Source organism: Neofelis nebulosa, chromosome 8 (genome assembly GCF_028018385.1).
Source record: "Neofelis nebulosa isolate mNeoNeb1 chromosome 8, mNeoNeb1.pri, whole genome shotgun sequence".
NCBI classification, from domain to species: domain Eukaryota; kingdom Metazoa; phylum Chordata; class Mammalia; order Carnivora; family Felidae; genus Neofelis; species Neofelis nebulosa.
In genome coordinates, this window is record NC_080789.1 from 4993524 (window position 1) to 5262990 (window position 269467).

At 58.8% G+C, this 269467-nt stretch overlaps 3 protein-coding genes and 1 long non-coding RNA gene across 8 annotated transcripts in view; 3 read left to right on the forward strand and 1 right to left on the reverse strand.

Moving 5' to 3' along the window:
* The first annotated feature begins 48705 nt into the window (after positions 1 to 48705).
* RTL6 (retrotransposon Gag like 6) lies at positions 48706 to 54273 on the forward strand. Its single transcript, XM_058741060.1, has 2 exons — positions 48706 to 48837; positions 49038 to 54273. Exon 2 carries the CDS (start codon positions 49360 to 49362, stop codon positions 50077 to 50079), a length of 720 nt encoding a protein of 239 aa, XP_058597043.1. The 5' UTR covers positions 48706 to 48837; positions 49038 to 49359; the 3' UTR covers positions 50080 to 54273.
* A 52442-nt stretch (positions 54274 to 106715) lies between these two features.
* Positions 106716 to 241827, forward strand: SHISAL1 (shisa like 1). 3 transcript variants are annotated; one of them, XM_058741062.1, is made up of 5 exons: positions 106716 to 107001; positions 191649 to 191744; positions 195336 to 195549; positions 205116 to 205433; positions 235960 to 241827. In XM_058741062.1, coding segments are annotated over exons 2-5 (600 nt in total). In that variant the 5' UTR covers positions 106716 to 107001; positions 191649 to 191677; the 3' UTR covers positions 235961 to 241827. The 3 variants fall into 3 exon arrangements, with proteins under 3 accessions (XP_058597045.1, XP_058597046.1, XP_058597044.1); XM_058741063.1 differs by lacking the exon at positions 106716 to 107001 and adding an exon at positions 164676 to 164927; XM_058741061.1 differs by lacking the exon at positions 106716 to 107001 and adding an exon at positions 165422 to 165717.
* On the forward strand, positions 168679 to 170289 carry LOC131518718 (uncharacterized). The gene is made up of 2 exons (XR_009265256.1): positions 168679 to 169326; positions 170055 to 170289. It is a non-coding gene; the product is annotated as an uncharacterized LOC131518718 (long non-coding RNA).
* A 23590-nt stretch (positions 241828 to 265417) lies between the features above and the next one.
* PARVG (parvin gamma) overlaps positions 265418 to 269467 on the reverse strand; it is a 25080-nt gene continuing 21030 nt past the window's right edge. For 2 of the 3 annotated variants that reach the window (XM_058741073.1, XM_058741072.1), the window contains exons 12-13: positions 266191 to 266263; positions 265418 to 265740 (exon numbers count right to left, since the gene is read on the reverse strand). In XM_058741073.1, coding sequence (XP_058597056.1) covers positions 265631 to 265740; positions 266191 to 266263 — 183 coding nt within the window. In that variant the 3' untranslated portion in view covers positions 265418 to 265630. The other variant, XM_058741075.1, reaches the window with a different exon arrangement.

Sequence of the window (269467 nt, forward strand, 5' to 3'; positions counted from 1 at the left end):
CCGTGTGACCCGTGCCCCCTGTCCCTCCCCCGCCGAGGGTCCCCGTTCTGACTTCCGTAGCGATCACTCGCTTGTGTTTCTCTGTGGCCTCATCAGCCAAGGAGAAGCCATCAGCCTTTAAAAGTCCCTTGAGGCACAGGAGTCCCCTTCTTTTCCTTAACGCGTCCGTTGAGGGGCGGAGGCCGCTCGACCGTGGACCTGCCCGTCGCCCGCAGCTGGCCGACGGCACGTGCCTGGTTCAGCGTCCTCCTCTGTCCTCGGTCTCCTGCTCGCTCTGCTGGCAATCGTCGTCTTGCATCAGGAGGCGGTGACGGCTGGCCGTCCCCCGTCTTTTGCCGGTGACGGTGTTGGGGCTCAGGCCGCACCTGCGCGCACTGATCGCCCAGAGGCCACAGAGCCGGGACGGTCTGGTCCAATCATGCCATTTTCATTTGTTACCTGGAGTCACTTTACAGGGAGGCTGCCCCCCCCCCCCATCTTACTCTTTGGTTACCAGGTGGTACAGGAAAGGCCAGGTCAATGCTGGATTCTTCCCCTCTTTCCCTCTATTCTCGGGATGTCAGGACGAGTCTGTTCCCCTCATCGTTGCGAGGTAAAGAGGCCCCCTTCCCGGGCTCCCTTGTGAGCCCCCAAACGGGAACGCCCTAAAGGGCAGGGACAGGGTCTGATGTAGCTGTGACCCTGAACCCAGAGGAGTGGGCTCCCCTCCGCCCTGGGCAGACTGACGGCAGGTACCAGAAGCCTTGCTGAAGAGTTTCCGGAGCTCAACCGTCCCACCCCACACAGAGTTACATACGCATATTTGAGTTAGAGGCAGAAGGTACGTGTAGGCCAGACGCCTTTATAAATACCATCCGTGTAAGCACAGCCCCACCGGCTGAGCGCTGTCCCCACAGTCCCTGCCGGAAATGCCAGGCCGTGTGGCCCGGAACAATGTGGTACAGAGGCTGTCTTCAAGAGCCTCCCGGTTTCGTTGATAAAGAGAAGTCACTTTGGGGGCCCCCGGGTGGCTCAGTCGGTTGAACGTCCGACTCTCGGTTTCAGCTCGGGCCGTGATCTCACGGTTCCCGAGCTGGAGCCCTGCATCAACCTCTGCACCGAGAGCACAGAGCCTGCTTGGGATTCTCTCTCCCTCTGTCTCTGCCCCTCCCCTGCTGTCTGTCTGTCTCTCGAAATAAATGAATAAATATTAAAAAAAATAAGTCGCTTTGTGGCCAGGCCCTGGCATTGTGGGACTGGGCGGGATGGGGGGGGTGGGGCGGACAGCAGGGCAGCGAGGGACTCGCACCAGAGACCCCGGGGGGCAAGGGTGGGCATTTCTTCCGGCCACGTGTGGTGCCCTCGGTGGTTCCCTGAAATGAATGCGTAAGCTGCCTTCGATTAGCTAACCCGGGGCCTGCCGTCGGCAGTGTCTCCGAAGTCCCTCCTGCTGGGCTGAGTGACAGATTCGCAGGCCCCAGGGATTAGCACGCGGACACCTTCTGGGGCCCTCATTCAGCTGGTTGTGTCACTGCGCCCGCTCAACACCCCCGTGGGTCCCCAGGTCTGTGCCTGGGGCTCCGCCCAGGTCTGTGACTCAGCCCTAGTGTGTCCGGACCCCAGGCAGCCTCAATATTATGCTGCTTGTCATACTGTCCCTTCCATCTGGAAGGTCATCCCTACCCAAAGGTTCTCTCCCCTCGTTTCAGATGACCTATTTCTTTTTTTTTTTAACTTATTTATTTTTGAGAGAGAGAGAGGGTGTGTGCAAGCATGAGAGAGGCACAGAGAGAGAGAGAGAGAGAGAGAGAGAGAGAGAGAATCCCAAGCAGGCTCCGCACGGTCAGCGCAGAGCCCGATGCGGGGCTCGATCCCACGAACCGCGAGATTGTGATCTGAGCTGACATCAGGAGTTGGACGCTTACCCGAGCGTCGTCCAGGTGCCCCCGGACTCCCTATTCCGTGAAGAAGCTTCTTCTAGGCCAAGCAGGAGGCCAGCTCTAGGCCCATGACGTCTGACACAGGAATGCTCCCCGCCCCCCACACCCTGTTCCCTGCGGGAGCACCTCCAGGGGGAGCCCCCCCCGGGCTCCGTGTCGGGGACTTCCTGCTGAGCTGGGCCCTGACCTGTCCCAGCCACGCTGTGACACGGCTGTAGACGGTGACAAGCACACAGGGCGCTGGGCATCCGGGGGCATTTACGTCTGGTGAGGTATCTCTGCCATCATTCTGTGGTCAGTCCCTGGTGGACGGGACCGGAGGGCTCGCACACCTGACCCTTGGGCGGTGTCAGGGGTAGAAGCCTGGGAGGCAGCCCCACCTGGGGGCCAGCCTGGCCTGGTATGTTCTGCTGTGTGGCCCTGGGCAGACTGCTTGACTTCTCTGAGCATCCACATTGCCCAGAAACGTGTTCTTCCACTGTGTGGAACGGATGATGGGAACCGGCCAAAAAGGCCTCGTAAACTGGGGAGTGCTGCCCCGGGTGAGCGCCCAGGCTCTGGGTTCTGGGCGGTGGGCATAGTGGGCACAGGGACGTGAAGACAGGTCAGTTTCGGCACCTGGCTCCCCCTCTAACCCGCCAGGGCCAGGCGGCCTCTCCAGCCTCGTGTCTCACATCCGGGGAGGGGCGGTGGGACTGTCCTCGGAGGGCCGTGGCGGGGACGGGACGTGAGAGTGAGTGGGCACCCTGAGTCCTGTCCTGTTGGTGGCTGGCATTTGATCGTTCTGTGCTCGGTGGGGCCCTGCTGTGTGCCGGGCCGGGGACCCAGGCGCTGGGGACGTTGGCGCTGTGGCCGGAAAGGAAGCTCGCTGAGGCCCCCTGTGTCACCCCTGCAGCCGCACCCCAGCCGGGCACGCGGTCAGCGACGCTGCCTCCGTGGGGGCTTGTGCTCAGATGTGCCCGACGCTGACTTGGGGCCGTAGCAACGCCCCGGTGAGGCCACACGCCCCCTCCCCAGGACCCTGCTTCCTGTGACAGCCTTGCCTTTTGCAACCGTGCAGACCCTTGTGGAGGTGCCTCTGGGTCTCCCGATCCCTGGAAGTGAGGCTCCCCACGGTGGCTGGGTGCAGTGTTGAAGTTGAAGGCCGCGAACACTCAAGGCCTTGGTCCCTGCACCAGGGGGGCTCCAGGCTGGAAGCCAAGGCTGTGGACCCCCACCCAGGGCTCCTTGTGGCCCCCTGTCGGGATCACTTCCAGCTCCAGACCCGGCGGTTGGGCCACGGGGAAGTGCCCGGACTCCGGGCGTGGGGAGGCCCGCGTCCAAATCCCGCCCCACGCTTCCCGCTGTGTGGCCGTGGGCCCTGGGTGTGAACGGTGACGGTCATAGCTGGCCCAGGCACAGCCCTCCCTACCTGCCAGGCCCCGGTCCAAACTCCCCAGGGAGTTACATCACTCAGCCTGCACACTGACCCCAGCAGGAGACGCCCTAGTGTCCCCGTTTAACAGAAGAGGGCCCCGGGGCCGGACAGTGCATGCACCTGCTGAAGGTCACCAGCCAATCGGGGCAGAGGTGGGACCTGATCCCAGGCCGGCTGGCTCTGGAGCGTGGGCCGAACCTTGGCAGGGCGTTCCAGGATGGCAGGGGCACCGTCTTCTCATGTGTAATTACGGCGGGACGTGGTACTTTCTCCTGCCTCCCTGGGCGGGCCGAACCCCAAGGAGCAGCACCTCCCGCCGCGGGGGAGAGGGAGGCAACGGGCCTGCCCGGCAGCCTGCGGTTGGCAGCCGGTGCCCGCGGGCGTCTCTGGCAGGGGGGTGGCCCTCGGCACGCCTACGGCTCCTGCGTGGCCACGGCCGTCCTGAGGCTCAGGCTCCCAGGCCTTCTCGGTGCCTCCCCCCTCCCCACTCCGGCAGCCCTGCACTCATTGCCCGGTCCTCCCCTGATGAGCTTTGCAACGAGCCGCTATTTTTAGCGTCTGTAATCAGACCGGCACCACGCCTGGTTATTGTTAGCATCTCAGCCGACCCTCGGGAGCGGTGCCTCCTTCGGAAACGGGGGAGATCATCGGCTCAGGGGTCCGGGGTCACTGCTCCAGGAGGCTCCCCTCGCAGCCCCCCACCCCGGGCCTGGGCAGGGGCAGCACGGAGTCCTAGACAGGATGGGACTGGGGAGCGGATGGGACGCCGGGCCGGACGCTGGTTCCCGCATCTCTGCGGGCCCCGGAACCCTCCCCAGGCTTTGGGGCAGGCGCCTCACTTCCTGTGGGGAACCAGCGCCCCCTCCACAAAGTGCCGCGCGGATCCCCGCACCACGGCGCTGGGGGGGACAGGACGTACGACCCGGGCCGGCCAGCCTCATGTTCCATTCCCTCCAGCCTCAGCGCCCGACTCGGGAATGGGCACGCGGCCCAAGCGGGATGTGGAAATAGCCATTTTCCACCTTAAACAGAACCCGTTTTGTGGGAGCGGCGATGCACCCACCTAACAGGAGACGTTATCAGGCTCCGGAGCCCCTAGGAGCTCCGGATGTGATGTGCGAGGAAGAGCGCTGGTTTGCTTGCCTGGGGAAGGGGCTGGGCGCAGCCTGCTTGGGATGCGGATCGGATGTCCGGAGCAGAAGCAGCCACGTTGCAACCATGAGGATAAAACCTGAGTGCAGAACAGGGCAAAGGCTGGGAAAGAGGTGGGGGCATAGACACAAATGTGTACACTTGTCCCTTCTTTATAATTGTTTTATTTATTTATTTACTTATTTATAAAGTGGAAAGCTAAGGAGCGGCAAAGGGCTCAGAAATTGGTGTCACCACGTGCTTCCGGACGTGGGCGGGCAGGACGGTTGTTGGGAACACGAGCCTCCAGTCTTCCTCCCGTGCTCGCTCGGCTGGGCGAATGCCCCTTCCTGAGCTCCGCAGAAAACCCGAGTTTTATTTTCGGGAGAGGACTGTCTTTATTCGTTCGGGCTGCTAGTCCAAAACACCCGGCCTGCGCGGCTGGTAAACGGCAGGAATTTATTTCTCGCGGTTCTGGAAGCTGCGACGTCCCAGATCGAGGCGTCGGCATGGTCGTGCTCCGGTGAGAGCCCTCCTCCTGGTCCACAGCTGGCAGCTTCTCCCCGTGTCCTCACGCGGTGGGAGGGAGGAGGGGGCTCTCTGGGGTCTCTTTTACAGGGACACTAATGCCGTTCATCAGGGTTCCACCCTCATGACCTAAGCATGTCCCGAAGGTCCCGCCCCCTGTGACCCTGACTTCGGGCATTAGGATGCCACCGTACGAATTTGGGGGAGAATGAATATTCAGACCTTAGCAAGGGTGAGGCGCTGGGGGTACCAGGAACACGTGAGCAGGGGAGACCTCAGGGACATGAGGGCGACATACTCAATATTAAGACCCCTGGTCGTTTTCCTCTCACTGCAGCTGCTGGAAAACTGGCAGCCAGATCGCGTCTTCCGTGGGCAAGAAGTCAGAGATCATTTCCGGGAACCCGACCTTTCCAAGGGGAAAGACCCAACACTCTGAACCTGGATGGTCCCCAAGGAGCTCAGCCGATGAAAACCGCAGTCGGCAAACATTAGCTAAGGGCTTAGGGCTTCTAATCAGCTCTTCCTTGTTTAAAAATGAAATGCACGTTTGGGGCACCTGGGGGGCTCTGTCGGTTAAGCGTCCAACTTTGGCTCAGGTCACGATCTCGCAGGTCCGTGAGTTCGAGCCCCGCGTCGGACGCTGTGCTGACAGCTCAGAGCCTGGAACCCGCTTCAGATCCTGTGTCTCCCTCTCTCTCTCTCTCTCTCTGCCCCTCCTCCGCTCACGCTCTCTGTCTCTCTCTCAAAATAAACACATTGTAAAAAGTTTTAAAAACTCAAAAAAATAAAATAAGAATTAGGTGTATATTCAGTGAAATGCACAGATCTCAAAAGCCCAGTTTGATGAGTTTTGACAAATATATACGCCCGTGTACCACATGCCTGTCTCGAGGGGGTCAAACGTTCCCCTCGACCAGGAGAGCCTCTTCCAGCCCCGTCAGGCCTAGCTCCGCCCAGGCAGACCCTGGTTGGATTTCTACGGCCAGCGGTAAGTTCCGTCTGTTCCAGAAGTTCATGTAAATGGAATCACCCAGCATGTGCTCACGTTCGCCAGGCTTCTTTCCCGAAGCGCGAGGACTGTGGGTCCCCGCGTCGTCACGCGTGTCTGTAGTTTGCTTCTTTTATGCTTGAATAGCATTCTACTGCTTATTTATTTATTTTCATTAACATTGTTTTGAACTTTCATTTAGTATTTTTGAGAGATGGAAAGAGACAGAGCGCGAGCGGGACAGAGACAGAGGGAGACACAGAATCGGAAGTGGGCGCCAGGCCCCGAGCCATCAGCACAGAGCCCGACGCGGGGCTTGAACCCACGAACTGTGAGACTGTGACCTGAGCCGAAGTCGGATGCTCAACCGACTGAGCCGCCCGGGCGCCCCTGATCTGGCCAGATTTAAAGGCGTTAATGACCCTGCCACTCATTAATGGCAAATTGGAGACCTTTCCTCTTTTGCATATGGTGGGAACATAGTCACTTAAATCATTACCCAGAGTCCCCTGGATCGAGTGCCTGTGGAAGACAAGGCTTCTGGTGACCAGTCGATGTCACCACACACACACACACACACACACACACACACGGGCAACTATGTGAGGTGATTGATGCACTGGTTAACCTGATTGTGGCCGTCATTTCATGATGTACGTGTATCAAATGGCATGTCAGTTATCCCTCAATAAATCTGGAAAAGAAGGTAATTTTATTTGCTGCTTCTGCACCATTGGGCTCTGCTGGTCGAGGGGCGTGAGATTCCGAGAGCACAATGCTTCCACAGAGCAAAGGCTGTCGGGAGGGAGCAAAGCGGGAGCCATCTTCTCCGAACCTTCCTAGTCAGACACAGACCTGCAGGGGCAAAGGGGCCCAGCGGGTCTCAGTTTGTCCTCGTCTTCCCTCGCCCCACATTCGACTTGTCCTCTGCCATGGACCCTGCTGGCCAGCCGTGGCCCGGCCCCCCCTGCAGAGGTGGCTGTGCCTCGCAGGCAGCGGCTGCCCACAGAACCCTCCAGTGGCTCTCCCTGGGTGCTCCCGCCACGGCCGCTAGCTGTGCCTGGCTTCGGTGATTCCCCACAAGCTCCGACCTACTGAGTCTCCAACCTCCTTCTTCCCGAATGCCTCTTTCCCAGCCTTCCTCTGAGATGCAAGGCCCCGTTCCTGGGGTGATGGCTTCTTTTCTTCCATGATGTCTGCCTGCTATACCCAGCCAAACTATCCCTCAAGTACGATGTAAAGGCCTTCCCGGTTGTGCGGCACAGCAAACACCTATCTTCTACGGGCTCCCTCTCATGAAACCACTGAAGGATACGTTCCCTCACACCAAAATGAGAGAGAAACATCAAGACAGCAGGAAGATATGGGATATAGGACCCAGAGGACCCAACACAGGGAAGGGGAGAAGGCGTGTCCAGCACACCAGCTCTGTGCGAGGCGCTGTGAACCGACGGGCCAGACATGAGCAGGTCGCAAAGGCTCTGGGAGAGAGCATGGGGTGTAGACAATATTGGTAAGGAGTTGGTGGCTAAGTTGGTGACAAGAACTCAGAGACTGACCAGGTGTAAAACAAATACATCGACTAATCTTAGCTCTAGGGAAACACAATTCGGGCAGGGAAGGCGACGTAATCGCAGTTCGCTCCGCAGCAGACTGTCCGTAACATTTCACAGGCACTCTTGTGGAAACCCTCACCGCTGATCAAAGCATCAAATAGCCGTAACAGGGGGGTGAGGTTGGCGTGTGCTCTCCTGGAGGCGAAGGAAAGCTAGGTCCCCCTGTCCCGTAGTGCACAGCCAAGAGATAATGCCCAGACCCCAAAACCAGAAGGAAGCCGAAACCCCCCAAGTCATCAGAACAAGTAGGTTATTTAGACACCATGCTAACGACCGAAACAATAACCTAGAAACAACTGAAATGGTCTGCCCTTGGGAAGGGGGACAGGGAGGGAGGGGAAGCAGGGGAGGGGCAGTCTGTTGTTTTGGGGAAGCCGCCGACAGAACCATCTGACTCCTTAAATTTCATGCAAGTGCAGCAGATAAACAAAGACGGAGTTGGACACATTCTAGCAACAGCATCAGCCCTAGATGGATTCCGAGTCCTCGTTAAATCTGAAAAATACACGTCTTCCTTGCTTGGACACCGCCCGCCGGGGTTTCAGCAGATGCCCGTGAGCGGCTATGGCAGGAGTTTTCTCGACCCACGTCCACGGAGCTGACCCTCCAGGCCCCCACGCATGCACGCTTTTTTCCGCGTGAGGCACGCGGCTGGCCTGGCAGCCCGCTCATCCCACGTTCCCTTCCAAACCTGCTCATAGCAGTTGTCCTTGTCGCCGTTGAGCGACCCCACGTGAGGAAAGAGAGTCTGGTTCGCTGGGAAAGAAACCCCAGTATTTGAAGACTCAGGAAAAGTGGAACAACCAAATAGGGCTGCCATAGGGGGATGTAAAGTCCAGAAGGTTCTCTGCACTGACTGCTTGGGGGCGGCGGGGGTGGGGAGGGGCAGTCTATCTTCGTTTTTTGCTTGGGGAGAAACCTTAAGCTGGAAAGACAGGCACTTGAAGAAATGCCAGCCCGTCGCCAGAGGAAAGTCTCCGTCTCCCAAGAACGTTCAGTCGGGTATTTTCAACTTGAAATGCAATGTTTAAGGTACGTGTTCTGTTCATTCCTTGAAAAAAATTGAGGTCAGATTCCTACAACACACCATTAGCCATTTTAAAGTAGAGAATTGGGGGGCGCCTGGGGGGCTCAGTCAGCTAAACGTCGGACTTCAGCTCAGGTCACGATCTCGGGGTTTGTGGGTTCAGGCCCCGCGTCGGGCTCTGTGCTGACGGCTCGGAGCCCAGGGCCCGCTTCGGATTCTGGGTCTCCCTCTCCCTCTGCCCCTCCCCCACTCGCGCTCTGTCTCTCAAAAACACATAAACATTAAAAAACGTTTTAAAATGATTCTCTGCTTCACAGTCCCTTCTTGAGTGACACACAAACATCTGTCCTGATGGTCTTGGCCCCGGGAGGGCCGGGTGCGGAGGTGGGAGGGTCATGGGGAAGGGAAGCCCCCAGACACAGGGGCCCAGAGCTGGGAGAGGGGACAGACAGGTGCTACCAGCATCAGTGAGAGCATCTGGACCATCCTATGCCTTCAGCTGCACGTTTTAGGAGCCAGCGGGGTCTCTGCTTTCCTGACCACGGGAGCTGGGCGTCCTGACCGGACCTGAGACGGACACAATCCCGCCGAGTCCTGGTGGGGACTTGGTGAGTCGTCCCTGAGCCTTCGTTCACTGACCTTGACAGGGAGGAGCAGAGACGGGAGGCCCAGCAGCTGGGCCCCTCTGCCTCCTCCGGTCCCCACTGTCTTTGTGACCCTGAGAGAGGAGGAAAGTAGGGGCGGGTGCAGCCAGGCTCTCTCTGCCCCGAGGCCCGGGCCCCTCCCCTTTGACCATCTCTACTGCTCTCCTTCCTGTATACGAGCCCTTTGCTGGCACTCTCCGTGGGCTGGGATGCCCACGCAGCCCCCAGCCTCCGTGGCTGTTAACGCGGGCAGAAGACAGCGCCCCCTCAGATGTTTTGTTTCCTCTCTGGGTGGCACGCTGGATTTTCTCGACGCCCTCCTGAGGCAGCTCATCTCAGGGTCACCACTCAAGACCCACGTGCCTCGGAGTGACCTCGGGCAAGCTCATTGACCTCCCTGGGCTCCACTTTCCGGCCCATGAAATTACACGGTTGGACTCAACTCCGCCCAATGGAAGCATAACGTGAGCCACGCACGAGGTTTAAAATTCCACATCTGAAAAGTAAAAAAGACGTAGGTGAGGTATTTTAAGAATACACTTCATTTCACTCCGTATGTCTGACACGTTGTTACAACATGTAATCGATATGAGTGATTAATGAGACATTCCAGAAGCATTGATTGATTGATTGATTGGGTAGGGAGGCTTCAAAATCTGAACGCGTACTTTAGACTTGACATCTCAATGTGGAAGAGCGATACCTCCAGTGACAACAGCCCACACACGTCTGGGATGGGACAGCGCTGGACAAGGCTAGCTTTTAAGTTTCCAGATTTATGCTTTAAGCACCAGGACCAATTTTCCAAGCGAGACTTTGTTCGGGGTCCCATCACCTAAGCGGACGAAGGGAGGAGGTTTTCTGGTTGTTTCGGGGTCTTGCGCAAACTTCTCCCTCCCCCAGGGGCCCCCCTCCTCCCCCGGCAGCCTTACCCAACTCCCTGTCCAACACAGGGGCTTCCAGAAATGCTATCTGGAAGTCACTGCTCACCTCCGAGGGCCCTAATTATCGTGGCCTTAGCTGACAGCCAAACGCAGAGCAAGGCTGGGACTTCTCCCGCCCAGGCTCCCTCGCGGCTGACGGAGGACACACTGGAAATCCGCTGTCACTCGTTCACGGAGTCGGTCCGTCTGGGAGAAGCCGCGGGAACAAGTGAGTTCAGCGGCTTCAGCGGTTCACGTGATTGTTTTTCTCAGGAAAGGTTCAGTGCACGCTCGTAGCTCTCCCGGGCGATGTCCTCCATACGGTGACTCGGGACCCAGGGCCCTGCCGTCTTCGACAGCTGTTCTCCGTGGTCACCGTGGTGGAGGGACGGCAAGCTGGGGCTTCCCCGGGACGTGCAGGCACGCGACCCCAGCGCGGTGCAGGTGCATCAGGGGTGTGGTCTTCCCGGGGGCTCAGGGGGAAGACATGCTTTCCACCGATCGGACTCCGGCCTGCTTCAGGGACCGAGCCCGGCCGTCTCCTCTGCTCGAAACGCTCTTTGCTGCCCTCTTCTTCGAGTTAGGTCCTGACGATGTCTCTTCCAATGTCGCTTTCCCCGGGGAAGGCAGAGAGAAGCCACCGGCAGGGCCGGGGCCCCGGGGGGCCGGCGGGGGGCTCGGTCCTGGAGACCCAGCGAGGAGAAGCCTGACCCGCGAGAAGCAACAGAAGGGATTCTGGGTCCCTTTGGGTCCCAGCCAGAGGACGGGATTTGCATTTGAGAATGACCTCTTTGGCTGCCTGGTGGAGGGAACGCTGATAATGACGCTTCTATTTTTAAGAAAGGCCGCCTCCCTTGGTGGCGCCCCGGCGAGGAAAGGGCAGCCTTGCGTGATGCCAACTTTGATGAATGGTCTCGGCTCCGCTGAAATATTTCACCCGCGCTCCATGGTAAGAGGCTTATAAATTATTCAGCCTCTCAGCTGTCTCTGCAGAGGGGGCCCAGGCCGCTCCCTAATGAGCAGTGGGCTGGGGAGGGCAGCGGTGAGCAGAGCCGCCCGGGGGGAGCCTTTGACTCCTCTCAGCAGTCCAAGGGTTCGAGCCGCACCACTTCTCAAGCCAAACCACTGTCTCCATGTCCACGGACCTCGGTGAGCGGTCACCGTGGTGGCCACCGGGGCCCCAGAGACGAGCCACCCGCAATCTTGAGCCGTCCCGGGGCGTGGGGGAGACCGAGAGCCAGGCAGTGAGAGGAAGGGGGAGGGTCCTCCGGGACGAGGCGGCCACGGGAGCCCGGGTCTGGAGGAGCTGCCCGGAGCGACAGGAGAGGTGATGTGTGAGCTGGGTTTGAAAGGATGTGAGGGAGATCAGGCGGCTGAAGAACGTCCTCGCTTCTGGAGGGCCGCGAGGTCACAGGGCGTGGGTGCAGGCGGCCCAGGACACGAGGCCGGGAGTAGAAGCAGGTCCTGGGCTTTGCACGTGAGGCGGATGCGTTTGGGAACCCGCTGAAAGAGTTTCAGCAGGGCAGGGGCGGCTCAGTGGGCAGAGCATCCGACTCAGGATCTCCGGGTTGTGAGTTCAAGCCCCACCGGGGGCATGGAGCCTAGTCAAAAACAAAGAAAAGGACGTAAGCAGGGGAGTGACACAAATCTGCAACCTACAGAAGGGGTCACTCAGCGTGCCTTCAGGCGACCACAGGCCGGGCCTCCGAGTTAGAAAAGACACAGGCCCGCCCTCAGGGGGCTCGCAGTCTAGTGGGGTACGTTCTGCGAGCTGGGGGACGTCACCCTGTTTGCACCTGTTTGCAGAACCCCAGGCGCAGAGAGGCGAAGGGTCCGCCCGAGACTACCCCCGAGGCTCCCGTGACCCCCCGCAGCCGGGTCCACGCCCTGGGTCACCCCCTCCTACACCAGGGTCGGGCTGGGTGGCCGGAAGCCCTCGGAGGTGCTGGACAGAGACGGCCACGTGACGAGGACCCGGGGCTCCGGCCAACAGCCACGTGAGGGAGCCTGAAAGACGATCCCGGCCCGGGGCCAGATTCCGGACCCTCGTACCCAGTGGGAGGGAACACACGTTTGTTGGTTTTGGCTGCTGAGCGTTAGGATAATTTGTGACACATCGGTAGACAGTTGATACACATAGCTCTTTGGTGGTCGAGCGGGGGCGCGGGGTCCTGCCTCCTGGCACTGGTCTCTGCTGCTCGGCCCTCCCCGATCTTGTGCCCTCGGCTTGGTCCCTCCTCCCTAAGTCGGCCACATGGGTTGAGATTTCCCTGCTGGTGACAGGAGCCTGGGGCTGAGACGTGGACACATTCACCAGTTGTGGACCTGCCCATGAGGCATAGGAGCTGCCTGAGGGATGGACCCTGCAATTTGCTACCTGTCCCGGCCACCATCTGTAACTGGGCCCCCCCCCACCCTTGTCTGGCTCCCCGCCCGGCCCCTGGAAAAGCCCTGAGGGGTACACCAGCTTCAGCCCAGCACCCCCTTTCACATCCCAGACTGTGGCTCCAGGAGAGAAGGGGCCCCGCCTGCCTCACGCGCAGCTGGACCCCCAGTGCCTGGAACAGTGCCTGGCACAGAGGAGGCGCTCCACAGACTTGGATGGATGGCACATCCACGCGGGCTTCCGGCTCCCCGAGGTGAGGACAGCCCCCGGGAGGCTCCCAGCCCGTGTGCTTAGCTCTCGGTGCCGACAGCAGCCCAAGGCTCCAGCTGACACTTCGGAGACCACGGCCCAGACCTGGTCTGCTGGCTCAAAGAGGGAGGCAATGGGGGCAGGGACATCTTGACTCAGACAGTGTGGGCTCGAGTCGGTGTGAGCCAGTGCGAGCAGTTGTAAGGTCAGAGGCACCTGCCCTACGGGCCGAGGTGTCCTCATTCCGGGGGCCTCTGTGCCGGAGACGTGTCTACATCATCTCGCCGCCTCCGAGCTCTGCCCCCACTAGCCTCCAGGGCCAGTGGGGGAAACCTGTTGAGTGAACGTCCCTCCGTGCCACCTGCTCGGGTCCAGCCGGGGCTGGGCATGCCGGGGACGGAGGGATGGCCTGGGCCAGGCCCAGTCCTGGAGGAGCTAGGGGTATGCTGACAGCCAGAGCCCGTGTGCTCAGGTTCAGAGAGCAGGGTGCCTGAGGCTGGGAGAGCCCAGAGATGCATCCGGAGGGTGCAGGAGGGGACATTTCTGCAGGGTGGTGAGGACGAGTGGAATGTCACCGGCGAGACAGTAGAGGGGAGCATGTGCTGGGTGCCCTGGCGGATCAACAAACCTCGGCGGAAGCCGTCTGGGCTGGGCAGGCCCGGCCCTTCCTCCACACCGTCTCCTCAAATGTCCTGCCCGCTTCCTCCCGGGCGGGAGGTCCCTCTATGGCCTTCAGCCCTTTCGACGTGCTGAAGGCGGCCATCCCCCATCAGTCCACCTGCCCACATCTCCAATCAGTTGGCGCCCAGGCCTCTCAAACACAGCAGCTCCAGAGCAGAGCTCACGATGGGAGGGGCGGGAGAGTGTCCTGAGGAAGAACAGGGACCCTGGAGGCAGGGTGTCATCGGAAGGGGTGTCAGTCAGCTTCCCATTTAATCTGCGGAGCAATGCCGTGGGGGTGGGGCACTGCACGTGCCCATTTTACAGATGAGCAGACAGAGACTTTAAGAGGTAAAATGACTCGCCCAAGGTCACATGGCCGTAAGTGGCAGGGTAGAGGTTCAAGCCCGGACCAGTCACACTCCACAGCCTGTGCTGCTGGCCGGGGAGCTGCCCTGGACCCTGGATTCCAGGGGTTGGATGCAGGGAAGGGGGCCCGCTCTGACCAGCCAAGCTCGCCCTCCTCATTCGGGTCCTCCCCTGTCCGTCCAGGATCGGAGCGGGAGCAAAGGCTCAGAGGCTGGCTGCGTCCGGCTGGGGAAGGGGGAGGCTGTGAGGGTTCCGGAGCTGGAGGCAAACCACTGTGGGCAGAGCTGAAATGAGGGGCGTGGGTCGCAGAGTCAGGGTGCCAGGCGTGGGAGAGAGGCTGAGGCTGGCTCCCGTGCCAAGGTGGGCCAGGGGCTGGCACTGTTCTCCCTGCCCAGAGGCCAATGCCAGGGAGAGCCCGAGAAGAGCCCTCTGGGGCCCGCCTGCCCACCTCCCTGTCTGCGCCTTGCTCAGCAGCATTCCTGGGGGGGCTGCGGTGGGTGGGTCAGCCTTGGCCTCCCCCGCCCTCGCGACGAGGGCCGGGCTTTCTACAAAGTGAAGGGTTTGAGCCTCTGTCTGTGTTCTGGGACCGCAAGGGATCTGAGGTGAATGGAGCGTTTTTGTTTCCGGACTGACCTAGTTTTTGTGAAAAATCCTTCAGAGGCTGCCTGGAGGGCTCGTGTCTGTGGGCCAACTGGAGGACGAGAGCCCGGTGGGACTGGACGAGAGCCCGGTGGGACTGGCTCTGGCTGGTGAAGCTGGTGCCCGGAACCACCCAGAACTCCATCCAACGGCCACTCCTCCCAGCAAATCCCAGGTCTGCGTGGCTACGCTGTCTATGAACACCTACTCCGTGCCAAGCCCTGGGCGGACCTTCGGGGGCACGTTAATAGCCCATACCTACCCTAGCTCTGGGTGGCCCCCTGACCCCCGGCTTCCTGGGAAACCACACCTTCGGCCTAAAATATGCTACAGAAACACCCTCCTGGGCCCCTGTGTCCCTCACATCCACACCAAGCTCTCTTTCTCTCGCTGACCTTCCAACTGGGATCCCTGCTTCTCGGTCAACTCGTCCACTAGGCCTTCTGTTAATAAACACCTGTCCTGATGCTGGAACCGTTTTCCTTCCGGATCAGGCCAACTCCGACTCATCCTTCCAGACCCACCAATGCTCCCTCCTTTGTGAAACCTTTCCCCTTCCCCCTGGCGGGTACTCCCTCACTCCTGGGGCGGCCCAAACAGTCTATGTAAGTGAGTCCACTGCCCTGACATAACCTACTGCCAGCTGAGTTTCCACTGTCTCTCAGACACAGCTCTAAGCACGGCCCATGGGGCTGGGGCGCCGAACGGTGGCACTGAACAAAGACCCAGAAGGTAAGGGCACCGGCCATGTTCACCTATGGGGACACCGCATCTGTTCTCAGGCTCGCACAGGTGAGGCCACAAATGCAGACGTACAGCGTGAGCATGCGTTGTACTTAGTTCTGTGGCAGAGGGGAACCCAGGAAAGGGAGAGGGAGCCCTGGGGAGGTTCCTAACACTACTAGGGGGCAGTGCAGTTTGGCAGATAGGGGTCATCCTGCTGCAGAAGAAAAACTAATTTCATATTAAAGCACAGGATGTCAGTTCTATTTCTTCCCCATCCATTCCTGTGTTTATCCACCCATCCATCCACCCACCCAGCCATCCACCCATCCACCCATCCCACCCGTCCGTCCATCCATCCACCCACCTACCCATCCTTCATCCACCCCACCTGCCCATCTATCCATCCACTTACCCATCCACCCACTCATCCATTCATCCATCTATGCATCCACCCACCTATCAATCCACCCACCTGTCCATCCACCCATCTACACATCCATCCATCCATCCATCCACCTACCCATCCATCCACCTATCTACTCATCCATCCACTCATCCATCCATCCATCCATCCATCCACTCACCCATGCATCTACCCACTCATTCATTCATCCATCCATTCATCCATCTACCCATCTACCCATCCATCCATCCATCCATCCATCCACCCATCCATCTACCCATCCACCCATCCCACGCATCCATCCATCCATCCACCCACCTATCCATCCATCCATCCATCCATCCATCCATCCACCCATCTATTCACCTACCCATCCACCTACCCACTCATTCATTCATTCATCCATTCATCCAACCACCCAACTACCTACCCACCCTTCAACCTATCCACCCATCCACCCACCCACTCGTTCATCTACCCAGTCCTTTCCCCCACCCAGCCTCTCATTCATCTACTCATACCCCAATCCTTCCCACCCTCCCTGTAATACTTATGTTCACTCTGTGCTGTACATGAGATTGCTAGGCAAAGTCAAACTCAGTCCCTGGCCTTGACCCCTTTGCAAATCTCCAGCCCTAGAATTTTGTACTGACTTTCCTCAATTTTTGTTGCTTTGCTGGTGGGGGAGGCAGAGGTGATGGCAGGCAATGACTACCTAGTGTGGACATTGGGTTGGACAGAAGGAAGAAAGACAGAGCTGTGGGAGCTCGGGGGCCTGGCCTGGAGGTCATGCAGGATTAAGAGGGGATACATGAAGTGAATCGAGAAGTATCTGAAGGAGGTACAGCCAGGCAAGGGATGGGGAGGATTACAGGGAGTTGAGTCAAGCTGGGCTGGGGCCAAGTGTGCTGTGTGGAGGCCGGAGGGGTCATAGGCACCAGATCTGGGCTGGCCCTGGGGGCCAGGCTACAGGATTAGGGGCTGCTCTGACAGCTTGACCTGGCAGGGCCAGGATCTGGCTGGATTTAACATCGACCCTTCACTCAAGTCCCCTGTGTGGGCAGAGGTCAGTTAAGAAATGATCATGAAAGTTCCATGTGGGCCAAGGCCAAGTAAAGGCAGTTCTGTGGCTCTGCCCTGCCCCCCACAGAGGGTTCTCTCCTGGTTCCTGCCCGCTGCCCTGCCCTGGGCTGCCCACCATGAGGACCCTCCCTCCCAGGGAGCTGCTTTCTCACATCACAGTTGGCTGAGCCCAGCTAAGGTCCCAGGTTCAAGGGCTTCCCTTGTAGAGATGGAGGAAGGGGCACAAAGTAGGTTGGAATAATGAAGCCTCCAGAAGGATTGTCTGAAACGGGCGGGGGCAGAGGGGGAGGAGGGGCATGCCTGTCAGATGGCAGAGGGCTCCAATCTTGCTGTGGTCATCTCAGAGTGGTTAAGTGCCTTGTCTCTCAAGCCAGGTGTCCTGAGACATAAGTCTCAGGTGGAGGCTGTGTGACTCCAGGTGAGTGACTTAACCTCTCCGTGCCTCCATGGCTACATCTGTGACGTTGGGTTGGTGCCTGCACATGGTAAGCGTTCCACTGAAGAGAGCTTTGTCATCTTGTCATTACAGGGGACAGTCCTGCCTGCTTGGGGCAGCTTGGATGGCCGTGCTTGGGAGCCGAGATGAGGTGGAACCAGCCAATGGCCCATGGTTGCTCAATCATGAGAGCACCTCACTTGGGGATGTGATGCCTCCTCCCTTCCTCGTCTCTGGCTTCCTTCCCTCCATGAGTGTTCTGACATTCTGCCCTGGATCTGTAGAAATGAACTGGGCTGGGCAGGAGGGACAGAGAGGTGGACGTAGAAGGTTGAGAGGTGGGAGCACCAATCTCCTGGGAACCCATGGATGCCTCTCCAGAAGAGCGAAGATTGGACCTGAGTCATAAGGCTGAGGAAGGTTGGTCTAGAAGATGAGTGGAGAGAACAGTGGCAGGTACAAAGGCACTGGGGCCGGTCCTGGTTGGCCCATTCAAATCCTTGCTCTACCCTTTACTTAGTGCAACCATGGGCCCAAGACTTCTCTCTGTGCCTCAGTTTCCCCTTTGGTAAGCAGGAAGGGAGCAGAGAGCGATAGTGCTTACCTGTTATTGTCATTGGGTGAGACGTGTCTACAGGGCCCTGAGCAGAGCCTGAGAGTATGAGTTAAGATTATTACCCTGGGAATCATCTGGAGAGCCCTCTCGTATAGTTAGGCTCTCCCCAACCCCCCAGCAGAGGAAGTGGCAACATGAATGCAAATTCACAAAAGGCAAACGCAGGTCTCAAATCCCGCTGGTGACGACCTTCTAATTGGCATTGAAAAGGAACGTTTTCGGCCGTGTGCTCAGACGCCGGCAGCTTCTGGGTGACAGGCTGTTGTCAGATGCTTTTAACAAGCCGGGGGTTTTTCAGCAGGCCAAAGTGCCACCTGGCCAGGTCTGGGATAATTGGGTCCTCTGCAAAGGCCACCAAGCCGGTCGCCGACGGACCTTCCCCCACGTTGAGCCCAAGGACGGTGAGCACAGGTGCTGGCCCCCATCTCTGCAGTCAGCACCCAAAATCTCTAGCATCCGGGGCGCCGCCACGCCCCCCTACAGGTGCTACGAGTACCAGACGCGTCCCCGGGGCAGGTGAAGAGGGCACCGAGCTACTGTCTCTCTCAGGAAGCCTATCGCCCCTGAGGAGTGGGCGGCCCGGGCCCCGGTGGCCGTTGGAGGAACACTGACCACGCCTGCCTCTCTCTGCGGAGCTAATAAGCAGCTGTTCCCTCCCTCTGTTCCAGATGGATCCCAGCGTTGCGTGCGCCCAAAGATTTCTGCTAATTAAAATCAGGTTTTGACATTTGGGATTTTTTTTTTTTTTTTTTTTTTTTTTTTGCTGAAGACGGGAGATCACGCTCGGCTGTCAGCAGGGAGCCGAAGCATCAGATTCCGCCTAGATACAGGGCCCCAGACAGCTGGCCATTATGACTCCGGACGTTCTAAGGCTTTTATTTATTTACTGAACGCATCGCTACTCTTCCCCACGTTCCCGGGGGGATTTGAAGTGGTCAAAGAACAGCAAAGAACAAGTTTGTCTTGAGACGGAAAAACATAAATCCAACACGGGCATGATTTCCGGAGTCGGAAAGGGCCAGTGTGTGAATCCTGCTTTGTTGTTTCCTAGCTCTGTGTCCTCGGGCCCAAGTCAGTCACCTCCCCGAGCCTCGGTTTCTCCCTCTGTACAATGGGTGCGGGCAGCGACTTCAGGGCGAGGGCCCGGGGAAGGTGAAATTAGGTCACCAGGTAAAATACCTTTGCCGCCCAGTAGATGCTTCCAAAAGGGGCTTGTTACAAATGGTTCACAGAGTAAGAACAGAAAACGTAAGTCAAAAGACAGAAGCAGGGCGGGGGGTGTCTACTGTGGCCCCGCCTGGGAATTGCACGCATCCCTGCCTCCCCTGGACGGCCCTGGGCAGATGTGAGAGGCCCATGAAAACCTGAGGCTGGGACGCAGAGACACGGGGGACCAGGGACACCGAGGCACGGCTGCTGTCTTGCTGCGGGAGATGAGGCCATCTGAGATGAGGCGTGGGGAGGGCAGGGGTGGGGAGGGGAGACCCAGGGCTGAGAGCTGAAGCCCGCCCCGCCCCCCACCGTCCAGCCTCAGCTTCCGGGGCTCCTTCGCCCGTCCTGACCCCCCGCACTAACGGTAAAGTCCCCGCTCGGCTGACACCTGAGTTTGGGAATCAGCAGGTGCAAACCCAAGAGGGCGGGGCTTGTAAAGAGCTGTGCGGGTCAAGGGGAAGTCCACGCCTTCTGGCCGCCCAGCGAAGGCAGTGACAGCAATTTCTTGGCTCGGGCAGAAGGGAGGATGACCGCTTTCCCCTGCCCAGATGCAGGATGATGTCGTCACATGGGGCCACCTGTGGGGACGGTGGCAGCCCCACAGCAACATCTCAACCTAAAGCTCGGGGCAGGGACCGTGGCGGGTGCCGTTCCTGGGCCGAGACGGAACAGCAGGGCCTGCAGGTGGCCGCCAGGACCCAAGCAGAGGGACAGGGACACCGAAGGAGCCGGGGCTGGGCGCCTTCTCAGCCCCCGCCCGCTCTGAGCTGCCCGTCCTCATCCCGTGGGGGCGCCTGGGGTCTCCCCTCTTCCGGCTTCGATGCCAACGGGGCTTCTCAGCAAGGCGGCTGGAGGGTCCGTCTGGCTCAGAGTGGACGCTGGCCCTCAGGGGGCCCTCGGGCCCGCGGGATCCTCCCTCCTGACCTCTGACCTCTGTTCCTGCCCCCTGGTCCTGCCAGGCTCACCGCTCCCCAGAGCCTGGCTCTGCCTGTGGAACTTTCCCTCTGGGGGTCTGCAGGCCGCCCCTGGCCTCCTTCCCCACGGGGTCCCCTGGCCACCCACTGTAAGATTGCCCCCACCCTGCCCCCCTCCACGCTGCCCTGTGTTATCTTTTCTTGTTTTCTTTTTTTTTTAATTTTTAAAAAATGCTTTTATTTATTTCAAAGACAGAGAGAGACAGAGCATGAACGGGGGAGGGTCAGAGAGAGGGAGACACAGAATCCGGAACAGGCTCCAGGCTCCGAGCTGTCAGCACAGAGCCCGACGCGGGGCTCGAACTCACAAACCACGAGATCATGACCTGAGCCGAAGTCGGACGCTCAACCAACCGAGCCCCCCGGGCGCCCCATCCTTTCTGGTTTTCTTATCTCTGCCTGATGCGGAGCACCTGACAGACTTCTGCATGGTTCCCTCCTTCTCTTCCTGCTGGGAGACAAGCCCCCGAGCACAGGGACCCACTCCGTTCACCAATGGGTCCCGGGAGCCTGCAGGGGTGCCTGGCCCAGAGCCCCTGCTCAGGAGGCCCGGGAGGGTGAGGCCGAGGAGGACCAGACCCTGCACTTCTGAGGCGGGGATGGGGGGGTCATAGCACCCCCGCCCCTTCAGGACCAGCTGCCCGTGGGCCCCAGACGCCAGCTGCACCTGTCGCTAAGAATGGAGGGCTCTAGGACCCGCCTGTGCTGGTGTTCACACTGAGGGTTCGCATCAGTCTGCCCATCTACGTAGGGGGAAACTGAGGCTCCCAGGGGCAAGGGCGGGGGAAAGACCTGGTTTGCAGAAAGCCTTTCCAGAAACAGGGTGTGGAGTAGTACCCCGGAGGAAAGGACTCTGGGCAGACGTAAACAGCACGCATCTTCAACGGGAGGCCAGAGGGGACTGCGTGGGCAGGGGGTGGAACATGACCTGTCTCTCAGGTGTCCTGTGGCTCCCACCCGGTTCCTCTGGCAGGCGGTCCTCCCGGGGCCCCCAAAAGCGACACTGGAGCCCAACACTCCACACTTACTGTACGTCTTTCAAAAACCTCCTCCTCTGAATAGTCATCAATTGAAACCATTTAAAATATATGTTAATTATTAACACATATAATTAACAGGGATTTATAAGTAAGTGACACGTAGCTAATGCATATTCATTGAAGACCATTTGGGGGAGCTCTCATAGGAAGAGGCACCGTTGAATTACCCCCAGAGATAAGGGTGGCTAAGCATGTTGATGTAGGGCCGTCCGTCTCCGGGGCATGTGGATGCGAGTGTGGCCCTCCAGGAATTCGGGGGCAGGCACAGGAATCCTGCAAGAGAGACCGCAGCCTGAAGGGGGCCATCCTGGGGACACAGCCTAAGCTGGGTCGTGATGCTCTCCTGCCCAAACACTCGGTGGCTCCCCACTGCTGTTGGCCCTGGACGCCAGCTGGCTCCTCCTGCCCCCACGCTCGCTGCCTTTGGTCCCAGCCTCCTCGCTGGCCCTCGAATGCCCCAGCATCTTCCCTGCTGCTCCCAACGCCCGGGACGCCTGCACCCCGCCCTCCCTCTTCGTCCCGACGTAGCCAGAGGCACACACGAGGGCAGCTGTTTCTAGACGCCCCCGGCCGACTGCGAGCCTTCTTCTGCGTGTCCGGTCAGGCGCAGTCAGTCCTCGGAGATGTGCTCCTCTGCTCACTTATGAACCTTTTCTGCCACCAGAGTGTTTGCCCTGGTGGGGGCAGGCACTGTGCCTGGCGGGTATGGCCCCGTATTCACGGGGTATCTGTAAATACTTGAATATGGAAGGAGGGGGTGGCCACAATGGCCGGGGGACGCAGAGACCTTGATTCACACGCACACATGGATCTAGACGTGCGTAGAAAGACTTTCCCTGCGACCTTTGATTGACGTGCGATACACGTCTGGAAAAGCACACATCCCTGAGCACTGCCGGATGAATCTTCACCACTTACACACGCGTGCACCCAGCACCCAGATCCAGAAATAAACCATCAGAGCCCCAAAAGCCTCCCTCACGCCTCCCAGCCTCTGCACCTCTGCCCTGCGGATTCCATGCTGGTGAGAACGTGACCGGCTCAGCCACTTGAAACGCTGCCTGGCAACGACTATGAACCCTCAGGCCCCTGTACGAGCCCCCCGGTCCTGCTCCAAGGTGTAGACGTTGGGGAAAGGCACGCACAGACGCTCGCCCAAAGATGCAAAGATACATTCTGGGAGCCTTGTGATCAGCTCCGACTGGAAACCGTCCATCTGTCCGTCACACACACACACACACACACACACACACACACACGGTGGATAAATAAGCTTGAGATATTTGCACGGTGCAATCTTCTTAGCAACAGGCACGAAAGTGACAGAGACACGGGCAGTGCAGCGAAGGATCTCAAACTGTCGAGTGGAAGGCGCCAGACGGAAAAGAGAGCGGGCTTTGTGGTGACATTTAGACACAAGGCAAACGCCGGCAAGAGAACCCCACGGCCCCAGAGTTTTGTTTTGTTTCTTTTCTCTTCCCGTTCTTTCTTTTCTTCCCTCCCTCCCTCCCTCCTTCCAAATTTGGGATCTCTCTTTCCTTACACACACGCGCAAGTGGTCTGTTTTTGTTTTTTCCTATTAATGGTTTAGAAGTCTTCATGCTTCAGAGGATCCGTTACGTTTTTCATAAATTAGAGTGGGTTCAAGGCTGCTTCAGACACAGCTACTGGGAGGGGCTTGCCGGGCTGTAGCGGGGGTGGGAGGGGGTGAGTGGCTGGAAGCCCACGGCCCGCCCCATCGGGGGGTGCTCTCTTGGGAGGGGAAGCGTGTGGATGTCACCCAAGTCCCCGCGGAAGGAAAGGGTAAGATCTAGTCATTCAGACTGTGTGTGTCTTCCTAACGGCTGGAAACTGTCGGTTTTCCGGGTGGTTGAGGGCTTTTTGGAACCAAATCTGTTACTGGTGATACATGTGGTGCTGGGGCCGAGCTGCGTGGGTGCAGATCTGGGCTCAACCGGGTGCTGGCGATTGGTCACGGCAAGTTATTTCACCTCCTGGGCCTCCGTCTTCTCCTCCGTAAAAGAAGTTTAAAGCTTGCGCGTAGCACATGAGGCCGCCGCGAGCATTAAGTGAGTCGTTACTTGTAAAGCACTTGGTAAGTGTCTGGGGCGCAGTAAGCATCCGAGAAATGCTTTTCCGGGCTTGCCAGGTTGCTTGAGAATGGGCCGCATTGTAACTATTTTTTAAATGTTTATTTATTTGGAGAGGGAGAGGGAACGTGAGCAGGGGAGGGGCAGAGAGAGAGAGAGAGAGAGGGAGACAGAGAATCCCAAGCAGGCTTTGCACTGTCGGTGCAGAGCCAGATGTGGGGCTCGAACCCACGAGACCGTGAGATCATGACCTGAGCCGAAACCAAGAGTCGGACGCTTAACCGCCTGAGTCCCCCCCCGGAGTGCCCCACGCCTGCCCTTGGCCGTGCGGCCCGCGCCAGCCCCTGGGTTCTGGAACGAGGAGGCACGTGAAAGCCATTGCGGCCGAACCATAGGTTTTCAGAAGGAGAACAAGAAATGTTTCTCGCTGCAAACAATCAAGGTGTGAGGCTTGCTGTTTGTTGCAGAAAAACCTGCCGATACGGGATGCAATTGGACGGGCAGCCCTCTCGCTGGGGGTCCGAAGCCTCGGGCTTACACGTGGAAGGGTCTGGATGACGATAAGGAAGGCATTGTCTGAGCTTGGGCTCCTGTGTGCAGGAGGCCGACCGGAGCGTCCTCAGGACCCCCCCCAGCGGCGGCGAGGGGCGCAGGGCAGGCAGCGGGGAAGGTGGGTCGGTGACACTCGGCAGGCACGGGGAGCCCCGGAGCTGGGAGGGCTCTGCAGGGGCCACCGGGGTTGAGGCCAAGGGGTCACCCTTTCCATTCAGGGACCAACCAGTCATTGGATGCAGGCCTCGTGGAGGGACGCCCTCGGGCGAATCGCCTCCCGGACAGAGACGCCCCCACCAGCGGCTGGGGGAGGGAGTGCTTTGCGGCTGATGGGAGGGTCTGGGTGGCGAACCGCTCGTCCTCGCCTCGATCAAGCTTCCGTGATGGAACACCTACGGGCACCGGCTGTGTGCTACCCACTGTGACCACGGGGGCCCCGGCAGGTGCAGTATCGACATCCCTCAGGGAGTTCCGTGTTCGCCCAGGGTCGCACCTGCCAAGACTGAACGGGCAGGGGCGGGGCGGGGGGTGAGAAGGGGGCACACCTCTCTCGGGAGGGGGGCACCCGACGGCATCACCACGTGACTAGGTAGTAACCGCACGCGACAGCCAAGAAGTGGCCCGCCACCGGGGGCTGACGGCATCTGACGATTGTGTTTCAGACTGCTGGGGTGTTTTTGTGCCAGGAGCTTTCAGTTTCTGAGAGGGAAGCAATTTAGAAAATGATTCAGCAAACAGTTCGGCAGATGTTTCCTCGGGCTGCTGGGTTGGGAGAACGTGCCTCGTCTCTAGAGTTGATCAAATCTGGTTGGAGTCCCAGCCCTGCCTCCACCCCACCCCCAGCTGTGGACCCCGGGGGTTGCGGGGGGGCGGGGTGCCCTGCCAGCTCTCCATTCCTCAGGGGTGGGGAGGGATGATGCCCGGGGAGGAGGTCGGGAGGACGAAGCAAGGCCACAGGTTTGTGGATTGTGAAGTTCTATGTGGGTGGGGGACGTGCTCTGGGGCTGCGGTCGTGGAGGTGACAGGGTGTGGTCCTTGACCCCAGAGGAGGCCACGGCCCAGTGGGGAGACGGCCAAAATGACCAGCCATCTTCGGGGCTGTACTGGGTAAGCCACCGTGACACAGGGTGACACAAGGAGGCACAGGGTGGGGGCCGGCCATCAGAGAAGGACATGGGAGCCGGGTTTTGAACATCAACTAGGAGTTCACCGATGGTCCGCGGGGGGACTGTGGGCAGAGCACGTGCAGAGCCAGAGGGGGCGGGGGACCAGGGCGGCGGGAGAGCATGCCAAGAGGACAGCCCGAAACATTTACTTAGCTTTGTGTTCAGGATTTCCGACTCCCCTAAGTTTTCTCCGGGTTCTTAGCACACAAGACCCTGAGACACGGCAGCCATGTGGTTCCTAGCTACGTGCAGAGAAGAGACAGAAAGTGGGATCCCCACCCATATCCCGGGCGGGGCCAGAGGGGTCCCCTGTGCTGGGAGGGTAGGGGGAGGCCGGCGAGGCCTGGCCCCTGAGGGGATGGGAGTGACGCAGGTACCCGAGGGATCGCGGTGAGACTGCACAGTCAACATCTCCCAGGGGTAGGGACTCAACCTTGGCCAGCACCGGGGCCCCATGGCGGTGGCCCACAGGGATGCGGCCATCTTAGTGGCCTGGGGCCCTCGTGAGGCCCTGCAGAGACAGGAGGGCGCCTCCACAGCTGGGCCGCGGGAGGGGAACTGTGGGCCTCCCCGATGCTGAACAGTGAGGTCCAAGCGGTGTGGGGGTAAAGCCCAAAGAGGAGGCAAGGTCAACAGGGGCCCGGCCATCCGGAAGATTCTCAGATTCACAGCCAGGTCAAGCTGGACGCTGTGCAGGGTTACCAAAGACCCACAAGCCAAGGCATGATGGGGTCCCAGTGGCGTCTGTGAAGGATGATCCCGGCCGCTCCGTGGTGAAGAGCTAGGATCAGGCACTTGCACGCGATGAGGTCTGAGCTCGGCCAGGGAGGTGGGGGGGGGGGGGGAGCAGTGGGACCCGAGAGGTCCTTAGAGACGCGGCCGGCAGCCCTGAGCCCTTGCCCGGCCCAGGGATGGGGGCGCAGGTGCAATGGGGAGAGTGGGACGCCCCCTGCCGGTTCGCCTCGCCGTGCAGAGGTCATTTATTCCCTCGGCGAACATTCGGGGAAGGTCTACCGTGTGCCAGAGAAGGTCTGAACAAACAGGTGTGGTCTGTGGCCCATTTGGAGCTTGCTCACATCGCTGCATTCACCGCAGGGAAATGCGAGGCAGGGGAGACAGGAGAGCCAGGGCGCGGGCGCCCCTGGGAGGGAGAGTCTCTGGGCTGGGAGCACCCCCCGAGGCAGGCCCTGCTCCGAGCCCTCTGTCAAAGCAACGTATCTCGGCTTCACGACAACCTTAAGATACACTCCCGTGTCCCCGTTTCATAGATGGTGAAAGCCGAGATCTGGAAAGGCTAAGTCATGCACACCAGGGTGTGACGGGGACACGCTTATGAACCAGTGGTTCCCTTGGGACCCTCCTGCCCCGTGGGGAGCCCCCAGGAACCTGGGCGGGGGAGTCGGGTTGCGGGGCAAGCGTTTTGAGCAGAAGGAACAGCATGTGGGAAGGTCCTGGGGCTCTCCTCGCCGCCAGGCCTGCACTTTATTCCGATTTCCTGTCCTCCCCTCCGGTCTGCTAGGGAACGAAGGCCTGATCTTAGCGTCCCACCAGGAGGGGGCGAGTCTGCCCTGTGGGCTTTGCTCAGGAACATCAGGAACGCGGCCCTTGGTTTCTGGAACCCAAGTCCCAGGACGCCGTGTAAATGGTGGCCCGCACAGCATTCGCCTTTCCGGGGCTGGCTCCAGGAGGCGCGTTCGCTTGGGGACTGTGGAATGACACTCTTCTGCAGCCTGAGGACAGGAGACGGCAGATGCCGTTCATCCACCGGGCTCGCCCTCCCCTCGCGAACGGCCCAGAGTTAGATGCCAGGCTCAGCCCTGGACTCAGACCCCTAAGACCAGAGCAGACCCCCAGCACCGGAACCCGACGCCCGACGGCTGCAACGCCAACCTTCCTCCCAGAGGCTGAGGCCTCCTTCACTTGGAAAGTCACAGCAAGCTGGGGACATGCTCCCGGTCGCCGGCCCCTGTCCAGACTCTGGGAAAGAGGCCGGGGCATCCTCCACGCCTGCCTTCTTCCCGAGGGAGCAGCAGTTGTTTGGATTCAGGGGCGCCTGGGTGGCTCAATCTGTTGAACATCTGACTCTTGCTTTCGGCTCAGGTCACGATCTCACGGTTCGTGAGTTCGAGCCCCGCATCAGGCTCTGCGCTGACAGGGCGGAGCCTGCCTGGGATTCTCTCTCTTTCCCTCTCTCTCCGCCCCTCCCTGCCCAAATAAGTAAACATTCAAAAAGTGAGCATTTGGATTCTAACGAGTTACACCGGCCTAGAGTTTGGGGCCGAATCTGCACGTAGTGAGAGAGAGTGAAGCCAACAGAGCCGTGGACATCTGCAGGATTGTCCCCTGGGCACCCACGATGTGCCACGTTTTGTGCCCAACGCAGGAAGCAGTTCTCACCTCGAGGACCTCGCAGCCAGTGGGGGGACGGATCTATAAACAACAGTTTACCTCTGTCCAGTATGTACCTTGACACAGGCATTCTGAGGGTGTCTTGGGAGCAGAGAAGCAGGTGGAAGGTTGTGCTTCGGGCTGAGAGCAGCCAGCCACGGACATTTGAGCTGGGCCATAAGTGGGTGCCAGGACGTGGGACCACCAACCAGCCTGCCGCTGGACAAAATGCACAGAGCGGCTGCTTCCGCCCCGCACATAAGAAAAACTCCCCTAGACACGTGAATGACCTCTGTGTAAGGACGTGTCACTCAGCCGCCCGGATACACTCAGCACGAGCCTCAAAATCCCCAGACACAGAAGGATACGTAGGCTAAAGATCCCATCGCATTGAGGGTCAAGGGCAGGCAAAACTGAGCTCTGGGGATGGAGGTCAGCCTGGCGGGTCCCTCCGGGGCCGGCCAGGGATCGACGGACGAGGGCCCCGGGGAGCAACGTTATTCGCCTTGCCTCACAGACGAGCTTGCAGCTCGGGGGCGCAGCTCTGACCGCGGTGGCACGGGCAGCCGACAGCCGGCAGGTGCGACAGGCGCTGGTGGGATTTGAACCCTGGTTGTCGCTGCTGCCTGTGCCCTCAAATATTCACATGGCAGAGCCCCCCTCTCATCCAGGTCTCGACTGAAAGTCCCAGGAAGACTCGATCGTTCCATCGGAAGTGCGCACCTGTCTCCCTCCCCTCCCGGCACGTCTCCCTTCCGTTGTCTTTGGAACCCTTGCTTTATTAAGCTATCCTGTCTCGGGGCACCTGGGTGGCTCCGTCGGCTGAGCATCCAGCTTCGGCTCAGGTCAGGAGCTCGCGGTTCGTGAGTTCGAGCCCCGCGTCGGGCTCGCTGCTGTCTGAGCAGAGCCCGCTTCGGATCCTCTGTCCCCCTCTCTCTCTGCCCCTCCCCTGCTTATGCTCTCTCAAAAACAAACAAATAAATAAATAAACAAAAATGTTTGATTACTGAGGGGCGCCTGGGTGGCTCACTTGGTTAAGCGTCTGACTTTCGGTCTCAGCTCAGGGCTTGATCTCAGGGCCGTGGGTTCAAGCCCCGTACTGCCCTCCACACTGGGCGCGAAGCCCAAAAAGATGACTGAGACGAAAGTGTTTATGATGCCTCTGATCCCTGGGAGCCTCCCATTGTCGAGCACCTGTCGTGTCCCAGGCCCCGCGAGCACCCTTTGTCCCTGTCTTCTCCACCACCCTCCCTGCCGGCTCTTGGACGCGGAACAGGGGTGTCTCTGCTGGGCACACAGCTTGGTGTCACCAGCCAGAAGCGGAGAGTCCCCACCGGCTCCCGTCCGCTCTTTGGACACAAGAGCCGGGAGGTCGCGTCCCCAGACACGAAGTCAGGGTCGCGGTACAGGTGAGCGGGGTGGTGCCGGGCGGGCCCTGTCTCCAAGCTGCGCCTCTGCCCCTGAGTGGGGGTGGCTGAGCGAGCCGGCACCCCCTCTGCACCCCTGTCCCTGCGTCGGCAAAACGGGGGTGACGATGGCCACCAGTTCAGAGGGCGGAGGACCAGATCCGGCGACGTGAAGGGCCTGGTGGCCGGCTCTGTGATGATGAGGGTTCGGTCCCTGGGGCCACTCCTCAGTCCCGCTTTTCTGTACCCAGCCTGCAAATCAGTGGGGTCCTTGGGCCCTTGGGGCCCAGCCGAGAGGTCCTTGGACGGGCGACCGTGTGCGACACCACACTTGGATTGCAATGCCAGGATGGCCGTGTCACGTTCCCCGGTCGGTGTCCCAACACTGCCCAGAGCCTGGGCGCGTCGGTCAGGGAAGGGACAGAGGACACCAGGCCACAGGGGCTGCCCCCACCCAGAGCTCGGCAGGGCATGCTCAGCGAGCAGGGGCGGCTCGTCTCTGGGCCGTGTTTTCACCTCGTGTCTCTCTAAGTATTTCTTGGGTTCATCTATGTTGATGACAGTCAGGATTTGCTGTGTTATATTCCTGAGTCACAGAGATGCAGGAGTGGCCCACAGGTGGCTCGTTGTGACGTGAAAGTGTGGTTCAGACAGTAGAAAGTGACAAGAACGCGGGGCGAGGTCACAGGTGTAGACCAATCGGAAGACGAGGCTGTGCAGGTCCTGGCAGGGGTGGGGGGGGGGGGATCTGCCTGCTCACTGATCTTGTACAAGCAGCCAAAAGATAAAACCACGGATTAAAATAGGATAAGTATAGGGGCGCCTGGGTGGCTCCGTTAAGCGTCCGACTTCGGCTCAGGTTGTGATCTCGCGGTTTGTGGGTTCGAGCCCCGCGTCGGGCTCTGTGCTGACACCTCGGAGCCTGGAGCCTGCTTCGGATGCTGTGTCTCCCTCTCTCTCTGCTCCTCCCCTGCTCACTCTCCGTCTCTCTCTCTCTCTCTCTCTCTCTCAAAAATAAACAAACATCTAAAAAAAAAAGGGTAAGTTCAAATATCTGAAAATGGATTTCACCATGCCAGTGAACGCTTGTCCCCAGGCCCTGGGACAGTAACCATTATGAAACTGCCAAACAGCAAGCTGGAGAAGATTTCTCTCCCTTAAAAAAAAAAAAAAAAAAAAAAAAAAGCAGAAATCCCTCTGGCCAAGTGATGGAGTTTTTCGGAACAAGACCTGCCGGTGCGTAACTGAATAATTCTACTAATAAAGGCTGAAGTGAGATCAAACCGACATCGTTCAAAACTTCCCTCTCTGCAGCAACAGCGGAGGAAGCCAAGTCACTGCTTCTTAACAACCACGGACCGAATGCCAAATTGCACACTCGGAGAGAAAACCAGAGGAGCCACTGGCAAAACCCTCCGTCAAATGACATTTTGGGATCTTGCCGCGTGGCGAGGACGGGCGACGAGTTAGAGCGGATCCTGTGATGCACCTGCCAACACATGCTTCTCTTTACCCAGGAAAATCTCTGCTGCGAAGGGGATGAATCAGCTCCTGGCGGGGCTGGTGCAGATGATCGTGGTTTTGAAGAAAGTCCCAGTAATCAGGGCTGCCATTCACTGAGCACGAGCTGGGGCCAGGAAGCGCTCCATGCACTTTACAAGAATCAGGCGAGCCTCACCTTTATTTATTTATTTATTTCCCAATGACACGGATTGATTTATTTAAGCACAGACACTTTCACGGTCCACAGTTTGCATTTGGCAAGCCCCAGGCCCCCGGAGCTGAGCCGGCTTGCCCGGGTGACCCAGCTAGCTAGCAGCGGAGAGGTGCACGCCCGATGTGGACGTGAAGTGGCTGGTTTCTCCTTCACTACTGGAAGCCCACATTTCAGGAAGAGGTTTTCCATGAAGTTACATTTTCGGGTAGCCAGGGTTTGGGCTGGAAGAGGTGTGTTGGAATCCGTTTGGACACAGCACCAGCTCTGAACATCAAGAAGGGACATCCAGGGGCGCCTGGGTGGCTCAGTCGGTTAAGCGGCCGACTTCGGCTCAGGTCAGGATCTCACGGTCCGTGAGTTCGAGCCTGGTGTCGGGCTCTGTGCTGACAGCTCGGAGCCTGGAGCCTGTTTCGGATTCTGTGTCTCCCTCTCTCTGACCCTCCCCCGTTCATGCTCTGTCTCTCTCTGTCTCAAAAATAAATAAACGTTAAAAAAAAAAAAAAAAGAAGGGACATCCATAGGGACGGGGGTTCGCAGCACATAGTTAATAACCCAAAGACGCTCTCATGCGGTCTCACTGTGGAGCCCCTAAACTAGATTGTTTTCCACCTCTCCGAATGTCCACTGTACTAGAAAAGCCTAGTGAGGACCATGGGCCCTAACCTCAGGCTAACTTAAGCACCTGGGGTTTTAACTTTAATCATTTTGATTTAAAGGTAAATGTGAAGTGTTGACTTGAGAGAGCTGGTCCAGGGGATGTGGCACCAGTCAAGGGTTGATGCACTGAAGCCCGTGGCTGAGGAACGCACCGGGGGCCCATTTCCACGGTCACTGGCATTCCCGTAGTCGAAAATCCCAAAAGTTTCCTATCTCCCTTGTAATAAAACCTAGTCTTACCTGTCTGGAGAAGCCCCGCCCACGGGCCCCGCCCTTGGCACAAAAGCTGGCCCCGCCTACTGGCCCCGCCCACCGCCCCTCCGCCCGGTCAAGACCCCGCCCCACTCGCTGGCCTCTCCCACTGCCACGCCCCACTCGCTGGCCCCACCCACTGGCCCACTTCTTCCGTTGCCCGCCTTGGCCAGTGGCTGTAGCCCTGTGTGTGCCCTTTCCCCTGTTCCAGAACACACCGAGGTCATTCCCTTCTGAGGGCCTTTGCATCCGCTGGTGCCTCTGCCCAGAATGCTCTTGCCCCTTCTTCACTGACTCCTTCCCACTCTCCTCCTAGCTGGGCACATCACCTCCTCAGAGGGGCCTTCCCTGGCCACCCAACCTAAACGAGCCTCCCAGGCATTCCTGGTGACATCTCCGGGCACCTGGAACTATCCTGAATTATTCTGGCCATGTAGTTGTTCCCTTGTGTGTTGTCTGTCCCACCTCCACCGGACCTTAAACCCTAGGAGAGCAGAACATTGCTTTGTCTTGTTCACAGCGATGTCTCCAGATCTGGAACAGGGGCGGTGCTTACTAGCCCGCGTGTGCTGAAGGTGGCCTAGCTGTTTGGGAAGGGTTCCTGCCAGCCAGCAATTATCCCGCACCCCTAACGGTAACTCTGTCAGGAAGGGTTCAGTACCTGTCCTGTCTCCCTGGGGGGGGGGGGGGATGTGCAGTACCTGGGGCTGTCCTGTCTCCCCGGACAGGAAGAGACGGAGTACCTGGCATACATCCCGTGTGGCTCTGGCTGTTTCCATGACCCGCTCCAGACCATGCTCTCCAGGCAACTTCCCTCGAGAATTCTCCTCCAACTTCTCTGGTTAAATCCCTACCTGTGTTGCCTCAACTGCTGGATCTGCAGACTGCCCGCCCCTTCGCGGGTCACCCCAGTGCTTTGTGGCTGGCCAGCTGCCTTATCTGCTTCTCTCATCCCTCCACACACCCTCAGCCTTCTCCCCAGAGAGATTCGAGTAGGTATACAAACGCTGTTTCCGCCCCCCCGAGACGGCCCCAAGCCGAAGGTGCACCACTGATTCGACAAGAATTTCTCAGGAAGCGGACACCGTGCGTGCAAGATGAGGAAACCGCTCACGGACAAGAGCATAACACGATTCCTCCCAACTCCCCGATCTCTTTCTGCTTCACGCCATCAGCGTTTAGCCCAAAACGGGTTCTGAGCCACACGTGGCTGTTGCAATGGCACGTACACGCACCCGTGCTCTCCCAATCCCGCGTTTGTGATCTGACCTCTCCCGAGCTTTCGGACCTGGTGGGACGGAGCCATCCTGGGGCTTGCAGCAGGAGTGGGAATTTCATTTCCCCGTCACCGAGTTCCTTACCACTAGGAGTTGAGCAGTTGCTTCCGAAAGGCAGCCAGACAGAGGCATGTTCGGCTCTGAGTGATATTCCTTTTGACGAACGGATGGATCACCAGCGTCTTGGGACTTGTGGGATCTATCCTGGGAGATTTGGCAACATCACCCGTCTCTAAGGCGGCGGCAGGTGTGTGACAAGAACGGGGATCACACACGACGAACTTGCAGGCTTTTTGTCTGTTACCGTAGCAGCAAAATTCATCGGCGGGATGTGGAGTGAGTACCTCAAAGAGAGAGGCAAACCCTTCTGGAGGTTCCCAGGACAGCCAATTAAGAGAGACAGGCTGTGAGTAAAGATGCCGAGATAGATTGTTGTTCCGGAATCTTCACTCCCTGCTCCCATCCCCATGACTGAGGTTTCTCCGCTGCCTCAGGGATGCTGATCCCGTGATCTGCTTTGGCTCCATGGTGGATGGTACCAGTTCTCTGCTCCTGGACTTTAGGCTTAGCCGTGGGACTTGTTGTGGTCGGATGGATGTTAGTGGACATGCTGCGGTAAAGGCTTGAGCATGCTTGTGAAGGGGGCTTGCCATTTTGGGTCTGTTTGCCATGAGAAGGGCTTCCCCTTGGGCAGCTGCTGCCTCGTCTGCCTGCGCCCCCCCCCCCACCCCCGAATAAACACAGGCGGAGCACACTTGGATTGGGCACACCCGCAGCTTAGAGTCAAGCCCAGCCCGGTCCCTGTCAGCTGCCCTCCGGCCAACCACAGGCACGTGGGAGACAAGAAATGATTCTTGTTTTATGCTGCTGAGGTGTGGGGTATTTTGTTACGCAGCACTCTCATGCCTGTCGCTGGCTGATACTGATCCTGGCATAGCTTCAACTATGAGCCTCCAACTCAAAGACCCAAAAGAAACCCATCGAAGTGCAAGCAGTGACTTGTGATTGAGCTGCTGGTCACATGGGCTGGTCTGCATCAGGCTCTGTTTCTGTATCGATGACTCGGGGTTCTTCTAGACAACATGAGGGAACCAACTAGGGCCATATGTTTGGTTTTAATGCTTCATCATTTTGTCTTATTGTGGTTTCTGATATTTATAATATTGTGATTTATAATAAGAGATATGTATTTGGTCTCGATCTCAGTTCCTGGCTCAGAGCTCCTAAGACCCTTGGAATTTCCTGAGTGACAAGAGGGAGGAGAGCGCAAGGAATGCCTTGTTGTTTACAAGAAGCCTCTTTCAGGCACACAGAGTTCATACAAATGAGGTGAGTTAGGGAAAGCACCAAAGGAAAGGGGCTGGTTGCCAGGGAACCAGCTGTGTGATTTGACAGTTGGGACTTTGAGCCCCGTCTGCCACCTCTGACTTCCGGAGAGGGGAGAGGAGCTGGAAGTCAAGTCAATCACTAATGGCCAATGATTTGGTCACTGGTGCCTGTGGAGTGAAGCCGCCATAAAAATCCCTAAACTATGGGGTTCGAACAGGTTGTACACGGGGAGGTGCTGGGAGGGTGGTGCACCCGGAGAGGATGTGGAACCTCCCCCATCCTTGTCCCCTGCATCTCTCTCGTCTGGATGGCCCCGAGCCATATCCTTCACAACACATTGGGAATCTGGCGAGTTAGCTGTTCTCCTGAGTGCTGTGAGCTGCCCTTGAAAATTACTGGCCCTGAGGAGGGGGCTGTGGGAGCCCCCGATTTACAGCAGGTCAGTCAGAAGCACGCACGACAACATGAACTTATAATTGGCGTCTGAAGTGGGGGCAGTCTTAGGGACTGAGTCCTAAGCTGTGGTGTCAGAGTCGAGTTATATTGCACCAGACAGTGTCCCCCAAGAGCTGGAGAAGAGGTTGGTGTGGGAACCCCCTCCACCCCCCCCCCCTGCCCCCCACCCCACACTTCTGGTGTGGAGAGAAGCAGAAGGAAACAGACTTGACCCGTAGAGCCCAGTGCTGGGAGGAGAAACACACAGTTTGACGCTCACGTGTCAGCGAAATTAACGTGGGATCTGGGGTGCATATTTAGGTTCAAACCTAAAAGCCTGTGGTGCTACCAATGTCCACAGGTTCGAGGTGACGAGGGTGAGCAGACGGCAAGGGAGGCTGTGCTCACAGCTCTGGCCTCTGCAACTCGGGTACCCTGTGCAGGGTGGCCGACTCAGCCCGCTCTAAAATGGAAAGTTCTGGGGACGGTTGGTCACCCTATGCCCCACCCTCGGCCTGAGGACTGGCCGGATCTATGATACCCATCTCGGAAACAGTCACGCCGTTGAAAAATGATGTGTTTTAAGATTATGGAAACGCTGTGCGTTCAGTGAACAAGATAAAAACGGGTGGGGAGATTGGGGTGCTGGAGGTGATCTGTGAGTCCCTCACTAGTTCTCTCCCCTCCTCTTCAAACTTGCTAGCATGCCATTTTTAATGGCATGGATGGATTTTTAACAGACATTACTGCATAAGGACAAAGAGAACAGGGGAGGAGGCAGCAGAAATGAGATTTGGAAAGCAGGGAAGAGGATGGGCGCAAACACTTTAAATTGAACCATAATTACAATATAAACCTCTTGGGAGGAGGGAGAGGAAGCCTGTGCGTGTGTGTGTGTGTGTGTGTGTGTGTGTGTGTGTGTCTCAGAGAGACAGAGACAGAGAGAGACAGAGAGACAGAGGGAGGAGATGGTGCGGTGTTTGCAGCCATGACAGGAAGCTAAATCATCACCTCCCATGATGGCAGGTTGGTAAATAAAGCCACATTTAAGTAATCGGTAACAACATCGGATGTTATTCACAGATAGAAGGTAAATGGAAAACGATCAGGCAGGAGTACGTATTTTGGGAAGGGGTGATGGGGGCAGGGGGGAGAGGAGTGCTGTCTTTAGCAAAGAATAATGGTACTATGACTTGATTCTTTAACCTATGTTTATGTAAAACTTAGACAAAAGCCAAAGCATCGAACAGGGGACCACACAGGAACACACATACACAGCCAAGGAATATGGCGGGCCATCGTGGATTTAGCTCACATTGTCTTGATGGCGAGTGAAGCTGAACATTTTGTTTTTATCTGTTTGCTAGTCCTTTGGGCTTCTTCTAAGAACTCCTTATTTTTCCATTGAATGATTCTCTTTTTGTTAACAATCAGTAGGCATTGTGTATGCATTCTGGATACTAATCTTCGCTGGTCATAATTTACGTAGTCATCTGCTCTCATCTTTACTTTGGCTTGCCTTCATTTTATAGTGTGTGTGTGTGTGTGTGTGCACGTGCACTCAGAAATCTTACATTTTGATGAACTGAATTTATCAATCTCTTCCATGTAGTCTGAATTTTAGTATCTTATTTAAGGGGTTCTTCCTAACCCTATGGCCAAAATGATATCCTTCTATATTTTCTTTTAAAAGTTTTAAAATTTTGTTACTCACTTTTAGGTCTTTAATCTACGTACAAGTGAATTTTGCATAACCCATGGACATAAATATACCACATCTCCCAATACAGTAGGGGAAAAGTGAAAAAAAAATTAATGAACTGAGAAATATACCTGAAAATTCTCTCCAGAACATAGCTAAGTGGGACAGAGTGGTGGAAAATAGGGAAGAGATGTTGAGAGACACAGATAATAGAGATAGATCACAGATTCAGGAGAATTAGTAACGTCTACGTTCCAGAAGAGGGGTGGTGACTACATGTGGCCGAGAGACATTTGAAGTGTTTGCTGACAGATTTCCAAAACTGTGTGAGACATCGATCCTTGAAATCAGGAAACCCAATCAACTCCAAACAGAATAAGGGCATGATATTCACACATAGATAAAGTGGAATCAGAGGAGGGAGGGAGAGAAAGAGGGAAAGAGGGAGAGGGAAGAGGAAAGGGAGAGAGAGAGAGAAAGAGAGAGAGAGAGAGAGAGAGAAGAGGGAGGGGGAGGTTCTTACCAGCACAAGTGGTAGTCCGAAAACAGTGGGAGGTATCTTCAATATGCAGAAAGAAATTACCTATCTGGCAAAAAGGCTTTTTTTAAAAAAATTTTTTTTAACATTTATTTATTTTTGGGACAGAGAGAGACAGAGCATGAACGGGGGAGGGGCAGAGAGAGAGGGAGACACAGAATCGGAAACAGGCTCTGGGCTCCGAGCCGTCAGCCCGGAGCCCAACGCGGGGCTCGAACTCACGGACCGCGAGATCGTGACCTGAGCTGAAGTCGGACGCTCAACCGACTGAGCCACCCAGGCGCCCCAAGGCTTTTTAAGAATGAAGGTCAAATAAAGACATCTTCAAACATTTAAAAAACTGCAAGAACTTGACTCAGTATACCTTCACTAGAGAGATTTCTAGCAGAAGACAAGTACTTTTTAGTGGAAGGTCAGATGAATCGGAAAGAATGGTGAGCAAGGACGGTGGTGAATATGGGGGTAGGTCTAACATGATTACACGGGAAAAGAACATTTTGTGGGGTTTAAAATTTCATATGGGTTTGCATTATTCATCGATAATGAGATCTGGAGACCAGCAATCAGAGTTGAGGTGGGTTAAGGTTCTTGTGTGGTTCAGAAAGTACAGATCGTGATGAATTTCAGAATTCTTTATTACATTGACTAGGGTAACCACTGAAGGGAGAAAAATAGTGTAACTTCCAAATTAATACAGGGAGGAAGGGGGAAGAGGAAAAAAGACTGAATCTGAAAGAAGTCAAGGAAGGATAGAAAACGGCAGAATTGGTGACAATTTGAAAACATATGATGCGTTGGCAGAAATGAATCCAAACAGAACTGTAATGACAATAAATATAAATAAAGTAATCTTGCAAATTCTGCAGTTAAAATGACAAAGATTGTCATACAGGATTTGTAAAATAAAGGTAGCTACATGCTATTAACAATAGAGACATCAAAGACATAAGGGCATAGAAAAATTGAGTGCCACTCACTAAAAGAAATTTGTAGCCATATCGATACCAGGCAACTGATTTTATTTTATTTTATTTTTTTATTTATTTTTTTTTTCCAACGTTTTTTATTTATTTTTGGGACAGAGAGAGACAGAGCATGAACGGGGAAGGGGCAGAGAGAGGGAGACACAGAATCGGAAACAGGCTCCAGGCTCCGAGCCATCAGCCCAGAGCCTGACGCGGGGCTCGAACTCACGGACCGCGAGATCGTGACCTGGCTGAAGTCGGACGCTTAACCGACTGCGCCACCCAGGCGCCCCATGGCAACTGATTTTAACATAAAACATTTACCAAAGATTAAAAGTGACACTCATATCCATTCCGATACCCTATGTCTTTTGGTTGGAGCATTTAGTCCATTTACATTCAGTGTTACTATTGAAAGACATGGGCTTAGAGTTATTGTGATATCTGTAGGTTTCATGCTTGATGGCCAAAGTAATATTGAAGAAAAAAACCAAAGCAGGAGGCATCACAATCTCGGACTTTAGCCTCTACTACAAAGCTGTAATCATCAAGACAGTATGGTATTGGCACAAAAACAGACACACAGACCAATGGAATAGAATAGAGACTCCAGAACTGGACCCACAAACGTATGGCCAACTAATCTTTGACAAAGCAGGAAAGAACATCCAATGGAAAAAAGACAGTCTCTTTAACAAATGGTGCTGGGGGAACTGGACAGCAACATGCAGAAGATTGAAACTAGACCGCTTTCTCACACCATTCACAAAAAATAAACTCAAAATGGATAAAGGACCTGAATGTGAGACAGGAAACCATCCAAACCCTAGAGGAGAAAGCAGGGAAAAACCTCTCTGACCTCAGCCGCAGCAATTTCTTACTTGGCACATCCCCCAAAGCAAGGGAATTAAAAGCAAAAATGAACTATTGGGACCTCATCGAGATAAAAAGCTTCTGCACTGCAAAGGAAACAATCAACAAAACTAAAAGGCAACTGACAGAATGGGAAAAGATATTTGCAAATGACATATCGGACAAAGGGCTACTATCCAAAATCTATAAAGAGCTCACCAAACTCCACACCCGAAAAACAAATAATCCAGTGAAGAAATGGGCAGAAAACATGAATTGACACTTCTCTAAAGAAGACATCCAGACGGCCAACAGGCACATGAAAAGATGCTCAATGTCACTCCTCATCAGGGAAATACAAATCAAAGCCACACTGAGATACCACCTCACGCCGGTCAGAGTGGCTAAAATGAACAAATCAGGGGACTATAGATGCTGGAGAGGATGTGGAGAAACGGGAACCCTCTTGCACTGTTGGTGGGAATGCAAACTGGTGCAGCCGCTCTGGAAAACAGTGTGGAGTTTCCTCAAAAAATTAAAAATAGATCTACCCTATGACCCAGCAATAGCACTGCTAGGAATTTACCCAAGGGATACAGGAGTGCTGACGCATAGGGGCACTCGTACCCCAATGTTTATAAAAGCACTTTCAACAATAGCCAAATTATGGAAAGAGCCTAAATGTCCCCCAACACTGGGAACTTTTAAGACACTGCTGTTAGCAATTGTTAGATTAAGTAGATGAAAATTTAGGAAAGATAGAGAATCGTTGAACAACAAAATCACAAAACTTAATCTAAAGGACATGTGTAGAATCCAACACCAGAAAACTGTAGAATACAAATTCTTTTCAAACACACATGGGCATTTGTGAAAATGGACCACAAACTAGATCGTTCTCTGATCAAAATGCTTTTAGGCTTGAAGACAAAATCTCTAGGTAACTAGGAAAGTCCAGGATTGGAAGTAAAGAATATACTTCCACTAATTCATGGGTCAAAGATTAAACAGTGATGCAAGTTAGAAAAGAATTGAATGAAGACAAAACTACTAAACATCAAAACTGGAGGGATGCAGCTAAAGCAGTATGTAGAGGGAAATTTATAACCTCAAATGCTTTTCTCATGTGGATGGACAAACAGGACATTTGCATTGTCTACGACAGATACTCCCGGGGGCAGGGGGTCCCCTCCTGCCAGAGCACAAACCTGACACCTCACTCAGTCTCCATGGCTAGTGGCTGGCATTCCAGGACCTGGGCTTCTTGTTGCCTAAGCCCCAAGAGTGCATTCCCCGTGCCCGGGCTGGTTTCCCAAGGCTGACGGCAAGAGGACAGAGCAGCAGGCGGGGAGCCTGTCTCCCTAAAGTTAGTACATCCAGGGCACGTCCTGCAGCCCAGCTCAGGGCTTCTGAGGGTACCAGGCTCTGACACTTTTCTTACTGGCCCTCGTGATCCCCAATAAGTCCTGTTCTTTTTCCCACGTGGATGAAATGGTGGCATTTGCTTCTCTCCCTTTGCCATAATGCCACAAGAAGAAAGGCAGAAACTGAGGACCCAAGCACCTACTTGAAGGTGTCAGAAGATGGACGAAATAAATGGAGGAATGGAGAGAAAAGCAGGTGAGCGGGATCACCATCCTCAAAGGGGCCCTTACCGCTGCCGGCAGTCACACCCACCCACCCGGACTGTGATTCTCCGACCGTCCCCGACCACAGTTCTGCCCCCAGTTGTCTTCCTGACCTACTCATCCCATTCCTCCCATCGCGGGCTGAAGCGTGTCCAATCAAATCCCAATCTCCAGGACCTCAGAACGTGCCCGTATTTGGAGACAGTGTCTTGAAAGAGGTGACTCGGGTTAAATGCACTCCTAGGGGTGGCCCGAACCCCATATGAGCGGCGTCCTGTTAAGAAGAGGAGAATCATGGGGCGCCTGGGTGGCGCAGTCGGTTAAGCGTCCGACTTCAGCCAGGTCACGATCTCGCGGTCCGTGAGTTCGAGCCCCGCGTCAGGCTCTGGGCTGATGGCTCGGAGCCTGTTTCCGATTCTGTGTCTCCCTCTCTCTCTGCCCCTCCCCCGTTCATGCTCTGTCTCTCTCTGTCCCAAAAATAAATAAAAAACGTTGAAAAAAAAAAAAAAAAAAAAAAAGAAGAGGAGAATCAGGACACACACATACATCGGCAGATGACCATGCGAGGACACGGGGGAAGACGCCATCCGTAGGCCCCAGGAGAAACCAACCCCACCGACACACTGATCTGGGACTTCCAGCCTCCAGCACTGGGAGATGAGCAATTTTTGTTGTCCAAGCCGCCCGTCGGTGATGCTTTATTCGGGCAGCTTGAGCCGATGAACACACTCCGTGTTTCACCAGGAAGATGGACGTGATCAGAGGAGGTCTGCCACCAGCTCCTGCCACCCCACCTGCCCACCTGCCCACGCCCTGCGTCTCTGCTTCTCTCCTGGAGGAGCCGGCTCCTCCCCCTTTGCTTCTGGACCCTTCTTCTGCCGAGGTCCCTCCCCCACTCCAGCTCATCGTTCTGGCCGTCCTGCCCTCTTTCTCCCCTTCAACAAGTTTTCCTTCCCCAATGCACTAGGCACATCGGCCCATGAGCATAATGTTACTTTTCCATCTTACAAAGCACCTCTGGCCCCCAATGCCCCAAGCTGCCCACTGCCCACTCTCCTTCCCTTTTATGACAGAATTCATTGCAAGAGGTGCCCGTGTCCTCTGCCTCCAACCCGATCTCTCTCCTTCAGTTTTCTCTTTTCCTGCCTAGATTCTCATCTCTTGATTAAAAAAAAAATTTTAATGTTTATTTATTTTTGAGAGAGAGAGACAGAGTGCCAGTGGGGGAGGGGCAGAGAGAGAGGGAGACACAGAACCCAAAGCAGGCTCCAGGCTCCGAGCTGTCAGCACAGAGCCCAACGCGGGGCTCGAACCCACGGACTGTGAGATCATGACCTGAGCCAAAGCTGGACGCTCAACCAACTGAACCCCCCAGGCGCCCCGTCAGCTCCTGATTTAAACTCAGCGTTTGTGAAATACCAGGCACTAACAGGTGCACAGAGCACAAGTGTGTAATTGGCTAAATGATTGCCAAGGAAAGCATCTACCCAAGCCAGGAACTGGCCCATTGCCTGTGGTCCGCAAGACTCTGTGTCTCTTCCTTATGATGACCCCTCTCCCTGCCCCGAGGGGATCACCGTCCTGACGTTTGCAGCCACCACTGTCTTGTTTTTCTCAGCGCATTCACTACCTATATATGTCCCTTGAAGGAAGAAAGTGTAGTTGTCCTTGGCTTTGAACTTTATACAAAAAGATGCTACGGGAAGCACAGTATGTGTCTTCTTCCACTCATGACGATGTTTGGAAGTCTCTTCTTTGGGGGCGTGACTCACTGACCGTCATTTCTCTGCAGCGGTGGTTCTTAAATCAGGGTCCCCAGATGGGCAGCATCAGAGTCCCCTTGTTAGAAATGCAAATTCAAGCCTCCCCCCCGCAAGACCTACAGGATGAATCGGAAACTCTGGGTGTGGGATCAATCCTTCCAGGTGATTCCGATGTGCGATAAAATTTGAGAATCACAGCCGTGCGTTACTGCATTTTGTTTTTCCAGTCTACGGCTGACCGGTGTCACCTGGGTTTCCCAGGGCCCTCGTGCATGAGATTGAGGGGCCGGGCTTCAGCTCTGCCTAGCTCCTGCTAGTTATTTTCCAGAGGGACTGATATCAGCCTGGGTCCAGGCAGGAAACAAAAATGCTCAGTTCCAGGTAAACGACAAGAGTTTAATAACAGAGGCGATCTACCATGACGTCCCGAGAAAAAGCAATGTTTTCGCCGAATTAAAATACCTTTGGAACGCAGATGTATTTGACATTGGCCGCGTCCAAATAATTGGTTATATGTTCTCAATCAAAGTAGAAGCTAGGGTTGTCAACATTTACAACTATTTTTATACATACACAGAGAGATTAGGCTGCGAGCCTTCTCGTGACAAAGTTCGTGTTGACCACCGAAACAGACTTCAGCCTCCCCGTGTGTCCTTTGTGTCTTTTGTGCAGTCGTTAATCAGACCCTCGAGTCGTTAATCAGCCCTCTAAGACCCACTTCGCATATCAACCCAATGCCCCAGAGTGGGATGGGACTTTTGGTAAATGAGTCCTCTAATTTTTTGTTGCATCAAAATCTGTTGGAAATCTTTAAATATTCGTTGGATGGGCGCCAAGAATCGCGAGCTTTGACACTTTCGCGAATTGTTAATTATTAGAAACAATCCTGGCCGACGGGGAACCGCGGAAATTCATCCCTACGAGAGCAAGGGTGGCGCTGGAGAAATGAAACACTGAGCGCTCCAAAGGGTGTTTGAGGTCTGATTTTCAAATTCCATAATTGTTTTTGGGATATCTCAACACGTAGGAGAGAAATCTAGTTGAGGTTTCTAGTTTTAATTGGACCAATTTACATTCTCTACTGGAACGGAAGGAAATCAAGAAGGCCTACGATGTTGCAGCATCTAAATTTGATTAAAACATCAAACAAATAACAAACAGCAGCTCCTGGGTGGCTCCAGTCCGTAAAGCGTCCGACTTCACCTCAGTTCAGGTCATGATCTCCTGGTTTGTGGTTTTGAGCCCAGCATTGGGCTCTGTGCGGATAGCCAGGAGCTTGCTTGAGATCCCCTCTCTCCCTCTCTCTGCCCCTCCCCTGCTCACACTCTTCCTGTCTCTCTCAAAATAAATAAAAACAACACTTGAAAAACTACATAACAAACAAATGTTGAGTGGGACATGTTTTGGCTTATAAAAATAGTATTTGCAGAACGGTACCCTGGCTGGACTCAAAATGGATACGCTATGGAGACATTTGAGCTGGAATATTTCTGTGTTTCAATAAAAAATAGAATGGGGAATGTTCTCTACTGACCCGAGTTTTTCTGAGCTTACCTGGTACGTTAGTACCTGTAGGAAGATTTTCTTAATTATTACAGTCTGCAGAGAAGAGTTCATTGAAGATGTCTGCAGACTTAAATTTACAACCACGGGGGCTCCTGGGTGGCTCAGTCGGTTGAGCGTCCGACTTCAGCTCCGGTCATGATCTCGTGGTTCGTGGGTTCGAGCCCCGCGTCGGGCTCTGCGCTGACAGCTCAGAGCCTGGAGCCGGCTGCAGATTCTGTGTCTCCCTCTCTCTCTGCCCCTCCCCAACTCATGCTCTGTCTCTCTCTCAAAAATAAACCTTAAAAAAAGTAAAAAACATAAATAAATAAATTTACAACCACGGAGTGCAATGCTGAGTAAGACTGCAAGCGTTTATGACGTTTTACGACAAAATGAAGCATAGTAAGACCACCTTGAAGAATAAAGTGTGCTTTGGGAGGTATCAGCAGCTTGGCCATAGTCACGGGTCCATCAGTACTATAAATAAGGTTTCAGGAAATGCATTGATGTATTTACCTTGAGTAACTTGTTTGACTCTCAGAAGCATCCCAGTCTGAATGGTGGCCCTGCTCATGCAAAGACTTTGACACGGTTGACCAGCCCTCCTCCTCCAGGAAGCCAAAAATTGGCTTTTGAGGTTCTGTAGTTTCTTTCTACCCTTTGAGCCACTCTTCAGCAGGCTCCTCCCCATGTCCTAGACCCCTAAACTGTGGACTGCACAATTCTTTTTTTTTTTAAGTTTATTTATTTATTTTGAGACAGAGAATGAGTGGGGGAGGGGCAGAGATAGAGGTAGAGAGAGAGAGTCCCAAGTAGGTGCCGAACTGTCAGCACAGAGCCCAATGTGGGGCTCGAACTCACAAACCGTGAGATCATGACTTGAGCCAAAACCAAGAGCTGGATGGTTAGCCCACTGAGCCGCCCAGGCACCCCATGGACTGCCCAATTCTTTTTTTTTTTTTTTTAATGTTTATTTATTTTTGAGAGAGAGAGTTGGGGGGGGGCGGGAACAGAGAGAGAGGGAGACACAGAATCTGAAGCAGGCTCCAGGCTCCGAACTGTCAGCACAGAGCCCAATGCGGGTCTCGAACCCACGAACTTTGAGATCATGACCTGAGCCGAAGTTGGACGCTTAACCGACTGAGCCACCCAGGCGCCCCACAGACTGCACAATTCTTGACCCTCCCTCATTTCTGTGTGCGCTCTCTTCCTAGCTTTGGATACTATCTACCTCCTACTGACTTTCCAACAGACCTCTCCCTAGAACTCCAGAATCAAACCCAGAGCCAGCCTGACATCCCCACTTGAAGGTCTCAAAAAAGACGCCCTAACTCAACTCTCAGTGAGGAACTCCCCACCAGAGCGCCCCTCCCATGCTGTTGTAAGAAATAATACAGGCAGGGGCGCCTGGGTGGCGCAGTCGGTTAAGCGTCCGACTTCAGCCAGGTCACGATCTCGCGGTCTGTGAGTTCGAGCCCCGCGTCAGGCTCTGGGCTGATGGCTCGGAGCCTGGAGCCTGTTTCCGATTCTGTGTCTCCCTCTCTCTCTGCCCCTCCCCCGTTCATGCTCTGTCTCTCTCTGTCCCAAAAATAAATAAAAAACGTTGAAAAAAAAATTAAAAAAAAAATGTTTCTTTATTTTTGAGAGAGAGAGAGAGAGAGCAGGGGAGGGGCAGAGAGAGGGGGACAGAGGATCTAAAACAGGCTCTGCTCTGACAGCAGTGAGCACAATGTGGGGCTTAAATCCATGAACTGTGGGATCAGGACCTGAGCCGAAGTCAGACTCTCAACTGACTGAGCCACTTAAGCACCCCTCATTTGCCTACTTTTATATCATTTTCCATTTATTTAATCTCAACTTATTTGTGTCTTTGAACCTAAAGTGTGTCTTTTGTAAATCACATTGAGTCGGATCATTTAAAAAACTCCATTTTCAGGGGCGCCTGGGTGGCTCGGTCAATTAAGCGTCCAACTTCGGCTCAGGTCATGATCTCGTGGCTCGTGGCTTTGAGCCCTGAGTCGGGCTCTGGGCTGACAGAATGGAGCCTGGAGCCTGTTTCAGATTCTGTGTCTCCCTCTCTCTGACCCTCCCCCGTTCATGCTCTGTCTCTCTCTGTCTCAAAAATAAATAAACGTTAAAAAAAAATTAAAAAACAAAATTTAAAAAAACTCCATTTTCTAATCTTGGCCTTTCAACTAGAGTGTTTAATTCATTTATGTTTAATGTATTGTTGACAAGGTAGGATTCACATCTGTTGTTTTGTGGGTTTCTATCTGTTCTATTTTTTTGTTTGTTTGTTCCTCTCTTCCTCCATTACTGCCTTCTTTCTCGTGAAGCGGATATTTTGTAGTGTACCATTTTTAATTTCCTTGTTTCTTTTACATATTTTTTTGAGACCTCTATTATTTTTCACAGAGCGGGTCTACTGGTGATGAATGGTCTTCAGTTTTTATTTACTTGGTAATGTCCTAATTTTTCCTTCACTTTTGAAAGCTGGTTTTGCTGAATATAGAATTCTTGGTTGATAGTCTTTTCTTTCCGTGTTTTGAATCTATCCTCCCACTGCCTTCTGGCTTCCATGGTTTCTGATGAGAAACCAGATGTTCATTTTATTGATGACACTTTATACTTAATCACTTGCTTCCCTCTTGCTGCTTTCAAGATTCTCTCTTTGTCTTTGACTTTGGAGAGTTTGATTATTGTCTAAAAGTTTTCTGTCTTCTTAGGCTGTATCTTTCCTGGTTCTTTGGCTTGAGAGCAGGCTTTTGTGGGGAACATGTGTGTCTGCACCCTTTGGCATTTCCAGGTTGCCAGTTTCTCTGGCTCTGAGATACATGATGCAAACTTCTCAGGGAACTCACTGCTGTGTCAATCCTTGGGTCCTGAACAATCTAGCCAATCTGCCTTTTTCTCTCCACTTTTTAAAGTCTCTCTCTCTTTTCATTATTTTCTGTTGTGCTTTGCTGAAAGAACTCCATCTTCCTGGAAATGGAAGTTGACTTTATTGCCTTTTGGAAGGTAGTTTCTCATAGCCACCTCATCCTGTGACATTTTTGCCTTCCTGGCCCCTTCCCCATGTCTGTTCTTTTTACAAATGTTATCCCTTCATTATCCTCATTGAGGATCTTAAATATGCTTCCTTAAGAATTTTTTTTTATGTTTATTTATTTTTGAGACAGAGAGGAACAGAGCACGAGCCGGGGAAGGGCAGAGAGAGAGAGGAGACACAGAATCCGAAGCAGGCTCCAGGCTCCGAGCTGTCAGCACAGAGCCCGATGTGGGGCTCAAACCCATGAACCGTGAGATCATGACCTGAGCCGAAGTTGGATGCTTAACCGACTGAGCCACCCAGGAGTCCCCTAAACATGCTTCCTTTAAAGTCTTTTTTCCCCTACACTGTTCTATTAATTTAATTTCACCTAGAGTTAATTTATATTATGATTATTCATTTTGGTGGCCATTATTCTTAGCATTCGATGTCTTCATGGGCTTTAGTTTTGCATTTTAGGTTCATTTTTGGGTAAAAGGCTGTCTTTTGCATTCTGTGTGTGTGTGTGTGTGTGTGTGTGTGTGTGTGTGTGTGTGTGTGCATTCTCTGTGTACCCAACCCTCCTACTCCCTGGAGCCCCCTTCCTGCCCAGTTTAGCAGTTTGGGGTTGCTCCCATAATGCCCTGCTCTACAGTACAGAACATGTTTTATATTGGTGGTGTTGCTTCACCCTTCCTGGCCTTCTAGGATCTACTTGTCAAACCAGGGGTCGTGAGGTTCGTGGTATTGTGTGTTCTTCCTGGTCCCAAGGCTACACCTTCACAGAAGTTGTGGTCCCATGAAACAGTCAGAGTAGATTTTCCAGACTCCTTTCTGACATACAGGTGACCCCCCGCATTCCCCCAGTTTCAAACAGAAAGCCTGGTTCTGTTGCCAGTCCTATGGCCCCATTATGTCCCCAGACCATGGATTTATCAATACTCAGCAGTTTGTGTTTCCACCCACAGTGGAGTTCATCTTGTTTTTGAACCCAGCCAGATCCTCTCCATACTTTCTTTGTATAGTTTGTCGCTGTTCTGCGTTTGCAGCAGAGAGGGCTATCTCAGAGCGTGGGCGTGACCCAGAGATTAACTGGATCAGAAGCCAAATACTCTGCCCCTCGTTTTATTTTTGAAGTTCTTTTAACTTTTATTTCACTGCTTTTACGTGATGCCACTTTGTATCCTACCCGAAATAATGTGAAATACAAATAAATTACGTATTTCTTCAAATTTATGTTTTCTCATTCCTGAAATCAGGGTGTATCTAATATTCAAAGCACCTGGGAATTTAAGATTCACAGGGTAAATTTCAGTACCTGAAATTGTAGCAGGCACTTCCGTCAGGGGTTCAGCCTCTTCGCAGACGTGTCCTGGAAAGACTGGCACGCTGGGTGTCTTCTCTCTCCAGTCGTGTCCCGGCCTGGAATTGACCACTCGGAGGCAGCGCAGCAAGGCGAAGCGGGAAAAGCATCCAGACCCCGAGTTTCTGAAATGGCTCGTACCCTTTGGCCCAGTAATTTCACTCCTTGGCGATTACCCTGGAGAACTTGTCAGGGGAAGGGCTGGGACTTATACACAAATATGGTTTATAAAACTTCCGCATGGAAATAAGAGATCTATCAAAAGGGGAGCGATTAATAAGTTGTGGCATGCCATTTCAGGGGCAATAATTGTGGTATATGCGATTACCAGGCACTAACTGAAAGTCATGCTTTTGAAACAGCTTTAATAGGAAACTGCTCAAACGTCACGGTTCGAAACCAGTTCAGGAGGTACAAAAAGTAACATGTGGTAATAGACTATATCAAAGAAAAAAACGACAGGGTGCGACTACAGAAATTTTACTATTTGTTCCCTTCAGGTCGAGGGACTCTTGAGTGATACAAAGTGTTCTTTTTTTTTTTTTTTTAAGACTTCTCTGACATCAAAATTCGCTACAGTGAACATGTGGTTCGTTGAATTTGTATCCAAGATACATTACGAAAAGCCAGCGTCACGAAAAATATATAATTACAACATACACGAAAAGACCTTCGCTGGCAGCCTTCGGAAGAGCTACAAACACAGGAAGGCATCCACCCCAATAATAAACATCACAGCCATCCCGGACGTCGCTGATTGGCTGCTGCGGAAGGACGCCGAGAGGTAGCCTTGGGGGGCGGGGCTGCGTGCGCCACTTCCGGGGCGGGGCTCCGCGGCCGCCGCCGCGCCCGCGGGAGCGGGCGGTCTCCATGGCAACCAGCGGGGCCCGCGCGCCGAGGCCCTCCCGCCGCCGCCTCCGCCGCCCCGCCCGCCCGGCCCGGCCCGCGCCCCGGCCGCCCGCGACCCGCCCTCCCTCCGCTGCGACCCCGACCCCGGCCCCGGCCCCGGCTCGTGCTCCCGCCCGAGGCCGCCCGCGCCCGCCTCCCGCCGCCGCCCCGGCCTGACCTGACCGGGAAGCAGTTCCGCGGGCCGCCGCCGCCGTGACTCATCGGCCCGCCCGCGTCCCCCGATCGGGCCATCTTGGTCGCGGCCGGCGCGGCAGACGGAGCCGCGGAGGAAGCCGGGGAGACCCAGGTACGCGCCCGCCGCCCGTCCCAGGCCCCCCGCGCCGCCGCAGGTGCAGCCGCCCTTTGTTCTGCCCACGGTGGGCGCCGGGCCCCGCGCGGGGAGGGGGCTTCGGGCCCGGGCGCCCCCCTCCCCCACGCCGCGCCCTTTCCTTCTGCCCCTGTCTACGCAGTCCCAGACGTTTTCTAAAGCATCTTTTCCTCCCTCAGGGCCCAGAACAGTCCAACCCCCTGTGCAGCCCGCGCTGGCCGGGCGAGGTCCGCGATAAAGGAGCCGCCTCCGGAATCGGCGTCCGCAGGGCCTGCGCCACCTGCCTGGCGCCCGCTGTGCTCGTCCTCTGGGCTCCGACCGACCGCCCTGCCTTCTTCTTGTTTGCCCTCTTCGGCCACCCTGCGTGTTGCACCCCGTCCTCTCCCCGATTCCCGTCTGGGCCTACCCCCATTTTAGCATCGCAGGGCCTCGGGTTCTGGGCTGCGCGTACCCACTTCTCCCAGCCCACCGGTCTCGGCCTTTGGCTGCCCTCTGGCCAACATGGTCCAACCCCAGACGTCAAAAGCTGAAACCCCGGCCTCTGCCGCGTCTACCAATGCCCAGATGGATGACGTCATCGACACCCTGACCTCCCTGCGCCTCACCAACTCTGCGCTGCGGCGGGAGGCCTCCACCCTGCGGGCAGAGAAGGCCAATCTCACCAACATGCTGGAGAGCGTGATGGCAGAGCTGACCTTGTTACGCACCAGGGCCCGGATTCCGGGGGCCCTGCAGATCACCCCGCCCATCTCGGCGATTACCTCCAACGGGACCCGACCGATGACCACGCCTCCAACCTCCCTGCCCGAGCCCTTCTCCGGAGACCCGGGCCAGCTGGCAGGGTTCTTGATGCAAATGGACAGGTTCATGATCTTCCAGGCCTCCCGCTTCCCAGGCGAGGCCGAGCGCGTGGCGTTCCTTGTGTCCCGGCTGACCGGGGAGGCGGAGAAGTGGGCGATCCCCCACATGCAACCCGACAGCCCCTTGCGAAACAACTATCAGGGATTCCTGGCGGAGTTGCGGAGAACCTACAAGTCTCCACTGCGGCATGCGCGGCGCGCCCAAATCCGGAAGACTTCTGCCTCTAACCGGGCCGTGCGGGAGCGGCAGATGCTGTGCCGCCAGCTGGCTGCCACGGGCACGGGGCCCTGCCCCGTGCACCCAGCCTCCAACGGGACCAGCCCAGCTCCGGCCCTGCCCACCCGAGCCCGGAACCTTTAAGAATGGGCCACCACCCTGGTCGCATCTGCCGCCACGCAGACAGCATACGTACCCCCTTTGCTCCGTAGAAGAGACGTCCATACAACGGCATCGCCCTGGTTTGAAGACCTTCCTCCCCGCCCCTCCAGACCTGTTCCACAAGGAGATCTTCCTTCCTCACTGTTGGGCGCCCTCTTACCCTCTTGGCTTCCTAGTGACCTGTGCTAGCTTTGTACCTAGAGCGCATGTGTCCCCTCTCTTGCTTGCAACCCCGGCTCCTCTAGTGACCACGGCTCTGCTACTCGGTCACAGCGACTCCGCAGCCTGCCGCGGACCGTTTGGGCTGACCTCTCCCAGCCTCGCCCGGTTCGCTCGCGGAGGCTCCTCCTCTGCCCTCTGCGGGCCCCCGTGGCAGCCCCACCCCCGGCTGCCCTGTTGTCCGTGACGAGCTCACTGACGCCCGAGGACGGCCGCTTGGGCGGGGCCGGTGCCTTGTTTGGGGGCCCCGGGGAGGGGAGTCTGGCTTCCCACCCCTAGCGATCACCAGCCCCGGCCGAGTGTTCGCTGCTGGGAGCGTAGTGCCAGCGTTTCTGGGGGGCAGGCTTCACCCTGCGCTCGGACACGTAGTCAGTACGCCCCCCCTGTCGCCACTGGGAAAGACCGCTCATGCGGCTAAGGGAGGGGCCCCCAGAGGACGCACGCCAGTAGCGCCTGGCTTCAGCTGCCAGAGTTCCGACAGCGCGGGCAATCCTGGGGATCTGGAAGTCGCCTGCCACAGAAGGTCGTTGTGGCTTTGGATCGCCGAGCAGTTCCATCCGGCCACCAGAGACCACACATTCACGCACATCCATGCCTGAGACCCACGGCCGGCTGAGGGGTGGGTGCCAGGGGCTCACTCTGCCGCCCCGGGCCTCCAGTGGGAATCCCCACCGGCTCCCAGCGTGTGCTCGCCCCTCCTCTTTGCCCTGTATCACTTGGTGGCAGGCCTGTCTAGCTTGAGACCTGTTCCCGTCTCCACACGGGTGACATGTGGCCTTCGCCTCAGCCCCTTCAGCCACCCACACCATCCGTAGGTCTCCAAAGCCTGTGTGCAGCATGCTCCCCCCCACCCCCCATGCCTGGGCTGTCCATCGGGTGCCCAGCCTTGGTCTAAGAAAGCGTGGACTCGTAGCTGGAGACCCAAATCCTCTGGGACGCCTCATTAAGCACTTCCGGTAGGGGCCCTCGCCTCCAGCAGCCCCGCCAAGGCCTTGGTGGCATCTGTGAGGGGAAAGAGCTACGGTCTACCCTGGTCCTAATGTGGGGACAGTACAGAACTGGCACTCGGGTCCTAATTCTGAGGGACAAAGGTGTACCTCTTAAGGTGGACGCCCTGAAGTCACTTTCTAAGTGAGACTGGGCCAAGCCCTTTGGACCGTGATGCGCTCACCATACTCAATGCCAAACGAACCGCGTTTACGGGACCGCCGGGACCACGGGGGGAAGACGGGGTGCCTTGCCCTGGGTCCCTCCGCCCTGTGGTGAACGGTCCTGGCCTGACCACGGAAGGAGAGCCTCAGTGCCCACCCGAAGACCTGGGCGTCGGGACACCCAGAGGTCGGGTGCTGGGGTCCATCCTTTCTTCCTAAGAGTTTCGATGATGCTGGGGAAGGTGACTGCGTTCTTGAAGCGGCCACTGCCTTGCAAAGTCAAGGATATTCAGTGGCTGCTGGGGTCCGTGGACCCCTGCCGCCCACTCGTTGCAAACTCTTGTTAGCCCAACTGCCCTGCTGAACAACTGCCTGAATACAGGCTTCAGGCCCCCCCCTGGATTCCAGCCACGGCTGTTCAGGTGGGACCATGGTGCTCTCTAAGCATGACCGGGGGGAGGACACACAGTGGGGCCACCATTCTGGGGGGGGTGGGACCTCTGGTGGGGGGTGTACAGATCACTTTCTCTTTGTGCTCAGTGCCCTACTGTCTGCCTGCTAGGGGGAGGTGCCCCTCCGAGGAGGGGGTACGGGCACCTGGGGGGGCAAGGCGGCCTGCAGGGGGTAGCAGACACCTCCAAGGTTTCCACGTGGCCCAGCTCGGCAAGGGTGGGAGCCCTCGCGCGGGAGCGGGGCGGGACCTGTGCCATCTCGCCGAGCCCGGGCCCGCCCACGTGGCACGTGGAAGTCCGCCGCGCTTGCGCCGCCCGCGGCGGGGCCGAGAGCCAGGCTGGCCGCGCGACCCGGGGGGCGCTGTCGTTGCCCGGTCCAGGCTGCTGCCCCAGCTTCCTTTGGTTTGGTGAGTTGGGTTTCCCCTGTGGGTGCTTGGCGTCTGCGGGCCGGGGACGGGTGCCATCGCACGTCTGCGACCTTGACCGCTACCTGCAACTTTGGAGATGAGTAGGCGAGAGGCCCAGGGGGTCGCCCCCCATTGGGAGTCCCCACCCCTCGTGGCGCTAGCGGAAGACGGGGAGACCCGAACTCCGTGCAGCCGAGAGCCAGACCACGTGACCGGGAGGGTCAAGCTGGAGAAGGAAGCGGGGGAGGGGAGCTGCTTTGTACCTACTCGGGGGTTGTAATTTCTCTAAATTGAAGAGAACAGGTATCGGTTTCTAAAAGGGACAGGCAGTTAGTAGTGTTACGCACTGCATGTGGGGGGACGCTTTATGTTTTTCATGGTGTTGACGTTATTCGAACTATATTGTGACTTTTCTGGTCTACACGATACCCCCTCTGGTAAGTAAGCCCTCGGGGCGTAACAGGGCATCGCTTGAGATGGCATTTCGAACACGGGGTGAGTTCCTGGCTGAATGTATAGCGCGACCTTGGGATTAACTTAATGACCTAAAGCATTCTGGTGATGTCTGGGTAAAAGCAAAGACCCGTTTCAGGGGCACCAGGTGAGCATATGATGAGTAAGCAATGACGGGGGTGCAAAAAGCCCCGAGAAGGCGCTGGTAAGACTTTCCCGGTGCACAGGCCCCTGCCGTCAAGGGGGACACACCGCTCGCTGGGTGACCGCGGTTCTGGCAGTTGGGCCCATGGGACGAGAAATAGTAATGACGTTGGGCGCTTGCTTAGGCTGCCTTAAGGGGGCAAGCCCTAGAGTTGCATAGAAGGACACCCCTTGGGGCCACCGCCAGCAGTAGAGTTTAGGTGGGAGGATTAAGGTCCCCGTGCCAGGAAGCATTAGACGGGGGGGCTTAGAGCTGAGGACAAGACGACTCTGCCGAAGGAAGAGCCGAGCACCGAGTCCGGCAGCCTTGGTGGCTTGCGAACGTAGGGAGAGGATTGGGTGTAGGACAGGTCCGCGGTGTGGAGAGAGCTGACGACCCCCTGTCGTCCCTCGGGGTCCCAGCGTGGGGTGTGATGGCGGACGGCGCACTGCAGACGCGGTCGAAGGGATGGGAGGGACCCATCACGAACTCCTTCCCGTGAACGAGTAACCGCGCGCTTACCAGGTCTTTTCATCATCAACGCCAGCCTACACCTTCTAGAAGTTTTGGAAAATGAGGGAGAAAGTGGAAAAAGCAAAATTTTAACATTTTGGTGGCTCTCCCCCCAGGCCTCTCCCTTCTCCCCACCCCCACCCCCCCATCATGGTTTTTCTTTTTGTTCGGACATAGTTGTGACGCTACCTTCTGTAATGATACGGTATCGTGTAGATGTTTTCACTTCTATCAGGGGCTGTTCCCCAGTACGTGTTATTGCTAACTTTAGTTTGAAATGGCCGTGTAAGACGTCACGCAGCCGGACGGGAGTGCCCGTGGTTGGTCACCCGTGCCGTTTCTAACCTCTCGCGCTCAGAAATGGGAGAATTTCTTCATGCATCACGCTTTTCGCCGCTGTCGAGTTATTTCCTTAGACTAGATTCTCAGAGGTGGGATTATCGAATTGATACGAAAACCTTTGAGCCCCTCATCACGTATTGACCAAATGGTTTCCAGAAACGTCTGTATCCATTGATGACACTGCCGCCAGCAAGGATGTACGTGCCCGCTACACCATCTGGCCAGCTCCGAGCACTATCACCTGGCCGAACGTTGGCTGATCTGATCACGAAACGTAGCACTGCGTTTCGGGTTGCGTCTCTTTGCTTTTCTAGCCAAGTCGAACATCTTTTCCATGTTAAGCAGGTGTATTTCCTCTTTTGTGGATTGTCAGCGTCCTTTGCTCTTATCTACTGGGGTCCGATAAATTTGTATGAGCTCGTTATATATTAAAGATATTAACCTGTCATGTGTCACACTGGCTGCTCGTGTGTCCAGCTTTTTGCTTTTGTGCGTGTGTGTGTGTGTGTGCGTGTGACTGAAATTTTGACCTCTTGGAACAGCCGGCCCACTCTGCCGCTGGACCGTTTTGTCTGTTGTTAGACTCTAACGACAGACACAACGCAGGCACGTATGTTTTGTCCCTCTTGTTCTCGGCTGTATCATTGTGCCTGTAACCATGCCCGGCACGCCGCAGGCGCTCAGTAACCCTTTGCCAGGGTGTACGAGTGGCTGTGCTGGGTGGTGGGGGTTTGTGGGTGGGGGAGACAGGCCGCGGCCAACATGCCTGCAGACCAAGAGCGGTCCTCCAGCCTTCGAGTCTCCGAATCCCTTTGCGCCATTAAAAATCCCCAAAGACCTTTTGCTTATGTAGATCTTACATATTAACACTACCATATTGTAAATTAAATTGGAGACTGTTTGAAAATACTATTTGGAAAATAAACTCATTACACGAGGACCGAAGTGGCCTATTTTAGAGAAAACTGTGTTTCCCAAAACAAAACAAAAGAAAAACACGAGCGAGAAGAGTGGCATTGTTTTCCATCTCTGCAAACTTCCTCGGTGCCTGGCTGCATAGAAGACAGCTGGGGTGTCACACCCGCTTCAGCACTTAATCTGTTGCAAGATCACTTATCAGGTGGCCTCTGAGAAATGCCGTCGTGCACTCATGAGGGAGAGTGGAAAAGGCGGAGAAGATTCGAGCATCATTGCAAAACCCGTTGGTCATCACAGGCCCCCGGCAAGGGTCCTGCCCACTCAGAGCCGCTGGTCGGAGAAGAGCTGAGCATAGGCTCCTTCTGGGTCCTCTGTGGCTCCTTTCAGCGTTTTAAATGGAAGGTCTTTTCCTCCTAGAGTTAATACAGTTATTTCTGGAATTAGTCTGGCGTATAGTGGGAGGCGAGGCTCTAAATGGACGTCTTTCCAAATACTTAAACATCCTGAAATCCTGTATTAATTAATCATCTATAATCAATTAATCATCCATTAATTCTTTCTGTGTGTTGCTTCCCTCATCACGTTTGAAAGTCTTATCTATTACAGGGGCCGGCTTTTCTGTTCTCTGCTGATGCACCGATTCCCCTCTGCCTCCCTTCTTAAAACGACTTCGGTTTTATAATTCTTCGTATTCCTATCCAGAAGGGTTCTCCCCCTTGAGGCTTTCTTAATCTTCCTCACCCGATGAGCTTAACAATTCATTCTAAGGTTTCTCCAGATCTTGGTAACAGGTGCGGAGCTTGGAAAGGCACGGCTGCTTTGGTGAGTGGTGTGGAGGGTGGAAGCCCGTGTCCGGGCGGCCCCTTCCTCCTACCAGCCCAAGCCCTTGCCCTTGGGGCCTCCACTAACTGCTTCTCTATGACGGGTGGTGGTTTGGGAATGGGGGTTAAAATCTGCCCCGACTGGCTAGTCTTGCCGATTCGGTGTCTTCTGCTACGGAAAGGTCTAGAATCCAGCTGGACACACTAGCATCCTACTGGCTGGCCCCAGATGTCCGATCCTAAGAGGGTCACAAGGTCCCAGCCACCCACCCCGCCTGACAGTGGAGGTACGGAGCTGAGGTCCCCCAGTCACCCCCTTCAGTGTGGCCCAGCTTGAGACCAGGAGCCCGGGTTGGAACAAGGCCTGCCTCCTCAGTGACTGCATGACCCCTGCTCTTGCTTTGTGCTCGAAGGTACCCAATCTGGCAGAGTTCTGTCCCGGGGCCCGCTGAGTCTCCCTCTCGGTGAGTGTTGGCTCTATTCATGTCGTCCCCGGGCTGGGAACCTTATGTCCCTCATCCGCACCTCTCTGTTACCCAGGCCTTCCCATGCTTCTCCTAACAGCCCTCAGTCTGCCCCCTTCAGTCCTGCCTCCTGCCTCCCCTCGTGCTCTGAGTCCCGCGAAAAGACCAGGGTCAAATTTCCTCCTCCTAGAAGCCCTCCTGGAAAAACACCCCATATCCACCCCAGGCTTACAGCTATTAAATGCCATCACATTATGTTATCTGGCTTATGTTTTTCTCCCCCACTAGACGACACGCTCCTAGAGGGCAGAGCTGGTGTCCCATGCGTGCGTGTCCCCAGCACCCAGCCCCGGGGGCTGACAGAAAAGCCACCTGGGGAGACATTCAGTGGTTGACCAGAAGGACAGCACGACAGACAACAGCTGGGAGTCTTGGGTCCACATCACCCAGGCCACCTGCCAAGGAAAACTGGAACTTCCAGCCAGCCCCACACCCGCTTGTCCTGTTTCCATTCTTTACAAAACAGGATCACACTGTACATGCTCATTAGCCTGTTTTTGTTTTGTTTTGTTTTCCCCTCACTTAATATGGGATGAGAACTTGCCAACATCATGACGTTTTTTGAAAATACGGTTGATAAATGAATACTATTCTGTCTCTGGATTTGCCGCACTGGACTCGCACCACCCCCTTCCTTTTGGGAGGTAACTCGCTTACAATTGTCATTGTCAAATGGAATTGCAGTAAGCATCCTGGCAGCTGAATGTTTCCCAGGGAATGTGGTCCTGTCGTCATTACGCTCCTGTCGCGAGTGTCCTTTATACCGACTGACAGGTCATCGCTGCTGACAGGAGAGTCCGGTGGGGTTTTTATTGGACCACCTCACGGAGCATGGGGTATAGCCTGTGTGGCTTTTCAAGTGATCCCTTCGGGGTTTCACGGCGCCCAGCAGCATCTCCATTGAATGGCGACTGTCCGCCTCCAGAACAGATGCAGTGCGCCACCCAGGCTCCCGTCCGGGGCCGAAGCGCTCACTGACCCGGCGCTGGGGGTGTCGGTGGCCGACCCTCTCGGGCAGTTCTGCAGATGAAGGCACCGTCTCACCGCGGCCCTGCTTCCTTCCCTGTGGCTGCATACACGCAAGGGCTGGTCCACACGGGGTGACCCCAGAGCCCCCCGCGGGACTGCCCGGCCTGGACACTGTGACCACACCGGCTTCTCCCCGACCACTGCTGCTCCCTTCCCTCCCCGCCGGTGTTGACCTGGAGACCGCTTCCCAGTAAACCTGTCACAGACGACCCTTCGTCTCTGAGTCTGCGTCCCGGGGATGGTGGCCTGTGACCATCTGTCCCATCATTCAGACCTTGTGGCCTCCTTTTACTTGAGTTTCCGGAACTTCCCAGTGTTATTTATTTATTCATTTATATTTTGTTTTTTTAATTTACATCCAAATTAGTTAGCATATAGTGCAACAATGGTTTCAGGAGTCGATTCCTTAGTGCCCCTCCCCCATTGAGCCCCTCCCCCTCCCACAATCCCTCCTGTAACCCTCAGTTTGGTCTCCATATTTATGAGTCTCTTCTGTTTTGTCCCCCTCCCTCCTGTTTTTTTTTTTTTTAAATTTTTTAACATTTATTTATTTTTGAGACAGAGAAAGACAGAGCATGAGCAGGGGAGGGGCAGAGAGAGAGGGAGACCCAGAATCCGAAACAGGCTCCAGGCTCTGAGCTGTCAGCCCAGAGCCCGACTCGGGGCTCGAACTCACGGACCGCGAGATCGTGACCTGAGCCAAAGTCGGACGCCCAACCGACTGAGCCACCCAGGCGCCCCTCCCCTCCCTGTTTTTATATTAGTTTTGTTTCCCTTCCTTTATGTTCATCTGTTTTGTCTCTTAAAGTCCTCATATAAATGAAGTCATATGATTTTTGTCTTTCTCTGACTAATTTCACTTACCATAATACCCTCCGCTTCCAGCCACGTAGTTGCAAACGGCAAGATTTCATTCTTTTTGATCGCCGAGTAATACTCCATCGTATATATATACGACATCTTTATGCATTCATCCATCGGTGGACATTTGGGCTCTTTCCATCCTTTGGCTATTGTGGATAGTGCTGCTATAAACATGGGGGTGCCTGTGTCCCTTCGAAACAGCACCCCTGTATCCCGTGGATAACTGCCAAGTAGCGCGATTGCTGGGTCGTAGGGTAGGTCTATTTTTAATTTTTGAGAACCTCCACACTGTTTTCCAGAGCGGCTGTACCAGTTTGCATTCCCACCAGCAGCGCAAAAGAGATCTCTTTCTCTGCATCCTTGCCAACATCTGTTGCCCCAGTTGTTAGTTTTAGCCATTCTGACGGGTGTGAGTGGTATCTCATTGTGGTTTTGATTTGTATTTCCCTGATGATGAGTGGTGTTGAGCATCTTTTCACGTGTCGGTTGGCCATCTGGATGTCTTCCTGGGGAAGGTGTCTATTCATGTCTTTTGCCCATTTCTTCACTGGATTATTTGTTTTTTGGGTGTTGAGTTTGGTAAGTTCTTTTTATCTGACGTGTCATTTGCAAATATCTTCTCTTAATCCATCAGTTGCCTTTTAGTTGTGCTGATTGTTTCCTTCACTGTGCAGAAGAAGCTTTTTATTTCGATGAGGTCCCAACAGTTCATTTTTGCTTTTGTTTCCCTTGCCTCCGGAGACGCGTTGAGTAAGACGTTGCTGCGACCAAGGTCAAAGAGGCTTTTGCCTGCTTTCTCCTCGAGGATGTTGATGGTGTCCTGTCTTATGTTTAGGTCTCTCATCCGTGTTGAGTTTATTTTTGTGTCTGGTGTGAGAAAGCGGTCCAGGTTCATTCTTCTGCAAGTCGCTGTCCAGTTTTCCCAGCACCACTTGCTGAAGAGACTGTCTCTATTCCATTGGATATTCTTTCCTGCTTTGTCAAGGATGAGTTGGCCATACGTTTGTGGGTCCATTCTGGGTTCTGTATTCTGTTCCGTTGCTCTGAGTGTGTGTTTTGTGCCACGCGATGCTATTTGCTGCTACTGCTGTCCTCCGTCTTGCTCCTGACTTTCACGGGAAGCGTAAGTGCCAGGCTGTCCCGGGTGTGTACTGTGTGGTCGGTGCCGTGCCGCCTCCCGTGACTCCGTCCGCGTCCCCTCCGCAGCCCGAGGCAGTGCGGGTGTTCTCACAGCACCTGACCGGCAGGGACGTGGGTCCAGAGCGGGCGAGTCACTGTCCACCGCCACGCGGCTGGAAGCGCCATTCCTGCGACCTGGACCTGGTCGCCGGATCCCTCTTTGCCTGCCTCCTCGCCACTGTCTAGTCTCTCACCTCTACCTGCTGCGGCTCCCGTGTGACGCGGGCCGTTGTCCCGGCCACCGCCGGGTCTGTGCCGGACCCTCCCTCTTCAGCTCCAGGCACAGGATGAGAAAGACCACCAGCAGCGCGCGCGCACACACACACCCACACACACACACACACACACTACTGGACGTATGTACACAAGCATTCGAATGTAATAAAGGGACCATCCCGCAGATCAGAAACGAAGACATCCCAACTGCGAAAGGCAGTGGTAACTGGGAGCCGTGTGCGTCTCCCAGCGAGTGGGGCCTGGAAGGTTTCCAGCCTCTTGCCTGCACTTGTGGCCAGAGGCCAGCTGCCCACCGTGCCCGGGGCCGCAGCTCAGCCCCCGGGGGTCCAGGAGGCACCCCACACAGTGTGCGGCCCAGAGCGAGCAGGTCAGGGCCAAGGGTGCCCCCGGGAGGACCCACGGGGACCACGGGAACCATCGTGGCCGGGCTTCTCCGCCGGAGCCCAGGGGCAGCGAGGCCCCGCAGGTGTGCGGTCCCTGCACCTGCCTCCACCTCCTGCCGCCCACTCCCGAGGACACTCACCACCTCCACGCGGGCTACAAGCTTTTCTCTATCCTCCCTCGATCTCTCTCTGGCGAACGTCATCACTTAGTACCTGTTGACTTGTTTGGATTATGATAGCGTCCGTAGTGCAGGGTAGTATGCATAGCGTAAACTTAGAAAATATAGAATATGTAAAATATGTAAAAGATGAAAACTCCGCACGCTCGCCACCCGGAGAAACATAGTTAACATTTTCTATATATTCCCTCCTAGCCTTTTTTCACTTGCACACACACGCTCGAGTGCAGGCACACACACGAACACGTACAAGCACGTATGCATCCGCTCTTACAAATGTGGGTTGTTAAAGGTAAGCCTTAGAATTAAACAAAATTGCGTTAGAATTCTTATAAGAATTTAATTAATCCTATAAACGTCTTTGGGAAAAAAATGCACATCACTGTGATGCTCACTCATCCATTCTGGGAACAGATTACAGCCCTCCATTCATTTACATCCTATTTTCGGTCCCATATGAAGTTTGTATTTTTATCCACATTGGTGCCATTTTTTTTTTTTTTTTTTTTTTTTTTTTGTAAATGTATTTGAGAGGGAGAGAGAGTGTGCGCGCCAGGAGGGGAGGGACCGAGAGAGAGGAGAGAGAGAATCCCAAGGAGGGTCTGGGCTCTCCGTGCAGAGCCTGACCTGGGGCTCGAGCTCACCAACCCTGAGATCAACCCTCAGATCGTGATCTGAGACGAAACCAAGAGTTCGACGTTTAACCAGCTGAGCCACCTGACGCCCCCACATTGGTGCCATTTTTAAAACAGATGCCATTTTTTTCCTATCGCCAATGACACACATTTCTTTTTTCTCCCCGATGGGTTTTGCACCGGCTGTATTAGAGAGACTGATGCTGCATTATTTTTTATGCTGCCATTGTATGATATCTTAATGTTGTTTTTTTTTTATAAGTTTTAAAGTTGATCCTCTTGGATTTTCGTATAATCTTATCCCCGGAAATAAGAGTATTATCCACGACTTTCTAACATTGCGTAGCTTTGTCTTCTTCCCCTACTGCACGAACAAAGGCCGGGAGGAGACCCTTCACATGCCTGTCCTCCCGCTGGGAAATTCCCAGTGAGAGGGCAGAGCCTGAAACCACAAGATTAAACTGGTCCCCGACGGTTGTCTGGCTGGCAAACCCCACGGTGTGGCTTGCCCAGGCCCTGGCATCCAGTGCCATCTGGCTTGTCACTGATCTTCACCAGGAGCCATTGGAAACCCATCACCGTCCCGTGGGGCTGGTTCTCGGGCAGCGTGGCCACTCCCCCTTTTCCCCTACCCCAGCCTCTGCTCCTGAGATCTCCCCACCCCAGTGGGCAGGCTCCTGGGGGCAGGAAGCAGCTTGTGACCCTAACTATCTCCCACAGTCTCCCTGAACCCCCAGGCGACCGATCGACCCCCGCATCACAAACGGCTTGACCCTGGTGGCTCTGTCAGGGGTCCTTCCCTAGGCTCCATGGCTTCTGGGTGTAGCTGTGGAGGCTTCTGGATTCCAAACAGCAGTGTGTCCCTAGAAACCTGTTGGTCACACCCCAAGTGCCACAATCAAACTGATCAAAACTGCCAGCCCTCTCAGGTGATTGATCAGCATTTTCTTTTTCTTTAAAAAAAATTTTATTTTTCACGTTTATTTAGTTTTGGGAGAGAGAGACAGACAGACAGACTGCGAGTGGGGAGACCATCCAATGGAGGGAGCCCGGGCCCGAGTCACTGTTTGGGGGAGAGCGCCACTGTGGCGAAGAAGAAAGAGTGCATTGGAGCAGTGACTGTGACTGCCGCCCCCTCCCTGGGGGCATCACCAGCAGAGGTGGGCAGATGGGAGCAGGGTCAGGTGGCAGGGTGGAGTGAGCATGCCTTCTTCCCCTGAGCGGCCCCAACTGGGGGTCATTGTGGCCTGGCGAGGCCGAGTGAGGTCCAGTCGAGAGAAGGCCTCGCCAGCCCCTTCAAGCCACCAGGCCTCCAGAGAGCTCTAGCCAGCCCCACGGAGAAGGAAGGGGACAAGGTCCCAAACTGTGTTTGAGCTGTACATTTTTTAGAAACAAACAGAGCCCAGTCTTAAACACCAAGAGACTGTTCTGCAGACAAAAATGACAAGAAAATCTTGGAAGCCGGGGGGGGGGGGGGGGGGTCCGGCAGATCCCACTCGGATCAGGAGTTGGGAAGAAATGAAATCGTTTGTTTATATTCCTAACAAGGTGAGACTCTTCGATAAACCAGTTACACGTAATTTACTTGCGTTATGAAAAAAAAAACCCTCATAAAGCTGTAAAATAAGAAAATAGGAAAAGCAGAGAAAAACACTGGTATTCTCAATCCTAAAGGAGGTTGGAGGACACGAAAATCACCAAGTCAGAGTGATGCTGCCCTCGAGCATTTCAGCTGCCTGGAGTGGTTTAGAAGAACCTTCGGAATCCGAATAAGAAAAACAAACACAATAACACATTGACTGTGTACCTGCTGTATGCCAGGTGCTGTTCTAGAAGCTGAAGAGGTAACGATAAGACAGAGGCACTGTCCCATTGGAATACTCATTCTTGTGAGAGAAGAATAATAAAGCCACCTGCTTATCATATTAGGGAAGGAGGGTAGATGTAGTCTCTCCAAGTGGAGAATCTCTCCATATGGTCTCTCCATATCCGAGTGGAGGCCCAAGGAAGGTGAAGGGGGCTGAGACTCAAACTTGGTCGAGGAATCAAAGAGGAAAAGTTATTAAAATCAGTGTTCAGTCTTTATTTTAATGTTTATTAATTTTTGAGAGAGAGAGAGAGAGAGAGAATGCCAAGCAGGTCCTTACTAGAGGACCAACATGGGGGTAGAACTCACTAACCTTGAGACCATGATCTGAGCCAAAGTTGGACTCTCAACTGACTGAGCCGCCCAGGTGCCCCTAAAATCTGTGTTTAGTCCTAAGATCAATAGCATCTTAGACTCAAGGAAATAGTTATTATTTTTTTTCCAGCTTGGAGATTACACTGAATAGACAATTTTGTGTCCTTCATAAAATTGACCTCATATGATGTGTGTTTTACCATGTTGTTAAAAATGTTATTTGCAGATAAGCTAAGGATTTCATAATGTTTCATTACATGGAGGTATGTAACTTTCATAGCTATTCTTCCCTGGCTTGTGATATATATTCATTTTTTTAAAAATTGAGATATAAATTTACGTGCAGTGATACAGATAGAATTTACATACAGAACCTAAATTCATTCTTTGATATGTTTTGACAAATGTCTCTCCCATATAACCACCACCAAAATCAAGACAGAGAATTTCCATCTCTCCAGAGAGTTCCCCGTGCCTTCTCCCAGATGGTCTCTTCTCATCTCTGCCACCGCTCTTTCAATTTCTACGCCCACGGGTTGGCTTGGATTGTTCTGCAACTTAATATACACATGGACTCCTAGAGCATGCGCTCTTTTGTATCCAGGCTTCTTCTGCTCATTACGTTGTATTTGAGATTCATCCATGTTGGCATCATACGTTAGTGGTTCATTCTTGCTTATTGCTGATTAGTGCTCCATTCTACGGGTAGACCATGTTCATGGACATCTAGGCCATTTCCAGGTTGAGCAAACATGAATAAAGTTGCTGTGAGCAGTTCCTTAGAAGTCTTTTTGTGCACCTGTGCTTGAATTTCTCTTGGGTAAATACCCAGGAGCTGAATCGCTGGGTCATAGGTGAGGTGTATCAAGCATAAGAAACGGCCAGCCTTTCCGTTGGTGTTAGCTGTGTATGAGAGTTCATGATGGCGTACCTTTCTGTCTTCGCTTCGTACTGCCGCTCATTTCTAATCTCAGCCTTTCTGGTGGGCGTTTAATCGCATCTCTTAATGGCTTTAGTTTGCATTTCCTTGATTTCTAATGATGCTAAGCATTTTTTTTTTGGTACCAGCCATTGGTATATCTTCCTTTCCCCCCAACATTTTATGAAAAATTCCCAACATACATAGAAGTTGGGAAAAAAACTGTGTAGTAAATATCCATGGGTCCACCAACTAGATTCTATCAGTAACATTTTGCTACATTTCCTGTATCGCATATCCATCCATCCATCCTTCTCCCCATCCTTGATAGATCTCTTGAATGTGTAGCAAAGTAGTTTAAAGATATGAGTACACTTCACTCCAAAGGACCTGAGAATGCATGTCACCAACTAGACTTCAGTATCTGTTTACAGTTCTTTGCTTCTGGGGGGTTAATTCACAGCCAATGAAAGCATCGGTCTTAGGTCCACGGTTTAGCGGGTTTTGAAAAATGCACACACAGCCGTCAGCCAAGCCCCTATCAAGATACAGAACATCACCAGCCAGAAATTTCCCTAGTGCTCTACCCACCCCACCCCAACCCCAGTTCAAAAAACTTGTCAACCCACACGATGAAAAGATACTCTTTAATTTCTTCTTAAAAAATGTACTTTTGACTTTTACATGTAGGTCTCTGATTCATCTCAAGTAAATATTTTGTGGATGGTATGAGGGTTGAAATGTGTTTTGGTTTTTTTTTCCCGTATGGGTGTGCAATTGTTTTCGAAACACTTGTCGACTTTCTGTTTCTCCATTGGATGGCTTTAGTGCCTTTATCTAAATCCAGTGACCAACTATCGTTGGTGTACTTCTGGACTCTTTATTCTGTTCCGTAAATCTATTTGTTCCCACACCAGCACTGTGCTATCTCGATTACTGTGACTTTATAGTAAGCTTTGAACCCGGGACGGGGGCGCGGGGGTGTGAATTCTGCAGTTGTCTCGCTTCCCCAGGTTGCTTTAGACGCTCCAGGTCTGTGCCGTGCAGTGTGGCGGGTCACTGGACACGTGTGGCTATTTAAATCACTAAAATTGAGTAAAACGAAAAGATTTGGTTCCTCACATACAGTAATCACATTTACAATGCTCAGTAGAACATTTCTATCATCATAGATCTATTTTGAGTCCTTTTCAGTTCTATATAAGTTTTAGAATCATTCCATCAATTTCTATTAATGAAGCCTGCTGGGGCCTTGATGGGGGAAGAATTGAATTACAGAGGAAAGTGCTTGAGACTGACATCTTACTAATGTTGAGTCTGATACAGGAATGTGGTTCCCCTCCCACTTAATTTAGGACTTTTTTTTTCATTGTTTTCTCCACGGTTTTGTCGTTTTTAGTTAGTGGCCCTTACACATGTATCACGAAAGGATTTTGCAATTCTTGACGTTGTCGCACATGGAATCTTTTGAAAAATTTCATTTTGCAATTGTTTGTTGCTAATGCCCAAGACCAAAGCTAAGTTCTCTAGTTGCTTTTATTCTGTGACTTTGTTAAATTCGGTTCATAGTTCTGGTAGGTATTTCCCAAGCTCCTTAAGGTTTTCTACCTAGCAATCATGTCGTCTGCAGATAAAGAGAGTCTCTGTCCATTGTTTCATTCTTTGTCCTTTTACATTTCCTTTTCAAGCTGCTTTACATTGCGGGGACTTGTAGTTCAATGTTATCCAGGAGTCATGGGAGCCAATAGCCTTGCCTTATTGCTGATCTTTGGGGGAACGTGGTTGATATTTCACCACTGGGTGTGATGTTAAGTACAAGGTTTCTCATACATGCTCTTTGTCAGACTCGTGAAATTTCCATCCCTACCTCTGTGAGGGGGACTTTTTAAAATTTGTGAGAGTTTTTTTTTTTTTTAATCATGAATGGATGCTGAATGAGTGCTAAATGCTTTTTCTGCAACTCAGACAATCATATTTTTTTCCTCTTTTCCTCTGTGAATATGGGGAATTAAGCCGATCGCGTCTCCAGTGATAAACCGAGCCTACCTTTTGGGTTAAATCCAACTTGGTGATTGAGCATTATCCCTTTTGCAAAATGTTGCATCTGACTTGCTAATATTTTTTTTTACGTATCTTTCGTGTTTGTTACGAGCAGGGCTGTTGGTCTTTGATTGCCTTTTCTGCGGTATCTTTCTTAGTGGGGTTACGCTCACCTCATAAAACAGGCTGGGAGCTCTGCCCCTGTCTGTCTTCTGAGAGTTTGTGTAAGATTGTAGCATAGATACCCTCTGGGCCTGGAGTTGTGTTCACAGCCAAATGGAGTTTGGTAGCGGCTTCTATTTCTTCAGGGGGCCAATTCGACTACCTGGCCATCAATTTCTTCTTTAGTGAGTTTCAGGTGTGTGTGTCTTTCCAGGAATGTTTCCGCTTTACGGACATTAGCAAATTTGTTTACATGAAATGCTTCCTAATATTGCTCTATTCTCTTTTTGAAGTCTGTGTGATTCTGGTATATAATCATGGTTTGTGTCCTTTTTGTTTTTTTTCTCAACATCTGAATTAGAGGCTTTGTCCATTTCACTGATCTTGGCAAAGTCCCATTTGCTTTTATTCCATTGATTTACTCCCTGTTTCTGTCCGCCGTGTCATCGATCGCCGTCCTTGCCTTGATTGTTTCCTTGCTTCTGCTTCCTTTGGGTTCAATTGGCTCTTCTTCCAGCGTCATCAGATGGAAGGTGTCTTTTGTTCTCTTCCCCAGAGGCAGCGGGGCTCCCGTGGCCTGGGTCCGGGAAAGGGAGCTGCCCTGCAAGGTCGAGTAGGAGCCCCGTCCCCGCTGGCCCTCGGGAGGGCTGGAGAGTGAGCGTGGTCTCTGCTGAGTCTGGGGCTCCCAGCTATGCTAAATGGTCACGATACCCCGTGTGAGGCCTTTCAGAATTTATGAAAACGTTAGCTGTTTTCTCCTCCCCTGTCGTTACGGCTGTCCATTTTCTCCGTGCTCTGCCAAAGGAGAAGCAGTCCACACATCCTGCCTCTCCGCAGAGGGGCTGGCCACTATTCCACTGGGAATGGGCTTCCTTTTATTTCCTTGTGGTCTTAGCTCCCTCACAGGCTCATGAAAAACTGGTTTTGTAGGTCCTGCCTTTTTTTCTCATTCCTGGGTTAGGAGTGGTGTTGTCCTTGCAGCTTTCTACATCCTAAACATGAATTGACCTTTGGAAACAATGAAGGAGAGAAAGAAAAATGCCTTTTTGTCTTCATGATTCATATTGCTCTCGATAAAAAAAATTTTTTTTAACTGTTTATTTTTGGGAGAGAGAGAGAGAGAGAGAGAGAGAGAGCGAGCGAACATGAGCGGGGGGAGGGGCAGAGATAGAGGGAGACACTGAATCCGAAGCAGGCTCCAGGCTCTAACTCAGGAACCATGAGATCATGACCTGAGCGGAAGTTGGACACTTAACCAACTGAGCCAACCAGGCGTCCCCCCGGTGCTTTCAATTTTAAAGATTTGATAGGCAGTTGGTGAGTTCCAGCCCCGAATCGGGCTCTGTGCTGATAGTGCGGAGCCTATTTCGGATTCTCTCTCTCTCTCTCTCTCTCTCTCTCTCTCTCTCTCTCCCCCTCTCTGTCTGCTTCTCCCCTGTGATGAGGGAGCTTGGGGGCAGGCTGAGGGCAAAATACAGGCTAACAGCACCCCCACCCCCACCCCAGGGTAGAATATTCCTCGGAGACTCCCGGCCCCCCAAGAACAAAGGCAAGGGGTTTAAGTGCTTGCCGTGGTGCTGCGGGGAAACTCGGGCAAATGAAAAATTAAGTTCCCTTGCTGCCTACAGCCCATCGACAAGTCCTTGAAACCAAGAGTGACCTCCCTCTAGGAGCTCAGCTGCCTCGATGATGACACTCTGCTGGGGGGGCAAAAGAGGATCTTAGCCTAACATTATCTCCACCGAGGATCCTGTAAATTTACTTCCTTATCTCAACTGCCCCAGCATATATATGCTGGCAATCCTGCTCCAAGCTGATGACCCCCCTCTCCCTTCTGCAGGGTTTTTACTAAACGGTAATAAATGACGTTCCCCTGGCCACAGCCAGCCCCTCAAGGTCCTGGAAACCTTGCTTCCAAAATACCTTAGAGATCTACTCTCTCCCTGCCCCCTGCCAACCTGGGGGGGGGGGGGTCGCGTGTAATGAGTTACCCCTCACGACCCCAGCGCAGCTCTTCCTGCCCACGGGTCCTGTCCCCGGGCTTTAATAAAATCATCTTTTTGCATCAAAGATGTCTTCAAGAATTCTTTCTTGGCCGTCGGCTCCGGACCCCACGAATCTTCTATCATCCGTCTCTCTCTCAAAAATAAATACACGTAAAAACGTATATGTGAAGAGTTGACTGAGCAAATCATCCCTCATCACTGTCCCTTTTTGAAAACAGGCAGGCTACTCACACCTACCTATTACTTCTCATGAATTTCACTTTGCATGACATTTATTGATTTGTTCTATTTTTAAAAAGTAGTACACGTTCGCTGCAGAAATTAGCGTATTAACGAAACAATAAAAGGAACCTAGACTTTTCCACCTGCCTAGAGAAAGGGTGCTAGCTTTTTTTTTTTTTTAATTTTTAACGTTTATTTATTTTTGAGAGAGAGAGACAGAGCGTGAGCAGGGGAGGGGCAGAGAGAGAGGGAGACGCAGAATCCGAAGCAGGCTCCGGGCTCCGAGCTGTCGGCACGGAACCCGACACGGGGCTCGAACTCACGAACTGCTGTGCAAATGCATGCGCGATGCGACGGTTCACACGTACCCCACACACAAGTCCCGGCCCTGCTCCGCAGTCAAGTTTTAGATTTTCCTTCGCACAGGTCTGGTGCCAGGGTTCCGCCCTCTTTTATTATGGGCTGCAATTCCCAATTATCCATGGTTCCTGTAGTTTCCTGCAGGTGCTCTCCTGGGGAGGTCCAGTTAGAGCCACATTTCCCGGGCAGATGAGAACGAACGTCTGTCTCCCCACTGAGGACACCCACCTACTGATTATTTTCTCGTTAAATTTAATTGGCCGTGATTTCTGGTATTAGGTAACGGGGATGATAAATGGCAGTTTTATCCCAGATCGGCTATTTCCACTTTCATCATTTTGGAGACTTTCATAGAAAATCGTCCGTTTCAGGGAGATTTTCCAATCTACCAGCATAAAATTGCGCACGGCATTCTCTTAGGCTTTCAGAACGCCCTCCTTGTATCTCTGATGTCCTTCTCCTTCTTCTTAATTTAATCTATTTTCTTCTTTTCCTGATTCGATCGGGCAGAGATCGACTATGGTACTCATTTTTTTTTTTTTTAATTTTTTTTTCAACATTTTTTATTTATTTTTGGGACAGAGAGAGACAGAGCATGAACGGGGGAGGGGCAGAGAGAGAGGGAGACACAGAATCGGAAACAGGCTCCAGGCTCCGAGCCGTCAGCCCAGAGCCGTCAGCCCAGAGCCCGACGCGGGGCTCGAACTCACGGACCGCGAGATCGTGACCTGGCTGAAGTCAGACGCTTAACCGACTGCGCCACCCAGGCGCCCCGGTACTCATTTATTTTTAAAGAATCAGCTACTGACGCAACACATCCTATTGTGTCTCTGTTTCTTAGTCATTAGTTTCTGCTTATATTTTTATCATTTCCTTCCCCCAACACCAGCGCTTCCTAAGAGGTGAGAAAGAATCCGCTTTCTAGTGTGGGCATTAAGAACAGCACCGTGGAGAGGCATCGGAGGGAAACAGAGTCCTTCCTGCAGGAATTTCATCCAGGAGAATGGAGGATAAAATAATGATCGCTCCTTTCTTTCCCCCCAGTTCTTCTCAGAACCTTAAGCGGGCCAATACTCATTCAGAATGAACAAGAACATTTTGTTTGAGCTCTCCCACACTGATTTATTAGAATAAAGCATCTTTTCTCTCCTTCTGGTCTTTTAGGCCTGAGGTCTCTCAGCATCAGCGCTGGGAAACACTCCCTTGTGTCTGTCATTTAAAATGCCTAGTCTCTCGGGGCGCCTGGGTGGCGCAGTCGGTTAAGCGTCCGACTTCAGCCAGGTCACGATCTCGCGGTCCGTGAGTTCGAGCCCCGCGTCAGGCTCTGGGCTGATGGCTCGGAGCCTGGAGCCTGTTTCCGATTCTGTGTCTCCCTCTCTCTCTGCCCCTCCCCCGTTCATGCTCTGTCTCTCTCTGTCCCAAAATAAATAAAAAATGTTGAAAAAAAAAATTTTAAAATGCCTAGCCTCTCTCCACCCTCCCCCACCCCAACCCCAGCCCACCGGCCCCCATCCAGATCCATCAGCCTGGGCCCTTCATTTGCCGTCTGCACCTGCCAGTAGGTATTTGGGGACCGCCCCTTTCTCCGGGATGGCGGGATGCGGGTGACACCCAAATGCGCCCCCCCCCCCCCACCACCAGGCTGCTGGTTACGGACCATCTCTGATTCCACATTTTTGTTCTCGAGAAGGCAGCAGGTCAGGTGTCTTGAAGATTAATAATACCTGGGCCAGGCACTTCAAATAGTGCCCAGGGGGATAATTGCAGCCCTTAACTCAGAGGTTGACCAGTAGAGGTTTACCAGTTGATTAAGCAGTGAGAAGAGACTGGGGGTGGGGGGTGGGGGGTGGGGAGTGGGAAGGGGCTGGGTGGTTTAGTCGGTTAAGTGTCCGACTTCGACTCAGATCACGATCTCACAGTCCATGGGTTCGAGCCCCACGTCGGGCTCTGTGCTGACAGCTCGGAGCCCGGAGCCTGCTTCGGATTCTGTGTCTCCCTCTCTCTCTGCCCCTCCCCCACTCACACTGTGTGTGTGTGTGTGTGTGTGTGTGTGTGTGTGTGTGATAAATAAACATAAGAAGAAAGAGAGGCGAGAGACTCATAAAGATGTGCAGGGTCAGGTTCCCAGCCCAGAACGCGGTGGAGCCCCGACTGAAATCCCAGGCAGCCTGGCTCACCGTTTTTAAAAGAGTCACACATAGTATTTACCTTTTATCTTTCCTTAACTGAAATCCCATGCAAGTTGAACACACACGTGGCTGGAGAATACTGAAGACATTCTTTTGTATTTGCTTCCCCTTCCCCGCAGGGGCGCACCAAGCAGTTAGCTTTAAGGCGGAGAAAGGACTTCGTGCCGGGCAAGAAACCGGAATTTGCCGGCAATGCCTTCTGGCTTTTGTTCTTAAAACCAAGTCCAGATACAGAAGATAGTTCCCCAGGGAACAGCGGTGTGATTTGGACAAACAAGAAAGGAGAAGACAGCCCTGTATCCTGGAAAGAGAAGTCCCTGAGGGCCGAGGGGGCTGTGCTCTGTCACCCATAGCCGAGCTACAGCGGATGTTCCTCTGCATCCGACGGGACAAGGCGTCCCTTCCCTGCAAATAATCGTAGACGACGTCATGGAAACCCTCCTTCCCACCAAAGATAGGGTGACAGCTGGAGGGAGGGTTTTAAACATCTTCCTGGAAGCGCCAGGGAGTAACAAGGTGGTGAGTAAGGTCTGAGAGAAGATGGAAATCCAGAAAGCGGAGCCTGCGTTTAGGGCTCCCCTCCGGCTGGGCTGGAACGTCGTCGGTGGAATGAGATGAGGGAGCTTAAGACAAGCTGCCAGGCCACAACCCCCCTCCCCGCCAGGTGGGACACGTGTGACATTTCTCAGGCGCTCCTGGCTGCCCGAGGACAAAGGAAAGGGGAAAACCAAGTGGGTGACTGATAGAGATCAGTTTGCAAATATCTTAGTAAATTACAAGAAAAAGGCAATTTTATCAACAGCCTCATCTCCAGAAACCTAAAGACTCCGTTTCCGGAGCCCCAACATCACCCTCCCCTCCACATGTGGGGAACAAAGGCAGAAGGAAATGGCAGGTGAAATTAAGTTTCCTTGTAACCTGCCGCTGATCGACAAATACCAGAGGCCGGCAGAGTGAAACGTTTCCCCAGAACTCCCTGCTGTCTCAGTGCCGATGTTTTGCTGGAGGGAAAAACAACCTTAGCTTGACTGTAGCTAAGCCTCCAGTGTCCTGGGAGTCTTTAGCATATGAAAATCTCACTGGAAACTTCCACTGGACTTTACCTGCCCCCCCCCCCCCCCCCCCCGCCTCCAATCCCTAGTATATAACCAGAGTCTCCTCCTGATCCCGGACAGCTCTTTCTGCCCACGGGTCCTGTCCCCGTGCTTTAATAAAACCACCTTTTTGTACCAAAGCTGTCTTCAAGAAATCTCTCTTGGCGGTCAGCTCCGAACCCCACCAACCCCACCGTCCCCCCAAAGCCTCATCAGTATGGAAGAGGACAATAAGAGGCCCAGCTGCACCGCATCAGGCTCCCAGGGCTGGGGGGACACGAATTGGGGTCTGCGGCTGGCCAAGGCCAGGAGTCCTGCCAAACGCTCCTCAGCCTGCATTTAGGGTTTGGTCCCGAAGGGGTCTTAGCGCGAAGAGTAAATTTACATGCCCCAGTGTTCTTCCGGGTCATCAGTACAGTGTCAAAAATCACAATGTCTGTATTAAAGGAAATCTAGAACGCTGGGTCCCCAAGCACCGGGAGAGGGAAAGGAAGTTCTCTCTGGAGGAAGGTCAAGTCGTCCAGGTCTGAAATTACGGTGGGGGGGTAATGGGAAGTCGCTGGCGATGGGTGCCAGGTTTCCCTGGGGGACGAGATACAAATGTTCTAAAATTGATTGATTATGATGGTTGCACCAATCACAAATGGTTGCATTTTTACGCGAATAAACGTAAAAACATTGACTCGTACACTTCAAACAGGAGAAATTTATGGTATGCAAATTGTATCTGAATACATTTGATTTGTTGCGTCTCAGATTTGCGAAAACATCTAAATGACTATAGACTCTATATGCATTCTTACGGAACTTAAAATATGCATGGAGGGCCGCCTGGGTGGCTCAGACTGTTAAGCCTCTGAGACCCTTGATCTCGACTCAGGTCATGATCTCGAGGCTCGTGAGTTGGAGCCTCGCATCGGGCTCTGTGCTGACCGTGTGGAGCCTGCTTGGGATTCTCTCTCTCTCTCTCTCTCTCTCTCCCTCTCTTTCTCTCTGTCCCTCCTCGGCTTGTCTGCTCTTCCTTGCTCAAAAACCACACCAGAATATTCAAACTAACAGAGGGCAAAAACAGAATTAAAAGAACCTCGATCAGCTCCAAAAGACAAATACCGAGAGGAAAAAGAACGTAGAAGATATCAGACAAATAAAGCCACATAGTAAGACAACGGATTTAAACCAGAGATATCAGAAATTAGACTACACTTACCGGGACCAAATCTTCCAGTTGAAAGGCAGAGCTTGTCAGAATGATTTTTCAAAACTCTACGTACTGTTCACAAGAGATCTGTCTGGAACTTAAGGATGCAGCAAAGTGGAAAGGAAGAGGGAAGGAAAACCTATGTCAAGTGAACAGCGACCGAAAGAAAATCAGTAGAACTTGATTAATGATAGACGAAATAGCAAGAAACGGAAAACACCACTGGACGATAGAAATACTTCATAGCGATAAAGGGTATATGCACCAGGACAATATGACAATTCTAAGTCTGTATGCACCTAGTAACACAGCCTCAAATACCTAAGGCGGAATAGAATGACGCCGAGAGGCAGAAAAACTCACAGTCGTCATGAGATCTCCGTAACTGGTACGATAAGCAGACAAGAAGACATCAGTATGGACACAGAGACTTGAAATACACAGTGGACTTGATCTAATTGACATATAAGGAGGATTGCGTCCAAGTGCAGGATGCATATTATTTTCAGACCCAGACGAGAGAGACACTGTTAAAGGCTTGACCGTATTTCTGGCCATAAAACAAATCGCAATAAAATTTCACAGGATTGAAGTCAACGCGTGATCTGGGGACATGAGGCAATGAAGTTAGAGACCAGTAACAGAAAGATAGCTCTGAATTAAGAAATGGTCACCGAAGTCATCCACCAGTCAAGGGAAAAATCATCACGCATGTTAGATAATATTTGAGCTGAACGGAAAGAAAAGCAAGGGCGTGGCAATGTGCGTGAGGCAGGTGCGCGGGACTCAGAAAGAGAGTTAGAGTCGTCAGTAGATGCTTTAGAAAATAACCGGGACTGGAAATTAATGAGCTGAGCATTCATCTCAAGGCCCCAAAGACAAGAAAAGCGAGAATAAAACCAAAACAAATAGAAGGACATAATAAAAATGAGCTCCGAGGTGAGTGAAATAGACAAGTACGAGGAAATTCACAAAAACAGATATTAATGCTTTGAGAATACTTGAGGGGAAAGGGTTAACTTGTCTGAGCCGGGGCGACTGGCCTCGGGCAAAAACGTAGGCATCCCACAGCTCCTTTCCCTCCAGGGAGACCCAAGTGCTTAAGACAGGTGTTCCTGGTGAGGTTCCCAAGGCCAGCACCTCCCGGAGGGGCTAGAGCGGGGTCAGCAAGAACGCTGAGCCGAGCAGGCAGCACAGAGCTGAGGCCCAGGGTCTGCCCAGCACACGGCTCTTGATCCCGGCCTGTGACTGGGCCAGGGAAAGCGGTTTCCTAATCCTGCAAAGTTCCACGGCCCAGGGGTTGAGGCCCTTTATGGCGGGATCTGACATCCGTCCAGATTAGATGGCAGTGCCCTTGCACAGAAGGAGGGGCAGGCGGCCCGCCCATCGGTGAGGGCTCCTGTCTCTCTGAATTTCCCTTTGGACATGTGACTCCGGCCGGCCTGGTCCGGCCATTCACCCTTGTCTCCAAGAACTCTGGAAGAGATGGCAGCAGAAACAAGAGAAGAGGCCCAGATGCCAGGTGGGGATTGAGAAGGCAGACGTTGACGGTCTTGCAGACACCTGGAGCCTGTAGAGGGAGCCTGGCCTTTCTGACACCTGGATTTCAGCCCAGTGTGACCCGTTTTGATCTTGGCCTCCAGCCAGGGAGAGAACACATTCACGCTCACGTGAAGCCGCCGACTTTGTCGTGAGTTGTCACGGCCACTACGGGAAGCCAGCTAGAGGCCGCTGTGGAAGGAGTTGTGTGATTTAACACGAAATGGATACGTTTCCAGAAAAATACAATGCTCCAAAATTGGCACAGAAAGAAAGGGAAAATCTAAGCAATCTTGTAACTGTCGCATCTAAAGCTGAGAGCCTTCCCACAAAGAAAACACCAGGCCCAGATGGCTTCACCAGAGAATTCTACCTCACGTTTCAGGAACAAGCGTGCCAACACTTGCAGAGAAAGAGAAGAGGAAACTGCCCAGCTTGCTTTGTGAGACCGGTTTGCTTGGACGCAGAACAGAAAAAAGGACAATAGAAGGAGGAAAAATGACAGGCAAATCTCACTCATGAGTACGGTGGTGGGTTTAGCAGGGGGAACTTCATGGTCGTCTGCCACGGTCACGGATGAAAGGAGGAAGATCATGCCATTCATTTGGTAGATGGACACAAAGCATCTGATGGAGTTCACTATCCATTCATGAAATAAAGGAACTCTTAGACAACAAGGAATGTAAAGACACGCCTTCACCTGGTAAAAGACCCCTGCCCAAAAGATCTATGGAAGACACGTCTTTATTGGTAAAATGTCAAAAGCTTTCCTTTTCAGATCGGCAGCAAGGCAGAAACGCCCGCTCGCCCCACCTCCGTGTGGCACTGGCCTGGCGGTCCCAAAAAGACCCGGGGCGGGGAGCACCAAAAAGAAAGAGCTCACGGGACCTGGAAATGAAGAAACAGATTTGTCTTCATTCACTGAGAATGTGATCGTAGGGGTGGAGACGTTGTCGCCACAGGTAATTCATCAGAATTGGTAGGACCGTTTGGGAAGTCGGTATACAAAAATCAGTTGAATTTGTATACACCAGAAACAGAAAATGAGCATTTTAAAAGATGTCACTTCAACGCCGGGGACAGTTGTCTGCTAATACAACATAACAGGCCAAACGCACAATTTTGCAGAAAGATACACACTGTTTAAACTGACTCGAGATGAGCTAGAAAATCCGTTTTCAAAAAAACGATTTTTTTTAACGTTTATTCATTTTTGAGAGAGACAGACGTGAGCGGGGGAGGGGCAGAGAGAGAGGGAGACACAGAATCTGAAGCAGGCTCCAGGCTCCAGGCTCCGAGCTGTCAGCACAGAGCCCGACGTGGGGCTCGAACTCAACAGCTGTGAGGTCACGACCTGAGCCAAAGTCAGACGTTTAACCAACTGAGCCTCTCAGGCTCACAGAAATAAACTGATTTCTATTTGCAAATGACATGATCTTGTATATAGCAAATCCTGAGCAACCTACTATCCACAAAGCTGTTAGTTAAGTTCGTTACTGGAACCAATAATTGAGTTCATCAAGGTTTCCGGATATAAGATCAATATACGAAAGTCAGTTGCGTTGCTATGCACTGACGAACAATGTGAAAATAAAGGGATGAAAAAAAATCATTTACAATAGCATCAAAAGGAATAAAACCCTGAGGAATGTATTTAACAAAAGAAGCACAAAACAATATGCCCTGAAAACTGTAAGACATTATTGAAAGAGATTAAAGGATTTCTAAATCAATGGAAACACATCCTCTGTTCAGGGGTCAGAATAATTAAAATCGGCAAGATGGCAGTCTTCCCCACGCTGATCCGTGGATTCAGTGGCATCCTGATCAGAATCCCAGCTGGCTTCTTTGGTGTCTGATCCGAAATTTGTACATTTTCGGATGTACAAAATGAATGAATGAAAAATGAACATTCAAGGAAACAAATATCCAGAATAATTTTGGAAATGAAGAAAAAAGCCGGAGGACTCATACTTCTTGATTTCAAAATTTATCACAAAGCGACAGTGATCTACGAAGATCATCACTGTGGTGTGGGCGTATAGATTAATGCGGTAGCGTTGAGAGTCCAGATACGAACCTTCACGATGGCAGTCAGTTGCCTGTTGGCAAGGAAGCCAAGACCAATAACTGGGAAAAGAATCGTCTCTACGACAAACAGTGCCAGCACAACCGGATATCCACACGCAAAAGAATGAAGTAGACCCCTCCCTCACACCTTATAACTAAAAAAAATAATTCAAACTGGATCGAAGACCTAAATGAAAAACACTAAGGTGAAAACATAGAGGCAAATCTTCATGACCTCGGATTCAGCAATACTTTTTTTTTTTTAATTTTTTTAACGTTTATTTATTATTGAGAGACAGAGAAAGACAGAGCATGAGCAGGGGAGGGGCAGAGAGAGAGGAGGAGATACAGAATCCGAAGCAGCTCGAGGCTCTGGGCTGTCAGCACAAAGCCCGATGTGGGGCTCGAACCCACGAACCGTGAGATCATGACCTGAGCCGAAGTTGGATGCTTAACTGACTGAGCCACCCAGGAGCCCCTCAGCAATAGTTTCTTAACTGTGACCCGAAAAGCACAAGCAATCAAGGAACAAACAGGTAAATCGGGACTTTATCAAGATTAAAAATTTGTGGGGCGCCTGGGTGGCTCAGTCTGTAGTGTCTGACTTTGGCTCAGATCATGATCTCGCGGTTCGTGAGTTCGAGCCCCGCATCAGACTCTGGGCTGACAGCTCAGAGCCTGGAACCTGCTTCGGATTCTGCGTCTCCCTCTCCCTGTCTGCCTTCCCCGCTCGCACTCTCTGTCTCTCTCAAGAAAACCAAATAAACATTAAAAAAATTTTTTTTAAAAGATTAAAAGCTTGTGCTTCTTCAAAGGATACCGCTAGGAAAATGAAATGACAGGCCACAGAACAGAGACTTTTTTTTTTTGCAAACCACGTATCTGATAATGGCTAATATATGCCATTGTACACAAAAACTCTATTTTGTGTATCCATCCATCAGCTAACGGACATTTGGGTTGTTGCCACGTTTCGGCCCATACCCTCCCATCCGTCTGCAAAGCCACCCTTGGAGACGCCGTTTACCATCAGCCCATGTCCTGGTGTCTTTTAGGAGGACCCATGCCATCCATTTTACGGTCAAGGAAATTGCTGTCTCTGTAAGTGAATTTTTTTTTTTGGGGGGGGGGCGGGTAATAGCTCTGAGATCATTGCACACACACTAGTTTACCTATTTACGGAGGCCCGTGGTTTTTAGTGTCTTCACAAGGTGCACGGCCATCACTGCGATCGATTTTAGAACATTTCATCACCCCGGGAAAGAAAACTCACACCCTTTAGCTCTGACCTTCTCATACACCCACCACCAGGAAACTCCTAATCTACATTTTCCATCTCTACAAATTTGCCTGTTCCGAGCAGTTCCTACGGACGGAATCAGACCATAGGTGGTCTCTCGGGGCCTTCCTTCATTAGCGTGACGGGTCCCAGGGTCACCTGCACGACAGCCTGTGTTTATCTGTGTGTCAGCCGATGGCCATTCAGGTCGTTTCCCCTTTCTGACTGTTACGAATAATGCCGCTGTGAACACTCGTACACGTTCGCGTACAAATACGGAACTGACGGGCCCTCCCAACGTGAGCTCTGTCAGCGTCTCCGAGAGAGGCTCCTGTCTGCTTCCAAGGCCTGGAGAGAGAAGGAGCCTGGCTGTACATCTGTGCCGAGCCCAAGGTGTTTGCCGACTGCCCGGGACTCTCGGGGGCTGCCTCCCTACCCTACACCAACTGCATACCCCAGAGGTTGGCGGTGGGGTGGGGGGGGGCGTGGGTGGTCGCGGGATGGTCCCCGCAGGCCCTTTTCCAGCCCTGTCTCCCCTCCATCCAAAGAGGCCCCTTGTCTAGGAATAGCCCCAAGTCAAAGAGTGTGCTGAAGCCAGAGGAGCATTTTAGGCTCGAATTGATCCCTTTGGTGGCTTTAAAAATAGACCAGCCACGATGCACCTAATGTGTGAAGGCCAGGATTCGCATGACGTGGTAATTGGCTCTGGGGCCGGAGCCAGGCCCCGACCTTGGGGCCGCGTCCCCAGGTTGGCGCCTCCAGCAGTCAAATGCACGGGTGTCTGAAGCCAAGCGTTTGTACCCGGGCAAAGCGGGCCTCTTGCCCACCGCTCGAGGGGAGGAAGCAGAGGTCCCAGAGGCTGCGCCGGCCGGGCCAACACTGTGCTTTCAGAAACGCGAGCAAACACACCCACCCGGGCACCGGAGCGGCAGGCCAGAGATAAATGGAGGATTCTTGGAATATAATTAATGCAATGGTAGTCCTTTGGCCCCGCAGAGTTCAATTTGCAGAAGCAACGTTTCAAGCCCGGCTGTTTATCACCCCAGGGAGGCCGGTTGCACAGAGATAACGGAAACGCTGTTGTGTGGTGCTGGCAGTGATTTGTGTGGGAGACGACGCCTCTGGTTGTGTCTAAGGAAGCATCGTCACCCAGACACGTCGCGCAAAACGATTCTGTCCGGTGTGATGACCGGCATCCAGCACTCCCGATAAGAGTCTGAGGGCCCTGATGTGTCCACGACACTGCCAGACACTGAGGTCACCCCAGGAGCAGCACTCAGGGGGCTCCGGGGCCCAGGCCTGGGGGTTCCTGCTCCCAGAACCCGGCTGCTGTCTGTTCCCACCTCTGAGGCAAGCAGGGACGGAGCGGAACCTCAGAGGCGGTAGGAGACGCTGCCCGTCGCCTCGCAAACGGCCGCTTTCGGTCAGAGCCGCCACAGAGGCACCTGATGTCCCAGCCTCCCTTGCAGTCATGGGAGGCCCGGTGGCCCCCTTCTGGTTAAAAAAGGTGTGAGTGAAAGTCCCTGGGGGATGGCTTCTAGGAAAGTCTTGTGAAAGTACCAGAGTTTGCTATCATTTCCTAGTTTCTGGGTTTTGTGTCCTTCCTCCCCCCTGGAACGCAGAGGTGGCGTCTTGGTCTCGGCAGCCATTTTGTGACCGTGGGGACCATAGCCCCAGACTGAGGAGGACAGAGCGGAAGGGCAGAAGGCCATTGACGGCATTGTTGGACGGAATCGGCTGAACGCCCACCTCCGGCCTTTTCCTCCCTGGCGTAGGCTGGGCTCAGGGCGAGAACTGGGGCAGCGGGATGTTCTGTCTGCCTGGAGCTCAGGGGAGGCCCTCGGCTGGAGGTGGCAGGTCTGGACGCAGCAGCACTCACCCGTGAGCAGGGAGTGAGGCCTCCTGGGGCGAGGGAAGAGGGCCCAGAAAAAGGCTGGGTGTTGGCAGTAAAGAGGGGCAGGTCGAGGGAGCAGAGCCCCCCGCCCCTTCCCCCAGGGAGCGAGGGGACCTTGAACAAGAGTTTGGAGAACGAGATAGTGCAGAAACCAGGAGTCTTCTGTGTTTTTAGCGACGCCTGGCTTCTCTTCCTGGACAAACGACAGGAGCGTCACCGTTCACGGCCACTGGCCTCTACCCTCTCCTTTTACCCTTTACCCTCCGACCTCCTCTCTCTCCTCGGCTCCCCGTTTCAGCGCCTGGCTTTGCTTGTTACCCACAGGGCCGGGCTCCTTCCCAACAAACCCTCCCTTCTCTTCCTCTCTTCCACCCTCTGCACGGCCTTAGTGTCAGCCGCCATGGTGTCCTGCCTGGGCCTGGACAGACCCCTCCTGTGACCCCACCCCGCCCCCACACCGCCTTGCTGGGCACGCTGACACGTGGCCCTCCAAAGTCTCTACGCTCTTCCTCGGCTTAAACCCTTCAGTGCCTCCCCCACTACCCTTCCACGAAGCCCGACCTCCTTGGCGTGGGCCACAAGACCCTTTATGATCTGGCCCCTGCCTGCCCCCCCATCAGGATCTCAGGCAGCCCCGCGGGCATTTCGGATGATGCCCTGCTACCCGAGAGCGTCACATTCTTCCGGGCTTCGGAGCCTGGCCCTTCCCTCTCCCTCGAAGGCCTTTCCCCCCAGCCTCGGGGGTGAGCTCCTACTCATCCACTAAGAGCCCCGCCAAGCGCCCCCTCCGGGAGGCGGGGCTTCGGGGGTCAGGACCGTCCGCAGTTTCCCTTCCATTCTCGGCACTCTACTTGAGCTGGGTGAGTCGACGGACTCGGCAACCCGCACCACGGTGAATCTCGTCCGTGTGCCCGCCCCCCCACCCCCACACCGGGCTCTGCGTGGTGCTTGGTAAGACGCGGCCGGGCGCGCGGCAGGACGGGCGGGTGGATGGCCGGCCGCGCGCGTTCCCCTGCGCCCTTCTCCGCGTTCGACTCGTCCCCGCGGCACTTAGCGCCATTCGGTCGTAAACGTCGACTCACTTATGATTTATCGCCCATCTTTCCAAACCAGAAGGTCGGCGGCATGAGGAAGGAGTCCGTTCTGCGTAGGACTACGTCCTCCGCGCCTAGAACTGCCGCTCGCGTGTGGTCAGCTGCTCGATCTGGAAGAAACGAGGCCAAGGTCTGGGGCAGGCTCCGGGTGGCCTCCGCCCAGCCCAGGGCGCCTTCTCTTCTCTCGCGTGGTCTCTCCAGGACCAAATGGAAACAGAGGCGGCACCAAAAAAAAAAAAAAAAAAAAAAATGGGTGAGCGAACTCAGGGCCAGTCCAGGCCCAGGCGGGGAACAAGGTCTCCCCTCAAGCATCGGGAACTCTGGGCCAGTGGGTTTCGTGCTGTGTTTTCAAGCCTCAGAGCATGTGGGGAGGAACAGGGGGGATCAGAGGAGTAAGGCTTGAGGAATAAGAGAGCTCCGAACAGGTGTTGAGGAAGGCTTCCTGGAGGAGGTGGCGTATGAACTGGGCCGGGGAGGATTTGCAGGATGAGAGGGGCAGGGGGGGTGGGGTGGGGAGGGAAGGCAGGGGTGGGTTTGGGGGGAGTCCTGGTTGCAGGGGACGGGGGCACGAGCAGAAGGCAGTCGGGAGCAGCAGGCTAGGAACAAGCCCACTTATGAAATCTGAGAAAGGACCCGGGAGAGGCGTCCAGAAGGACCGAAAACAGGCTGACACGGTGTTGCTCCTGGGGAGACCATGGGTCACGGGCTTCCTCATCCTGCTGACAGCCAGCCCCTGAGATGATTTTGGGTCTGGACCCAACCCCAGCTGGCCAGTCCACGTCTTCTCTGAGACTTCCCCCGGCTTCCCGGACACGCTTCCCAGCCGTGGAAGGCCGTGTGTGCGCGCCGAGTAAGGCCCGGCCGCGGAGGGAGGAAATGGAGAACGGCTGGAGGCCGTTCAGGGCCCCCGGAGAGCCCTGGCCGTGAGGACCGTCTCCCCAGCCGCGGCAGCCACAGCCCCCACCCCCGCTTGCCGGAGCTTTGGTTTGGAATCCCGACGACACGGAACAGGCACCCGGACTCTGCAGGTTGCAAGGGATAAAACGGACGGGGTGTGATGGGCAGGGCAGGGGGCCACCGGCCCTGGTCCCGTGGGAGCAGAGCCGAACTGTCTGGGCGCTGGGTGTTGAGACACCTGGACATCCGGACGTGACAACGGGGGTCAGCGAGCTCCTGCGGAGCCAGAGGGAGGGAGGTACGGCGTCGCCCGAGGGGTGGGGCTGGGGCTTCCGGGACGGAGCGGGGAGTGGGGAGGTGCAGCGTGGGAGGGGAGCTGGGGGCCCTCCAGACACCCCCACACCGTGCCTCTGGCGGAGCCGGCAGCGGTCACCCCGAGCCCCCCTGGAAAGGCCCCCCGGGATCAGCCGGCCTGGGAGCACACACCTCCGGGCCTGCCCCGGGGCCCGCAGACAACCAGAGGCGTGGAGGCGGCCGGCCCGGGAGGCGGTTGCTAAGCGACCGACATCTCAAGGCCAACCTCCAAATGTGAGGCTAAGACTCAGAAAGAACCCCTGCTGCCTTCCCTGGCCCGCAAATCCCCAGTGGCCACCTGCGGCTTGAGGGGAGCAGGAGGGCGGACGCCGCGCCGACCTCAGAACGGGCACCGACGGAGCGTCCCCGACGTCCTCTTTCCGGACGCGGCCGGGGAGGACGGCGGGTGCCGGGGACATCGGTGCTCCCGGAGCCCGCCCCTGCCACTGCAGGAAGGGCGTCCACAGACGTCAGCTGGACGAGTGCTTCCCTGGCCGCCTGGTTCTCGCCCCGGGTGCCAGTCCACACACGTGCGTACATACGGACGCACACGGGTCACACGTGCACACGCACGGACACAGGGACACGTGTGCACACCCACCTGGACGCACACACACAGGAGAATATACACACAGACATCCGGACACTCACGCGTGCACGCACACACACGCCAGTTTTGTTTATATTCCAAGATGCCTCGTTTGATCCCCTCTCGGCTATCATCTGTTTTGTCCGGCAAGTCCCTGAGGTCCCAGCTAAAATGTCAGGTTTATCGGGAAGGCTGTCGGGGCGCCTATGGCTCAGTCGGTTAAGCATCGATTGCAGCTCAGGTCACGATCTCACGGTTCACGGGTTCGAGCCCCGCGTCGTGGGCTCTGGGCGGACGGCTCGGAGCCTGGAGCCCGCTTCCGGTTCTGTGTCTCCCTCTCTCTCCGCCCCTTGCCCACTCACTCTCTGTCTCTCCCTAATATAAATAAACATTAAAAAAAATTAGAAAGGCCGTCCCCGTAACCTTCCAGCTAGGAAGCCGCGTGCTCCCCTCACAGAGCGTCGCATGCGGCTGTGGCCGTAGGTCCAGTGGCTGAATGCGCGTCTAGAACGTCAGCTCTTTAAAGTCGGAAGCTGAAGCTTTCCCACTGCTGTGTACCCAGCCCTCGGCTCATGGCAGGGTCGCACCAAGTGTCCTTCCTAGGTCCTAGGCCACTGCCCTTCCTTCTGCCTCTCCTTTCGGGAAGGATAATGAGTTTTTGCTCATTTCGCTTATTTTTTTTCCCCCTGCATTTTGTTAGTTTTAATTGAAATATCGTAATGTTCTTTTTTAAAATTTTTTTAATGTTTATTTATCATCGAGAGACACAGAGCATGAGCAACAGAGGGGGAGAGAGGGGGGGGAGACGCAGAATCCAAAGCAGGCTCCAGGCTCCGAGCTGTGAGCACAGAGCCCGACGCGGGGCTCGAACCCACAAAGTGTGAGATCACGACCCGAGCCGAAGTCCGTCGCTTAACCGACTGAGCCGCCCAGGCGCCCCGAAATATCGTAATATTCTTTTCAGCAATTTTCTTCACAATGATAATTCAGTGTGCTCCAAACCCCAGTGCGTAGTGGTGATATTTCTATATGATCTCGGGTCAAAATCTATCATTTCATCTTTCGGGACTGTGTCCATAACATTAAGTGAGCAAAAGACACTCGATGTTTTCACAATGGTTTTCACCCAGTTCCTGGGGGTCCATGGGAACTAGAGGGTGGGGATACCGTTCTCTCCCTCCAGCTCGCTGGTGGCCCCGAGCGTGTGCCGTGGGGGCCTTGGGAACGACGGCCAACAATCGAGCGAACGAGTTTCAAGCACGGGACCAGCTGTCCAGATTCGACTTCTGGCTCCGTGACCAGTGGAAAGTTACGTGGCTCCTCTGAGCCTCCGTCTGCTCACGCGCATCGTGGGACCATCCGTGAGCCTGTTTACATAAAGACAAGTCAAGAGAGTAGGTTGTGAGTGGTAGAGGTTTTCATGGCCACGAGACTCAAACACCGGTAGAAGCTTCCAGATAACACTCACGCAGGACGAATTCTAGGCGCGTGCAGTTGTGGGCGCACGGGAGGTGGGCTGGAGCCCCTGCGGAGGGGGGGTCTGAGTGGCTCGGCGAGGGCAGGGCTGCCCCGGGAGGTGATGATGAGCTCTGCAAGCCGAGGCTGGTGGCCCTGGTGCACGGGATACCAGGAGGACTCTGCCATCGCTCTGGGCTTCGAACACCTGCTAAGCACCTTCTCCACGCCAGCCAGGCCACCAGCACCCTCTCAAGCTGCAGGGGCCCCGTGGACCCATCCTTCCTGCGGCGGCCTCTGCGGCTTTGGAGAGCAATGTCCTCGAGTGCAGGGCGGTGCTCCCCGGCCTGGGTTCTGGCTCATCGCAGGGGCTCAGCAAACGTGCAACGAAGCAAGAAGTCCGTAGGTTGGGAGGCAGCACGATACAGAGGCGGAGGGCATGGACTTCCGGGTCCCAGAGCGTCCGGCAGGGACCAGATACCCCTTAAATACTGAACAAATGATTCAACGCACACACGAATGGACAGTTGAGCAGGACACAGGTCCTGTTACCGATTCCCGGGTGAGTTATTTCACCTTTATCGCACTCAGTTTCCTCATCAATGAAATGGGGGGAATAATACGTGTCTCATAAGAGGACATTTGTTGAAATGTAGCATGCCTAGGGGGGCACCTGGGTGGCTCAGTTGACTAAACGTCCGACCCTTGGTTGCAGCTCAGGTCATGCTCTCGAGGTTCGTGAGTTGGAGCCCCGCGTCCGGCTCTGTGCTGACAGTGTGGAGCCTGCTTGGGGTTCTCTCTCTCCCTCTCTCTCTCTCTGCCCTGCCCCTGCTCGCGTGCTCTCTCCCTCTCAATAAGTAAATAAACATTTTAAAAAATGCTTTAAACATTTAAGATAAATGTCGCGTGCCTGGCCGAGCGCCTGGGCACGTGAGAGGTACGGAAATTTTTTTCTTTGCTTCAATTCACCCCAAAGGGTCTGACTTCCTCAGATGCGGCGATGGGTTTGGTGGTGACGTTCACGGACGGAATTCTGAGAGGTGCTCCCAGCTTGGAATCACAGGGCGTCCAGCTCCCGGACACGGAGTGTCCCGGGTCTGGGAAGACGCTTCGGCCCCTCCCGGCAGCCCGGGAAAGGTCACGCAGAGGCTGTGTCTCCGGCAAGGCAGGCCTCTGTGGCTCCCTTATTGCCACCCTCACGCTCAGAGTGGGCAGGCCGGCCTCCAGGGACCCCCCCCCCCCCACCCTGCCGGGGAGCCGGGCTGGCCCAACCCGGTGGACCCTTGGGTCCCGAGTGGTCTGTCTCTGGCTGAGCTGAGCTTTCCACCGCGTCGTGTGATTTCCTTCTGGAACTCTAGCCTCCTCCTGCGTAAAGCGGTGAAGGGTGGAGAGATCCAGGTGGCCCCCATGGAACCTCGGGGTCTGTGTCCACTCCCTCAGATGCCCCGTCGGCAGAGGACCCTTCGAATCAGCTCCTTGCTGGTCCTTTGCGTGGGGGCTCCGTCCACCGCCCCGGCCCCTGCTCCCTGGGGCCTCTGAGGGTGACAAGGGGGTCTGTGCAGAGGGTGCGAGCCCAGTCCTTGCTTCCTCCCCGGGTCTTGGGCTTAAAGGTCTCCCTAATTCTCTGAAGCCACACCCTCCCCAGCGTCTCCAAGCCTGGGCGTGGCCGTCACAGATGCACCTGGCTATCGGGATTCCCGCGATTCTCTCGTAAAAGCACACCTGTGCCCGCACCTGCGGTGACGGTGCTCAGGGAGGACGGTCACTCAGCACCCGGATAGAGCGACCCTGTGAAGGGCCGTGAGAGGCAATACCGTCCGGGCGTCATCACACCCCTGAGCCAGCCGGGGAAGGAAAGCAGCAGACGTGTCCCGGGGGTCGTCTTCCCACCAGGCTCTGTGCCAGGTGCCGGGCACTGAGATGCGGGTCAGGCCAGCCCTGCCCTGAGGACGTCACGGTCGTGGCCGTGTGGGGAGACAGAGTCGTCAGGTGCTCTTGGGGCTCTGTTCCTGCAGGGAAGCCGGGGGGCCCACAGGAGGCCCGGCCAACTCGGGAGTGTCCCCTCATTCTCCCGGAGCCCTGGGGCGTGGGCGGCCGTGTCTCCGTCCTGTGGATGAAGGATCCAAAGCGCAGAGAGTGAACCAGCCAGCTGTTTCCAAAAGAAGCCAGTTTGGCCGACTGGTGGCTTAGGGGGGGACCCTGACGCTCGGGGTCTGCAGGTCAACCGCGGTTTGGTTGGTCCTGGCCGGCTTCTCCGGGGACTCGGCTCCAGCCTGCGGTCGGGTTCGGGCCAGCGCTCGGTCCGGGATGTCCTCGCGGAAGACCACCCGAGCACAAGCCCCACGCACTCAAGACCTCCGGTCGCGTGGCGTTCCCTCGATTCCGTGGCCGAGGCAGGAGCCGTGGTTGGGGAATCGAGGGTTGGGAATTACGGGCAGGTGGGTCCAGAATGACACAGCCCAGCGGTGGGTCGGGATTCGAACCCAAGCCTGCCTCACTCCGCGGACGGCCCTCGACACCACCGGCCTCTCGTTTGAAATCCGCTGGGAAGCCCGTGGCTCTTAGAGGTGACAGCGTCCGGACCCAAGGGGCTGGGCGGGGTGGCCGAGTCCGACCGCCAGGGCCTGCGGGCGCGCGTAGGGACACAGCTCCGCTCCCCTGCCAGGCGGCCTGGTCCTCGCCTCTGTGACCCTGTCAGCTCGGCCGTAAAGCACACGGTGCTGGGTTCATCGGGCTGGGTGAGAACTAAATGTGAGAACAGGGTCTGCCCTGCTGTAAGGTGGAATCATGCCCCCCGGGCCTGGGTCCCGGCCTTCATCTTTCCATAGAACTTTCTTCTTAAACATTTTTTTTAAATGTTTGTTTGTGTTTGACACAGAGAGACACTGAGCATGAGCAGGGGAGGGGCAGAGAGAGGGGGAGACGCAGAATCCGAAGCAGGTTCCGAAGCAGGTTCCGGGCTCCAAGCGGTCAGCATAGAGCCCGACGAGGGGCTCGAACCCGCGGACCGCGAGATCGTGACCTGAGCCGAAGCCGGAGGCTCAGCCGACGGAGCCACCCAGGAGCCCCTAGAACTTTCTTATCCATAAAACTGCACGGATGCCCACAGCAGCCTGCGGAGGGAGCTACTTTTCCCCTCCAGTTCACAAATGAGGGGATTGCCACTCAGAGAGCTGGAACCATTCGCTAGCGAGATGTGGCCCAGACACGGCGCCCACAGGCCTGTCTGACCCCGGAGAGGGGACGGTCCCCCCAGGCTGAGAGCTCAGAGAGGTGAGGGCAGGGCACGTGACCAGGGGAAGAAGGGGAGTGGCGCTCCCTTTCTCCGAGGAGGCCGGCTCTGTCTACAGGGCCAAACACCTACACGACTTGGATGCCTTCCACGGCCCAGGGAACACGTGAGTCACGTCACCTGGGAGACGCGAGGGCAGGCCGGGGCTCCAGGGAGCTGGGGGGTGGGGGGCAGGGCCGTCCGCGTGGCAGGGAAATAGGATGACCGCAGCCACTGCGGTGTTTCATTCATTCAATTCATTTGTTCGTTGATTGATTCATTAGTTTGCTCGTTCAACATCCACGGAGCCTGGCTCCTGCGTCCGGCCCAGAGCCGGGATCTTGGGAGAGAAATCAGACGGGGGCCCTGTGATCAGGCAGCTCCTAGGGCCTTCGAACAAAATGAGACCTCAGAGCACAGCATACATAGTCACGAGGAGTCGGCGGTCTCAGCTCACCTCCTGCAAGTGACGGGGGGCTCACTACTTCTCAAGCCAGCTCTTCCCAGAACTGAGCATTTCTGCCTTTCAGAAAGTTCTTTCTTTCTCCTTCGTTCCTTCCTTTGTTCCTTCCTTCATTCGTTCCTTCCTTCCTTTCTTCTTCCCTCTTCCACCCTCCTTCCTTCCTCCCTCCTTCCTTCCCTCCCTCCTTCCTTCCTTCCTTCCTCCCTCCTTCCTCCTCCTTCTTTCCTTCCTTCCTTCCTTCGTTTCTTCCTCCCTCTTCCTTCCTTCTTTCCTTCCTTCCTTCCTCCCTCCCTCCCTCCTCCCCCTTCTTTCCTTCCTTCCTTCTTTCCTTCCTTCCTTCCTCCCTCCCTCCCTCCTCCCCCTTCTTTCCTTCCTTCCTTCTTTCCTTCCTTCCTCCCTCCCTCCCTCCCTCTTCCTTCCTTCCCTTCTTTCTTTCCAGTTTTGTTGTCTGTGTATTTTGCCATTACAAACAGCGCTCCCAGAAACATTCTGGCACGGTCCCCTGGTGCCCGTGGACAAGAGATTCTCTCAAAAATGTTGACACGAAACGACTCCTTCTGCTCAGCTCCACACTTACAAGATGATGCCAAGTCACTTGCCAGAGAGATTGCACCGAGTTACACAATTTGCTGTTTTATTCATTTCTAGAAATTCTATTTGGTTCTTTTTCAAATCCACCCAAGTCATTTTTAGAACCTCTTGCTCTCAACTCACATTTTTCACTTCTCCCCTCTTTTGTTTCCTTCATCGCACCAAACAGACGCGTCTTCCTCTAATAACTGCGGCCGGAAAGTGCTCTGGCTGCACGCGGTTTCTGTCGGTTCTTACTCGTGGTGCCCTGATTCCTCGTGTATTTGGTCCCGTCCCTTCCGAAGACTTAGCTCATCGTTCTTGGCATTTTACCGTCCTGTTTGGCTCCGAGGTGAATTCCGCCGGAGGGGGTTTGCGTCTGTTTGTGAGAAGTCTGGAGGAGGCCATCGGAGTCGAAATTCTCTGCCCGAGGTTTTTGCAGACGGGACCAGAAGTGTGGCTTGGCCTTACCGACCTGTGCGGGGCGGGGGCTGGGGAGGGGGGCGGCGGCTGGTGGTCGCGAGGCTCCCGGGGTGATCCTCCCCACCCACTCGCAAAATAATAGTTCGTGCCACGCCAGGTCACAGTCTAGACCCATTTCTTGCCATCCTGGGTTTCTGAGGCTCATCCCGGGGCACCGTGGCTGGCTGGCGACACACCTAGTGAGACCTTCTGAGCCTGTGAGCAAACCACGACTGGCGATGGTCGCCACGAACTGAGCGTCCCTGTGGGTCAGACACCGTGGCGGGGGCTGGACGGGCTCTGTCTGACTCCTCCGTTCCCACGACAGCGCTAGGATCGTCTCGCCCCTTTTGAGGATGGAAAAACCAGGGCAAAGGCACAAAGCACCAGACCCAAGGTCCCCGGCTGGCGGGGCTGTGCACACGGGCGGTCCCAGGCTCCCGGCCATCCCCGCCACGACGTTGGGAGTTCGGGATCGGTTCCTGCTGTTATTGTTCCACCTTCCTGGTGCCAGAGGGGTCAAGGACACCCCCCCCAGCCCCCCAGCTTCGGGCCCTGCCTGGGACGCCCTGGTAGAGCCGCCTTGTCCCTCGACATGGCGGGACTCATGCTGCCTGTGCTCTGAGTTCCAGACAGGGACAGGGGAGGGAGTGACGATGCCCGGAGCAAGTGCCACTTCCTGTTGGTGGCCAGGCAACCCCTGCTTGTCCAGGCGCCAGACGTCGTGCAATTGGGGTACAAGCTAAGGACAGGGTGTCATGGGGGAAAGCCCTCTTCCAGAAGGGAAGGCTGTGGCTCAGTGATTCCTGTTCCCCTGCTTCCTCCGTTTGCAAACCTTGCCTGGACAGATGCTCTCCCTGCCTCTCCCGGGGGCTCAGGCTCTCGGCCCACACAGCCGGCACCAAGAGCCCAATGGGTCCCTGCCGTGCTGCCCTCTGGCCTCGGCCCACCCCACCGGCCACCCCCAGAGACAGGTGCAAAGGTGTAGTGTGGTAGCCCAGCCTGGGAGAGGGCAAGGAAGACTTCCTGGAGGAGGCAGGCTGGGCCTTGAAAGATGACTAGTGTGGGTAGGATGGGTCCGTTCTCTCTCCTCCGAGCCTGGTTAGTTTCGGCTTGACCTTCAGACCTCAGTTCAAGCATCGCTTCCTCCGGGAAGCCTTTCCTGATCTCACCCACCTGGTAATCCCCGGTGACAGATGACGCTCCGTGTCCCTCTCCTTTGCAGCCCCCGAAAGCAATGGGACTGCTTGCTTAATGTCACTCCCCCCAGCCGACTTTGGGCTCCAGGAAGGCAAGGACCATGTGACCTTTGGCCCCGGTTATCCAGCAGGAAGCAGCTGCCGATATGAGCACAGGCCCCATTGCTGCGTATCAGCGTGGCAAGGATCTTAATCTCTCTGGTCCTCTGTCTTCTCATCTGTAAAAAGGGCCTGTTTGGAGCCTTCAGTGGGGTAATGGAGGCAGAGTCCTGAGCTTCACGCTGGTATTTGAAAAGTGTAGCAAAGTTTCATTTCCTAGATCCGAGCCCGGCCCAGAGCATGTGCCCAATAAATATCGGTTGCCTCAATGCATGTTGTTGATAAAAGCATCAGTCCCTGGAGCGAGGAGGGGCTTCCTCAGGGCAGGAGGAGGGTCGGCACCTGCGTCCCGGGTGGGGAAAACCGTGTGGGCCGAGGGAGGGAGGCCCGGGGGCGCGGGATGCCGCGTGACCCGTGGCCGGGGTCGGGCAGAGCGGGCAAGTGTCCGGAGGGGCAACGGGGACCCCTGCGTGCGGAGGCGGGCACTCCCCCCTCATCCCGTATGACCCCAGCCCCGTCCTGTTCCTGTTCCTGGGAACCCGCAGGCCGCGGTGCAACTCCCACCTCTCTGCTTCTTTGGGTCCGCTCCAGGACCCTTTGCCCCAGCCGTCCTTACCGAGAACAGGATCCTACACCGTGTGCCTCCCAGGCGTCCGCGGAGGAGCCTCCGACCGACCCGGGTCCCCACCCCCCGGGCCCCCACAGAGCGCGTCGACACCGCGGCCCTTGCGTGTGGCTCGTCCCGCCCGAGAGCCGGCAGGAAAGGTGCCTGGTGGCTCGGCCGACCGCTGCTCGCGGATAAATTGAGTCTTCTGCAGGGCAACTGTCCAGTGCCTCAAAGAAACCGGCTGACCGCGTCGGGGGGGGAAATCCCAGTAAGTCTTGGAATTGTTGGCAGAGGGCGGGGTATCCCAGGCCCCCAGACTCGCCTCGCCCCCGGGGCCCCACTTCATTTTGCTTCCATTTCTCTCATTCAAGAGCAAATGGGGCTGATTCCAGCGGGTTCTGCCTTCCCAGCCCCAGCCCCATGCGGAGTCTCTCCTGTTCGTGCTGTGAAGCTGCTTGGCTGCCGGGGGGGAGGCCCCGGGGCCAGGCAGGGCACCCCCTGGGCACGCCGAGCCCCCATCCACTACGTTCTAGCCCTGTCTGCTCTGGGGCCTCCGTTAGGGGAACCCCCACATCCGCAGTCTCCCCTGTGTCTCTCTTCTCCCTCCTTCGGCCCGCCCTCTGGGAATGCGGTCTACACTCGCCGTCCGCGCTGCCCCACCCCCTGCGCCGGGGGCCCAGGCTCCAGACTGGGGGGTCCTGGGCGGCTGCCCAGACAACTCACGGTGCGCGGCACCCCCCCAGCAGATCCCACCGCTGCCCCAGGCTGTATCTGCTGTATCCACCTACCCTGAGGCCCGAAGGTCCTCCCAGGGCCTGTCGCCGGGGATGCAGGGCCCGGGGCTCGAACGGAGGCCAGCTGGGCCGCTCTGCCGCAGAGCATTGTCCCAGGAGTCAGAATGACGGGCAGGAGCACAGCGTGGGAGGACCAAGACCCCGAGGGCCTGAAGAGGGCAGCCAGTGCTGAGTCCCAGGAGGCAGCCCCCACCCCTCAGAGCCTGAGCCCGAGTCCTCCCGTCTGTTGCGGTTGCTGTGGAAACCGGGACCCCAGGCCTTCTTGCCCACCTGGCCCCCACAGCTGGGGCTGGAAAGAAGGGGGCCTGGGGAGGGCCTGGGCTGGGGCTGAGTGTGGTGAGCAGGGCTGCAGCTGGCTGTGTTCCTCTCCCGCCCTCTGGTCCCTGGTGTCCCCCTGGAGCCGGTGAGAACCCCCAGGGGCCCAGCCTGCGGCAGCTGGCTCTCTAGGACCCCCCCTCCCAGGGCTGTGCCATCTGGCCAGTCTGCCACAGCCAGGGGCGGGGGGTGGGGTGGGGGGGCTCTGGGGCCCTGGGGCTTCCAGAAACGCAGTGGGCCAATACCTAAAGCTCCAGGTACGGGAAGAGTCTGGTCTGGAGAAATTCCCTGATTCTTCCGCCCGCCTCTCGCCCAGCAAGCCGTCCCCCCCTGCCCACGTCCTGGAACATTGGGAGTCGTGGGTTTCCCCTGCGTGCCTTGCCCTGCCACCCCCTGCCCCCCCTAGCACCCACAGTCCCGGTGTCCTGGGGGCCCTGGTCTCAGCTGAGCTCTGGGAGTGGAAAGGGGGAGAAGGAGGGTTCCGGAAGCTTCGCTGCACAAAACACTGGCCAGAGGCTCTTCGGGACTTGTTCGCAAGAGTCTCAGGATGCCCAGCCTGATCCCGGCCGACCCCAACTGAGCTTGAAAAGCCTGTAGATGCGTGTGCGCCTCCTCGGCAGGTGTCGGACCCAAGACCCCTGCGCCCTTGGCGTCTGGCACTCGGGGCCCCGCGGCCCAGCTGCCTGGATGGCGCCCCCCCACCCCCAGCACAGCGCGCCGCACTTTGCCCCTGATGTTCACACCTCCCCACGTCCCAGGGAGGCAGGCAGGCAGGGACGTCGTTCCCATTTGACAGGCGGAGAAACCGGGGCTCCCGGGAGGTTTGCGACCTTGCGCGGTGAGAGCTGGATGTGAGGTTTGCACCCAGGTCCACGGCGTCCCCCCAGGGCTGGGCCGCCTTCTTCTCCCTGAGCTGTTTCGGGCCACGTGTGCATTTCTTCCATCCATCCGTCCCACTGCCTGACGGTCACCCTGTGAGGGCCTCCCGTGTGCCCGGCCTGGGCTGGGGGCTGCGCGCAGGAGGACTCAGGGAGCCTCCTACGTCAGTGAGGGAAGGGACGCCCCCTCCAGTCGGCACTTCTGAGCTTCCCCTTCCCCTGGCCAGACGTTCACCGAAAAGCAGCTTCCGGGGCACGTGCGTTTGGAAACACATGCCTCTTTCTTACGGGGCTTCGTTCCCCGGGCACAGGACTCGGTCGGCCCCGAATCTGTGTCCCTCACGATGGCCTCCTGAGACTGTCATCATCATCACGGCCGAGCCCACGCCTGGGGAGCGGACGTGCCCGCTGGGGGAGGGAGACAAACGCACGTGTGCCCCAGGATGTGCTGCGGACGCCTGACGTGAGGCGTGGGGGCGAGGACCCCCAGCCCAGGCTCTTGGGGTCTCTCCGTGCGCTGACTCATGATATGACAGCACCAGCTGGAGGTCCGTGTCCACTGGGAGAGTCTGAGAGCCCCGGTGAACGGCAGGGGGTGGGGGGCGGTCGTATCCATTATTTCCTCCTCCAGACACGGGCCCTTCTATGACCCTGGTGTGGACAGCATGGCAGGGACCAGCTGGGGGTGGGGGGCGAGCCTGACTGCTGGTGGGGGCATCCTGTGCTTTGTGGGAGAGCCTGGGACACCCCGAGTCCTCACATCCTAGGTCCTTTTACAAGTCATGTCACCTGGGGCAGCCTGAGGACCTCTCTGAGCTCTCGGCACAGAGCCTGATGTGGGGCTCGAGCTCACCAACCGTGACCTGAGCCGAGGTCAGACGCTCAACCGACCGAGCCCCCCAGGCTGAAACACCCAGCTGGTGTTTCTTGAGCACCTGCTCCGGGCTCGGCCCCGTGCTGGGGCCCACACAACGGACACACTCTGCCTCCTGGGAGTCCCCGTGCAGGAGCTGGGGGTCGAGGGACACGGAGGGAAAGACAAGGACGACCGAGCTGACAGCTGTGGGGAAGGGGCTCCAGCAGGTGGAAGGGCAGGGCGAAGGTGCAGAGGCTTGCGGGGCCAGACGGGAGCTTGGGGGCTGGGGTGCAGTGTCCACGGGCTCAGACCCCACTTGCTGCGTCCGTTGGGAGGTGTTAGCAGGCGGCCGTGGTCGCCGCTCTGCAAGGAAACTGTTTCCTGGGGAGGCGCGGAGCTCGGGCGACTCATGGTGTCAACTCCTTCCTCACACCTGCTCCCGGGTTGACGGGGCCCAAGGGTCCCACCAGCCAGCGTCTCCCCCGAGGGGATTCTGTCGCACCCTCCCTGAGCCCAGACACGGCTGTGGACGGCCCGCAAGCCATCGACCTGGAGAGGTCAGCACCCTCCAGCCTGTGTATTGTCACCAACATCAGGGTCAAGAGGGACGCCGGCCGGGAGCTGAGGGTCAACCGGACCCTCTGTGGGTTCCAGGCCGGCCTCTGCTCTCTAAACCTTCCACGGGGGGTGCTCTCCTTGCCCCGCCCCGCGCAGACCCTCCCGTGACCCCCCGCCCCCCTCACGTTTGGTCCGGGCCCCATGGCAGAGGAGGAGTTCAGGGGTTCCGTATTCCTCCCCCGGGCACCTCGATTCTCGAAAGCGCGAGAGCCCAGCCCTCACTGGACAGATTTCCTGTCTGAGGGAGCTGGAGAAATTGCCACCTGCTCCCTCACTCCAGCTTGTCACTTCCAGTTTAACAAGCCCCCAGGTGACGCCGCAGCCAGCCCACTGCGCCCCGCGGGCCCAGCTTCCTTTCCTTTCCGTCTGCCTCCACCGGCTGGGCCTCCGGAACACAGCTCCTGTCCCCGCCGGGGTGCTGCCCCAGGAGGCGGGGGTGCTGGGGGAGGGCCTGCCTGACCCGGGGCCACAGCTCCACCTCTCACATGCCCCGTGCCCCCCCCCAGCCGGGGTCCCCTCCCCGGGGACAGCAGGTCCAGCTGTCAGACTGCACAGAAATGTCTCCCTCCCCACAACGGGGGAGCCAGATCCTTCCACTCGCGAGCACTGCCAGGTGAACCCCGGACCGACCCTGCCCCTGCTCAGCCAGGGGCCTGTGTCCACCGATCCCTAGACGGCTTCCAGCACCTTCCCCTGCTCAGAGGCTGAGATCGACTCCCCTCCCCCTGCCAGAATCTACCAGGCTCTCCTAGACCAGCCCAGGACCTGGGCAAGGTCTAGAAACTTCTGGAAGCAAAGCCTCAGCCTCTGAGCCCCATATCCTTGAATGCCCCCTCCCAACATCGATCGTGTGTCCCTTCCTGCAGCCCGTCTCCTGCGGTAAAGTGTCTCCTCCTCCAGCTCATCCCCTCCTGAAGATTGTCCCTCTTTGCAGCTCATCCCCTCCCGTAGCTTGTCCCCTCCTGCAGCGTGCTCTACACCTGCTCCCACAAGCCCTGGCTGTCCCTGGGTGGGGACCTGGGCCCAGGAGGCGAGAACAGGACTCAGACCACTTGTCCCCCCTGGCCAGCGTCCTCGCCTGTCCCACAGGGCTTGGAGCGCCTCCCTGCAGAAGCAATGTGGGTCAAATGAGGGACGGGAGTGAAGGCTCTGGCCAAGTGTCCACCGGGTCACTCGGCGTGTGGCTGACTGCAGGCATTTAGTGAGTGTCCACTGGAGCCACGCCCCCCCCCCCCGGGGGGCCGGGTCCCCTGCCAGAGCATATGCGGGAAGCACAGTGACTATGGACACTTACAGAGTGCTGGCTGCCCACAGTCGCCCCATATTAAGTCACCTCCTGGGGTGCCTGGGTGGCTCCACTGGTGAAGCGACCGACTTCGGCTCAGGTCAAGATCTCGAGGGTTGTGAGTTCGAGCCCCGCGTCGGGCTCTGGGCTGACGGCTCGGAGCCTGGAGCCTGCTGCGGATTCTGGGTCTCCCCCTCTCTCTACCCCTCCCCTGCTCGCGCTCTGTGTCTATCTCTCGATAACAAATACACGTTAAAAAAAAAAAAAAAGCCAACGAGAGACAGATCAATAGAAAAATGGCCAAAGGGCTTGAACCGTGCACTTGAGCAAGGGACAGGTGGACACGGTCAAAACACACGAGACCCGGGGCTCAAGCGCGGCATTCATCAGGAAAGGGACAGAAAGCGAGAGGGGTTACTGCCATTGGCCGCCCGCCGCCCCCACTGCGGAACGTGCCGAGCAGCTCGCCCACCCCGTGGCCCACACGTCTCCTCCTCCGTAAACACACGTGGCCAGAATGAGCCTGCGCGTCCACTCGACTGAACGAAAGCGGGGTTGGGGGGGGCACTCCGATGGGGGACGCCGGGCTGTGTCAGGGGCTCCAGGCCACCCATGCAGAAGGCGCGGGCGGGCAGCAGGGACCGGCCTCACCTGGTGGCTTCCAGAAGCAGGGCCACGGCTGAGCGGGCGGCGTGGGAGCCTGGAGGAAGGGTGGGGGGGCTGAGAAGCAGGTCCCGCGGAGGGTGGGGACGAGTGTTTCCGGCTCTCGTTCTCACTCCCACACACGGGGACAGAGCTGGGCGCCTTCCTCCGTACGTGATCGAGCTCCGTGCATTCCGATCGCCCCCGTGTTAAGATCTCACGGGCATCTTTCCCGAACTAGTATTTCTGCACACGTGCCGTGGGGTGAGGGCAGCTTGTGCGAACGGCCCCGCACCCGGGGGCCCCTCGATCGCGGCCCGAGTCCCTTCCCGGCACCTTTATCCCGGCCTGCCTGCGGGGCACCTTCCACCGGGGGCCCTGACAGTCTCGAGCTAAGTCTTGCCTTCCCGGAGGCAGAGTCACGCCCGCCCGCGAGGCCGGCGTCGTGACAGGGGGGACTCCCTCCTCGCTGCTGAAGCTGAACCCGTTTTGTTTTTTCTTTCGTTTGCTACGTTGCCCCCTTTTCTGTGGTGCTGCTGGTGCTCGGTTCCCCGGCTTCCAGAACGTTCCCGGCGGAGGGAGACGGCCAGGCTTCTGCTGTGTTTGCCCCAAGCCCCGTTCCTTCTTCCCGCCGAGGCCTTTTTCGCTTCGTCCTCGTTCTTCTGCCGAATAGGAGCTTCCTCCTTGCGGGGCAGATGGGCTCATCAGCCTCTCAGTGGAGGAAACGGTGGCCCCGCGGCCCCTGCAGTGAGACCCACCCTCCGTCCAGGACACAGCCTGTCCACGGGCCCCGAGACCCACTGGCTAATGCACACACGTGGCCCAGCCCTCCAGCCTCCCCGCCCCCCCCCAACCCGGGTTGGGCCACCTGCAGGGTGTGGCCGGCCCCGGAGCCGCCCGCGGGACTGGCAGGGCTGGGCTGTCGCCCAGATGCCCGTCAGGACAGAGCCACGTGTGTCCGTGTCCTGAGGCCACCATAAATAAGTGCCACCGAGCTCGCTGCTTAAAGCAACAGAAACCCATTCTCTCCCAGCCCAGAGGCCAGAGGTCGGAGACCAAGGCGTCGGCAGGGTCGCGGCCCCTCCCAGCGCTTTAGGGGACACTCCTGCTGCCGCTTCCAGCCTGGGCTGGCGGCCGGCCCTCCTGGGCCTGTGGGTGCACCCCTCCACCCTCTGGCCCCGGCCGCGTGGCCTTCTGTCCCCTGTGCCTTCCTTCCTCTCTCTGATGAGGACACTTGTCATTGGATTTAGCGCCCGCCCGGATAACCCGGGATGATGTCTCATCTTGAGATCCTTAACTTGATTGCATCTGCAAAGAAGGTCACGTTCCTGGGTTCTAGGGGCCGGGACGTGGACACATCTGTCGGGGGTCACCATTCACCCTGCTAGAGGCGTCTACCGAGAGCCCCGGCCCACCCCACTCCAGCCCCCTATGCTAAATCGCTCCTTGGTTTGCAGGGGACCCAGCCTGTGATGCTTGTTCCTTCCCCAGACCTCTGGGGCGAAGGGACACTCCCGAGAGGAGGGGCCAGGCCCCAGGCCCTCACCTGTCTGGCCATGTGAATTTGGATAAGGCCCCTCCCCTCTCAGAGGCCCCAGGTTCCCAACTTCTGATGAGGGAATTGTGCTGGATCGTCTTCAGGGTTTCCCTGGCACCCTGTGATCTGACAGAGGCCACACAGGATCCTTCCACTCAAAGGTCTTGAGTGGACAGCTGGGCGCGAGACCCTCTTCCCTGGGGGGTGGGCCTGGGGGAGAGCAAACGCCCTGAGGCCTGGGACCAGCTCAGAGAGCGGAGACCGGGCTCCTCCCAGCACCCCCTTCCCACCGCCCAGTGCCCCAGAATAGCTCTGATGTAATTCGTAATGGTCCTTTTCTCCCACAATGAAAGCCACCAAGCGAGAAAAAAGGGGTTTCTTTTCTAAAATTGCTTTTCCTCGTTCTTTGACAGTCTGCGGTACCCGCACGTAATTAATTCGCTGCCTGGTGAACGGCAGGTCAGCCACTCGGGCTGGGAGAGAAAGCTCTAGAGAAAAGCAGAGAGGGCACAGTCACGGCTGAAAATGAGTCCCCCCTCCCCCCCCCCCCCCCCCCCCCATCGCCCGGGCCTGCTGCAGCTCGCGGACCAGAATAAATACATACAAATCCTCGCTTGCCAGGGACTTGGGCTTCCTGGCAGCAGAAGGGGGAGGTCCCCAAGGCTGCAACCTGCTTAATGTGCATCAGTGCAGAGACCCGAATAAGTCCGACCAAAGGGAAGCTTTTAAGGTTTTCGTGTGATTTCTCAGGCCTCCCGGGGGCACAGACCAAGAGTAGCGGCGAGGATTTTCTGGGCGGTGGAATAGAACGGCTTAGTTGTAGGGCCCCACCTTGCTGCTGGCCTTCCGGGTGACCTTGAACGAGGTAATGCCAAGGGTCGGTTTCCTCTTCCCTAAAGCGGGATAAGAGATTGCACGTCGATCGGGGGGCCAAAGATGTGCTTTGAAAAGCCCGATCCCTCCTCTCCGGCAATTAACCGTCCGGACTCCAGCCTGGAGGCTCACTGGTGCCACACACAACGCTAAGCACGAGGCAGTACTTTGTAAGCCGGAGAGTTGGAACCAACCCTGGCCACCGGCTGCTGGGGCTTGTTAGCAAGCGCGTAGACCAGGGGCGCCTGGGGGGCTCCGGCGGTTGAGCGTCCGACTTCAGCTCAGGTCACGATCTCACGGTCCGTGGGTTCGAGCCCCACGTGGGGCCAGGTTACTGTGGTGACAGAGCGGTGAACTGACCTGAGGCCATCTGCGCCTCTGCCGTGCCCGTCCCCCCCCCCCCCCCCGCCCACGGGCACCGAGACTCTGGGGCAGGGGCATGGGGGGTTGATGAGGGGGTGACTTAGGAACCCAGGCAGCAGGCCGGGAGTCTGGGGGGGGGGGGCGCGGGGGGAGACAGTGCTCCTCCCTCTGCTGAGTGCTCCAGCCTTCTCCAAGGAGCGATCCTGGGGGGCTCCCCGTAAACAGCTACGGGCCGCCTCGCACCAGAGTTAGCCTTCGTCTTGGATTCTCTCGGAGTTGGAAGACATAAGGCGGGACGGGCCGGCCGCCTTCATCTCGGACGCCGGCCCTCACCGATCCCCAGGCTGCTGGGACCGTGTTGAGAAGGATCCTGAGGGCCGGTGGGGACCCGGTGGGAAAGCTTGCCAGCAACGTCTTCGAGGGCATCAGCGGAGCGGGGGGGGACAAATGCCAGGCCGGGCTAGAGAGAAGCTGGGGCCACCCGAGACCCCCCACAACATGCCCGGGAAAAGTTGAACGGCCTCTCCAGGATCCAGCTCTAGTCCTTGGTCTGTCTGCAGCCCAGGTGTCACCAGCTGAGCCAAGACCTCAGAGGGAGGTGAGAACAGGGCCATCCGGAGAGTTCAGGACCCCCTCCCCACCCAGGCACCAGCCACAGTCTGGAGCCTCTCGAACCCCCGGGGAGGAGAGGCGCCCTGCACCACGGTAAGCTCGTTTTTCACGGATTACACCGCGTGGAGCCGGCCGGCCTGGTAATTACTTCACTTCTATAATTAGCCCAAAGATTCCCGCTGCAAATGAGGAGAACAATGTGGGGTGTGCGGGTGAGACAGTGTGACTGATAGCTTGACTCGCACCCCGGAAGTTTCCCACCACAGGGAGTGGGTTCCCTCCCCGGTCCTGGGCGAGCCGCCCGCACGTTCGGAGGCGGCTCCGAATAGCCCTTCGATGGCCACTGCGGTCGGCCCGGTGGTCACGACAAACAGCACGTTTGAAGCACTCCCTGGGATCCCCGCTGCTCCCCTTGATATTGTCCTCACAGCCCGACGGGAAGAATCTAGCTCACAGGGAACTTGGTTTTCGGAAGCGGAGGTGGGATTCGATCCCAGGACCCACGACAGACATCCAACCCCCCAGTCCTTGGTACCACCCGCTGCCTCACACGCCTCCCAGACGAGGGCTCAGGAGGTGGTCATGACAGAAGCTGGCTCTCTAGAACGTTCCAGAGAGTGGCTTTTAAGGAGACACTTTTCTGGGGCGCCCGCGTGGCTAGGTCGGTTACGCGCCCAACTCTTGACTTCGGCTCGGGTCGTGGTCTCACGGTTTGTGAGTTCGAGCCCCGCGTCGGGCTGTGCCGATGGTGCAGAGCCTGCTCGAGATTCTGTCTCTCCTCCTCTCTGCCCCTCCCCAGCTTGTGCGCTCTCTCTCGCAAAGTAAAAACTAAACTTAAAAAAACAAAAACCCAAAAACAAAAAGGAGGCACATTTTCATCTTTAGGGAGGGGCTGCTAGTGTTTGAGGATGGACGGACTTTCGAGGGTTCTGTCAGCCCGTCCCGGATGCCTGTGCCTGGCCCCCTCTAGGGGTCACAGCAGAAGAGAGAGGAGCAGGACTGGGGTGGGGGCAGGCAGCCTCTGAGCCCCCCGCCCCTAGATCCAGGGGGTTTCAGGCTTAATAGCAGGTGAGTTTTCTTACTTCCTGCCCCTGGGAACAGAGGAAAACAAATAACAACAACGTGTTGGAAGAAAGAGGTGGCTCTCGATTTAGAATTTACAGTGAACTAAGCCCCCACCGGGGACACCTCCAGCATCCTGCCGGCCCCGGGGGACAGGTGCCAGGACCCAGAGCACGGGGCTGCGGGAACGCTCCTCCGGGGTCCCCAGCACGGTCCGGTTCTCAGCCCCCGGGGCACAGCTTCCAGTCACCCGGGCCGCTCTTAGACACTGAAGCCAGCTTCCCGTGACGTCTAAGCGATTGGTCAGAGGGGGCGCGGGGGGGGGGTGCTCCCAGGCACCCGGGAGTTGCGAGTTCCCGGCGATGTGTCTAGGCAGCCAGGGGCAGCCACTGCAGAGAGCTGTGTGGACTGAAGAAGTGGCTTCTGTCCACAGGTGCCAGGCCTGCCTTCTACCCCCCCTGCCCCCTCCTTCCTGTCCCCAGGGGTTCCCCCTGGAATCCCCTCCTTGAGGCTGCACACCCAATGCGGGCTCCCCCTCAGTCTCCTACACCCCTGGGACTGGACTCTGAACCCAGCTCCAAGCCGGGACCCCAGTCCTGCCCTGGGTCTCTCGTATCTCGGGCCTGACTGTGGGCCCTCGGCTGTGCCTCTGGCCTGGGCCCAGGGTGGGGGCGTCAAGGCCTTTGGTAGACACAGCCCAGTGGGGGAAGGGTGCGTACTCAGTTCCGCCTGGAGGAAAACGGTGGAGGGAGGGGCCGTTGATGGAAGGAGGGAGCCCGGCAGATGGCAAGAGGCGGGGAGAAGGCCTGAGGTGCCAGCGGGATTCCTACCTTCTCTTTCAAGGAAAATGACTCTCCATTCAGGAAATATCTACCGAGAGCCTAAGGGTGCCAGCAGGTGTCAGAGGATACAGGGAGGAGTCCATTAAAACCCTTACCGAGAGCCAACGGCCGGGGCTGTGCTGGGCCAAGGTGTTGTGGCTAGGGACACAGACCGGCTCCCACTCCTGCCAGAATGTTCTTTCTGGGGAGACAGAGAAGAAGCAGATAAACCTGGTGATAAGCATGATAATTTCAGGTGGCGGTCAGCGTTATACAGAAAATAAATGATGGGGGAGAAGGGCTTGGGTTTTGTTACAGAAGCCAGTCCGGGAAGCATTCTCCCAAGAGGCGATTTGAAACTGTGACCGGAATAACGAGGGGGGGACAAGGCAGAGAGCCTCACCCCCCCCCCCCACCCCAGCTCTGCAGGGAACACAGAGTCGCAGGTAATTCGGACGACAAACAGCAGGTTTTTCCACACCCACGCGAGCCAAGTACAAACCAGGCCTACGTGAGTTGTGGGTGGTCAGCTGCTAATTTAACAGCCAGCGGAAGCAGGAAGCAATCTTCAGAGGAAGATAGCAGATTCCAGAAGGCCTGCGACGCACCATCCACGATTGCAAGGAGCCACCTGTGCGGGGCCAGCGGGGCCGGGAGCGGGGAGAGGGGTCTCCTTCCGGAACCCCGGGGCTGTCCGACCCCCCCCCCCCCCCAGCCTGCAGATCGCCGATTGGCAACGCACAGCCGTTGGTATGTCCCGAGCCGTCGTGTTGGCCGCTGAGTGCTCGGCAGTGAGCGAGAGGGACAGGAGGGCCCTGCTGGCCCCCGGTGGGGGCAGCCCACCCGTCACGAGCGAACGGACCAGCAGCTTGGAAGCCCGGGCGCTTGGCAGCGACATGCGAACCGTCGAACACGGCCAGCGGGCGGGAACTGTAGCTGTTGTCGCTCAGGAGAAGGGGTTTAAAGGCACGAGGGAGGGGTTCAAAAGCCCTGGCACGTGGCCGTGAGGCACAGAGAGGGACCAGGGCCCCCCACGTCTGTGGGCCAAGCCTGGGTTCCCTGAGCCGCCAAAATGGGGAGGAGCTGGGGGAGGGGCAGCTGGAAGGCGGACACCGTGTCCACGGAGAAGGCTGCCTCGTGAGAGAGTGAGCTTCCCATTACAAGAAGCGTGCGAGCATTCGCCACCCAGCAGGAAGGCCGCCGACGCTGGGGGCAAGGTGGGCACAGCTTGGTTTTCTCATCTGTAAGACATTGGGCAGGGCGGGCCCATCAGGCCGGGCACAGTTGTACTCGGGTGTTCTTGAGCCTCTGTCTTCGGGGCTGCAGGCTGCTGGCCGTTGCGTCCACGGGGGCAGCTCAGGGGGCCCTGCTCCCCACTCAGCCGCCAGGCCCCAGGGTCCCCAGGCATCCTCAGGATAAGCTTGCCCACCTGCGGGGAGGCAGGGTCAACACCTCACTCTCCCTGTCTTAACTCCTCCTTAGGGGCCTTTTGAGCCCACAGAGGGGCCAAGCCATAGGAGGGAGCAGAGGGGAGGCCCCACTTTGGGGAGAAGGCAGAAAGGGGCAAAGGGATGGGAGGTCATCACCGGGAGGGCTCCCTGGAGGAGGGGTAGCCTATCTCCCTTCCCTCCTCCCCACCCTCCTCTTCTTGGACATCCAGCCAGCTGTCCCCCTCAGCGTCTCTCTGCCTCTGTCTCCCATCTTTCCCTGTCTCCATCCCTGCCGGCCCCACTGTCCCTCTCCATCTGTGTATCTCTCCACGTGTCTCCTGTCTGTCCCAGCCCCTCCCCACTCCCCGGTGAGCGACAGGGCGACGAGACAGCATTGGAATTAGACCAGCAGGTGAGAGGCCGACGGCCACCATCTCCTTCCTCTCTGCTCGGGACCCCCATCCTGGGGCAGGTGGACTTCACGGCCCTCTGGACAAGGGAGACCCAGTCGTCGCCACCTTGAAATAGTGCCGGGTGGAGTGTCGTGGCCGTCGAACCACGGACAGCGGGGTGGGCGCACCCTGGGGAGAAGGCGGTGGCCCATCAGACGCCCACACGCAGGCATGTACGGGGGGTGGGGGGGCTCTGGGCTCTGTCCCCAGAGGGTGACCATCCCCTGGGCTTCTCAGCTACTCCGTCCGGTGCACAAACCCCCGGATGCAGCCGGAGTCCTGTGAGCAAGGGCAGGGTCTCCAAGCCACAGGCAGCGAGTGACAGGGGACGTGGCCAACATGTGGGGCAAGCGAAACAACTCAGGCGGGGAACGTGCCAGGCTGTGGACCCTGGAGACGCTCTGAAGGGGCTCCTCCTCTGTAAATGGGGAGGTGTCTTCTTTGGGGAGTCCCTTCACCCCCGACCTACCCCCTGTCCTTTCCTGTCACCTCTCGGGCTCTGCTCTCATGCCTCCTGCTTCTTGGCGTCTGAGCTCCTGTATCTGGTCATGACCACCACGTGGTGGCCTCGTGCTCACCCCCAGGAAGCAAGGGACCACGGCACGTGGTGAGCCCGCTGGGCTCCAGAGGGGAGCGACTCCTCTCCAAACCGTCACAACCGACGTGTGTCTTCAACAAAACTGAAGCCTTCCCATAGCTGCAGTTGGCGATCACTTAGCTCGGATCGTGGACATTCGTCCCAGACACCGAGTGCTATCCGGACAATACTGTGAATGGCCGCACGGCTGCGACATTGTGTGGACGGCCACGACTCACCGAACCCTTCCTTTGGGGGAATTTGCCCGTTTGCCCCAAACAGGAGCAGAGGGGCCTTGGAGCCCCACGTAAGCCACGTGTCTGCCTCTGGGGAGTTCCTACCCTGTTGGAAGAGACCATCGTGAGCCAAAGCGAGGACACAGCGCACAGAATCTTCCGGACGGGTGCCCTGAGGGGTCTGAGCCTGGAGAGAACCAGGGAGACCTGCTTCAGAGGGCAGGGTGGTGGGGGTCGGGGGTGGTCATTCCGGAACGCAGCGCAGGTGGACGTGGTCGTCTCCACCTCATGACGTTCCTACCCCACGGGTCCCAGAAGAGACCGCTGGCTGGGCCCGGTCAGCCGCCCTGGGGGCGGGTGGTCCCGGTTAAGGAGTGACAGCCCAGACCCTCCCTGCTTCCAAGCACCCTGGGACAGTATGGCTGGAGGAGGCCCAGGTGGGGGGGGGGAGGGGGCTGACATCTGTCTCCTGGGGCGGGGAGGGGAGAAGCCCCCACGGCTACATTTGCATTGCAGCATCCACAAGCCTGCTTCCTGCTCCCCGGGGCAGGGTGGGGGTGGGGGGGCACAGAGGCAGGAATCCCAGTCCCCAGCCCTACGGAGAAGGTGGCATTGGCGTGGGAGGCTACAGAGGGCAGAGCGGCTCCTCAAAGGCGGGCTGTGGGGTGGCCTAGGCGCGTGGTCCGTGCGTCAGGGACGGGGCTGCGTCGGTTCCGTGAGGGGCGGCTCAGCCTGGAGGCCCCACCAGCCGAGGGCGAGAGGCTCCGGTGGCGAAAGCACATCCAGCAAACACACACACAGAGCAGCAAAGTTCTTTCCCTACGAGCTGAGTCCCGCTGTGTGCCTGGCACCGTCCCCTCCTCGCCGCGGCAGGGCCCGAGCCGGGGAGAAGGAGAGCGAGGCCCAGGCGGGTCAGGAGGTGTGCTGCCCCCCCCCCCCCCCCGCCACGGAGAACGGGGCTCCCCTCGGGACACCAGACGGCTGCAGAGAGGCCCCGCGGCCGAGTCCCATAGCCCATCAGTGGCCATCTGGTCTGCAAAGGAGATGACATTTATAGAACACCCAGCGTGCCGTGAGCCAGAGGATGAGAGGGAGCGTGGGAGTGGCGGGGACAGCGGTGGGGACAGCGGTGCGGACAGCGGTGGGGTAGCGGGACCGTAGTGGGGACAGCAGTGGGGACAGCGGTGGGGAATGGGGACAGCAGTGGGGTAGTGGGACCATAGCAGGATAGTAGCAGGGACAGCGGTGGGGACAGTGGTGCGGACAGCGGTGGGGTAGCGGGACCGTAGTGGGGACAGAGGTGGGGACAGCAGTGGGGTAGCAGAACCGCAGCGGGGACAGCGGTGGGGAATGGGGACAGCAGTGGGGTAGTGGGACCATAGCAGGACAGTAGCAGGGACAGCGGTGGGGACAGTGGTGCGGACAGCGGTGGGGTAGCGGGACCGTAGTGGGGACAGAGGTGGGGACAGCAGTGGGGTAGCAGAACCGCAGCGGGGACAGCGGTGGGGAATGGGGACAGCAGTGGGGTAGTGGGACCATAGCAGGACAGTAGCAGGGACAGCGGTGGGGACAGCGGTGTGGACAGCAGTGGGGTAGCGGGACCGTAGTGGGGACAGAGGTGGGGACAGCAGTGGGGTAGCAGGACCGCAGCGGGGACAGCGGTGGGGACAGCAGTGGGGAATGGGGACAGCAGTGGGGTAGTGGGACCATAGCAGGGACAGCGGTGGGGACAGTGTGAGCAGGGCTGAGGCTGGGAAAGGGGATGTGCCAGGGGATGGCCGTCTGATCAGGAGGCAGGACAGGGGAGCGAGAAATGCCTGAGCCGTCACCCAACCCCCCGGAAGCTGCTGTCACCTTCGAGCAGGGTCCCTGGGTCGGCCCCTCACCCTTCCAGACCTCAGGCCCCACACCTATCAAATAAGTGTTCCCAGCCACCTTGCGGGGCAGTTAGGAGACTGATGCTGGATACCAGAGGATGGGCATTTGTTCCCTTACTTACTATTTACTGAACACCTACTATGTGCGTCCACCCTGGAATAGCACACTGGGGGTTCTGACGGTGAACCGGGCAGCCGGGGTCCCTGTCCTCCTCGACCTCAGTCCAGTTGGGGAGAACACACAGTGGGCAGCTGTGGCTCCCCATCCTCCCGTCCCCGCCCTGCTCTGCGCGGGGGTGCCCGCTGCACTTTTTCATCTTCCAGACGGGGAAACTGAGGCAGCCTGGAGAGGGGAAGCACCTTGCCCAAGCCGAATCCCATTCTGGCCGCTGAGTCAGGGACCGTCCTCGCCGGAGGGTCCCGGAGACCCCCCCACCCCCGCCCCGGTCCAGCCCCGCCCTTCTCAGACCAGAACACTGAGCTCCACATCCTTTGAGCACCTCCGACTCTCTTCCAGAACATTCCCAGTAAGCGACAAGTCAGCCCAGGAATGGGCTCGTTTGAGCCGCTGGAAATCTCAGCTGGGATCCTGGCGTCTGGGGAAGGGCCGGGCTCTAAAAATAAACCACTCGCCTCAGCCTGGGAGAGCAGCCGGCGGGAGCCTGGTAAGCAAAAGCTGTCGCCTGACGCTCCTGGCAGATGACGGCGGGCCCGGCCCGGCCAGAGCGCCCCCCTTCTCGGGCAGCTGGCCCCTGGGATGGGCCGGTGGCAGGTGGCAGCCAGGAATATTTGACCCCTGGCTCCTCCCGGAGGCACTGCTACGCCCACGGGCACATATACACGTATGCCCCGACCCGGGACGCGCCCCACACAGCCTGGCCGGGGCTGCTCCCGAGGAAGGGGCTGGTGGCGGGCGCCCCGGACGCCCAGGGTTACCCTCTGCGGGCTGGACAGCAGCGAGGCTCGGCACAGGTAAGGGGACGTTTCATTGCCCGGAGGACGTGAGGCTGGGGTGGGGGAGTTCTGGCGTGGGGGTGGGGGCTCCTGTGCCCCCGACGTCAGGGAACCCCGACATGGGGGAGGCGGGTGACGCCACCTCTCCTCCCTCTGCACGGCCCCCGCCCCCCAGCCTGGTGGAGAACGGCCTGCCCTTTCCAGCTCTGAATGCTCTCAGCCGTTGCCAGAATGTCAGAGTCCTGTTGGCTCAATTAGAAGCCGCTGCAGGTTAATGGGGTTGCAGGAGCCGGATCGAAAAGTTCTGGCGGCCGGTTCGGGGGAGACGGGCCTCCCATTCTGCTCCAGCAGTGGGTGGGGACGTGCACAGGGGGCAGAGGGGACCCTGGCGGCCGGCCTCCTCGAGAGCCCTGTGTGGGGAAGATTCTCTAGAAAGACCGGGAGAAATCCCAGGGACCTACAGCTCCCAGGACGGGCCTCGAGATCCCTGGTTCTGGGTTGTACTTCGAGGTTAACAGGGAGGACGCCGTCTGGGCAAGGGCTGCTTTGGGCGAGGAGTCAGGCCGGAGGGAGCCAAGTCAGGAGGGGTTCCATTCCTGACGCTCTGCGCCTCTGTCCCCTGGGGCTCGGAGGGGCTGTCACAGCTGACTTTCTGCCCAAATGGATTTCTGTGCCTGATGCCTGGGCAGGATAGTCAGCGACAGACCAGGTGATCGGTGCTAGCCGACCTCCCACGCCCAGGAGGGGCCAGGCAGGGAGACGGGCTTGGCCAGGGGGCCTGCTGTCTGTCTTCACCCGTTCGTCGGAGGAGGGCAGGTGCTGCGGGAGATCGGGGGACAGGCCAGACCCGCCTTTCCTGGGCACGGGACAGAGTGTCACTTGGGGATGGGGGCGAATCAGGACGAGTCTCCGTGGCCTGAGAGCGAGCTGGCCTCTGCCACGGTCAAGTCACGTGGCCGCGCTGGTTCAGCCGGAGCCCCGGGGCTGTCCCGGCGTCGAGTCCGCGCCTCCCGGGAGCCGGTGTCCTTCGACCTTCTCCCACGTATCCCCCAGAACTCAGGGGCCCCTGCCCTCGGACCCGCCCGGGAAACCCAGCCCACGTACCCCAGCTCCCGCCCGACCTCCAATCCCAGTGGCCTGCGACGCTGGGACATGAAACCCAGTGCCGGCTTCCCCTGAGGCCAGCACTGCCCGCTCTGCAGTAGGCCACGTGCCTCGAGGGCCAGCCTTCCAGCTCGGGCCCCGGCACACGGCAGACTCACACGCGCACCCACACGCTTGCGAGAGCGCGGCTGCTCGGGCCCTGACCCGACCAGGATGTGGTCACAAGCTCCACGGAAGCGTCCCCTGTCACCCCTTCCAGCGCCTGGCGATGCCCCCGCCTCACACGGTCCTGGCCGGCTCGGGGGGCTGACGGATTTGGGTCCGGGGCACTCGGGGTCACCTCCTTCCCGCGGGGCGAGCGGAGTGCAGGAAAGGGAGAGTCCCCAAGTCTTGTGAGACATTAAGGCGCCTGTCTCCGGAACGTAGTCTTTGTTCTCCGATCTGGTTCATCGGGTTCCTGTCTTATGTTGCGCGTGAACACCCGGCCTTCCCCTCCAGTGCCTCTGAAGCGAGTCTGTCCCCGGGAGCCACCTCTGACCCAGCACAGCCTGTGCGGCCACCCAGGAAGCCTGGGGGGGGGGGGGGCCCGGGTGGGGGTGGGGGCTGTCCCAAGACCCACTGACTCGGTCACGGGGAGCCTTGTAGCAAAGGCCTAAACACCCAGCCGCGTTCCTGCCTTTGCCGCCGCGACCCTGCTGGCCAGCGACCAAACGCTAGGGTGGGGCCAGCTGCGTGACCCCTTCTCGCGCCTCTGACCGCTCGGGTCTACCGCGAAGAATGCACGGCTCTGGAAAGAGACCGCTCCGCAAAATGACACAGCCGCGCGTCCTCTGACGGTGTCGTGATGCGCGTCTGCCGTCGAGGCCGTCTGGAAACGCACGGTGCCCGCCGGCCACGGACAAGGCCCCCTCCGCCTTCGGCACCAGAGCCCTGCCCCCGACCTTGCCCCCCTGGCTGCCCTCTGTCACGCTCCCCACGCTGCAGATGCTGAGGGTAAAACCCAGGCTGCAGGTGCCCCGCTGGGGTCGGCGTTCTTCCGTCTCATCCAGGTTAAGGCGGCCCCTTAGGCGGAAGGGGGGCGTCTCTCCCCCTGCTCCTGACGCGTTGGAGCCACATCTCTGCTGCGTCGGTCAGCTTCTGCTGCAACCATGCTCTGTGACAAACGAGGCCCCCCTCTCGGAGGGACTCACGTACTTTTCTCGCTCTTGGGTGTGGATTTGGGCTGACGGTGGTGGGGTCTGGCCGGGCCGAGCTGGGTTCAGCCGCACTTGACTCCGGGCTGTAATGCGATCAGGCAGGAAAGGAGGGGGCCAAGCCGCGTCAGCCACGCCTCAGCTGGCGCCGCTGGGGTATCACCCGTCCGCCCGACCCCAAGCGGATGGGGGAGGGTGTAGATCCCACCCTATACTCTCCTGGGGACACTGCAAGTTCAGGAGATGAGGGGGCCTCGTCTTCCACATGCACGTACCTGACTCTCCCTGGACCACACGGCCCTGATGTTGCAAATATCACTGGGACGAGGTCAGGTTGGGTGTCTAGAGGGGGAACCAGCGCCCAGGTCACGGCGTTGCCCGCAGCTTGGGGGGTCGAGGGAGGGGAATGAGCGGAGACCAGGGAGCATGGAGGCGTCCTTGAGGGGACGTCTTCACGGGGGAGGTGGCCCCATAAAAGGATTCCAGCAGGCAGGGGACCGGATGGAGGGCATCCTGCAGGCAGGAAAGCAGGGGCCATAGTTGGTCCCGCTGCTCACCTGCTGAGCATACAGCCCGCCGCCCCCTGGGGTGGTGCAGAGAATGCTGCCCGGGCCCCTCCAAGGCCCCTTCTCTGCTCCTGAGTTCCTCCCTGAGAACTCTGTCGAGCTCCTCTGACCTGCTCTGAATTAAGTAGTCACCGGGAGCCTCTGATCTCATGATGTGCATTATAATTGTCCTGTTCTTTCTTGATCATTCCTGGTGGCTGAGCCTGGGGACACTGGGCTCGGGAGAAAGTCTGCAGACGGGCAGAGGAGGCTGGAGGGTTAAAGGTCACTCACAAATACTCCGCTTCTCATTAATCCACACAATAAAGAGCAGCACAGCCCAAATGCCCTTAAGCCAGGAAGGTATTTAAATACCAGCCGCTCAGAACACCGAAGGGGAAAGGAATGGTTTTTTCAAGTTAAATACTCTCTAAATCTCCCCAGATTTCAAGAAACGCCCTGGGCAGAGAGGTCACTTACGGAAATAAATCCCATCTCAGAGACATGTGTTCAAGGGGGCTCTCCCGTGCCGGTACATGCCCCTGCCAGGCGGGCGGAGCAGGAGACAGAAAGGCCTGGATTAAGGAGCGTCCCTAGCATTGTAACCGGGTGCACCTCCCCTAGCTTTGAGCCTCTGTTTATCCATCTGTGAAATGGGCCAATCCTCTAGGAGGGCTGGGAGAAGGCAGGTTGGGAGTGCATGGGGCCTGGGGGAGGAGGGAGCAAGGAGGGACCCAAGGGCACAGGAGGGAGGGAGGGGGAGGCCGAGGGCGGAGAGAGGTCCAGCTGCTGTCCCTGACTGGGGCCCCGAGAGGCCCCAGCATGCGCCAGCCTCAAGGCTGAGCGTCAGAGACTCTCAGCCCCACAGAACCCGCCCTGCCTCACTGTCCTTCCCGGAGGGGTGGGGGGTGGGGGAGCTTCACCATCGTCTCCGGCCCAAACGGGAAAGAACTGAGCCCGTGTTCCTAACAACTGAGTGTTTGAACCCGTAAGAAATAACACGAAGGCCAGCCTGGGAACAAACGTTCATTAGCTACCAGCTCGTCCTGGGTGAGAACCAGTTTCCGTCTTACTGTCCTTATCCTCCTTCGCCAGGGGCCATCGTTGAGGGCCTACTGTGTGCACCAGGCGTGGACTGGGGGCTCTGGAGCCAGACAGCCTGGGTTCAAACCCCAGTCCTGCTGCTTACCAGCCACGAGACCTCGGTGAGCCTCAGTTTCCCACCCTGGGAATGGGGGTCTCGCGGAGGCGCGGTGAGGGGGGCAGGCGTTAATTTGTGCCGAGCACTTAGCACAGAGCCAGGCACAAGTGGGTTCTCCAGAACACCACTGGCTGCTGTTGTAAAGACATTTCTCCTGGGGGACGTCCTCCAATCTTGGGTAACCTGGATGGGGGGGTGTGGATGGCCACCGGGAGGGGGGACCACGGCCTTGGGGCTTTGAGCATTCTTTCGGTGGCTTTTCAAACAAAAGGTTTTCTGGAGCTACTCTGATTGGAGGAGATGCGAGCCCCCCCCCCCCCCCCGAGTGGAGCCCCCACCCCTGGAGCTCTCCCGCTCACCCGGTGGGGGGGGTACAGTTAGACCACCCCCCACGGACAGCATCTTCCCCTAGAAACCCCCTGGGCCTGGGGCCAGTCAGAGCCCCCCTCCTAATCCCAAATCCTGGTCACACAGCTAAGGAGAGCCCAGCGGGCTCTGGGCCTGCCTTCCTCAGCCTTCTTCCTTTCCATGGAACATTCCCGGCGGCCTGCCCTGGGCGGCTTCCACCTGGCAAGAGGCTGAGAGAAGAGGTGGGTTCGAGGAGGTGCCAGCCTGGTGGGGGCCACACCCGGGTCTCCCTCGGGGCCGCTCCCTCTCGGCTCCCTCCCCACAGGGGTGGGTCCCCGCCGTTCTCCCCTCCCTTATCTGTCTGTCCCTTTTCTCTCTAGACCCTCAGTCTCCCTCCCCCCCATCCCCCCTCCCTCTCTCGGCCTTGAGTGGCCCTGAAATAAAACCGAAGTGTCCTCTAAGGCAATTTAAACATATCAAATGCTTTCAGTTCTTAATTTAAAAAGCAGACGAGTGGGGTATTTTCTCTTTCTGTCTCAAAAAAGTGCAACCAAACGACCAAATGAGTTAACGGATTCTTTTCTCCCGCTGCCCTCTCTGCGGGGCGCTGGGGCCTCGTCGCCCTTCACGCTAATCCCACCGACCTGGCAGCAGGAAGGACTTCACGCCAAGAACGTGCACGTCTGGGCCTCCGAGGCCTTGGCTGGGTCCAGGCAGCAGTGGTCCACCTCTATCCTGCTGGGCTCCCCCGGGACCCTGTGCCTGCCCCCCGCGCCCCCCCCCCCGCGCCCCCGGATGCCAATGCAGATGCTGGCTGATGGTCAGCACGGCTCTCTACCCCTTCCCTCCGCAGCCCCGCACTGGGGCACTCCGTCACTCGACAGGCACGACCATGGGCTCCAAGGGGCCAGGGGACATGTCCAGAGGCACCTGCCGTGTGTCACAAAGCTGGAGCTCGAGCCTCTGCGCAGAGAAGCATTAGAAGCAGGGTGAGCGTCGAGGGTCTGGGCACTGGGTGTGGTGACCCTACTGTTCAGGCCCTGCCGGGCGCTTTGTCCCAGGTCGGGGCCGATCTGGGGCAGCGAGGGCCCGGCCGAGTCACTGAGCTGGTAGCGGTGGCCACGCGTGTGCTCTGCAGGCCGGGGACGGAGCTTGCTCGCACGGGGACTTGCCCACGCACGTTCGCCCAGTCGGCCGTGTGGCCCGGAGCGGGGTGGGCCTGAGCTGTGTGCCGCAGGGGCAGGCAGGACTCTCGGGGGGCTTGGGGGATGGGAGGGGGCCTTGGGGCCTCGGATACAGGCAGAGCTGAGCAGGCCCCGTCCTGGGCCACCGTGGGCTTGGTCACCATGTCCTTAACTTACACAGCGGTGACACCGTTCCTGGCACAGAGGCGGCCGGCCCTGCCCGTCTCCCGAGGGTGCCAGCTGGCCCCGAGCGCACACAGCTCCCCGGGCCCCTGAGTCCCCAGGCTCCCTCCCACCCTGAGGTCTTCGCACATGCTGAGCCCTCTTCCCTCCCGTCCCCACCCGCCTGTCACTTCGTGTCACTTCGTGCCACTTCGGTGTCTTTGTCCTCCTTGGCGCTCCACCACCCCTCTGCTCCCAGCCTCAGCGCCCGCGCCCTGCACCCTGCGCTCGTCTGGCCTCATGCCTCCCCTCTTGCTGTTCCCGGGGCCCCTGTTCTTCCCGGTAAGTTAACTTCTCCTGATTCAAGCATCACCTCCTCCGTGAAGCCATCCTGACCTCCCCCCGACACCCACTGGACCCACGCAGACTTCCAGGAGGGAAGGCATGGGGACGGTGGCTCCACGGCGGACGTGTGCCCTTTCCCACCACGAGAGGGGACCCCTCAAGGGCAGGGACAGTGGCGGCCTGAGCCCGCGGCGGAGGAGCCCTTCCCAAACAGGGACCGTTGCCACCACGACGCAGCAAGGCCCCGGGGATGCGCGGGAGCTTCCGGCACTTTCTCCCGGCCACAGGGAACCTTGTCTTCCTCCTTGTCTTCCTCCAGGCCACTGCTCCGTCTCTCGCATCCCCAGGGAGAATCCGGAGGGGCCGCTAGGTCCTAGATGAGATGCAGAGCTGAGAAAACAAGCTGAGGGGGCGGGGCAGGGGCGGGGGAGGGAAAGAACCTGTTCACTGGGACGGTTCCTGAGCTTTCCTTCGTTGGAGAGCGTCGTGATCGCGGGCAGAGTGGAGCAGAGGCCATGACGCGAGCGGGCAGGCCCAGGCAGTAAGAGAGGGTCCGGGGCTGCGAGCAGGACGGAGGGAGGGACGGAAGCGTGAGCAGGGTGGGGGCGGACCGGGTTTGGGGTGCGGTTGGCTTCCCTGCAGAGACTGGGCCTCACGGGGCCACGAGACCCTTCTGGGTGACGTCACGTCGTCGTTACGAACCAGGGGTTCTCCCGCCCGGGGGCATCCCAGCCTGCACCGCACCCCGAAACGTCACTCTTGGGGTGACTGTCCACACCCTCTAATCGGGGCCAACTGAGCACAACAGTGAAGTCTCCCCGCTTCCTGGATGCAGCACAGAGATCAGAAACCCCGTTCTCTGCCGGCCTTCTCGGGCGAGCGGGTCTCAGAGCCAGGCTGCCCCCCAAGTGCAAGTCCCGAGCCGTGCGATCTCTCCGAGCTCAGTCACGGGCAGCACGAGCCACTCCTCGCCGCCCGCCCATTAGCCCCCTCGGAGGCCCGCGGACAAAGTAGGTCCTTCACGATGAAAGACCGGGAGACGGTGAAGGTTGCTTGTGCCTCCCCGTTAATGCTCTTGAGAAAAGCGAGTCATCTGGCCCTGCTTCAGAGGAGCCCCTCGGCCCGTCTCAGGCTCTCGCCCCGCCGGGACGCGTCGCCCCGAATCGAGGCGCAAGGTGGGCAGAACCGATGGGATGGAGGGGTCAGCCGGGAAGATGCCAGCTCAGTCATCAGTTCGCGGCCCCAGCTCTGCAGGACGCGGCGGGGAGAGCTGGGGCTTTTCTGCAGCCTGAATCCAGCTTCCGTCCCCACGCCGGCACCTGGGGGCTGTGTGACCTCGGGCGACTGACTCCAGCTTTCTGAGCTCCAGGTGGCCTCCTCTGTAGAGCAAAGCCCAGCATGCACCTGGGGCGAAGGGGACAGACGACAGAGCGAAAGGAGAAGGCTCCAGAAGGGCCTGGAGCCCATGGAGGCTGGAGCACGGTGACGGCTGTCAGGTAACAGGCTGCCAAGCTTAGGACCCCAGGCCCCTCCAGTCTGTCCCCTGCCCTTCGACAGGTGTCTTCTTTCTGGAAGACGCCCGTCATCACATCCCTCCCCAGCTGATCAGCTCGGCGTAAAGCCCAACCCCTTTCTGGCCCCCTCCTGCCCCTGCAGCCCCCACTCTGCTACCGTCTGCCCCGCCCCCCCCCCCGTGAGACAAAACCTGGGCACCGGGCCTTTGCACGTGCTGTGCTCCCCAGACCAGCATCCCCGCCCCCCCCCCCCAGAAGACCCCATCCCCCGCCCACTTCACACTGGCCGTCTCCTCAGTCAACAGTAGACCCATCTGTAGCCGAGAGAACAAGCTCATGGGGGACGCTGGCACCAGACCCTAGAACTGGCGATACCAGGACAGGGGCCGGGAGCCCAGCCGGCCTGGCTTCCAAGCCCCGAAACTCAGTTGGTGGTGTAGACAAGCGCTGGGGCTGACGTGGTCCGGCCCGAGGTCCCGTGGGGGCCTTGGTGGCATGGCATCTGTGCGAGGAATCGGTGTGGGCTGGCCCCCATGGGGACCCTGCCTACCGCCACCGAACCGCCAGCTAGGATTCCTCTGAGGACCCGTTGCGGCAGGATCGGTCACCGGGGCTCCCGTAGCGGTCAGGTCTGCGGGTGTATCGTGGCGCCCACCGCCTCCGCGAGCTTCGATCGCGTAAAGACTCCAGTCTGGCCCCCAACTTCCGTGCGCCATCAGACCCCCCTCTGCTTCTGCCCGGGCTGTTCCCCTGACTTGGAAACCCCGCCCCCCCACCTTGGCTTCTGTGAACACGGGGCCCCTTCCCCGAGTCGCCACACGGCGGTAGGAACTGACTCTCCCCGTGGGCCCCCGGCACTGTGTTCGGTTTCCAGGTCACCGCTTCTGCTCTCGGTCGCCGCGCTCTCGCCCCCACAGCCACGGGGCCCGGCCGGAGGAGGCAGATGTCCGTGGAGAACGGGGCACCTCAAGAAAGGACAGCAGTCTCACAGCATAGGTTGGAAGGCAAGGAACACCCTCGCCGAGGAAGTGACATTTAAGCCAAGACCTGCGGGAGCGAGGGCAGGTCAGGGAACAGCATCCCGGGAGAAGGAACGGCGTGGACGAAGCCCCTGGCGGTCAGGCTCGCGGCAGCCGGCCTGCCATTTCCGGGGTTCTCTGACGTGCCGGGCTCCAGAGCCCTGTGACGCAGCGCTCCTGTCACCTCCTTTCCATAGTCGAGGAGACTGAGGCTCAGGGAGACAGAGTGATTTGCCAAAGGTCACGCAGCAAAGGGACAGAGGGCACCGACGTGGGCCTGGGACCGCATCCTGTGCAATTTCCACCCCAAGGCACAGCCTGCTTGGCGTTTATGCGCGGGAGCTGGCAAAGCGCCGGGATCCCTGCGCTCGGAGAGGGAGAAGCCCCGTCCCTTCCAGGAGGCTGCAGGTGCCTGGCGGCCTGGCGCGGCCGGGGCGCCCGTGGGCCGGCCTAGGAGGCGAGCGTTTAGCATCCATTATTCCCCGCTAGGCCACAGAGCTTATTGCTGCCTCGGTGGGCACTTCAGGACTATTTCCTCAAAGAGCGGCAGGCGGCCCCAGAGGAGCCGGCGGGCTCATTCGGCCGCGCCCCGGGATGCCGTTTCCGCAGTCAGAAGGCTTCCGAGTTCCGAGTTGCCACGATTTTTCAATGCATTTATAATGTAATTGGATTTCAGACTCCCAGGGAGCCCCGGGATGGGGCCAGTCCAGGGCCGGGGAGCCTCCTTGTAGGAGCGGGGCTTTGGTGCGGCCCGCTGGACAGGTGGCCGGGATCCCGGGCATTCTCAGGGGATGGTCCTGTTCCCCCCTGGGAGCCGGGGCCTCGGAGAGCCGGCAGCTGGGCCTGCCGGGCTTCGAATGTCAGCTCTGCCATTTACCAGCCCTTGGACTCTGCGCGAGCCAATTTGCCCCCCACCCCAGAGCCTCTGTTTTCTCATCTGTAAAATGGGCTGTCGCCAGGAGTAAATGAGCTCACTGTGTGTGCGCGATCGTGGCAGGCAGCGAGGCCCATCAGCGCTGGCTGCGCTCGCGATGTGATTCTGAAGCACCCAAGCAACGCGCCCAGGAGCAAGTTCCGGCCGCCGCCCGTGGGCACCCTCACCCCCCCCACCCCTCACCTGCCGGCCCACTTCCTCCGCGGCCTCACTCCTGCTTCCTTGGGGCCCCTCGCACATCCTTTGTCCCTTCTGGCCTCTGAGTTTTGCACGTGCTGTTCCTTTCCATATCCCTTCTGCAGGCTCGGCCGCAGCGCCGCCTCCCGGAGGGCGCGCAGCTCTCTGCGCCACCGCGTCCCCTCCAATGACGTTAGGAGAGTCTCTCTGCTGCTTTCTGGTTCCCCCCCCCCCCCCCCCCCCCGCTGTCAATTAAAAAAGTTACATGCGCGCCTGGTCGTGGGTCACGCGTTTGCCAATCTTATGGAAATGTGTCCCCTGAGGCGCACAAGCTGCCTGCCCAGCCCCCCCCCCCCCCCCCCCCCCGCCCAGACCCTCTCCCACGAGCCAGCGGCTGCTCTCCGCTTTTGCTTCTAGTCCCGCGGTTCTCTTTAGGACACGCTTCCACGTCTTTCTTATCGACCTCGCACAACACGCGCCGCTCCTGCTCTGAACCGGAGGCTCGGCTCGCCCACGCTCCGCTCCCCGTGCGCCCCCGCCTCCCGCTGCTGTGCTCCCCGCACCTGCCCCGCGGACTCCGCGACTGGCCACGCTAGGCCTCCGTGGCCTCCGTGGCCGGGCCCTCGCCTCCGGGCTCAGTCCTCCGCTGCCTGAATCTGGACCTCAAGGCAGCAGCCCCAAGGCGCTTTGCGGATCAGGGCTGTCCCCTGCTTAAAACCACACAGCAGCTCCCAGGCTGGAGTCCAGACTGTGCTGTGGCCTCCAGAGCCCACGTGGGCTGGCCCTGGGGTCTCCCCACCTTCAGGGACCCCACCCCCAGACCAGCCCTGCCACCTCTCTTATTTTTTAATTTTTAAATTTTTAATGTTTCTTTGTTTTTGAGACACACACACACACACACAGAGTGCAAGTGGGGAGGGGCAGAGAGAAGGAGGGGGGACGCAGAATCCGAAGCAGCTCCAGGCTCCGAGCTGTCAGCACAGAGCCCGACGTGGGGCTTGAACTCAGGAACCATGAGATCACGACCTGAACCGAAGTCAGTGCTCAACCCACGGAGCCACTCGGGTGTCCTCCTACCGCCTCCCTTAATTCCTTAGGCCTGGTCCTACTCTGGCTGGAAGTCTGCTCCCCGCTGGCCCTTCCTGACATTCATTCCTTGCGAGCTTTAGTCCCTGCTGGCCCATCAGAGGACCTCCTGTCCCAGAGCTCAGCCCCCAGTGGCCCCGGCCGTTCTTGGCCACTCTTGGTGTCTCCCTCCCATGTTGTTGGGTTTCGCGTCTGACTCTCGCATGAGAGAAGGAACTGGTTCGCTCTCGACTGTGCCCACGACCCACCCACGTGTTTGCAGCTCTCCGGAGGCACCGGGCAGAGCGTCCCCTGTGCGCAGGAGGAGAGACGTGGCTCCCGGCTTCTCTGTTCACTGGCACCTTCCCTCTTCGCCTGCTGCGTGGGGCTGCTCCCCCCCCCCCCCCCCCCGTCGAGGTTGAGGGTGGCTACGATCCAGGCAGAACCCTCAACCACTGTGCCTCCTCAGGTGCCTTCACATCTACGAGTTGGAAATTAGTCAGTAGGGCTTACGACGTAAGCGTTACATAAATCTTAGGCCCCGAGGAGCCACGAAGCGTGATTGAATCCGCAGACGGGACGTATGATCCCAGCTCTTGAAAACACACCCCTGGGTGGAGAACCTACCTGGCGCACAGCTCCGGGGAGATACTTGTCCCCGCGGCTCTGCATGGCCCGGCGGCCCCATCACCCGGTCCCCACTGCCTTCTCCTGGGCCTGGGGTTTGCAACAGCATGTGTATATACGGCCCGGACTCAGGGGGCTGGGGGTGGGGGGCAAGCCGGCCGCCTCGCCCTCCGTCTGGAGAAGTCTCTTTTGCTTTCAAACCTTGTCCCATCGTCTTCCCGCTTCCCTGGCTGACGGGGAGAAGCCCTACCCAGGTGTGATCCCCTTTCCTCACACGCTTTTCCCCACGTGAGCCTTCAGAGTTTTCCGGTATTGTTGCCCTGCTGAATTGCACCAGGTGTGGGTTTTTTCCATCGTCAGCCCGGTGCACGCTCATCGGGCACATTCGATCTGTCAGCGTGTATCTGGCTGCGGCTCAGGGGAGACGTTGCTCCTGTCGTTATTTCTTAAGCTGGGCTTTCTCTTCCCCGTCGTCCCTGGCTCACTGTCTTGGGAGCTGCTCTCGGACGCTACTGAATCCCAAGATCAGGTGTCCAGGTCCCTGGTCCTTGGCTCACTTCTGCCTCTCGGCCGTTCCGTCCTGTGTTGTGGGGGTCCTTCCTCGTCTTCCAGAACACCACCTTGATCTCCAGGTGAGACTGTGTGATTGGTCAGCCTCGCCGCGAGACCGTTTTCATGCACGTCAGCAATATTCAGCATCCTAACGGTTCTCCCGCATGAGAAGGATCCAGGCAGGACCCGCCCCGGCACGCTGGCTCCGGGTTGGGGGAGGTCAGAAGTCACGGTCGCCAGCAACTCTGGCTAACAAGAGAGGAGCACCCGGACGAGCCCCCCCTCCCAGATGGGCCCTTTTGACTCCTGCCCCCTGACCGGTGACACCCTTTGAACTCATCACGCCCAGCTGCCTCCCCCCGGGGTCCCGCCAGGGAGACCCACGCTCCTCCTCACCCCTGGCTGAGGTTGACTCCAATCGCTCCAGCCCGGTGCGGTCCAGCCCACAGGGGGCCAACCAGTGGCCCCTTCCTCCCTCGCCGGCACAGCCTGGCCGTGGTCATCCTCACTAGATGCACGCTTTCTGCTTTTAGACACCTCGGTGTGGGGGTGGGCAGGGTCCCGAGCTCCGTGTGCCACCTTGGGCAGGAAGATGCCCAAACAGGTTGCCTTGGCTATTTTCCCCAGCAAATCAAATTACAGTATTTTGGTAAATATTACAGTATTTTGTAACATTGTGGTCAAATTACAGTATTTTGGTAAATATTAAGGCATTGCTTTTTCCCCCCAGCTTAACCAGTGAGACCCAGTCACCTGTCAGGCATGTGTGATTCACCCACTCCGAGGCAGCTCCAGGAGAGCTGGGGTGGGGGGGGGGGCAGGGGAGGGGCGACTCAGCGTATTTGTTTTTGTCCAGGGCAGTGGCCGGGAATGAACTCGTCAGCCGTGTGATCGTGCCTTTTCTCTGCCTGGTAACCCTCGGCTGGCTGTGAGGCTTTGGCTCTCTGGTTGGTTTGCCCTCTGGGCTCCAGAGCAGGATTTGGGGAGCCTCCCGCTGCCCCCCCATCAGCACGGTGACACGTGGTGGTGCCCTGAACTCCGGGTCCCGAGGCCCAGCTGCACAGCACTGGGTGTGTCTGTGGCACAGAACGGCGACGTCCTCGGGCCAGCCTCTTCTGCTTCTGGGCACCTGCAGGGCCTGGGCCTCAGAGAAAGTCTTAGGGCGGAGAAGACAAACATATGTTCTCTGGTTTAGAAAGTCTGCAGGGGGGAGGGGGCGGGCGGGTGGCACCTGGGTGGCTTGGTCAGTTGAGCATATCTGACTTGCGGTTCGCGAGTTCGAGCCCTGCATTGGGCTCTCTGCTCAGCCAGGAGCCTGCTTCAGATCCTCTGTTCCCCCCACCCCTGCCTCTCCCCTGCTTATGCTCTCTCTCTCTCAAAAAATAAATAGCAATAAAAACAGTCTGCAGGGGGGCAACCGGGTCCTTATGGAAAGTTACTTACCCAGAGGCATGGGGGCAGGGCAGGAAAGGCTGCCCAGGGCCTCGGGCAAGTGCCTTGAGTTCCTTCACATCCCCTCCCCAGGTTAGCTGGGATGGCCCAACCTTGCAGATGGGGAAACTGAGGCCTAGAGGTGGCAGGCAGGTGGGAGAACTGCCGTGGGGCCAGACCTACTGGTCAGTCAGCCTTTGACTCTGTCGATGGACTGTTTCCATGTGCCTGAGACCCCCCGAGACCGGAAAGGGGTCCCTGCCCACAGCCATCTGGGGAGGGTACCCACAGCCGGCGGGTGGGGGGCGGGTGGGGGGTTTGGCAAACAGCTGGAGTCACCAGAGTCCTTCCTGCAGGTGGAGGAGGGGAGGGGCCAGATGCGGGTGGGCTTGGTCCCCAGGACCCAGAGCGACATGCTCGCATTTGCATTTATTTTTTTTTTTTAATTTTTTTTTTCTACGTTTTTTTTTAATTTATTTTTGGGACAGAGAGAGACAGAGCATGAATGGGGGAGGGGCAGAGAGAGAGGGAGACACAGAATTGGAAACAGGCTCCAGGCTCCGAGCCATCGGCCCAGAGCCTGACGCGGGGCTCGAACTCACGGACCGCGAGATCGTGACCTGGCTGAAGTCGGACGCTTAACCGACTGCGCCACCCAGGCGCCCCGCATTTGCATTTAAAACTGATCCAGAGGGCGGACGGCACTGGAACTGGAGGCTGCTCCGTGGTGACTGTCATCTGCAGGGGTGGGGCGGGCGGGGCAGGTGTCCACCAGTCCACCAGGACTCCAGCATGGCCGGGCCGGGACACGTGCCTCCCACTTCCTCTGTCCCTGTCCTCTGCCTTTTTCTTCCTTCCAGCACCCAGCCCTACCCACCCTGCTTCCCAGGGGAACAGTCAGGATGGGGAGGGTGGGGGATGGGAAGGATCCCCAAACTCCGGTTTAAAACTGACTTCCCACACGCTGTGTGACCTTCAGGAAGTCACCTGACCTCTCTGAGCCGAGGCTCTTGCTCGGCGGAAGGCGCAAACCGTGTTCCTGCCACCAGGAGCTGCGGCGAGGGCCCCACGAGTGATAAATGCCAAGCAATCGTGTGAAGGGAGGGAGGGAGGCAGGCAGGCCGGGGGTTGGGGGAGGGGGAGGCTCATCAGAAAGGCATTCTTATTCATTCATTCCTCCATCCATATGGATGTCCCGCCCCAGGGAGAGTGGCACCCGGCCACCCCCTTCTGGCCTCTCCCACGGGCCTCGGGTTGTGACTTCAGGCCATCAGCACGAGGCTGTGATCAGTTGATGTGATTAATGTACATGCACTCGGCCCGCACCGCGGAGGGGAATGTGGCTTGAGAGTAATTATAATCAAGTTTGAGGAAAGCTGACGGTATTAATGAAAATCATTACACTCCTGGCAGCTAATCCAGGCAAAGGGAGGGATTGACTATGTTTGAATTCCATTTTTTTTTTTTTTTTTGCTCTTCTGCTTCCGATCAAGAATTCTTGCAGATGACTTGGGGAGGGAGGGCTGCCTCTGGGCGAGACCCGTTTCTCCCGCCCCAGCCCTTCCAGGGGATGTTGCAGACAGGCGAGGAAGCCGCGGGCTGGCCTGCCTCTCCCCGCAGCTCCTGGAACATTCCTGGGGGCTTTCCTCCTCGTATCTGCCCTTCTTGGAAAGGCTGGCCGGGCCCTCTGATAAACAGCATCCTGGTGGAGGTGGGGGGGGGGGCGGCCTGGCCTCCTCCCAGGTGCCGGACACAGCTTCCCGAGACCCTGACCTGCCCAGCTCCCTCCCTGCGGCTGAAACTGTTCTGTGGCTCCCCATCTTCTACAGACTGGACTCCAGACCCCTGGGAGGGCCTGTGTGATCCGCTCCCACCCCACGCCACCCCCCCTCGCCTCTGCAGGCCCTCCCTGGACTCAGTCCTGCGCCCTGGCCTCAGGGCTTGACACGCCCAGAGGTCCCCTCCATGCCTTTGTCCACCATGGTCCCCGGATCAGCTCCTGGAGATCGACTCACCTCCTGCCTCGGTTTCCATGGGAAGCACTCTCCCAGTCCCCCTGCCACCCCCAGGGCCGTCAGGCTCCTCCTCTGTGCTCCTCTGGCCGATCTCTTACACTCATGTGTATTTGTACGTCTGGACCCCCCATCCCGGCCACCGGTCCCCAAGAAAGTGCCTGGTTCACCAACCCCTGCGGCCGACACGTGGCCTGGGCTCAAGGCCGCAGGCATCTCAGCTTTGCCCGTCCCTCCCTCTCCCGCCCTCCCATCCGGGACCACCCCAAGGGCATCTCGGGCACAGCCCGCCGGCCAATGTCACGTGCCTCGCCATCTACCCAGGCGGGATGTTCTTAGGAGGACGGACAGCTCTACCTTCTAGAAAGTTCCTCCTCAGAAGGCCTCCCTCCTGTGGAGCTTCCCCATCTCCGTCCTCCAGCACAGGTGGGGCTGTGACTTTGCGTGGCGGCCGTTCGACGGGCACCCAGCGTGCAGGGAAAGGACAGCTGTGAGGTTCCGCACAGGCGGAGGTTGGCACCAAGCTGCTTCCCAGCCTGGCTTCCCTGGCTCCCTGGCAGACACGCTCTTCCACCCCCACCCCCCCCCCCCGGGGGAAACGGGCCTGCGTCCCACCTCTGCCACTCCCTGGCTGCGTGAGCTCCAGAAGGTTTCCGAAGCTCTCTAAGCGTGGGAGGGCGGGAGCACCGTCGAGGGGGGGCTGTTGGCCTCCCCCCGCGGGTAGTATGGGGACCCAGCTCTGTATACAGCAGGCGCCTTTCTAGGCAGGGAGATTCCGTCATGTGTTTTAGCCATTCTATCGCTGTGTAACCGACGGCCACACATTTGGTGGTTGAAAGAGTGACACCTTGGGGCGCCCGGGGGGGGCTCCGTCGGTTGAGCCTCCGAAGTCGGCTCAGGTCACGATCTCGCGGTCCGTGAGTTCGAGCCCCGCGTCGGGCTCTGTGCCAACGGCTCGGAGCCTGGAGCCTGCTTCGGGTTCTGTGTCCCCCTCTCTCTCTGCCCCACCCCTGCTTGTGCCCTGTCTCTGTCTTTCAAAAAAAAAAAAAGAAAGAAAGAAAGAGTAACATCTATTCTCCAACAGGACTGGGGGTCAGAGGTCTGGCTCATCTCACTGTGCTAAAACCAAGGTGTGGGCAGGGCCGTGTTCCTTTCTGGAAGTCCGAGGGGAGGCCCTGTTGCCCTTCTGACCTCTCCTTCTCCTGCCGGCCCTCACCCGGCCAGGAAAGGCTCTCTGCCTTTAAGGACTCTTCGAATTAAATTGAGTCCACTTGGGCAACCCAGGATAATCCCCCCCATTTCAAGGTTCGTGCTTTTAATGACATCTGCCAAGTCCCTTTGCCAGGTGGGGTGACCCCTTTACAGGGCCTGGGGATTCGGGCGTGGACACTGCTGGGGGCTGTTATCTGGCACCCGTAAGCAGTAAAGGGGCAGGACCAAGTCTCTGAGCCCCAGGCCTCATGTTCCAGTGAGGGGAACAGAATACAGTCATAAACTAAAACCTAAATGAGACACGTTAAAATATAGCCAAAGGCCACGGAGAGGAGGAATGGGTAAAGCCACCCTGGGAGGGCAGGCATCCCTCATCTCAGGGAGCTCTTGGACCCCGGGTGGTGGCCTCAGCTCTGGCAGGAGCCGTCCCTCCTGGTGTCGGGGGGGGGGGGGGGGGGGGGGAGCTGAGAGAAACGTGCAGGGGGAGGAGGGGGGCGGGAGGAGGGCGGCCACCCGAGCCCAGGGTCTCCTTTCTGGTAAATAAGAGTGGGGCCGGCCGGGCTGTGTCCAGGGAGGGCCAGGAGGGCGTCGGGTTGCCCTCTGGGTCTGCTGAGGCTCAGACCACGGAGCTCCCAGCCCCGAGCCAACCCCATCTGTGTGTATAAGTCCGAGGACAGAACACAGGGCAGCCGGCTCTCCGGAAGGGACCTCAGGCTGCCGCCCAGGAAAGGGTCCCCTCCCCTCCCCACCATGACCCGAACCTCGAACCTCGACACCTGCATGAACGGGCCGGGGATGTGATGCTATTTGCACGAACCCGCTCTTCTCAAAGTTGCCGGGTGCTCTCAGAATCTGGAGCTGTCTTAGGGATCAGAATGGCGCGAGGCCTGGGGCCAGTGTGCTTTGTGAAAGGGACAGTTTCGTGCAGGAACTACAGGACTCTGGGGCTGCTCCTGGTGGGCGGAATGATTCAGGTGTCGGGGAGCAGGACACCTGCCCCGGGGGAGCCCCCGCACCGCCAGTATCTCATCTCAGGCGGCCGTGTCCAGACATTAGGGGCTCTGGCTCCGCAGCAGGACAGGGGAAGATACAAACCCCAGCTATGCCTTGAAAACCAGGGACCTGTAAAAACAATTTTAAAAAGCGGGGGGGGGGGGGGGGGGGGGGGAGCACCTGGGTGGCTTGATCAGTTAAGCATCTGACTTTGGCTCAGGTCATGATCTCGTGGTTCGTGGGTTCGAACCCCACGATGGGCTCTGTGCTGACAGCCCGGAGCAGCCTGGGGCCTGTTTCGGATTCTGCGTCTCCCTCTCTCTCTGCCCCTCCCCCACTCATGCTCTGTCTCTCTCTGTCTCTCAAAAATGAATAAACATTAAAAAAAAAAAAAAAAGAAAGAAAAGAAAATCAGGGACCTGGAAGGACTCACTTCTCTGGGCTCAGGTTCACCCTGGTTATGGGAATAAGATGTGCCTCCCTAGATGGTTTAAGCAGCATTTAGTAAGCACCTACTGTGGACCAGGCCTTGCCTGGGGAGATGTCAATGCCCCAAACAGGCAGGTGCCCGTGGGCAGGAGGCAGACATTAGCTACCCAAGGGGATGAGTGGTTACAAGGCAGGTAGCTACTGTGAGCCCACCAGGGAGCGTGGAAGGTTTCCCTAAGCTGGGATCAAAGGGTGGACAGACAGTACCTAGGAGGAGAGAGGGGCAAGAGGGAGGAAAAGCATTACAGGCAGAGATAACAGCCTGCGCAAAGGTCCTGGGGTAGGAAGGAGCCTAAACTGTTCAGGAAGAGAAAAGCTCAGAAGACAGAGGCGGCAGGATGTGTGATGTGGCCATGGGCAGTGGCCAGTCTCCCCCTTACACGAAGGCTTAGCATGAGGTGACCACCCGTCCAGGACGGCCCAGGACAGCCCATGCACACCTGTTGTGCCAACTCCGTCATTCAGAGCTCTCCCTTTTACATTCAAGAGCAAAGTCCCAGTTTGAATGATGTGTCGTAAGTCTCTGGAGGATCCGAGTGTTTATCCTGAGGGAGGGCGTTGGCGGGTTTCTGCAGGGAGCGGAGGCCGTCAGGCGCATGCGGGCAAAGAAGCCTTCCGGCAGGGCGATCAGGAGGCCCAGGAAGAGGTTGTGGGGACCCGGTCCCCTCAGTCCCGGTGCGGCAAATGGGGTGGAGCAGGGTGGTGAAATCTGGGCGCTAAGAGGTCAGTTGGCTACTGGGGCCGGTGGGAGGTGTGGTGGGGGGACCCGAGGGGCTGCCAGGGTTCCTGGGTTGTGCAAGTGGATTGCTGGGAGGGGGGTGCTGTTCCCCAGAGGAGAGGGCTGGGTGAGGACAGGTGGGAGCCGGGGGGCCACGGCTTCCGCGCTTGGCCTCTCCTGCCTCCTGGCCGTCTCCCAGGCCCTCCAGGCACGCACACAAGCTCACTACACGGGTGCACACCTGCACACACACACCTGCTTTTGGAGCGTCAGGGCTCACGCCTTACTGCCACATGCACCCCGTGGGCTGGCCGTGGCTGTTCCCCGCACGCTTCCCCGGGGAGGGGCTCTCTGTGTGAACCAGCTGAGTGGCACTGGCTGCAGCCTCTTTCTCGCTGGGCCACTGGGGCTCAGTCTGGATTAAGCTCAACACAGCCCGTGGCCCCCAGGGCTGAGCTCCCCGGCCCCAGCCTCCCCGGTCCCCGAGGGCGGGGCGGCCACCTGGGAGGAGGCAGGACGAGCCCCAGGAGCCACCCACACAGGCGAAGCTCTGTGACCCATGGGCTTGAGCCCGCCCCTCGCTCCTGCACCACGGTCACCATTGACCTTGACCCGGATGCCCTGTCCCCAGGGTGCAGCGCTTCCCAGATCACAGGATGGGTACATTCCAGCATGTTCTCTGAGCCCTCACGTTCTCCTCAGCTGAGCTGGCACAGGAGCCCGGACTGGGGACCCCCCCCACCCCCCACCCCCCCGCCCAGGCATCCTGCCCGCAGGCCTGCTTCCCTCTGCCAGGCCGGCCCCAGGCCCTGTCTCCAGGGGTCGGGGGGTGGGGGGAGGGAGCCCTTCGAATCCACCTTGCAGGCAATATTACCTGCCCAGCCCGCAGCTCCAGACAAGCGGAGGTGACGCCAGAACCCCCTCGCCTCATCTGTGGCGGCCAAGGGAGTTCTCACGGCTGTCTCTAGCCTCTGAGCCCAAGGAAACATGACCGGATGGAAATCCCCAAGAAGGTCACACGTTTACTCTGAGATGCCGTGGTCATCGAGGGAAGGGGTCAGGGCTGCCGGGAGTGTGGGTCTGGGGCTCAGGGAGGCGGTGGGCAGGACGTGCACACGTGGGTGCTCTCGGCGTGCGGCCGGGGGGTGAGGCCGGGGGTGGGGGCTCACCGATGGGGAGGTGGACGCAGAAGGAAGAGGGCGATACAGGGCCCAGCGACCTTCAGGGGGATTTCACCAACCTCTGCCACGGGTACGGGGCAACCACGCCAGCGCCCCGGAGCAGGAAGCCCGCCAGGCCGCCGGGGGAGGGCAGGGGGGTCCCCCCCCCCCCGGTTCCACTGAGATCCGGGAGGTGGACGGACAGTTCCGACCCCGGAGCTTGGCAGGCGTCCCAGGCGAGCTAAGCTCACCTCCCGTGGCTGGGGGCTCCTGGGGGGCAGGGATGACATTGAACAAGTACCAACTCTGCCCTGATCCTTCCCCCTGATCTGATTCTCCCACAAAATGGTCCCTTCCCCTCCTGCCTCTACCTCCAGCACCCAGTCCATCAGCAAATCCTGCAGGCCCCGCCTTCCAGAAACCTCCCGAATCCATTCAAGTCTCTCCATGGCCCCCGCTCTGTCCGGCCACCCTCTCTAGCTGTTCATCTCTCACCTGCTTCTGGGGTCCCCCCCCCCACCGCTCAGTCGGCCCCCTGCTTCCTCTCAGCCCCCAGGGCTTTGCACCTGCCAAGGGGCTCTTTAGGATATTGTTGGCATCACATGATTTCTCCTCCCTGCGCGGCTCCACGGCCTTGAGGCACCGTAGACACAATCTCAACCCACCCCCTGCCGCTCAGACCCAACTGTCAGCCTTCTCCAGACTTCTGGAAGTTCCCAGCAGGCTCTTTCCGGGCTCTCTGCACGGCTGACTTCCTCACCCTTCTGTCTGCTTCACCTCTGACCCCTCAGAGGAGCTGTCTTTTGCGGGAACCCACCGGCAGAAACCAGGGGCTTTAACACTCTTTCAGGCAAGCCAGCCGGGAGCCCGGGGAGATCAGGAGTTCGTAAAACACAGGAACCGGGGCAGTTAGCGGGGAGGCGGGTTCCCTCGCCTTCACACGGGCCTGGAGGAGCGGGGCGCTGTCGGAGGACAGGCCTGGGGGCAGGTCGGCAGGGCTGGGCTGAACCACAGCCCACTCTGGCTCTCCTGCTCCTTCCCAGGCGACACGGAGGGGGGGCCCCGCCTCCGAGTCTCTGACAGCCACGTCCCGAGGGGCTCAGGTGAGCTTCCGGGCTCTGTCCCCTCCCTCCCTCCAGGACGGTGCCGGTGCTGTCTGCCAGCTTCTGTAAGCAAACGCTCCAGCTCGGGGCCGAGGCAGCAAGGAGGTGGACCAGCCCGGATGGAGTCAAAGCAGGGAGGGTTGGGCGTGGAAGGGCCCGGAAGACTCTCTTGGAGCCCACTGTAGAGGGCCTTAGTGCCAGACCAGGGGGCGGAGAGTTCGGGGGAGAGTTTGGATCAACGAGCCCACAGTGGCACCCCTCTGGGCCTGGGCCTGTTTTAGGTACTGGGGAGCCGGACTTGGGCCCTGCCCTCGAAGGGCACATTGTCCGCAATGCGGCAGGAAAACTCATGTCTTTGTGTGCTCCTTTCTGTGATGGGAAAGACTGGGGCTACTCTAGGTAATCAGGGAGGGCTTCCTGGAAGAGGACACCCTGAACGGACGAGGAGGGAGGCACCACCAGGGGGCTGCAAGGCCGAGCAGTGAAAGAGTCGGGGGCGGGCGGGCTGGCCGGGAGGAGGCCCCGTAACAAGGGACAGTTAGCCTGGCACCGTGGTGACCGCTCCCTGTGTTGCTTCATCATTTTCTCGGCAACCCCTCCAGGCAGCTCTTCCTTTTGTAGCGTCTACAGGTGAGGGCGCAGGGTCCCCGGGAGGCCGGGCGACCTACTGGGAAGGGCAGAGCCGGGAGGCCAGCTCGAGTGCACCCACCAGGGTCTCGCACCCAGCCTGGCAGTCAGAGAGATGCCAGCCGGCGGAGAGCTGATCCTCACCCAGAGGGTTCGGATGTTATCCAGAGAGCACTGGGGAGCCATTGGAGACTTTAGCCAGAAGAAAGACAAGATCAGACTCAGATTTTTTTTTTTTTTTTAATGTTTATTTATCTTTGAGAGAGGGAGACACAGAATCCCACGCGGGCTCCAGGCTCTGAGCTGTCAGCACGGAGCCTGCGATGCGGGGCTGGAACTCGCAAACCGTGAGATCGTGACCTGAGCTGAAGCCAGACGCTGAATCGACTGAGCCACCCGGGCGCCCCCGGACTCAGACTCTTAAAGGTTATTCCTGCCGGGGACGGATGAGCCGGGAGAGGCCGGATCAATTCGTGGCGGAAAGCTCTAGAGAGGGCATCTTGAAGTCCTTTGGGCTGTTTCGAGTGTGGCCGGGCCGCCTGAGGCCTGCAGCAGGGACTTGGCTCACCGGCGCCTCCTCCCAGTCACCTGCTGGGGCCTTAGTGGCAGCTGGGGGAGGGGCCTCCAGCCCCAGGAAAGATCCTGACAAGGAGGCGATGACGTCTTGAGCTTTGCTTTAAAAACCTTAATGGACGTTTTCCCCACTTACTGAAACCGCCCTGTGGTCTAGGACTGATCATTGAGATCCGGGAACGAGGCTAATGTGTGCCCCCAGCCCCCACCCCTCAGCCTCTCGGCTGTGCTGCGGGCCAGGAAAAGCGACCTCCCGGGGTGAGGTGTGAGGCCTGAGACCCGTCTGTCCTCACCCTCCAGGCATGTGACAGTCACCTTAGCTGGTGTCCCGAAGGGCCAGCACTCTGCCTCTGCACATAGGAGTGCACCCAGTCCTCACGGCGGCCCCGCGGGATGGGACCTGCTGTCACCATCATATTCTCAGGGGCAGAAACTGAGGCACAGATGCCTGTGGGCTCCCCCCCCCCCCCGCCTCCGTATCACACTGCCTCTCACCTCTCAGGACGTACGGACTCCCTGGCCCAGGAGCCCCACCCCTACATCGAGCACCGAGGCTTGCACACCTCTGGTGACAGGGTGCTCACTACCACGGTTCAGAGTCCTTATGCCCCAGCTGCTCTGAGCAACCACCACGTGGGTTCAGGACGTCTCCCCTTTGCCTCCGCCCTGCTCCCACATGGTTCCAGGAGGCTTGGGGGCACCAAGTGGATAGATGGGAGCCGCATGTTCCTGTCCCTGAGGGCTGCCTCCCCCACCGGGGTCATCCAGGGTGCCCCTCACCTGTCCAAGGTGGGGCTTGAGAAGTGACGTGCTGGGGCCACCCGGCGACTGGACTGCTCTGCCCCAGCGCCCTGTCTCTCCCTAGTTCCCGCCCTCCCCCTACGCCCCCCGCCCACACTCCTTGCCAGGAGTTCACAGCCACACCAGCAGCGAACCCGGTTCCAGCCTCCGCAGGGGCTGGCCTGTCTCCGGCACCTGACAACGTGGCCTCCCGGGATCCCCTGGCCCCTCTGTACGGAACGCACCCCACTGATGCCATTTCACCACCGAGGATACTGAGACCCAGAGAGCCCGAGATATTTGTCCAAGGCTGCACAGCCCCCCGGACGAGGGAGCGGAAGACGCCGTTCTCGCTTGCTTGTGACCAGGAAGCTAGGGGCCCTTGGCCCCTAGGAGGGACCTCAGGACACTGAGGAGCGCTGTCCCCAGAAGCAGTGCTCGCGCCTCCTCTGGGGGCGTGTGGGACACCCAGATGACCCGGCCTCCCCGGTTCCAACCCCTTTCTCTGCGGGGCCGGGATCCCCCTCCTCGGCTCCTGCTGCCAGGGCAGCTGCTTCCCAGAAAGGGCCCGGAGGCTGCGCGTAGGTCTTGTGCCCTGTTGGGACCCCTTCATCCCCTGAGCACTTACAGTCAGGAGGCTCCTGGAGTCGAGCAGCAAACGGGTCTGGGGGGAGAGGAGGCTCAGGGCTCCGCACTCAGCCCTCAGCACGTGACTTGGGCAGGTGGCTCCCCACGTGTCTGGAGCCTGTGCACCCTGTGCACCTACTGTGTGCCGGGCACCGGGAGCAGCCTCTTCCCATTCTGCGTCCCAAAGATTCCTCCCAGTAGTCCGGTGAGGGGGTGACGTCCCATGTCACTGAGGAGGAAGTGAGCCCCCCCCCCCCACGCTCAGGGCAGAACGCGGACAGGGGCAGACCCGGCCCCGGCCCCGCCTCCCTGTCCAGCCACCCGGATCCATGGTGTTTGGAAGCAGAGGAGGCCCGGGCTGTGTGAGAGCCAGCTATGGGGGCTGCAGAGTCCACAGGCCTGCGTGGGGGGGAGGAAGGCGGTGATGCCAGGCTGGGGGTGCCCTGCTTCGCCAGGACGCAGAGCCACCCGTGTGGCCCCTGGCCACTCCTGGGGCCCCTTCTTGGGCCTCAGCCCAGTTTCCATGACTGGAAACACAGGTCGCAGAGTTGCATCTAGGTTTAAATCACGGCCCTATGTGACTTTGGGCAAGTGGTTTCATTTCTCCGAGCCTCGGTTTACTCGTCTGTAAAATGGGGTGGTGACGCACTCTTTCTGAGCCGCACTGAGGATTCCAAGAGAGAGAGAGAACTTGCAGAGTGTTCAGGAGGGAGGCTTGTCAACAGTAGGTGCTCTGCCCCTGTCCCCCCCACCCACCTGCCACTCCCCGAGCCCATTTCTTTCTGGTGGTGCTGTTGACCCCGCGTCAATGAGGGGTTACTCCCTCATAAACCTTGCATTTGCACACCACGCTCAGGGAATGCTGGTAATGGGCTTGATAAGAACTCTTTTTTAAAAAATGTTTATTTTTGAGAGACACAGAGAGAGAGAGAGCGAGAGCGGGGGAAGTGCAGAGAGAGAGGGAGAGACAGAATCCAAAGCAGGCTGCAGGCTCCGAGCTGTTGCAGAGAGAGCCTGATGTGGGGCTCGAACCCACAAGCCGTGACATCATGACCTGAGCTGAAGTTGGACACCCAACCGACTGAGCCACCCAGGTGCCCTGGGACTTGATAGAAACTCTTGAATTCACCCCTGTGAGTTCCCATTTTGTTCTTGTTAGAGATTTAAAAAATACTATAGGTCCTTTTCATTTGTATATAAATAGTAGGACCAGTCTGTCAACTCACACACACACACACACACACACACACACACACACCTGCTGGGATTTTGACTCGGATCGCATTCAGTGTACAGATCGATTTGGGTAGAATTAAAAGCTTTACAATATTGAGCCTCCTCATCCATGAACATGGTATATCTCTCCATTTTAAAACAGGTTTTATTTGGTTTCTCTCAATCAAGTTCTGATTTTTCCGGGGGGGTGTCTTGAACGTCTTTCATTATTTATTCTTGGGTGCTTTTGTTTTTGACATCATTGCAAATGATTTATCAACATTTCATTTCTGGGACGCCTGGGTGGCTCTGTCGGTTAAGTGTCTGCCTCGGGCTCAGGTCATGATCTCACAGTTTGTGAGTTTAAGCCCCACGTCGGGCTCTGCTGTCTGCGTGGAGCCTCCTTCAGATCCCCTGTCCTCCCCTCTCTCTGCCCCTCCTGCATTGCACTGTCCCTCTCTCTCAAAAAATTTCATTTCCTGGTTATTTGTGAGTGGCGTATGGAAATACAGTTGCTTTGAGCACATTGACCTTGTATCCAGCAATCTTGCTAAGTTGATCCGTTCTAACATTATCTGTACAATCTTTTGGATCGTTTGTCACCTCTATATGCTGACAGTTTCATTTTTTTTTTTCCGGTCCTTGTGCTTTTCCTTCTTCTTGCCTTATTGTTCTGGCTAAAACCTTAATGTTGAACAGATGCAGTGATAGTGGGTACCCTTGACTTGTGCCTGACCTCAGGCGCAAGTTTTCAATCCTTCATCATTAAGTATGTTTGCTAAAGATTTTGTAGATACTTTGATCAGATTAGAGAAGCTTCTTCTACTCATAAACCCGTACGCATTTTGTAAAAATTATGAACGAGTGCTGAATTTTATCACACGCGATTTCTACATGTATCGGGTAAGCATATCGTCATGTATTATTTTCCCCCGATGTGAATTCCACTGACTGCCTGTCCCATGTCAAATCAATCTTGCAGTACCAGAGTAAACCCAATCACGATGTATTGTTCTTTGCATAGATAGCTAGATTCTACTTGGCTAATATTTTATTTAAGATTTTTGCATCTTTAACTTTTGGCCTTTAATTGGCTGTTCACTTTTCTTTGGTGTTAGTTACTTACTGCCGCATAGCGAATCGTGCCCAAATACCCTGGCTTAGAGCATTCATCTTATCTCTAGCGGATTTTCTGGGCCGGTCAGGAATTCAGACAGGGACTTCTCATGTTGGCTCTGTGATGTCTGGAGCCTCAGCTGGAAGACTAGAAGGCTGGGACAGGACAGGGATCACAGGAGATCTGAGGCGGCCAGTGGTCGATGCTGACTGCTGCCTGGGGACCTAGCTTGGGCTTCCTTACAACATGGTGGCTGGATTCCAAGAGCAGGTGTCTCAAGAGGGAGGGAGGGAAAGAGAGACAGAGAGAGAGGCAGAGAGGCATACACTATATTGTTTTGTCCTTTGTAGACCAGCTTGGGAAATCACATAACATCACTTCTACAGCTCTCCAGTGGTCAGGGAAGTCCCCCAGAGTGAGAATGTCCATCCCGTTGTAAGAGGAGTCTGGGGGTGGGGTAAACACAGTGGGATGTTGCCTTTGGGAAATGCATTCTACCCCTTCTCTTGTAATGTCCTCTCTGGATTTAAGGATGAGCGCTCTGCTCTGACTCTAGAACAGGTAGAGAAATAGTCCCACTTTTTCATTCTGTGCATAAGTCGTTTCTGATGGGTGTTATTTCTTCCTTGAGTGTTTGAAAGAATTCATCAGGGAGGCCATCTGGACTGAAGATTTCTTTGTGGGAAGGTTTAAGTGACTGATTACATTTTTAAAATAAATATAGGACTATTCAAACTTCCTATTTCTTCTTGGTCAGTTTTGGTCAGTTTTTCTAAGGGTCTGTCCGTTTCAGCTGGAAATTTTAATTTACTGTCAGGAAGAGGTATATTTATTCTCTATGCTATTATTTTGAGATCTCTCTCTTACTTCTTTCCTTTCAATTTCTTTGAGTTTCCTTTGTTTTTGTTTGCTTGTTTGTTTGGGTTTCTTTGCCTCTCACAGTGTGTATTTAGATCATTTCTTTTCCGTCTTTTTTCCCCCAAACAACAAGTTTTGAGACGATAGTTTTCCCTCTAAGCCCTGCTTTAGTGGCATCCCATATTTAGGGGATCCATTTTTTTATCAGTGTTTATTTCAAAACATTTTCTGATTTTCATCGTCCAACCCATTGGCTATTTGGAAGGGTATTTATTAATTTACAAATGGTGGGATATGCTAGACAACCTTTTTGTTCTTGATTTCTGGTTTAAATTCCACTGGTTTAATGCCAAAGAACATATGATTTTGATGATTTGAAATTTGTTGAGACTTCCTTGATGGCCCATCGAAGAATCTGTTATGAACATCAGCTCTTCTCCTCATCCTGACAATGTCCTATACGTATCAGGTCAGGCGGATTCATCATGTTGCCTCAACTTTCTATATCCTGACTACGTTTTTGTCTGCTCGTTTGATCAGTTGCTGAGAGAAAGGTATCGATCGCCCACTATGATTACAGCTTTGTCCATTTCCCCTTTTCATTCTGACCATTTTTTGCTTCGTTTATTTTTTTAAATTAAAAAAAATGATCACGATTATTATTTTGATGTTTGTTTGTTTTTTAAGTTTTTAAATGGTGCCACCCAGGCACCCTTGATGTTTGTTTATTTTTGAGAGAGAGCATGAGCAGGGGAGGAGCAGAGAGAGAGGGAGACACAGAATCGGAAGCAGGCTCCAGGCTCCACACCATGGGCACAGAGCCCGACTCGGGCCTCGAACTCATGCACTATGAGATCATGACCTGAGCCGAAGTGAGACCCCTGACCGGCTGAGCCACCAGGCGCCCCTGCTTCGTTTATTTTGAGGTTGTGTTGGGAAGTCTGTACCCATGTAGAATTGTTTTATCTTCTTAGTTAATTGGCCTTCTCTCATTACTGATCTGTGTGGTGAATTGTCCCTCTGTATCTCTACTTGGGAATTTTGCCCTAAAGTCTACACTGCCTGACATTATGTAGCTAAACACACTCCCCTCTGATTAGACTTTGCACAACCTTTTCCTTCGCCCCTTCACTTTCAACCCCTCCTAGGCAGCCTCGTATTTAAGATCTCTCTTCCAAGTGGCATACAAGCTGGGTTAAAACTGAACCAGTTATTGGGGCGCCTGGGTGGCGCAGTCGGTTAAGCGTCCGACTTCAGCCAGGTCACGATCTCGCGGTCCGTGAGTTCGAGCCCCGCATCAGGCTCTGGGCTGATGGCTCGGAGCCTGGAGCCTGTTTCCGATTCTGTGTCTCCCTCTCTCTCTGCCCCTCCCCTGTTCATGCTCTCTCTCTCTGTCCCAAAAATAAATAAAAAACGTTGAGAAAAAAAAATTAAAAAAAAAAAAAAAACTGAACCAGTTACAATTGTGAGATAATATCTGGGGCCCTGGGGTCCGGCGTCCGACTTCAGCTCAAGGTCATGATCTCGCTGCTCGTGGGTCTGAGCCTCGCATCGGGCTCTGCGCTCACAGCTCGGAGCCCGCTTCCGATTCTGTGTCTCCCTCTGTCTCTGCCTCTCCCCTGCGCGCACTCTGTCTTTCAAAAAATGAATAAATGTTAAGAAAATTTTTTATGACTGTGAGCTGTCTTTTCGTAAAAGTATTTATTTCCTATGTATTCCGCCCATCCTGTGTTCTTTTACTCCCTCGCTTTCTTTCTTTTGGACGACTGAAACCTTTTTGGTCCCATTTCCCCCTTTCCGTTAGCTCGTTGGTTGTACATCGTTCAAGTGGTCTGTTAGTGGTTGCCTCAAGGGTCTTTGACTGTTCTTACCACTTCCCAGAAAATGCAAAATGGCGAGGGCCTCAGGGCATTTTGACTGGACCTGCCCCCTCCGTGTATGTCCCCCACTTGGTCTACCCACATGCTCGCGTGTTAACCCTTGTTCGTGGTCTCCCCCCTCCCTGTACTGGTAAGCTTCCTTGTCAGTATGCCTGCGGTTAACTGCCTTCTGCCTGGAGAGCTTCTTTTATAGGATTTGCTTTCTTGGGGGGCTACGAGACATAAATTCTCTACGCTCCATTTGTCTGAAAATACCTTCATCACTTTTATTTTTGAAGGATATTCTCCTAAGCGGTGAAGTTCCAGCTCGATGGTTCTTGTCCCCTAGTCCCTTCACGATGCCCATCGAGGGTCTCGTGGGTGGCATCGTTTTTGTTGAGAAGCCACCTGCCAGTCCTAACGTTCCGGTGAAGGTAGCGTGTCTTTTCCCCTCTGGTGCTCAGAAGACTTTCTCTTTGTCTTTGGTTTTTGGCCTGTTTGCTATGTTGTAGTTTCAAGGGGGCGGGTTCATTAAGCTCCTTGAATCCTGGTGTGGTGTTTTTTGTCAGATTTGGGAGCTCCTTAGAAAGTACTTTCCCGGGGCGCCTGGGTGGCGCAGTCGGTTAAGCGTCCGACTTCAGCCAGGTCACGATCTCGCGGTCCGTGAGTTCGAGCCCCGCGTCGGGCTCTGGGCTGACGGCTCGGAGCCTGGAGCCTGCTTCCGATTCTGTGTCTCCCTCTCTCTCTGCCCCTCCCTCGTTCATGCTCTGTCTCTCTCTGTCCCAAAAATAAATAAAAAACGTTGGAAAAAAAAAAATTAAAAAAAAAAAAAAAAAAAAAGAAAGTACTTTCCCAGGGGTGCCTGGGTGGCTCGGTCGGTTGAGCGTCCGACTTCGGCTCAAGTCACGAGCTCTCGGTCTGTGGGTTCGAGCCCCGCGTCAGGCTCTGGGCTGACAGCTCAGAGCCTGGAGCCTGCTTCGGATTCTGTGTCTCCCTCTCTCTCTGCCCTTGTCCCACTCATGTTCTGTCTCCCTCCCTCTCTCAAAAATAAATAAACATTAAAAAAAAAAAAAGGAAGTATTTTCCCAAATATAGTTTCTGCCTGATTCACTCCCAATTCCCCTCCTGGGACCCCAGTCATATGCCAGTTGGATCTTTTAACTGATCCTCAGGCCCTTTACTAGCTTTTCTGTATCGTTCACTTTTTTTTTTTTTTTAATTTGAAAGAGAGAGAGAGTGTGTGCGCACGTGATCAAGGGAGAGGGGCAGAGGGAGAGAAAGAGACAATCCCAGGCAGGCTCCGTGCTCAGCACAGAGTCTGACATGGGGCTCGATCCCACGACCCTGGGATCGTGACCTGAGCTGAAATCAAGGGTCAGCCGCTCAACCGACTGAGCACCCACCCCCCCAAGCCGGGTGTCCCGGTACTCTTCCTTCTTTTGCGACTCTGTGCCTCACCACAGATATCTCCACATCACTTCTTTTCCAGTTCATTCCTCTTGCATCCAGCCCAGCCTACGTTGCCCTCAACTCCATCTTTCGAGCTCTTGCTTTCCGTTATTGTCCCGTTCAGGTCCAGACTTTCCATTTGCTTCTTTTCCTGCATGCTCCAGCTTGGGGCTGAAATCCGTCACATTGTCCTCTACTTTCTGGAACATACTAGTCACAAATAGTGTTACCGTCCACATCCGATGGCTCCAATATTTGGATCTCCAGGGGGTCGTTTAGTTTGTCTGTTTTGTTTTGTTTTGTTTTGTTTTCCTCTTCCTCCAGTCGCTTCAAGCCTGGGGATTTTTCAGTGGATGTTGAGCACTATAGACGTACTTGTAGGTAAATAATTCTAGGTTGGCAGTGATTTTTCTGTCAGCCCCGCAAGCACAACGTCATAATCCTTTCGAGGGGGTTTACTTTGGCTTCTGAAAGCATTTCGATGACAGATCACCCGAAGTCTGTCCTGGGCATGCTTCCCCTCTGACTTACCTTTACTCCTCCGGGTTAACTAACTTCAGGGTCCAACTGAGATGACGGTGTCCCCCCCTCCTTGGCAGTCCCTGAACTCCAATACCCCACCTCTTCAAACGGCGGAAAGTTCTGGTAAGATTTTCAGTCTGTTGGCCGCCACTTTCTGCTGGGCTCATTCTGCTAAAGGAAACGGCAGGTTTGTCCAAGGGGGGACGGAGAGGGCACCCCTCTGTGCTTTTCCTCTCCTGGAATCCAGACCCTCAAGTCCCGAATGCCCTCCATTCCAAGTTTCCTCTCCCAGGCCCGTGAAGTTCCCAAAAGTTCCAAGAGATGCCTGGTTCCTCGGCCTCTTGGAACGACCACCTGCAAATGGGCAGGTGTCTCGGGAGAAAAACGGGGGAGACGTTCCGCCTCACGTAAATGAGCTTCTCTCTTCTCTGGCACATTGGCCGCTTCGTCTTGGCTGCCACGGGAGCTCTCCCGTGCCCTGAAGCGGATGCTTCCCGCATTTGATCTCACCTTTCTCCTCGTTAGAGCAGGAAGGAGGGCAGGCAAGAGGCAATGCTGGTGACAGGAGAGATGGCAGCAATAGCTGGATCCAGAGAGATGCGGTGACTTATCTGAGGGGAGGGGAGTCAACGCCGAACGCAGAGTCTGTCCCTTGGGACGCCAAGCATATACTCACCAAGGCCAGGCTGGGGTCTGCTCCCTCCCGGACTCAGACAGGCTGGACGCCCAAACCTCCCTGTGTTCCCCCCATTATCACCCTGACCACTCTGTGGCCATCATCCACGTCCTTATCCACGTCCCCTGAGGGCCGGGGCTTTGCCTGCTTGTCTCCCATGCTGCCCAGCACTGAGATGGTCTCAGGTCACTGGGGGAATGAATTCATTAAAGAAATGTGAATTTGGCTAATAATCAGCCGTGGGGGGACAGGTGTCTCCTGCGTCCGAGGGCATCTGGGACCTGCCGCTCTGTACCCAGCTGGGCTCCAGCGGGGAGTGAGGCTGGGTTTCCACGGAAGGTGCGTCCCAGGTCCCAGGCCATCTGTTCCGCCAGCAGCTGGCATGCCTGTGCCCAGGTCTGACTGGGTCACTGGTCGAGTCCCAGAGCTGTTCCCCAGACCATTCCCTGGGCCCCTGGCTGTGCCCGGCTCTCATTCAGTCCTGGCCAGGCCACATCCCCACACCCTCCCCTTTCTAGGGTCAGAGCGGGGGAGGGCCAGAGGTAAGCCTGCCCCCCAGCAGGGTGGCGGCGGGGGGGGGGGAGGGCTGCCGTGGAGAGAGGTGTTCATAGCGGTTTAGAGGAAACTAACACATGGCTTGTCACGACCCGGCGTCCCTTGGCCCTTGGGTGGGCACAGGATATAGACCAACAACCCGACAAGTTCTTGCACCCCCACTGGAGCACCCCCGCCCCTACCCGGCTGCCCGCTTCCCCTTTTCACACCACACGGAAGAGAGCTGGCCCGGCAAGTTGCCACACCCCTGTGACAGTGGGACTAAGGTCCCCGTAGGGCAGGGGCTGTGGGACAGACGCACTTCTGGGAGAGCCTGCTGCTGGCAGAGTGTGGGGAAACTGCCCTCCTGGGAGCCCTTCGTTGGTCTCAGAGGGAGATTTTCGGGGGGGGCTGTGGATGGGTTTGGGCAGAGGGGAGGGGCCGGAGGAGGGGGTCCATGGGGTCATGTGGGGAGGTGACTGGGCTAGGGTCTCAGACACCAGATTCGGGTTCTCTCAAAGCCCCAGCAGCTTCCGGCTCCACAGCCAAGCTCCTAGCCCCTACCCACTGCCCGCCCCAGACCCTAGCCACGCAACAGACTCCTCTTCACCCCTCAAAACTGTAAGGCTGTCTCCTCCAGGAAGCCTTCCTAAGCCCTCCCACTCCTCCTGAGAAGGGGTCATCTTTCTCTCGACTGCCTCCCTGACTCGACGGCACGCGGGGTGGGCCACCCTTGCGTCTGTCTCCCCCTACCCAGACGAGAGCGTCCCGGGGGCGGTCCGATTCCCCGCCCCCACCTCCCAGCGCCCAGCGCCCAGCGTGAGGTCAGCCTCAGGGCTGCTGTTCCCTGGGGTCTTTGCGGAAAGGGGGCGGCTGGAGGAGCCTCAGGGAAAGGGCAGCTGCCCGTCACCGGACATCTGACTCACTCATTTCAGCCAGCAAGAGAAAGTCCTCTCCTTTGCTGAGGCTCAGATGCTCCCCTTGAATGGGTCCCACCCCTTTCCCAACCGCCGTAAGTGACCGTCAGGGCCTTTGGCTGCAAAAAGTGTTTTATAGGAGGCATGTTCGGGGAGTCTAAGAATGAGAAACGCAGAGCCCGGCCAGGAAGAGGCCTAGAGGCCAAGAACAGACTGGGGGGGGGGGGGGGGGGATGCTTAACACAACAGAAATGTACTCTCTGGAGACCGGAAGTCCCAAACCAAGTGTCGGCAGGGTCGCACTCCCTCTGAAGGCTCTAGGGGAGACTCCTCCCCGCTCTTCCCGCTTCTGGCTCTGCGTGGCAATCCTCGGTGCTCCCTGGCTTGTGGCCACATCCCTCCAGACCCTGCTTTCTTCCTTGTCGGTCTTTTCCACGGGGCCTTCTTAGAAGGACACCGGTCACCGGATTAGGGCCCACCCTGCTCCAGGATGGACCTCCATCTGAACCAATCACGTCTGCAGATAGCCTAGCTTCAAATAATGTCACGCTCTGAGGTTCCAGGCAGACAAGGATCTGGGGGGACCCTTTCCAACCCAGGACAGGAGCTTAGCAAGTATTTGTGATTGATCCAGAGATGTGCTTCCCTCACTGGGTGGGCGCCCCGGCCCACTGCGGTCCCTGAGACCCTGAAATGTGTCCCCAAGCCTGTCACTCCCCCCCGAGGCCATCCTTCGAGGCACACTGTGTGTGCTGCTGCCCTCACTCAGGGCACCTCCAGCCGGTTTCTGGCCACAGAGCCACGGCAAACTGGTCCCCAGTGTTGGAGGCATCCGTGGGTCATGCACACAGCACGAGCCCACGGCATCAGGTTTGGGTGTTCCTTACAAGGGCCTGTAAGCCCGATGGGGCCTGGGCTGCCAGGGGACCAGAGCTAGTGGCCCAAAAGAGTCCCCTGGTGTCCAGCTCTAAGGGCCTCAGGCCTGGTGACCTCACTCCAGATAAAACTTTCAAGGGACCCAGCTACCCTCAGTCAAGACCAAATATCTCAGTGTGGCCACCAAGGCCCCACGGGTTCTTGCCCCATTCTTGGCCACCCAACACCCCTTCTCTGGGCCACCCTGAAAGTCCTTCATTGCCTCAAATACATCCCGAGGTCCTGCCCCAGGACCTTTGCACAAGCTGTTCCCCAGCCTGAGAATGCTCTTTCTCCCTCCCCCCCCCCCCATCCGTGTGGTCAGGTGATTCTCCCCACCATTTAGGTCTCAGCTTGAACGTCCTTTGCTCGGGTCAAGCTCCCCACGCGTCAGCTTGCGACGGTACGTTATTGGTGATGACCGTTTGGTGTCCCCTCATCTCCCCCGGGACCGCAAACTCCACAAGGAGCTGGCTCACTGCTATATCCCCCTGACTAGCACTGCGCCTGCCGCATGATCGGGGCTCCACGAGCGTTTGCTGAACACGCACGTGAGGATCCCTGGCCTTGGCCGGCTGGGTTCTGGGCTCCAACTTGCCTCGCCGCTTCCTTGTACGTGACCTCAGGCAAACTGCTTTTTTGGGGGGCCTCCGTTTCTCCTACTGGCAGAATAGGGCTCTGTCTGCCCTTCTGGAAAGATGGGGTGAGGCTCAAAATCATCTTATTTTACTCATTCATTTACCCAATAGTCACGGGGCACCCATGACGTGCCAGGCACTCTTCCGGACAGTGGGGACACGGCGGAGAAACAAAATAGACAAACATCCCTGTCCTTGTGGAATTGACATCCCGGCAGAGGTGGCGTGGGGGGGAGGGGGGGCGGCCATGGCACCAGATGCCAGGTGATCGCAAGTGCCGTGAAAAGTAATGACAGCAGAGCGGGGGGTGGCCAGGGTGGCAGAGGGTGGCTGCGGTGAGCTGAGCGACCTGGGAGGCTCCCTGTGAAGGCGTCACCGGCCGCTTACCTGCAGGAGGCGCTGTTCCCAGCCTGCCAGAGCGGCTGGGCACACAGCCGCCCGGGGACAGGTCCTGAAACTCACAGAGGCCCAGCCCCACAGGGGCGGGCAGCTGGCTGTGGGCACACGAGGCTGGACTGTGCTCTGAGCTCTTGATGTGGAGAGCAATTTCCAGGCAAGTCTGCGCTGAAAGCGACTCCCCCGGTGCCCAGAAGTTTTGAATACCATACCCAGTGTCCAATTCTCAAATCAGATATTACTGGCTGTTATCAGTTAGTTTCTGCTGTGTAACAAACCATCCCCAAATCTTTGTGGCTTAAAAATAACAACTTCTGGGGGCACCAGGGTGGCTCAGTCGGTGAGGCGTGTGACTCTTGATTTTGGCTCAGGTCGTGATCTCGTGGTTCGTGAGTCCAAGCCCTGCAGAGGGCTCTGAGCCCACAGGGTTTGGGATTCTCTCTCTCTCTCTCTCTCTCTCCTTGTCTCTCTGCCCCTCCCCTGCTTACACTCTCTCTCTCGAAATAAATAAAACTTAAAAAAAGGAAACAACTTAGCTCATGACTCTGTGGGTTGGCTGAGAAGTGCTGGGTCTGGGTCAGCTCAGCTCATTCCTGCTGGGCTCCCTCACGCACCTGCGGTCAGCTGGCAGGTTGACTGCCGATAAAGAGATCTAGGGTGGCCTCGCTCACTTGACCGGTGGTCCGCAGGCACCTTGGTCCCGCAACATGGCCTCTCCAACAAACGAACTGGGGCCAATTCACCTGCTGCTCTCAACATCCCAAGTACAACACAAGGGCAAACCCCAGTGCACGTGTGGTTTCCAAGCCTCTGTTTTCTCCGCCCTTGCTCGTGTCCCCTTGGCCAAAGCAAGTCCCAAGGGCAAGCCCAGCCTCGGTGAGGAAGGGACTACCCAGATCAACGGAAGAGGCAGGGAGAGAAGAGGTGGCCATTTTTGCAATCTAAGATCATTATCGTTTCTTTTTTTTTTTTTTTTTAATTTTTAAATGTTTATTTTTGAGAGAGAGAGAAAGAGAGAAAGAGGGAGGGGGAGAGAGCAGAAGCAGGGAGGGGCAGAGAAGGAGGGAGACACAGGATCCGAAGCGGGCTCCAGGCTCCGAGCTGTCATGGCAGAGCCCGACGCGGGGCTCGAACCCACGGACCATGAGATCATGGCCTGAGCCAGAGTCGGACGCTTAACCAACTGAACCACCTGGCACCCCAGATCATTATTATTTCTGGAAAATGAGGGTAGGGTTCGTTAGACGGTGTAGGGGAAGTGGGAGGTGAGCCTTCTTCTCAAGTGGCCTTGGGCATCCTGTCTTAGGTGGTTGGTGGCATTGGCGGTGGGGGGCACGCAAGCTCGCAACCCCCCCCCCCCCAACCAAGGTGCCATTAAAACCCAGCCGATGTTGCTCAGTGAGGGGCAGTCTGACGAGGCCACAGACTGTGTGATTCCAGGTCTGTGACGTTCTGGAAAAGGCAAACCTCCGGACGCACTAAAAAGACCAGTCAGGCCAGGGTGATGGGGGAGGAGGGATGAACAGAGGATTTGGGGGCAGCGAGACTTGTGGACACGGTAATGGTGGCTGCGTGTCATTGTACGTTTGCATCCACGCAGGTGCAGCACCAAGAGCAAACCCTGATGGGCTTCGGGTGACAACACGGATGACACATCGGGGGATGTGTCGATGTGGGTTTATCCGTGGTGACCGATGTCCCCCTCTGGTGCAGGGTATCGATAATGGGTGGGGCGGGGATATGTAGGAAACTCTGTACCTTCCGCTTCATTAGCTGTGAACCTAAAATGCTCTAAACACGACAATCTGTTCACAAACCCAGGCTACTCCACTCCGAGAGGGCGTCCAGTGTGAGGTGACGGGGGGGGGGGGGGGGCGAGGGGCTGCCGGAGGCCAGCAGCGAGGAGGAGCTGGGGGTGGGGTCTCAGAGTGCCAGAGACCGGAGAGGGCCCAGACCCTTCACAGTGGGGAAACTGAGTCACGGATGCCCAAGACAGCCGAGGGGAGGGAAGGAGCACTGTGCCACCTGCGTGGCCGCCTCCCTCTCCCTGATCCTGGGGGCGGGGGGCGCCCCCGGCCTCTTGGGGCTGGGTCTCCCGCCTGCAGGGTGGGTCCGTTCGCTGTCCTTCCGTCCCGGGGTTAGGGGAAGGGTTCAGTGACTTGTGCAAAACACGTACAACCGTGTCCGGCGTGCAGGGTGTGCGTAGGTCCACTCTCGTTAACGTTATTGCTGGAGCCCAAGCCTCCCGCCTCCCTGAGCTGCTTCCTCGGCCGTGTGACAGCACCACACAGCAAGAGGCTTCGGTGGGGGGGGACATCTGCCTCTCTCGGGAGCAAAGTCTCCCCGTTGAGGCTGCGGGTTGCCTGGTCCATCAACGGAGTTTCCGTCTGCTGGTGCAGGGGTGCTGCGGGTCACGGGAGGTCCCCAGGAGATGCTGACGACTGCGTCCACATGGGGGCCAGCCCCAGCTCGGCCGGGTGACCTCGGGGCGTCCCTTAGCCTCCCTGTGCCTCGGTGGCCTCTGGAGAGCGGGCCTGGCTCTAGTCTGCACTCGAGGCTCCCTGACGCGGCGGCAGGAGAACCCCACCCGTGGCGGGTGGGAGAGGAGTCGGTTTTGTCCTTTTATTTTTATCGCTGCTCCCCCAAAACTGGGGTCCGTTCCTTTGCGCCCTCATTCAGTGTGGAGCGAGTCCTGCAAGCTGCTGGGTCACAAGCAGATTCGGACCCGCTTCTGCTCCCGGAGAGTCCCCAGGCCCCCGTGCCGGGGCTGAGACCCGGGGAGCCGGGAGGGGCCCCGCACGAGCCAGCTCCACGTCTGGCCCCGTGCAGGTGGCTCCTCCCGAGGCTCAGTTTCCCATCTGGGTGACGGGCAGGGATCACGCGTTTCTGTGGCACTCCCACTTCGTGCCAAGGCACGGGAATCAGGTGCAGAAGCACCAAGAGCCCCCGCAGGGGGTAGTCGGGGAAGGCTTAGCCAGGCATCAGAGCCTCGGGCTGGATCCAGAGGAAGACCCCGAGGTCCCTTCCTGCAGATCTGTGATCCACCGGGAAGGCTGGGTCTACACCCGCGGGGAGCCGTGTAGACGCCCAGCCGGCCCAGGCCTGGGGAGGGCGCCCCTGGGCACACCAGCTGCCTGAGCAAAGGCTTGAGACAGGAGCACTGCTGTCTTTACTCCATTTTCACAGACGTCATCCTTTTTAGGGTCCAACTGGGCCAAACTGCCGAATTTCTTTTTTTTTTTTTTAAGAGCGTCATTCTTTAAAAAAAAAAAAAAAGTTTATTTATTTATTCGAGAGACTCGTTCTTCCCACGTTCGCACACACATCGCAGGGTACTTAGCAGGAGAATCTCATGGAATCTAAAGTTCCGCCTGCGACAGCTCAGCTCAGCTGGTTTAGGGGCCAGGGGCTTGCTTGGCTTCTCCTCTGTCCCCCTTCTGTCGCATTGCCTGGCAGGCGGTGAGGAGAGGCGGCTGTGAGCTGGGGCCGGGCCCCCCGAGCAGTCTTTGGAGACACCCCCCACGAGCTCCACGGCCTGCAGCCTCTGGGCCATGCTCTGCCCTCTGCCCCGGCTTCTAGGACCCACCCGTCTTCTAATCCGGCCACCATCTGGCCCTGCGTCCCCCAGCACCTCCCGAGCAGGGCCGACTCGGCGTCGGCCGAAGGGGGTCCAGGCAGGAGCCAGAGAAGGATTCCGGAAGGCCCTAGAAGAGCACCGGGTGCTGTCCAGGTGCCGCCAGCCCAGCCCGCTCCGCAGGGAACCCTCCGCACCAGCCGGGCCAGTGTCCCTGACCCAGCAGCTGGCCCCTCCAGGGGGCTGGGGCTGCCCCAGGCCTCACGCGCCTCGAGCACACTGTCGCAGCACAACAGCGGGTGAGGAGTGTTCGAGAGCTCCCGTGACCCCACCGCCCTACCCTGCATGGACGCCCTCAGGGACGCCTGTCTCCTGTCAGTGCCCCGGCCTGGGCTCCCTCCACCCCCACCCCCGCTCCCGCGCCCCGTGTGTTTCCTTCTCCGGGGTCGCCCCAGGCACTGCTGCCCTCTGGCTGAGTGGTCCCAGGCCTGCTCTTTAGCCTCGCGAAATAGAGACAAAACTCTCTGCCTCACTTAGGATGGTGAGACACACAGACAGCCTAGAACGAGGGTCCGTCGGGGCCGGGCCTCCGTGGAGCGGACCCGCGCGGCTCACTTCGCCGTTTCTGCCCATGATTTGTGCCCACAATAACATCTGTGCCCAGATGCTTCCTTGCAAACGGCCCCCAGGGGCAGACGCCCGGCCCGGGGGCAGCAAACTCTGGCTTTGCCGCCGTCAACGGTGCCGGGAGCCATTGAGCATTTGGGATCCTCTGGGTGAAGAGCCGTCATCTGTTGTCTCTGGAGGCAGGAAGTCCAAGGTCAAGGTGTCTGCAGGGCCGGCTTCTTCCGAGTCTCTCTCTTTGGCTTCCAGACGGCCATCCTCTCCCTGGGCGGGTCTGCATCCTAAACCCTTTTCATAAAGACATAAGTCCTATTGGATTAAGGCCTCCTTAATGACCTCATTTAACTTAATGACCTCTTTGAAGACCCTGCCTCAAAATACAGTCACGTTCTGAGGTCCGAGGGCTTAGGACTTAGGTCCAAGGGCTCCACACAGGAAGGGTAGGTTCACAATCAAGCTGGTAACACACTGACCGCTCGTAATTCTGGACCCGTCACGAGTCTCAGGACCACTACCCCGGGAACCCCTGTGAGAACGGCCACCCCCCTCGGGGAGCCCGGGGGGCTCGGTCAGTTAAGTGTCCGAGTCTTGATTTCGGCTCAGGGCATGACCCCGGGGTCCTGGGATTGAGCCCCACGTCCTGGGATTGAGCTGACAGCACAGAGCCTGCTTGGGATTCTCTCTCTTCCTCTCTCTTGCCCCTCCCCCACCCACGTGTGTGCATCACGCTCTGTCTCTCAAAGTAAATAAGTAAACTTCAAAAAAAAAAAAAAAAAAAAGCCAAAACAGAATGCCCCTTCCCAGCACCACTAAGAGCGCTGCCTCGTACAGGGAAACCAAGGCTGGGAGAGACCCTGACTTTCCCTCGGCCACACAGCCAGCCAGGTGCCAAGACAGCCCTGGGACCCAGGCCTGGCGCATTCCGGAGCCTGTTGGCCTTCCGCCGTGCCACGACGGCTTCCTAAAGTGGTCCGGGAAAGTTCCGGACTCCCCAGAAGCTGCCTGCAGGGGCCACGACGCGGTCAGTCGCCTTACATCAAGTTGACTGGCCAGCTGCTCAGTCCAGGAGCCCGCTCAGGGACAGAGAACTGACACCTAGTGATCTTGCAGCCACAGCGACCGGCCCGCAGCCCCGGTCCGCTCACCGCTGGTCGAATCGTGGGTGACACGAGGCACTGTCGCTGCCCTGGAGGAACACACACGCTCTGCCGGAGGGCGGCTGGCCACTCATCTGAGCCAAGAGCCGGGCCGCCCTCCCCTCTGGTTTGGGGCCTGCGTGGGGCTGACCTTTCCCCACGTCCCGAGCCCCCAGCTGTCCCGGAACTGAGCCACGACGGAGCTTGGAGGGGTTTCTGGTGGGGCGCAAATCTGGCCGCCACATGTTCTCGCCTGCCTGCATCCGAGCGAGTGGCTCCAGCCTGTCACCTCGTCACGCAGAAGCGCCCCTGGAGGACACTGGGCCCAGCTCTGAAGGCCTCACCCCTGGGGTCCCCGGTGTAGACAGTGTGCCCGGACAGCCTGCAGGGCGGGGACCTAGAGCGGCAAGCCCGTCTGTCTCTGTCCCCGTTGGCACTGTGTTGCCAAATGACATGTGACTGGCCGGGCCTGCTGTGTCGGAGCTCGGGGTGCCCCCCAGGCTGCGGGGTGGCGATCGTCCTGGGGGAGGAGCCATGATTTTGTGCCCCTTTCACGGGCTGCTGCTCCTTTGTGGTTCTCAGCTAATCGGCATCAGGGGCCCCACCTGACAGATGGAGAAACTCAGTCAGGGTCAAATTATGGCGCGCAGCCGGGGGGCGGGGAGGGGCAGGAATTTCCCATCACACTCGGGGCTCTGTCACTTGTGTACCTGGGTGGCCCTGGCCTCATCCCAGGGACGCTTTTCCCAAAAAGGAAAAGAGCTTTCCCGGTTCTGCTCTGTGCTCCCGAACATTCGCTCCTACCCAACCCCCCAAGGGTTCGTGTCCCTTCCCGCCTCCCAGCCTTGGCCCGAGCTGTCCTACTCCCTGAAATGCCTTCCCCGCGCCCCCACTCCACCCCCACTCCCCCAACTGCGGGTGAGGACTCGTGGCCAGAGAGCTGGACGCACGGTCCCCAGGCCCAGACTCACATCTCCCGAATTCCTTGCCGGCTGCGAGCCCCAGGCGGACCCCTTGGCCTCTCTCAGCCTCCCCGCCTCAGTTTTTGCATCCACAGAATGGGAATAGACGCGGGGCCTTCTAAGAGCTATGAGAGGGTCAGGGAGAGGTGGCATGATTGTCTTCATCACCACCGCCATCATCAACAGGATGAGCCGGGCTTAGCTCTGTGGCCACTAGAGCGCTTAGCATCAACTGCGCTGTGGCCCCCTGGGGAGCAGGCAGGTGCCCCAGGCCCCGCTCGGCCCGAGTCCAGCTTCGGCAAAGAAATCTCGCTAAGCCGCTTTATCCAGGATCTCTCTGTTCCTCAGCCCCCGCCCTCGGTATCGAAGTCCTCGGCCCCTAGGAAGAATTCCGTGGGGCCGTTTAGCAGGAATCCCCCTCTCCCTGATGTCTAATCAAGCTCCTCTTAGTAATTTTCCATCGGGTGACCCCCCCCCCCCCCCGCCGCTCTGCTCCACGGCTATAAATCTCCAGCTGTCTTTGCTGTATTTGGAATGGAGTTCAATCTCTTGACCCTTACAGCAATAATAGTCTTGAATAAAATCTTCCTTGCTGTTTGCAACAAGCATCTCGTGCAACGTTTCTCTTTAACCCCAGCCCCCCACCCCCCCCCCCCCCCCCCCGCCGGCCTCCGCCAGCCCAGCCATCTCCCCGGCAAAGCTGCCCATCCCTGAAATCTTACTCTGACCCGGTCTGCAGCAAGCTTTGGCGTTCAGGGCCCTGACTTCACCTCTTGGCTCCCCGCCCAGGGGGCTCTCCCTGCACCTTCAACCACATCTGTCAAATGGGTAGAGAAGAGAGAAGAAACCACACCCACAGCACAGGAGGCAGCTCCCCGAGCGGAACAGGTGCTCGCTCGGCAAACAGGTATCTCTTTGTCCGCCTCCGGCGCCTGTTTATAAGATGCCTTAAATCTGCCGGCCAAGAAAGACTCCACGCTGCTGGAATGTTCTGGCTTCCAAGGGGGAAAACAGAATCCCAGGTGGTAAGGGAGCAGCGACTCTCAGAAACGGTGACATCTGCCCGGCTCTGCTTCCCCATTTATCTCTCTATTTCGGGGCTCAAAAGGACAGGCAGGTGGCCGGCCGCAGAGCCGACATCGAATGGAAGGACCGGGAAGGTATTGGACGGTCTGGGCTCGGCCCCGGCGGGGTGTGCGTCCTCAGCAAGATTGGCTTGGCCTTTTGTCCCCCTTCCCCCCCACCCCCAACTGAAAGAGCGGGGCAGGGAGTCTGTGAAATGTTTTAGACGTTTGTCCGGAGTTCTCACCTTCTTACCCTCAGGCAGGCAGCCTTCTTGGAACTGGCTGGAAGGTGACCCACCCTCCTGAGGGCCTTGCGGGCAACCTGCGGTCTTTACCTTGGCTCACTTAGAGGGAAGGGCCTGGGGGCAGTGGGACTTTGCAAAGGTGACGGCCTGAGCTCTCCCGGGGGACAGACAAGCGTGAGTGGTGTGTTTCTTCCCGCAGGGTCACGGGACGACCATCGATGCAGGCACTGGGGCCAGGTGCATGGATTCCTTTCCTTTTATGCCTGCTTCGAAAGTCACCTCCTCTGTGAAGCCTTCCTTGCATCCACCCCCGTCCCCAGGCCGGCTCAGGGCCCCCTCGACGGAGCCCTGATCTTGCTGCCTTGCACTGGCTGCTGGCGTAGCTCCCTCTTAGGGGCAGATGTGTCTGAACAGAGAGGCGGCAACAGTCCATCTGAATAAATGATGGCATGACAGCCCTTCCCCCCTCCGGCAGGCCGCTTCCTGCCCCACACGCGGTGACGGCAGAGACCCAACCGCGAGGCACTTTTATGCCCACAAGGGCCGGCTCGGACCCGGCAACTGACAGCTAATTACAAGAACGCTATTAATACACCAATAATAAAAATAACCAGCACACCACTGCCACCAGCCGTCACTGAGCCCTACGATGAGCCAGGTGTGTTTTCCAGCGTTCTCTGCTGAGGGCTCGTGACAGCCGTGGGAGGTGGGTATTCTTATCCTAATTTCTCAGACGGGGAACCAGAGACTCAGAGAACTGACTCCTTTGATGAGCGAGGGCGGCCCTAGAGAGGGGTTCTGGGCGGCAGGGGTGGGGGGGGCTGGAAGGGGCGTGCGGGTGAGTGGGGCCACGTGGCTGGTGTCCCGGGGTCTGTTGTGACAGAGCACCACGGCCGGGGCAAGGGGAGGGGGCCCCAAACAACGGGAAGCTATGCTCTCACGGTTCTAGAAGCTGGAAGTCTGAGGCCAAGGTGTGGGCAGGCTGCTTCCCTCTGAGCCTGAGCGGGAGAATCTGCCCGGGCTTCTCGACCTTTCTGGGGAGGCGGGGGGGGGGGGGGGGGGGTTTGCTGGCAACGTGGGGAGTTCCCTGGTGTGTGGACACATCACCCGGATCTCTGCCTCTGGCTTCACGTGACCTCCCTGTGAATGAGTCTGGGTCCAAATTTCCCCTTCATAAGGACATCGGTCCTCTCGGATTAGGGCGGACTCCAGAATGACCTTATGGTCCCGTCATTAATTCTATGTGCAACAATCGTATTTCTAAACAAAGTACCACATTCTGAGGCGTTAGAACTTCAGCCTGTGGGTTCTGGAGGTCGAATTCAACCCGTAACGGTGACTCCAGGTGGGGCTCCGGGAAACTGGGCCAACCACGGAATCAGTGAGGTCAGGCTGAGTGTCAGGTGGGCGCTGGGGACAGGCCAGCTGCGGGAGGGGGGACACAATGGGGACACTGTGGACACCAGCGGTTGGTCAGGGAAGGGTCGCCTGGGTTCCCCATCAGGGCAAGTGGCCCCACCCCCACCCCACCCCCACCTGGAGTCACCGTTAAACCCGGAGGGGGCCCTGGTGCCTCCCTCAGCCTTCAGATCTGAACCCCCACCGCCTCAAGAACTCTTAAACCTGTTCACGCCTCGCAAAGCAGCAAGTACGCATGCAATGTAGCAGATGACAGCGAACCCCCCAGGGGGAAAAGCCTAGAAGGCAGGTAGGAAGTGTCAGGAGGGGAGGGCGCCTCGGGGAGGGCACGTGTGTCAGCCAAGGCAGGAAGGAAGGAGGAGCCCGGGGTGGGTGGAGATATTGGGGGACAGCAGAACTAGCTGGTAAGCAGGACCAGCCCGTGCAAAGGCCCTGAGGCAGGCGTGTGCGAGACACGTCCTGGGAGCAGCAAGGAGGACAGTGGAGTAGAGGAAAGGGACACATGAGAAAGGCACAGGAAAGGAGGTCTTGGAGGTGCGTGGGTTGCCTCATGTAACGCAGCCTCTGGCCCAGGCTGGTTCCCCTTGATCCCTCCATGCGATGGTGAGAGAAGCCTCAACCTCTGAATCCCAACCCCTGAGTCACACCCAGGCCCCCAGGCCTTTCCTGGCCGCACAATAAGCCTGGGCTCCCAAATCGGCAAAAGCAAACAGTGCTGGGTGGTCACGACTGAAAGTCACTTTCTGTAACAGTGTATCCCGCAACCCTGGGAGGGGGGAGGAGCCAGGGGGGGAAAAAAAAAAACAAAAAACAAGAAATAATGAAACAAAGACCACGGACTCACTAGGAAGAGAAACCCTACTTGCAAAAACCGCAGAAGAGATCACAATATTTCCAAATCTTCCCGTGGCTTTGGTTTAATTGCCGCAAAGCACCACTTTCTTCCTGATGCTTTAATCAACCAATTTAGATGTATTGCCGTGCTTGACGTAGGCTTGATTTCTGATAAATGGAACAAAAATATTAAAAACACTGGCACAGTCGGGAGCAGCAGGTGAGCTGCCTCACATTTCTGCAAAATGTCCCCGAGCGTTCAGCAAAGCTTTGCTAAGGGCCTACTGTGTGCAGGGGGGGGGCACCCCCCGGAGGCACAGCAGGAAGGCACAGCAGGAAGCCAGCAGATACAGGAGCCCCCCCCCCCCAGCCCCCCTGCTCCAGAACTTGGGTGTATTTGTAACAACATGACAAAGGAGCAAAAGTGCCCAGATGGGCAGGGAGGTGCTTCTGCAAAAACAGACCCGGGAAGGATTGAGCCCCGCCTCGGGGTCTGTGCTGTTAGCACAGCCTGCTTGGAATTCTCTCTCTTTCTCTCTCTGTCTCTCTCTGCCTCTGTCTCTCTCTCTCTCTTTCTGTGTTTCTCAAAAATAAAATAAATACACATTTAAAAAGAGAGAGAGAGTATTGCAGAGAAGGGAGGCTACGAGCCTGCCTTGGTTCTGGCTGGGATGGGGCCGTGGTGAGCCTGAGCACCCGGGAGCGAAGGGGTCCCTCGGGCTGCTGGCCGCGAGTAGACTGGGAAGCAGAGGGGCATCTGAGTCACAGCTCTGCCCCGAATATCTCGACTGCGTGAGTCTCTGGTCCTCAAATGACCCAAAAGCCTCTGTGACTGCACTGAGGTTTATTTTATTTTATTTTTTAAGGTTACTTTAATGTTTATTTATATTTGAGCGAGAGAGAGAGAGAGAGAGAGAGAGCGCACAAGCAGGGGAGGGGCAGATAGAGGGAGACACAGAATCCGAAGCAGGCTCCAGGCTCCGAGCTGTCAGCCCAGAGCCCGACTCGGGGCTCGAACTCACAAACCATGAGGTCGTGACCTGAGCCGTAGTCAGATGCTTAACCCACCGAGCCCCCCAGGCGCCCTGCACCGAGGCTTAGAAAGCCGGTTCTTCCGACGGCCGCTGGGCCGGCCGCTGGGCCTTCTTGGACAAGCCGGCCTGTGGCCGGCTCGTGTCTCCAATCAGCGTGTGGCCCCACTGGCTGCCGTGAGTTCTCCGCGAGGGCATGGGTGAGAACGCGCTGCGCCCAGGTCAGGTGCTCTCTGCGTGCCGAGAGGCACCCTTAGGAGCCCTGTGGCCACCACTGAGTGGCCCCGGAGGGTTCTCAAAAGGGGCTGGGAGGTCAGGCACCAGTGAGCACCGGCTACCTGCCGGGAGGCACAGGGAGTGCAGGGGAGGGGCGGGGCCGCCCCAGCTCACCACAAATGGGAATTTAGCTGCAAGCGGAGGGTCCCTTGTTAGGCCCCTGAGGCCAGACTTGGGGCCGGGAGGGGACCCCGCCAGGCCCTGCCCACGGTCTAAACCTCTCCGTGCTCAGCTCATGCGTCTCCGTGTTGACAGAGGTGCCTCAGGGTCCCTGAGACAGGAATGCAGGCCCAGGTAGGCATAAGCCCCGCCCCCAGCCTGATGGGCAGGACAGGGAGCCACAACTGCGTGACCTCAGGAGGCGGACAGGGACCGAGGGCCCTGAACAGAGCCAGAGGTCTGCACGTTTCCCCTTCCAGCAAGGAAGCCACAGGAGAACCACAGCCCCCCGGGTCCCTGCCACCAACCCCACCCCGCTGCCACCTGCCTCGTATCCTCCAGTAAACCCGCAAGGTGCACCCATCGTGGGGAGTTCTCGCCTACCCTCCGAGAGCCTCAGGCTCCGCCTCTGTGAGACCGGGCGAATTTGGCCAGTGAATCGCTCGCCCAGAGCCCAGCGGCACGGGAAGCATTTTCTTGCTCCGGTCACGGCCTTGCCTCGTCCTCTCTGGCTCCTGAGATGAGCCCACGGGCCTCCGGCCACATCTGGGGATCAGATCCACCCCGTCCACGTTCGCCCGGCCTGTGGTCGTGGCTTTACCTCCGACCCCCCGCCCAGCTCTGGGGGCCAGGACGGGGGTCTGCAGGGCCACCGTCATCCCGTCCCGTCCCGTCTCCCCTCCCGTGCCTGTTGGGCAGTGGAAACATGGAGGGGCGCCCGGGAGCAGCCTGGCAGATGCACATCGGATTTTGGCCAACAGTCTACACAGCCTGCCCCTACTGGCCCCGGGTCCGGATAAACCCCAGCGTCATGAAACCCCCGAGGAGACATCGGCCCACATATGTGTGAGTCACTGTTTCGATCCCCCTTAAGAGCAGAGGACCAGCTAACACTTGGCAGCCCCTAGAAACGGGGCGCTCTCTACCCGACGGGACCGTCTCTCTCAGCTCCACTGGTTGGGGTTACGGTCTCCCTGCCGGCCCCAGCCCTGCCCCTCGGGGACACAGAGCGTGGCCATGACCTCTCCCGGCCAGCCCGGCCCTGGGGAGCTCATCTGTGTGCCAGTCTCTGCACCCCGCCCCTCCCACGAGGACGCACGAGACCCACACCGGGTGCTTCGGAGGCGCAGGGTAGGGAGGGGCCGTGGACCAGCTCCCCAGGCTGAAGCAAGGGTGCCATTTCCTCACCTGGGAGGCGGAGGTGGCTTGCCACAGGTCACTCACCGATGACAGGCAGAGCCAGGGCTCAAGCACCTTCCCGGTACTCCAGGCGGCACAGCGGCCAAGCGTGGGCTCGGCACTTTTGGAGTCGGAAACTCCCCCCCTTCCTTTGGCTCCTCTCCTCTTCCGAACAGCTGGCAGGGCTCAGCCGCGCGCCCAAACATGCCGGGAGCAGCTGTCCCCTCCGCGGGCGGCAGGGTCCTTTCGCCCCGGCTGCACACAGGGCTGGGAGGGGCGACGGCGGGTTCTCAGCTCCCCGGGCTATTCTTAGCTCCGGGGGCCCACAGGCAAGGTCATCCTGCTGTCCCGAGAGAGAAGTGACTCAGATTTGGACAGGCTGACAGAGGGCCTGGTCCACGGGCTGCCCTGATCCGGAAGGCAAGGGGACAGGCCAGAGTGGGCAGCCGGGGTGGGGGGACCTGGCCCAGGGGGGCAGCTAGGTGGGGGAGGGCCACAGCCCCGAGGCAGGTAAGCGATGCCGTGGTGAGATCCTCGCCACTCGCCTGCAGGTGCCCAGGGTCCACGGATGCGTCCCGGGGCACCCAGGACAGTGCCTGGCACCTACAAAAGCTCCATCAGTACCTGCGGAACGTATTGATTAATTAATCCCCGAAGGAGCCCCAGTCTCATTTTTGGGGCGCAGGCAGTCGCTTTAGGAAGGGTTGTCGGAGCCAGTCGTCTCCAGGGCACTGTTTACGTGTCAGCTCCTGCAGAAATCACTGGCATTCTAGAAGAGGCAGCACAGAGGCAATGACCCGGGAGCCTGAAAGAAACCTGTCGTGGAGAAAACCGCAGACCTTCGGTGTGTCCTCGGTGGCTGGCTATGAGACACCGGGTGCAAGAAGGCTGTGTGTCCACGGGTGTTCGGGGGCCAGGGGAGGGCTTGGGGCAGGCAGGAGGCAGGATTGGGGTTGTGCTTGGGCGGGATCCCCTTGGCTGCCATGTGGAAAGGGCACAGGGGGGACTGGGGCAGCTGGGGAGGGGGGGGGGGCGGTGGCTGAGGCCAAATCCAGCACGAGTTGATGGGGTCTGAAGTCAGGGAGGGTCTGAAGTCTCAAGACCCCCCCCCCCCCCCCGCCGACAGCTGGGAGAGGGAGGGAGTAGCTGCCGGGGGAAGAGAGGGACCTAACTGCGCGGTGGGATTAATCACGGCACCTTTAAGGACTTCCCACATCATCATCTGCCAAGGGACGAGCAGCTTGTTTGGGGTGCGGGGAGAATTAATTAAGGTTGGGGACGCCTGGGAGAGCTGCCGATGAAAGGTGTGAGGCAAGTGCTTATTAATAAAATATCGGGGCCACGTTGCAGACTCGCTTCACCCAGGCCGGTTACAACCACAGACAACAGCTTCTTGAACGAAGGCCACCTCGGGGCTGGGCCCTGCACTGCGACGCTAAGGACGCGGAGCGGGGTCGGACCCAGGCCCGCCCTCGGGAAGCCCCCGGCCGCGACAGGGTCACGGGCAGGGCACCCACACGGACTGGCCTCTGCACCCATGGCAACCATCCAATCCTTCTCTGACCGCCAGGCCCCATGCTCTCGGCCAAGGGTGTTCTGGGATCGTCGGCCCTGCGGACTCCACCTGTGGGGAGGTACCCCAGAGTCCCCCCACGCCGTGCTTGATGACTCTGTTTCCCGCCTTCCTCTCCCAGCGTGCTCGTCCCCAAGCTGGTTCTGGTGTGCCCTTGTGGGTGGAAGACAGAGAAAGACCGAGCTACGGGCACCGGCGACCTGCAGGGGTAGAGGGTGCGGTTAGCCAAGCAGGGTCCGCACCGCGTGCCGGGCTTTACACGAAGGCATTCCCAACATGGCCTCAGCTGGCCGTTTATCACAGGGCCCTGAAAGATAGGAACTGCTGTCCCCATCTCAGAGGTGAAGAAACCGAGGCTCAGAGAGGGAAAGAGACTTATCCGAGGGCCTGCTGCGAGACGAGGCGGACCCAGGAGCCGTGCTCCACGGCTGGTTTGTAATTTTCACATTAAAAGACATCAAGGCGACGGGAGGGTTTAACGTGCCGGATGACCCTGGGCGGGTCACCGGACACTTCTGAGCCTCAGTTTGCTCATCTGCGGTGGGGCTTCCTGGTGCCAATCCTGGAAGGCTGCTCTCGTGGGCCATGGTTTGGGGTCCTATCTTTGCAGGTGCGTCCCTGGCCAGGACACTCCCACGGGGCTCTGAAAGGAGAAGGCAGCCGATGCTGTCTTCGGTCTGGGTTCCGGCGCCGGGCATTGTGCTCTGGGGAGACCTCAGGGCGAGGCCTGAACAGAACCGACCGCAGGGAGCCTGGCCCCGCCATGGTCTAGTCCCTGTGGGCAGGACGGACACAAAGGCACCCCCAGGGCACCAGAGTGAGGCCGCACTCTCTCTGACCCAGAGAGGGGTATTGGCGTAAACGGTTCTGAGCTTGGAATTCTAACACAGGATAGACAGGCCTCTATTTACCTGCTGTGTGACCCTGGGCAAGGCACTTAACCTCTCTGATCCCCCCTTATCCTCAACTGAAATGGGGCAAAACTAACAGAGCCTCCCTTATGGGGGGCTGGGGATGCTCATGAGGGAGTATTTGCAGAGTCTGGGCTTGGCATGGGGTATACGAATCGGGTTCCAGAAGCTGGACTTTCCCCTCCTTCTACAGGGGCCGGGGGTGGGCTGGCCCTGCTCAGCCAGAAGAGCCCTGGGACACGGCCTGTGGGGCGTCCTAGCCTGTGACCCCCCTCTTAGTCTCCTCACCCCAGCCGCACCCCTCAGGCTCCTGAGCAGGCCTCCGGAGGGTCCGACTCATGGTGGATGCTGACCCGTGAATAAGTTGTGCCGGGACATTGACCGGACAGGCAGGGGCTACCGGGTCAGGGTCACGGGCTCCGCCCAGCTGTCCGGGCCGGGGCCCGCTCCCCACAGCCAAGAGTCTCACCGGAACGGAATTCAGACAGATGCCTTGAACCCACCACCAAAGACTCCACTTTCCCCGGGCCTCCCCGGAAACACGAGATCTTGCAAGGACACGTGGCTCTGGGAGGCTAAGTCAAACAACTGACAATATTTGGAGAGGCCAAAGTCAGAGAAGCCTGGAGTTCCGATCCAGGTCGCGGGGGGCCTGTGGAACCCTAGAACCCTAGACAACCTGCCTCCCAACCCCTCCCAACCTGCCTGGGTCAAACCCGCGAGAAGCGGCACCCGGCTGAGCCCCCAGAGCCCCACGCCGTCTGAGCCGGAGGGCCCTGAATTCAGGACATGCTCCCGTCCCAGGGCTCTCTACTCTGTTCCTCGTGGCACTGAGAGCACGGGGCCAGGGCAGGGGATGGACAGACCCAGGTTCAAATCCCAGCTTTACCACTTCTTAGCTGTGTGATCCTGGGCTAGTCCCTTAACCTCTCTGGGCCTGTTTTGTCAGCTGTAAACAGAATGTGCAGAAGCAACTTCGGGGATGGTAGTGACGATTTCGGGGGCGCATCCAAGTGACGCCGTGGGGCACAGAGCACCCACTGAGTGCATATGTTTACGGAGCCGGTACCCTGTGCCCACCCAGGAAGCGGGGAGAGGGAAGGCGCACTTCCCGCCCCGAGAAGCTGTCCACTTAACTCGAGAGAAAAGGTAGATCGTCATCCCAGACAGATTAGGTGGCCGGGGTCATGCCGCCGCAGGGTGGAGACCCCTATTTGGGCCTCAGCTGCCTCGCCCTACCTCTCCAGTGACCGTTCCATAGAGCAAAGCCCTCGCCCCAGTCTCCCAAGGCGGAGCTTCTGAGGAGGGGCCGCCGGGGCAGCGAGGCCCTCGGATCTCTGCCCCTGACCTGCCTCTCACCGGCAGCGTGACCTCGGGCCTGTCCCGGGACCTCGCCGGGCCCCCTCCTGCGGCCCTGAGACGAGGGTGGCCCCCCGCCCCTACACCCCGCGTCTCCTCTGGGCGCAAGTGCCGATGGACGGCCCCGAGCTGAAGAGGTTCCGTACGTGCCAAGGATCCGGATCATCACTGTTGTTGTGATTATTCCGGGGCCTGCCCGCGGGGAGGGCCGGGTTGCGTGCAAATTAGGCCTCGGCTCAGGGTGCTCGGCTCAACCCACCAATTTGCATCGTATTAATCTCCGTCATCCGTGCCCCGGGTTGGAGGTGCTGGTGAGACACGGAGTCCCGGAGCCACGGGCCGCAGCAGAGTCCAAACCCGGACGGACACGGGAACGGAGGTCCTATCAGTCAGACGCGTGCCGGGGTCGGGGGACAGACCGGCCGGGCATCCGAGGCCTGGCTGGAGGTCTCTCACTGTCCCCAGCGCGGCCTCTCTGCCTCCCGTGTGGGCCTGCGCGGTGCCTCCTGAGAGCCGCCCGCCCCCCTCCCGCCTCCGGAGGTGAACTTGCCCGCGGCCACCAGCTGGCTCTCAGGGGGCCAGGGTTCACGGCCAGGGCCCTGCTTCCCCAGCTCCTGCCGCTCGCGAGAAGTGGAGTCACGGTGTGACCCTCCCGAGTCCCTCACCTGCGAGACTGTCATAGTGACTGAGGACACCGGTCGGCTCCAATCCCACAGGCTTGCCGGGACTTAATACCCACGGTCCCCGAGGAAACCACAGAAGGGCCACAGGCAGAGGGGTGGGCTAGGTCAGGGCTGGGCTGCACAAAGACCAGCAGCGGGAGGGATGGGCTGTAAGCATCCTCACCCCATAAAAATTAAGTAAGTAATTGGCACCCAGTCGTGGCTGAGTGTATTGGTTTTTCTATTAGCGCTTAATAAATGCAGTGCCCATTTATTACCTCAGAGCTCTGCAGGTCAGAAGGCCGGGTGGGCTCAGCGAGTCCTCTGCTTGGGGTCTCACAAGGCAGAAATCGAGGCGTCAGCCCAGGGGTGCCTGGGGGGCTCAGTCAGTCAGGCGTCTGACTCTTGGTTTCAGCTCAGGTCATGATCTCCTGGTTCGTGAGATCGAGCCCCATATTGGGCAGCCTGCTTGGGATTCTCTTTTTCCTTCTCTCTCTGCCCCTCCTGCCCCTCTCTCTCTCAAAATACACTTTAATGTTTTATTTATTTTTGAGAGAGAGACAGAGTGCGAGCGGGGGAGGGACAGAGAGAGAGGGAGACACAGCAGAATCCGAAGCGGGCTCCAGGCTCCGAGCTGTCGGCACAGAGCCCGACGCGGGGCTCGAACTCACGAACCGCGGGATCGTGACCGGAGCCGAAGTCGGACGCTTAACCGACGGAGCCACCCAGGCGCCCCAATAACTAAACTTTAAAGAAAAAAAAAAAAAAAAGAAATCAAGGCATCAGCCCAGACAGGCCCTCGAGAGGAAGTTCTGGGAGACTTTTTTTCCGGGGCTCCTTCAGGATCGGCGGATGCGGTTCCTGGTGGCCCAGGACGGAGATCCTTTTCCTTTGGTTGGGTTGGGGGCTGCTCTCACCTCCTTTCCCTAAGACCCACCCCCCCATCTCAGCATGAGCCCCCCTCGTGTGGGCCCTCCGCCCACTGGCATCTCCGACTTCCCTCTTCTGACACCAGCTTTGGAAGGGGTCCTGCGATCAGCTCAGGCACAGGATCAGCTCCTTGAGGTCAACTGATCAGTAACCTCCACTGTATCTAGAAAACCCCTTTGGGCACGTAATGTCATGTCAGCGTAACGCCAGGGCGGGGGGGTAGGTGGTGGTGGGAACATTTTAGAAATGGGCCTGCCACGTGCGCTTTGGATGCAGACAGAAACCCGGTCTCTTCTCGCCTCTGAGTGGCCCTGCCGGGCTTCCTGCCAGGGCCAGAATAGAAGCTGTGTTCACACCTTGCGGCCAGGAGGCAGGCAGGCGGGAGCAGGGAGGAGCGGGAGACTCCGAGGAGGCCCCTGGTGAGTTTATGGCCCTGCTCACGGCCTGTAGGACCCAGCACGTGCTGGTGTCGCCGTGGCCCGTCTGGCCCACGGAACAGCCTTTCTGGGCCCGGCGATCGGCGACCAGCTCACCGCATCCGGTCTCCCAGATCCTCAGAATGGCAGTCGGCCACGGCAGTGGCTTTCACACCGTGAGCACCTACTATGTGCCTGGCTCTGAGCAGGTCAAGACTCACCACGTCTTCCGGGTGAGCAAACGGACCGAGAGCCTGGCCCGGGCCGCCGGGTGCGAGCTCGGGGCCCCGGTCCCCCATCGCTGGGCCATCCCACCGACCCCGTGGCCCTGCCACCACAGGGAAGCTATAGCTTTTCTGCAACACGTGACTGCTGTGGCCAGTTGGGAGAGCGTAAGCAGCGAGGTCCCAGGGTGGCCGTGACCTAACTGGCCTCCTGCGTCAGAGGGGGCGGGGCTGGGAGGCCCAGAGGCCTGGCTGCTGGCCAGCTCCTCCCACTCTCCCGGGGCTCATGTCCTCCGTGAACGAGGCGGGTGGACGTGATGCCCTCCAGGGCCCTTCAAAGTGCTTTATCCAGAGGTGGGGCAGCCTCTTTGGACTGAGAAGGAAACAGCCAGCAAGAGGTGAGTGGGCTGCCCATCACCCCTGTCCTCCCCACAGGGGGGACCGAGTGGCCAGATGGCCCAGAATACAAGCCCCGAGCCAGGCCAGTGGTTCAAATCCAGGCTTGGCCACATCCTCCATGGGTGACTCTGGGGGGTGAGGTTTCCAGTGTCTCTGAGCCCCGGGGCCTTGTCTTGAACTGGGGGAACAGGGACTCGGGGTCGGAACCCTAAGATCTTGAAGAGGGAGGAGGGACTTGAGAGTCGGCTCAGGTGGTTCAGAGGCCCGGGGGGGGGGGAGGGGGGGGAGAGCAGCTGGGGGTGTGCACGCTGGCACCCCTCCCCCTGCCCAGCCCAGGGGCTCGGCCTCCGCGGGCCTCGCTCCCTCCCAAAGGGGGCTTCCCTCACGGACCTCTGCTGGACGCCTCGTGCCCCCAACTTCTAATTAAACGGCAATGATTCTGATGTGGCAGGTGATCTTGTCGGGAGGCCTGGCTTTAAATTTAGCTCCCTCCCCAGCCAGCCCTTTGAAAAGGCTGCTCTTCACGGGGAGAGAGAGCGTGAGTCATCTCCAGTCCTCCCGCCTGCCCGCCCCGGTGAGCAGCAGCGTTTGCGGGGGAACAGGCCTCCCGAAGGCAGAGAAATAGTAAATAGGGTTGGTATTAAAGGGGACGGTGGATGTGGAGCTCGACACACAGTAGGCTCAGAGACGGGGTGACATTTCCCACGGCAGTCTGTGTCATTACCTGCACACACACACACCCCCCTCCCCACCTGTCCCCCCCCCCCCCCCCCCCCGGCCAGCCGGGCCCCCAGAGGAGACACGAGTATCTGTGGCCTGGGTGCACGGACACCAGGGTCCGGGCTCGGCTCACCCGGCCCCCAGAGGCCCTCGGAGCCCCCCCTCCGCCCCCTCAGTGCAGGCACACTGCCGGCTGGTTGGAGCTCCGAAGCCTGAGGATGCTTCCCACCCCCACCCCCACCCCCACCCCCAGAGATACCTTCTTGTGCCCCAGCCCCTCGAACCTGGGGATCTTCCCTGATCTGGCAAGAAGGAAAAAAAAAAAAAAAAAAAAAAAAAAAGGAGCCTTGAAGATATAATTAAAGCAGGGCCCTGAGACGGGGGATTACCCTGGATTACCGGAGGACCCCAAGTGCGATCACAGGGGACCTTCCGAGGGGGCCCTCTGACGCGCCCGGAGGAGCCGGCCACGTGAGGAGGAGCACAGACAGATGAGCAGGTGCTGGCCTTGAAGGGAGTGACACGAGCCCAGGCTGCTGGCAGCCACCGGGAGCTGGAGCAGAGTCTCGCGGGGAGGCAGCCCTGTGGACGCCCAGGGACACTGATTTTGGGCTTTCTGGCCCCCAGAACTACAAGGGAATAAATATGTGTCGTTCTGAGCCACCAAGTCTGGGGTCCCCGTTACGGCAGCCGTCGGAAACCAGTACACGGGAGTTGGGAGAAGTGAACGAACTTGCCCTCTATCACACGGCTGGTGAACGGCCAAGCCGAGACTCAAGCCCAAGGCTGACCGGTGCCAAAGCCCATGCTTTCTCCTGCCCACTGGGGACTTCCTGGAAGAACAGAAGGGACACTGATGCAGATCAAGTTCCAGCTGAGTGCCAGGTGCTCACTTCTTTTATGACACAGTCGCTCATTTAATTCTACGTTGACACTTTGAGGTGGATAAAATCACCCCATTTTGCAGACGAGGAAACGGAGGCTCAGGGAGGCAACCTGGCTCTGTCCAAGGTCGGGGAAGGAGAAGGTGCAGGCCCTGGAGCCCAGGGGGTAGTGGAGGCTTGAGGAGTCCACCCAGGGGCCGGCTTGGGAAACCCCAGCCCCTAGCGGCCTTGATGTGGCTGGAGCTCAGGGCGCCCAGCTGCGGGGGAGGCTGGGAAGGCCGGCTGGGCCGTGGATGCCAGGACGGGATTGTGCTCCAGCGGGTAGAAAACCAGGGCTGATGGAGGCTTAACATCCTGAGTCATCACCCGACTGGACTGTGAGCCTCCCTAGGGCACTGAGCTGGTCCCAGCTCCGTGAGTCGCACACCAGACACGGGACAGGCCCAGAGCCCCGCTCGGCGACCTGATGGGGGAGGGGGGTTCTGAATAACGAGGCTTTGCGACCCCCTGAAGGCCCCACACATCCACAGATCCCTCACCCCGGGAGACACGCACACACGCACACACACACATGCACACAGCCCACTCTGTAAGGTCTCAGTGAACCCCAGGACACAGCCCCTGCCCACAGAGGACAGTCCCCTCTCAACCTGAACACCCATGAGCACTCCGGCCTGTTCCTCAACCTGTCTTGTGCATGGGATGATGCACAACGTGGGATGATCACGCCCCCCACCCACTACCCGGAGGGTCTGCGGGTGCAGGCAAAGGGCATCACACGTGCCCTGTCTCATTTATCCCCGCAATATGCCATGAGGGAGGTGCTGCCGTGACCTCTTTAGGGAAGAAAACCGTCTCAGGCGGAGAGCCCGTGTTTGGAAGGCAGGGGGATCTGGGCTGGAGCCCCGGTTCTGCCTCTTGCCGGCTGTGTGGCTCGGGGCAGGTGCCCTAACCTCTCTGAGCCCCAGCCGCCTCACCTGTAACACGGGGAGGACGCCACGCGGTGCGGTGGTGTACGAAGGGCTCAGCCTAGTTTCTGGTGAAGTTCAATCATCTATAAACGTGAAGATCCAAAGATGGGAGAGACCCGGGGAGTTTGCACTGGGCGGGGGGCACTGACTTGCCCTCCACGGCTCTCAGGCTTAGTCTCCCTCCCCAGATGAGCAACTTATAGCCATCCTCATCACCACGCCTCCTGTGGGGGCCCTGTGATGTCCCCCACGGTCCCGACCACTGGAGGTCACTGGGCCCCGCACAGAAGAAGGTGGGGAACCGGCTTACTGAGGTTGGCTCCCTGGCTCAAGTCCACCACGCGGCACAGCCGCGTCCTGCAGGTGAAGGGCGAAATGGGGGGCCAATAGGAAACGGGCTGTTGGGGAGGATGGGTCTAGAGAGAAGGACCTGGCACAGGGGAGGGGAGCCCCAGCGGAGGTCAGGGGGTCAGGGAAGTCCGTCTTTTCCCGCTGGAAACCGAGCTGAGCATCTTGTCTGATGTGAACGACTCCCTCCCCCGGCCCGACCCTGCCCTTGACCACCTGGTGCAGGGAGGGCCTGGCCAGAAGGAATGTCTCCCTGGACGGAGAAGGGTCTGGGGAGACAAGGCCCGGCCCCGGCCGGGCGGGGAGGGGGGGTGCTCCTGTGGCAGGAAGGCCGCCAGGACTGGGTCCTCGGGGCAGAAGGGACAGGGCGCGCCAGGAAGGCGGCCGGGGAGTGTGGGGGGCTGGGAAGACGGGAATCCGAGCCCCCGGTGGGAGAGAAGCAGAGGGAAAAGGAAGGAGGGAGCGCGGAGGAAAAAGGGGAGGGAAAAGTGGCAAGGAAGGAAGGAGGAACGAGAGAAAGAGGGATGGAAGAAGGAGCGAGCCGCCCAGGGAAGGGAGAAGGAGACTGGGAAAGAAACCGAGAGGAGGAGGAGGAGGAGGAGGAGGAGGAGGAGGAGGAGGAGGAGGAGGAGAGCGAGAGGGAGGAAGGGAGGGAGGGGGGAGGGGAGAGCGGGAGGGAGGAAGAAAGAGGGAGAGAAAGCGGGAGAGCGAGAGAAAGAGCGAGCGGCGCGGGGCGGGCGGGGCGCACGCCGGCGCGGGGAGAGGGGGAGCGCGGCGCGGGGAGAGGGCCGGCCGGCGGGGAGCCGCGAGCGCGGACAGGGGGCAGCAGAGGGCGCGGCGCGAGCGGCGAGCGGCAAAGAGTGAAGTGGCGGCGGCGGGCGCGGGGCCGGCGAGCATGAGCGCGGCGGCGGCGGCGGCGGCGGCGGCGGCGGGCGCGGCGCGGGGCGCGGGGCCGGCGCGGGCCGCCCAGTAGCCGCGGGAGCCGGCGGGGCAGGCGGCGGGCGGCCGGAGCGCCAGCCGGAGTCCCGGCCCGAGCCCCGGCGCCCCGCGCGCCTCGGAGCCTCCCCCCCCACCCCCCCCCACCCCCAGCCCCCGGGTCCCCGCGGCCCCCGCCCGGGGCCGGGACAACTGTTGCGGCGGCGGCCGTGGCGGCGGGGGGCGTGGGCGGCCCCGCGCCCCCGGCAGGCGGCTCGGCCCCGCGGGGCGCCGGCTCCCGGCGGCGGAGCGAGGAGCGAGCGGGCGGCGGGCACGAGGTGAGCGGCGCCCCGGGCGGGCCGGGCGGGGGAGGGGCGCGCCGGGCGGGGGTCCGAGCGCCTCGCGGAGGGGGGCCGGGGGCGGGGCTCCTGGCGGGGGAGGGTTCGGGCGCGTGGGGGGGGGGCGGGGTCTTCGGCGCCCGGGCTCCCCGGGAGAAAGGGGGTGCGGGCGCCCCGGGGCCGGGGAGGGGTGGGCGCGCTGGGAGAGGAGCGTTCGGTGGCTCGGGGGGGGGGGGGGAAGGGGGGGGGTCCGGCGCGCTTTGGAAAAGGGGCCGGGGCCGCCCGGCGGAGAGTCCGGGGGCGGGAGCCGTGTGGGGTCGCCGGCGCCCTGGCGTTGGGGTCCGCGCCGGGGCCGCCCAAGGTCGGGGTCGCCGAGCCTTTGCAGAGGACCCGGCCCCGGCTCCGAGGAGCGGTCCGGAGCGCGTCGTGCCGGTACGCGGCAGTTGGGACCGGAACGCGCGTCCGAGGTGGGGACCGGCGTCCGATGACCGAGTCCGGGAGCGCAGCGAGCCGAGAGCCCCGTGCGCGCCGGACAGAGTTCCGGAGGCACGCTGGGGCCCCGGCCGGTTCCGGGGGCCCCAGCCGGGCGGCGCGGGCCACCGGGAAGACCCCTCCAGGAGCGCGCCCCGGGCTCCCCGCCTGCCGCGTGGCCCCAGTGGAGCCGCCGCCGCCGCTTCGCGGGGCCGAATCAATATTGATCCCGCGCCCGGGGCGGGGTGGCCCGGCGGCGGCCTGGGCAGCTCATTAACGCCAGCGGTTGCCATGGTAACGAGACCCCAAGCGTCTTCAGGTTATATTTATTCTAATTATTGTTATCATTATTAGTATTAGTATTGGTTAGCCCGGCGGAGGAAAAAAGAGAGGAGGAAGAAATGCCAGCGCGTCCTGGCGCCTCCAACTGTCCTCTCTTTGGAGAGAGCCGGCGTCGGCTGGTGGGCCCCGGGCCGGTGGGTCGGTGTGCGCGCCGCGGGTTCAGGGCCGCACCCCTGGGGCGATGGGGCCAGGGAAGGGGAGTTACATAATCTGCCGTGGGAATGTGTCTGTATGCCTCTTTGTGCCTACTCTGCCTCTCTCGGCCTCTCTGATCCCTTGGCTTAGTGACTGCTCCTGCCCAAGGAACCCGGGACCTGGATGGGAGGAGCAGAGAGTGCCTTTCGCCAGGAATCACAGCGGGTGGCCTCTATCTGGCCCTGGCTTCCCTGGCTGCGTGACCTTGAGCAAGGTGCTTGACCCCTCAGAGCCTCTGTTTCCCCATCTGTAAAGTGGCATGGCAGCCATTGCCACCTCTGTGAGGTCGCGCTGAGAAGGCCCTGGAAGTTCTGATCGGGTGCTGTTGGCTGTGTGACCCCAGGCAGCTAGCTGCCCCTCTCTGGGCCTCAGTGCCCTAGTCTGTAGATGGAGGACCCTGACCCCGGTGTGTCTAAGACAATCTTCGGTCACTGGTGTCCTGTGAATCTCATTCTGGGCCTTGACGGAAAGACTGTTGAGCCAGCAAGTTAGGCCCCACTCAGAGCCAGGCCGAGGGGGATTCCTCCGTCAGCCCAGCTCTCGTCACCTGTCCGATGGTCTGAATGTGACCAGGAAGCATGTGGGCCAGCGGGACGTCGGGACATTTTCACCGACGGGCAGAGTCTTCGGGAAATGGTTGGAAATGGCTTTCAAAACCAGAATCAGAATAACCCCGGGGCCCCTGGGGCCAGCTCAGGCCAGCCCCCACGCTGGTCACGGTTGTCCAGAATCGGAGGGTCCCCCCCAACCCTGAATCTGTGACTGCTCGGGGCAGGACACCCCCCTGCAGAGAATCCATCCCTCCAGGGAGGCTGTTTGCCTGTCCTGAGTGGGGGGTGAGTGCAGGGCAAGAGGTGGCCAGAAAGTTCCCTGTAGCCAGGTGGCCCCTGTACCTCGGGGCTCAAGGTGAAAGCCCCAGGTGGGGGGTCCTGCCAGGTTCTTTAACGTGGCTGTCACGCCGAGTTCCTCCGTGTCAGGCGTCTGGAAGGTACTGGGCTCCCGGGGAGGTCAGGAGAAGCAGTCTGGCTTGGAGCTGTGCGTGTGCGTGTGTGTGTGTGTGTGTGTGTGTGTGTGTGCGCGCGCGCCAGCATCATCTGCGGTGTGCGTGTGCCCCACACCCCCTCTCCCGGGTGGGGGCACGGCCAGGGCTGCTCAGACTTCTGCAGGGGGGATAGGGGGGAGAAGGAGAGGAGGGGGGCCTGCCCCAGGGAGATGCCGAGAGCCACTCCCCGGTCCTGCTCTCCATCCGTCCGTTCATTCCTTCACTTCTCGCACACAACCCAGCAAGCCCCCCCCCCCACCTCTGCCCTTGGCAGCTTTTGAGGAAACAGCCCCCGGATGAGCCAGTGGGGTTGGAGCCCTGCCTGGGGGAAGCCGAGGTGTGGGGGTGCAGGTGGGGAGGATCTACCCCCCGGGGGAGGGGGTGGCCCGAGGAGGGGTGCAGGGGGGCGGGGAGCCTTCCAGAAGGCAGGCCCGAATCAGCCAGACGGGAGGAGCAGAAGGTGTTCTGGGCAGAGACCCTCTGCGGGTTGAAGATGCAGATCAGGCGGGGGAGGGGGGGGATGCTGCAGGACTAGAGAGACGCTTGGTAGATGGTGCAGCCCGAGCGGGCCTGGCGCCGGGGAGCTGGACGCCCCCCAGCCCCGGCCCGGGCGAGGGTTCAGAAGCAGGGGTGGGGCAGCGAGGAGGGGAGGATGGTTAGGTGGCCCGCCGGCGGGCGTCCCAGGTCGGGGCGGGCAGAGGGAAGGGCAGGTGGGGAAGATGAGGCGGGTCTGGTGTCCAGCCCTCTGGGACAATCAGTCAGCCAGACCCTCGACAGCCCTCCCGCTTCTGGCCACGCTGCGGGAGAGCAGTGCCTCCGGCCGCAGCCGGCCCTTGGCTTCTGGGAGAGGGAGGGAGCCGGGGACACCAGACCTGGCCGCTTCAGCTGCCTGCCTACGATCCGCGGCTTCGGTGAGGGGGGCACAAGGTGGCACCTCCCCACAGCAGGACAGCATTTGGTAGCAAAAGCCAGGAAGCCTACTAGGCGCCGGGTGCTGTGCTGAGCAAGCACCGGGCCCCGCGATTGTGGATGCTGTCATACGACAGAACAGCAGTGACGGGTGACCCTGCCGGGATCACGCTCCTAACCAGGACACTGCGCTGCCTGGAGCCCAGCTCCTGTCTCGGGGCTGTCCTGCGGCTCCCCAGATGCCGTGCGGGTCTCGGGTCTCACCTCCTTCTGTTTGCTCTGCCCTGGACTGGTCCAGAGAGCGGCCCGTCTCACGCTCCAGTGATAGGTATCACCTCCCTTCTTGGGAATGCTCTGCCTCTATTAACCCAGCCTCTGCTGGCTTGCGTCTCCCCAGCTGAGTCACACAACAGATCCGCACTGATCCCAGGATGAACTGAGAGCCCCAGCCCCAGCTCCCTCAAGAAGTGCCTTTTCCCAGCCCAGTGGCCCTTTCTAGAATTCACCAAAACAGCAGTCAACCTCTAAGAACAGGAGGGCCTTGTTTCCTACACACTCTTCTGTAGGGTGGTGTCCTGAACATCTGGAGCCAGCGAAAGCGAGGAGGGTGACCAGAGGCCTGGGCTGCGCCCTCCTGGGGACAGCAGGTGCTCCCAGCCCTGTTTGGTCTCACCCTGCACAGGGCCGTCTCCTCCTTTTCTCTCCCCACCTCTTTTTCCTTCCTGACTCCCTGCCTCCGGCCCCGCACATTCCTTGACCCCTTGTCTATGTGTGACCCCTCCCCCCCCCCCCCCCCCCCCGGGGAAATGGAGGAGATCCCAAGGCCTCAGACCTGTCCCCAGGGAGTCCCTTTCAGAGATGAACCAGGGCTCGGATTGTTTGATGACTGAGCGTCTAAACAGATCATTCTCCGGCTGGGACTGTGGCTGTCTTGACACCCCAGACCCTGTTAAAAGTACCCACCTCCCGTATCAGCTAGGCCCACCTGTGACAAGCCCCTCTCTCCTTTTCCCCTTGGTCGTGACCAGGTCAGAAATTTTCTGGAGAGCCTTCTCTGGGCCTCCTGATTTGGCCACTCACTGGTGACTCACTTGCCCTGTGAGCCTGTCTTCCCATTCAGCAATGCGGGACATGAGGGTTGGGGGGGGGGGGCGGGGGCTGGGGGAGACATCCCAGTAGGGTCTTGGGTGTGGAAGCCCCCACTCTCCGTAGCCTGAAGTTGGGGGGTCAGACAAAGATGGGGACCCCGGCATATGTGCTCGGTTAGAGGGAAGCCCCAGAGGCTGCTGCTGTGGGTCCTGAGAGGGACCTGGAAACTTGTCTGCCTATCCAGATACAGATGGGGACACTGAGGCCTGACCTGGCCTGTGACATGCTCAAGGTCACGGTGAACGAGCATCCTTAAAGGCCGGGGGTGTTCAGGGATACCATGGAGACTTGGTAGGGGTTTTCCAGAGGCTCCCCCCACCCTGCCTGGGATGCCCAGAGGCTGCCTGGGATGGGGGGGGGGGACCCGGAGGGGGCTCCGCACACCCTTAGATGGTAAATTTCACTCCAGTAAAAGGCTTCAGACCCCCCCCCCCACCCTTAGATGGTGAATTTCACTCCAGTAAAAGGCTTCAGACCCCCCCCCCACCCTTAGATGGTGAATTTCACTCCAGTAAAAGGCTTCAGACCCCCCCCCCTTAGATGGTGAATTTCACTCCAGTAAAAGGCTTCAGACCCCCCCCCAACCCTTAGATGGTGAATTTCACTCCAGTAAAAGGCTTCAGACCCCCCCCCCAACCCTTAGATGGTGAATTTCACTCCAGTAAAAGGCTTCAGACCCCCCCCCCGCCCCCCCCATCCAGGCGGAAAAGCAGGACCCGAGATGCAATGCTAATGCCTCCCATCCCAGATTTCTAGACGTCAACCATGAATGAAGCCTTTACTTGGCGTGTTTTCGGCAGCCTGCCCCCTCCCCTCCCCCGACCGGGGCGTGCACTCCGATTACCGCCCATCTGTCCGCACACACACGTACCTCAGCAGATGTGTGCAGGCTCGCCTGGAGAAATTAAGAAATAATGCATGAGTTTCCCAAATTACACCCATTTAACACTGAATTAAGTTCTGGAAGCTCTTAACAGAGCCCCGGGAGGGAAAAAAAAAAATTTTTTTTTTTTTTTTAGTTCACACTTCCCTGGAAAATGAGACAAACCGTGATCTTTTAAAACCCAGCTACATAATCTGATTATTCCTCGCTGGCAAGCCTCAGAGAAGAGCCGTGCATCGGGAAATTGGGCCGGGAAAGTTTGCCTCCTGCGCCAGATTCGAAGCTCCTCGGTGCATGATGGGCTCAGGATAAAGTGCCACTTTCTTAGATATTGGCACAAATTAAAAATAAAGATAAAATCCCTCCCATAATCCAGTGTGAGAATTTCCTCCGCGGCTCCCTGAGCTGGTTAAGGAAACGATGGTGATTTGCTTTCACTTCGGGCTCCTTTTTCCTCTGCGGGGAGAATCTCGGGTGTGCAGCTGGATTTGTAGACGAACAGAAAATGCCTTTAGCTTTTGCTTTCCTTCCACATTTCCGGGGCACCTACCCTGTGTCCGGACACGGTGCCAGGCCCAGGAGGCAAGAGACGATCAGACCAGGACCCTGCCCGGGTGGGTTTTGCAGTGTGTTTGTGCTGGGGGCGGGGGCGGGGGGGTGTGGGCAGAATAGAATAAAGCAGGCATCTGCAAGGTCCCACCCACCCTGCCTGATGGGGCAGGGAGGGCTCCCTGGAGGAGGTGACTTTTGGCTTGGGTCTTGAAGGGTGAGTAGGAGTGTGCCAGGCAGAGGAGGGCAGGGGGCATTTCAGGATAGAGGAGGAGCCTGAGGAAAATCCTGAAGCGGGTCTCACATTGGCTTGGGCTCCCAGTGGCATCTTCCGATTTTAACATTTGCAGGTTCCTTTATTACAAAGCCCTTTCATATCCATTATCTTCCAGCAGCCACAGGAAACCCCAAGGCCAACTTCTGGGTCTCCCTTTCCCTAAGGAGAACAGAGCCCAGAGGGGAATCGAGGCGTCCAGGGTCATAGGCAGACAGGGCTCTGAAACTCAAGGTTCTGGATCCCGTGGGCTCGGGCTGGGGGGAGGGGGGTAGAGGGACAAGTATAAGCTGCTATATGGAACTTCTAAAAATTCAGTCGGAACCACAGACACTAATCCCAAAGTCTAGAAAGTTTCCTCTCTTTCCCTCTGAGCTCTGCTCCTCCTGGGCTGTAGCTCAGGCTGGGCTTCAGGACGTGGGTCCTGGCAAGATCTGCGGGCTCCGAGCCTCAGTCTCTACCTCCAGAAAATGGGGGAGGGCCCCCCCCCTGCCCATTTGCAGGAAGCCGGGCATCACCACTGAGCCCCAGAGGCCCGGCCTTCAGCTCAGCGGGGGTCCAGCTTGTTCCTGAGGTCTTTGTTGTTTCACTTTTTCAGGGAGCAGGGCGGGAATGTGGCATCGTCTGGGGATGGCTTCCTGGAATCGAATCCCCGGGACCCCAAGTCCTCTGGGGAGTGGGCCCAGCCTCGGAGCCGAGGCCCGTTGTCAGGGCAACGGGCAGAGCTGGGGGGAGGCTCCTGGCACAGATCCTCCACCCTGGACAAGTTTCCCCTCTGCTTGTTCCGAACTCTGTGACCCGGGGCGAGTGCCGTGGCCCCTGGGCCTCTGTTTCCTCGTCTGCGAAACGGGTTACGGTGAGAACCAGGTAGGATTTGCAGAAGGTGCTTCGTGTGCACGGAGCGTGCGCTCACGAGCCCGCCAGCTCTCTGTTTTCTCGCTTTATCACAACGAGCGGGAAGGTCACTGTTGCTGTCTGTATCGCTCCGGCCCTTCCTGAAGCAGCCAGGCAGGGACCGCACCTGATCGTCCCTGAACCTCCAGAGCGGGGGACTCCGTGGCAGTGGTTGTTGACCGAATGAACAAACGTATCGAGGGGGCCATTAGACCACAGAGCCCGGCAGCACGGGGGCCAGCCCCGGTCCCCCCTCCTGCGTTCACAGCCCAGCCCCAGCGTCCGGCTGCTTGTTTTACTCCTGGCCTCAGTTTCCTCCTTGGCAAAAGAAGGCGGATAACGTTGGTAGTGATAAGTTACAGGGGTGCTTTTGAGGGTTCCAGGTAAGAATCCTGACATTGTGGGCTCCTGGGCCAGTTACAGTGACAACCATTGTTTACGGCCCCAGAACTCTGGAGGGACCGTCGGGGCTCAAACCCCAGTTACGTCACCTCTCTTGGCCTCAGCGCCTTCGTCTAGGAAATGGGGATAGCGGCCCCCTCACAAGGTTCTTTCAAGAGTTAAATGAGTAAATGCAAGGAGTGTGCTTGGCGTTGAGCCTGACCCCTAGTAAGTGCCCAGGAAATGGTACCGTCATTGTCACCACTGTCGTGTTTAATAACTGAAGCATCCAGGAGGCACAGAGCAGTGGAGTTTCTCTCTGTCCTTGAAGGATGGAGACCACGTCTCTCCCGATTTAGCTCTGTACACAGCTCCTAGCCCAGGTGTGCCCGGACAGGATGGACAAGGTGGAGGGGCGGGCCGGCAGGGGCTGGACGGGTGAGTGGGTGGATGGATGGAGGGACAGACGGACAGAGGGAGGAAGGAACGACAGCTCTCAGGAAGCATCACAGGCCAAGGATCAGGGCAGTGGGGAGGGGGCTTCCTTTTGAGGGCCACGAGCCATGAGATAGAACGGGCTTTGCAGCCATCTCCCGGGCAAACGTCTGTTGTCCCCGTTCCACGGGACCAGGGGTGGTGGCCCAAGTCTGGGGGCCCAGGCCGCTTGGTGCCGCCGGCAGTTTGGTTCTGAGCCGGACAGAGTCGAGTTCCGACCGTGGCCGCCTCCCGTCGGGTGCGCCTCTGAACCTCTGTCTCGTCCTGCGTGATTCGGGAGGGCCGCTCGCTTCCTCGGGGGGGGGGGGGGGGTGGCGATGCACAGAGGCAGCGTGTCTGAGCGTAGTTTGTAATCTGGGAAGCTGCGCGGGAAGTCGGAGGAGGTGTTTGGACTCCATACGGTGGGGGACAGGTTGCACGGGAGGCTTTGCAACAGGGTGGCACGTTGCAGGCAGAGATCTGGAGCACCAGCCTGTGAGCCGCCCGAGTCCCTCCCGAGGAGGCCCGAAGCATGGGGTCGGGGAAGGGGCAGGCGGGAGGGCAGAGCCAGCCTGAGCCAGGCCTGCCCGTCCCGGGGTTGGGAGGGTTGCCTCCCACGCGGGTGGGGGCCCTGAGGGGCCAGGCAGAGTGCTCCGGAAACAAGCCCTTCACGTGTTTCCACTGGTCTGTCACCATCACCCAGCTCCTTCTCTTTGGGGGGACAGATGCAGGGTAGCGAGATCCTGGGGAGGAGGTGAGGTCTGGGAGGGGCTGCATTGGCTTTGCCCAGCATCATCTGGACCTCGAGGTCAAGGGCAGTGGCACCTTTACTATCTAGAACCTGGTTTGCGCTGTCATCTGTGGCCTCCTTGGAAGGGGCCGGGTGTCAGACAGGAGCGCGCAAGCCGTTTGTTCGGGTGCACGTTGCCCGGTCATTCACTCCGGAAGCTGTGCCTGGAGCTCGCCGTCCAGGCACAGTTGCCTGTTCCGCCCCGGGTCGGGGTCCTGCGTGAGGGACTGAGCAAGTGTCGGTGAGGACAGCGGTTGGAGGAGCATGCTGCCTGGAGAAAGGGGGCGGAGCAGCAAGGAGGTCTTCCCGGAGGAGGTGGCATCCCAGGAGGCAGAGTATGGGATGACCAGGTCAAGGGGCAAGGGGTAGAGGGACATCGAGGCAGAAGGGACGACGCATATGGAGCCCAGGAAAAGGAGTTTGCAAGCTTTCCGCGCCTGGGCGTGGCTGACCGTGGCATCGGTGGAAAGGCAGTAGCATTCGCCAGTGGCCTGGCCTCCAAGGCAGTGGCCTGACTCTGGCAAGTTAAGGAGTGTTTGCCCTGCTGCTGGCTCAACAGGGATAATGCTGGCCCTTCACGGTTGCTTAGGTTGTGGCTCAGCCCAGCACCCAGGGTACTTTTCCTGACGGGCAGGGGAGAGGAAGGCGGGTGGCGGCTTCCAGCTCTACCCAGGCTTTCGGGCTCCCGAGTGGCCCCACTACTGCCTGCAGAGCCCCTCGAGTCCGGTCCTTCCCGGAGGAGCAAAGCCTTCTCTTCCGGGGACAGGACGTTTCCGGGGAGTCCTGGGCATGAGCGCCACCAGAGAGCACAGACACCCCCCCCCCCCCCAGCCCCGGGGGAGCCCCCGCCTCCAGCCAGATCGCCAGGAGAGGGCTAGGGCGCGGCAGAATTCTGGGCAGGACCGAGGAAAGATTAGGAGACTTTTCTCCTGAAATTCAAACAATTGGACAATCTGTTCTGGATCGATTTAGAAGCAGTGAAGTGGGAAAAAAAAAAAATCAGAAAATATAGTGTGAAAGCTATTTTCTGTCTCTCTCAGTCGGGAAGGGGGATGAGCAGTTTATTTGTGGACTGTCCGAGGCCGGGGCCGGGGCCTCTTGCCTCCTCGCCGCCCGTCCCCGCGCCGCCTGCCACCTCCCGCTCCGTGCCCAGTGCAGGGCTGGGCAACCAGGGTCTCAGAGGGGCACCGGCCCTGGCCCCGGCCTCCACCGGGGGGCCGTCAGTCCGCAGGGGCCTCAGGCGTGGGCGTCGCCAAGGTGGGCGCCCGGAGCTCGCCCCCTCCCGTGCCAGACCCCAGGTGGGGAGGCGTGCAGAGCCCCCCTCTCCGCTCCAGACGGAGGCATCCACGTGCCAAGGACAGGTGTCTGTCTAGTTCAGTTCTGCATCCTCAGGGCTGGAGTCCGGAGTGACACCTACTATGTGCTCACTGAAAGTTTCCTGCCCGCGAGATGGACGGGAGGGAGGCAGGAGCGAAACTGGGGGTTTGAATGGAGCGACCTGCTCACGGTCCCATGTCTGATAGCGGAGGTGAGGGCACTGGAACCACATCTGTCTCCCCAGTACCTGGATGTTCCCCGTCCCCCCATCCCTGAGGCCAGCAGCTAGGTCCGGGACACCCAGGGGGCCTCCCACCCACCACCCCTTCCTTTCCCAGGCGTGGCCTAGCCTACACCCCCTGACACACCAAACGTGGATTCATTTTTCACAGCTTGAGCCAAATGCTGACTGTTTTAAAAGAGGCTTGTTCCGGGGCGCCTGGGTGGCTCTGTCGGTGAAGCGGCCGACTTCGGCTCAGGTCAGGATCTCACGGTCGGTGGGTTCGAGCCCCGCGTCGGGCTCTGTGCTGACAGCTCAGAGCCTGGAGCCTGTGTCAGATTCTGTGTCCCTCTCTCTCTGCCCCTCCCCTGCTCACACTCCGTCTCTCTCAAAAATAAACAAACGTAAAAAAAAAGGAGCCCGTTCAGTGTGAGGCCAGAGCAGCACGGAGGGGAGGGCCGGGAGCACAGATTCTCCCAGCTTCCCAGTCTGATTGTCCCCCAGGAGAATGGCCCCCGGGGGCCGTGGTGAGCTGAGTTCTGTGGATGAAGGAGTTCAGTCAGGGGCCAGATCTGCCGGGAAGTCCTGAGTGTGGGCGGAGGGCCGGGACTCCAGCATCCGGTGGGAAATGGGACCAGCTGATTCCAAAAATGGTCTCTCCTCTGCTTTCCCCCAGGCCTCAGGAGAGGGGGAATTTCTCTGCGGTTTCATTTCAGGAAAGCGGCAGCTCCCTCCCTCCCCTCCACTTCCTCCCCATTGCCCAAGGCCAACAGCCAGAGGCCCAGAAAGAACCTTGACTTGGAAACCAGACCGGCTGGATGCCAGTAGCTCAGCGCCCCCGTGACCTTGGGCAGGTGACACAACATCTCAGTTTTCTCATCTGCAAACTGGGAGCAGAAGCCCCGCCTCCTTTTTAGAGATTAAAGGAGGCGGCCTTTGTCAAATGCTGTCCCAAGGCTGGGTACGTAGTAGGTGCTCAAGAAATAGTCTCTTTCTCCCGTTTCCCCTGTACAGAAGGCCAGTGGTTACATACAGGCTAACTCTTGCTTGGGTTCTGCCTCCACAGCCTGGATCCCCTGGGCTCTTGTCCAAGGAGGGGCCCCCCGACTGACCGTGGGGCGCGGGGAGGGGATGCCGCGGCCCAGACAGCCGTGTGAGCCCCAAGTGTAGACGCCCCCTCCCTCCGCCGTGCCGGAGATGGGAGCGTTGTGGCAGGTGTGGCCAGTTTGACACTGTGGAGGGAGCCCCGTGCCAAGAATCTAGAAACCTGGGTACCAGTCCCAGGTCTGCTAGCTGTGTGACCCCCTTCCCACCCCCCCCACCCCCAGAAATGACAGCCCCTGGGAGGCCTCTCGTGTCCACCTGAGGCTAATCATCCCCCTTGGAGCGCTTCTCAGGGTCACGTGCGACCACCTCACCTAGGAGAACACGTAGCTGCTCTAAGCAAACCTCCACGAAGGATGGGCAGGGAAGGGCAGCCCTGTTTCCTGGCCACCGACTGACCACCCGGCCGGGCCCTGGGTTCACGTATACGATCTCGTTCAATCCTCACCCCACCCCCGCGAGCCGGGACTAGCACCCCCCTTCGCAGGGAAGGGGGAGGCACAGACAGGCTAAGGGGTCCCAGGGCAGCCGTGCGCCCTCCCTCAGGCCAGCCCGCACCCCTGTCCTCTCTCTGGCCACCCTCTGCCAGGCTCGGGCCCGGCACCTGCCGCCTCGTGGAATTCTGCCCTCCCTGGCCCAGCCTTGGACGGGCTTCCTGCTGGTGGAGCTCTTTCATGAATGCTTTTGGATGGGACCTCTCCGTTCCCCAGAAATCTTTGAGCCCACACTCCCCCAAGCGGCACGCTAATTAGACCTCCATAACACTGTTTACCTCGATGTCAACCTAGGCTATAAAACTGAGCGAGTTTCTCGCCGTTATGAGCAATGTTCCGTCTTGAAAAGCAGGGAGCCGGCCTTGCTGGGCAGGGTTCAGGCCGCGGAGGCCCCGTGTGAAGGAGGTTTGCCCTCCGGGGGCCAGACTCTGCCCTGTCGCTGCCAGGGTGAACCTGGATGGGCCTCCAGGGCCGGGGGGAGGGCTGCGTAGGCCTGAGGCACTGGTCTTCCCTGAGCGGGGAGGGGGGGCGCTCAGAGCAGTTCCCTGCGATTCCAGAAGCCCGCTCTTGACCCCACCCCTGACAGGGCCGACCATGGTGACCTCAGGCCTGAGAGCTGGCTTCTCTCCAGGTCACCTAAGACCATGTGATACTGCTGTTCCCCTGAACAGGATGGGGACTCGGGGAGTGTATCTGAAAGGGGCGGGAGGGCCTTCCCTCTGTCGCGGAACCCCTGTGCCTTCCACCCCTCACGGGGGTCTGGTGGCCGACCCCTCACTCCTCCTAGGAGGTCCGTCGTGGGAGGGGCTGGCAGAGGGAGGCCGCAAAGCCCAGGGGAGGGGGGACCACGGGGCTGGGGATGGCTGCGGGGCGCTCGTGGGGGTGCCAGGGGCCCCGCGAATGGAGATGAGCCGGAGAAGGAGGCTGTCCAGGTCTGGGTCGCGGGGGTGAGCAGCGTTTCGTAAGCGCTCGGGGAAGATGGCTGGGAGCCGCTTCCTGCCACCTTTGGGAGTGTCCTGTTTCCCCCGGCTGTCGGGACACCGCCACCAGGGAGCCCTCTTAGGTGTGGAGGGCCCCGATGAGGCCAGAACCGGCTCCCGTGGGGCCAGACCGGCCAAGCGGGGGTGGCAGAGATGCTCTTCCGAGGGGCGTCAGGGCCTGGCTGGGCTCCTGCCGGCTGCTGGCTCACCTCCCGCTCCGGCGGCTTCGGTGCCAACTATGTGGAGCGTGGGCAGCCGGCTCGTTAACCCCCAGAAGCGGAGCGGGTCCAGGGGTGACTCGGGCGGGGGCCCCCCCCACCCCAGACCAGCGGTGGCGGTGGGGGGGGGGGGTTCAGAGCGCCAGGTCGAGTGAGGGAGCCAGCGGCGCACGCACCCTCCCTGTGGTCTCCTTTATGGTCCTATTTGCATAATTTTGAACTTGATTGGCCTGAAGGCAACTTCGCTTAATCACAGCTGACAAGTCTCTGGTTGCAACAGCAGCTGCTGCCGATTAGCCGCCGAGTCGGTGCCGAGGTTTGTTAGAACCCGCTTGGTGGCCCCTCCCCCAGCTCCCCCCCCCCCCCCCCAAGTCCCTGCTCATCAGACCCCGAAGGAAGGAAGGAAGGAAGGAAGGAAGGAAGGAAGGAAGCAAGCGGCAGGGCCCGGGGGCTGCCTGGAGAGGCCGCTGCCTGCTCCCCAGCGTGTGCTGTCGTCCAGGGCCTCTTGAACTTGCAGGTGCCGGCCCGGTTGGCAGGCGGGGCGGCCCAGGGGCCCGTGTCTCCATCCAGCTCCCGGGAGGTGCCCCGGAGGCCGGTCTGTGGACGGCACGGTGGGTATGGAGGCTCTGACGCAGGGGCTCAGCGGCCCCGGGCCGCCTGGTTTCGTTAATAAAGTTTCATTGGAACACAGCCTCACCCACGTGTTCAGGATGGGGTACGGTGTGACGATGGCCGGGCTGAGTCGTTACAACCAAGATCAAGTGGCTCAGAGGACAGGTGCCTTAGGCCCTTTCCAGAAACCATCTCCTGACCTCTGAGCAGCCCAGTGGTTCCCCTGCGTGAGCGGGTGTCGGAATGCCCCGAAAAGCCGGTATGAAGGTGCGGGTTCCGAGATCCCGTGTTTCTAGCCGGCTCCCAGGTGGGGCGCAGGGCCGCTCTCCAGGCCCCCCGGCCCAGCCACCTTACCACAGTCTGCGCGCTTCTCGTTCTAGTCCACAGCATCCTCAGTAGACAGAAGGGGATGCCTCGGGTCCGAGAGGTCCCTCGATTCTCCAGGGTCCTGAGCTGGTAGAGGCTCTGACTCTTCCCCACCACATAGAGCATCCTCGATGTAGGTGCCTCACCCCAGGGTGAACGTGCCCAGGTGCATCACACCCCGGTTACTTGGCTCGGTCGGGTTTTTTAACGTTTATTTATTTTTGAGAGAGAAAGAGAGAGTGTGAGTCGGGGAGGGTCAGGGAGAGAGGGGGACACAGAATCCGCAGCGGGCTCCAGGCTCCGAGCCGTCAGCGCAGAGCCCGACGCGGGGCTCGAACCCACGAACCGCGAGATCGTGAACTGAGCCCCCCCCCAGGCGCTCCTGTTTTGAATCTGGGTTCCACGCTGGGGCCGCTGTTAGTAACAGCAATGCCTGAGCAAGTCACGTGATGCTCTCATCCTCCTTGGGTGGGAGAGCGCCATCATGGGGGGTCAGTGTCAAGGGCACAGCTGAGAGCACCTGGCGCCTCGCGGGGGCTTCGCTGTCTGCAGAGTGGCGGGCAGTGGCTTCCGTTTGGCATCCTCTTCCCCTCAGGCACCCATCCTGCCGTCCCTGGGTCCCCTGGCGTCCCTGTGAATGGCCAAGGGCACCTCGCGCACGACTTGACCTCCGTCTCCCTCATTTCCCCGTGACCCGCAGCGGGGAGAGGCAGGGCGCCCACTTACAGAGGGGGACACCGGACCTCCCGGAGGCGGGTGACCTGTCCAGGCAGGTGCAAGGTGGCGTTGGGGTCCTGTGCCTGTGTCACGTCAGGTGGGTCCACCAGGGCAGGTCAAATTGTAGAGTTACACGGGAGGAGGGGTCATGACCGGTGTCCCCCGTGTACAGGCGAGGAAGCCAAGGCGCAGAGAGTTTATGGCCAGGAAGTACTCAAGGGGACAGGACACTCACCGGGAGGAGGCTGGAAATCCACGTGGAGACAGATCCTTAGGGGCGTGGGGAAACCCCAGCGCCAGGCCAAGAGCCTAGGAGGTAGACCCGAGCACAGGCAGCCTTTCTGGAGAACTCTGCCAGGCCAGCCCCCTGCAGCCGCCCCCGCCCGTCACGCCCGGGGGGTTGGCTCCCTAGTGCCTGGGGGTTGGGACTATTTACAGTTGATGGGGGAGGGAGCATAATCTTTTTTTTTGTTCATGTTTTTTAGCATTGATTTTATATTTTAAAACGGTGCTTTTTAAGTGTACTTATTTATTTAGAGAGAGACGGCCAGGGAGGGGCAGAGAGAGAGAGAGAGAGAGAGAGAGAGAGAGAAAGAGAATCCTAAGCAGGTTCTGTGCCTTCACCACAGAGCCCGACGGGGGGCTCGAACTCACGGTCTGTGCGATCATCACCTGAGCCGGATCCAAAAGCTGACGCTTGACCGACTGAGCCACCCCGGCGCCCCGCGCGTTGATTTGACATTTTATTGCCTGGACTGCGGGCCAGGGAATGAGGTTGGCTCCTCCCCTGGTGCTCTCCCACTGTGATCCGTGCCAAACCCTCTTTTTTTACTCGTTTGTCCCCTAATGACATAATAAACATTCCCAAACCCGCCACCCAACGCGAGGGCTGGAACATTGGCCCCGGGTGCCCTCCCTCGCCCCCTGCCCCCGCAGGACCCAAGCGTTATGTTCGCTCCCTTCTGTGCCCGGTCACGGCCACATGCCTCCTTCAAGAGCGCCTGTTCCTCTCCAGCTGTGTTTAGTCTCGGAAAGTGGACCATGCCGAGTTGGATCTGGGGACCTAAATTTCTCCCTCAGCCCTGGGTTGCTAAAATGCCCCGTGACGTCCGGCGTGGCTGTGTTCCAGTGTTGGGCACACCGCAGTGCATTTTCCCATCTGTCCCCTTGGGCTGTCCCCAGGGCTTTGCTCTTCTACACCGCGCTACCGAGAACATTCTCGTGCATGGTCCCCGCGGGCCAACAGGGCCGTCCCTGAGCCTGGGAGGAGCGTTGGTGCCCTTTACCGTGCAGAGCTGGGCACCCACTCTGAGATGTGGTGACATCAGCCTCCCCCGGGCCTCCCCGAGCTTGCTGAGGACTCGGGTTTCCTCCAGGTGTCCTGTGTCCTGGCCCACCAGGCTGGCCGGTGGGTCCTGTCCTACGTAGGGTGGTCGGTCACAGAGAGTCCTGTGACGCTGCAGCCACCTGTCTGTGTATCACGGTTCTCGGGATCTGGCACACAGCGGGTTTGCTTTGAATCGTATCGTAAAAACGTCGAGGCGGGCCGGGCTCAGAGAGGTGCGGGAGCATGCCCAGGGTCGCACAGCTGAGAAGTGGCCGAGCCGGGACCCAAGCCCGACTGTCGGGACCCCAAGCTCCGAGCCCGCCCTCCGGTTCCCTCTCCCCTTGGTAAACGCGTTTGTGGCACTGAAACAGCCTTCGCGTCCGTCCGCCTCCCCCTCTGTTCCTCTGCCGGGAACGCCCCCATCCCCCCACCCATCCCTCGGGAGGCCACTCTGGTCGAGTCCCAGCTCTGCCACTGACTAGCCTAGCCGGGTGGCCCCGGGGCTGAATTGAGATGAGGAATGCCTGGTTCCTCACCTGTGAATCGCGGATAATCCTGACTCCTCCTGGTCCCGAGGCTTACATAAATACTGGCCCCCAACCCCGCCAGGCTGGGGCGGCACTTCCCCTGGGCCCCACGGCCCCCGCTTTCCCCGTGCTGGGGGCCTCTGCCCACCTGGGCCGTGGCGGGACACAGGGGCCCCAGCCCAGTCTGGACTTGGTGGCCCGCAGGGTGCCTGTTCTCCCAGGGGATGAGAAGGGGGGTTTATCTGTGGCGCAGCTCAGGCCACGTGGGAGTGCAAGGGTAGAAGGGAAGGTGAGGGAGCCGGCCTCCTTTGTGGCCCAGCTGTAAATCTTTCAACCTCCCCTGTCCACCCGGCTCCTCGGGGTGGCCTGTGCACTCACCCAGCTCTGGCCAGCAGAGGACCGTGTGGACAGACGGAGGGGGCCCCCCACAGAGTCATGGCCAGCACCTCCCTCCCCCCTCCAATGCAGGCCCAAGAATGCACGAAAGTGCCTGGCACACAGTAGGTGCTCAGATGCACCCCCCCCCCCCCCCCCCCGCTTCACTCGCTTTGTCTTTGCTCTCTTTTCCTGTCCCCTCCCCGCCCAGGAGCGCAGCCCCCTTCGTCGCTGGTGGTCTTCACGAATGATGCCCGTTGGCATGTCCCCTGTGCCCGGAGCGCTCACCTGGGCCCTGATAGGTGAACGGGGTCTCCTCCCCCTTCCTCTGCCTCCCCTCCCATCTCCCTTTGCACCTCTTGGCCTCTGCCGAGCTGCGCTCAGTGCTGGAATGCTCTCTCCCCCAGGCCCACCCTCTCCTGGTCTGGACCGGGCCCGCATACCTGTCAAAGCTCAGCTTCCCTGGGGTGCCCCCGACCCAGACCAGGTCAGCCCCCTCCCCCGCATCTGCTCCAATGCCCTGAGTCACACATGTGGGTATTTGGTTGGCTTTGTGAGGATGGGGCGGGTCTGTTCGGCCCACCGGGCTGCAGCCCCCAGCCCAGCGTCATGCCTCGAATGGAATGGAATGGAATGGAATGGAATGGAATGGAATGGAATGGAATGGAAGAAAGAAAGAAAGAAAGAAAGAAAGAAAGAAAGAAAGAAAGAAAGAAAGAAAGAAAGGATGGATGCATCCGTGCATGCCTCCGTGGTCCCTCCCGGCACCCCTTCAGGGTGGGTGTGTTATCTCTACCTATAGGTGGGAACCCGAGGCTTGTCTCTGGCTTCTGTTCTCCCCTGTGAGGAAGGGTCCCGGGGCCAGGGCCCCGCACACCGAGGGAGGCCGGAGTAGAGGCCCCGGCGTCGGGAGAGAAATCGAGGCCACCCTCCAGACAGGCGTTCGGCGGGCCTGTCTTTCCTCTTCCTGCCCTGACACAGTCAGTGATTCATTCTTCATGTGATGTTTTTATGTTTCTCTAGTGGGGAAAAAAATGCCGCTGGGATTTCTAGGGGTTGTTTTAGCTCCATGGTGCCGCCAGATAATTCCAGGGAACAGATGGAGGCAGAGGATTGGCAACTTGCAGAGTGCCCCTCGATGGCCTCAGCTAAGCCCTCCCCTTAACCAGGGAGGAAACTGAGGCTGAGTGGGGGGTGGGGGGAGCCGCTTGCCCTGTGACCCGGGGTGGCACCGAGGGGAAAGAGCAGAACACCCGGGGCCTTCAGCAGGACTAGGACTTCCGGCTCAGCCTCCCTCAGCTGTGTGCCCTTGTCCGGGCCTCAGTTTCGTCACCTGTGACGTGGGGAGAGCAGCAGCGCCTGCCTCCAACAGTCGAGGGAGTACCGTGCAGGAAGTGTGCAGAAGGGGCCCAGGGCAGGGGCTCAAGGAAGGGGGCCACAGAAACAGGCCGAGTTGAGAACTTGAACCCAGAGCCCAGCTGGCTGGGGGGAGGGCGTTGCAGAGGGGAGAGAGCCCTACCAAGGAGAAACTGGAGGAATGTGTTCTTGAGGGGGGCATTGGAGGAGACAGCAGTGGTTTCTAATGGTAACCTGCACACTATTTTGGTTACAACACCCCAGCACCCCACCCTACAGTTTGCAGAGAGCTCTCCTCCCTGGGTGGAGAGGTGAGCAGGTGTTATCATGCCCCACCTGGGTTCCCTGGCCCCAGAGTTGGGGTTTGGGGTTTCTTGGCTAAGGTCACTGGCTTCCACCATGAGGCTAATGCCCAGGGTCACTGGCGATGACGGTAGAAATCAGGACCCGGTCTCCGTGGGAGGAGCAGGCATGTTGCTGCTCCCTGCCTGGATCTACGCTGTTTCTTCTGAAAGCCTGCTCTTGGCAGTAAGGTGAATCTGGCACCCAGACCAGTGAGTGTGGACACAGTTTCTACTCCTTGGGCAGCAACTATTTATTTAGCGCCTGCTGGGTGCTAAGTTTGGTAGGGGCCTGAGAGGCACAGAAGTGCCCCCTGCCCCAGAAGCTCGCACCGGGCAGGGAAGCGATGAGCCAGCCGTCAGAGCGAAGGCTGTTGGCGCTGACCAAAGGCACAAGCACAGCATGGAGGGAAGCACTTCAGAAATTCACGGGCAGGCGTGGCTTCAAACACACCGCCGTTTGCTAAGGGGCACACAGGAAGCTCGAAACCCCTGGCTTTGGGAACAGTGGGCGACACGAGACGGGAGCCCCTTTCGGAGTACTTGCTAGATGCTAGGTGCTCTGCTGTGCTTCTGGTCCTTTCTGTCCCCAGTCCCCCAGCAAGGTGGAGGCACGGTTCCCGTCTCACAGACGAGGAACCCGAGGCCAGTGACGTAACTTGTCTAGAACACCCGGCTAGCGAACGGCAGGGCTCGGATTCCAGGCCAGGTGACATCACCGCCCCCCGCCCCCGGCACCCACTGTGAGCCCATTTGCAGTCAGGCAGCCCCGAGTTCGGGTCACGGCCCTGCCACCTTCCAGGTCCAGGCAAACCATTTAGTCTAAGTTAGGGTTTTTTTTTTAATCTGAAAAATGGGGCCGACGATGCCTACACTCATTCACCACTCCTGCAGGTGTTTACCAAGTGCCTACTATGTGCCAGCCCCGATGCTGCTTATGGCGACAAGCAGCAATGGCACGGTCTCAGCAGGGCCGGCTTCGCGGGGCTGCGATTCACGCAGTCGTCCTGCCCTCGCTGTCCAGAGATACCGACTTAACTTGGTAGCAAAGGCCCGCGTTTTCCATTTTGCACCGGGCCCTGCGAATTATGTCAGCGGTCCTGGGTCCCAGCCCTTGTCCGGCTTGCGGCCCCGTGGAAGAGGCAGATGTGCTCAGAGGGCCACCGTGCCGGGCACGCCACGGAAGCCACCATCTGTGTTTGAAGGAAAGGTGGACGGGCTTCGAGCACGACGGCAGGGGTCAAGGGACCCGCTCTGATCTGGCTTCCTGCGGGCGTCTCGCCTCCTGGAGTGTTCATCCCCAGCCTTCACATCTTGGAGCGAGACGGTCACGGCCTTGAAGTGGGTGTCGTCCTGAAAACAAACATTCGCGAACTCGGGGTGAGGCCTGTGCCGCCAAGGGAGGGCCCTGGGAGCCTGGGGACCTGCTGGAGGTTAAGTCACCGCTGCCACTGTGTGGGCTTACACGCGTGTGCGCGTGTGCGCTGCCTGGCGTGTGGACACGCTCATCGGTGAGCGCAGACGGGGCACAGGAGCAGAGCGGGGGGTTTGAATCCGGGCCCTGCCCCCTCCCCCCTGCCTGCACCCTGGGAAGGGCGTCAGTACAGGCTCGGGTTGGGGCGTGGCTAGAAGCGAGTGAGCTCCTGGGTGACGCTCATCCCGGCCCTGGGGACAGCCCTCAACAGCTGCCAGCTGCTGCCTCCCCATCAGTGCCAGCGCCTGTCTCTTGGGCACCTGCCGCCCGCAGGACGGTCTGTGAGTCCCCAGAGGGCCCTGCCCTGGGGAGTGCTAATCCATAGTGCTCCTACCACCGCTAGAGGTAGGAAGAAGGTCCAAGCTTAGCCACTAACTCATGGTGGGATCAGTTGCTTCCTGGCTCTACCCCCCAGACCACAGTCCCGTGGCTGCCAGACTGTGTCCGACTTGCTTGTGTCTGCCCTGCACTGGGTTTGGCCCCCAGTGGAGCCCATTAGGCATTCGCTGAACGGGCCTCCAGAAGAGGGGCCTCTCCCCGGACCGTGGGGTGGGGGTGGGGGTGGGGGTGGGGGGGCGTAGCCGAGGCGGCTGCCCAGACCGGGTGGCATTTGAGCTGTGCCTCGCGGGCTGGCCTGATGGGGACAGGGGAGCTGGGGAAAGGGGTGCCCAGGGAAGGGCCAGGCGGAGCAAAAGCCTAATCCTGTGCCCTGATCTCCGCCACCGGGCGCCCAGGAGGCCGGGGCGGGACCTGTCCTCGCCCTGCCGTGGGCCTGGCCTTGGAGGTGCTCCTTCCACCTCGCCCGCCCCTCGTGCACCCCTGCGGGGGAGGGGCACGGTGGGACACGTATGCGTTGGTGACAGGCATGTCACTGGTCACGTGTTCTTTGTTCCCAGTGCCGGGAGATTCCGGGCTCGGGTGGCCAGGTCCCAGGGGCGAGGCCTGCGTTCCCATGGTCCCCTCTCCCGGTTTGCAGTCAAGGCAGGGCACCAAGCACACAGGCAGCACGGTCCTGTCCACGCTGGTGACGGGGGACCCCCCGTGACAATCCTGAGGCAGGGGCAAGGCCGGAGTTTCAGGAACCCACCCAGGGGAGTGAGAGAGTCCGGGGGAGAAAACCTTCCTGGGAGACGGACGCCCCAGCCGAGCCTTGAAAGCTGGGCCGAAGTTGTCTGGCTGTAGGAGAGGGGAAGGGTGTCCCAGGCATGGGGGGAACGGCATGTGCAAAGGCCCAGCGGAGAGGGCTGACACTCGACGAGCAGAGAGAGTAAGGAGGTGGGAGCAAGGCCCAGACCGTGCAGGGCCTCAGGAGTGAACGTAGACTTGAGCCCCAGGGCTGGCAGGACTCCCCAGGAAGTGCGCTGCTGGTCCGATGGGTCCAATGGGCCCACCAGGACCTGGATGGCTGTGCGAGGCTGGGACGGAGGCAGCCTGCCGTTCACCGGCTCTGTGTCGGGCACTCTGATGAATCGAATCACCTCACTCCATTGTCACAAGGGTCCTGTGGATTAGATACTATTTTTATCCCTATTCTAGGTCCCAAGAGACCGGGGAGCCTTGTCCCAGGTCACTTGGGGTGTGGTTACAAAGGCGGAGCCAGGACTTGGCCCCAGACGGCGTGGTCCAAGCTCCGGCACCCAACTTCCAGGCCACGCTGCCCTTGACCCCGTCCGGGCGGGAGGAGGCGCTTGGCCACGTCCAGTGGGGGAGGGTGGGGTGGCCTGAAAAGAGGCCGGTGGACGCCCAGAGAGGATGTGGCATCTCCGGGCGCCCGGCCTGGGGTGGCTTTGGCAACCCCGTCAGCACAGCCCCCAGGCCCTGCCCCTCGTCCCTCCCTCGCCCAGCCTGGCTGATGAGAAAACAGATCGCTTGTTGTTCCCGGGGGGACTTCATTCACCCTCCTCAGCTCTGTTTCTCGCCACATGCCCTCCTTCCTCTCCTCTCCAGCCTCGCCAAATTCGGTGTTTAAAAATAATCCTCGAATCTGGGAACAGCAGTCCCCGGCTGACCCGAGGGGTGGACCGCAGAGAGGCATGCCCGACTCGTGATTCTGGATGCGGTCAGAGCTCAGGGGAGTCCTGCTCATCCAGAACGTTCTCCCAGTTATTTGAGTTTTATGGCTGGCCAACGAGCCATTTACCAATTTCCAAGGAGATAGAACCCAGGACAATAAATCTGATCTGTCTGTGGGAAATGGGCTCTCTCGGGGGTGCCGGGGAGGACCTAGAAACTCCTGCAGGTCTGAGATGGAGAGCAAGATATAGGCCGGGTTGGCCTCCTGTCTGAGCCGCTGAGTGGCTTACGTGACCCTGAGCCTCAGTTTCCTTCTTTCCGAGCCGCGTTTGGTGATCTGCCTCTCCCGCCTGGGACAGAATTAGCTGAGATTACGCAGTGAAAAGTCAGTGCCCGCTACTCAGGGAATGGGGGGGTGGGGTGGCGGTGCTCAGCCAGAGAAAGCCGGACCCAGGGCCGCCCGGTGGGAGGAAGGGTGCCTGCTCTTCCCCACAGGGTCACCTGTGGGGGTCTCAGGGGGCAGTACCTGATGGCACGACACACCCTTTTCACCTGAACTCAGAGTCCCTGAACCCACGTCCCCCGCTGCAGACCCCGCGAAGGCTTGGGCTTTGTAAACGTGGGTCCTGTGGATCGCGTCACCCCTGCGAACAGACCAAGGAGCACAGCTGGCCACCGAGGCCATGGACCTTCCAAAGCCACTTTCTGACCCAGCCGGGGACGGCTTCTGAGTTTTGCTGTCTCGTTAGAAATGGAATTTTTATGTAACTTCCCGCGTGACGGCGATGGGTGTTTCTTCCAACACAGACTCAGCCTTCGGTTCTGGCACCTGAGCTGCCCCCAGCACCCGGGGAGGTAGGGCAGTGCCCCCTCCGTGGGCCCCCGCGCCCCCACCCACAAGGCTGTGGCTTCCGCTGCCCCCTCCCATCCCCCTGCCTTGACTCATACCCAGGCAGCCCCGGGGTGGGGTTGGGGAGCACAGCCGGGCCGTGGAGTCTGAGCAGACCGGTTTTGGACGGGGGACAAATGTGACCGCAGTGCGTCCTGGGCCCACACGCCCGCAGTATGCTGGCCCCGAGGCCACTCTTGCTTCAGTACCCCTCTCCCCGCCCGTCCCAGGCAGGCCTGACGGCCCGAGGCCGGTGTTGGCCAGACTCTGGAGCCCAGGCTCCGTGGCCGTGGCCCCCAGCTGGCAGGGCCCCGGCCCAGGACCCTCATGGCCTGATGGAAGAGAGCATGGGGACCGGTCACAGAAGGTAGAGCTCCTGGGCGTCCGTGCCTGGCCCACGCCCTCTTCCCTGTCCCTAGGACCCGGCTCGAACCCTGTTCCAGAGTGGGGGTTAGTGAGCGGGTATCGAGAGAACAGGTGGATGAAGAAACGCGTTAACGCTTTAATGAGAGAAATGATGGCACACGAGCAGTCCCTCTGGAGGGACAAACTTCTCCCAGCTGATGGGGTCAAGGCAGGCCTCCTGGAGCCACTTCTAGGGTGGCACAGGATTTGGGCTCCCAGGAGTGAGAGGAGGACACAGCCCCCCCCCCCCCAGGATATGGAGGGCTGTGTAGGGGCAGGCTTGGCAGGGGGTGTGCAAGGCAGAGGTGGGAAACCCCACCCCTCCCCAACCCCGGGATTCATTCAACAAACCCACCGGCCCTTGGACTGGAGTCCTGGCTCCCAAACTGGGGCCGCCCCATCCTACAAGGGCCAGGGCCCGGGAGTCTGGAGACCCGTGTCAGCCCTCCGTGGGCCTCGGCTTGCTCACCTCCAGAATGGAGCCCTGGAGGGGCTGTGTCAGGGGACCTGTCACTCCCCACCCCCGCGGTGCCTTTTCCCGGATAGATCCTTGGGTTTCCTAAGTGCAGATCCTTGCTAAGCACTTTGAAATGCTTTAATCTCCTTCATCCTCCCAGGAGGGCCCTGAGGGAGGCGGGGAGGAGGCCCAGGCTCAGAGCAATTAAGCAGCTTACAGCCCGTGGGGCTCCGGTGGGCGGTGGGCGGTGGGCGCAGAGACGCCCGCAGCAGAGGTGGGGGGGCCCTTCCCCAGGGGCTGACGCCACGTCAGCCTGAGTCACCACCCCATGAAGGTGTTTCAGCTCTGTCTTGCACTCACGCCACCCCCCACTGGCTCACGTTCTAGAAGAACAACACCTGGCAGCCTCGGTCCACCCCGCTGCCCGCGCTCCGGGTGAGAGGGAGGCCCGAGTGGCCGGCCGGGCCCAGCCGTCTGCTCCGTGCGTTTGGCCTGGAGTCCGGTCCTGTCTCCTTCCTGCCAGGTGTCCAGCCTCTGGGTTTCCCAGGGCGGCTTCCCGCTCTGCCTGCCACCAGTCAGTGGGACTCAGGGCCTCCACGGACCCCAGCTGGTGCCCCTGTGCCCTCCCTGATGGGGTGGTGAGCTCCAGAGGGCAAGGACAAACCAGCTGTGGTGGCCCCGGGCGCGGACCCACAGCAGGTGCCCCAGGACAGTCTGGGGTGGGGAGGGGTGCGGGTCGGAGGGCCATTCCTGTAGACTGCACCCTGCCCTTCCCGGTCCCCTCTTCCAGAACTGTGTTTTCTGGCAGCGAATCTCTACAGCGTGTGCCCTGCTCGCAGACCTTCCCCCGGGAGGTGGAGGGCTTCACCAAATGCGGAGACAGGATCGCACGGACAGCAGAACCAGGATGGAGGGCGCGAGGGCCCCCAAAAACCTGGGGGTACAGCCTGGCCGGGAGGGCGCGCGGGGTCTCCGCGGGGCGGGGAGGGGGCTGGCCAGGCCTTGTCCATCCTCACTTTGGGTACGGCTCCCAGGTGAGCGCCCCTCACACCTCAGTGCGGATCCCAGCCCCTCCCGGGGCGATTCCCACGGGAGGGTCCGTGGCAGGGTCCTGGGGCCACCGGAACAAGCCCCACACACCGAGCACTCGCACGACGGAAGCGTGTGCCCTCACAACCTGGAGGCCAGACATCAAGGGGTGGGCAGAGCTGGATCCTTCCGGGCGGCCCCAGGGAGCGTCCGCGAGGCTCTCCCCAAGCTTCTGGAGGTTTGCCGGCCATCTCTGGGGTTCATTGGCTTGTGGATGCAGCACCCCGGCCTCTGCCTGCGACTTCGCATGGCCTCCCTTCTGGGCATGTCTCTGTCCAAGTTTCCCCTTCTTAGAAGGTCACCAGTCATGCTGGATGGGGGTCCAGGGTGGCCTCACCTTAGCTACGTCTGCAAGAATTCTATTCTAAATGAGCGTCCGTTCTGAGGTGCGGGGCTCTTAGGACTGCAGCCTAAGGGTCTTGGGTGGACACGGATGCCACAACGGGGTGCCACGAGGGAAGAGTGCGGTGTGCAGAACCAGAACGTGGCGCCTATGAGGTGCTCAGCAGATTGATCCCCATCCCGAGTCCCTACACCTCCCCGCAGCCACACGCGGCTTACAGCCCCCTGGGACTCAGGTTCAGCCGCGCCGTTGACCCAGAGTTTCTCCTTTCCTGCAGCCTCCACTCCCACACGCCTGCAGGGAGGGGGTGGTGTTGGCAAGGTTCAACACCCTGATGTGACGTGGCCACCGAGGGCCAAGGCCCTGCCTCAGGTGGCCTCCTGCTACCCGCACCCCCCCCCCCCACAGTCCCCCGTTGGCCTCCGGGCTGCTCGCACCCCAGGGCCTTTGCACTTGCTTCTCCCTAGTCTGCAGCACGGTTCCTCCAAACGGCCACAGCCACGCTGCTCGATCCTGCCTCTCTCGGGTCTGCTGGCCGTCGCCTCCACCCGAGGCCCTCCCCGACCACCCTGCCTGCACCCCCCGCACCACTCTGCATCCCTCCTCCGACCCCTGGCTTTATTCCCCCTCATAGCTTCATTTCTTGCGGTAAAATACTCATAACATAAACGTCACGTTTTAATGATTTTTAATGCACCGTTCAGTGGCATTGAGCCCTTTTCGCAGTCACCCCCCCCCCCAGTCTCCAAGACCCTTTCCAGCCTCCCAGACTGAAACCCTGCCCCCACTGCACACGAACTCCCCGCTCCCCCAACCCCCAGCCCCTGGCGCCCACCGTCCTGCTCGCTGTCTCTGTGACGAGCCCGGGGACCTCATGTGAGTGGAATCCCACGGGGTTTGTCCTTTGGTGTCACGTTCATTTCACCGAGCGCGCCGTCCCCCGGGGTTGATCCGGGCTGTGGCACCGGGTCAGCATCCCCGTCCTGTGGGAGGCCGGATCCTCTTCCGCCGCGTGAATAGGCCGCCTTCTGTTTCCCCACCTATCCACCCGCGGACACCAGGGCTGTTCCGCCCGTTACCGTCGTGCCCCGTGGCCGCCGTGAACGTGAGTGTGCCAGTGTCTGTGTGCGTCCCGGCCATCAGCTCCTCAGGGCGCGTCCCCAGGAGCCTCGCAGCGTTTTAAATATTCATCTGCTTGTCTGCGCTCCGTCGCTGGAAGGCACGCTGGGCGCGGCCAGAGTCCCCGCGGTTCCACTTGGCGTCTGTTTCCTCCACTGCTGTGCCCCCCGATGCCCACAAGGTGCCGGGCTCCGGGCCGACTGGCGGAGGGGCTGATGGGAGGCACTGCCAGCGGCCCAGCGGGGAGACCCGGGTCCCGCGGGCCCCCGGAGGTGCCCCGGCCCTTGCCGACCGCCCCCCGCCCGCGCTACAGGGCCATTCTCGCCCCCCTGCGCTCCGGGCGCCGGCCCACCGGCCGCAGTCCCTTCCGCACCTGAGCCATCCGTCCGCCTTGGATCAAGTCTCATTTAGCCGTGCAAAGAAGCAGAGGTGACGGTGGCCTGGGGGGGGGGGGGGGGGTCATTCATTCCAGAAAGGAACTTGGCTGGCATGGTCTCCATCAGCCCCAGCCCGGCCCCGGCTCCCAGCGCACACGCGTCCCCGCCCGTGTCCCCCCCGCCGGCCAGTGCCTGCACCCGCAGGCGAGGCGGCCCACACCCGGCCTCTCCCGGATCTCGTTACCCAGGCGGCTCTCGACGGACCGATGCAAGCCGAATGATGACCAGTTGTGGCCAGCAGTCCTTGAACGTGCTCGCTGTCCTCTCGTTGCTGATTTCTGCAGGTAGGACCTCCGTGGGTGGCCGGCGGGGAGGGGGGCGGGGGCGCAGGCGGTCCCTTCCCGGGGTCCGCGCTGGCCGGGGCCGGGGTCCGGGTGCCGGCGGGGAGGCGCCCCTCGGCCCCCAGCGTCCCCCCCTGGTGAGGGCAGCTAGGGTTCGGTGCCCGGCAGCGGGGGAGCCTCCTGTGTGCTGCGCCCCACGTGCCTGCCACGGGAGCCGGGCTGAGGGCCCTCCTGGGCGTGGTGGGGTTAACGGCGGCTGCCGGCCCCGGGAGTGGTCTCCCCGTGACTTCCTACCTACCCCCCGAAAGCCAGGTCTGAAACGTCGCGGTCATCCCGTTGCACGGATGCGGAAACTGAGGCTGAGCGCCGGACTGGCTAACGGGAGGTGACGGCTAGTGCAGGGGCCGGGGTCCTGACCTGCCTCCCAGGCGTCCCCCGACGCGGCAGATGGGCTCTCGCACCCCTGTTGGCAAAGATGGGCGTAAAGCAAGCCCTCCAGCTGCCCCAAACCAGAGCTGGCCCGCTGGCGGGCTAAGCCCCGATCGGAGCAAGGCGCCAGCTCGGTCCTCCCCCTCTGTCTCCGTCCGTCCGTCTGTCTCTCTCTCTCTCTCTCTCTGTCTCCCCCTCTGTCTCTCTGTGTCTCCCTCCATCTCTGGTTCTGTCTCCGTCTGTCTCTCTGTCTCTCTCGTTCGTCCGTTCGTGCCCAGGGGCTCCGCACGCCTGGTGCTCTGGCAGAAGTGTTCACACCAGCTTCCTGCCCTTGACCCTTCGTTGAGGGCCTGGTTCAGAAGGAGGCCGCGAAGGGCCCTGGGGGATGAGGGCTCCCAGGACAGCAGAGCCAAAGCCAGGCCAAGGCCCTGGGGACCAAGCTCGTCCCTGACTCCTTTTCGGTGCATTAGCTCATCGGGTCCTCCCTGCCACCCGGGAGACAGGAGGAAGTCCCCCCCCCATTTTACAGATGAGGAAACTGAGGCTCAAAGAAGGACAGTGAGCTGCCCGAGGCGACACAGTCACACTGCTGTTAGATGATGGCCGTGTTGGCCCAGACTGGTCCCCAAGATGGGGACGAGCTGTGGTCCTCGCTCTCTCCTTGGTGTCCCCTCCCCACCTGGGCTGGTTCTCCTGGTGCCTCAGGACCCACCGGCCTCCTAACAGAGTGTCCCTCTGTCCTCGGGCCCCAGGCACAGCCTGGGACCGCGCTGAACCCAGAAGCCGGGAGGCACAGCCCCGTATTATCCACTCACACCTCTCTGCTCGAAGCATAGCCGATGCTCTGCTGTTTACAGAACCCTCCTCAGGGGCGCCCGGGTGCCTCCATCAGCTCAGGTCATGATCTCACGGTCCGTGAGTTCGGACCCCACTTTGGGCTCTGCCCTGACTGTGTGGAGCCTGCTTGGGATTCTCCCTCTCCCTCTCTCTCTCTGTCCCCCGCCTCCCCCCGCCCACTCGCACTTTCTCTTTCAAAATAAAGACATAAACTTTCAAAACAAAAACGAAAAACCCTCCTCAGAGCCCCCAGCCATCCGGGACCTCGGTGGTCTCCCCTCTATGTCTGGGACCCCGGTGGTCTCCCCTCTATGTCCGGGACCCCGGTGGTCTCCCCTCTATGAGGGGAAGGAGGCACGGAGAGGCCGTGATGGCGTGGTAACCCTGTGTGCTCCAAGATTCAGACCCAGCTGTCCCGGCCCCTAGCCCTGGGCTCCGTCGGCTCTCGCACTCTCTCCCTTGGGAAGCAGGGGTGGCCTCCCCGTCTTTGCCAAACGGCAAAACAGGTGACTGACCATCTGTGGCGGCCGGTGGCCAGGGGGACCCTGGGGGATGCCCCGCGCCCTGCCTTACTCAGCCTCCCTCCCCACCCCATCTCTGCACAGCGGGCTCCCCTGAAACCCAGCTCAAAGACCCCCCCCCCCCCACCTCCCGCCCCGCCCCGCCCCGCTCCGTCCCTTCCCTCCCTGAGCTTCCTCGCCTGTCTGGACGGGGACACTTCGCGCCTCTCGCCCTCACATCCAGCCGTTAGGGCGTCCTTCCTCTGGGCCAGTGGGTCCCGGACCCGCGCCCATCAGCCCCCCTGCAGGGCCTGGCCTCACCCCAGCGCTTCTCATTCAGAAGGTCCGCTGAGGGGCCTGAGGAGCTGCATTTGTGACACATCCCCAGGGGATGTAGACGCAGCAGGTCAGGGCCCAACACTTGGAGATCACCGCTCTGAGCCTCAGTCTTCTACTCTGTACAATGGGAGTCCAGGAGCTTAAACGAAACGGTGTCTGCCCCACCAAGGACGGGGCAGCCTTAGTGACCCCTGTCTCCCCGCAGGAGGGGCTTCCGTTTCCCAAGGTCGAGGCCGAGCAGGGGGCCTGGGGGGGCTCCCCTGACTCCTGAGACGGGGGCCCACCTCCCCACCGTGACCATGCCAGCCCCACGAAAGAGGGTGCTGTAGTCCGGGCACAGGATCTCACGAGGCCACCCGAGCCGGCCCCGGCACCCCAGCTCACAGAGGCCCGTCCGCCCACTGGCCCCCCAGCCCAGCTGGGACTCCCCTCCGGCAGCCCCGGGCGCGCCCAGGGAGCTGTGTGGGCCGCAGTCTGATTACCTCTAAGCAGACACAGAGCTTTGAAATGGCTGAGGAGCTTTTGCAAAACCAGAGGCTTTGTGGTTGGAGAAAAGTCCTCAGCCAAAGAAGCCCCTTTCCAGCGATACAAATTAGATACAGCGATCCCTTTTATGAAGATACTAATTAAGCCGGAGACAGCAGGCTCCAAGGTTTTTTTCCATTGTTATATCTGCTTAGGCTTTCGGTCCTATTTATCACCGTCGGCACGACTGGTAAATACCGGCCGGGGCCTGCGGCAGCCTCTGTGGCTGAATAGGGGCCCCTCTCCTTGAGCTGGGGGACGGGGGGGTCCAGAAGCTGGGACGGCCCTGTGACCGTGAGAGGGGGGCGGCCAAGCCAGGCTCTTGGGGACCTCCGGGTCTCGGGCACTGGTTCATTAACAACCGTGGTACAGAGGAGGCGTCGCTTCCTCCGAGAGGGCAGCCCGGTTCCTGCACCCAGGCTTCCTGGGCTTATCGACAGGCCCGCCACCAGCCCACGGGGTCGGAGAGGTTCTTAAAGCCAGCGACGGGGGAGTGGAGAGGGCTGGACTTCAGACCCAGGCAGGCCTGAGCTGGATTCCCTCTACCACCCCTTACCAGCTCAGGCAGACCACTGGAGGCCGCTGAGCCTCAGTTTTTCCATCTGTAAAGTGGGAAGGCCAGGCGGGCTCAACGAGATACAGCGCGTGACGTGCAGAGCAGGCGCTCGGCGAATGTCGTGTCCTTGCCGTGTGCAGCGCCCCGGAGGCTTAAGATGTAGCCCTGCCCGCAAGGGGCCCCCAGTCTGGGGGACACAGTGTAAGCAGGGCTGACAGCAAGGGGGGCCCGGGCCGAGACAGCAGCCCAGAGCCAGCTTCCTGGCAGAAGTGAGGCTCACGCTGGACCCCAGAGCCCTTCTGGGGAGGGAAGAGGCTGGCGACACCGCGAACCAGGCTGAGCTGGCGGACTGCCAGGGCAGCCGGGCTCGGGGAAGCACCCCACTGAGCCGGTGACTCTGTTTTCCAGTCTTGTCCGCGCACTTCCGAGTCTGTGAGCCATACACGGACCACAAAGGCCGCTATCACTTCGGCTTCCACTGCCCCCGGCTCTCGGACAACAAGACCTTCATTCTCTGCTGTCACCATAACAACACGGTTTTCAAATACTGCTGCAACGAGACAGAGTTTCAGGCGGTGATGCAGGCGAACCTCACGGCGGGGTCCGAGGGCTACACACACAAGTGAGTACCGTGCTGGGGCCGCGGCCCCGCTCCAACACTCCGTCCCCTGGGGCGGCTGGCAGCTCACCGGGCAGGATGGGTGGGCCTGGGAGGAGTCCGGGAAAGCCTTCAGGTGACGGGTGTTCTGGCCTGACTTTAGCCTTCCCTTCTGGGAAATGGGCACATCAGACCAACGGCTCCCTCCCTGCCCACCTCCCCCAGCTCCCAGGGCTGCTGCAGAAGTTAGACGATGTCAAGGATGTGGAAGGCTTTGAGGCGTGGAAGGTGCTTGGGCCTGGAATCCGCGTTCGTTCGTTCGTTCCTTCCTTATTTATTTATTTGCACGACAAATATCGATTGACAGTTCTGACCCAGAGATTCATCCCACGCAGCCCCTTTCCTCAAGGCGATTTAAACACAAGAGACCGAGGCCCAGACGGAAGGGACCAAGAGCGTAAATAAAGAAAGAGAGAGATGCCCGGCAGAAAGGCAGTGGGAGTGTGCGAGGTAAAGGCGTGCGGGATCGAAACAACATGCATTTCTCTTACCGCGAGCGGAAGAAGCGAAGCATCTTTCCACGTGTTTGAAAGCCGTTTGTGCTTTTACTGCGAGCCAGCTGTTTATGTCCTCTGCCCCGTCCCCATTGACTTTTCTGGCTGTTCTTTCTTAGTGATTTACGGGTACTCTTTATATATGAAGGGAACGTGATGTGTTGCAAATATTTTCTCAGTGTGCCTTTGAATGTGTGATGCTTTAACCTCATGCTTAATCTCTAGCTGTTATAGAATCGCATCGGATCCCTTTCTTTTCTTTTGTGTCTTCTTCTGGGTGTTGTCTCAGGCCGAGAAAGTCTTTCCTGATTTGGAGCTCATAAAAATCCCCTCATGTTTTCCTGTACTTTTTTTTATGTTTTAATTTTTTTTTTTGACTTTCAAATCTTTGATCTGTTAGGAATTTATTTGGATGTAAGTTTTGAGGTAGGAATCCAACTTTTATTTTTTCTTTCCAGATAGGCAGCCAGCTGTCCCCACACCATTCACTGAATTGCCCATCTTCCCCCCACTGATGTAAACGCCAAAGTTCCATACTAAAATATATACATTTGAGTATCTAGACGGTGACACATTCTCATGGCTTTCACTGGTCTATCCATACACTGGCATCTCACTTTGTTAACCACTGTGGCTTTTGATATGTTTCAATGCCTTCTTAGACTATTCCCCCAGCTCTTTTTTTCACATGAACTTTGGAAGTATGTTGTGTCGTCTTGCTCCCCGCTTCAAGAATCCAGGTAGCATTTTTTCCTGAGATCGTGTTGAATGCATGGGTTAATCCAAAGAGAATGGACTTTCCATGACATTGAATCCAAGAACAGAGTACAGACAGTCCCTGACTTAAGCTGATTCAACTTAGGATTTTTCAGCTTCACTAGGGTGAGCAAGCTGTGTGCGTTCGGTAGGACGCGTACTTTGAATTCGGATCCCGTCCTGGGCCAGCAACATATCGTACAAGCCTCGTTGGTAAGCCTGGATAGTGGCAGCCTTACCACTTCCGGTCGGCCAGGCAACCATGGGGCTCGACCTCCAACACACTTAACCAGCAATCTGGCCTATGTCAATCACCGTTCTGCTTTTTTCACTTTCAGAACAGCATTTGCTAAACTACGTGACGTGGTCCACACTTGATTATCACCCAAGGCTTTGCGGCAGATGATTGCCCAGCTGCAGGCTAACGGGAGTGTTCTGAGCCGTTTGAGGGCAGCTGGGCGAAGCTGCGATGTGCAGTGTGTCCTTACGATATTTTCGGCTTACAGCCGGCTTCTTGGGACATAACCGCGTCATCAGTTGAGGAAGCTCTGTATGTCTTCCCAGTTCAAATTTTCTTCCGTAGCGTTTTGGAATTATCTTCATGGATATCGTATTGCATATCTTTTGCATTCATTCCTCCTTACTTCTTTTTATGCTGGATCTTTTCTTTCATTGCATCTTCCAACTGACTCTCGTTTCGATGACAAAACCTAATGGCTTCTATGTAAGAATTGTAAGGGCGCCCGGGTGGCTCAGTCGGTTGAGCGTCCAGCTCTTGATTTTGGCTCAGGTCATGATCTCACCGTCATGAGATCGAGCCCCACGTTGAGCTCCTCCCTGGGTGTGGAGCCTGCTTCAGATTCTCTCTCTCCCTCTGCCCCTCCCCCACCCATGCTCACCCTCTCTCAAAATAAATAAATAAAAATATACGAATTTTATGCTCAGCTACCTGACTGAAATTCTCTTTATAACACCTTTTCAGTTGATTCTCTTACATTTCCAATTATGCTATTTGCAAACAGTGACAATTTTATCTGCTTTCCAGTTTTTGTGCCTCCATTCTTTTTCTTGTCCAATCACATTGGCTAGCACCTCTAAACCCATCTTTAGAGTGATCAGGCATTCTTCTCTTGTCCCTGATATTAATTGGGAAGCTTCTGATATTTTCCCAAGGAGCCTGAGGCTGGCTGTATTTTTTCATGGTAAGGAAAAGTCCACTTGGAAGGAAGGAGGGTTTGTTGAGTGACTGTGGAACCACAGCAGAGGGGTGGGGGGGGTCTGAGCCCCAATCTCTCTGTCCAGCGCTGGGACTTGAATGCTTTGCCACTGTGCCGTGATCACTCCAGGGAAATCTCTTCCCTTTGGTCAGGCGGGAGATGCAGACTTCTTGACTATCATCCAAATCTCCCTCCTCCCGCCAAGGCCGACTCCCCAGCCCTTCCTTCCTCAAATGCATGGGTGCTTCCCCTGAATATCTTGCCATCTGCTCAGGCCTTAGAATAATTCTGTGTGTGAAGTCGTTTAGCAAGTCCTGTCCATCACAAGGGCTGGAATCGAGCCTGGGATCTGACCCAAGTCTTTTATAAGACCAAAGACTGACTCCCCGAGGGAGGAGGGCGGTACCAGCACTGGGGTTAGGACCCCCGAGGGCTGTCGTTATCGGCCGAAAGCCAGACGGGAGACAGAGGCTTGGCAAGGCGAGCAGGCTTCTCCGAGGCTCTGGCGACTGGTGTCTGGAATCCTCATTTTGAAGCCCACAGGTTTCTATAATCTGCACCCTTCCACAGGATCTCACGCAGAATACCCCATCATTTCAGCACCGTGGGGCCTGCTTGCGGTGATAAAGAGTTGGGCCCTGAAATAAAGCCGTTCCCCTGGGCAGGGCTGGAACTATTGAAGAAGCCTAGCTTAGTTCTTACCCTTTAACCCCAGAAAGCATTTATGGAGCGTGCGGCACGGGGCACGGCATGTCGCCGAAGGCACCCCACGGCCCATCCTTAGCCCACGTCGCACGCGGGGAAGGTGGGCACGGAGAGGCCGTGTAACTTGCCTGCTCCGGGCAGCCGGTCAGCGATGGAATCAAGAGCCAAGGGGAGCCGTGGGGAGAGGCGGGGGGCGGGCGCGGTGGGGCACAGGTGGAGGGTAAGGGTGGAGGGGCTGTGGGCTTTCTCCTGAGGGCCGTGAGGTGCCCCGAGGGCTCTAGCTGGGTCTGTTCTCATGGATGGTGCTTGGGACAAAGACAGGACACCACAGAAGCCAGAATGGTGGCCTGGGCAAGACCAGGGCCCTGCTGAGGAGAGAGACCAGCATCATCTAGAGATCATTAATCCAGAGCTCAGCTCAGAGGCCCCCAGGCAGTCGCCCAAGCTCAGGGACTGGGGCTCAGGGGGCTAGACCGGGGCCTTGCATCCAGGGGGAGCCTGCGGCAGAGAGGGGACAGCCCGGAGGGACGTGAAGGAGAGCCAGGTGGTAGCCACCTCGGGGACCGTCCTGCCCTCTGGGGCCCTGACCCCTTTGGGCAAGACGCCTGTGTTATTTTGTTAACAGTGGCTGCCTTCACAGCTACTCTGAGAGGAAGAAAGAAGGGGCTGGGCCCAGGCTGGTGAGGTCACCGGGTCCGGCCACCGTCGAGGCCTGAGGGACGCCCGGGGCCCTTGTTAGGGTCACCGGTCCCTGGAAAGCCAGGACTTGTCTGATGCTGGGGAATGCACCAGATCTCAGCCAAGAGGCTGGATGTGCCAACCTCCCGGACCTGTGAGCACCCACCGCGGCCCGTCCAGGGGGACCAGGGCAGCCGTGACCCCCAGTGGGGCTTTCTGAAGATGCACGGGGTCCATTAGCAGCCATGCCTGCCTGGCACCCGCCCACCCCACCCACCCCGCTGATGAATCAGCGAGGAGGCAGGGCCGGTGACAGGGAAAAGGAGAGCACTTCTGATGACTTATTTATTTGTGTTTTTCTGGAGGAACAGAATGGTTTGTTTTGGTTCTGGCTGCCTGGCAGAAAGGCAGGCAGAGCGAGGGAAGCAGCCTCGCCAAGCCCACGGCCACGGCAAGGTGCCACTTCCTGCCACGTGGGCAGGGGCCCTTGGCGTTCAGGAGATGCATGCCGCATGCCTTCCTGGGGCCGGTGGCTCAGGCTCGGGGCCCTGGGCCTGCCTTGGGGGCGTCCGCCCGGGGCCCGGGGTGGGGCGGGGCGCTCAGGATCGGTTCGGTGGTCAGCTCTGTCTGGGGACAGAGGCGGCCTGGGGCGGAGTCTTGTGCAGTGAGCGGGTGTTCCTTCACCAGGCAGGTGGGCTGCAAGAGAGGGAGCCTGGGAGAGGGACCCTCGGAAGGCACAGGGGTCCTCTAAGGCCTCCAAGGATGGAGTGGATGAATTCTGGCTCCCCACTTGGCCGCACGTGAAACCTCTCTCCCCCAGAAGCTTTCCTTTCCCCGGTGCCTGAGGACCTGGGCTCCCCGGGGCCCTGGGCCCCGTCCCGCAGGCCTTGTGTCACCGTCCAGACGCTTCCAGCTACGGAACGCAGCCCCCGAGGGCTGTCAGAAGCTTCTAGATGTTCTTGTCGGCTGTTTGACCCCCTCAAGCCCTGTTCGGCATGGAGCCTACAGACGCACTGGCAGCCTTGTAACGACCGGAGAGGTTCTAGAATCACGATGTTCCTTCGTCAGAATACACTCTGCTGAGCCAGGGGGAGGGGAACGCTTTTGAGCACTTACTGTGACGTGAGGGGCCTCACCGTAGCTCCTTTGATCCACGTGGGGGTGTTTTCTGTGAAGAGGGCCCCACCGGCCCCCTGACGCCAGGGCTGAGGCCCAGAGAGGGCGAAAACTCGCCCGGAGTCACCCGGCGCACCAGGGACGGAGCAGGGCTGGGGACAGGTACGCCTGTCCTCCAGGCTCAGTTATGCTGAGGGAGCGGGCACCCCGTAAGTCCCCGCGGCTCAGGAATCAGAGGCCTATCCGGGACTCCTCTTGCCTGTCCTCGTGTGGCCAAGCCCGTTTCCAGCGGGGCGGGAGGGACAGTGAGCATTTTGATAGTAGTGGACTCGGCTTCGTTGGCCCGACAGGCTCCATCCCGCTGTGTGACCCCGGGCACGTCGCTTGGCCTCTCTGGGCCTAGGTCCATTGAGCGTTCCTGTGTGCCTTCATCATAGGAGCCAGCGGCCGCTGGGTCCTTTCCCCTCTAGGCCCCGTGTGATCGCACGAAGCCTCATAAACAACACCGCCACTCGAGCAGGGGTACCGTTGTCTCCACTTGACAGATGAGGAGAGTAAGGCCGTGGCCTGAGATCACGGAGGGAGAAACGCGCACAGCTGGGCTTTGAATCCACGCGGGCCTGACCTCTCGGGCCCAGAATGCAGTCACCGGGGTTACCAGCTCGTCACACGGACCCACAGGCCGCCTCGTGAGTGGGTTCGGGGCTCAGGTAGCTTAGGTGAGGTCGGCTGGGGGCCCTGCGGCCCGTGTACCTTTCTGACCCGCTGGCCTCGGCGGGTCCTCAGTGGGGACCACCTCTGGGGCGCTGGCGGGAGCTGCCTTCCCGCCACAGCTGGCCTCCTGCCTACGTACCTGCTCCTGTAACCAGTAGGTCCTCAGTGAGACCCCTCCAGGCTCTTGCTTGTTGTTTGGGAAACACCAAAAAAATTGGAGGCTGTAAATATCCCCAGATACACTGAAAACCTGCTCTCTGGGGCTCCGGCTGGCTTCGCATCTTGCCCCACAAAACAGCCTCTGCTTTATGTCCTGCCCTTTGCAAAGCACATGCATACACACAACAAAGACCCCTGCATCTGGGTGGAATTAATGTCCAAATCGCTTTTTTTTTAAATTACGTTCAACAACAACAACAACCCGGAATGCTTCCAGCCGGCCAGCCATAAAGAAGGCAGGCAAAGAAAGGCAGGAGAGCCGCCTGGGGATGCTGTCCGTGGCCTGGGCTTTCCAGCCACCCACCGCATCTGGCGAGGGCTCCCTGGCAGGGAAGTCCGTGAAGGTTGCGTCTCCTGTCGGTGCGCCCGTCCTTTCCCTGAGCAGGGGATGAGGGGTGGGGGGGGGGGAAATCAGACCACCACTCCCCATCCTCCCAAATGCCGGTTGGGACAGAGCAACACGGTGGGATGCAGGATGCTCCGGGGCGGGGGGCAGGGTGAGCCCAGCCACTGTGGGAAATCCCCCCCCTGGACATCCAGACGTGACCTTGGGGTTTTCCCAAGATTCAGCACACCCCGAGGTTAGACGGACCCGGGTCTGAATCCCAACGCAGCCCCTTGCCAGCCGGCCGGTGACTTTGCCTCTCTGGACCTCGTGTCCTCACCTGGACCTCCTAACTCACCGGATTGTTGCGGGGAGTGAGAAGCACGGGGCACCGGCGTGCTGTGATCGCCTGTATCGCTATGAACTCTTAGTGAATGTGCAGAGAGAAGGTGAGGTCTCGTGAGGGAGCTAGTTATATATCGAGGTCTCCGTTGTCACCAGCTCACCGAAGCGTTCGACGTGCGTTCGAGCTCTGAGCTCGAGGGGCCAACGATCCCACAAAACAGCCAAGACGACACGGTGTGTTCTGGGAAACCCAGTGACTTTGGGAGCCCCAGGGAGGCGTTGGATCTGACAGGGGACACCCAGGAAGGCTTCCTGGAGGAGGAGGTGGCTGAGCTGAGACATGGGCGCACGGGAAGTAGGGAGCGGGTTCCAGGCAGAGGAGCGGCATAGACCAACCAAGGCCTCGAGGCGACCTTTCTGCCCTGGGAACCTGGGGGCACCTGTCCAGGACGGTATGGCGCCACGGTTGAGAATGTGTGCTCTGGGGCCAGACTTCCGAGTTCAAATCCCGGCTCTGCACTCACTGGCTGTGAGATCTTAGATGAGTCTCTTCACCCTTCCGAGCCTCAGTTTCCCATCTGTAACACGGGGATGGTGGTGATAGCAACGATGCTTCCTTCCGTGTTGGCTGGGAGCGCCGAACGGGCCGCCGTGCAGAAGCGCGAAGAGCGAGGTTCGCTGGCTGCCGCTTTCATTACTGTTCTTGTTTCGAGGCTGGCTCAGGCCCAGCTGCGGTCCAGCCACCACCCCCGGGCTGGCATCCTGGTCTCCCTCTCTGCAGGGGCAGCATCTGTAAGCAGCTGGCCCTGCCTCCCGCTTCCCGCTCCCCTCCCTCAGCCCCGAGGAGGCCGCTGCCATGGGAACCACCAAGGAAAAACCTGATGTTCAGAGCCATGCGGTGGGGGCTCCGGGGAGGCTGGAGAGAGGGTGCTGGGGAAAGCAGGAGGGCCGGAGACCGCAGTCAGGCCCTCCTCCTCTGTCCACGTGGACGTCCACCCCAGGACTCCTGCTTCGGCGAGCCAGGCGGGGACTGCCAGCCTCTGTTCCCTCCCAGAAATTCCACATCCAGATGTATCCAGGCAAAGCTGGCTTCTGCCTGAAGTGCGGCAGCGTGGGGCCTGGCTGTCAGTCATTCACACCTTAGCACGAACAAGCCTCCGAGACTGCTGCAGGCCTCGTGGAGGTGGTGGCTGGAGGTGGGGCCACACCAGGGAAGGAGGGTGGCTGAGATACGGACTTGCGTGTCCCCCCCTCTCCCCCCAAGCAGATACCAAGCCCTGAGCACTTACCGGGGCCTGCTCCGTGCTGAGTGCTTGGGTACCCAGAGACCTCCCACTTGAGGGACCTCCAAGCACGCAAGCCAAGTCTTCAGGGGGAAAAACTGGCTAAGCAAGGGGGAGGGAAGGCGTTCCGGGCAAAGAGCATGTGTGAGCAAAAGTGAACAGCCCTGGCCCGGGGCCCAGGAGTCGGAGGGCAATCGCCCCCGTCGCGCTGCTGAGGCCACGACTGGGCGGGGTGAATTGAGACGGTCTCTGCCAGGGCCCAGGGACACACAGGGGTTCTCCCAGGCCGCACAGCAAAGCTGGGCCAGGGAGGAACCTGAAGACGGAACCAGGTGCCCTGGCTCCAGGCCTGTGCTCTCCAGCCCCGGGCAGGGTCCAGAGGGACCTGCCGTGGGGACCCAGGACACCCAGGGGCCCTGTCTGGGTCTGGAGCTGGGGGAGGGGGCAGTGAGGCGGGACACTGGCTCTGCTTCTCTTCAGTGCCCCACCTCTCTGCCACCCGCCAGCGCTCACCCACCTGAACAGATGCCCGCAGCAGGGACCAGATGGAGGCGGTCTCTGAGTGATTAATAAATCAGTCTCTTTAAACAGCCACAGCCCCTGGCGAGCACTGTTTGGAGCACAGCAGCCCCAGCCCAGGAAACAGCCCTCCCTGGGCTCCCAGGGGACACTCAGGATAGACCCAGACGACCCGGTCCCGGGGGGTGGGGGCCGGGTTTGACGGGCACTCAGGACTGTGGGTCAGAGGAGGGGTCTGTAGGAGGGGCAGCATGTCTGGAAGGCTTTCTGGGGGAAGCAGTGTCCAAGAGGCCAAGGGGGAGTCGGGCAGGGTGGCGGGGAGCCAAGCTTCACAAAGGAGCTGTGAGCCCCGGCAGCCTAAAACTGCGGCTGACAGCCCTCAGTGGGGAAGTCCTGGGTGAATGAGCAAGAGAGACCTTGGCCGGGGACCCTGAGAGCCCCAGCCACGCACCCTGTGGCGGTGCTGGGGGGAGGGGGAGAGGGCAGGGGCGGCAGGGGCTGTGAGTGCTGCGTGGGGCGCAGGGAGGGAGGCTGAGCCCACGTCTGCTTTCTGGACTCCTGAGGAAGGGCAAGAGGGAGAGTCCGAAGGGGGAGGGGCTGCCCGGGGGAGGGGTGCCCCCGCCGTAATCCCCACAGCCCATGGGGGGGGACGCCGAGGGCCAGGGGTATATGGCTCAGGAAGTTAGGACCTGCGTTTGCCCTGGGTCCAGGAAGGTAGGGAGGAGCTGCTGGGGGACGAGGGAGGGAGGAGGCAGGAATCCATGCAGGAGAACATCCCGGGAGGTGGGGACAGCACACACAAAGGCCCGGGGGCGGGCAAGCAGGGGGCACCCCCAGGGGACAGCCGGCAGGCCCAAGAGCAGCGCCCATGAGGATGAAGGTCTTTCCCAACTCCCTGGGATCCCCACCCCCCCACCCCCCCCCCCCCGGGGTCCTGGGAGCGATGCTCCCTGGGGGGGGTGGGGGAGGGACAGGGCGCAGAGGAATGTTTTCCAAGGATCTAGGAGGACAGGAAGTGGAGGGTGGGTGTGGGGAGGGGAGCCAGGACACCGTGCCCCCAGGGAGGGGCTTGGGACCCCGAAGGAGCCCCGCGGATTAACTCTGTCGATGGGGGCCGTTGCTGTCTTTGCTCTCAGTGTCTGTCTCTGTTTCCCCCCAGCAACTACACCGCCTTGCTGGGAGTGTGGATCTATGGCCTTTTCGTGTTCATGCTGCTGGTCCTGGATCTCTTGTATTACTCGGCAATGAACTACGACATTTGCAAGGTTTACCTGGCGCGGTGGGGCATCCACGGACACTGGATGAAACAGGACCCCCGGCGGTGGGGCAATCCTGCCCGGCCCCCGCGGCCAGGGCAGCCGGCCCCGCAGCCCCAGCCTCCCCCGGGGCTGCTGCCGCAAGCCCCGCAGGCCGCGCCCACGCTGCAGGGAGACGCTCACCACCCACCACTGATGACCTTCCAGAGCTCGTCTGCCTGGTGAGTGGTTGCGATCAAGGCCCTGGCCGCCACGGATCACTGGCCCTTGACAAGCTCGGAAAAGAGCGGGTCCTTACTGCTTGCCGTGTTGGGTTCACCGACCGCCTGATCGTTTGCTTGTCTTACTTGCCGAGAAGGATTCGAAGGTGCCCGTGAGAGCACGTGCCTGGGCAAGAAGGTCAAAAACGAGAGGTGGACGCGGAGCTTGGGAGCCGAGCTCGCAAGCTGATGGCACTCAGAGCCTGGCGCGGGAGTGGTCGCCACTGAGCGTTTAATGGAGTCGTGAGTCTCCCGGCTGCCACGGCAAGAGGGGAAATTGGATGGCTTGCCGAGTTTGCGCGGTCTAGGCAAAGGAAGCCAGTGGCTTTTTGGAGGTTGGGGGATAGGCTTTTTCGGCATGGAGTTAGAAAGTAAGCCTGTTACTGGGTTGGTTCCTTAGGTTCACGTGCACTGAGCCCCACAGGGACGGCTGAGGTTATGCAGGCAGGCTGCTCGGGGGTGGCCCAGGGGAAAGGAAGGGAGGCGGGAAGGGAAGCGGGATATCAGGGGCTTGGCCTAGTAGCCTGGCTGCCCCAGGAGAGCCGGGTACTCCGCCCAAGGGGTATGTTCAAACCTGACTTTCTCTACTCTCTACTGTGTGAGTCCCAGGCCAGCGGGAGGTAGGGAATGACCGACCGTCCTTGGGCAGGGCGGACTGGGAAGGAGTGAGGAGGGCTGTACGTATTTTTTTTTTAACTCTATTTATTTATTTTGAGAGAGACGGAGACAGTGCAAGGAGGGGAGGGGAGGGGAGGGGCGGGGGGGTGCGGAGAGAATCGCAAGCAGGCTCCACGCCACCAGCCCAGAGCCCGCCGCAGGGCTTAACCCCACGAAACCGCGAGATCGTGATCCGAGCCAAAACCAAGAGTCGGACGCTTTAACCGAGGGAGCCACCCAGGTGCCCCGCGGGCTGTACATTTTGGAGCAGGAGCCCAGCGTGAGGGAGGCCCGCGGAAGAGACGGGAGCCACGCAGAGGGCAGACACCCCAGTCAGGAGGTTTGATGTGGGGATGGGCTGCAGCCGTGGTCACGTGGGACGTGGGGCACATCCTCCCACTGAGCCCAGCCTACGAGGTCCCTCCCACAGTCTCTGAGCTTTGCAGGAAACCCGACCCGGCTTTGAGCCCCAGCAACGCGTTCAGGCAAGTCACCTTCCCGATCATCGTCCCAAAGCCCCCTGCCAGCTCCCTCCGAGGGTTAAATTAAATGTCTGGCACACACTAGGTGCCCAGTTAACAACTGGTCCTTCCTTGCCGGAGATGCGACCCAGCTAGTGAATGATCGTTAAATAGCTAGCAGGTACTGACCTTTTCAATAATGAATGACTTAAATAATTCATAAAGAGGCACTTAAATCAGCTTATTGATTGAATAATTGCCCCATCTGTCGTGCAGGAGACAAAAACACGGCCCCGTGCACCTCAGCTTGGCAGATACCGGCCGAGCCGGCCCTCTGGGCCCTTCCCCCGTGCCGGGCCGCTGGTGATATCGAGGTGATGGGTGGAGAACCCCGAGGAACGGGGCGGAAAGGCGGGGGCCCACACAGAGCTACAGACCTGGCCCCGATGGTGGGGTTTTCTGAAATATGGGTCTCTGGCGGCAGCCGTACCTGGGGCGTCTGTCGAAATAAATCCCTGGGAGCCTACTAATCAGAAAACTCTGGAGGGGGCGGGGTACCTGAGGGACCACAGTTTGGGAACCACTGGACAATGTCATTCGTACGAGCGGCCAAGTTTTCGTGAGAAAGCTCACGGGGACCGTGCGTAAAGTCCAGACACGAGACTGAGCTCGCGGTCCCCGAGCTGTGCTGAGTGGGAGACGTTTCACCCAGGAGCTCAGAGGCTTTTCGTGTCCCCCCCCCCCCCGCCCCCCGCTTCCCATACTGTGGCCTCCGAGGGGTGCTCCCGTAACCGCATGCGCGTTCACAAAACAGACCATCAGAAGCCGGCGAGCGTGTGATGGGGGATGGAAGGCTCACACCGGGTGGCCTCGCGGCTCCTGTCGTGCCCCCGACACCCGGTGTGAGCTTGGGCGAGGGGCTCCCTGCTCGGGCTTCCACGTCACCCACCACGGGGAGAGGGGGTGGCCTTGGCGAGACCGTCAGCTGCCGGCCTGCTGGCGGATGCCCACGGTTCTGGCGTCATCCGCGGAGCGCCCGCTGTGTCCCATTCTTGCTCTGACCCCATGGGCGGAGAGGTGAAGGAGCCTCCCCAAAGCCACCGGCCGGTGACGGAGCGGGAATCAGGCCGCGGTCCTCTGTGCTGGCAGAAAGGACGCGGTGGGCGAAGCCACCTTCCTTCCCACCGTTCAGCGGAGCTGACGCTTCCCCCATCAGCCCCGGGCCCCATCCTGGGCGGAAGACGTCAGTGACACTGGAAGATGTGACCAGCGGGGGGCGGGGAGGGGCGCGGCCCGGGCAGAGAGCCGTGAGCGTGGCCACCAGGGCATCATCAGGCGACACGGGGCATGTGGCTGGGGAGGGAGTGGGGGGAGGGCCGTGCTCAGTGCTGCTCCCAGAACGAGAGGTGGAGTCCACTGCCACCTCCAGGTTGTCACCCTGGGTTCCCCAAGCAGCCAGCTCGTCCCCGTTGGGTACAGATCCCATCGGCTGTCCCCTGATGTCCCGGCACCGTTACCGTGTTTGGGGCTGGAGCTGACGGTCCCGGTTCAAGACCCACCTGCATCGCGCTGTGACCTGAGCAAGGCAAGGCACCGGCCCCGCCTCAGTTTCCCCCACGAACATACCGGGGGGCACGTCCGCCTTGGGAGTTAAGTGGGAGGATCCTTCGGAGGAGGGGCCTGGCCTACTGCCTGGCCCCGGGGGCTTGTGGATTCTCGGGGTCACAGGTGGGTGACTCAACGTGGTCGGGGTCGGGGCCCCGCCCTGCAGGGCGGACGGGGACGTGGAAGCCACCAGCCACGTGCCGCTGATGTCGTTGCCCATTTGCCCTGTGGGGTGAGGATCGTGTGCCCCATTCTCCCGTGTGGAAACTGGGGCGCTCGGGGCGGGGTGGGGGTGACCTCTGTTTGCGGGGAGCCGGCTTTCCCTGTTGCTCAGACCAGGAGGTTTGGCGGTCGAGCTCCACGAGCTCAGTCCCCCCAGGCGTCCCGCTGCCCAGGCTCACGTCCTCCTCAGAGTGGTGACAGGCGCCCTCCACACCTGCCTGTTCTGTCGGTCGCCCTGCCCCCCTTGTGCTCCAGAAGCTCCCCAGACAGCAGGACCCTTCCCCTGCCTCCCTCTCCTCCTCTCTTCCTTCTCTCTTTCCTCCCCACCCCCATCTCCCTCCCCCTTCTTCTGTCTCCCTCCCCACCCCCGTCTCCCTCCCCCTCCTCTGTCTCCCTCCCCCTCCTCTGTCTCCCTCCCCCTCCTGTCTCCTTCCCCCTCGTCTGACTCCCTCCCCCTCCTCTGTCTCCCTCCCGCTTCTCTGTCTCCCTCCCCCTCCTCTGACCCCCTCCCCCTCCTCTGACCCCCTCCCCCTCCTCTGACTCCCTCCCCCTCCTCTGACTCCCTCCCCCTCCTCTGTCTCCCTCCCCCTCCTCTGACCCCCTCCCCCTCCTCTGGCCCCCTCCCCCTCCTCTGACTCCCTCCCCCTCCTCTGTCTCCCTCCCCCTCCTCTGTCTCCCTCCCCCTCCTCTGTCTCCCTCCCCCTCCTCTGTCTCCCTCCCCCTCCTCTGTCTCCCTCCCCCTCCTGTCTCCTTCCCCCTCGTCTGACTCCCTCCCCCTCCTCTGTCTCCCTCCCCCTCCTCTGACCCCCTCCCCCTCCTCTGACCCCCTCCCCCTCCTCTGACTCCCTCCCCCTCCTCTGTCTCCCTCCCCCTCCTCTGACCCCCTCCCCCTCCTCTGACCCCCTCCCCCTCCTCTGTCTCCCTCCCCCTCCTCTGTCTCCCTCCCCCTCCTCTGTCTCCCTCCCCCTCCTCTGACCCCCTCCCCCTCCTCTGGCCCCCTCCCCCTCCTCTGACTCCCTCCCCCTCCTCTGTCTCCCTCCCCCTCCTCTGTCTCCCTCCCCCTCCTCTGTCTCCCTCCCCCTCCTCTGTCTCCCTCCCCCTCCTCTGTCTCCCTCCCCCTCCTGTCTCCTTCCCCCTCGTCTGACTCCCTCCCCCTCCTCTGTCTCCCTCCCCCTCCTCTGACCCCCTCCCCCTCCTCTGACCCCCTCCCCCTCCTCTGACTCCCTCCCCCTCCTCTGTCTCCCTCCCCCTCCTCTGACCCCCTCCCCCTCCTCTGACCCCCTCCCCCTCCTCTGTCTCCCTCCCCCTCCTCTGTCTCCCTCCCCCTCCTCTGTCTCCCTCCCCCTCCTCTGACCCCCTCCCCCTCCTCTGACCCCCTCCCCCTCCTCTGTCTCCCTCCCCCTCCTCTGACCCCCTCCCCCTCCTCTGGCCCCCTCCCCCTCCTCTGACTCCCTCCCCCTCCTCTGTCTCCCTCCCCCTCCTCTGTCTCCCTCCCCCTCCTCTGACCCCCTCCCCCTCCTCTGACTCCCTCCCCCTCCTCTGATTCCCTCCCCCTCCTCTGTCTCCCTCCCCCTCCTCTGACCCCCTCCCCCTCCTCTGGCCCCCTCCCCCTCCTCTGACTCCCTCCCCCTCCTCTGTCTCCCTCCCCCTCCTCTGTCTCCCTCCCCCTCCTCTGTCTCCCTCCCCCTCCTCTGTCTCCCTCCCCCTCCTGTCTCCTTCCCCCTCGTCTGACTCCCTCCCCCTCCTCTGTCTCCCTCCCGCTTCTCTGTCTCCCTCCCCCTCCTCTGACCCCCTCCCCCTCCTCTGACCCCCTCCCCCTCCTCTGACTCCCTCCCCCTCCTCTGTCTCCCTCCCCCTCCTCTGACCCCCTCCCCCTCCTCTGACCCCCTCCCCCTCCTCTGTCTCCCTCCCCCTCCTCTGTCTCCCTCCCCCTCCTCTGTCTCCCTCCCCCTCCTCTGACCCCCTCCCCCTCCTCTGACTCCCTCCCCCTCCTCTGTCTCCCTCCCCCTCCTCTGACCCCCTCCCCCTCCTCTGGCCCCCTCCCCCTCCTCTGACTCCCTCCCCCTCCTCTGTCTCCCTCCCCCTCCTCTGTCTCCCTCCCCCTCCTCTGACCCCCTCCCCCTCCTCTGACTCCCTCCCCCTCCTCTGACTCCCTCCCCCTCCTCTGTCTCCCTCCCCCTCCTCTGACCCCCTCCCCCTCCTCTGGCCCCCTCCCCCTCCTCTGACTCCCTCCCCCTCCTCTGTCTCCCTCCCCCTCCTCTGTCTCCCTCCCCCTCCTCTGTCTCCCTCCCCCTCCTCTGACCCCCTCCCCCTCCTCTGACTCCCTCCCCCTCCTCTGACCCCCTCCCCCTCCTCTGTCTCCCTCCCCCTCCTCTGTCTCCCTCCCCCTCCTCTGTCTCCCTCCCCCTCCTCTGACTCCCTCCCCCTCCTCTGACTCCCTCCCCCTCCTCTGTCTCCCTCCCCCTCCTCTGACCCCCTCCCCCTCCTCTGGCCCCCTCCCCCTCCTCTGACTCCCTCCCCCTCCTCTGTCTCCCTCCCCCTCCTCTGACCCCCTCCCCCTCCTCTGTCTCCCTCCCCCCTCCCCCATCTATCTCTCCCTTCTACCCCCTCCCTCCCTCCCCCTTCTTTCCCTCTCTCGGTTCCTTCCCACATTCACAAGCATTCCCCCAGCACCTGCCGTGCTCCGGCCCCTCCCAGGCCCAGGGCCCCCCACCTGCTCCCCCCGGTTTGTCTTTGGCCCAGCGCCTCCCATCTTCTGGCGAGTTACATCACTGATACCAGGCCACCATCTCCGTGGGCCAGGACCTCAGCCCAGCAAACGCACTGGAGCCGGGGCGCATCTGCGTCGCCTCGCGCCAGCCCTCGGGCCGGCTCTCCTTGTGCCGGTGGCCACCCCGGGGGCCCTTGTGGCCTAAGGGAGAGAAGGACGGGGCAGCTGTGTGCCCGTGGCCGCCAGGACAGTCCCCGAGGGGCGGTGCCGCCACCGGCGCGGGCCCGCGTTCCTCACTGCTGTGGCGGGTCTGGCCGAGAGCCAGCAGCCACACAGGGGCAGACGCACCTGCCTCGAGTCCCAGCTCGGCCCCTCGAGGCTGCCCCGCCTGCCCGAGCCTCGGTTTCCTCACCTGTAAAATGGGGACAAGGGCAGCCTGACCTCAGAGTGCTGTCGTGAGGGCTGAATGCCCACCTGGGCCCCCAGCCACCCGCACTGTCCCCGCCCTCCCGCGCCCAGGGCCTCAGCCCCTAGCCTGGCCCCCGAGCCCCCCGCCCCCACCCCCACCCCCACCCCACAGCTCTCTCTCTGAAGCCCGGGCAGCTCTGCGCATCTCCCTCTGAAACGCGCCGGGAGCCACACCCGCGCACCGTTTAGATGCCACCCGCCGTCATTATTTCCACCGTCTGGCCTGTGTGACTGCTGTTGCCCCTTTACAGAAAGGCAAACACAGACCCAGAGAGGGTAAGCGACTGGCCCGAGGCCACACAGTAAGTTCGTGGGCTTGAGCCGGATCTCCCCAGCCCCGGGCCTCCCAGAAGCAAGCAGGACCCTGAGCCAACCGCCACAGGCCCCTGCCTACGTCGCCCCCAGACGCACTCCTTCCGCCGGGGGCCCGGCCCCGCTCTGGCCCTTGCCAATTCCCACCTCCCTGACGTTACACGCAGTTCCCTTCCCCCCGTGCTATTCTTGTCTTCTTCCGCATCTCCCCGGGGAACTCCTATTCGTCCCTCAAAACCTTCCCTGAAGTCAGAGCCCTGGTCAGGCCTAGAGGCCCGAGGCCTGGTGTGGGCGGGGAGGAGGGGGGTATGGGATGGGGCAGTGACGGGAGGAGAGGAGGCTGGCCAGCCCCCGGGGCCTCTCAGTCTTTCAGAGCTCAGGGGGAAATTCCTGACTTGGCCCAGGAAGACGGTTGTTTGTGTATCTCAGGTTTCAGTGGGCACTCAGTCCCCTGGGGTCCTGTTGGATTTGCCAGTTCTGAAGGGCATGGTCTGGGTTGGGGCTGGGAGATGCCAACGGTGCCAGTCTGGGGACCGCCTCTAGAAGAGTGGGGACAGAGCCCTCCTGTTCGAGCCGGGAGCTCCTCTTCAGGGTGGCCTCGGAGAGACTTCTGGGCCCAGATCGGCAGAAGGAGCCCAGGGGGCCTGGGGGGCTGTCTCTGGCGCCCATGGGGGACACTGAATAACCTGGCCCCCTAGGCAGGAGAGGGGCAGCTCCCCACGGCCCTCAGGGCGGCCTTGGGTGTGCACAGGAAGTCGCATGTCGCTTGAGATCACCTGGAACCAAATTACATCAGGCTCTGACCTGTCCCTGAGGTGCCTTAAGTGGTGGTGGTGGGGGGCGGCCTGCCCCCAGGAGGCTCCCAGGTTGATGGAGCAGGACAGAGAACGGCCACAGTCGCCCAGAGCGCCCAGAGAAACTGGGCGAGCCCATGATGAGCTGCAGGGGAGGGGAGAGTCAGGGCGGGCTTCCTGGAGGAGGAGGCAACATCAAGCCAGACCCGGGGACGTGAGGGGTTGGAACAAAGGGGCAGAGCCACTTCAGACAGAAGAAACAGCCCAAGAAAAGGCCGCAGCGACCCCGGAAATTGCAAGAGGGCTGCAGATGTGTCACGTGACCCGAGACGGACCCAGACTCCCGGCCCCGATGTACCGCCCCTCTCGGCCCAGAGGCCTCCCTCTGCCCGCCAGCAAGGCCCCCCAAGCGGCTCTCACCTCCTTCCTCCCGGACCCAGAACACCCTCTGGCTCTTTACGGAACTCATCCCTCGGGGGGTCCCCGGAGTTTTGCCCGACCCCAGAACCTTCCTCCCAGTAAAGCTCGGGCATCACTTTTTTTCTCCCCGGCTCCGTGGCCAGATCCTTGGTGTGCGGTTTCTGGCAGGCCACCAGCCAGCAGCAAGAAATTCCAGAAAGTCAGAAGACAGAAAGGGAGACCAAGTATCTTCTTTCCTTGGCACCACGTCAAATACCAGGGAGGCCTCCGTGATTGGAATCCAGAAGACGTGGAACGTCTGCATGCGGGCGCAGTTCCAAGCCTCGGGGCTCTCAGCTGGACTAGGAAACCCTGGACCCGTCCCCTGCATCCGCCGTCTTTCCAGGCCGGAGCCCTGGCCTCCTCCCACCGCAGCCCAGTTCAACGGAAGGCACATCCCTGCTGCTTCCCCAGCTGTGTCCGCGGCACGCACGGCTCTGGTGGAAGCCCAGGAAGGTGCTGCTCCACGACCAGGCAGCACCACGGAGGGTGGGGGTGACGGCCCCAGACCCAGAGGCCTCGTCGGCTGTGTGTCCTCAGGCCAGTTGCTGGCCCTCTCTGAGTCTCAGCGCTTCCTTCCCCTCAGCAATGGTGACGAGGAGTGAAGGAGGGGGCCCTTGCCCAGGGCTGAGCACACAGTAGGGCTGCAGGGAACATCGACGCCTTTCCAGGCACCACATCCTTACCGCCAGCCAGCTGGCCTGTCCTTCCTCACCCCGCGGGTGCTTGGCCCGAGGAGGAATACTTGGGGTCGGTGCTAGGGAGCGGATTTAAAATCACGGCCAAGCCGGGGCCACGCTGGGCACTCAGACAGGGCTCCCTACGTTCCTGGCCCGTCCCTGCGAGACTGCGAGAACGAGGGTTTTGTCCGCTCGGTTCGCTGCCTCGTTCCCGGCTTTCAAGCATTTATTTGATGGATCCGCGATTTACAGGTGAAGAAACCAAAGCACGGAGAGGTTAGGTCACCGGCCCGGGGCCACCCCGCTGGTCACTGGCAGACCCAGCGTTTGAACACAGGCAGCTTGCTGTGACTGGCCTAGAGAACTGCTCGGCCGTCAGGGCCCGGTCTCCAGTCTGGTCCCTTGAGCCAGGGGGCCGGACCGGACAAGGCAGGCAGGAGTCCGGGGGCAGAGGTCGAGGGCCTCAGACGCCCGACGAAGCCTTGGGCAGGAGCTGGGTCTGTGCCACGGGCGCCATCAGCCACGGCAGGACCCAGCGCCCCGGGGAGGGTTCAGGGGCCAGGAGGAAGCCAGGGTGTGGGGTCCGGTTCTGGTCGCAGCCTTCTTCTGGGCCGGGCGCCTGGACGTACAGTCTGGCTGACTCAGGGGCAGACGATGGCGATGAACCGTCAGCTGTGACAGGAGAGAGCTCGAAGGGTGTGTTGTCCGGACCGGGCATCGGGGACGGCTTCCTGGAGGAGGCGATCTTCAAGGATGAGGAGTAATTAGGCAAAAAGTAAAGGGGGGAGGGCATCGCTGGTGGGAAGAAGAACATGAACAAAGGCCTGGGTAAGGGGCCGGGACCCTCGGGGTCTCGGCAGGGAACAGCCGTCCTGGAACAGAGTGCATCTCAAAGTTCCCTTCTCTAGTAGAATGGTCAGGTTGTTTTTTCTGGTGAGAGCCCTTTACTGATAACATCCCACAAGAGGCCACAAATGCCCCCCTGAAAGTTTTCTGGGGCTCAGGGCTTTCTCTCTTTCTGCTCTTTCCCTGCCCCCAGGGCCACCGTAGACCCAGAGACCCCAATTCAACCTAAAGGATTAAGTTCGGGTGCTTGGGACAGACTGGGCCGCAGGGTCCAGAAGAAAGGACCAGACCACATCCGAAGTGACTGGGGCTGGTAGATTTTCTCGCTCGTAACATTGAGTAAACTGTGACATGGGAGCAGCAGGGAGGGGTCGAAGGAAACCGTTTGGAGGGAAAGCCAAGGACAGTGCACAGCTCGAATCCCACGTCGGCCCCCCTGGGTCGCGGCACCCGGACAGGTCCCTACAACCTGTCTCCAGGCCCCAGTGGCTCAGAGGTCATCAGGAGAGGGTGAGGGGAAGGCCGGCCGGCCGCCCAGAGCCAGAGTGCGGCGGTCCTGGTCACGCGTCTTCATTATTATTTCCCCGCTCTGCGGCCGCCTCTGCCTCAGCCCTCCACCAGGGAGTGGCCACAGGTTCCTTTTATGCCTAATTCCCTTTTTGGGTTTTTAAGTTTATTTGTTTATTTTTGAGAGGGCGGAGAGGGACGGAGCGAGAGGGAGACACAGAATCGGAAACAGGCTCCAGGCTCCGAGCCGTCAGCACAGAGCCCCACGCGGGGCTCGAACCCACGAACCGTGAGATCGTGACCCGAGCTGAAGTCAAGACTCGAAGGCTTAACCGACCGAGCCACCCGGACGCCCCCTGATTTTCCATCATAGAAGTGCCCGTGCTCGCTGGAGAACACGGGGGGCCAGACACCCCGATGGCTGTCCCCCACAAACGCAGCCCGTTGTCCCCTGCGACTCTTCCCGTTTTATGACTGTTGCCGTCTGCACATCGAGCCGCGCGTCGAGGGTTTTTAATACAGCGTTCTGTCTCGATGAGCTGCCGGCATTATTGAGAAGTTTTCATAACACTGCTTTAATGGCTGCCTTAATTGTCCGTTGAGAGATGATGGTCCATAAGTCAGTGACCCACTTCCCCGTCTCAGGCCACCTGGGGCTTCTGACCGTCGCCCCTGCCGACCTTCTCCGTCCAGCTCTCAGAGCATCGCTGTGTCCCGTGCGGGCCCCTCAGCCCCCAGGACGAGAGGCTTCCCAGATGGAGGGAAGCCCAGCCGAGCACGCCCAGTGATGGAAGGACCGCTCAGTCCTCCAGAAGCCGCCTGCCGCGTTGGGACAGCCCTGCCTTCTAGGAAGCTCTATTTTTTTTTTTTTTCCTAAGGCAGGAAACAGTGTTCAGATGCAGAGGCTGTGAGAGGCAGACAGACCTGGGTTCAGATCTTGCTCCCCCATTTTTTTAAAAGTCTATTTATTTCTTTTGGGGGCGGGGAACGCAGAGAGAGAAGGAGACAGAATCCCAAGCAGGCTCCGCACTCAGTGCAGAGCCCTCCTCGGGGCTCCATCCCGCGAACCTCGAGATCACGACCTGAGCCCAAATCAGGAATCAGATGCTTCACTGACTGAGCCGTGCAGACGCCCTGCTGCCCCATTTTTGGATAGCTGGTGATGTGGCCACACTCCCCTCACCTGGAAAGCGGGATGGTAGGATCCACGCTGTCTGGTTCAGCAAGAGGAGGCGTGGAAGACTGTGGCGCACAGAAGCCGCTCTACCAGTGGCCCTCCTCTCCCCACCCCCCCCCGGCCCCTGGCATCATGTCAGGGTGTGGCAGGCTTTCTGTGATGTTGAGGACAGCAGTCAGCTGCCCCAGGGTCTGCAGCCCCCTGGGCCGAGTTCTGGCTGGCCACGGGGCAGTCAACAGCCAGAAAGGGTTTCAACGGATGAGTAGGAGTTTGCTGGAAGTGGAGATACGGCCGTGCGGGTGGAATGCGGCTCAGGCTAAGTCCCAGAGGATGGAAAAGGCTAGTGAGAAATGGGGAGCCCTGGGGAGCTCCAGGTCCTGGGTAACACCCCTCAGGGCTCCCAGCCCCTCACGTCTCCCTCCTCTTCTCCCCAGCCTCAGACACCGGAGGACCCGGTGACTGACTCTTTACCATGTCAACATCCTATCAGGGACGCCAGGGAACGGACCCCGAATCCGCCCTCCTCACCCCTCTCCCGAAACCAACCATCTGGTCCACCTTGCCAGGACTGAGGCAACACCTTCTAAATCTCTTCCCGCTTCTATCCTTTGCCCCCCACAGCGGCAGGACAATCCTATTAAAACAGAAGTCAACTCCCGTTGGCGCCTCCCCTCTGTCTAGGAGATGAAGCCCGAATCCTTTCAACGGCCCACCCCATGTCCTGCTACCCCTCCCCGGTCCCTCTGTCCTCATCTCCCCCATTTGCTCCAGCCACCCCGGCCTCCCCGCAGCTCCTGGAGCTTGCCGAGCTCCCTGCCACCTCAGGGCCTTTGCACCTGCCACGCCCCCTGCCTGAATCTCTCCTCTCCCGGTCACCTGCTCCACTCCCTCCCTCCCTTCCACCTGGGGCCCGCCCCGATGTCACCTGGTCAGAGAGGCCTTCCCTGGCCAATAGAATAGCTGTGCTATCTTATAAATGTCTAAATAAGTTTCCCTATTTTATAAATAGCCTCCCCTCTCTACTCCCCCTCACCCCCTTTCATCTCTTCATGGCGCTTACCGCCTGCTGCTGTGTTTATTGTCTTGCCTGGTGTCTGCTTCCTCTGCTGTCAGGAGGCCCGAAGAGAGTCGGGATGGGTCCGTCTTGCGCTCAGCCCGGACCCCCCGGCCCCTGTTGTCAGTGCTTAACGTCATGTGTCCTCCTCTGCCCAGCGCCCCGCCCACAGCAGGCCCCTGTGAGGGGTCAGGTCAGTGAGTTAATTGCACTATTGTTGCTAATAACAGGCCCTCCCACTTCTCGAGGGACTGGGAGCTAAGCAGCTTCAGCAAGCAGTGCCATTTCGTGTCCCCAACACAGCTTGTCATCCGCACCTGGGCGGGAATAAACAGACGCCCAGAGAGGGTCAGCAACTTGTCCTGCGTCGCACAGGCCGAGCCGGGATTCACACCCAAGTCCCGCGGACTCTGCAAAGCCCACGTTTTGGGAGCGGGAGGCAGTGCCTCTGCCCGTGCTTTTCCCACCGGGAGAATAAACCCTGAGCGGCGCGCACAGAGCACGCGGCCCCCTGCCGGACCGGGTGACGGGGGTTCTCTGCGCAAGTCAGGCCCCACGCACTCTTGGGGCAGGACCCCAAGGACCACCCCCCCCACCCCCCCCCAGGTGCGTGAGGCCTCCAGGCACTCGCACACCCAACCCTCTCTGGCCCGGACCTGACACGAGCCGGAAACTCGGTGTGGGTTCCGACCCGGAGCTGGCTCTGTGTGGCTTCTGGGGAGCACGTAGTTGGCGTTGGGGTCTCCATCTTTCCTCCGGCATCACCTGTGAAGGTGCGTCTCAGCCCTCGGTATCTCTCCGGAGCCCCGAGGAGAAGCTGAGGCGGCCAGGTGTCCCCAACCATCCGTCTGGCAGCTCCCTATTCGCCTCCTTCCTCCGGAAACCTCTGCCCGTCAGAGGACCCAGCAGCTCGGAAGGGGAGATGCGACGCACGGGCTGTTTCGAATACAACTTTTACTTGGAAGATCTCACAGCAAATGCGCAGAGAGGTGGGAGCTGGGTTCCCACGTGCCTCCACTTGGCAGTGGGGAACCTCGGGCAAATGATCTCACTTCCCTCAGCCCCACTTGCCCTGTCGGCGGACTCCAGAAAGCTAGGGGCAGCAGTAAACACACTTAAGTGGTTGTGGATTTCCCTTTTCCTCTGGATACATTCCAGGCAGGGAGCTGATTGAGTCAGGGGGTAAGAGCTGTATGGTTCTTTGTACCAGCGCCAGCCTCCTTCCCCGGGGACTGTCACCAGCAGCGGCTTGTGAGCACGGGGCACCCCTCATTTTTATGTGGTTTGCATTTCTTTGATTGTTAGGGAGGCTGAACACCTTTCCGTTAATCTGTTAATTGACTATTTCCTCTCCTGTGGGTTGCCCATCTATGTTACCGTGCCCCCAAGACAGCTGATAATTAATTAAAGGCATTTCCGGAAAGCCACTTTTAGTCCTCAAACTTCAGCTCCCGGGTGTTCCTCTTGTCTGTGTATCCCCTTCTCCTATGCTGTTTACTTAATATATTTTTAATTGACTTTATTTACTTATTTTTTAATGTTTATTTATTTTTGAGACAGAGAGAGACAGAGCATGAACAGGGGAGGGTCAGAGAGAGAGGGAGACACAGAATCGGAAACAGGCTCCAGGCTCTGAGCCGTCAGCACAGAGCCCGACGCGGGGCTCGAACTCATGGACCGTGAGATCATGACCTGAGCCGAAGTCGGACGCTTAACCGACTGAGCCACCCAGGCGCCCCTATTTTTTAATTGACTTTAAATCAAGTCGCTTCTTTAGAAAACTCAGGCTTGCTCTAAGCAACGGTATCTTTGGTTTAAGAGTTACATTTTTCCCAGTACACGTAAAGACAAACGCATAAACATCGCCAAGACGTGCCCAGGGCCACCTTGCACTGACTCACGCGAGCTGGTAGTTAAAATTTTCAGGAATTTTGGGACCCTGTGTTGAATACAGCCACTCTAACAATGAACTGATAGGAGCTGACAAATAAATAAATTACATGAAACACAAAAGTAATCGATATTTGAAACGCTTCACTTCCTAATAATGATTTTGCTACATTTCCTATCATCTGCGCTCTTGGGCCTTTTTATCGTATGGGTGCAGTGAAACCTACTTATATTGGCTACTGTGTATCTCTTCCCAACTCTGAGTCCGGTGATTTCATGCTGACAGTATTTACACCATGGAAACGGGCAGCAGATGTTACAGATCAGGGCTTTTTCCTCTCGAGAACTGGCCATCAAATGCTCCCTGGTTACATTCCACTGCACGTAACGTTTCGGATGCTCATGAGTTCAGCACCTCCCACTATCTGCCTGCCCCAGCGGGGTGCGAATCTTAGTGTGGAGAAGCAAATGTGACTTTACGTGCTTTCCAAAGTGGGACCCCAGTACCTCCAGAGACACCCACAGACCGGCGTCCGGGGCAGTGATAGCTGGGCCGAGAGGCAAGGTGGTCCCGGAAAGGGATTCATCAGCCCTTTCCAGCTCCCGGTCCCTCCCGGAGCAAAGAAAGCAAGGGAGGTGAGAAGTCAGGAGGACTGGTCAGACCTTCCTGTCGTCCCACTGGCCCTCGGTCCCCGGAGGGACCACCTTGGCCAGTCCCTTTGCCAACTTGCCTGCCCCCTCCGCTTTTCCTTCTCCGAACCCGTGTGCGCTCTTCTGAGGATGCGGCAGACCCCATCGATTCGTTCATTCCTTCAACACGTGCTTTCCGAGAGTTGGCCGTGCTCTAGGGCCAAGGGCAGGGAATAAAAGATAGGAAAGACAAGGCCCCGGCCTCAAGGAACACCAGCCAGTGATGCGCAGAAAATCAATCCTGACCACTTACTTTGCCTGGAAAATCAGTGTAGTCGGCCACAGGGCGAGTATACCTCAGAGAGGGTTTTGGAAAAGTCTCCTTGAAGATGCACTTCCAGAATGAACCAGACTGGCCTTGACTGTCCACAGACCCCTCTTGGAGCCCAGGTTCCAGACGGAGGTTCACCGGGCCCGGATCGCAGCTCTGTGGGGTGGACAAGCCAGGGCCGTGAGTCCAGCCGGTCAGATCCACAGGCCCTGTGACCTTGGGCGAGTCACTTGTTCCTCCCAGGCCTGTTTGCCCGGCTGTGAAAAGGGGACGCTGGGAGATGGTGCCCACCAGGAGCCTGGCACGGGGCAGGCTCTCAGCCACAGGGCGCTCCATTGCCAAGGGCGTGCTGCTGGATGGCCTCATCAGACGTGCCTCGCCCTGGGAGGGGCTCCTGAGGTCCTGCCCGCGCTCCCGGCCACCTGGCCCCACGGGGAGGGGGGGTGGGGGACCCACACTGCCCAGTCGGCACAATAGTTTGGAATCGGTTAAGATTCCCTAACCCAGTAGCTGCGGCCAGCTACTGTTTAGACAAAGAGGCTGCTTTGAGTGAGCAATTAACCAAGAGATGTTTCCACGGAGGCCTGGACGAATCCGGGGAACATCGCCTGCGAGAAAGGAGGATGTTCCTTCATGTCAATTTGACAGGAATCCCTCATTATGGGTCCCTGGGCCGCAGCGGGGGGGGGGGGGGGGCGTGCGGAACGCGAGATTGCCACGAAGGGAAGCGCGGCCGGACCCATAGCCATTATACGTCCCCAAACCATTGAGCGCAGGGGCTCTTGATGGGCCTGGCTCCCAGATCGGGCGCCACAGGGCCGGGGAAGGAGGAATTCATCTCCATCAGCGCAGGCCAGGGAGGACCAGAGAACCTTTCCTTCCTTATTCCCTCCATCATTAAAACTCTGGCCTTCACTGCTAAAATATTTGCTTCCAAGAATAGATGCTTACTGGCCCAGCACAGCTCTCCCGGCGTGGGCATCCCACTGCCGTCAGAATGATGGGAACCAACGCTCGCCTGAGGGCCGAGAGGGCGCCCGGTCCTCATAAACGCCCTCCAGAATAGTCTTACTGCCGTTTCTGAGGCGCCCCTGAGGAGGCCCGGGAGACCTTCTTGGCAGATTGCTTTGGCTCAAGGAGTGACTCCCGCCTGCCCCCAAGTGCGGGGACCTGTGGCTTCAGGCATTGCTGGGTGTGGTAACCCAGGATCCGGGTGTCCCCCGAAGTCCCCTGGGCTGCTTTGGCACCCGGCTCTGTGCTGCCCGGCTGTGTGTCCTCGGACGAGCTGCTTCAGGTCTCTGAGACACCCGCGGGGAAGCAGGTAATTCCCACCTGGTGGGGAAATAAGGGGGGTGCCGTCCGGGGATGTGCGGAGGACCTCCAAAGTTTCCGCTTTGCCCGTTGCTGTCTCCTTTGTGAGCAGGAAAAGGGGTCCCTGCCCCCAGCCGAGGCTGCTGATGACTTCTGTCCTGGCTCATCCAACCAGACAGGAAAAGGGGATATTGTGCTAGGTTGTTGTGTTGGCAGCTTGGTTACCCTGGGGCCTGAGTATCCCAGAATCCACTTCCCTGGGAAGGCCAGCCAGAGTCGTCTGAATTTCAGGAAGCCCAAAACAGTGTCACTAGACCCTGGTGGTCTCACAGCCGGGGAGGCACAACTATGGAGGTGTCCCCGGTCCCCAGCGTGTCGTCGGATTTTCCGTCTGCGTCCGGCTCTTCTTTCCCGACTGCCGACCCCAGGCCGCAGACCCCGCAGACATGCCCCAGGGCGCTCACAGAAGGCAGGACCCTTCCCTGGACCCCAGGCCCCCTCGGCGGCCCCTCAGCCCCCGGGCCCCTGCAGATGGGCCCTTCCCCCACCCAGTGCGGCTGAGTGACCACCCCCCGCCCCAAGCCTTCGGCTCCCCTTTCCTGACCTTTCCTGGCCCAGAGCGTGGAAACAGAAGCTCCTATACTCAGCGCCTTTCTCCGAAACAGCCCAGCGGCTGGGTCCTCGCCGGGACCCTGCCCGATGCCATCACTAACGTGACGCTGGGGGGCACATCTTCGGCACCTCTGGCATCCACATGCGTCCCCGGCCAAGGTGTCCATTTAACGGAGTGCTGCTTGCTTCTTCCCCCAAAAGCCATGATCTCGGGGATGTTGCACCTCATGGTTGGTGGCATCGGAGGAGGCAGGAAACCCAGGACCCCACGAGGCGGCTGTCTTGATGGGGGGAGAGCGTGTCCCTCAGTTCAAGGAAAACCCGGGACAGCAAAGCGCTTTCAGCGGGAAGCCACTTGGCCAGATGGGAGCTTTGGTGACAGGCCCCTGCCGTGGGGGGCAGGGGCGGAGGCAAGGAGGCCGCGGGGAGGCCGTTGCTGCGCCCCAGGGAGGAGACTCTGGTAGTTTAGGCTGGGGGCGGGGGACGAGTTTGGGGGCGTTTTGGAGGTGGCCTGGTGGGGGCCTGTTGCCTGGCTACGGTGGCCCCCCCCTCCCCGGGCTGTGCGCGAGGGGACAGGGGAGGGCGTGCCTCCCAGGTGGGGGCAGGGGCGGGAGCGGGTCCCGGGTGAGCAGGAGCCAGAGAGGGGCCAGGAGGGACAGCAGACTCGGGACGTGTTGCCCGTGATACATAGCCTCCCCCCGGCTCTGGTCCCAGCCAGGAAGGCCAGAGACTAGCGTGCGTGTGTGTGAGTGTGTGTGTGTGTGTGTGTGTGTGTGCGTGTGCGATACCACTTCTGTGTGCCGTGCGTGTGCATAAATGTGTGTGTTGTGTGCACGCTCACGTGCATGGGTGTGACCCTGGCTCCAGCCTCGCCCCCTCCTGCCACCTCTGTCCCAACCTGAGCGCACAGGAAGGGTGGGGGGGGGGGGGCGGGGGCAGGGCATTGGAGCAGCCCAGGGGCGCGTTAACATAAAAGCAGAGATTTGGACAGAGCTAGGGCCAGGGGACCAGCAGCCGTGGACAGTCTCGGGCAAGGTAGAAAGAGCCCTGGGAGCTAGAGGCGCGTTAGCTTCCCCAGGATTTACACAACGCGGACCCAGGCCAAGCTCCCAGCCAGGGCCGGGTACACAGAATGGGTCGGGCCCCAGCCAAGCCCGGCTCCTCTGCGGGGTCACCTCACTGGGTCCCCACCCCGGCTCCTCTGCGAGCTCCTACTCCTCCCTCAAAACCTTGCTCCTGGTGGCCATTTTCCTGAGGCCTCCCACCCTCCTCTCTTCTCTCCCTGCTCCCCATTCGCATGACGGCCAGGCCCACGGGGGTCTGTTATCACGTCTGGGCCGGCTGGATGCGGTGAGGGCAGGGACGGCCCGAGTCCCGCGGGTCCCAGTGCCCGGAGCCGAGCCCCGGGCTGGGAGGCACGGCTGGTGTTGGATTCCTTCCGCCGCCGGCTTGCTGCTTAACCTTGGACGGCCTCGTCCCTCCCGGGGCTTTGCTTTCCTCTCGTGTGACAGAAGGCTTCTACGGTGTCTTTCGACTTAAAAGCCCTCTGACCTTCCATCTGCCTAATGGGGACGCCGATCGGGGACCAGAATGGATGTGGAGAGCACTTGGAAGATTCATGACGGGAGGCAAAGGGAGTCTTTATTTTCGTCGGGCAGGAAGAGGTGAGGTGGCGGCAGACGAGAACACAGCGTCTCCAGCACTTTGTGGCATTTAATGCAGGACACAGATCTCCCGGCGTGAGCGGTGGCATTAAATATTTACCAAAGCAGCACTAAAAATTCACCTTCAGGATGTAGGTGTTTAAAGACCCCCGAGCTCCCCGAGAAACGTCCAGAAGTCAGGAGGGCGAAGTGACGGGAACAAGGCCGCGTGCAGGGCTTGGATGACAAAGCTCCCGGAGCCAGCTCCCCACGGACCCTCAGCCCCCCGCCCCCCGAAAGCCAGAACGGCCTCCAGCCCTGCGTCCACGGGGCGCCTGCCGGGTCAGCCCTCCTCGGCCACCAGCCCCTCTGAGGCTCCCCGCGGCCTGCCACGTAAGACAGGCCGTGGGCACCGAGGCGGAGAGAGCTGGGGCGTCCGTGCATCAGAAGGAGGGTCGGGGCGCAGGGGTGGGGGAAGAAGGGGAGCGCAGGAGGGAGGAGCCGGAGATATCGGCGGGGCTGATCGTGCGGGGCCGCGGTGAAGAGTGGGCTTCTGAGTCCGGGCACAGGGGACACCCCTCGAGGAGAGGGACGTGGCTCGATGTGTCTTTTAAAAAGTTGCCTCGGGCAGCGAAGAGGCCATCGGGGTGTCACAGGCAGGGCTGTTGGCAGAAGCAGGGGACAGCACCCGTGAGACTGGCTGGCGAGTGGTACGGAGGAGGGGGCTCCAAAGGGGGGACCTGGGACCCTGGACGCAGCCGCTGGGGATGTACTGGTGGGATATTCTGAGATGGGAACCCCGGGGTTGGTGTGGCTTTGGGTACCAGCTGCGCAGGGACATCTGAAGTTCAGGAGGCCTGTGAGCTTCTGTGAGCATCAGGGGGGTGATGTTAGGGCCGCAGACAAGTCAAGGAGGGTCTCAGAGGAAGGCCTGGGCTGCAGCCCAGCTTAGACTTGGTCAACGGGACTTGTCATGGAGTCTGAGGGGCTGGGGGTCCCCTGGGGAGAGGAAGGAGTGTGTGGGAGCTCTTGGGGGGACGAAGGGACCCCTGGAAGGGAGTCGGGAGGAGCATCAATAGGAGGCTTTTGGAAACCAGGAGGCGTGGGATCCAGAGGCTTAAAGAGGGGGTGTCCTCAGAGGATCGAGGCCAGCCGTAGGGATGTGGGGGACCAAATGCCCTGCCCTTTGCCCGTCGCCCCCATGACGCCCCGTCCCTGTCCCCCCAACACCCTCCCCTGCCCCCGGTCCCGTCGGCGTGCTCCCTGAAACACAGAGACAACGTCGCGTCTGTGGAAGCTACGGGCAGCACCCGGCACCAGAGACACTGTCCTTCCCTCCCCCATCTGTCTGGCCTCTCTCTTCGCTGGGAGGACAGCCATCGTCTGCCTTTAAAATGACCCGGCGTCCTCCAAAACACGAAATATGTCTGACTTGCCCACGAGTAGGGTGTCTGCTGGGATAGCGTCTCACCTTTCCCGGAAGCCCAGGGAGCGGCGGGTGACTGGGGTGCCGGAGGCACCTGGCGGGGGGTGCCGCCCGCCCTTCCACCTGCCACGTGCCCGGTCCACCCTGGCAGCCGCAGAGCTGGGACCCGCACCCGTGCTCCCCTCCCAGCCCTGGCCTAGAGCAGGGAAGGACGCCAGGAAGTCACGACCCAGCAGTCCCAGATGAGTCTCAGAGCGCCTGACGTCGGCGTTGTCCCGAGCCAGCTCTTCCCGAGGGTGTGTGTTACACACCGCCGTCTCCTCCATGCAGCCTTCCGAGACCACCCCCTTTGTGGCTCAGAGCTCTGCCCTGGGGGGGGGACTCTGCTCTCGCCTCGGTGGGATTGCCTTCTCCCCCCTGCCCCCCGACCCCCCGAAGGTTTACTCCGGGCACCTGCACGGTTTGCCCCTCTTGAGAGGTGGATCCGAGCATCCCCGCATCTCGGGGCTGGGGGGGCGGGGGGGGGGGTGCAGTGGATATATGGTCAGTGCCACGCAGACGCAGACAGAGGTAACCCCGCCCTGGAGGGGCGCACTGTCTGCGGTCCCCACCCCCCCCAGGCAATGAGTCATGTTGGGTCTCCTGACTCCTGCCTCTGTCAGCTAAGGGTTATTGTTACCGACTCTCTCAGCCTTCTGGAAGCGTTCATTGTTATTCAAATTGCCAGGTGCTCTGTCTTACCCTCCCAATTAGGACGCAGACACCAGCTGGGACACTCGTCACTCGTCATCCTGGTGGGTCCCCCTCCCCCGCTGCCGCTGGTTCCGCAGCTCTCTCTGCACCGCCCCCCCCCCCCCCCGCCTCCTCCCCCCGCCCCCACCAGCTCCCTGCCCCCAGCCCGCCAGGCCACTGCCCTGCGTCAGAGCGATGGGCGCACACAGCTGCCGGCGGCCCAGGCTGCTCGCCCTCCCGGCTCCACACGTGCGCGCGGGTTGCGTGACCCCCCTGAGCCTCAGCGTCCCCATCTGTACGCGGAGGAAGTAACATTCCCCCCTCGCAGGGCTGTGGGAGAGCTCGGCGAGACTGTGCGTGGAAAGCGCTGGCACAGAAGAAACACCCAGCCCAAGCGCCCTGACCCCTGACCCCGGCCCCGACCCCCGCCCTTATTACAGCCGGGGAGGTGGGGGCGGGGGGAGTGGCGGCTTCCACGTCTGCTCTCTCGGGGCCCTAGGGTCACGTCCCAGTGCCTTCGCCTGGCATGGAAGTGCCTGGTGGCCGCCACCCCCCCAGACTCACCCCTGCCAGGAGCGTCTGTGCTGCACCGTTTGAGCCCCTGGACGGCCTCCGCTCAGGCCGTGCCCTCCCCCTGCGTCCCTTCCTCATCTTCCTGACTCTGCTCGGGGCTCGGCTGGACACCAGCTCCCCCGGCTCCCCGAGGGCTCTCCCTGAGCCCCACCTCCACCTCTGCACCAGGCACGGCCCCCGGGCGCTCCCCGCTGGCACAGCGCGGACCTCCCGCTCTTGTTTGCAGGTCCCCCACCAGCTCTGAGCCCCGAAGGGCAGGGCCCACCCCTGGCTCGGGTCTGTGCCCCCAGCACCCAACCAGGCCTGGCAGAAGGTGCGGCCGGTGAGGGCTTAGGTGTGGACACTGGTGTTGGGCAAAAGGAGCATTGGTGACCCTGCGAGGCTTCTGGCAGGGAGGGGCCAGGCCACCCGCAAGGCGCCCGGGAGGACGGGTGGCCCCCAAGGACAGGGGCGGGTGGCTCTCAGGGACAGGAGCCGGCCGAGCGATCGGCTTCCCGCACTCACGGACGGGAGCTCCCTGCATGACCGCGATGCAAGTGCCATGGAAGCAGCAGAAAAGCTGACATTCGCTGACTCTTTGTTCTGAGCTGCAGTGTTCCTGCCGTGCATGGACTGCCCTGGGGTGACGGGCCCTGCTGTGTCCAGATGGGCCAGGCCAGAGCTGGCAGCGAGAGGCCCCGTTGGCCAGCAGTGAGGAGTGGCAATCGGGTGGGTTCTGAGGCCCAGAGAGGTTGAGCGACTTGCCCAGGGTCACACGGCTTGCGAGGGAGAGACCTGAGATCTGGACCCAGGCCTGCCCCCCAAGGCCAGGTGGCAGTCACCACCCCCAGCCCGTCTCCAGGGCCCTGTGGTACTGTAACCAAGACAAGCCGCATGGAGGGGGTGCCCTGTGAGCAGGGTCTTGAAGGATGAGTAGGAGTTTGCCACGTAGAGAAAGGGGCGGTGTGCCCAGCCTGTGGGAGCAAACTCGGGCGTTCTGGAGAGGCTTTGGAGAGGGGAGCACAGATGTGGACACAGTAGTCGGAGTCTGGTGAAAGGCCCCGAGTGCCCGCTAAGGCCTCTAAACTTTACCCTGGAAGAAACCCTGACCAATTTTTTTTTAAAATGCCATTGATTTCGAAACATTTCACTTTGTGCAAAAGAATATACGTAAGGGGCACCCGGGGGGCTCGGTCCGTTGAGCTTCCATTCGATTTCGGCTCAGGTCATGATCTCTCAGTTGGTGGGATCGAGCCCCGAGGGGGGCTCTGCCCTGACAGTGCGGAGCCTGCTTGGGATTCTCTCTCTCCCCCTCTGTCTGCCCCTCCCCTACTCATGCGGTCCCTCGCTCTCTCTCTCTCAAAATAAATAAGCGTAAAAAAAGAACATACATAAAATGTATAATGCAACAAACGCCACGTCCCCCTGCCCGCCCGGCCTGTGGCACAGAGCGACGACAAGAGGCCCCCCGCATGCCCCACCCCAGCGCCCCCGACTCGGTTCCCCCGGCCTGAATTTCGCACCTGCTGGCCTCACTCACTTCCCCCCAGGCGGTCGCTGGAGCAGCTTTTGCTGTCCGGAGAAGTCTCTCTGGGCAAATACAGAGGCTGGCCTGATCGCGGGGCCCAGAAGCAGGGACTGCCTCCTGGAGGCCCTGGCCAGGGTCACGGGTAATGCCGCCTCCCTTCAGAGAAAGGGGAGCCTCGTTTCCACGTCAGCTGAAGAGCAGAGACCAGTAAGAAGGACATTCCTGCTGCCTCCGTGTCTCAGAAGGGCCACCGGAGGCAGGGAGGGGAGCTACGGGAAGGATTCGGCCCATGTTATAAAGGTTTCCCAGCTAAGTGAACAGTAGAAAGCAATGGGCCGTGGGCTAGTGAGCTCCCTGTCCCTGGGGGAAGCCAAGCAAGGTCTAGACAACCACCTGGATTGCCTCCACAAGCGTCCTCAGACTTCCTCTTCCTTGAGCCCCTGGGGCTTCCTCTGTCTCAGCATTTCCCTGCCTGATGTCACTGTCTGCCTCTCCAGATGCAGCTGCCAAGGCCACAGTCTGAATCATCCAGGCCTCCCCCCCAACTAAGTCCCCAGGGCTGGGATAGGGCAGAAAACCCTGCATCAGATAAGCCCTGCTCTTAGGGAACAGATGTGGCGGCGGGAAGGCGGACGGTCCTCAAATGAAGGAATGTGAAGAGTGTGACAGTGAGCAGGGGGTTGGGGGTGCAGGTGGGTCAGGAAGGCCTCCCTGAAGAGCCATCTGCACCGAGACCTGAGGTTGCTCAGAAAATGAGCCGTGCACAGATGTCTGGGAGAGCAGCCTGGGCAGAGGAGACGGCAAGTGCAAAGGCCCTGAGGCAGGGGCGCCCAGGAATGTTGGAGGAACAACTAAGAAGCCCTAAGAGGGCTGGAGAGGAAGACAGAGGAGGCATGGCAGGAGACCACGTCGGGAAGGTATGAGGGGGCAGCATGGAGAGACACCAGAACCTTGGTAATAAGAAGCCATTAGAGACTTTCAAGCAGAAAAGATTTATTTATTTGTAACATCTATTTATTTATTTTGGAGAGAGAGAGCTCGAGTGGGCAGGGGTTGGGTAGCAGAGAGAGAGAGAGAGAGAGAGACGGGGAGAGAGAGACTCCCAAGCAGGCTCCATGCATTCGGCACGGAGCCCGACGCAGGACTTGATCTCACGAACCCTGAGATCATGACCTGAGTTGAAATCAAGAGTCAGACGCTTAACCGACTGAGCCACCCAGGGGCCCCCTATATCTTTTTAAAAAAATGTTAAATACTTATTTATTTTGGAGACAGAGAGACAGAGCGTGAGCAGGGAAGAGGCTGAGAGAGAGAGAGGGAGACACAGAATCCGAAGCAGGCTCCAGGCTCCCAGCTGTCAGCACAGAGCCCGGCGTGGGGCTCGAACCCACGGACCGCGAGATCGTGACCTGAGCCAAAGTTGGACGCTTCACCAACTGAGCCACCCGGGCGCCCCACGCCCCCTATATTTCAAAAATATATAAGAAGCACAGAGAACTCTGGCTTCTGTGTCGAGAATGCACTGTCGGGAGGTAAGAGCAGAGAAATCAGCTAAGAGTATTGAAATCCTCGAGGGCGGCAGCTTGGACCAGGGCGGCGGCAGGGAAAGCGGTTAGGTTCCGCGTGTATTTTGAAACGATGAGATACGGGCTGGCGGGTTGGACCTGGGTGTGCGAGGAAAGAGCTGCCGGAAGAATGGAGCTGCCATCGGCCGAAAAGGGGACCGAGGAGGAGCGGGTTTAGAAGGAAGCCTAGGAGTTCGGTTTCGGGCGTGTCGAGGACGAGATGCCAGCTGGGTACCCAAGGGGACAGCCAGGAGGTGGTTGGATGTTCCGGAATAAAGTCCGGGGAAGAGGCCTCGGCACGTGGACGGGATTAAAGTCACCAGCCCCGACGACGGCTAAGACAGACACCAGAGGACGGGAGGTGTGTGGGCGTGGGGCCTTGGGGCGGCGACAGACTGTCCTTTCTGATGTCAGCCTCCCTCTCCACGCGTGGGGAGCCATTGCTTTTGAACCGGTGCCCTACCGACGGCCGTGTCATCGATCCCCACCTCCCGCCATCGCCCGCATTGCTGCAGCGAACGGGCTTGTACATCCTTCGCCCTTGCGTGCAGATTTGGGGGATGATTGTGAAACGGAGTTGCGGGGTCAGAGGGCATGTGCGTCTGTAACTCTGTAGCACGTCAGACTGCCTTCCAGAAATGACCTTGATGTCTCTGCTACTATAGCAACGAGGTAGGGATCCCCCCCCCCCCCCGCCCCTCGCCGCCAGCCCCACAAACCAGCAAACACGAGGAGCGCACAACCTTTCTGGTCTTTGCCGAAGTGGTGGGTGCGAGCACGCGGAAGGGTCCCGTTTGGTGGCCCGGAATGCTTTGTCATTATGGCTCTGATTTGCATTGATCTCATTTTTGACTTTGGATTTGCGATTTGACGGTTTTTCTCTCTCCACTTGGCAATTGGTCTGCTGAGATGCTCTTTTCCTGGATCCTTGGGGGTAATTTCTGTCTTGTTGGCAATTCACTCATTTCGTCGAGGTTTTCTGGTGTCGTTGGACAGAGTTGAGCGGGCGGGCTCCCTCGCTCCTCTCCGATCGTTTGTCCGCTCACCTCGGTTTGCCGAGCACCTGCTCTGTGCCCAGCATCGTTATTGGCCTGGGGACATGGTAGTGGACCGAACCAATGAAACGCCTACTTTTATGCGCAGAGGATTGTAAACCTACGTGGGTAACACCTGTGCATGGCTAGATTTTAGTTAGTGCCAGAGAGAAAAACAGCATAGCACGGAAGGAATTGGAGACGGAATGCAGCTTCTCAGGGTGGTCAGAGAGGGTCTCAGGCACAGGTGACTTGAAGGCCACGAAGGAGTAAGTCATGAGTCTCTCTGGGAGAAGAGGTGGGTGTCTGGGTCCTCGGGAAACACGGAACCAATAGGATAGATGTGGATGCGGATACAGACACACATATACGTAGAGATACGCTCCAGACCGTAGATACGGATAGGCTATAGAAGTAGATACTGACACCCTGTGAGTACAGGTGAGATTTACTACAAGGAATTGGCTCGTGCAGTTTTGGAGGCTAAGCAGTCCCGCGATCTGCAGTTGGCAAGCCGGAGACCCGGGAGAGCGGATGGTGCGCGCGGGCCGGTGCGCGTCCCAGGCTGAAGGCCGGAGAAGACCGATGTCCCCGTCGGAAGACGCCAGGCCGAGAGGGAACTCTCCCCCGGTCAGCCAGCTTGTCCGATTCAGGCTCTCGATGGACCGGGAAGGGCGGTCGGCTTTACACAGTCAACTGATTCCGATGTGAGTCTCATCCAGAAACACCCGAGCAGACGCGCTCGGAATCGTGTTTGCCCAGATACCTGGCTCCACACCCACTGCCCAGTCGAGCTGACCCACGAAATGAGGCATCCGGGTCAGGGTGGAGTGACCTTCTCTCTTTTGAGAGAAGACAAGAACTTGATCAGAGGCGACGGAGAGAGAAGGTTTTGGCTTCCTCTCTGATGGGACGGGGGCCCTGAGGGATTTTGAGCCGAGCGGTGACATAATCTGATTCGGGTTTTCACAGGGTCCCTCTGGCCCAGGGTCCCAGGGAAGCCACTGCAGGAAACCTGTGGGCCCGACCCGCAGTGGGAGAAGGGGGCGCAGGAAGCGTGTGGTTCACGGGTACAGCAGAAGGCGGGCCCGCTAACGGATCGGAGTGGGCTTTGAGGGAAGAGGGGGGGCCAGACATAGCCCTGGGGCTCCGGTGTGGGCCACAGGAAGGATGGACTTATATTTCCTGAGGTCAGAGAGCCCTCAATGTATAATGTCTGAGCCCCCGGGAGGAGATGAGCTCCTCAGGGGTGATGGAGGTGGAGAGGAGAAGGGAGGGGAAGGGGGGAAGGGACGTGGAGAGGAGCGTGAGCAGCGGTGACCAGAGAAGCAGAAGGAGAACCGAGAGAGGTTCCGGAGTGTCTCGGAGACAAGAGGAGTGACCCCGTGGCAACCCCACTGGCGGAGGCGGGCGGGGGGGTGGGGGGGTGGGGAGGGGAAGGGAGAAGAGGACCAGAATCGACCACGGGATTTAGCAACACGGAAGCCTTGGGTGACCTTGACAAGGGCAAATTCCGCAGAATAGTTGGGACAAAAGCCTGTCTGCGGGGGCCGAGGGACAGTGGAAATGGAAAGCCAGCGGTCACTTCCTCCTCCTGCCTTTTCGATTCAGCCACAGCTCACGTCTCAGTGTCTTGCAAAGAACCAGAAACTGCATTTATTTATTTATTCCTTCCTGCCTTTGTCTTTAAGTTCATTTCAGTTTTGTTAAGGAGTGTTTATCTACTTTGAGAGAGCGGGGGAGGGGCGGAGAGAGAGGAAGAGAGAGAGAGAGGGAGAGAGAGAGAATCCCAAGCCGGCCCTGTGCTGTCAGCGTGGAGCCCGACGCGGGGCTCGAGCTCACAAACCGTGAGATCGTGACCTGAGCTGAAACCAAGAGGCAGACGCTTAACCGACTGAGCCACCCCGGCCGGCGCCCCAACTTAATTTCACTTTTAAGGTAGCAGTTGCTTTTTCCTGGAGTTTGTTTGGCCTTTCTTTTTTAATTTTCTGAGTGGGATCATTAATTCATGTCCTGTCTATTAATATCAGTATTTAAAGCTGTAAATTGTCCTCTGAGCGTCTCCTGAGCATCCCGCGGGTTCTGAGATGTGCCATTTTCACTTTTATTATGGTCCCCATGTTCTGAAATCTTAATTCCCTGGCTCTCTCTTGGACCCAAGAGTTATTAGAGAGTTTCTAAACGTCTTGGTGGTAGAGTTGGCTTTGTTTTGTGGTTTGGTTGTAAATACTTTCAAATTCTAGTGTATCGTGATCAGAGAACGTTATCTCCTTGTTGAAGTTGGGAGTTTGCTCTCTTCGTGGTCTGATAGTCATTTTCTGTGCGTTTGTTTTCAAGACCCTTTGAATAGAAGGCGGATTGTGTTGAATACGCACACACACACGCACACAACTGCACACGACACATGCACACACATTTGTCAACTTCCTCTGTAATGGACAGAGAGGTTAATCAAAACGCGTGAGTACCAGTGGGGCCCCTGGGCGGCGCAGTGGGTTGAGCGTCCGACTCGATTTCAGCTCAGGTCACGATCCCAGGGTGCTGGGATCGAGCGTGGAACCTGCTTGGGATTCTCTCTGTCTCCCTCTGCCCCTCTCCCCGGCTTGCATGTACACTCTCGTTCGCTCGCTCGCTCTCTCTCTCTGAAATCAAAACAATATGTATTTTCATTTACGTTTGTAAAAAATGCACAAATACTAGCCAGCGTGTCTCCTGCTTCCTACATTTCCAGCAGTTCTGGCCCCGTAAGGCAGAGGCCATGTTATCTGGTGCACAGACACCCCTTGCTCTGAGATCCTCGTGGTGACTCATCCTTGATCGACCCCCGCCCAGCGCCCTGCTTTTTCTCCTGCTAGACTCCAGCTTTATCTAAGATTCGGATCAAGACCCCTGCCATCTGCCCAGCCTTTTATGTTACACCCACGTGACCCCGTTCTGCCTTCAGGAGACCTTGTTTGTCATCTGGTCTGAGAGTCTTTTTTTTTTTTTTAAGCGACTGTGTATGGCTCATTAGCATTTCCTGACGTGGCAGCTACATTTGGTGTTAGTTCTGTCATGGTTTGTGATGGGCTTCCCGCTTTTATAGCGTTTGTGGAGGTTTGTCAATTTTCACCATATGGTCTCTGTTTTCTTTGTTTCATTTTTTGTGTCTGTGTCTTGTGACAATTTGCAAGGCTGTGTTTTTGATCCTGTGGTTATCTTTATAATTATGCTGTGATAGGACACCCTTAATTCTCTCTTTCTTTAGACCATGTGTATTTTCTCCCTACATATGAAGGATGTCCAAATCCGAATATTTCTGTTTTCCTTCCCCTTCTCTCCCTTCCGCCAAATGCTTTTGGTTGCTTGTGTTTTAGGATTTTTTGTGTGTGTGTTTACTGTTGTGCATCTAATTTTACTTAAACCTCGGAACGATTCTTCAGACCCCTGAACGTAAGTGACGAAGACGTGGTTGATGGGATATTCCCTCCTTCCGTCTCACCTCTCCCCTCCTATCCGTTATCATTTACACCGGCCCTCTCTTTTCGCTTTCCTTCTTTCCTGTAATAGTCATGACCCTCGGCTTTGTCTCAGACGGTCCTGCCGTTAAATAGATTCTCGCTGCGAGGGCCCTTGCCGTGCTCCCCCCCGTTTGGCCTTGGTCCTCGAGTAATTTATATATAAGGACTCACGAGAACTCTGTTTCAAAATGAGGCTCAAAAAGACGATGTGAAACTTGAAAGATGGTTCATCTGGGTTTTCCATTCTTGGTTCGTGCATCCTTCAACACGTACGCAGGAAACCCCTGTGATGTGCCCGCCGATTACCGTCCCAGCCCCTGATGATACAGCAGTGAACACAGAACCCGAACCCTTTGGTCCCCTCGTGGCTTACTTTCTAGCTGGGGAGACACATAGTAAATTGGACCAGTAAGTAAACTCAGTGGATGCTATGGAGAAAGGTAAAGCAGGTGGTGGTGGTGGGGGGGGGGGGGGTGGTCACCAGACCTGGCTTTGCTCTGGGCAGAGGACGAGGCTCTGTGGAACCCCTACCCTGCGCCCACGCACGTGTCCCCACGGATGCAGAGCAGGGAGGTTGGCCTGCTTCTCGGCCTCTCGCCTGCTCTGGAAGGATGGGCTGTGCTGGCCTTGTCAGAGCCCCGCCCTCAACTCCCCGGCCTTGGCCCTCCTAACACACCCTGGGGCTTGATTGAATATGGCTTATCGGTTAAGAGCCGTGATCAGATGCGAGTAACAGAATTCCAGCCGCCCTGGTATGGAGGTGAGCTGTCAGGACCCAGCACCAGAACCAGGTTCCTCCCGGCCCCCCACGTCACCTGCATTAGCGAGTGTCCCTCCTTCTCGCGCTCTTACCTGGATTCACGTCCCCTCCGCAGTGGACTTCTGCCTACACGGGGCTGGGTCACGTGACCAGCCTGTCTGCCAGGAAGTCTGGAAAGGTAAGTGTCTGCGACTAGGCCGTTACCCCTTTGAATGGATGTGGGACAGAGGACTCACAGTGCCATCGCGACGCTGCTGTTCAAAGCCGTGAGTGCCCTGTGGGCCAGTGTTTGCACTCCTGCCCCTGCCCCATGGGTCTCTTGGCCCGTCCCTGTGCCAGGAACACCCTGGTTTCCGCCCCATCGCTTCGTAGGATATGGTCACATCCAGTGACGTGATTCCAAGATTCACAATGGTTTTTATTACTATCGTGAGTGGTATTGGTGCCTGTTCTTAGTATCTTCTAGATTTTTATAGCAAGGGTGACTGTATGGTTTATCATCCAAATCAAAATCCTTACTAGCCCGGAAGGGGAACAGTATTAAAAATTGTGTCAGAACAGCTGGTGGTATCTGGGATGACCCAAGCTGAGACACGTGGTCACTCTGGTAATTGTTGCCATAGATAAACACCATTGGGGTTTGGAGGTGAATCTGATGTCTCATGGATTGAAAGTCGTATCTCTGTATCCGCGTTCTGTCCTAACAAGTACCCTGTTGATTCTCTTGGATTTTCTGTGTACATTGTCTGCTATTGTGATTCAGTTTCTTCTTTTCCACTCCTGAGACACTGTGCTTTTTTTCTTGTCTTATTGCATGGGCCACGGGTGCTGGTCCTGGATGGAGCCATCGTGGTGGCGGATGTGATCGTCCTGCTTCCCGTGTTAAAGCCAAATGGTTCTCAGTATCCAGAAGTCACGCACTCGGAGAAAACCTGGCTTCTCCTGGCACTGAGGCCCACGGGACAGTGAGTCCCCACGGAGGAGACACCAGGTGACCTTTTGTTTCCTTCTGCTTCCCCAGAAAACCCTTTCGCCGTGCCTCAGGATGGGGGAGGTGAGACCCGAAGCGCCCGGCACGACCTCCGAGAAGAACCACGTCAGCAGAGACCCCAGGGAGAGCCGAGGTGGCTGCAGCAGTGGCACAGGAGGGAATGCCACCTGTGCCCCAAACCCCCTTCCGTGGACTTCTAAGACTAGGAGCAAACTCAGGGGTGGGGGCCGGGGGCCGTAAGGGAGGGAGGGGGTCGTGAGCCACCCGTTCGCAAGCAATAGTCCCGTTCTGGGCCGGTGGCTTCTGAGAGGTGATGCCAACGTGGACTCAGGATGGGCAACACAGAGCCACTCTAATGCAAGCCTGTGCAATGTACCCGTGGGCCCCTTGCCTCCGCTCCCTCCAGTCGTGGCCTGTGGGCCTTTCCGTGTCAGAATACTGAATGTGAGTGTGTGTGTGTGTGTGTGTGTGTGTGCGTGTGTGCGATTTGGGGTGTTCTTTTTGTTTGCTGAGTCTCTGTTGGGGTCCCCGAGTCTTCTTATGGGCAGAGGTCCCCTGTGCTGGGGGTCCTTGCCGGCGTCCCGGGGCAAGCTTTTCGCCACAGCTGGCAGCTGGGACCCAGCTGGCATCAGCGGTGTCTCAGAGGCCACTGGGGCTTCGCAAATGCTAGTGAGGGTTTGTGCTCCTGGAATTTATTCCTGTCACAACGTGGTGACAGGAGACGCGTCTTGGGCCATCCATGGCGCGGGCACTCGGCCGCGTGTCTTTGTGTGCCCGCTCTCCCGCCGCCTGGGAGGGGGGTGTGGTGAGCCCCCTGCAGAAACGGCTCTGAGGAATGAAGGTGCCAGGGTGACAAGGCCAGGAGGAGACCGTCCCCTCTGTTTGGTCTTAGGGGTGTGGGAACCCAAAGTCCAAGCTCCCCAGCCCAGGGCACCCCCAGCGCAGTCCCTGGGAAATCTCTCCAGTGGCTTCTCGGTGGACTGGCTGTCGCCCCGAGTTCTCCGCCCACCACTGCCCTGAAACCCGCATCCACACAGCACATCCTGGTTAAGCACGTGCTGTGTGTCAGGCCCCAGGCCGGGCCGTGATGGGGACCGGCCCTGAGGCAGGCGGGGCTCTGCCCCGGTGGGGCCACCATCTGATGGGATAGACAGACACGCAGATCTGTGCTGGACAGGGGGCTGTGGGAGCCCCCGGGGAGGGGGACGTTTCTAGAAACCATTCTAGTTTAAGGTGAGGCTTCCAGAAACCCGATGCCTGTGACATCCGTCCACAGAGCTCCCTACCACCACCCCCACCCCTGCTGGCCCAGGGCACACACAGGGAAGGGCATTGCCCAGGAAATGATCACATGAATCCCCCAAGGCCACACTGCCAGTGTAGACGCCCTCGTCCTGCTAGCGTCAGCGATGACCAGACCTCCCCCAGCTCTTGACTCGGTGGCCCCTGCTCGATACACGGGTGTCCCCCTGATGGCACCTCCTCACCTAGCCAGACCCAGTGTTCTTGCACACGGACTATCTGCCCTTCAGACACAGCAAGTGAGCGGGCGGGCCCCTGCTCGTGGCGCTGGTTTCGCGGCTGGGGAGAAGTGGGTGACGACTGAAGATGCTACCAATGACGACCAGCACGTGGCCGAGAGAATTCCATCCAAACCGTCCGTGGGTGAGCGTCTCGCTGAGAAGCGAGAGTCAGCCACGGGCCTTAAAGCCGGGGGGAAGGCGTCCCAGTACAAAGGTCCTGAGGCAGCAACACGCTGGATGGATTCGAGGAGCCGGAGAAACCCAGGGTGGCCGGGACCCAGAGGGAGGGCAGAAGGGGCGGAGGGTGAGGGAGTCCGTAAGGCTGTGCACGCAACGGCCCGTCCTTGGACGAAGCGCTCTCCGTGCACCCTGACTCTCTGTCCCTTCCACAGCTGTATAAAGAAGGGACGCTGCTCGTTTCGTGGACTAAGGCTGAGACCCCGATGGCCCCCGTGGCTTGCCACAGGCCGTGGGGGACCAGATGCACGGTTTCCGTGCATCTCCCCAGACTGGGGTGCCCGAGCGCATGGCTTGGCAGGGGCAACATGGGAAAACGTTGCTTGGGGTCTTGAGTAGGGCTGGGCGTGTCTTCCCTTCCCCGGACACCGCAGGGGGCCTTGGAGAGGCAGCCGGCCCCGCCCCACCCCTCCCCGGCGGGTCACCCCTCACCTGTATGCATCCTGGGTGCCGAGAGCTTCGGGAATCAGGGGGACCTGAGGGTCGGGGGTGGGGCGGCCACAGAGACCCAGATTCTGACATCAGCGGTACCCCAAGAGCAGTGGGACCTCGGGCAAGTCCTGTGCTTCCTCTGCCCTCAGTTTACCCCTCGGGAAGAGGAAGGAGTCAGGCCAGGGAAGTAGGGGGCTGCGCGTCTGGCTTCCCGTGGTTGTGGGTGACCCACACACAGCTGCTCGCTCAGAGGCGCCTCCTGGGCCAAGAAGGAGCTGGCTGGCTGTCCCCACCCCCCAGGCCTGGAGGCTGCTATCCCTTAGACCAGCCGGGGCTAGGACCCGCCTGATCTGCAGCCCCGAGAGTTACGGTTTGCAAGGCTCTGCTTTGGGCCCCACCAGCAGTCTTTCTCGGGACTGACTGGTAACCCTGTGGGGGCTCGGGATGGAACATTCTGTCGGAGCGGAGGCCTCCCGTATATAGCTCGGCAGACATCAAAGACGCGGCAGGCCAGTGCGGGACAGCCTGCCGGGCAGGGCGCGTGGCGGGCGGGGACCCACAGCAGCGCCCCTTCCCAGCTCCTCTCCGAGCCCCTGTGTCACCTGACGGGTGTGTGGGTCGGGTGGGGGGCGTGAGAGGGAGGGGCCGGCAGTCACGGCCTCCCAGAGGGGCTGAGAAGGCGCCCCGCACGGCGGGCACGGGGACGGGTGTGGAGGTGCACCCCTCCCAGTGTCAAGGGCTCCTCAAGGGCCCGCAGGAGCCCAGCTCATCCCAGCGAAAACCTGTCCCCATCCTACTGTGGCAGGCCACCTTGCCAGTCAGTAGCGCATCCCCGAGAACCAGATAACGGGGTAGTGACGAGTTCCGGTAGAGATTTACAGCGTTAGTGTTTTTTTATTTTTAGCGACTCGCAAACCCGGGTGTTCAAGCTGCCTCTGTTTCCTTTTTACTGTGAGCTTCTGGCTTATCACCACGTCATTTGTAACAATACCAGTAATAATAGTACAAACAGAAAAATAAAAAGCAGAGAAAGGAGAAGACGACGTACCTTCCTGAAGAATTTGTCCCCGACGCCGGCCGGCCGGTCCGTGTAGTCGACGCCCCGTATCCGTAAGGGCCTCCCCCCCCTCCCCCCGCCCACCCCGGGAACGCTGTGCGATTAACGAGCAGTTCGATCGATGCTTTAACTGTCGGCCGTGTATGGTGTAATCGGTGTGGTCGGGCGCCTGTTCAGGACCAGGACTGGGCAGCACCCTCGGGCCTCTCCGCCCTCACCTTGACCTCTGACGTCGCCCGCGCCTCAAGGAGCAGCCCGCTCTCCCACAGACCTGCCGGGAGCCGCCAGCCGCCTGGGGGACGGCTGACACGAAACGGGCCTTAACTGCACACACGCGCGCGTGGATCCCGTGTCTCCGTGGTTCCTGATACTTTACCAGGACAGGTGGGCAGTTAGCTAGGGCGGGTGGGGTTTCTCTTCACCATCCCAAACACCCTGGAGGCAAGTTTGGCCCTGGGGCTGGAAGGAAGGGCTTGGGGGGGGGGCGGGGAGGGGGGGACAGGAAGAAACACGGCCAGGGGTGGGGCAAAGAGACTTCGGCCACAAGACCCCTCTCGGCTCACCGTCCAATCAGAAGCTGTCTTTAGATCGTTTCAGTCACAGCGAGACTGTGGGTGAGGCCGTGCCGGGCACTGTCTCCCACGCAGATCCCCAGACCCTCGTCCGCAGCAGGTGGGGAGTCAGACCCTCCACCACACCCCTCCCCAGCCCGTCACCCCCGCCCCGGCCGCCGGCTCAGCTGTTGCCCCATTCGCTGGGTCTGCTGGAGCCCATGCCATCAAACACAAAAACAAAAACGGAAACAAACCAAAACCACCTTTTTCCAGAGTCACAGACTTTAAAAACATGGTGTCTTGGTTCACTTTAATTTTTTCACCGTGGCTGATTGGGCAGGAAGAGCTGTGACTCTTCAGAAGTGAATTTGCAGGTTCCTCGACGATCCAGAATGACGTGACAGCTCCGAGTGGCGTTATCGGGGGCGTTTCTTGTCTGTGTGGAGGGGCAGCCTTGTCATCACAGAGCGACGTCCGTGGGAGACCCCCCCCCCATCCTCTGCTGTGGAAATCTGGGGTCGGAATGGTAGAGGTGACTTTCAGGAACTCCTCATCTTACCGCTTAGCTGGCGGGTGTCGGATGCCGTCTGCCTGGTCCCCACAGCCATCTGTAAGGTCAGGGTGAGGGGAGCCAACCCCCCATGAGTGGTGACACTGCTCACTGCCACCTGCAGCCCCCGAGCCCATCACCGGGCGGGGGCAATGCCCTTTCCCCCCCCAGAACTCAGACGCTGCGCACCTGCTGTGTGGCCAGCCCCACCTGAGCCCCGCCCCCCCAGCCAGCCTGCGGCACAAACACAGCACCAGATGGGAGTTAAACAAACGTAGGCAACCTTGGGGGCTGTGGCCTGGAAAACAGATGTCGAAGTTGAACAGTTAGGCGAGACAGAAGGTTCTAGAAGATCCACCCGTTCACGCATGCATTCGTTCATCAGTTCGACAAATATTTATCCCGCTCTGAACCCAGCGCGCATCTGGGAGCAGTTCCTGCCAAACACAGGGATGTCAGGGAACGTGGGCTGGGATCCCCTGGGAAGTGGCCAGTTGTGCCCCACAGGAAGGCCCAGATCCACAAGACAAATAGGGATCCCCTCCATGATGGTGACCTTGGAGGTGGCATTGTCCCCGCCCCACCCCCAAGTTTTCAGTACCAGACCCGGGCAGATAGTTGGTGCTGGGTAGACGCTCGGTGAGTGAGCCGCTTTGACTGTTAATCACACTGTATCGAAAACTCCTATGTTTGCATCAAAGCCCCAATGAGCTTGCCCTTGACAGAGTGAAATTCAGGGCTGCTGCAGGGGCCACCTCCGGGAGGCACCTTTCACAGTGCTGTCACAGAAGTGGTCATGGGTTCCCGGGAACATCGTTTCTGTGGACCACGTCGCCCACAGCGGCCCCAGTGGGTTTGTGGAATGAGGTGCCCTGTGAATGGCCCTAAACCACCCTCCAAAATGTGCAGGATCCCGTGGAAGTCAGACGAACCCCGGGGGGGGGGGGGCGGCGGCGGGAGGGGGGATCGCGTGCTGGGGCGCGTGATTGAGAGTTACGGACGGCGCTGCCACCGCGGGCGCCCAGCGGAGCCAAACTGGTGGCCTGAGAGAATGTCTTCTTGGAACCCCAGCTTGGTTTCTCACCTTTTGCTTCCGCCCCCGTGTCATGTGTTCCAGCTGGTGGGACACATCACGGGCAGAGAGGCAGGCAGGCAGTCTGAGTAACGTGCAAAAACAGAGTTGGGGCGCCGAGGGTGAGGGGCTCGGTCACCCCAACAAGGCAGGACCCCCCCCCCCCAGGTGGGTATGTCCACCCCAGGGTCAGCCAGACAAGGGCACGCGGGTAAGCGTGGGAAAGAACACGTCCTCTCTCCTGCATGGCCGGACTTCCCATGAGCAGGCACCGGGTCTCCCTGGGAGCTGATAACCGGGAAAACCAAAAAAAAAAAAAAACAACCCAGTAATATTCCTGATAATAATAATAATAATGTAACAATAATAATGTATTTTACACTGACTGCTGCTGCACTGCTTTGGTCTTTATATACAGTAGTTTTTATAAAGATGTCCTTAGGTTTTAATAAAGGAGGATCATGTCAACTGTTCCCTGTGCCGAAACTTGCTTTAATGTTTCAAGCGCACCGGAGGGAGCCTGCCCCCGTGATCTGTGACTCTGCGCCCGGGAGGCTGGAAGAGGAGGGCCCGAGGTCTCCGCTGGGGAGTCGTCCGGGGTGACATTACGGGCAGCTGGTCACACGCGTCCATCCGGAAGACCTCGGGGGCGTGGCCCCGAGGGCAGATGGAGAGGCCAGATGGGGGACCCCTGCCCAAGGGACAAGAACAGGTCGGAAAGGAGCCGAGCCCCGAGGCCCGGCCGGTGGCGTCCACAAGGACACAGGTGCGGGTGGGGACAGGGGCTGCACGAGGCGGCCCTGCTCCTTTGTTATCTCCGGGAAGCCTGAGCCTGGCCTGGCATGGGGGGCAGCGTGTATTCCCACACCTGGCCTGGAAGGTGGCCCTGGGTGACCGAGTGCCGCCACCAGCCCGTGGGTTCTCGGAGGACGACCACGCCCGCCGCACTCCAGGAGGGACACTTATTGGCCAACAGGGGTTTTGTGCCTCCCATACCTGCCGCCTGTGGGGACCGTGTGGGGGCCTCCTTCCACCAGGGTCTCAGCCCCGTTGACAATGTGGCCAGGTCAAAGCTCCGGTCTCAAAGGCCATTCGGAGCCCTGCCTCCCACCCCCGACGGCCTGGCGTCGGGTCCCGCGGCCCAGTGGGGGGAGGGCAGACCCGGCACACCCCTCTCCTCCCCAGTGCAGGGGGCATCCGGGCTGGAGGGGAGGAAAGGGCCCAGAGGAGGGGAGGGCAGGGAGCTGGACGGATGTCACTGCTTTTGCTGCCGCAGGCATGTTCTTGGGGCACATGGAGGCTTCTCTGGGGAGCCCCGTGCTCCTAGGATGCAGCCACACAGACGCACACGCGCGCACACACACAGGGACGTGGTCTTGCAACAACAGCAAGCCACCCCACAGCGTCCCTGCTGAGACCCCTCCCTCCCAAGCAGCCATCCTGTCTCCCTGGAAGCTCCCTGCCCTCGGCAGAGCCAGAGGTGACAAGTCCCAGGGTCTGTGACCTCCCCTTCCTCAGCCCCGCTCCTCCCGGCCTCTCCGCCTCTGCCTGGGGGCTCGAGCAGGGCTGCTGGCGGGGAGCAGACTGGCCACCAGGGAAGGAAACGCCAGTTCTCTCCCTGCAGGCGCACGTCTTTGTGAGCGGTCATCTCGAAATCCCATCCCTACACACACACACACACACACACACACACACATGCGCCTCCCCCGCCCGGCTCCGAGGAGGGGACAGGATCAACACCCCGAATGAAGAGTGTGCTCCTGGAAAGCTGCCTTCTCTCCCCCCAGTTGTCCCTTATGCCGGGGGCAAGGGGACCACACATGGCAAGGGACAGTGATCGACTTCAGGTCCCTCAGGGCCGCGGGCACCCAGCCAACTGCCTTGGGCTGGATCGAATGGGCAATGGGGAGCCACGGGCAGATGTAGGACAAGGGAGGGATGTCGTCAGTTCCCAATACCAGGAATCCAGAAGGAAGCCCCACCACACATCCAAAAAACATAAAAACCGATAAGAGACTTGGGAAAAACAAGTTCCCCAAACTGACACTAGAAAATAGAAGTCGAAAGAGCCCTGTAACTATTAAATAAGTTGAATCCGTAGGCAAATTATTCCCACTAAGCAAACTCCAGGCCCACCTCCAGGTGGGTCCCAGAAATGTCAGGTTGGTAGAACGTCAGACAACAATAACTAGAGGGATGCCTGCGGGGGGCTCAGTCGGTTAAGCGTCCAACTCTTGATTTCAGCTCAGGTCCTGATCTCATGGTTCATGGGATCGAGCCCCACGTAGGGCTCTGCCCTGACAGCACGGAGCCTGCTTGGGATTCTCTCTCCCCCTCTCTCCATCTCCCTCTCTTTCTTTCTCTCTCTCAAAATAAATAAACTTAAGGGGCACCTGGGTGGCTCAGTCCGTTGGGCGTCCGGCTTCGGCTCAGGTCGTGACCTCGCGGTCCGTGAGTTCGAGCCCCACGTCGGGCTCTGTGCTGACGGCTCGGAGCCTGGAGCCTGCTTCGGATTCTGCGTCTCCCTCTCTCTCTGCCCCTCCCCTGCTCGTGCTCTGTCTCTCTCTGTCTCAAAAATAAAAACATTTAAGAAAATTTTTTAAATAAATAAATAAACTGAAAAAAAAATGAAACCATAACCATAATCCACAGCATCAGCATATCAAAGGGAAGAATGTGATTATCTCAATAGGTACAGAAACAGAAAAAAAGCATCAGGGCCCATTCAAGTTTTAAAATGCTGGGCAGGCTGGGAGCACAAGGGAATGTTCTCAAACCAGACAGCAGATACTGTGAAAAACGTATAGAAAACACCTTCCCGACCTGGAGTCCTGAAATCTTGAAAGCTTTCCTTTCAGATCAGGAGCTGATCAGCCCCGGACACCTGTTCTCGCCACTTCTGTCCCACGTCGAATATGAACTCCCAGCAGCACTGTGAGGCAGAGACGGGGAATCGTCTGAAGGTGTGAAGGTCGAAATGGAAGGAATTAAAATGCCACCTTTCAAGATGATATGATTGTACAGGGAGGAAATCCAAAATAATTTAAATTAAACCCAGCGGCTAAGCATAAAAACTATCTATCTATCTATCTATATATCTCTCATTCAAGCAAAATCTGGCGGGGGTTGGTGACAACCCTCTAGCATACATCACTCAGGGGCTCAGGCACCTCTATCCTGTTCACCATCATCTCACCCCGCAGCCACCAGGGTCACCGTGGCGAGGAAGGACAGAGCGTGAGGGTAACTCATCAGCTCTTGGACACTTTGGCCCAGAGGTAACGAGCGTCACTTCCACTCATATTTCATTGGTTGGAACACAGAGCCCCACCTAACCACCAGGCATCTGGGAAAAGTAGTCTTCCTGGGGTCCCCACATGTTCAAGGCACGCTTTGTCCTACATGTAGAATCCAACTTGGGATCTTGGCTCTTAGAGCAAGTGACCTTCACGGCGCTCTTCAGAGGGTCTGTCCCGCCTCCTCTTGGTCTGGACACCTACAGACCGCAAGAGACGTCACCTGCCTCCTCTACAGATCCCATATTCAGTGATGGAGCAAGGTCATGACACCTGCGGGGAACCCTTCCACGTGGAGACGGGAACAAATGAACACAGGTGGCCTTCCCTGCTCTGTGGCAATTCCAACGGCCTGCTGGGCGGACATGGTGAAGGGGGCAGCTTTCTGGATTCGGCTTCTCCAGAGCAAGTGCCTTGTTGGTTGTTCTCTCTGGCCCTGGAATATGTCCTGCCATCAGGCTCTTTGGTCACACCTGAAACGGGCTTGGGGAGTGCGCCCTTCGGGGGCTGTGCGATTCTCGGCAGCTGTCCGCCGTGGATGACTGGGGACCCAGTGAACAGCCAACGCTGTATTTTAGTCCCAGCTTTGGGTTCCTTTCCAATACGGTTTCCTTGAAAATGTAGTCGCTGTCTGACATATTTGTTTCTAGTGGGTTCCATGTTCTCAATGCAGAAGGTCTTTCTGGGTCACGGGTCTCCACTTGCCTTGTTTGCCTTTTGCCCCCATGTTTCGCTCACAACATAACACAGCCACCTTGAGTCTATTGGGACCTTTTTCTTTTTTTTTTTTTTTTTTTTTTTTTTTTTAAATTTATTTTTGGGACAGAGAGAGACAGAGCATGAACGGGGGAGGGGCAGAGAGAGAGGGAGACACAGAATCGGAAACAGGCTCCAGGCTCCGAGCCATCAGCCCAGAGCCTGACGCGGGGCTCGAACTCACGGACCGCGAGATCGTGACCTGGCTGAAGTCGGACGCTTAACCGACTGCGCCACCCAGGCGCCCCATATTGGGACCTTTTTCATCTGCTTTTCGCCCCGAGATAGTTTGAGCCTTTACTGTCTGAAGGCTTTCTAAATCCCTTATCAAGTTATTGTTGGCTTTCCAACTCTGCTAAGCCCCGGATTTCTGGAATGTCTCCGTTCTCTCTATTTCTGCTCACAGAGAGCCACTTCTTGGGGGGCCTGGGTGGCTCAGTTGGTTAAGCGTCTAATTCTTGACTTTGACTCAGGTCATGATCTCACGGTTCGTGAGTTTGAGCCCCTCATTCAGGCTCTGTGCTGACAGCCAGAGCCTGCTTGGGATTCTCTCTCTCCACCCCCCTCTCTCTGCCGCTCCCCCGCTCACGCACAGGCTCACTCTCTCTCTCTGTCTCTTTCAAAATAAATGAACATTAAAGATTAAAAAAAAAAAAGAGCCACTCCTTGGCTTTCTTGCAACATTGTGTTGCCTGTAGTCAAGAGCCAAGGCAAACTTGTCAGCTCTTGCTTCCTTTAGACAAATGGATTGGAATAACAGAAATGTAAGTGAGTGTGTGTGGCACTTAATACACCAGAGCAGGGTCTCAATCCGGTGGGGAATCACTAATTAATATATAATTGTTTTTATTGTTGGACTAACCCACAAGTATTTACGAATGATACTGACTGGCTACCCATCCAGACGAAAATAAGATTGGACCCTATTGCAGCCGTATGTGAAAACCAACTTCCCGTTAGAGACTTACCTAAATCCATAAACATTCAGCAAGAAATTCTAAAGGGTTGGCTCTAAAGGGTTGGGTGGCTCAGTCGACTGAACGCCCGACTTCGGCTCAGGTCAGGATCTCGCAGTTTGTGGGTTCGAGCCCCGCGTCGGGCTCTGTGCTGACGGCTCGGAGCCTGGAGCCTGCTTCGGATTCTGTGTCTCCTTCTCTCTGCCCCTCCCCTGCTCATGCTCTGTCTCTCTGTCTCTCAAAAATAAATAAACATTATGGGACACCTGGGTGGCTCAGTTGGTTGAGCGTCCGACTTCGGCTCAGGTCACGATCTCACGGTTCGTGAGTTTGAGCCCCGTGTCGGGCTCTGTGCTGTCAGCACAGAGCCTGCTTCAGATCCTCTGTCTCCCTCTCTCTCTCTCTGTCCTTTCTCTGCTCGTTCTCTCACTCTCTAAAAAAAAAAAGAAAAAGAAAAGAAAGAAAAACAATTTTCCAGAACAATTTTTTTAATTAAAAATTCATACCCCATTTGACCCAGCATGGATGGGAGGGGGCTCCGTGTTGGAAACGAAACAAAAAGATGCTTATCCACAGGGGGACGGACTCAGAGGCGTGCGGCTCCGTGATAAACAATCCAGCCTCCTCCAGGGGGCAAAGAAAATGCATGCACTTTGTATTTATCATAAAATTGACTAACATAAAGGATGTGTGGCACTGAGTTTACAAGTAATAATAAAATATACGATACTCTGGGCTATAAACTTTATATAATCAAATCATTCTCAGAGGGTGCCTTTGTTGAGTTGTTGCCAAAGTCTTGTACCTGTAAGCCCACCGAGGTTTGCAACCAACAAGCAGGTCTAGATCCAACGTGAACGTTCATTGGCCGTTCTGTTTTCGTGAAAAGAGTAGAAAGTGAAACCAAAGACGTGTTGAGACTTTTTTGGCCATGGCACGAATGCCCTCTTCGCTGAATTGGGCAAGTTTTCGTTCCTTGATTTGTCTGTGCTCTTCCCAATGCCCCAGCCACAGACGTGACTTTGACGTTGCTTCGCATTATTAATGTTAGCGTTTCTCAAGTGCAGACAACCAGTGAAACGTAACTCAAGCCCTAATTTTTTTTTCTTTATTTAATGTTTACTTATTCTTGAGAGAGAGAGAGTGCTAGCAAGAGAGAGGGAGAGACAGAGACACAGAATCTGAAACAGACTCCAGGCTCCGGGCTCTGAGCTGTTAGCACAGAACCCAACAGGGGGCTCGAACCCACGAACCACGAGATTGTGACCTGAGCTGAAGTCGGACGCTTAACCGACTGCGCCACCCAGGCGCCCCTAAAGCTCATTTTAAAACCAGGTCCTCAGTGGGGTGGCCGTTTAGGTGTCCATCATTGCGTACGAAACCCCCCAGAACGTAGGAGCTTAAAATACCAACAAGCATTTACTGTGACAATTCTGTGGGCTCAGCCTAGGGGCTCTCTGGGGCGCTGAGAGGGCTGGAGGGTTCCGCGTGGGGCCCCCCCACCCCCCCAAGGCTGGCCATGGGCTCTCTGCGCGCGGCTGCTCGGGCTTCCTCACGGCATGGAGACTGGGGGTGAAGGAGGCAGTGGGGGGTCCTGGAGAAGGTCCAGGAAAATTGCAGGACTTGTAAGGACTTTGACTTGCATTTCAGGCGAAAAGTGGGAGACTCTGCAAGGTTTTGAGCAGAGGAAGAGGAGGGGTATATTCTGTTATTTTTTTTTTTTATTTATTTTTGAGGGACAGAGTGTGAGTGGGGGAGGGGCAGAGAGAGAAGGAGACCCGGAATCCGAAGCAGGCTCCAGGCCCCGAGCCGTCAGCACAGAGCCCGACGCGGGGCTCGAACCCACGAGCCGGGAGATCATGACCTGAGCCGAAGTCGGACACTTAACCGACCGAGCCACCCAGGCTCAGAGCCCCCCCTGGTTTTTTTGTTTTTTTTTTTAAGATTTTATTTATTTGGTTGGTTGGTTATTTGTTTATTTATTAAGTAAACTCTACGCCCAACATGGGGCTCGAACGCACGGCCCCAAGATCAAGTGTCTCGTGCTCGACTTACCGACTGAGCCAGCCCGGCGCCCTGGCTTCCTGTTTTCGAAGGACTGTTCTGAGCGCCGTGCTGAGGACAGACCGCCGGGCACACGGAGGCAGGTGCCTCGTACCAGGGTGGAAACAGCGGGGGTGGAGAGTGGTCGGGTCCTGGATGTGCTTTGACGGCAGAGGACAACGTGGTTTCCCACCCACGGCACGTGGCTGTGAGAGGGGCGCCACGGCTGAGCACAGGTACTTGGGCCTGAGCGGCCGATGGGCGGGGAGGCTGGGAGGCCGGGGGTTCAGTGGTGGACGCGCTGAGCTTGAGAAGACGTGGCCCCGACATCCAAGCGGGACGGCGGCGGGAAACCCGGCTGGAGGAGAGGACGGGAGACCAGGCTGGAGGACACTGTGGGTGTCGTCGGCATCTCGACGGGGTTTAAATCCACAGGGCAGGTTCACTAAGGGAGCCCGTGGCTAATAAAAGGTGGCACAGTCTGGAGACTGAGTCTTGCGACACCGCATGGGTTCAAAGTCAAAGACACAGAAAGCACTTGCAAGGGAGTGAGTGTTCAGGGTCCTGAAGCCGAGTGAGGAGGGGACAGCCAGGGGAGGAGGGGACAGCCAGGGGAGGGGAGGACAGCCAGGGGAGGGGAGGACAGCCAGGGGAGGGGAGGACAGCCAGGCGAGGAGGGGACATCCAGGGGAGGAGGGGACAGCCAGGGGAGGAGGGGACAGCCAGGGGAGGGGAGGACAGCCAGGGGAGGGGAGGACAGCCAGGGGAGGGGAGGACAGCCAGGCGAGGAGGGGACAGCCAGGGGAGGGGAGGACAGCCAGGGGAGGAGGGAAGAGCCAGGGGAGGAGGGGACAGCCAGGGGAGGAGAGGACAGCCAGGGGAGGAGGGGACAGCCAAGGGAGGGGAGGACAGCCAGGGGAGGAGGGAAGAGCCAGGGGAGGAGGGGACAGCCAGGGGAGGGGAGGACAGCCAGGGGAGGGGAGGACAGCCAGGGGAGGAGGGGACAGCCAGGGGAGGAGGGGACAGCCAGGCGAGGGGGGGATATCCAGGGGAGGAGGGGACAGCCAAGGGAGGGGAGGACAGCCAGGGGAGGGGAGGACAGCCAGGGGAGGAGGGGACAGCCAGGGGAGGAGGGGACAGCCAGGTGAGGAGGGGACAGCCAAGGGAGGGGAGGACAGCCAGGGGAGGAGGGGACAGCCAGGGGAGGGGAGGACAGCCAGGAGAGGAGGGGACAGTCAGGGGAAGAGGGGACAGCCAGGGGAGGAGGGGACAGCCAAGGGAGGGGAGGACAGCCAGGTGAGGAGAGGACAGCCAGGGGAGGAGGGGACAGCCAGGCGAGGAGGGGACATCCAGGGGAGGGGAGGACATCCAGGGTAGGAGGGGACAGCCAAGGAAGGGGAGGACAGCCAGGGGAGGAGGGGACAGCCAGGGGAGGAGGGGACAGCCAGGGGAGGAGGGGACATCCAGGTGAGGAGAGGACATTCAGGTGAGGAGCAGACAGCCAGGTGAGGAGAGGACAGCCAGGGGAGGAGGGGACAGCCAGGAGGAGGGGACAGCCAAGGGAGGGGAGGACAGCCAGGGGAGGAGGGGACAGTCAGGGGAGGAGGGGACATCCAGGTGAGGAGAGGACATTCAGGTGAGGAGCAGACAGCCAGGGGAGGAGAGGACATCCAGGGGAGGGGAGGACAGCCAGGGGAGGAGGGGACAGCCAAGGGAGGGGAGGACAGCCAGGGGAGGAGGGGACAGTCAGGGGAGGAGGGGACATCCAGGTGAGGAGAGGACATTCAGGTGAGGAGAGGACATTCAGGTGAGGAGCAGACAGCCAGGGGAGGAGAGGACAGCCAGAGGAGGAGGGGACAGCCAAGGGAGGGGAGGACAGCCAGGGGAGGAGGGGACAGTCAGGGGAGGAGGGGACAGCCAAGGGAGGGGAGGACAGCCAGGGGAGGAGGGGACAGTCAGGGGAGGAGGGGACATCCAGGTGAGGAGAGGACATTCAGGTGAGGTGCAGACAGCCAGCTGAGGAGAGGACATTCAGGTGAGGAGAGGACATTCAGGTGAGGAGTGGACAGCCAGGGGAGGAGAGGACAGCCAGGGGAGGAGGGGACAGCCAGGAGGAGGGGACAGTCAAGTGAGGAGGGGACAGCCAGGAGAGGAGGGGACAGCCAGGGGAAGAGGGGCAGCCAGGTGAGGAGGGGACAGCCAGGGGAGGGGAGGACAGTCAGGTGAGGAGGGGACAGCCAGGAGAGGAGGGGAGGACAGTCAGGTGAGGAGGGGACAGCCAGGGGAGGAGGGGACAGCCAGGGGAGGAGGGGACAGCTAGGAGGAGGGGACAGTCAAGTGAGGAGGGGACAGCCAGGGGAGGAGAGGACATTCAGGGGAGGAGGGGACAGCCAAGGAAGGGGAGGACAGCCAGGGGAGGAGGGGACAGCCAGGTGAGGAGGGGACAGTCAAGTGAGGAGGGAACAGTCAGGTCAGGAAGGGACAGCCAGGGAGGAGGGGACAGTCAGGTGAAGAGGAGACATCCAGGTAAGGAGAGGACATTCAGGTGAGGAGGGGACAGCCAGGTGAGGAGGGGACAGCCAGGGGAGGGGAGGACAGCCAGGGGAGGAGGGGACAAGCAGAGGAGGAGGGGACAGTCAAGTGAGGAGGGGACAGTCAAGTGAGGAGGGGACAGCCAGGTGAGGAGGGGACAGCCAGGGAGGAGGGGACAGCCAGGTGAGGAGGGGACAGCCAGGAGAGGAGGGGACAGCCAGGGGAAGAGGGGCAGCCAGGAGAGGAGGGGACAGCCAGGAGAGGAGGGGACAGCCAGGGGAGGGGAGGACAGCCAGGGGAGGAGGGGACAAGCAGAGGAGGAGGGGACAGTCAAGTGAGGAGGGGACAGTCAAGTGAGGAGGGGACAACCAGGTGAGGAGGGGACAGCCAGGGAGGAGGGGACAGCCAGGTGAGGAGGGGACAGCCAGGGGAAGAGGGGCAGCCAGGAGAGGAGGGGACAGCCAGGAGAGGAGGGGACAGCCAGGGGAGGGGAGGACAGTCAGGTGAAGAGGGGACAGCCAGGGGAGGAGGGGACAGCCAGGGGAGGAGGGGACAGCCAGGAGGAGGGGACAGTCAGGTGAGGAGGGGACAGTCAAGTGAGGAGGGGACAGCCAGGTGAGGAGGGGACAGCCAGGGGAGGAGGGGACAGCCAGGGGAGGAGAGGACATTCAGGTGAGGAGGGGACAGCCAGGTGAGGAGGGGACAGCCAGGGGAAGAGAGGACAGCCGGGGGAGGAGGGGACAGCCAGGGGAAGAGAGGGCAGCCGGGGGAGGAGGGGACAGCCAGGGGAGGGAGGGCCGCCAGGAGGAGAGAGGTACCCATCCACAGAGCTGGGTGCTACTGACCGAGCGGAAGTCTGACAGCTGATAGCGGGTTTCAGGGTGGGGGTCGCTGCTGAGATCATTCAGAGCCGTTTCAGGGAACCCATGGGGTCAAGAGCCCACTTGGAGGGCTCTGGGGGGGATTCACAAAAGACGGGAGGGGTTTTGCTCTTTCGGGGAGCTTTGCTCTCAAGAGAGGGCCGAAGGCCCATTGAAAACGGAGAGCGAGCTGGGTGCCCGAGTGCCGAAGCCGTCCCAGGGGCGGGCGGGGGGGGGAACATCTGCCGAGCCCCCGTCCCAGCCGGCACCCTCACCGCACCTGCCCTGGTCCAGCGGGCACGGTCCCCTCCGTGGGGGGAGACCCCGAACCGCACAGAGGCTCAGCCAGCCCCCAGGTGGGGCCCCAAGCGGCACGCGCCCCATGGCCTTCGGACACCCCATCTCCCCATTCGTCGCCTCGGAGGACAACCCGAGCGGCCGGCAGATATTCGAGCCAAACCCAGCTTGAGGCTGCAGGACGTGACATGAACGAGGAATCTGCCGCATGAGCCCGAGAGGCAGGGCCAGACGGGCTCTAGTCAGAAACGCCTGTTTGTGGCTCCCCAGCCTAATTTCGGAATATGATCATGAATAAATATTGCTCTTTCCTTCTGCAGCCTTTTCCTTCTGGGTGGTTCAATCAAATAGATACGGCCACCTCTTGTTTTCTAGAGGTGTGGAGAGACTGGGGCCCGGTTGGGGGGCGGGGGGCGTTACCCAGCATCCCACAGAAAGGTGGTGGCAGACAGGGAGGGAGCGCAGGAGGGTCAGAGCCCTTGCAGGGCATCTGGGGCCGCCCTCCGCTTCGGCTTTACCCCCTGCCTTTGTCCGTCCAACACGCCCTGACAAGCGCCCATCCAGCTACTGCTTGAATGCCACCCGTGACGGGCAGCTCACTATCACAAGCATCATCGTGAGATGGTTCAACACGTTAGAAAGTTCTTTTCTTTGAACAACTTCTCTTTTGCATGCCTATAATGTGTTGACCACTGCTCTCGGCACAGGATGCAGTGAGTAAGGCCCACAGGGCCCCTGCCCTCAGTGGACCAACAGGAACCCACGCAGACGCCCGAAGGAGGGGTGGGAGGAGACAGCTACCAGCTAGTGTGGGGCAATGCAGGGGCTCTAGGGCGGCGTGAGATAGCGACAGGGCGGTTCGCACGGGTGACCCGGAGCCGTGACAACTTCACTGAGACCCGGGTCACGTACGTGTGACTATCAGAGGACAGCATTCCGGACAGAGGAGGGAGTGGCGGGGGCTGGGTGGGGGGCGGGATCCAGCTGGTCTCTGAGGATGGGGGGCCACCCCCCGAGGTGGGTGGCCATCTTCAATGTCCTTGGGGAGGGTCAAGCCCGGGAGCAGAAATTGGACAAGGGGTGATGGGGCATTTGGTGGCAGGGCCCTGTGCCTCCGCCCTGAGCCCAGAGGGGCCCTGCGAGTGTGTGCTACCCTCGGGCTTGCGTTTCCCTCCGGTCCCCTCCCCGCCCCCGCCCCCTCAAGGTCTCTGTGGCAGGAGCCTGAGCCGAACCTGCTCTCCCCACCCCTCCCCACCCCTGGGGACCCTCCTTCCCGGCAGCCTCGGAGGCCCCGGCTTACGCTTATTGGGCCTTCTACAGCTGCCCTTGTATGACTCCCAGCCCCTGCAGCCTCACCCCCTGGCCCAGCCTTGTCCCCTGGGACCCTCAGGATTACTTCCTGCCGCGGGTCAGCCCCACAGAGGCTCCCCTCCCTGTGGTAGTGGGCTGAAAAGAGCCCCCAGAAAGAGACATCTGCATTCTAACCCCTGGTCCCTGTGAACGTGACCTTATTTGGATATAGGGTCTTTGCAGATAGAATTAAAACGAGGTCATCCTAGATCTAGGGTGGGCCCCACGTCCAATGACTGGCGTGTCCTTCAAGGAGAAAGAAGAGGGACATTTGAGACACGGACGCAGAAGAGACGCCCAGGGGAGGCTGTGAGGACGAGAAGAGAGGAAGGGTGCGGCCACGCCAGGGATACTGAGGGTCGCCGGGTGCATCGGGAGCCTGGAGAAAGCCTGGGACGGGTCCTCCCTCAGAGCCTCCAGGAGGGGCCGACCCCACCGCATCCTGTTCTGACCCCGATGTGCGGACGGAGACCATAAATGTCTGTTATGTTAAGGCACCCAGTGTGTGGTGATTTGGGACAAGTTCGGGTGCAGATTCGGCCGAACCCTAGCGGAACGGGCGGAGAGGGGACTGGCCCAGGGCAGGGGCGGGGGCGGGGGGGCCCTCACCCTGTGCCTCTGCACGTCATGTGACTCTGAGCTTCCGGCTCCAGCCCCCAGTCCCCGCCCTGGGCCACACTTGGGGCTCCTGGCTCTGTCAGGCCACAGCTGTGTGGCCTGGAGCCTGCCATCAACCTCTCTGGGCTCTTGCCACATGCGTGTTCGAGAACTCCCATTTCACGTTATCGGGAGGCTTGGAAACAATATTCCCAGGCCACACAGCCAGGACCTGGTGCTCGGGGAGTGGCCGTTACGTCCAAACATGCCCATGAGCCTTCAGTCCCAACGGCAAGTGACTGAATTGTGTGCTGACCGGAGGGTATTTTTGCCCCAAACGGGTGTGTCTACTGTGTTGTTGGGTTTTTTTTCTATGTTTATTTTTGAGAGAGAGAGAGAGAGAGAGAGAGAGAGACAGCATGTGAGCAGACAAGAGGCAGAGAGAGAGGGAGACACAGAATCCGAGGCAGGCTCCAGGCTCCGAGCCGTCGGCACAGGGCCCGACGCGGGGCCTGAACCCACAGACCGCGAGATCGTGACCTGAGCCGAAGTCGGACGCTCACCCGACCGAGCCACCCAGGCGCCCCTAAAGCTGATGTTTCTTGTGTGTAATTTTATCCTTATCGATGGTGGCAGCTTGTAAAATGCACAGCTCGGTGTAGTTAAGGGATTTCGCACCTGTGGAAGGTTTTCCCCGAAAACTCACTCGCAGATGGGGGGGCACGTCCTTTGTCGGACCGCCCGCAGGAGCGGGGCTACGGGGACCGGTCGCAGGGTGCAGCCCCAGACCCTGTCCCCTCTCCGCCTGCCAAGGCCAAGCTCTCTGTGCCAGCGTCCAGCCCTCCTCCTCCAGCTCCCCCTGGGCGTGCCAAGCTGGCCCAGAAGAAGCCTTGCTGTCAGGAAAACCGCCGTTAAAACATTCTGTCCTCACCCGGGAGTGGGCCTGGCTTGTCCACCACCAGAAGCCAGCCTGACACGGCCACACTGGCCCCTGGGCCTGTCTGAGGCTCCTTCCCCTGCCGGGCTCACTGGCCTGGTTCATCTCAGGCCGGAGCCTGTCTCCAGGTCGATTGGCTCTGCACGTCTCCTCGGGGGTCTCCGTCTCGGCCTCGCATGAGCAAAAGCTAGAAACACCTGCTTCTTACATCTCACGCTCAGCGTGGCCGAGTCCACGACGGCCGGTGACGGTGTCAGCTACAGACATAGAGGACTCCCGCCGCCTGACTTCCAGTCCGGGTCACCAAAAGCCACCAGCTTCCTCCTGGGACACTCAGAACCCCGATCTCCTGCCAGGAGAATCCCAAGGTGCCCAGCAGCCACCGTGCTCGGGCACCGGCCCATCGGCAGGGCCAGCCAAGCCCGGCGGGGGACTGGACATGCCCCTGAGACACCTCAGGTGACACCCCCAGCCTTTCTAGCCTTCCTCCCACGGCAGAGCAGTGGGCTGGCCCGTCTGAGCTCACCCCTGGAGAGGCCAGGAGCCTAACAAGAGTGGTCCTCTCCTGCCGCTGGGTTGACCCACAGGTAAGCGGGGGGTGACCAGAGAGCCATGGAAACTGTAAGGGAAGAAGTGTTATTAATAGATTCCTCCCCCCCCCCAAAAAAAATGAGGAAATATGACTTCGAAAGCTCCAGTCCCCTCCCCAAGGTCAAGGCAGATAAAGGGCAGAGCAAGATTTTAATAGAAGTCCTGCCTTTATTTTTTTTTTTAATTTTTTTTAACGTTTATTTATTTTTGAGACAGAGAGAGACAGAGCATGAACGGGGGAGGGACAGAGAGAGAGGGAGACACAGAGTCGGAAGCAGGCTCCAGGCTCCGAGCTGTCAGCCCAGAGCCCGACACGGGGCTCGAACTCACGGACCTCCAGATCGTGACCTGAGCTGAAGTCGGACGCTTAACTGACTGAGCCACCCACGTGCCCCAGAAGTCCTGCCTTTAAAGCTCCACCCTCCCCTATGCACCCCGTTGCGAGAGGGCAGTTTGGTGGCTGAGTCAAGGGACTGGATTAGATGTGCAGGACCCCCAGGCTGTGGGAAGGCAGGGAGGGAGGTGTGAGTTGAGGAGGGAGAAGGCCCAGAGCCTTCACAATCTCAGGGTTCGTGAGTTTGAGCTCCGAGTCAGGCTCTGCACCGACGGTGCGGAGCCTGCTTGGGATTCTCTCTGTCTCTGTCTCTCTCTGTCCCTCCCTGCCTGAAAATAAATAAATAAACATTAAAAAAAAAAAAAAGGCTGACCTTTGTTCCAGAAACCATCACTGTGTCACCAGGATTCGTCACTGCTCTGTCCAAACCGCATCACAGACCACACATGCCCAGAAAATCCCCCTGGGGGGCCTGCTGCCCCCCACAAACACAGGGTCTGGGAGATACAGCCACTCACAGTGCGCGAGATGGGGTAGGAGGGGCCCTTCTAAGAGTTCCAAAGCAGGGAGGGTGATCCCACGGGAATCCCAAGTTCGGAGCACCTGGCCTTAAAGGTGGGGAGACTGAGGGGAAGGGTCCTGTCGCCTGGAACGACAACCCCTGAGGTTAGGGGCTAGTCTGTCTGCTTTGGTGTCCTTGGGCATCATGCCCCATGGGGCTGTCGCGTGAATGGGAGGGAAGGAGTCTGAAAGACGGGAAAAGAGGAGGGAAGGAAGGAAGAAGGAAGAGAAAAGGGAAGGGAAGAGAGAAGGGAGAAGGGGAGGTGGAAGAGGGAGGGAGGGAGGGGAGAGCAGGCCCATTACACACTCACTCAGCAGATCCTCACTGGCCACTGCCCGTGCCCACCTTGCTGGGCGCTGGGCACTCAGTAGGGAGGCAGATTCAGGCCCTGCCCTGAAGTAGCCCACCGGCCAGGGAAGACAGGCCCAGCCGTGGGCACCGCACTCTCAGAGCAGGGCTCTGTGCCCCGGAACTCGGGCTCCAGCAGAGGGGGTCAAGGCACAGAGAGTTCACATGTGGTGTGGGTTCAAGTTCAAGAACTGTTGACCCAGACGTGGCAGGACAGGAACGGAGGCAGGACAGGGGAACTTGCAACACGCAGCGAGGAGATAAACCCCAGCCAGGCCCGAGGCTTCCTTCCTGCCTACGGTGGCCGTACAAGGCCCTGAGGGTCTGTGAGGGCCCCTCTCTGGGTCTCCGCGTCCTAGCCAGCCGGTCACTAGCTCTGTGCCGCTTTTTCTCAGAGAAGACAGGTGTTTGTCCACACCCAGACCTCTGTCGATGGAAGATGAACGGGAGGGCCTATGAGTTCCCCGTTCTCGGTGGCCTTTAGAACTATGGTTCTGAGGCTCAACTGCCCGTTAGAATCACCCGGACAGGGTCCAGACCTCCCAGCACCCAAACCGCACCCGGCTCAGGGACCGAGAACGGGCACAGGTAAGGCCCAGGATGAGAAGTCCAAGTGCAGCCAAGATGGGAACCACCTTCCTGGAGCTTCTACTCAAAGGGTGGTCCGTGGGCCGGCAGCTTCCGGGCCTCCCAGAGCACGTTAGCCATCCAGAGTCTGCGTCTATCACCGGGGTGAGCAACGCACATGTGCATTCCGAGCCGCTGCCTGGTGCATGGCGTGAAACCCAGGTGTACTTCCTGTCCCCGGAGGCCCCGAGTGGCGGATGGACATGAGCTGGCGGGCCCGTCTGACCATCACGGCCCAGATTTGGATGACCCAGGGTGGTCTGAGCGGGGCACCTGGCCCCATTAGGCGTGCTCTGTTCCCACCTTGCCATAGGATGCTGGGACCCTGTGCAGCCCACGCCTTCCTTCCATGGGCCTTGCCTGTTAGAAAGTTCCACCGGATCCGATGCAGGGTTCCCCGGCCTCTGACTCCCCCGGGTGAGCTGCTGGGGCCTGGTCTCCACCTCAGGCTGTCTGCTCCCCAGCACCTGTCTCTTATCTCCCTCTGCCTGGGACCTTTAGGCCGATTTCTTTCCTCCAGAGCTGCTGCCTCAGCACCCCGCCCCCGCCCCCCACTGTCCCCCGGATAGGACCTGTCCCCCAGACCAACCAGGACCGGCCGTTCGAGAAGATTCCATCTCGCTAACACCACGCTAATTGTGTCCCTAGAAGGAAGCACCCATAGCCTTTTGTTAGTGACATATACTGCCGTGATGGAGAGGATTCACGGACAAAAGCGGCCTGGGTCAGGGTCCAGGATGAGAGGACCGGGCAAGGGGAGTGGGTCTCGACAAGGAACAGGGGGTGATGGGGGAGCAGATCCCTCCCTCCATGTGGAGACTCCAGGAGGGGCCAACACGGAGAAGGAGATTGGTGAAGATACGTTGCTGCCTATTAGAAATCTGTTACGTGAGACCAGAGAACAACGTCCCCTTCCCACAGTACGATGGACTGAGTGGCTAGGCACGAGTCACGTTGCAAAGCAACAGAAAAGTACCGTGCATATGCATGCGTGTGAAGGTATTTTTTTCTATGTGCATATACTCATACAGATATGGATAATGGACAGATTAATATGCTTCACACAGAGCAAGCAAGAGCAAGGAAAACCCTCACGAGCCAAGGAACTAAAAGTGGAATTGGAATTCTCCAGAGGTAAGCCACTGCCTAAGCTGGTTTTGCCCAGTGGGAGCATTTGCCAACCCCAGTCACCTTGACCTTCCTTTGTCAAGACCACATATGGCACTGGGGTAGAAAGGAAAGCCTGGGCCTGTCCTGCTCGAGAGTCAGGGAGCCCACGTAAAGCCGGGTTTTCCAAAGGGCTATGATGTCACTGTTGAAATAAGTTGGCAGGGGGTGGGGCGCCTGGGTGGCTCAGTCGGTTAAGCATCTGAATTTGACTCAGGTCATGAGCTCACAGTTCATGGGTTCGGGCCCCACGTCTGTGCTGACAGCTCGGAGCCTGGAGCCTGCTTTGGATTCGGTGTCTCCTCTCTTTGCCTTTCCCTCGCTCTCTCTCTCTCAAAAAATAAACAATAACATATACGTGTATAGATAGATGATATAGATGATAGATATAGATATAGATACAGATTTTTTTTTTAATTAGAGGGGAAACTTGAAGAGAACACTTACTTTATCAATCCTGGCACAGGACAAAAGGAAAAACACTCTCCCCTGAAGTTATAACCACAAACCAGCCCGCATGTGGATTTTATACCTAGCCATGTGGACCACAAAGCTCAAACTAAGACTCTAGTGAAAGGGACCCACATGGAAGTGACTCTCAGCAGGTAGAAACGACCGCCGGCAAAGCTCACAGAAGACACAAGGGAAAAAGCACCATGAGCAAGAGTCCACGCAAACAAGAGGCAGCCGCCGCAGACCAGGCTCCAGGCGCCAGCTCATCAGAGGTGGAACATGACATAAAGATGCCTAAAGAGTTAAAAGAAGGGATCAAAAATATGAATAAGGGACAAGAGACTGTAAAATGGCCAAGAAATTTTGCAAAGGAAGCAACTAAACTTCTAGCAACCCCAAGCAATATAACTGAAATAAAATGAATGGAGTAAAGAGCAGAGTCAATGTAGCCGTTGTGGTCAAGGTCCCCTCCCCCACCCCCACCCCCAGTTACTGCAACGCCTATCCAAGGGGTGAGTTCACACATTTCTTGCTCAAGAAAGTTCAAAGCGGGTGTTCCTACCCGGCAGCCCTCCCTCCCAGAACGATTCCATCTGTGGCCCCCGCCATCTTCCAGCACATGGCTACCAATGTCACCCCATTGCCTGCGCACCAGGGCATCACCCGGGCCTCCTGGATGAACATCCCTGTGTGAGCACCAAGGGTCATACGGGGACCAGGTTTGGGGACCAGGCCCTGCAATGGTACATCTTGCTTCACTCGCATTTCGGTGACTAGGAGTCCGTTCCATGGCTGGGAGATGTGGGCTAGCTGTGCGCCCAGCAGGAAAAGAAAGTGGGTCTGCTGAGCGGCCAGGCCGTCTGGACCACGGCAGGTGAAGAAACATGAAGGTCCAGTAAGTGTCAGCCACAGCCATTATTTAGCTAACAGCACTCTTGAAAACCTCGCCCATCGTTACTTCCGTTAATCCTCGTGACTCCCACCCTGGGGATGAAGCTAAGCTGGGAGCAGCCTTCCCATTTTCCAAATGAGGAAACTCATGCTCAGAGAAGGGCAGTGACTTGCCCAAGATTACACAGCTGCTGAGAGGCCGAGCTTGGGATCGGAGTCCAGGACTTCCCGCCACATCACACCGTTGCCTTTCTCTCCGGACAACCAGGGGAAAGGAGAGGGATCGTGGAGCCAGGGGTCCTCCGTTGGCCTCTGTGTGTTCAGCTGAGTTGGTGAACCCCCCCAGCTTAGGCTCCAGTGGACCCAGGGCTGAGGAAACTGATCGGAGGTCAGGGCCATGAGTCTAGAGTTGAGCTCAGCTTTAACACCAGCTCCCTGGGGCATCAGGGTGGCCGGCCTGGGCCCCAGGGTCGGCATCTGCCCCACCCCAGTGCAGCTAAGAGGTCCCTGTCAGTGGGTCAGCCAGCAAATATTTATCCAGCGCCCCCGGTGTAGTGAGTAGTGTTGTAGGTTTCAACAAGCAGAGCCTGGGAGCAGGAGACATGCGAAATCCAGGTAGGGCTTACCTGATGAGCTAGATTTTTAGCGCCCGAACTCCAACCACGAGCTGGGGCTCTGACCTCACGGCACAGCATTTTCACCAGGACCCACGGAAGGAAGGACTTTCGGTTCTGTTTTTGCAGGTACAGGGACGATAATGGTGAAGTTGATTCTGGTGACGGCAGCGATGTCATCCGACATCCCTGAACGCTGTGCGCCCGGCAGCGCCTGGGTGGAAGACGGATCCTCTTCAACTTTCGTCATAAGCCTACGAAACGCAAATTCCCTTCTCGCTTCCATTGGGCCAGAGAAGGAAGCCGGGGCTCCGAGAAGTGAGCGATTCCCCCTGCGTCACAGGGCAGGTGGAGGATGCACCCAGGATTCACGCCCTGGGACCTGACTCCAGCATTGCAGGGTAGCCGATGCCCCGAGAGAGGCACTGAGCTCCTCCTGGACAGAGCCTCCAACAGGCCGTCTGTATCCCCGGCTCCGAGCCCAGGGCCTGCGCAGGGTAGGTGCGCGGGGAAGGTCTGTTAGGAACGGTGTGTGCACAGTGATTTGTATGGATGTGAAATCCCACCTGTGCCTTGATGATACCCCTGCAGGCAGGAAGCATACCAACCCATCCGAAATGCTCACGGATGAATGAATGAATTCCTGCAGTTGTTGGCCAACCCAGATCAGCTGGCCGGCTTTTCCCGGGAGAATCATGCCTGGGCCATCCCCACAGTCCATTTTCCAAGCCGCCAGGCCTCCCGGAACCTGCTGTGCCAGCTCAGCCCGGGCCCCCACGGACGGACGAGCCCCCGCTGCTCCCTAGGATAAACCCACCGGGGGGATATGAGGACCCACTTGATCTCCCAGGTGAGAAAGGCCTGTGATGCCCCCCTGCCTCCGCGGCCCGGGTCTTACAGGGAGAGAAAGCCCACGGGGGTGGGGACTGGAGGAGGGAGGTGGGGGCTTTGGTCTGTTGCCAGAGAGAGAGGGGAGGAACACACTTTTCCCCAGACAAGCTGTTTGCTTCCCAGCTGACTTTGGTAAAAGAAAAAATATTCCTAGTGCCATCTGTTCCCAGAGCGGGGCTGGTGTGGGGCCCGGGGCTTCCTGTAGCTCAGGCAGCCAGACCCAGTTTCAGAATCGGAGACAGCTGCCCCCTGGATTATTTCGGGAAGCGGCTCAACTCCGCAGCACCCCGGCCGTCCTTCGAGGCATTTCCCGTCGCTCCGAAGCTGTTTGCACACGCAGCCCCAGACTGCCAGCTCCTTCTCAGGCCTCAGGGCCTCCTGTTCAGCCACTGTCATCATCCTGCTTCCTGCTTCCTCCTCTGTAGGAGCCAGACTCCCCGGGGTGGAGGAGGTGGGGGGCCAGGACCAGGGAGCTAGACTGAGGGAAGGGCAAGACTTGGTTCCCCGGGAAGCGGGGGAAGGGAGCGTCTAGAGGAGTCTGGAGTCTGGTGGCCAGGAGGCTGGAGATGGGGAGTCGGGCGGTAGGACAGGGGAGGGGCGAGGGCTGACCTGGATATGGTGAGTTGGGCGGGTCCCCTCCCCCACCCAAGGGACGCCGGGCCCTGGGCAGTTGGAAACAGGGGTGTGGTCGGGAAGGCGGATGGTGGGTGTCAGGGGCTGGGGGGTGGGGGCTGGAGTTACCGTCCAAGGGGGACCGAGGGTCAGTTTGGCGAGACGGAAGGGGTTCTGGGGACGGATGTTGGGGATGGTCGCGGGACAATGTGAAGCACCTTAATGCCACCGATCGGTGCACTCCAGATGTCAGGTGCATTTTTCCACAATAGAGCGACGGAACGGTGCAATTAAAAGGCAGAGCTGCTCAGATTGGCCAGAAGGACACGGCTATTTGTGTCTGCAAGGAGTCCTCTTTACATACAGAGACACAGACAGTGTGAAAGTAGCAAGATGGAAATGATAGCTTGCTGTGTTAGCATCAGACAAAGGTTTCAGCGCAGGAGATACTCCAGGGGACAAGGAGAGCACAGACGGCACTCCCCGGGGGGGCCCCAGGTGAGCATCCTGTCCGCCGCCGGCTCCCACACCCGCCCCTCCCGCCCTCCCTGCGCCTGTCGCCCCCTCCCGCACTTTGAACGTCTCCCTCTTCCCCCATTTATTTTTTTATTTAAAAAATCATTTTTATTTTTTATTTATAAAAATAAAATAAAATAAATAAATAAAATAAAATAAAAATCATTTATTTTTTATTTAAAAAATCGTTTTTAAGTTTATTTATTCATTTCAAGCAAGACAGAGAGAGGGAGCAGGGGAGGGGTAGAGACGGAGGGGTGGAGAGGGAGAGAGAGAATCGCAAGCAGGCTCCGCATGGCCAGCGCGGAGCCCGACGCGGGGCCTGAACTCACGAACCGTGAGATCACGACCTGAGCCGAAACCATGAGGGAGACACTTAACCGAAGAGCCACCAGGCGATGCCCCGCCGTCCCCAGCAGGCCTTGAACGGGGCCAGGTCCTCTGCGCTCCCCGCCTCGGCCCTCGGCCCTGGTCCCCTTCACGCCAGGCTTCCAGAAAGCACGAGTCAGGGCCGCCCCAGCCGTCTTGCCTCGCTCGTGCAGGTGGACAACGTTGACCCCTGTTCAGTGTCACGGCAAATTTAAACGTGTCCGTTGGGGCCCCTGGGTGGCGCAGTCGGTTAAGCGTCCGACTTCAGCCAGGTCACGATCTCGCGGTCTGTGAGTTCGAGCCCCGCGTCAGGCTCCAGGGGCCGATGGCTCGGAGCCTGGAGCCTGTTTCCGATTCTGTGTCTCCCTCTCTCTCTGCCCCTGCCCCGTTCATGCTCTGTCTCTCTCTGTCCCAAAAATAAATAAAAAACGTTGAAAAAAAAAATTAAAAAAAATAAACGTGTCCGTTAATTTTCTGTAGCCTTATCGAGCAGTAACCTATAAAAGGAAAGGTCCCCAGTGTTTTAAGTGCACAATTTGATGAGTTCTGATGAAGGCATATAGTCACGTAACCGCCGCCCCAACTCTCATGACGCAGGGCAGTGCCACCTCCCGCAAAGGTCCCTTCGTGCCTCTTTGCTGTCGGAACCCTTCCCCAAGCCCCCCTGGGAACCGCCCCCCGCCCCCCCCCCCCCCCACCGCAGTCTGGCCTTTTCTAGAATTTCTTACAAACTGTAGCATCAGCGCATCGCCTGCTGGGCCTCCCGTCTGTCACCCGCCCCGTGCTCCTGGGGTCTTGCCCGCTGGCTCTGCATCGGCACCCCCTCCCTCGGTGCCACGCAGAACCCAGTGCGTGGACGCCCTGTGACCCGTGTATGCCTTTGCCAGCGACGGACGTCTGAGTCCTTCCCGATCTGAGGCATGTGTGAACAGCACTGCAGGTCTTCGCATAGACGTACGTTTTCATTTCTCTCGGATGAACACCTAGCCGTGAATCGGCCGGGTCGGACGAGGAGGGTCTGTTTTAGTCCGGGAGGAACCCGCCGAACTCCTTGCCGCACCCGCATCCCCACCCGCAACGTGTGCCAGGTCCCGGGGCTCCACGTCCTTGCCCACACTTGATGTCGTCAGACTCTTCAACTTCGCCGTGACGGGAGGTGCGCAGCAGGCTGTCCGGTGGTTTTACTTCCCTAAGGAATGACGGTCTGGGGAATCCGGGTTGGTCAGCTCAGGCTGCTGTGACAGCACACGGCAGACCGGGGGGCTTAGATGCCAGACATTCATCGCTCACAGTTCTAGAGGCTGGAAGTCCGAGGTCAAGGTGCCGGCAGGGTCAGCTCGTGGTGAGAGGCCTCCTCGCGGCTTGCAGATGGCCACTTTCTGGCTGGGTCTTCACGCGGCAGAGAGAGAGACAGAGAGAGAGCCCTGGTGTCTCTCCCTCTTCTTATTAGGACGCTAATCCCATCCCGGGGCCCCACCCTCGCGAACTCCTCTATATCTAATCGCCTGTGAGTCCAGAGGGGAGGGGAGCAGGTGGATGGGGGTGGGGTGGAAGAGAGACCTCTTGAGACCGTCTCACCCTCAGACACCAACTCCTGATGCCACACCCCATGGGACGTCCTCCCACACGCCACAAGCCCCCCACCCCAAAGCTCCCCACCCCCGCCCCCAGATCCAAGGCTGTCAAACTGGTACAACCCCAGACCCAGCGGGGGCCCGGAGCCGGAGGGCAGGGGAGAGGCAGCCCTGGGGGTGCCCAGCTCAGTCGTCCCCTTGCCAGCCCCGACCCCCACCCCCTGTGCCTTGTCCTGGCTGGTTCCCGCCACACGTCAGCTCCTGGGATGGCCACGTTCCACCCCCCTGCAGGGACTTGTTCTTTGAGAAACACAGGCAGCAAGGGCCAGTTCTCACCAGAGACAGCGTGACGTGATGGCACATCCCTGGGGACAGACCAGGAGACCATCCGACCTACCCGTCAGCCACAAAGATTTCTCCTTTGTGACTTCCGGGCAAGGCTCACCATCGAGCTGCAGGGGTGGCTCTGGGCCATGGCTCCTCTGGCAAGTAAGTGGATTAACTTCCCCCAAGGGGCTCGGGGGCTTGGTTTGGGGGCCAGGTGAGACTCCTGCCTCTGGATGGTGATCCCGGGGGCCCGTCACGCTGAGACAGAGGCAGGCTGGGGCCTCTGATCTTCAGCCCTGACACCTGAGAGTCCTTTCTGCTCCCAAAGTCAGACACAGGAGCCCGAGTGAAGGTCAGCATCATTGGTCTCTTCGCTGCTCCCACGGATGCCCTCAGAGATGAGGCCCTGAGAACCTTCCACGCCCCGCCCCATGGAAAGGGGAACTGCTTTGGGGGGTCAGCTCGTACTTATGCATATTGAAGGGTCCTTCCCAGGGCACCGCAGGCTCCCCCAATCCCTCCCAGAACTACATTAGTTACTGTAAACTGAGTGAGGCCAGAGGTTGGTTCAAAACAGATCCAGGCCTAGTGAATTCAAAGATATTCGGATGGAAACACGGATCAGGGATGGGGGGAAGGGGCAGGCGTGCCACAGACACACAGGGAAACAGAGGGCAGCCGGCTGTATGGTGGGGGAGGTCCCTCTGTGGCCCTTGGGCCCTCCCTTGGGTCCTGCAAGCAGGCTCAGAGAAGCAGCTCTGGGGGGGCAGTGACAGTTAATTTGGGGATCCACGGGGCGTGCTGTCTGCGTTTTCTTTCAGCTTGTGCTTGCGAAACAGGCTGTAGAGGACGCGTAACGTGCTCTTGGTGTCCTTGTTCACGATGTCTGCAGGGCAGAGGAGAACAGGACAGCCGGTCAGGCCTAGGCGCGGGTGGGGAGGGGGTGACCACCGTCCCACTGTTGCCCGGGACCGAGTGGCTTCCTGGGACACGGGACTTCCGTGCTAAACCCGGGGGATGGGGAATCCCTGGCCAACGGGACAGCTGGTCACGCCGGGCCTGAGTCCCAGGACCCTCACGTGGCCCTGCCTCCCTGCTCCTCCCCTGCACCCCGGTGCCCCCCACGCCTGTCGGGACAGCCTGCCCCAGGGTCCCCAATCCCCGGTCTCCTCTCCCTGTGACCCCTCCCCCACTGGGGCTGGTGGAAGCTGTGGGCACCGCACCCCCTCATAGGAAGTCCCTGAAGAGACTCGGTGTCTGCCATGCCACGCAAGGGGACCGCACGGCCACATGCTGTCCCCCGACACCACGGCACCCCCTCGAGCCGCACCCTCACCTTCGGGGTTGATGGGGTAGCTGAGCAGGCCTTCGTCCTTGAGCAGCTCCAGGGCCAGGGTGACATTGTGCAGCTGTGGTAAGACCCCACCAGATGTTGGCAAAATGAGGAAGCCTCCACCCAGGTGCTGGTCCCCAAGTACCAGGCCCGCCCACCACTCAAGGAGTCCACCCCGAGTGGGAAAGGCAGTTATGGCGAGGGGCATTTAGTCCGGACGTCAGGGAGGGCTTCCTGGGGGAGGTGACGTCTAGAGGTAAGTCCTGCCAAGGGAGGGGACGTAGCCAGGGGTTTATCCTGACCTTTTCTGATGCAGCCCCAACGCTGTGGGCAACGGAGACGCCACCAGAAGCAGCTCAGTTCCAGGGGCAACGCACAGATGGGGAAACTGAGGTTCTGAGTGGCCGAGGGGCTCCTCTGAGCTTACAAGACGGAGAGCGTCAGAACCAGGTCCGTCTCACTCTGATGTCCGGGCAAAGCAGGCTGGAGGCTGGAGCAGCGCCCCTGCCCAGGCCCACCTGGGCTCAGACCCCTGCTCGGTCGCCGGGCAACCTCCAGGCTCCCCCGGCCTGCCTTGCGCACCTGCAGAGCGGGGTCCCCACCATTTCCCCCGTGTCCCGATCCGGGATGCTGGGCGGGGCGCCCTGGGGAGCCCTGAAGAGATGCTCTGTTAGCGGAGATTTCCCTGTTCACGGCTAGTTTCTCCCTGGGGCCTCGATACGATCAAAAAGTCCCTTCCCTTCTTGGGGCAGCAGCCTGGTGTCTTAGAAGGAGATGGTGTGGGGTGACGGCAACGGTGTGGGGTGGGGTGAAGCAGGTCTGAAGGCAGCTAAACCCCTCAGTCACTGTGACTTCAAGCAGGCCCTCCCTTCAATGGTCTCGGCCCCCGACAGGGCGACCGTGGGCCCCGGAAGGCCTCGACTGGCGGCCAGCCATGTGGCCCCATCCGCGCCGCGCGGCCTGCTTCCCACGGTCCCCATGGCAACCTCACCGGTGGCCTAGAGGCCCAGCGGGCAGAGGAACAGCCGAGCAAGGCCACTTGGGGAAGCTGGCCCAGCCCGGTGGCCTCCCAGTGGCTCTGGGTAGGAGGACTCTTGCGACCTGGACGGGGCTCGAAGCCCCTAAGAGAGCTCTCCCGAGGGAGGGCGGGGTGTGGGTTACCCCGTCCTGGTCCGAGGACACTGGGCGGGGCCGGGGAGAACCTTCCACCCCACCCCCCACCCCAGGACGCCCGCTGCAACCTGGGGCAAGGGGCGGAGCGCTCCCTGGTGGCTAGTCGCGGCAGGCTGTGCGGGGACAAGGCAGGCTGTCTGTGGGGTCCCTCTCCACGGGGAGAGGTGTTGCCGCAGAGAATGGACAGAGACCCGGGCAGGGGGGTGGGGGGTCCGAGACGCAAGAGTGGGAGAGGGGCGGCGCTGTAGCCGGTCAGGAGGAGCCCCAGGCTGTCAGTGGTGCCGAGGCCCCCGGGCAGGTGGGACACACCACTGGGGCCGTGCAGACGCAGGTAGGAAGTCTCAGAGGGAGCAGGTCACGGCTCCATTGCTCGCTGCTGTCACTGTGTCCCCAAGGATTCCCCCCAGCCCGGAATATTCTGAAAAAATGAGGGCGGCTGTTGTTCACATTCTCATCGTGAACACTAGTCACCGGCTGCCCACAAGGTAAGCGTCAGAATGAAAGGCTGAGACTGGGCCCTCGGCACAGTGCTCTCCCGCCTCCCAGCCCTGCCTTTGATGGACTCACTCTCCACACCGGCGTCTCCCAGAGCATGACCCAGGGCATAGAGGGAAAGGGCGTCTGTGACCAAATGGGTTGGGGAAAGGTTAGCTAAAAATACGATGGAAATCCTTCGCTGCGGGACTTCTCAGAGCCTTGACTGTCTACGGCGTACTGCGAACCTTCCAGACAATGCGTGGTTGCCCAAGTTATTTGACCGTAGGATCCACTTGTCATGGGGCCCCTCAGGGGACCAGTGTTTTGGAAACACTTGGTCCATTCACTTATTTAAAAAATATTTGTGGGGGCGCCTGGGTGGCGCAGTCGGTTAAGCGTCCGACTTCAGCCAGGTCACGATCTCACGGTCCGTGAGTTCGAGCCCCGCGTCGGGCTCTGGGCCGACGGCTCGGAGCCTGGAGCCTGTTTCCGATTCTGTGTCTCCCTCTCTCTCTGCCCCTTCCCCCGTTCATGCTCTGTCTCTCTCTGTCCCAAAAATAAATAAAACGTTGAAAAAAAAAAAAAAAAAAAATATTTGTGAGCACCTACTGTGGGGTGGCTGTGCGACAAGGGCAAAATCACCCCTGCCCCCCGCTCCCTGCCCCCATGGGATTTGTGCTTTGAGAACCGCCACCGTCGATACTGCGAGAACGACCACACTTGCTTCAACCTGTCAAGCCCGTGCTCGACCCGAGCCCCGCGGAGTTGCCACAGGCTCCAGATCCGTCTCCCGCGCTCCCCCCTAAGCGTCACCTCGCTTCCGTGCACGGTGAGATGGTGACAGAGGCACCACGTTGCACGGAGCGGGGGGAAGGTTGTAACCCAGGAGGATGCGCTCAAATCCCCCCGGGGAGAAATAACTGAACGTGGGAGGAGGCCCACGATTCCCGGAACTGGTGTTTTGCTTACAGCAGAGCAGACCGTCGCCTCCCTCCCTCCGTCCCTAGAGCTCGTCTTCCCGAAAGGAATGACAGTCTCGCGAAAACACCGGTGGCCAGGAAGGGCTGATAAGGAGACCGCCAACGTGGAGGGGCCGCCCCGCCAAGATCAGGGTGCCTCGGGTGTCCTACTGTCGGCAAAGGGCTGGCGCTCCCGCCCTCTTCAGCTAATGACCTCTCGCCATTTTGGTCACACCCTCCCGCAGCTGAGACCTCCCACAGTAAAAATCCATGCTTGGGGGTCTGAGCTCAGAGGCCGCTTCTCTTCCCCTGTGTGGAATGTGGCTCATCGCGGGAAGCTGGTTCTAAAATCGGTGGGTTCAGCAGGCTGACGGCACCCGGGGACGTGAGGAGTCAGGACGTTTGTCCCTGGCTCGTAATGGGGTTTGTGAGCGTGCCGACTGTGGGGCGGAGGCTTTGAAGTCCCCATGGAGCCCGACAGCCGAGGAACAAAGAGGGGACCCCTGTGCCGTCCCGGGTCTTGGTTCTGCGCCCCTTCCCAAGGCTCCCTGGCCTGCGTGTGGCCCTCACTTCTCCATCCGCCTCCCCGCTCTCCTGCCTTCTCCTGCCTCCGTGTCCTGCCTTCTGGGTGCAGGGCGAACACCACTGCCCCGGCTGGGCTCTGACCCTCC

Coding starts and splice junctions, on each gene's coding strand:
- RTL6 (XM_058741060.1), top strand. CDS start 49,360: ATGGTCCAACCCCAGACGTCAAAAGCTGAAACCCCGGCCTCTGCCGCG.
- SHISAL1 (XM_058741061.1), top strand. CDS start 165,690: ATGGTAACGAGACCCCAAGCGTCTTCAG. Junction 191,745..195,335: donor CTCGTTGCTGATTTCTGCAG/GTAGGACCTCCG, acceptor TCTGTTTTCCAG/TCTTGTCCGCGCACTTCCGA. Junction 195,550..205,115: donor TCCGAGGGCTACACACACAA/GTGAGTACCGTG, acceptor GTTTCCCCCCAG/CAACTACACCGCCTTGCTGG.